The following is a 210,143-nucleotide window of genomic DNA, read 5'->3' as shown; positions in this document are numbered from 1 at the left end:
GAAGTGTGGGTTAAGCTCCTGTAATACAGACAAAAGAAAAAATATGCGGCTGGAAGTAAGTGTAAGGTTTCTTTAAATGACCTGCCTGGTTAAACAAAGGTTAAATACCAAAGGGAAGCTTTTTGGATTTATAATGACAGGCCACTAAACATCCCAGCTTAACTGAGGACTTAGAGTTTTACTCCTTTTCTATAAACGCATTCATAAGACGCATTCATGTGTATGACTGATGGTTCTTCGTGTTATCTTGTTTGATTTAGATTGAATGTGGTGACTGTTTCTGACTTGGTGTCGATATTCCGCGTCTGTCCAGGTTTAAGACTCCTCCTATTGGTGGAGCTTCACTGGTGGAATATTCCACTCTCGTCATAGAAGGGAAGCTAACAATTTATGGAACATAACTTGAAAATATCCAGTGTTTTCATGAACTTGCCATGAGAATGAGAATAGGCCTTTCAGTTTTATCTGCAGAGAGAGCGCCTTGGAGTTCTTTCATGTTTTAGCCAAAGGATAAATTGATGTTATTGGAATTTTAGAAGATAATTTTAGAAATACAGAAAGTGCATGGTGTTTGTTTTCACTGGACGTCCTCGACCAAAGAATACACATTCAAAAATTTCTCGAGGTTAGTTTTTTTTTTTTTTAAATGAATTGTTAGTTTGTTTCCTTTTAAAACTTGTGTCTCACAGTAAAATCCTGATTTTTTAAAAGCGAGTGATTTTACTATGATTGCCACGATTTTACTAAACTCTTCTGAATACTATAATGAAACTTAAGAATGTGATAAAGCGATCAACAAAATTAATAGCAGACTGAGTAATATGTTGACAGCGTGCGGCCTGCGCACATTCATAATTAATTAAATCCCAAGCAGCAGTAATTAAGAAACATAATGTGAAACTTGTGCTGATGATGGTATCAATTATGTGACAGCCACCATGCTGGTGCAGTGGTTATCACTGTTGTCTGTTGTCTGTCTCTGGGATAGACCGGCGACCTTCACAGGGTGTACCAATGTACATCTCAGTGTGGATAAGATCCAGACGCCCTAAACTGCATGAGTGGTAAAGAGAAAGGACTGACGGAGTTAAAACATCATCATAGATGTGTAAAAGACATTTGTGGATTTGCAGTTTTAATTAAGTTACAAAAGGAAGCCCCTCACCTTATCTTAATCAGAATTAACTTAAGACATGAAACCTCGAAAGAGGAAAACTGGCCCAAAGTAATTGTCCCTCTTGTTAAATCATGGATTAATTGTTATTAACCACATTTTTTGAAAAGCTGAGTTCACACCAAGCCTGGGTTTGGTTAATGAAACTGAACTCACTAGCCACACCCAGGCCTGTTTACTGCCAGACATGTTGAATCAAGAAATCCCTTAGATAGAAACTGTCTGACAAAGTGAAGTAAGCTAACAGATCTCAAAAAGCAACACATCCTGCTTTGATCTAGTGTCATTGATATCCATCTGTCATTGATATCTATCTGTCTTGAGAGGGTTACAAAGTAATTTCTAAAGGGAGTCTAGCAAACAATAATCCACAAATGGAGAAAACTTGGGATAGTGGTGAACCTTCCCAGGAGTCACTCCAAGAGCGCACTGATGACTCACCCAGGAAGTCACAAAGAACCCAGAACAACATCTAAAGACCTCCAGGCCTCACTTGCCTTAGTTAAAGTGAGAGTTCATGTTTCAACAATAAGAAAGAAACTAGACAAAAACTGTTTGACATTTGCCAAAAAAACTTCTCAATAATCTCCAAGACTTTTGGGAAAATATTCTCTTGACTGATGAGACAAAACTCGCACACTGTGAAGTGTTTTCATTGACTATTTGATACAATAGCATGAAATAAAAACTGGTGTAATTTCAAAGAAGAAGTCCAAACAGGCTAAACATCTAAATTGAATTTATGGAGTCATTCCCTATATTCCCAGCATCTGTCACACATAATAAGGACCCTGCCCCTAACAAAAGTGGGAACTCTGGAGACTGCCAATAGTTCGGCATTGAAATTTACCATCAGTGCTGTTTATCCTCTACTCTCCAGGAGACTGCTTTGACTTGCCAAGCTTTCTATGGTCGGCCAGGTTGTTCTGATATAATTTTTTTTTTTTGAATGAGATATAACAAAGCACAGGACTTCTGTATTTAATGCCACAAAGTGTCAATTTGGCTCATAAATGAGGTCACCGCTTTTAAAAATGGCTTTTAAACACTATGATTATTCAGCGGATTAGTAGATGAGTGGTGCAGTCATTTTTTTTAGGAATCCTTCACAGCTCAACTGTAATAATTTAGATTTTTATCCTCTTTCTATTCCAGACAGCACATTTGACTGAATTTGTTGTCCATGGAGGCCAAATTGCTGACTGTCTCGCCGCTCAAGCTGCTTTAAAGCTGTTCGCTTTGTATTTTTCAGGTCTGCTGAGCTTGTAGTGTGTCACACTAGGTTATAGTAAAGGAAAAGGTTTGCTTAGTTCAGACAGTGCTGGCTATCTGTCAGCATGGGTCAAGTACTTTTCTTTCATTGCCTGTGTGCATTGGTGTATTTACAGGCACGCATCCTTTGTCACTCTGATAAGTGGCCTGTCGTGTGGAGTAGCAAGCAGCCCCCACCTGATTTAAGAATCCAGCTAGCATACGAATGCGAGCATAATATACTGTCAGCATCTTGTGTTAGCTGTGCCTTTGGATTCACTGATGCATGTGAGCTGGCACGTGTGTGTATGTGCATGAAGGAAGTACAGTAAACAGCCTCGGGAGTGATGGGAATGATGACAGCGTTATAGCAGAGCTGTAGTTGAGCCATGTGCTCCACCGGGGGAAGCGGTCCTTTAATACCTATCGGCCTATCAGGCAGGGGATGCTGGGAGCGGGCCGTCCTTGGGAACGACCTTGCAGGGGGGCCAAGGGATGGAGAGGGTAAAGAGGGAAAAGCACATAGAGGAGCCGGATAAAGGAGGGAGGAAAGAGGGGCTGAGTCACGGATGAGGCAGGAAGCGAGCGAAAGAGAGCAAGAAAGAAATTGAAATTTATTCATCTCAACCTCAGAGGTAATTTAGCGCTAAAGAAATAGGCAGATGGATATAATAAGTAGAAGAGTGGTTAGTTGCAGACAGACAGAAGACAGATGAATGAGAGATAGATAGTTGAGGACACTAAGAGGATTTAAAGTTCAGCTGCGTAGTTCTGCCTAACTCCACCTCTCTGTCTTTCTCTCCCTCTGAGGCAGACATGCAGACGTCACCCCATCCAGATTAAATTGACAGCACGCCACACTCTTATTGCACAAGAGTTTCTCTGAAAGGGATGGAAGAGAAGAATAAGAATAAGGCTCGCATTTAGAGGTAGTAATAATACAGGCACAAAAATGTGGTTAAGGTTGGATAAAGAGTCTCTCAGAACTGTTTGCCAAGAAAATGGAAATCTGTGCTGTATGCTTACTGACAGTATTAGAGAAAAATAGATGATTAGATCGATACCACTCGCAGTCTTATAGTAATTATGATGTCGAAGCCAGGAGAGTGCTGGCTTGGCTAAACATGAAGACTGGAAACAGAGCAGTTGACACTGACAGGTTAAAAAACAAATAAGTTTAATGCATGCATGAAAAAAAAATATAACTATAAAGAGGACCAGATGGGAAATTTTGCCTCGTACTATTTCTTGGCCAGGTGCAGTTCCTAGAAGTAGTTCAGAATATAATCCTGAGTAAAACCTCTGTAGGCAGGCAGATTTTGTTAACTAGGTATAAAGCTGAGTGAGCTGTTCACACCTGCTTACTGTGTACACTAAGCTGACTTCTCGTTGCTTTAGCTTCATATTTACCATACAAACAAGGAGCGTTTTTAATGGTGTCGTGTAACTTTTGGCATGAAAGCCGATAAGTGTATTTTGAAACATTCAAGTGTTCCTTAAAAATACAGTTTATGTAAACAAAAATAGCCTGAAGCTGGATAAAGAGGTGAATATGGTTTTAACAACAGTTGACGGAGATCTAATGGCTGTTTGCTTGCAGAGCGCCGAGCAAGGCATCCAGACCTTGTGTGTGTGGTACGTCTGCAGCAGGAACTGCAGTGCTGTGGTCTAACCAGATGTGTTGCTTTGTGTGTGGCTGTGTGTGTCCTCATTCTGTTCCGGGTGAGAAAGGGAGTGTGTGCACGTGTGCATGTGTGTTTCCGTGTGTGCGTGTAAAAGACAGATGGCATAAAAGGCACCAAGAGCATAGAGTATGAAGTGACGTGTGGGACTGTATATGTCAGCATTTGTGTGTGTGTGTGTGTGTGTGTGTGTGTGTGTGTGTGTGTGTGTGTGTGTGTGTGTGTGTGTGTGTGTGTGTGTGTGTGTGCTGCTGTTCCCAATGAGTCAGTGTGATGGAGTGCTATGCCACTTTTTTCATTATTGCTGCACCCGGTCGCGTCAGACAGTGGCCTACTGGACCAATCGAGTGATGAACACACTCGTACACGCATACAGATGAAGACACAAATGTAATAAAAAGCTAAAGATACTGTAGAAAAAGAAACACATCTCCACTCTGCTAATTTTGGAAGTTCATTTGTCTTCTGAGTGTGTGTCAGATGTGTGCGTATCTCTGTGTGCGCGCTTCTGTGTCTTCTGTCCCTTAGGCTTGTCCACTGGATGTGTATCTGTGCCCTTATCCCGAGCATGGTTTTGACAGAAAGAGGCTGCTGTGTGCTCATTACGGACTCTCTCAGATATTGTTCTCTCAGTAGGGTTGTGTGTGTGTGTCTGCATCCACACAAGATGTGTAGGCTAAAGGGGCATTCATAATATATACAAGAAAGAGCTTGTGTGATATAGAAATGTAACAGGCATGCTAGACTTTAAGTTAGACTAACCATGATCCCACCAACTGGAAAAGAAGGAAAAAAAGAGCAACAATATGTTCAAACCTTCTCCTCAAGAACGTTGCCAAACTACATCCTGTTATACTCTTGAGTGACGCAGAGAAGCCTCAAGCCTGGACTACTGCATTGTACTGTATCTTTGGACTCCAGCCAGCAGTGTGCAGCCTGCTCCTTTCATATTAACAAGTGAGAAGTAACACCTCCAATTTCCCTTGCAAACGACACTGTGTACTATTTATGTCACGACAGGAGTTTTCACTTCTTAGTGTAGTGTGTTCGTAGAAGTGCAATGGCCTACTAGTATCCAGGACACTATCTATAGATACTGCTCATTTATAATGCCAAATACCTCATTTTTATCAGATATGAATAACTGTCCAGCTTCAGAGCTGGTGACCTTTTGACACTTTTGCACTGCCTTTATTAGATTCTGTATTTGTGGAAATGAGACCTCAAAGGAACAGCTGACTCCCAAATCAGTGTGTTTTTCTTAAGCTTGTAATGCTGTCATGCCTCAGCACTGCCAAGCTTCTACTGCTGGGCCTTTGAGCAAAGCTCTTAACCCTAAATGGTCCAGGAGTGCAGTATTGTGGCTGACTGTGTGCTCTGACCCCAGCTTCCTGATGTTTTATTTATGGCACTGCGGTTTTGTCTGTTTGTGCATGCATTTGCCCACAGAGAGAGGCTTTTAAGCAGCACAAACGTGCTCCCATGTAGTCCTCAAAATCTCAACATGGATGACACCGTGTGCCGGGTGAATGCTGATTTGTTGACTGTGGCTGGAACAGGGAAGGGAGTGACAGCGGAGTTCATCGGCAATGGGAGACGCGTGAAAAAAATGTCAAAGATAAAAAATACAGTGTGAATCCCACCACCCCCACCCACACACTTCCACCCACAAAAACACACATGACGTGTGCAGTTCCATGAAGGAACTATTTCCCCCTGCGAAACTACACGGCTCACAGAGGTCACCCTCATATCAGGAAAATAGGATGTAAACTTTAATGACATCCCCCTGAGCTGAACTGTAACGTTTCCTTTGTGGTTGTGGTTCGATTGTTAAAAAAATTGTTCTAACTTCTCAGTATTTTTGAATTTATTTGATAAGGTTATGATCTCGGGATAGGGACGCTGCTGCTGGGTTTTTTGGCCCTTTTGGCGCTATGAGACAACTTTAATTCCATTATATTCACGACACACCAAAACGATCAGGACAGATAAAGAGCACTGCAGCCCAGAAGAAAAACGTCTATATTTAACTTTGGGGTGAGCTGTGCCTTTAAGCTTAGCTGTCTCCCAACCACTGAGACTTTTCTATGCCTATAAATAGCACTAGTTTCGAAACAGGTTTTGGGACAATTTGTTTAGGTTATGTTAATTTACCCTGAATTATTAAGTCACACACTTACAGGCAGGAGGAGTGTTAGCTGGGCAGAAACACAGATGCTAATGCTGCAAAAGAGCTTAAGTTTGCACTTTCCCCCTTAAATCTCACCTGTCTTGTGTCCTCTACAGACTTCTTCTTTTTTTCTTTATCCTCACCTCTGTTACACGTTGCTCTTTCTTTCTTCCTCCCTTGCTGCTGTGCTCTTGGTGAGTCTAATTTGAGCTGTAACACGTCAGTTACATTCGACTTTAATTGCCCTAGTTATACTGTATGTGTCTTCGGCACGCATTTACACATCAAACACTCTGCGTAGATGTGCGTATGAACCGATGACTAATGCGATGGGGAGAGAGGAGATGAAAAGGGTGGTGTAGGGGGTGGGAGGCAGCGAGTCTCCAGAGTCATTTGACTGGGGTGACCCTAACGGCTGATTGGATAATTCCCCGTCCTCTGAGCCATCCCATGATGCTTAGAGGAAGGATAGTTCCCAAGGTTATGCATGACAGTACGCAGGAGAACATGCAGCTTGCAACTTAACTGCACACATGCGCAAACACACACAAGCATAAACAAGTGAAGTGGAACGTTATCCCGCAGGCAAAGCCGAAGGGATTGTCACATTTCCATTTAAACTTCCACAGATATTTTACAGTAGCAAATCCGAGGTCATCGCCATCCACTGAGGACCAAGGTGAGACACAGAGGGCAGTGTGGCCCTTGGAGGCAAACTTCTGGAAGAAAGTATTTTTTGGTTTTATACAGTATTGTGCAAAAGTCCAGACTTTCTTGAAATTTTTTTAAAGTTATATTGAGTAATAGATGTCCAGGATTTTTTGAACCTTGGCTGCTTTTTCACCTGTTTTCATAAACATAACACAGTCTGATAGACATAAAATAATATTTTTACTAAACAAGGTGACTCCCAATGTCATGGTACTGGGTCTGTGACCCAGTGTTGTGTGTATTTTAGTTCTATTTCGTTGTTTATTGTATTTTTTTCCTCCATGTTTCCTGTTTTATTTTGAAAGAGTCTTGAGTTTAGTTAAATACACACAGGAGGTGATCAGAGCAAGTGGGAGCGCATGGGGAAACAGCTGACTGACATGAACATAATGACAGGACAGGGGAAGTTAAAGTCCTCTGTTTTCTGTATGTTATTGTCAGGTCGTCTGTTATCCCCACCACCGTCGTAGTTTGTCATAGAATTTCATAGTGTTTGTTTCACAGTGTTTCATGTTTAACTCCTGATATCAGCCAAAATAAAGGCTCGCCTTTTGTTCACTTGCAACTCCACTCTTCAGCATCTATTTCTGGGTCCTGTTTCAAAAACACACCGGCGCACCCCGCCATGACACCCAAAGAGCTTAAAACTTGGCATATCTCAGCATGGTGTGCAGTGTGCCCTTAAGTAATCTGAAGTAACTGGACAAGTAGAAAACAAAAAAAAAGGTGGCAAGCCTAAAAAAATATCTACAGTAGATAAACAGTAGATGAACAGTAAGGTCTTTAAGAAATAAGGAAAATAAAATTAAAAAACACAGCAAAGATGTGACACAGGACTTGAGAAATGCAGTTTACTGAAGCCTCATCAGAAATGGTCTCAATGGAAGGGTGGCCAAATTACAACATACAATACTATCTGGAAAGTATCTGATTGGCAACAGCTACATTTTTCAACATCAATACAACAACATAATGATCCCAAACACACTGCCAATGCACTAAAAGCATAACTGAATAGGAAAACAATTAGTCATAAATTGGCCTCCACAGAGCCCGTACGCCAACATTACTGAAGCAGTGTGGGATCATCTTGACAGAGAATGGAACAAAAGGCAGCTGAGATCCAAAGAAGAGCTTTGAATGTCCTCTAAGAAGGCTCAAGAATTATTCCTGAAGATCATAAGAAACCCAAATGTTTAAATGAAACACTTATTTTCTATTTTCCTAGCAAGATACAGAGAAATGACGGGGGTGGGGCTCAAGACTTTTGCACAATACCGTCCAAGGAACCAGCAATTTTAAAATTCTAGTACTCACGTACTCAAGCTCATCTTCTTAACATTATGTGTTAAAGGGGAAAAAATACCAAATGCATCATAAAGTTGGATTTTCTTTGTGTCAAACAGATGCTTTCAACAGCAGATAATAGCATACAGCCCCCACTGAAATTCCAGTAAGAATCTCTGCAGCAACATAAGATCGAGATCAATATATGAATATAATGGGATAGATGTCTTTGTGTTCTTTAGAGCTAACTGTGCTTGAGGATTATATTGATAAATTCAAGCTCTGGTAATCTGTTTCCATGAGGATTATGGAGTACTGCGGGCATGGCTGCGGGCTTGATCAAATTGACACGAACATCTGGACACACCCTGGCAGGCTAATAGGGGCGCACACACACACACACACACACACACACACACACACACACACACACCTCATTAACGTAAGTAGCTCTAACCCTCAAATAAATCATGATTCATTAGATTATGTCATGTCAGCTCGCACATGCTAACATGTTGTGCTGCTAAATCAAGGCTTGTTTCCTCTGACTGAATGAGCGGTTGAGCCATTCATGTGTCGTTATTCAAGTATTTCCCTGGCAGCCGTTTGAATGTATTAGCGCGTCTGTGTGTATGTGTATGGGAAGACAAGGTTGCGCGACTGCCCAGAAATGTGATTTTGGATTGAATGAAATTAGGGATGATAAAGGGGAGGGAGTCTGGATGAGAACCCAAGAGGCACTCAGTTGTCCAAATGTTGTGCCATCACGGGGGAATAAAACATCTGGCACTGCGCTGTGTTGACTTCACTGGCTGGTTTTACTCGTTCACTCTGTCAAACATAGAGTGAAGCAAAGTGTAACCCAGGCTGATTCGGGAGCCAGTGTGTCTCAGTGCAGGGGTAGCTCTATTGTAAATAATCCGCATAACTGAAAGGCCAAACTATTGTGGCTTCATTTTATTTGAACAGCCAACTCAACTGATTTTGTGTGCTTCAAGAGCTTTTGTCTTGATGATTTAAACAGATAATAAATTGAAGGATGTCTTAATAAACTACAGACACATTAAAAATTTAGATGGAGACAATGAGAGCTCATGAATGGTTTCATGAGTATGTTTAATCAAGCCTCAGATAATCTAGGCCAGTGGTTCCCAAAGTGTGGGGCCCGCCCCCTAGGGGGGGCGCAGAGCTATTGCAGGGGGGGCGCGGCATGAAAAAGGGAAAAAAAACAAAAACAACGCTTGGACAATGCTAGCACGGGGCTCCCACACAAACGCAAAGCAGGAGATGAAGCATTGCTGAATATGTTTCCAAACCCACTTCATTCTAAGCCAAAGACTAGAAAATATGGTGAGGCATATCTTCCCTTTGGTTTCACCTGCACAAGTGCTGAGGTAGGTCTCCCTGCAGAATTAGTTTTCCTTGCATCAGGAGCAGCGCTGGGCTGTTCAAATCACGGACAAACAGTATCCCACAGTTGTTTATGTTTTTGAACCCATTTTGTAGAGGGTTTTTTTGAAAAATGTATTGACAGCAATGTTGAACATTATTACACAGGAAAAAAAAACAACTACATGTAAAATAATTACACCGTGATGCCTCTGCCTTTCTAAATGCAGGGACAGTAATGGCCTGTATATGTAAGCGTGTAAAACCTGCAGAGTCAGATTAACAGTATTTTGTCTCTATCTGCCATTCTGCAATTCATCTCATGTAAACAATAACGTGGCGCACAGTGTGACGTGAAAAAGGCACATACCTTTGACATTGCGTGACGAACTCTGTATTCCTCGTCCACACGTAAACGCAAAAAAAAAAGGAGTTTTAAAAATCTCCGTTCTCGGTGATTCGATACGCCGTTTACATGTGCCGAAACAGCTGCGCGTTCAAAAATACCCGTGTAGGTGCGGACGGAGCGTAAAAGAGTTGGTAGTTTATTTTCTTACTACCTGTAATTTATTGCAGATTATTTGTATTTGCTTAATTGTTTAATAAATGTTTGAGGTCTGAAATAAACCGCAATGGAGCAAAATATGGGTGTGCGTGGTTGAAGGATGTGTTTGTGCGTGTGCGTGCGCGCGTGCACGCGCGGAGGTGGGGGGGCGCGAACATTTTTCTTGTTAAACAAGGGGGGCCCAGCAAAAATAGTTTGGGAACCACTGATCTAGGCTATGCAAAGAAGCACTCAAGTGTCGTGATAGCCCAATTCACTGCAACTTACCATAACAACAAGCTGTTGTTTGTGTGCAACAGGCACAAGGACCTTAAACTCTGAACATCTGCCAATCATCTGCCCATCATTGCTTACCTGTCTGAGGTATGGGCTGATTCTTGTTTAGTTTAGTTTAGTGTAGTTTATTAACTCAGCTGAACATGACCAGATCGAGAGGGATACTTTGGCATGCAGACTAAAACACCCAGGGATCGTACAACCAGCCTTTCAATTGGTAGATGGCATCCTGTAGCTCCTGAGCTACAGCCACCCGACCGGGCAGTTTCGTTGAACCTCATGCTAAATCGAAACATTTTCAGCAAACAAATTCAGCAAACAGAGTTAACCAAAACCTAACCGTACCTTTAAGCCAAGATGAGGTCACCAGTGACCTGGCGGGTGTCAAGCAGATAACTTGAAAGGAAAAAATTGGGGGCTAAAGATGTCAGTAAAAATCTGTAATACCATTATGAATGTTAGGTAGAGCACAGGAAAGGATCAAATTCAACTTCACACTTAAAGTTGTCGCTGCAAACAATTTCTGAGTGTTATTTTTCTGATAAGAACCCTTCATAAAGTATTTCATGACAGTACATTCATGTTTACTGATGATTCACACTTTTCTCTGATACGATAAATAAGCAACTGTAACAACAACGTTTGAGTTGCGCGCTTCAAAACCTTTAAGTGCTTTATGACACAAGCGCTAGTTTTTCAAATAAGCTCGAGCTTTGCTGCAGAGCCTTTTTTAGAATTTCTAACTGAAGATTTATTTCTAGCATTTGTTGCTGAAGACTTGCTGACATTTTAGAAAAATATTACACAGCAGCGGGAGTTATATAACACAGAATAAAGGGCACTTTCCAGAGTCTGCATACATTTATGTGGTAAATGGAGACCCCATAATTAATGCCATTAATAAACATTGTATTAGCAAATAAAACTTTGGAAAATCTAAAGGATGACAAACCTCCACCCCTCAGTTACACAAAGGCTGCGACAAACAGTTCACAGTTCCTGCAGAAGATGCTTTGTTGTAGATATTAATTCCTGATGTAAGGAAAGAACCTCAGTCCTTAAAGAGGAGCACATTATCTAGTAAGTGTTATTAAAGTTATTAGTTACAACTTACGAAGCCTTTACAGAGAGCATCTGGATACAAGTGATCCATTGTTTAATTTATGCAGCAACTTATAACATTTTTTCACATCTAACTTGTCATTCATGGAGAATCATCTGATTAATCTTAAATCATTAAATGTCAGCAGTGTTCGTGGCATCATCACTTGTGCGTGGCACTTTAGTTGTAGTTTTAACCTAAAGGCTGAAGGCCTTTCTCATCTCATCCTGCTGAGTGAAGCTTATTTTTGCTCTCGTAACATATTCAGATATCAAACGACTTCCTTCTATATCAAATAAAGCGCATAAAACGTGACTTTTCTCTCTCTCTGCTCTGTCTCTCGCCCTCATCTTATCCAGGTGGACCACCTGCTTTAGATAAAGAGAACATGCACGTCCGTGCACACCCACCGTCCCGCCTGCAGCTGCAGTGCAGGCCGAACGGCTGCGATTGGAGAGAGGAAACCCGCCCCTGTTTGATTGGACCAGAGCTGAGACTCAATATCAATATCACCTGCATAAGAGGAGGACTCTTGTGTTGCTGGGCTTGTTGAAAATGAGTATTTCTTCAGTTAACACAAGCAAAAAATAAATAGATACATAGATAAAAGATCAATAAAAAGACAAAACATGAAAGGAGGGGATAGAGATGTGTTATGAGGACAGGGCTACAGATCAGGAGTGAGGCTCAGATGAATGTGTAATGTAACAGCCACTTCTCTCTGTATCACTCTCACATACTAAACATTTTAGCAGAGGCTGGATGACATCCTGTCAACAGCTCATTGCTGATAATAACTCAGTCAGTACTTATGACATGATAACATCATTCATGGAAAAGCATAACAGAAGCAGAGAGATTTGAGCTCACTCGGTGAGATATTTAAAGGGCATGTTGGACATCCCATCTATTTAAATGAAAAAATGTGGTGACAGTTAAAGGGAGACATTCGATAAGTACAGAGTACAGGGGACCACTGTTTAACCGATTGAGATCAGGACTTCCCTGGGAAACACAGTAGCAAATATCGCACACAGAGAGGTATGCACATATAAAAGCACAATAACTATTCACCCAATGCACATTAGGCAATACTGAGGTTACTGCTACTATTTTTCTCTGTACGAGATACACTCATCCACTCACACATATTCATTCGGTGTTTTATTGTTTCTTTCAAGTGTTCCTGACATGTTACTGCCACAGCGAGCACAGTAAGCTTTTCTAAATACAGATACTTTCATTTGGAAGAAAATTGTTTGGTTTCTCTGGGTCTCTAAGCCTGAAGCGTGAAATAATTTCCATAAATTTCTATTTTTTTTATTATTTGTATTTGTTTTGAAAATTGAGTGTTTATTGAACCTCCTGGCAGATAAAAGAAATAAAAAAGATTAAATATGAATTTGCATATATGGGTTTTAATTTATATCATATTTACTACATCCAGCATTTTTTTCAATTTATGGCTTAAAAATGTATTGTGCAATTTATTTAGGGTTCTGCCAGCTTTCCTGTTTTCTCCTATCACAATAAAAGCTGAAAAATCCACAAATGAGTTGTTTATCGTGACACTACGTAGAATGGTCTAGGACCAGTGTTACTATATGATATTTATAAATGATGGTAATACACATGTACATATTATCTTAATGCACATATCATATATTATTGTAAATATCTGACTAGTTGTTCTTTTTAATGCTTTTTGTACAGCTATGCATGCAGACACCTCATTTGCCTCTAAAGACAATACAGATGTTGTGATAACATTGTTGCCATTAATTAATTTGTCCACAATAATTGGTTAAAATCTGTGAAAATCTTTGTGTAGCCTTACAGGAAGATTAAAGCAAAAATAACAGCCTCCAGTTGTTACATTCAGAAGGCTTTTGTTTTTCCTGATACAAAGCATGTGTGGAACAGCAACAATCAGCCAATCAGATAATCTGGTCACTCGACACTGCAGCACCTACAATCTTTGGGGAATTATTTATAGTCTCACTTGACCCTGAACTATATATCTTTTAAGGTTAATACATTTTCTTCAAGAACAATCTGTCACTCGTCATTTTTTTCTTGAATGCTCACATATTCACATATATGTTTTTTTTAGTAAAGCATGTAACTAAACCATTTCAATAACCCTGTCTGTGAGTTCAAAGGAAGCCCATCTGCGAAACAAAGTTCAAATTTTAACCAATCTGATGTGATCCAGGCCTCCCCCAGCTGCTGTCTGCTGGCCTCATCTGCCCTCCAAATTCAGCTCCCCCGTTAATCCTCCAAAGCTCCTCTCTTTCTCTTTCACGGCCTGCGCCCCTTATCTACGTCACCCTCTCTATCAGTTTCTCCCTCTTTCCACTCCCCTCTTGACTCACATGCCTTCCCTTTTGCGCAGGCGTCTCGACAGTGTCACTCACCACGGGGCCGGTGTTGAATCCTCCCTCGCCCTCTTGCTCTCTCCTCAGACATCGTGTTCTTCTGGCCTGGTGTTTACAGAATTGAAGGCGTTTAGAATGGGGAAAAAATATAGGAGTGAAAGCTGGAGAGAGAAATGGGAACAGATGAGGAGTTTTGGGGGGGTTGTAGACCTCTAAAGATAATTCTTGGAAGTTTTTTGAAAAGGCAGGACTTTTCAGGTATAATGTACTTGAAAAACTTGCTTACATGGCCTTTAGTTTTTACTGTTGATAACATATGAGCACAGATCCTGTGCACATGGAGATGGGGTGTTCATTTCATTTCATCCTCCTGTAGATGCTTTAAGGTTCAGTTCTAAGTAGCAGGACTAAACCAAATCTCTTTCCTCTTTTATGATCTTTTCCTTTCAGTCTGCTGCTTAAATGCTACTGCTAGCTTTAATCTGTACTCTTAAAATAGATACTCAAGGTCCTTCAAGATGTTCTGTGAGTAATCCCTGTCAGGCCTGTATTTATAAATGTGTCTTTACTCACCAACCAAGCCATCAGCATGCAACCAAACATGCTCATCATTGTCATGCACATGATGAGCCCAGGCAGTGTTTGTCCATCGGATGAGGCAGCTGGTGGCTTGCAAAGAGCACTCAGGATCACTGTAGCTGCATGAAGTGTGTTTCTTTCTGAGCCTTTAACATCTTGCCACACATTTGCTTTACTTCGCAGCCAAGGTCACCCGGTAATTCCCTGCTTACCTACTTTACTGGGAGTCAAATTAGTAGTCTCCTCCTTCTCCCCCCCATCTTTTCTGTCCACCCCGATTCTCTCAATCCCTCTCTTCTGCCTCTATTTTTAACCAGCTTAGCAGCACTGAAGGCATGAGAGGTTTATTCTCTGCCTTCTCCTTCACTCATTACCTAAATGCCAGCTCACAAAGTCTAGTTATCAGATCACTGCTAGTTTACAGAAAACTGTTTAACTTTGCTCACTGTGGTAAATTTGACTATTTGAGCTTCAAATTAAATCCTGGTATCACACATGTAATTCCATATCATGTACACATTTGATAGTATGATGGGAATGTAGAATTTAACTCGCTTAATCGATACATGCAAAGCCATTACAAAGGACTCCAACTGTTCAATTCCCATCATATCTATTGATTTAGATGTTTATATAGAAGGTACCGTAATGCACGCTGCAAATTCACCATAAGGTACTGCAGCTCAGTTAAAATAAGAAGGGACTCATGTTCTCATAAGTCATTTTTATTGTTGTTCAGCACACAATAAAATCCCAGGTACCACTTGAGCTTTCAGTGCTTCTGCAGAGTAAGCTGACCTTGACGTTAAGTTTTGAATGGCCCTCCCAAACAGAATATATTATGTCGGCAGTAATCCCATTACACACCGAGTACTTCCTAGAATCCCCATGTACCTGTGTGATCAGAATTTCAGGCAGGGAACAGATTGCAGAGTCATGGTGAGCTGCTAGTCAGGCCTCACCTTCATCTGCAACACCACAGGCTAATCTGCAGCAGACCCGCTCAGTCAGGACACTGCTGCACACCGTGCCAATTAATAGAGATAAGCTGCAAGACACAAGTAGTTTATACATATGAGTCAGTGGTGCACGAAAGTGATGCATGTAATCCTTATAGTCGGTTGGAGCACGTATTTGGGCCCTTTTGGTGTAGTCACAGTGCTGCAAGTGAACCATGCAGATCCAAAAACGATGCTCTTAGGTAACGGTGCACGTAGTTTAAATACAGGATTGGAGGGAATACAGCTGAAGATAGAAAGAGATGAGTCAGACAAGAGGGGGGAAAGCACAGAGCGTGCCTACCACCGTATCAGGTGAGCTAGAGCTTGCTGCAGTCCTTAAATGGAAATCTGCTGGTATTGCAGCTTCAGTTTGCCCCACACTCCACCCATCATTCACTCAAATGCTACAAAATGACAGTATTCAATCAAAGTTGAAGCACTCCCCAATACAATATTTGTATTATTTGCATTACACATTAGCAGGTGGTAATCAAGACTCCCTCTGCTGTGCTAAACACTCAGGGATTTTCAGTCCACACTGCTCCCATCTGGCGAAATGGAGGAATAACAACTGAGGGCAATAGAATGAATTGTTTGCAATGAAGACCAACAGCACAAAGTCAAATTTATGGTTTTTAATAAGATCACAGTTTACATCTTTATTCAGTGGAAAAACAGTCACAGTGACCGCGATAATACAATACAAAAAGGAGTAAAACAGATTTAAGCCAACGTTATTTCAGAAAGTACTTTCACAAAAGTCGGTTAAATAAAATAAACCCCTGGTTGGCACCAACACAAAGAGACATCTTCTGACTAAGCACAACTGACCTTTTTAACCCTTGAGCCTGATAATGGACGGCGATACGAGAATACAAACAGGCTCTGTGCAAACCTCTTTTTGAACTCCATAATTTAATCCTCCACTAGAGAGAACTACTTCATATTTCATAGACATAATCCAGATTTGACCTCAACCAAATTCAGCATGCTAGTTTAAATTATGATGCTATAACTAATAAAAATAGCTACAAAACGCCTTTTGGGTCTTTATCTTTTAGTAAGAAATACCCCTCATATTGCACCTGTGCACTGCAGTGCTTAGAAAAACTATGGCTTTAAATATGGATGGATGGATCCACTTAAAAAAAAAAAAGAAAGAAAAGGAAGGATCACTCTGTTTGCTTCCAATGGAGATGAACGACATTACATCTGCAAAAGAAAGGCAAAATCCAGATGCACAAAAAAAAGGAAAGAAAAGTAATAAGTCTGTAAAAAGAAAATATTTAAATCAAAATATAGAGTGTTGCAGCAGCAGTAAACCCCGCTGACTGCTGTTTAAAGCCTAATGTCGTCACGGTCTGCTGGTCTCTTCTAAGCACCACCTGATTAACTGCTGCTAATTGCTTCTCCGCGGGGCGCCTGTTTTATTGAGACTGAAACCAACAACATGAGACATAAGACTAAACAGAGGTATCGCGTAAAAACCCACATACTGTGCTTCTTCTAACCAAGCCGCCTCAGTAAAATATGTATGACAGCAATGCAAACAGATTCAGTGTCAACATCTGCTCCATGCTTCTTTCATCTAACAGTGTTCATAAGCTGAATATGAAAAAAAAAAAACATCAACAATAACAGTGTTTGTTTTATCAACAGTTTAAGAATAAAAATCTCATTACATTCCTGCAGCTGTGCTCTACAGCTGTGCACACAGTTTGTGTCTTGCTAGCTCAAGTTGATGGACGTTTTTCAACCAGTAACATGAGGCTGGACGTGATTGCTTCCCAATAAAGACTACCTGTAACCTGAAAATTCAGAATTAAAGCATCAAATGTTCACATTCCCACGTACCTACAGAAATATGAATTCATTCATTCAATCATTCGCATACGCTCATATTTACACACATCAGCATCTTTCTGTGGCTTTCGACAGCCCTCACACAATCATGGCAGACGACACGAAGCTTTCACCACGGCCGATATTGGGGACGGGGTGGTAGTCCTGGTAGTCAACGTCTACGTGCAGGTAAGGAGGAGGGACCTCATTATTCCCTGGATCATCCCAGCCAGAGGGGGCACCGGACACGTAATGCATTCTGTTGTCTGAACCACCAATGTCATGATCGCCATCCTCATCTTGGTAGTTATCCAGGTCCTGCCAACAACAAGGAAAGGTAAGCATATCATACAATTAGGAATTACAAAATTTTTACCAATTATTCATTTGTTTTAGCGAAATAGGAGGTTTCTATCACCACCTTCTAAAAAAGATGAAACATGAAGTTAGATTCAGATAGTATCAGCAATAAGACCATCACCAGCAACGACAATAAGAACAGGTTTTTATGGCACTCAAAACCAGCATAGCAAACGGTTCACCTTTAGTCTTCTAGTTAATAATAACTGGGGACCAAAAGCTTATCACAAGTATCAGGGGCATTTCCAGGAATTTTAGGGTGGCACACAAGGAAGCAAGAACAAAGCAAGGGTAGGAAGGGTGGGGTGGGGAGCCCAGGAAGTCAGAATATTTAAACAGAAATAAAATCAGCTAATTAAACTGGCTGTTCATGCACAGCTCTGTCAACTATTACAGATTAATTATCGGAGCTGCACAAGAATTTAAATTGAATCTTGTGCCAGATAACGGTTTTACAAAAGGGCAAAATAACCAAAATATATTTGAAATACCAAAAATAAATGTACTAATTTTGTGAAATGACAATAAATGATATTTTTAAAATAAAATAATTATTGATTTATTAATATTTATATAATTTTTGTATCCGTTGATGATTTTACCGCTTGTTTAATCGACTGTGTGGAAGGCTGAGCTATAATAATGCAGTTAATCTGCAGAATAAAATCATGTTTGTACTATTTCAAAGTGGAATAATTGCAATCCTATTGTTGTTTAACTGTTGTAAAGTTTAATGCGCATGCAGTGACTGAGTACGCCAAATACATTGCACATATTTTTCTTGGGACATCTCAGGCTGTTTATCATCTGCTTTTCAAATGCAGTGGTTTTACTGCAACCGTGTTAAAGAATGTACGTGTTTGTTTTACTGCTCCGGAGATCAAACTGGGATTTATGTAGCCAATTATCTAAAATGGCCCTGAACATTTGGTAAAAAAAACCCCAAAACAAAACAAAAACAGATGCTGGAAAAAAGAGGAGTTTGATGAGATTCGGTTTTGATAGGATCTCGAAAAATATGCATTTAAGTGCCATGTCCACATCTCTACTCAGCATGCATCCTTACCGTGACTGGCTCTGGAGTCTGGGTGGAGTACCGGTAACTGTCGTTTTGGACCACTGGGGCATTGCTTGAGTTCAGCAGCTGTCGACACACAATTAAACAATCATTATACGGCACGAGAACAAAACTGTTAGTTGTGATATGTGCTGAGTGACCTGACAGATGTGAGGATAGTGATACTTTTGTCCTTCCAAGGACTTCTCAATTAGCGACTCACCATGCTAGCAGAGTTGGTGGAATTAAATGTCTTCTTGGGGGGAGGGGGCTTGTGCTTTGGTGGACGGCTGCACAAAAATACACAGTTCGCACATTTAATGACTCACAAAAGCATGAGACACGCTGCATGGCATTTCATCTAATGGAATCATTTGCAAATAACAAAAAAAGAGCAAACACTCATTTAAATCAGCAACAGTGAACTGAAGTGAAACTCAGTCACTCACGCAGATACTTACTCTCCAAGTACTTTGGCTTTGCGTTTGCGGTACAGGGCAATGACAGTTCCAATGATGGCTATGAGTATAATGACCCCTACGATGGCTCCAATGATGATCCCTGTAGTAGGCCCCCTCTCTGGAAGACGGGTCTCTGGAAAAATATTATTAATATGTCAAATACGATTAGACCAGACTACAGATGGCATGAACGCCCTCTTTCTTTCAATAATGCCGCCTTCTAACAGTTGCACCAGAGATTGAGAGTTCACCCCCAAATCAAATTTACACATTTTTCCCAGTAGACTATATTCCTATTTATCCATCTAGCATCTTTTTTGGTTTTACTAATTGCCCACTTGTGTGTAAAAAAAAAAAAAAAAAAACCCCAAAAAACCAAAAACCTTTCTACTCTTAAAAAAATACATAAAAATAAAATAAAACCACTTTGTTATGGGGTCCACAAATTGCTCCTAGTGAAATTCAGCAGCAGTGTCTCTTTCCAGAAATCAGCAGCATTTACTTAAAGAATCTTTTTGTGGTCTTTTTTATGCACGAACTATTTTCTACCTCTAGTCTACACCCCCCGATCAAAAGTGTGCAGCAAACTAGCATTACAGCCCAGTTGTAGAGGGGCAGACAGCATCAATGTTTACATCTTGTCACGCTGTGATGAACACGAACCTCTCCTAATGACTAGATGAGTGTTTTATTCTGCAGTGATGAGGTTAAAGGGGTTTGAGCCAATAAAAATAGTTCCTGCATGAAACTGCAGGTCATGATTTGTGAAGAGACACGGCAGCTGAGTTTTTCAAATTTGAGTACTGCAAGGTAAGTGCCATTTATTTCCATTATATTCAAGAGAAGGCAGACATTTTTATCGCTGATATTTTCCAGACTGTCCAAAATAATATAGATAGGTGTGATATGCAGGCTCACTGCCCCTTTAAATAACTTGTAAACAGAACAAAACAGGTAAAAATGGAGAGAATTTTACAAGAGAAAAACGAGGAGTAAATCTTTAGCTTTGTGTTAGATTACCACTCCATTATTTTTGAATAAATATTAAGTCACTGAAAGCAACTGGATAGCTTAACATAGCACAAACGCAAAAAAAAAAAAAAAAAAAAAAAAAAAGCACCCCACCACCTCACAAAAAAAGTACTGGAACAGTAAAGCCAGTCAAGTTGGACATTCTGGAGCTGAGAAAACTGGTAATTCAAGGAAAAACAACAACTAATGGCAGAAAAACACTCCACTCAGTCCATAACATTGTGAATGACCTCCACCGAGCAGGGATGGAAATATCACAGTCTACTGTGTGAAGGAGACTCTGAGAACAGCAATGCAAACCACTCATCAAGATTAAAGAAAGCTGAAAGCAAGACTGGAATTTATAAAGAAGGTACAGAGATGAGTCACAATAATTCTGCAACAAAGCTTCTACGGACCGATGAGACAAAGATTAACCTCTACCAAAGCGATGGAAAGGTCAAAGTATGGAGAACGAAGGGATCTGCTCATACATACAGGCTCGTCTGAGAAGCATGGTGGAAGTTGTACCATGGGCTCGCTTCTATTATGGCCGTTTACCCAACATGTTGAGTTTTGTCATTTCTTTATTTGTTTTCAGTTTAGAAGTGGTTGGTGCTCCCAGTTTATTTTAATTGTGCTTTTGTTACAGTTGATACTGAGTTTATGTTCCTCCCTGCTTCCTTACTGTTACCCATATTTTGCCTGCTGTTCACCTATTTAGCTATTTCCTCATTTTATTTTGGTAGCCTTTGCCATCTGTGTTTAGCGCCCTCGTGTGTGTTTATAACCCATTCCTCTCTGTAGCCTTTTGTCATGTCACCTGTTTCTTTTACCTTTTTTTTCTCTGGTCCTTGTTTTCCAACAGTTCCCCGTAGCCTAGCATTGTGATTTCTGTAGTTCCCTAGTTTCCAGTGTTTTCCTTATGTTCCCGAGTTTCCGTTTGGATTCAGATTGCCTTCAATAAAGAGTTGGATTCATAAAATCCCTGCATATTCACGAGTCTCCATCTGGGGTCTTTTTCCACCATCATTAAATGCGACAGCCTCCGGAAGAGGCTCAGTCATTTGTATTGATGATGGTAGCAGCAGAATAAATGTAGAAGTTTACATTTGTCATTTTGTCTGGTAGTTTACAGAGAAATGCATCCAAATGAATCGGGAGAAACTATATTTTGCAGCACGACAGTGATCCAAAACACGCTGCCACCTCAGCTCAAGACTTCATTAGGGCTAACAAATTAAAGGTTTAAGACTGGACCAGGCAATCACCAGATCTTAAAACCAACTGAATACATATCTCACACCCTGAAGACAAGAATAAAAGATGAAACACTCCAAGACAGACAACTACTGCACTACTGAAAGATCCCCTTGAAAGGCATAACCAATATCTGTGGGTTGTAGGCTTGATGCAGTTGTTGTGAGCAGAAGAACTACAACCAAATGTCGAGTATTTTTGAGATTAGTTTAGATAACAACATTCTGTTCCAATACTTAGGATCATTTGAAAAACTGGGTGATTTGATGCAAAATGTGCTATTTAGCATTTCTAGATGTAAATATCAGAGAATAAAAGCTGAAAGTCTGATCCCTCTCCTCAAATGCTTCTTTTGATCTCTCACTCAAATTTCAGTGCACAGCAAAAACAGATTAATTGGTCTTGCCCTTCTCATACTTTGAGGGCGCACAATCTCACAGAAAAAAAATTAAAAATCAACCACTCAGCACCTGTAGCGCTCATATTTTATTTTGAGACTGCTGTTACTACAACTACAACAAGAAAGATTTTTTTAATGACCCAGAGTTGACTTTTATTTTTCAAAATGTTCTGAAATATTAAAACAAGTGTCTCAGCACAACATGTGTTTATGCTAAAGTAACAAAGCACATGAGCAGCCATAGAAATCATGATGGGAGCAAAGAAAAAAAGATCTAAACCTTCCCAAACCTGAACTATCATAAAACTCTTATTTAAGCTTCTAGACTAACTTAAGAGGTTATCGCCTACCGCAGGAGGATGCGTCCAAATATGGAAACATGGAGGTTAAGGGGTGTTTTAGACTGAATGACTTGTTCTCTTTCATTTCAAACAGAAAAAAGAAAAACCAGCAATTATCATTAAACTGGTGTTGTTCTGTTTCTGGGATTGGTAACCTCCTGGTGTTCTTACTTGCTATCTTGCAGCTGCTCAGAGCCAATAAATAGATGTGATAAGAAGGCATCAGCTATGGGAAGCAGCTAAGAGCTGCGGGAATAGTAAAGTCAGTGACCCTGTAATTTATTCAACACTGAGAACAAACGTCAATGAGTCAACATTGATTAGATGAAGCGTTTTTAAAACCTCTATAGCAGCCTGATTGTTATAATATGCATGTACACTGATGGGTTAGTCTGGGTGTTGGATATATGTGTGAGTGTTTTATGATGTGTGTTTGTGGGATTGGAGTAGGGCCAGGGGGTTGTTGAGCTGCGTGCGGATGCTCTATCATATCACGCTATTTGTATCTAGTACCTTGGATATGATTTGTATTTCAGATTTAGCATCGTGTCTACCTGCCTGGAGACTTAGAGACTTGCAGATGGAAATTAGCTGGTAGCTAAATCTGGTACAATACATCCCTTCTCCTCTGAGATTAATGTTTTTGTTCATGGTCCCTGACAAATAAATAAACTTTAAAAAAAAAAAAAGCCAGGAGAAATATTTTTGTGCAATGATCTGTGCGCTCCCCCCACTCCAATATTTCTCCTCCTATTTGTTTTCAACGAGTCCCACCTCTCAGTTTGGGAACAACTGACTTAACAACATTAACATTAATTAGAACTCGTGTACTACAAGGCTGTAAGTAAGATAAATGAAGTTATTTCACATTGTCAACACGATCACTAAGAGTTGCTTTATAATTAAAAAAAAAGACGGAGAGACTAATCAGTGAAGAAGAGTTTAGAGACGCGTGTGTGTCTGTGTCTAGGTGTAACACTGTAAAGTACAGACGGGGTCTTGATTAGAGTGTCGAGTCACATGGTTGATTAAGTCGAACCAGCAGAGTCGTGCAGCGGTTCCTCTAATGAACCATGACCACGCTGAGCATGAAGCACGAAGTGCGCACACGCAGTGCGTGTTTACTGAAGGTGCAGCCCAGCTCATTATCCCTCGCATTCCCAGGGGATTATGCTAATGAGGAGGTGGTAAAGGGCAAAGAGGATCTGAAGCTCATTTGATGAGAACAAACTCTGGTCTTAATAATTGGAAGGGTCATGATTGAACGTTGTTAGCCCTCTAATTACGATTCACTTCTAACAATAGTCTACTTTGAATACCTCCTCAAATAATTCCCCATTCTTTCACGCGTACAAATGTGACCTGATAATCATGTCTCGTCCTGTTATTCATTACACAGCTGAGCTCATCATCTTAAAAATCACTGACCCCACACGTTCTTTGGGTTTCCTCCCTCTTAATACTCTTTAATTGTGGTGAACATTTAATAAAGGCTGTCATTTATTAAAAGAAATAAATCAGCGTGCCATCGACACAGTTTGCAGTCCTGCTTTTGCCGTGTTTTTCTTTTTTAAACAGATAGCATACGTTACAGTGTCAAATTAAATATGAGCGCTGGACCTGCAGTATCGAAAGCACAGCAATCAGTAAGTGCAGGAAGCCCTTTAAAGATGAAACGAACGGGTTCTAAAGAAATAATAAATAAAATCAGTTAATTATGTTGTTTGGATTTATTCTGCTGGGTACAAAGTTTTCTATTGTTTGTAATTACTTCTGGAGCAAAGACTCCTACTCCTCACATCTTGGGAGCAAAACCAACATGTGGTGCCCTCAATGCATCTAAAGTAGTTGTTCTCCTTCTGGAGGGGACACAAACTGCCACGGTGCTCACACATGGTTTCATTCCCTACAAGCATTAAGAAGTCTATTCATCCCTGTACCTTAAAATGCACTGAAAAGAAATATACATTTCAATTTTTGTATTTATTACTCAAATTCACACAAAACAAGGGTTCTTCTGTAATAAGGAGAAAAGAACAATGAGCTACTATTGCTGGAGAGACAATTTAGGGCAGGCTGCGGGAAATTAAACCTAATTATTCATGCAATACTCTGAATCTTAAAAGTGTCCCAAGCTTGTAAAACATACTTTTGCTTTAGCTCAGCCATATAACAGATTTTATACCAGTAAAATTAACAATGCTAAATAATTACTTCAATTTTTTTTATTTTATGAGGGCTGAACAAAGGAGAAGGGGAACATTTTACTGTGACACTTTCAAAGTCAGTGGGAATATTTCTCATTTAATGGGAAAGGAAAAATGATTTGCGCAGAACAATAAAAAGACGAGGGAGCCTTGATGAAATCTCAGACAACACAGATGGGGACTGGATGTGGCATACTGGCAGGCATTCAGGTCTTACCAGGGTTCAGCTGCTGCAGCTGACATCTTTGCAGGAAACATCTCAGCTAATCGCATAAAATCACCTCGATGCAGTGCATACAAACTGCCACATGGTGGTGCTGTGTCTCTGTAACACCAAAGCACAGACTCTTTCATTTAAAACCTGAAACCTGCCTCATCTCCCCAGTATTTTGTGTTAGTCTTTCCTCATTCCACCGCCGTATCTGTTTTTTGTCACACCTCCCTCTACATTTTTGGCTCCTGGGATATTTTTTTCCCCCTTCCTTCAAACCGCTATAGAGCCGCCTCTTTCTGCTTTGCCTTATCTCACAGGCGTCATTATCCCACCAATGCCATTTTTACTCAGCAGGTTTCAGGTAGGAGCCTGTTCCTTCCTTTCAGATAACCTTAGATGGAGGCGAAAAAGCTGCAGGAAAAGGCCAATTGTAAGGATTGAGGTGCAGTGTTTGTGTGTGAATGAGTTGACTTGAGAGCGTGCCCTCTGTGTCGGCCCTGGACACCAGCCATGTCTTGCGCTAATGAAATATTGCAGACAGAGACAGCGAGAGAGTGTGTGTGTGCACGTATACACTGTACTTCTGCTGGCCCTGTTTAAATCTGTGCAGTTCTTCGCCAAGGACATCCAACCAGACGAGCTATTACCCACACAAATAAGGCGCACGCCCATGCACACAAAAAATGTACCGACACAAGGCATTGTTTTAAGAAACAGTTGACATCCTGTGTTGCATTCTTGTCACTCAGGATGATGTATTTACAGTGAGATGCTGGTCTGCCATGTGCCCTTTGGGACCCCCCTCGCTTTTCTTTCCAAACAAACATCACACACGTACACAAAAACACATCAACATACATATTTTAAAATAAAATTAGACACAAAAACCCAGCGCGCACAAAATATGATCAAATTAATTTGAGTGGAGAGCAGCCCCGAGGCAGAGAAGAGCTCATCCAACACACCATGTGGTGTGTTTTTTTGTTTGTTTTGTTGAAGGAGATGATGGTCCACAGTGCAAACTCAGTTAAAGGTCAGCTCCATTCCTGTGAGCGGATCAATTCAGGGACCATCCAGTCGTATAGACATCTATCCCTTTCCTATATGTGAGCCCTCCATTGCTCACACATGCCTGCCTGGCCAGCCACTCAACCATAGACCACCACTCTCCCACTGGGCACACGGGAGGAGGGGGAGGAGTAGGAGTGACGGAAGAGGAGATGTGGCTGGATGGTTCGCTGGAGCTGCCTGAAATTACTGCAGACCTACTTCAGCAAGTTGAAAATACCACCAGAATCTCTTGAGCTTTAGGATGCATGGATGAATCCCAGCTGCAGCTCTGCAGCTAGTGGCTAGATTTGATTTTTTTCAGTTCCACCTTTGTTCTTTTCTTATTTCCATTTCAAAATGCTTTGGAGTGTGTGCGACAAAAAAAATTCGGGAGGCAGATCAGCTCTCCTTAAAAACTTAGTCCAAGTGAGTCACTGTCTGGAAAGCCGAAATGTGGAGCGAGTAGTCAGCAAAAGAGGATTCGGTGAGAGATGAGTCAAGGAGAGATGGCGCAGTCCAAAAAGTGGAGTATTGGGAGAATGACAGTGAGAAGGTGAGGAGAGGGGAATAAAAAGGAAAAGAGAAAGAGGGAGCAGGAAGAGCCAAGTGAGATGAGGGCTGTGATTAAGAGGCTGGCTTCAGATAAGTACAGAGGGATTTCCCGGCTGCTGCCTGCAACTGGCTGATCACACACAGAGGGGATAAAGGGGAGAGCAGGAAGACAAAGATCTCACATCCCTCTCTTTTCCACTCAATCCCTTGTTCTCTCTTCCTGTGTGTTTACGCCTCTCCCTGAAGGGATTAAGGTTAACATGCTGGCCTATCCTCCACTTCCCCACACAGGCTGGGCTTTTGTTGCATTTATCTATGCCTCCTCTCCTTCCATCCATCCTTCACTCCCATCATCCCCCCTTTCCTGTCATCCTGCTCCATTGGCGGCGCAATTTGGGATTCGCTCGTCTGGCCCTGTATTACGACAGCACAAATCTGCAGCGTCTCCCTCTGCATCTCTTATCTCCTGTGCCTAACGAGTAGAGATAAGCCTGTTTTTATTACCCTCCCTGACCTGTTCAGCGAATCGGTGCAACACAGGCACACCAAACACACACCTACACAAGTTTTACTTCACTGAATGCCTGCTAACCAACCTTGAAATCCTTCATATCCACTGAAGAAAAGATTCAGATAAAAATACGGTTGGTCTTGGCTTAACAGATTTGTCACTACAAAAAAACAATCCTAGTGTAGCTAATGATCAGATTCATTCCTAATGGGCTGGCTTGCCTTTAAAAACAAGAAACAAAAAAGGGACAGTTGACCAAAATATCCAAAGCCCGAGGCTGCCTGTTGGCTCAGCTTGACGTAGCCTTGGCCATGTGGCAGTAATGCTGCGGGATTGTCCCGCTTGTGAATTTTCACTGTGCATCATCTTCCCCCTGCTTTTACCCTCTCCAATATTTCAAGTCAAACAGCAGCATGCTTTTTTAGCAAAGTGAAAAATGTCTATTTAACTATATAAATTCTCAGCGTTTGATCACCGCGCCACCATTAATGCCTTTGAAGGAGAAAACATTTGATTTAGAATTCTCTTTTCTGTGAGTTCGCCTTTGTTGTTTTTAAGATGTCAGTGGAAACTTAAGTTTCAGGAAAAAGCTTGCCCTTAATGCAAAGTTTCAGCGTAATGAGACAAACGGGTATCGGCTGAAATTCGACCCTTTTGAACTCAGATGAGAGACAGGGCTATAGTCCCAGCAGGCATAGAAAAACACAAGGCTACCACGGTCAGAGCAGAGAGCCTGGAGATGAGATTAGGACGGAATGAATGGATGGCCTCTGAAAGAGATTAAGATAAAGAACAGTGCATGTAATCTCATTGCTCACTAAGAGAAAAGTGAAATCCTACCCTTTAGATTCTGGGGTAACTTGGTAAAACACACACCCTATCCATCTATCGGGCATTCATTCAGCCTGATCTGTGTATACACTTGGTAATACAGTAACCTAACGATCAGGTGCACAGATAACTGCAGAATGGAGGGAGATGAAGACAAGAAGAGGAGGAGGAGGGGCAGGAGCAGAATGAGGCAAAGAGGTGAAACAACAAAGGTGGAGAATAAAGTACAGCTAGTGGCTATGCTAAAAGGGCACATACATGAGCTGCAGGCCTGAACACACACACACACACAAACGCGCACACCCACTTAGACCTGCACACACGCACTTAAATTATTCACAATCAACGCAAGTGCTACAGTGTTGAGTGTTGCAGCTACCTCTGACATGAATTTCCCAGCAGTTGAAGACCTACTACACCCACCACCACAATCACCATCACTGTCATTTGCTATTCACTGCACTCATGATGCCATTACAACTCATTTCAACACAAAACAAATCACATCAAATTGATTGTGCTTGTTCGGACAACACAACCAGCCGAATGGCTCAGGGAGGACAGACTTTACTGATTTGACTGAAGGAAACGCTGACTGAATTTTATGTGTGTGCGTGTCTGTGCGTGCGTGCGTGTCTGCGATGCTGTTGCCAGGGGTTTTTGGATTGGGCAAATCAGTAATGCTGGTCATTTCTAATCTACTGTGATTCCCAGAGCTCAACCTTGCGCATTTAGACTGTCTGAGGATTAAATTCACGTCACTGATGTACATTAAGTGTCCATGTTGCGTTTGTGTGTATGTGTAAGCGTCTTCCAAGTGTGCCTGTGCATTTTGACATTTTAAAAAGCTGTGTCGTGGTTAATGTGATAACTCTGCATGGTGTGTGTGTGTGTGTGTGTGTTTTGTGTGTGAGAGAGATGCTGCTCTCCCTCTCTGGGGACACAGTGTGTTCCCTGCCACAGTGCATCAAAGCACACTCGGTTGCCTTGGGAGAAGGCATCTCCATCTCTTCTTTCTGTCGCTCCCTCTCTCTCCACCCCCCTCGCTTTCTTCCCGTGCCTCAATCATTCCCTCTGCCTCTCCTTCCTTGCTTCTCTTCCTGACAAGGTCGCCGCTCTCCTCTTGCCATCTCCCCGTCAATATTTACAGTCCACTTTGCGCTGGCACCGAGGTGGTCGACTCCAGCCAGCAGAGAAAGCGGGGCTGCATTAGCCAAATGTTGCTGTCCACTCAGAACATGAATGATATGTTGTACTACAAACACACCGTTTCTCCTGCACACACACGCTCGCGCTCTCTCTCTCTCTCGCTCATACACATATACACACAGAAAAGGTGGGAGGTAAAAGGTAGAGCTGGAAACAGCAAGCAGATACTTAACAGAAGAGTAACAAGTGCTCTAAAAGCACAGGTCAGTTTGCCATTACGTCGATGGGAGCACATAATTTTGTAGATTTTAGCACTCTCAAAAATCCAACACATTAAAGCAATTATGATACATTACACTACTGTCTCAAAAACAAAGTGGCCCTATTAAAATTCTACATGTTGGATATTTAACATACCATTAGTTTTAGCGCTTGCACTTTCATTAGAAGTTTTGCAGCGCAATTATAATGATATCATGATATCTGCTGTAACTCAGATTGCATCTCAGAATTTACATTCTGCATCACATCAGAAGAGGAAAAAGATACATTTATACAACAAAAAGGAACACAAGTGACCATAATCACTAAACTGGCCTTCTGATATTCACTTTAAAGGAACGGTTTAATCAGTTTTTGCTTTCTGGCTGATGTTAAGATGAGTAGATCAATACCACTGTCATGTCTGCGTGTTACTTGTAGAGCTGGGTAGCGATTAGCATAAAGACCGGAGGAGGCATGAAATCATCTCCGTCTGAAGGTTAAAAAAAGAATCTGATTACACCTCTGAAGACTTACTAATTACTATGAACAGCGCTAGGTGGCACAAAAGAAAAATGCTACAAAAGTACTTTTAGAAACAGTCAGAGGCTTTTTTTTTTTTTTTTGGTAGTAAACCATAGTGATACCTGCCACTTTAATGAGCGATCAGGGGCACCAGATGAAGAGGGTAAAGCAACTACTCGTATACATCCACATACATATCTGCCTATGAGACCACAACAGTGGTGAGTTTATGTAACTGAGGCCAATCTTTACCCTCGTCCAGTGGCAACACTGTGACAACATATTTGAGCAATAAAGGGGTGGTGTACACACACCTGTATGGCCACTTTAAAAAGATAACTAAGAAAACAAATACCATTAAAACAAGAAATCCAATTTTAATTTAAAAACCAGGGACAACAGATGCAAATTAGTCTGGAAGGCTGTGGCTCATTTACATTTATTCTTCGTTAACTAATAAACACAGTCGCCTACACATACTGACCGACACTTCTGTTCAACACCTGATGATGAGACTTTGAGAAATGCTTCAGCGTGGCATGAAAAATCAAAACAAACTAACATTTGTAGTGACTGGCACAGCTTGAGCATGTTATATGTCCTACCGGTTTTTCTAGTAGGAGGACTGTTCAAGTTAATTCTCCCCTTTCTACGCTAAGCTAAGCACATCACATCCTGTCCCTGCAGCTCCATGCTTGGCACGGATTCTTGAAATCTGTTTGATCCTGATGTTTAATTTGCAGCAAGGAAGCAAATAAACATATTTGACAAAAAAAAAAAAAAAAAAGTCCAAATATTCCTGAAAGTGAGACAATCGAGAGCTCTAAATAAACAGCTGCAGGTTTCCTGCATTTTTATTAAATGTGACACACAAAAATGTGCGTTTCCTGAATGCGACCGCAACCAGGATATTAACTACCTCTTACATTACATAATATTATATATTACAAAGAGAAAGGGACATAAGCAACAGCTGTGATGGAAACAGACGCCTGGAAGGGAACCCATCAAGCCTGAGAATATACTGTAACTTACAGTAAATGTTGCAATCTGAGAATATCCAGCCACCTAGTTTGCCTCACGATGCCTTTAGGCTTCCCATCCATCTTCCTGGCCTGCTTTTTCTGCTCTCCACCCTCCCAACCCCACTCTCGCTTCCTCCACCAGTGTCACCGTGGCCTTGAGGCCAGGCAGTCAGAAGCAGCTGGTATGTTTACCTGCCCTCGTAACCACTGCTAACCTCTGGCTAGAAGGGACTCTCACCTCATTACCCACCCCACTCAGCCACACATAAAACCTCAAACTATCCTCTTAGATTTCTCCCCTACAGCCAGGATGCTTCACTGTAATAGCCTCTGTGTACTGCAATCCATTCAGCAGCCCGCTGTGCAAAAGTGGAACATATAACAAGGGGGAATGTAACGTCGAGGACTTGGCTACTGCTCCCTTCCCTCCATCTCTCTCTAAAGTATTGGGAGAGTCAGTTCGTTCAATTCTCTCAACTCTCGCTGACTCACAAGCGAGTGCGCTTCATGTCGCCCTCCTACCAAGTTCCTCACACAGACTACCAGAAAGGAAACAACGCTCAGAGAAGAAGAGACAGAGATGGAGAAGGAGGGAATAGAGTGTAGAACATATAGGAAAAAACACAGAGCTCTGAGAGAATAGAAGATTCAATCTGGAGGGTGGAGAAGCAGATGCTGAGGACGTGTAGGAGGGAAAGGAAAACGAGGAGGGAAAAAAAATATGCGTGGAACAAGTAAAGTTCCAAACGTTCTCCTCTTTTCAGCTTGATAACATAGAAAAGTAATGATCCCTTTGCAGAATTTGTTGTATTTTTTTTTTCTGTTGGGCTGGAATAATGATTTCCTTTCGAGTGTTGTTTACCGTGTTTGTACCTGGTGTATTGTTGACCGCAAAATAGGCAGCCTAAAAGAGCCTCGCGCACAGTCCTGAGAGTGCCATAGCAGTAATAGGCTCCATCTCTCCCTCAAACGGCCTCTCATCAGCTACTGATTAATGACACACAGAGCCATAATGGTTCTGCGTGCTCTCCACATTCATTCACTTTCCTCTTCATCCAGTGCCCCTGGAGAGAAACCACAACAATGCGAGGTGTCGAGACACACAAAAACTGCGCTCTCGACGAACCTGAATTCAAATGCTCATTAAGAAAGACGTTTCCCACTTTGCCATTCAGTTATGCATTGCCACTGGGAGCCAGTGGACACAGAAACAATAGAACACAGAAGAGATGGAAGGTGGAGAAGAAAACATTCACAGTTCAATTTGGCAATAAAGAATGGTTTCATTAGTGTTTAAATGTGGTTGATTGGCTGTTTGGCATAGAGTGCTATTGATTTATGCATGGTAAAAAGGACGCAACAAATATTCTGGCACGAAGCCTACGCGCACGCACACACACTCGCTCAGTGCATCCATGCACTTCCAAGAAAGTCTGAGCTTCTGTGTAAATCTGTGAAAATAAACTGTGACTGGAAACCAGAAATGTGTACCTCCTTTGATTTCTGCCACTGCTGGGAGAATCCTCAAAGGTCATCATCACTGTGTCTAGTGTTTAGAGCTCAGTCAATAGTAAGTCGCACAGCAGCACAGCTGTAATTCACTGCCCTGCATCTTTTAACATGCAAATACAAATAAACGTAGGCAAGCATGCTGGGAGGCACACGTGTCAAAGCTCTGTATGAGGAAAAAAAAAAAAAAAAAGACAAGTGCCAACAGCCAATATCCAAATTGATGCACTCTCTAATGCATGAGCAGAGATCAAAATATTCACATTACAGACACGCTTTAACCCTCACATGTCATGGATGAAAGATACAAACGGCTCTACATACATCAAACAACATTACACCAAGTAGCCACTATTTAAAAAAAACCCTCGCAGCATCAGTAATGAATAAATCTACATTCTCATCTGCCACACAGTGAACGCACAGAAGACTATGATGCTGAGCTCATCGTTCCAAATCCAGAATGGTTGCAGGCACAGGTTAGTTACTGGAAATGCTCTTTTGTCTGAATATTCATACGCGTATAAAACTCCCCCATCGCAGAATGTCGCCTGTTAAGACGCTCCTGCTCCCCCCCTCCCCTTCTCTGTGGGGGTGTCTGTTGATCCGCGTGTTTGTGTGTTTCACATCAGCAGAATTTATGTTCACTGTTTGAGCACGCGTGGGGGTAATCAATAGTGTTTCAGTGAAGGACACTTAGGAGCAGATTGGAGCCCAAATTCAAGCTAGCATGAAAGACAACATGACAGAAACACTTGCTGCTCGACCTGAAGAGGCTCAGTGTGACATCAGCTCTGGCTGTCAAGACACACACACACACACCCAGACTCGCATTTTACACACACACACTTAGACATGCCTGTAAACTCTTAAGGGTGTCTTCAAATACAGTTAAAACATTTACACAGGGCTACATCAAAGAAGCCAAACTAATGAGTTATTGACCGCTGAGCCTGCGCACACACATTCTACTGCATGCACTCTGCAAATGCACCTACTCCATGCAGAACAGACGTGACCAGCGTCCTTTTCAATACTAGGAAGGGTGTGCTATAATGGGAGCGCGTGCGAGCCTGCCGGTGTGTGCGTGGTTGCGTGTGCAGGGCTGACTGTGTGTACACAAGTCATTATTAGAGGTTTAGTGTGTGCTCACCAGTCAGTCAGGCTCCAGTCAGAGGAGTCAGCTTAAGGGCTCATAGCAGCTCCCTAAGGAGACACTAAATACCATCAGCCGTTTAAATCCATCCATGACCATTTTAAATATGCAGCACACACTCGCTCCATTTTTAATAAGGGCTCGGAGCAAGAAAGGAGGAGGGAAAAAAAAAAGAAAGAAAGACGAGAGCAAAGACAGAGACGGACAGAGACAGAGAGAAAGAGGGGGGCAGACTCGGGAAGCAGCAAGAGGGAGGAAGATGAGGGAAGAGGAGGAGAGTGGAGTCTGTTGCATTGATTTCTTGGCAGTTTGGCACCGGCCCTTATTCGCCTGGAAAAGCCACAGATGTGTCAGAGCCAGTTAGGCACGCAAGAAGAGAGGAGGGACGCGTACACACCCAACACAGTCACATGCGTGTACGCACACAGCACATGTGCAAACGACGTATACACAAACACTCACAAATGAAATGCTCGTAAATAGAGAGAGGAGACAGTGTGTTCTCCGAGCGTCTGTGAGTGTGCGTGGATTACAAAAGCACCTGTGTGAAATGAGGGAGTGAGAGCCAGGGATGATGCAAGAGGTTTTGATGCTTTTCTGAGGAAAACCAGGCATTTCTCTCTGAAGGCAGAGTCAAAAATAGATACCATTACACACACCTAGATGGGCAGTAAATTTCTCCTTAATCCCTGGCTTAACTTAGCTCAAAAATGTGTCTGCCCTGCTTAGCTTTCAAAGCACACCTGACTGTGTGCGGGTGTATGCACAGCGCAGCGGAACAGCAGGGGAAAGTCGGATGTACATTTTGATCTGAAGGCGGATGAGACATTAGGATCAAAGTCGGGGACTGGGGAGAATCAACTGATCTTAGCTGTGAATCCACGAGCAATCTCCAGACAGACTACCTGATTAGCTAGGCATTTGTGGCCCATATCCAGCAAGAAAAGCGGAGGGAATACCAATAACAAACCCCCAAGCCTGATCTGTGTGTACAGTCGCAAGGAAAAGTTTGGGAGCTTTTTGAATTACCAGAGTTTCTGCATTGACTAGTGGGAAAATGTGGTCATCTATGTAACTATTTTAGACAAACACAGCTTGACTAAACCATGAGATGTACTTTTCATGTCTATATATAACACAGTGAGAAATGATTTACTGTGCAGGCTGAACAACTGAGCCTCTTTTGCGGAACGTCGGCAAAAAGTGACTTTGAGTTAGGAATTATAATTAAGGAGATTGAAAGTGTGGGTTACAGAGGTGCTATAAATAATGGCACACAAAGAAAGTCTGCCCTTCTGAACAAAGATTCGTTGGTTGTTACCTTTGTTCCAATCATAACTTTTAGAGGGCCTCAGAAGAAAGCCTTATGTAGATGTTAAATCCCCCCCGTTTGTCCTTTTGTAGATTAAGGACTGTTGCTATTGAACAAGAAAGGTAAGAAGAAGCCACCACTTACAGCAGTATCTACAGAAATCCTTACATTTTCCTCAAATCTGTGTTCATGTTTCCATTATGAAACTTCCGTGTGGTCCTCAACACTTCAGGAAGGATGTACTGTCAACAAAACTTCAGCTTTTTTGGGAAAAAATGCACTCTAAGCCATGTGTGAAGGCATTGTAGACCTAAATTTAAGTGAACCTAAATCTAAGTGAAGCATGGTGGAGGGAGCATTGTGGTTCAGTGCTGCCTCAGGGCAGCCTTAAAGCTGCAGAAAGTGACCCAAAGCATACAAGTAAGACCAAAAACAAAAGCAAAAAAAAAAGTTTTGGATGCTCAAGTCAACAAAACTGCCCTTAACACATCTGTGAAGCAGTGCATGACCTGCAGAGGGCAGGTCACACAAGACAGCCTAGAAATATTGATGTACATTTCTTGTAGCTGCTTACGAGATGGAGGCTGTTGCTGTGTAAAAAAAGAAGAAAAAAAAAAAAAAAAAAAAAGGTCTGTAAAAGATGGGTCTCCAAGTTACAAAATTATTCAAGAGATCGTTGCTTTTTCTAGCACAAACTTTGATTCATTACACCCCAAGTTCTGTCGTTTATGTGTGACTTGGCTCTCATTCAGACTGAATTTCATCGCTAACGAGTGCAAAAATCCAGATTATTTCAAAAGGCTCAAAAATGTCTTCTGGCAACTTAAAATCACATTAATCAATGTCAAGTTTAGAGAATTGATTATTATTGCAATCATCTTTTACAACTGAACTCAGAAGACACTGAAACACAGACGTTAACTCTATTAACCCTTTTTAGCCCAAAGCCTTTTAATTTTCTTTCCATCTCCATTTTCTTTGTACTAGAGTAATTAAAGAGGCATAAAACAATGTGTCCACTGCCCTGATATTACTAAAGCTGCTATTCCTGAATGTTATACCTAAATGGCAAGTTTGGTTATCAGTCAGAGAGACTTTATTTATCCCCAAGGGGCAATATAAGGTATACTCTCACTGGCCACTTCACAAAGTATACCTTGCTAGCATTAAAGTTTTATCAACTTTGGTCATCAGAACTGTTTTAATTCTTCGTGGCACAGATTCAACAAGGTGTTGCAAACATTCCTAAAGGATTTTGATCAATATTGACGTGGCAGCATCATTCGGTTGCTGCAGATTTCTCAGCGGCACGTCCATGATCAGATCATTCCACCACATTCCAGACGTGCTCTACTGGACTGAGATCTGGAAACTGTGGAGGCCATTTGAGTACTCGTTATAACTTCACTGGTATGTTCAAGAAACCAATTAAGATAATTTGAACTTCGTGCTGGAGGCAGCCATGAGAAGACAATTACACTGGTCAGACAGGGATGGACATAATCAGGGACAATACTCAGGTAAGCTGTGGTGTTTAAACGATGCTCAGTTGGTGCATCGGAGCCCAGAGAGTGCCAAGAAAATATCCCCTGCACCATTACACCACCAGCAGCAGCCTGAACTGCTGATACAAGTTAGAATGAATCTATGCTTTCATGTTTACCATCTGAATGTGTAGCAGAAAGTCCAGTTCTGATGAATCTATGTGAGCTGTAGCCACAGTTTCCTCTTCTTAGCTGACAGCACTGTAAGCCGGTGTAGTCTTCCACTGCAGTAGCCCATCTGCTTCGAGGTTCGACATGTTGTGCATTGAGAGACTTGCAACAAGTGGTTATTTGAGCTACTGTTTTCCTTCCCATCAGCTTGAAAGCACTCTGGCTATTCTCCTCTGACCTTTGGCATCAATAAGGCATTTTTGCCCAGAGAACAGCTACACACAGAATATTTTCTATTTTTTGGACAATTCCCTGTAAAGTCAAGAGATGGTTGTGTGGGAAAAGTTTAGGAAATGCTCAGACCCGGTCGTTTGGCACCAACCATGCTAGATTGAGAATCACCTTTGTTCCCCATTCTGACGCTCAATTTGAAGTTCAGCAGGATGACTTGAATGCATCTTCATGCCTGAATGCTTTGAGTTGTTGAAATGTGATCGGCTGTAATGAACAATAGTTGAGTGTACCAGTGATAAACAGGTGTATGAATCCTAACTATGAACAGGTAACTAGTTTGTTAAAGTTTAAAATAGTAATTAAAATATGTGGTCCTAATAGACTAACAAGGAACCCTCTGAGCTTAGACTAGACTTTAATGTTTTTAACCCTTAAACACTATGTCATATTTGATACACAAGTTTTTGAGACCTCTACATAATCAATGTGTTTTTCTTTCCAACAAACCTAAATCGTTAAATACATTTTTAAGCAATAAACAAAAAAATAATATTAATAACTCAGATGTACCAAACATGATGCAAATTGGAAAAAAACCTTCAAATATGCAAATTCATAATGCAAATTAATATTTAATGAATTTTAAAAAACTGTCAGAATGTTCAATAACCACTCCATTTCCCAAAAAATCTGGCAATGATGTCATGTTTCAGGCTTTAAAGGGTTAACCCGTTTCAAAACCAAAACAAAACTAAAAACTATTAATTCACTGTAGTTGTTTATGTGTTTATGTGAGGTTCATTTTATATTCTTTGCCAACTCCCCCTTTTTTTTTAATGTACTTCTGCTATTAGAATCATTATTGTCCTGATTAATGCCTGGCACCGTAAAATGTAATTAAATACTGATGATGCAAATTAAGTTGACCAAACATTTATATTTTCTGATGATAAATATATGACTTGACTGAGTAATTGCTGTTGTGCTATTTTAAAGCGATATCACGGATAACAGCGCAAGCGAAGCAGGGGTCACGGATATGTTTGGACTGAGTATTTAAGAGGTTGATGGAGTCACTTATGAACACTATTGTAGGTTTTTCTCTGCCTCCCGAACGAATAATGAAAAACAACACTTGCAAGGCGAACCTTTCTGCAAGGCACTTCACAACACTTCAGTGATGCCTACATGTCAACAGCTTTCACTCAGCGGGAATAATGTCAGTTCTTATGGAACAGTGGCTTGCCGAACCCCGTTTCCGGTTTTGGTTAAACACACCTATAGGTCGGGTTCCTCTCGCTCCAGGTGACAGGTGTGTCACAGCGGCGTGCCGGGAACCCGGTGATCTCAACTGACAGAATGAACGACCGGTTAGTCAGCTCGCCGTCTGACTCACCGGGCGAAAGAATGAGAGCTCACTCACCGTCACGCTGACTGCATCTTATAAATGTGGCTCTGTTCTCAAAAGATGAAAAGGGTGGATGTGTCACTCTCAGTTTACACAGAGGTACACGCGGAGATGCTCAGACTTACAGAGACACCCCGGCACCCGAGATGTAGATTAGACATGGTATGTTTATTACCCTGTGAGCCACAGAAGAAACCAGCGCCGAGACCTCCCTTCATTTGTCTGTCAGTAAAGACACAATAGGACAGTCACACTTTCTTTGATGCACCACTCTGGAATGTTAATCACCACAGAAACCCATTATCTTCACATCCTCTCGGTCCCTCCCTCCATTTGTCTTCCTCTTCTTTTTAAAACCTGACAAACTCTATGCTCGTTACTAGAAAGTACCATTGTTTCATTGAGCGCACATGTAGAGGGAGACAGAGACATGAGGCAGAGGAGATAAGAGGAGAGGCAGCAGAGAGGGAAGGCCTGCCTGCCTGACTGCTGACATAAATTGGGGATCATAAAAAGTGTCGTCCCGGAATTAATCTGCGAAGAATGAATAAAGTGAAGTACCTCAGGGAGAGGTGTGCGTGTACGTGTGTGTGTGCATAGGAGCAGGGAGTTATTCTTGAATCCATAATGGAGACAACAATGGAGAGAACACGAAAAACACGACTCCTAAAATCATTCATAAAGCTTGATGATCTAGATTCACGAGGATGTTATTCGTCCATTCGCACATATGCAAACGCACAACAGAGATCTATTCTCAATACGTGGGGATGTTGTGCCTCAGCTGTGACATACTCCTCGCCCGTCTTTCTGCTGCAATGCCTACAGGAAGTGCCACATACATCATGAATTTTATGCATAAGGCTGAATGTCAACACTGATGCATAATTTTTGCAGTAAAATGCTAAATGTCACCAAACACCAGGCTCTGTTTCGACTGATGGCGAGGCTCGTTTTACCAGCGGACGTGCTCGCAGCCAGCAGTCGCCACGCCAGCCGTCACACCAGGACTGAAAGGCTACAACTGTACTTTGCGCAGTTGTGGCAGCAGCGGCAGAGCAGGCGACAAGGGAGATTCGGGGACAAGGAGGGTAATGAAAGCAGATTCGAAGGAAAAGGAAGCAAGACGAGAGGATTTTTTTTCCTCCACATTTTTACTACTTTTTTTTTTTTTTTTTAAACAAGCATTTGCAAATGAAGTGGAAAATGAGGAACAATATCAAACTCTTACACATGATTTAATTTCTTAAAGCATAATTTTACCCTTAAGCAACTTGAAGGCTTTAAAACTTCCTGCCTGACATTTCGTTTATCTTTTCCCTCCTCTGAATTCCAGGCATGTGAGGAATATCGAGCCTGGCATGTCTGGAGACTTTTGAATCTCCACTCACATTTGAAATAAACTTCGAAGAGTCAGAACAATGTTTGGCTGCACAACATGAGTTTCGAATGACTGATCCACTGGTGGGGCAACAAAGTTCAGCGCTATAAGTATTAAAGGCTCCAGGAGTTGTAGCGATTTCTAACCAGCGAGATAGTTTTGGGTTTATCTGGCCACATTCTGCAATAACCCTCTTGGGTTTCTTTGGCCATCAACAGCTGCAAATCTGTAGATGAGGCACAACATTAGAATTTCTATATAATTACATGCAGTTCATTACATTTGTTTAGATGTTTTGTATTTATAAGCAGTTTTGCTTTGTCCATGCAGCCCACATGCACACAATCAATCTCAGTATGCAAATTATGAAACTGTCTGCTGTACTTGCTGACAAACCTGGCAAGTCCCAGGTCGAGGGAAGCATAATTATTTCCTCAATAAACTCTTGTCAGCAAAGATGTTATAGCTACAGCTGAAATGTGTTTAAAGCAGGGCTAGACGACATGAGTTTGGCATCACTGGACAAAAAACTGAAAAAAAAAAAAAATCCATAATAACGTTTGAGCATATTGTAATTAGTCTGAGGGATGACTTTACTCCTGCATGTCTAAAAATCTAGGGCTTGATTGGAGACTTTGGCCAGTTAGTTCTTTTGAGATCTAAACAGGTGGATCTTGTTATGAAAAGGGGAGGGAAGGAAAAACTTTTGTTGGCTCTATTTGGTAAGCAGAGGATCTCCATCTGGGGGGAACAGTTTGTGTTGACTGAGTTTTAGTCATACGCACCAAAGTGGGTTCCTTTGATAGGAAAAAACCAGAGGAGAGAGCTGCAGAACGAGGTCTGTGCAATTCAAATGAAATCTGTAAACTCTTTGCCTGCAGGACTAAATTACTGGGAGGAGGTGGACTTTGGACACAGCTTGCCTTTCACACCCAGCTGATTCTGATCATCATCTCCAGATGGGGTCTGATATTTTTTTTCTTTTTTTGGAAAATCACATGGCGGTCTCCATGCATTTCCTTCTTGCGCTGACAGATGCTGAGATATCCAGTTTGTTAATTCTAGGTGTGAATTGTACATGAAAATTGCATTGAGAGACTCAGCTATCTTTGAAGATTCATCGCCCTGGTGCTCTGGGAAATACACAGCTATAAACTGTTTTTATAGGTACTGCATAGTTAACAGGCTACACTTAAAAACATGCTTGGATAAAAAGCTATGTGCATGGCTGGATATCAGAAAGGGTAAGCAAAAAAAAAAAAGACACTTGAAAATGATCAGTTGAACCCTCAACAATTTCTAATACATCATTCTTACCTACTTTATACTCATTACAGCCAAAGGCAAAGGAAAATAAACACACACACACACACACACACACACACACACACACACACACACACACACAGAATGTGAGGACAGAAGGAAGGAGAGGACACTGTGAGAATAAGTAGCCAGTGAAGCAGTTATACAGCTTAAAGTCTTCCTTCAAGGCAGGAGACCACCAGCTGAGCTCCTCAAATGAAAAACCACACTATTAATATGTATGCAGTGAGCTGGCATTGAGTATTTTTTTTTAAAAAAACAACTACATTTACCGGGAAAGACAGGAAAAAGGAGGAATGTCACATATGCATAGTCACGTGCACAGCACCAGGTAGTTACAAAGAAATGTGATATTCTTTACTTTTAAAGCGCAAAGTCTTTGCTTTTGACCTTTAAGGTTGAAGGGCTGAGTAATAAGAAGAGGGGCAACTCAGCCAGGCCTGCCAGAGAGGCTGCTGAATGAAAGATAAAGACACAGAGACGGAGAAAGTAAGAAAGCAGGAATGTGAAGGCACCGTCATCTCATGTCGCCCTCCCCGCCCGGCTACCCCCAGCTGCTGTTCTCCCTCCTTTTCTTGACCGTTGTCACTCATGCTTCCAATCACCCCTAACCACTTGTGCTGCCATCCAATCCCTTCGCTTGCTCTCTCCTTCCTTTTCTTTCCCTCCTTTTCTTCATCCACACAAATGAGTCAGTGAAACAGGTCAAGTGTTACAGAATTTCCCCTCCAGCTCAACCTGCCTAATACAAGGCCTGGCTCATTGCACCAAAACAAGTAATACGCTGCCTACTCACTGAGAGGGGGGGGGCTCACACATACACAGAGGGATACCACCAACACACAGCGAATATAGGCTCATGCATATGCAACTATTATCCACATGTACGCCAACTCGCACCACTAAACATCAAATTCATCTTCTATAGCAATATTTACCATTTTCACACTACCGTTTGAGTCAAATTTCTGCTGCTTATGATCAACAAAGACTTTCGGAGTCTGCACGGAAAGCAACACATGAGACACCAAAAGATGTTTCTTCGAAATAAGAAATCATTACGTGTCATACGGAGCGCTCAGATGACTGCATTTGCAGAAGTATTTTCTTGGCCCAGCTTTGAAGTTTAGTTTTTGTTTTATTTTAAGTTCTTTCTGCTTGCACTGCTTGTTGCTAAAAGAAGCAAAATGACAATAATGTCTTGGTGTTTTGCAAAACGCAAATTTCTTACACCTCACAGACCAGAAACAATATACAGATAAAACAGAAAAGATAAAAAAAGTGGTTGTGGTTATATGAATAAGACAGCAAATACTGCAGTAAATACGCCACAAAACCTTCTAGAAACCACATTTATGCTGCTGCAGCCTTACTACCTTTCTACCTTTGCCACCCATCAACCCTAATGAATAGCAATTGGGAGAAGAAAACCCTGAAGCACTTGAGTAAAAGTAGTATTAACAGAGAGACAGCAAAGTAAAGGGTCTTAAAATAGGACAAATCACTAGAAAAAAAACAACTTAAGTTAACACACAGACACACACACACACTTACACTTGCCCTTTAACTGTGCCAGACACACACCATGACAAACCAGGTGCTTGACAGAGTACGCAACTGTGTTTGCTCTGCAGGCAGGAGTGTGTCATGATACTGAAATGCAACAGCTCCATATATCAGGATGGCGGGGACCTATGGAGGATAAACGACCTGCGAGCAGTACCTGGAGAGTGTGTGTGTAATATACAGATAAATAACTGGGAAATGGAAACTATAGGATGATACACAGTCTCCAGAAAAGAGTGTAAACCCAAGTGCTAACAACACAAGACGATAAGCAGACCAGAAGCACGGATATTGGACCACAGCAAGCAGTTGTTTATAAGAGTTTCGTTTGCCTGAATCCACCGGGAATGGTTGTCGTTTGGGAGGGTAATGACTTAGGAAAACTGAAATGTACTGGAACATAAATTAATCAAAAATGTGAGCCTTGCATTCTTGCACCCTCTGAGTGCTCTGTGCCGTCTATTTTTTGCCATTTATACCCTGTTGTTACCTCACAACAAAAGGAGTTCCAGCTCTTAGACACAGTGAACAGACCATAATTCTCAGCGGCTGTTTCCATTTGCCGCTCCGGTTAAATCAGAGGTGTGAGGCTGCGATGAACCTGTTATTACTGTCAAGGTGGCAAAGATCACATCCATGTTTATGTGAGCGATAATCGACTTGTGTTTATAAACATTTCACGTACAGCCCCCCGAGATGCCAAAAGCCAAATTTGAATAACATTTAATTTCCTTCGGAGATAAGACCCTTTGTCCATTCAGGACCATTTTATTCCATCACTGCCCTAAGCTGACAGTTAAACGGACAACGGAGGGCGCAGCGGTGCTGTGCTTCGCATGGCAATGCTGAGCTATTTTCCAAACTCCGATGCTTTCTCCCTCTCGCTTGCTTGCATTAGACACTAAAGTGTACTTTAGCAGTGAGTCAGAGCTGTTACCCATGATGCCTTGGCTGTGGGGTTGAGTGACAAGCCATGTAGTTGAAATCACTGAGGACTCTAGAGTAGAGGACAAGTTAACAAGGGGCCAAAGACATACAGGAGACCCCCTAGCAGGTGCTGTAGTGTGGTCAGAGATCATCATACTGGCTCACACACACCCACATCCCCACACTCACACACTCACAAGTGAAAAGGCCTTTTCTTTTTATAATGCCACCTCTCGGCTCAACCGCAAGTGATGGGAGATGTGTTGGAAATGAGAAAAGAGGAAGTGGAGTTTTACACCCCAGTACGAGTTGGACGGCGTTGCAAGAGCGCACACACACCTTTATCGTCTGGTGTGGACTAAAAGCGAGGTACGTTTAGTCCACAGCAGACGATAAGGAGATAGGAGTGCCGGAGAAGAGGATGAGGCAGAAGAAGTGATTACAGGAAAAGGAGATGTCTCGATAAGATGACAGACACATGAATGAGGTGTCAGTCTGTAGTTATAAAAGAGGAGCCGACACATGCACATGAGCACACACGCGCACACGCTTAGTTTTGTTAAGGTCTGACAGAGCTGTCTTCGGTATGTATTTTACAAAGAAAGCAGAAAAGACTTGAACCCTACAGGGGAACTAGCCAGCACAGATAACATCACTCTGGACTGCTGATGAAGGCTCACAGTCTAGTCCACTCCATCACTTCACCATACTGTATGTATGAGCAGACCTGTATATACACAGCATACAACCCACAAAGCCAACGCGAAAAAGTATAGTAGGGATTTTCATAACGTCAACCATTTCTCCCAAAAAACACTCAATGGTGATTATTCTGACTATGAAACTTCAAGGGGATAAACATACACGGCAGCATGAACATGCATTGTGTTCCAGCCCTGAAAAAACATTTATAGTAAACTCCCACGCTGAAAAACAAAAAAAAAAACCTACATACATTTGCATGCATGCTCTTCACCACCAGGCAGACCCACATCTGCACAGCAGTTACACATATAAGTGAACAAGAAAGCAAACACACACCATTTACTGTGGACTTCGTTGTCCCCAGAAGAATATCTCATGTCCCCAAGACCAAATATTTACAGACTTACTTCATTTTTATCTCCATACTCATCTTGCATTCTGTATGTTTGTATCAGAGTGTGCAAAGACGTGCATGTGCCAGTGCGTGCATGTACTTTGTAGGAGCTGCCTGTTGAGACGGTGAATTAAACAGAAAGTGCATTTGATCTGCAAAACACTCCAGGGCAAATACACACACACAAAAAATAAAGACAACCACACACACACACAGGGGCTTGCATACAGCATCAAAATCATTTCCGTCACAGAATCTATTCTTAGGAGCAGCAACAAACCATTCTTTCCCTGATATAAATCTCTCTTATTCATCCCCGCATAGTCATGCACGCACGCACACACACCCCCCAGACACGTGCGCACTCACTTCGCTCAAAGCTACGCTCCCTGGTGGTCATACCGCATTCACATAATGTTCTTTGTTTTTATTTTCTAGAACAGGATTTGTTCCAGGTAAGTCACAGCATGAAGACCTTTTGGGGCTTATTTAACTCACGAACATGCATGCACAACACACGCTGGAGCTTTTATCTGTGGTGGTGGCTGTTTGTGCAGGTGTTTTGAGGTCAGCGGCGCTCTCTGAACGTCAAAGCTTCGTATTCCATGTCTCTCTCTCTCTCTCCATTGCGTCCTCAGATAGATGCATCCACACCCCAGCACACACAATCTGAACAGTGAGAAGTTAAATCAACACAGCTGCAACAACTCAGCCCTGATCAGCCTCCACCCTTCACTAGGCCATCTCCACTACATCTTTAATCAAGCTACTCCTCCCTCTCTGTTCTGCCTTTTGCCCTCTCGCTCTCTCGATCCTCTGACTCCATCCTCCTTTCTTCTCTTCTCCCGCTTTACTCAATCTTGCATTAGTCACTGTTAAATTTATATACCTGCTAGCTCTTTGGAGCTTCTGCCAGTGCACAGGGCTTCAGAGCTCACTCCTCCACCTCCTATTTGCTCTCCTCACATCATGCTCGTTTTGCCCTCCATCCATATTGCCACATCTCACTCCCCCTCTCCTTGCCCTTCTCTGCCCTCCCAGCGTTTGCACGTGCATGCTCCACCCTTAGGGAGAATCGTGTGCCCAGCAATGCAATGCAACTTTCCAGTTACCTCCAGCTGCGTCAGCACGGGACAGAAGGAGTAAACGCCAGGGGCCTCCTGGGGAAACAGGAGCATTCACCTCCCCCTATCTGTCTGCCTGGATTTTTATGAGAGTGTGTGTGTGTGTACGTATGCATACAGTAGACACACATGTGAACACAACTGCATGACCAGAAGCCAGAAGATCGGATGTTATCATTTACCGCTTGTGGAAGAGGAACGATATGATTTCCAATTTCCTGTTATTTACAAATGTGGTTTCCTCTGCACTCTGCTTTCACCTTGCGTGACATGATAATATTCTTTTAGAGGAAATACTACATTTGCCATTCAGGTGCTTTTAAAGCACCCCCTCTGGTTTGAAAAATTCATTACTACAGCAGGAAGGTTATACCTTGAGACATTTTTCTTTAAGTTGATGGAAAACGCATTTTCACTTCAAACTGCAATTTCCTTGACATTTTAAGTATCAAATAAACGGCTGTTTCTGGTGTGAGTAGTGAATAAGTGCTCGCTGCCAGATCCAAAACAAACTCAACTAAAGTAAGATGCCAACGAGATTAGATCCCAATCCTTCCCACATAACAAACATCGCTACCAAAGACACCAGAACCTGTACCACCGAAAAGTACCTCAAGCCAGTTTAGCATTCAAACTACAGTGGTCGGGCAAACAAATTAGTCTCTCCACATAGCGACTCCTAAATTATGAACAAGCCCTGAATTTGTCACAAATGGACTCAGACAGTGTGAAATTAAGAACTCCACTTGAGAGATTGTTTTAAAAAATATTGATTCAAATTTCATTGTGATAAAACAAGGGAGCCTGAGAGCAGCCAGTATCAGTAATCTGTGGGTGTGTGTGAAATACTGGAATTCAACAAGTATTACCACGATAGACTGTATATGACTCAGACTTTGTACACTCACTCTAAGAGTTTAAGCACTGAATCAATAATTTCACATCGTATCTGGAGATTGTGATGTCAGGACTGAAATATCTCAAAGATTAGTTTGACTGCCTTGACATTTTGCACAGATATTCATGGTCCCCAAAGGAGAAAAAAAAGAGATCTCGCTGACTTTGGTGAACCTCCTGACTTTTCTCTGTGCCAGCATGAGGTTCACATTTGGTTTTGAATTACATGTCCTACAAGCGACTGAAAAGGTTCTCATTAAATTTGGAAATAGAAATGGACTGGCATTTAGATGGAGCTTTTCTAGTCTTACTGACCGCTCAAAACATTTGAGACTACAAGCCACATCTGACCACACTTTATTCTCATGCTTTAAGCACTTTATCTACCTCACGTCCAGGGATGATTTAGGCTCACCAGTTAACCTAACGTGCACCTTTTTGTTCTGTGGGAGGAAGCCAGATCGGCCACAGGAAACCCACACAGGCAGAGGGAAAACATGCAAACTCAACACAGAATGGCCTCAGCCAGGGGCTCGAACCAGGACCCTTCTTTCTGTGAGGTAACAGTCGTAACCACTATGGTGGCTGTTGGGTGATAGACAGGAAATGCAAATTTCCAATCAAACTTGACTGCACTTTGCAATTTGCACTAATTCAAAAAAGTAATATTCTATAGTCACTAGCTAAACCAAGCTAGTGCAAATGATTAAATAAATACTAAATAATGCTAAATAATGGTAATATCATCATCAGCGTCTTATCAAGGCTCCTGCCAGTGATTATTTCCATCCATCTTCTTAACCGCTTCTCCCGTTCAGGGTTGTGGGCTTAGCTGGAATCTATCCCAGATGCTATGGAGGATTTGCCAGGTTATCACAGAGCTAAAACTTGCTGATTTTACCATTTTCAATCACTACTTAACTTACTGTAGTATGCAGATCTATGCACTGCAGGAGGAAGCTGGAGTACCTGGAGAAGGCCCCTGCCGGCTGGAGGGATCGAACCTAGAACCTTCTTGCTGTGAGGTAACTGTGCTAACCACTATGTTGGCTGTTAGGAGAGATAATGGATGAATGACTTTTATCAAATCTATAAAATAGTGAGAGCTGAGAAGCAGAGAATCAGCCACCATTGGGTTCCACATCTCCAGTGAAGCTAGATTTTACACACGCGTTGGTGTTGCTTTGCTTTTCTCACATCTATTAAAGATTTTTACTCAGCAGGTGGGCACTGAAGATTATTGTTACGAATTCAGTACCTGGTCAAATGTGACCACAGCCTCCGCTTCTCTTCCTGAGTTTTGCCGCTGAATAACGGCGTGAAAAACATGGAAGCTGACCTTTGGAGACAAAATATAATCACTTCATCCTGTTAAATTCTTTGAAAACTTGTCACAATTAGCATGCAAATATCTTCATTTGGAAAATTTGTTTTGTAAGGCCACACTGACCTTTGACCACCAAATTTTCATCAGTTCATTTTTGTGTCCGAGTAAATGTTTGTGGCAAATTTGTAAAAGAAAAAAAATTCCCCTAAGCTGTTTGAGAGATATCATGTTTACAACAATAGATGGATGTACAGACAGAGAGACGACCTGAAAGCATAATCCATCCTGTCACAGCTATTACTGGTGCGGAAGCATAGGCAGCCAATCACAATATAGCCTAAGGTGAAGTCTTTGACTTCGGCGTTTTGTCAAAAACCCAAAACATATTAAACGTGCTTTTACATCAGACAAAGATAAGCAGCAAATCCCCACAAAGCTGCAGTGTTTGCTTGATAAATAACTGATAATTTTCTGTCAATCAAAAAATCATTAGAGCTCTACTGTACTCATTAACTTTAAGCTCAGAGCGCTGCTTTGCAGAGAACACATAGCTGTAGACTCTTGGCTGTGCTCTTATTGTACAGTAGGAACACACAGGGAAAGAAAGCGGACAAATTAACAAACTTTAGAAAAAGTAATCCAAACCCAGAGACATTGCCACACACTTGTCATCTATGCCAGAGCTGTACTGCTGCCATCTTCATGTCTTGCTTTCCTCAGGGGGTTTCCCTCCAACAATCTGGTCTTCAGCAAAGAAACGCATGCTTGGACTGGGTTCAGATGACTGACTTGGCCACTGAAATACATTCCACGATTTCAACATACAAACTCATTAGATTCACATTTTGGATAATTGTCCTAAAACTGGAGGGCTGTGAGGAGTAACAGATATGACTCAAAACCAGAATGCAGAACCCAAATATTTAGAAACATCACTCTCAGCTATGAAATGAGGCAGTTAAAGATCTGGTGTTTGCTAGAAACCCTCGACTAACTATAAACACACACACACACACACACACACACACACACACACACACACACACACACACACACACACACACACACACACACACACACACACACACACACACACACACACACACACACAGCTGGAGGTCTGCTGATTCACCACAGGCAACAGAGATAAAAAACAGTCACTTTAAAGCTAATAGAAACACAGACCTACTTTCATAATTGAGGTTAGAGGCAGACTTGCTTTAATCCCTGTGAAGGCCCAGGTCACCACATCCATCACTCATACATCGATGCAGCAGGCTTGGCCATTCATCACTCACTCTGGGATTTATTAGTCAAGTCTGGAGCTTGAGGGTGAGAGGCTAAGTGATGAGCATTGTATTAGCAGTTATCAGCACAGAGAGAGAGACCAAAGTTGGTCTGTTTGCTAATCCACACACACACACCCAGATGATCGGAGTGTTTAATCAGAGCTGTGGCTGCCAGAGCTGGAAGTTAAATATACAGCCATGCACAAACATTGATGTGTCAAACAGTACACACCACAAAAGGAAGAAGAAAAAAAAATAAAAAATCTGATAACACTTAAACACTTTCACACACACAAACATCCTGTGGAAACCCAATCTGTCTGAAACCAGCATAGCACTCAGTGGGTGCCTAACCACACGAACAGACTTGTTTAGCACGCTGGATGACCAAAGAACACACTTTACAGGCGCACACCCACAAACAACTTGTTGGGAACAGTGCCACTACCAGCCAGCCGAGTTGCCCGGGGGGCACCGCACCATGTCTCATCGTTGAAAGCTAATGTTGAACGCAGTGGTAGTGCCTGGCATAGAGCTGTCACTTTGACTCCTGATCCAGGTTATTTGCTCTGAGCGCTAATAGGCCAGGTTCTGCGTTACGGGGTCACTTCATTCACATGATGGGCATACTTTTTTTTTTTTCCTCCATGTGTCACAGAGAGACAAAAATGCATGCACCACACAGGCTTTTATTACTAGCTGTGGCTTAAAAGCCTTGCTGCTGCGTACAGTGTTTTACATTCAGCTAGAAAACCAAAGGAGTCAAAGTGTGTAAGTGTGTGTAAGTGTGTATGTGTTTGTGTGAGAGAGATAGTGAGCGAGTCTGTCTGTGTAAGTGCTCTCTATCTTGCCAGCCTCAAATCCAAAGCAATTAGAGAGGCCAGATGGTGGGCTGGACTCACAGTAAATAGCTGTGCATTGACAGAAGAAGCCTGCAACAAAAATGAACTGTGACAAGGAGCCAGGATGACACACAGATACATGACGGCATCAAAGCACCAGGCAAACACCGAGGACTCGCTGCCATAACTGCCATATACCAACTGTCACCATCACGGGCACGTTAAAGAGCAGAATTTGCTTGTGTCAATTTTTGTTTCGTGGGGAAACAGCAGCGCTTTTTAATGTCCAAACTAAATGAGGCAGGTGCATATGCATGCATCAACACACGCACACAGCATATTTAAGCATAAACCTACACACAGCTAAACCTCTGCATGCCCTCTTGTTGAAATTTGACCAAACCTGTTTGGTTTAGGCAGAGCTCAAACAATGCAGCCTTTGAGAGGCGCTCCATTCACCAAGTTTCAGCTTGGCCTGCACATTCCCCAACTGAAAACACAAGCTGCCTCCCTCCAGGAAAACCACTGAAGCTACATGCTCACATTCCTGCTCTCTACCCTTTTCTCTACGCTTGTACAGCTTTTACATGAGAACTGTTGAAACTCTGCTGAATATAATAGTATTCCTGCACTCTGAAATAGGAATGCATCAGTGCTTTCATTATCTCCAGGCACAGGTGAAACACCTAATAGAAAAATGTGCCCTTTAAACAACTACAGCATCTGCTACCTAGCCGTTACTAAGGCAGCAAGTTTACTTCTGCCAGCCAAGTCACATATACAAAACAGAACGGGAGGAGGTGGAGCTCAGGACAATTATAAACCATGAAATGGCATCTCCTGTTCCTGCGCTCAGTTTCCCATAAGCCTGTTATCACACTTCTGTTGACACACACTCACAGATTTATCAAAAGTGAAACGAGACAAGCAGCCAGACCAGGAAATGAGAGTGTGGGGAGGGGGGGGGGGGGAAGCAGGGGTGTGTCTGAGATCTGAAGGATGGGTGACAAGAGACTGAGAAGCTACTTCATATCCTGATCAATTAATCTATAAATCTAATCAGTGTGAATCAATGACTGGCGTTTCTATTCAATCTGGGTGCTCAGTCATCCAGCTAACCTCAAGTGTTAAAGAGACATGAAGGTAAGAAAAAGGAGACACATACCACACACAGCAACACCGGAACATTTCAAAAATCAAGAAATCTTTAATAGTAACTGAATACGGGAAAAAAAAAATAATCTAGAAAGACATGACAAAAATGGTAATACCAACTCTAATCTGTACTTTTTTCTTCTTTTTAAGACCAAAATAAAACTCAAATTAAAAAAATACAAAAAAGAGAAAAGAAAAAAGAACAACTTTACACAAAGCAGTCAATAATAAAAAGCACATTTTGGGATAAGACTGTTTTGTTGTGTGTTTGTATACAGTTTCACTTGTATAGAAGAAGCACATTTGCCAGTTTTGGCAGCAATCACAGCGCAGCAGTCAAGAATAAAGCACTCATAAAACATAAATTATAAAGCACTGCAAAAATAACAGAAGAGAGGAGAAGCGGTAAACAGGAGAAAATAAATCCTTCATGCGTGCTGTCACTGAGTAATACACAAACGTGACACCATAAATTAGTAATTCTTTTTTCTGCTACATATTTATATATTTATACTATGTACACCGGAAGGTTCTCTTTTTTTCTTTTTTCTTCATTTTTTACTTAATGCATGTGAGATGGGACATGTTAAGGCTTTGATTACTCATCAGATGTTTGGAGCCAAAGAAATAATAAGAGAATGTTGCTTTCTGGAAAAAGAAAAAAAAAGGAAAAAGAAAATATCGGATATTCTGACTATCTAACCTTGTGCTAGACCCGGACCAGGTTTGCAGATTTCTCTTAAAAGCATTTTGTCTGACAAGCCTTACTTGGGCACTGAGGTGGGTGGCAATGGGATGTGCTTGTGTGTCTGTGGAGGCGGTCGCAGTAGCAGAGGTGGCTGAAGTAAAAGAAAACATTTTGGAGTCTAGTTTAAAAAAAAAATAAAAAAAATGCGACTCTTCTAAAAGCATTAAAAGGGCTCTGGGAGGGGGAGGAGGTCAGCGCGGTGGCATTTTTATGAAAGCGATATTTCCCTCTGCAGAACAAGACCAGAACGGACAATTGCTTTCCTAAAAAGCCCGTCTCTGTGACACTGGGTGAAAGGTGTGCGTCTCCCCCGAATGTGTAGTTGTTTATGTTCTACACAGTCACTGATTCGGGAACAGGCTGGACACTTTGGGGGACAGAAAGCACTGGAGCAGGGGGACACATCACGGTACAGCTCTTTCCACACTAACAGAACTCTGTATGTGTCCTGACAGAGCCACTGTGGAAGAGGCAGAGAAAGACGAAGTGTGTTCTTGTGTGTGTGCAGCTACGCGAACACAATTGTGTGGGCTTGTGTCAGGAGATGGCAGAGTTGTCAGGTATAAGGTGTCTTCTGCACAGTTTGGCTGTGGGAGTGAGCATAATGAGACTGACTGAGGGGTGTTTGTGTGTGGGCGAATGCATCTCAGCACTCTGCGAATGTATACGTACAGTATGTGTGCGCGCGCCGAGTGAGTGTGTCTTCTCGAAATGCACAATAATATCTTCGGTTTGCCAGTTTTCCATGGTGACAAAGGGTGGCTACTCAAGTTACAGTCCAATGGCAGCGAGAGATGTCCTAAAGCCTGCGAACACACTGGCACACAGCTATGCACACACACACCGAGCGCTGACTCAACAGACCGTTCCTTGTGTCGTTACGGTCTACCTGATGAATTGAGTATTGTGTGTAATTTTTTGCATTGTGCAGAGTGTCTGTCAAGGAGAAGGTGAAGCCAATTGTCTGCAAAGAAATGTGTGCTTATAAATGCAGATAAAGTTACCTTGGATAAAAGAAATAAACAAAAATTCAAGCATATGCATCCCCTGGAATCAAATTGGCCCTTGGATAAACTAAACTCAGTCAGTTCAGTATGTTATAAAACACCCAAACTACTGAGGTATGCGTTAGGTTAAAAATTACATTCTGAATGCCTTCTGAGGTTTAGCCGACCCACAAATGCCTTCCTCTTTACTTCCATAACATCGGAAACACTGGCTCCATCGATCTGATATTTACATTTTCATAAATATCCACATTTTCACAAGAAAAATAAAGATGCTTACGTATATAGTACACAGATAGCTCACACCAAAATGTACATACAACATTTTTGTCCCTTTGTCAGTATTCTTTTTTTTGACCCCCCCCATTCCAAAAGAAAAAAAAAAAAACAAGTGTTGCACTCATATTTCTTTGTATTGGTGACACATACAAGTGTAAAAATAATACATTTTCATATTGAGTGGCTGTGACAAATCAGCTGCGTTCGGCAAATTTACTGTACCCCAGGTTGGCAGGAGTTGCATTTATGTATAAGCTAAGGCCATTAGACGATAATCCTATTGAACACACTGGCTTACAATATGCTAGACGGTGCTCAAACACGAAGCGCTGTCTCTATTTTTGTCATCTGTCTCTCTCTCTCGCCACCTCTCTGAAGGTTAACAGCCATCACAATGGCAAACAAGGTCTGCCTCGCCCTGTACAGATACTGGGTGAGTGTTTCTCTCACATCTGCAGTTCAAGGTTAAAAAACAGCCACGATAAGAAAGGCAAGCACAGTCATCTTTGCCCTTAGGAATGGGTCACCCTGCATTTGCCCTCATGACCTGCAGCAGAAGCCAACCCATTTCTTAGAAGGTCCTTTACAGGAGGTCAGGTACAGTCATCAAGACCCCATTCATTGGATTCCCAGTGGGTCCAAGGAGAGCTGATTAGAAGGGCAGGGAACGCAACGATTAGAGGAGCTTCGGTTCTCTCTACGATTGTCCATCACAGTCGCCCAGTGGCTATGCAGATATGGTGACGCATGCAAATGTACACACTGAGCCTCAAAGACAGCGGTGTACAATAGCCACGGAGTAATATTTGCCCGAGCGGGCCTCCGGTGGCTCGTTAAAAGGATAAATTAACAGTCAGGAGACAATCAGCCCTGAACCTGCATCATAAAAAGGGCCATTTCGCCGCATGTTGCCTGTTAGTCAATATGACTCCCATAGCTTTGCTGCGGATGCAACCTTTTATGTCTCCCGATCAATTCACTACATTTAACAACACTGGCTAATGGAAAGAAATATATGATCTCATTGAAAATCTGTCTAACCTAATGCCATTGCACTCTGGAGGTGGGGCTCTCGTTACATCTCACCATTTACTAAAGCGGGAGAGGCAGCTGGGGTGTCTGTGCAGTGGAGTGAACATGGCCACTCCAGGTGGATTAGTCACTCCTGGCATGTCAGGGCACACCGGGCTGGAGTAGAGTAAGTGGGGTGTCTGACACATCAGGAGCGGTAAAATACTACTTTGCTCTCGGTAGCCCTGACCTCAACACCGCCCTGGATAAATCATAAACTCCCCATAAACACTGGAGAGAAAGGGAGAGAGGGATGAGGAGAGAGAGGAGGAGAGACGGAGGCATGATGGAGAGATGGAGGCGGGAGGGGGAGAGGAATCGCCACGTCATAAACGATAAGTGGTGGCAATCTGTTGGTCCCGGCTAAGCGAGCGACTTCACGGCTCATTACCAATCAAGCTCCTCCTGTCAGGAGCGCTCTGAATAGATGAGGATGAGGAGGAAGAGAAAAGAAGAGACGTGCTCCTTTCTAGTCCTCCTGCCTCCTGAATCCCTCTCCCCATCCTTTGACCCTGTCAGATCAGCTACACCTCATTCCCTCATCTCTTGTTTACCGTCTCTTACCTCCAGGCACAGTGCAAAAGTTTGCTTGTGAACACCTTGTTAGGAACTTGGTTCAAACTCTCAGCAAACTTACTTTGTTAAAACCTAACTGCTTTTCCATTTGCTCGGCACACAAAGACCTCATGTTCTATAAATTTTTGGCTAAGTTCAAATTGAGAGTGTCTACTGCCTGTGATAGTTGGCAGAGTTGTTTTGAGAAGAAGGCAGAGAGAGCAGAGCGAACTCACCAGCAGACATAAGCAAATACATTTTTACTGTCTCGAAATTACCTGATGGTTACCGTCTATACTTTCAAACTGACTCATACTGATGTCCTCCACTTCCCACCAGGTGTCACAGCTCAACATGTTGGCAAAACAAAAAGTTTCCCACAGAAGTAAAGAGATTTGCAGGCAGCAGGTAACTGCTTGACAACTTATTCCACTGCTACTGTTTTAGTGAAGATAACAGCGAATATGCAAGTGAGATGCCTCCTCTATAGCCAAGCTTGTAATCACATTTCCATGAACCTACTCCCACATTATATTGTTTCTCTTTAGCCTGTCTGTCTGTCAATAGGCAAGGTCCCAGTGATAGCAAGAGCACGAGCAGAAGCGGTGGGAGGCATGTTGTTCTTTTCTCCGTTTGATTTTTAGTTCTTAGGGACCACATAACAACAACAACAATCCTTTTACAACATCCCACCACACCCTCTTTTCATTCTGTCCACTGTGATTAATGATAGACTATATTTAAAATGGATTTTTTTGTTTTTCAAAAATAAAAGTGGTATGATTTTCTTTTCACCATCAAACAGGGACAAGACCCCAGAGCCATAAAATCCTCAGGAGGAATTCTCCAGCTCGCCTTTTTGCCTCCTCCTCCTCCCCCTTCCTCCAATTCCTCCTCCTCTATACGTAAACTGCAGTCCGTGAGATGACCGAGCCATCACGCTGGGACTCCATGTCATCATCGTATTCTCCAATCATCTCCTGATCGCGCCTTGAGCGAAGTGAATGGATGGGGCCACCAGGATTGTAGTGATCGTAGTTCTCTGCTTCGTCAAGCTCATCAAACTTCCTCTTCTCCGCGTCGTCCAACTCGTTGCTTAGCAGGATGTCTTGGGCAGTGGGTGTGGTGCTAACAACTTCAGGGTGGCCTCCCATGGTAATCAGCTGGTGGTTGTTTTTCTCTCCAAGGGCCTGAATGGGGGAGTTCTCGTTGTAAACGTAGATGGGGCCGTTGTTGTTGCCGCCACCGTTTCCCGCACCTCCATTTGTGCCGTTCTTGCTCGCCTTCTTGCCGCCCCCGAATATGCGCGTCTTCATGTCACTACCGCCATTGGCGCGGTAACCCTGCTGCTGCCTGCGCCTACGGGTGACGAGCACGGCGATGAGAGCGGCAACCAAAAGGAGGGCCAGCAGGGAGCCAATCACAGCTCCCGCCACCACGCCAGCATTGGATGGGTTCTTTGGGGGCTCTGTAGGAGGGAGGCAGGGAGGGAGAAAAACAGGGAAGAAAAAGGATATGGTTGAGAAAGGGGAGGAAAAAAAAAAAAAAAAATCAACCAGTGGAGAGGAAGAGAAAAAAAAAACAAAACAAAAAAAAAAAACCAGCCACAAAAAAAAAAAAAAAAAAAAAAAAAAAAAAAAAAAAAAAAAAAAGAGCAAGACGGCAAGAAAAAGGTTGGATGATGTCAGTGGTGCTGGTCTGAAATGTATGCAGTCAAGTGTGTAAGAGTGCTGAGGTGTCAGTACAGTCAAGTGTGTGTGTGTGTGTGTGTGTGTGTGTGTGTGTGTGTGTGTGTGTGTGTGTGTGTGTGTGTGTGTGTGTGTGTGTGTGTGTGTGTGTGTGTTGAGCATCCTTCTACTTTGACATTTCCTCCTCTCCCTCAGAGCTGCTCCTGTCCCCATTCCCACAGCCACGTCACAACAACGTCTCAACCACAACCACCCCCTGTGTTGCCCTTCAATACCCAGGGTCTGTCCAGGGACCACCGCAAATCAAAAGGCAAGGCAGGGGGTTTAAAAAAAAAAAATGTGCAAAACACACACACACACACACACACACACACACACACACACACTTTTATTAAACAGCATGGATCAGTGTGTGCAGAGCAGAACAGGTGGAGGCCGTGCAGGGGAGGAGGATAATGATGAATGGAGGAAGGAAGGGTGGAAATTAGAAGAGGAGGAGAAGGTGGTGGTGGTGGAGGAGGAGAAGGTGGTGCTGGAGGAGGAGGCGGCGGCGGCGGCGGACTGAGTGAGTGACAAAGCGACACAGCGGAATGACAAGTCTTCCTGGAAGCAGTGTATGAGGAGCGCGGGCACAGACTGCTGCCCCTCTCCACTTCTGTACGCCACAGGCACTGGTTGAGTGCGCATCAGTCTTATATGTGGGTCCATTTTTCCTCTGGCATTACACATACACAAGAAAAATAAGCCACTTAAGTTCATTTTAATATTGACAAAGGCTTTGTTAGAGTGCAAACTAGCTCAGGAGGCTATGACTGAAACTAGGGCTCTGCAATCAAACACACAGCATCCCTGTTTGTGCGTCTTTGTACAAAAAACTCCAGGGATAAGCAGTGCTGTCTAAATCAGGGTTGTAAAGAGGTCCCATGTGACTTGTCAGTACTCTTTTTCTGAACTTGTACTTTCTCCTCCCTTGATATTCTCCTTCAGTAATACTAGTGCTGTATTTTAAAGCAGGTATTTCAACTGCAACAAATTCAATTGCTTCTGCATGAAAGTCAGCTAACAGTTAAGACTGAGGCTGTGTATTAAATGAAACGCTTCCATTTGTCGTGTCAATAAAAATGCACGAGTCAGTGCCGATATCCAAGATATTCTAATGTTCCAGTTCAGACAGCTATAAAGAAACGTGACTAAATGAAAACTTAAATTCAGGAAATTCTAAAATCTTTTAGCCGTTTGTGTCATGAGCACAGACTAGCCTAGACAAGTAACACTATTAACACAAGCAGGATGTTGCTGCTTTGTACGGGCTTCGGGGGTCATGAGTTCAGGGCTCTAAGAGCTTTCAGGGACTCTGACAACTCCCCACAAACACAACCTGTGACCGTTTTCCCATGTGCTGCAGTGTCATCTCTGACTCAGTGGGCAGCGAGAATAAAACCAGAATAATGTTTGCATTCGCTGTACGGCAAAGCACTTTGAATAGAAGTGTTCTACAAACGTTAAAGGGAATATGCAGACGACATAACGAGTGGGATAACTCAGACAGGAATAACAAATTAGAAAGACAGCTTAGACTTTATTCCGTAAGCTGTTCCTGCAGCATGCCTTCTTGGAAGATATAAAAGTAAGCCTGCTTGAAGTAAGAAGGGAAAATGATGTCTTAATATACATTATTCCTACTTTTACAGGGTTCAAAGCATTCACGTTCATGTCTCCGATTTTTTATTTATTGAACTCGTTACTTCGTGATGTCTCAGAATGAAATTAAAGGCTTTCATGTTGCTCTTTGTACAACAATGCACTTTGTTGAAACATGATGTAATGGAATAAAGGCCGTTTGTTATCTGTCACTCCAAAGTGCTACCTCTCCACTCAGGTTTGAGCGCATTAACTACAGAATAAAACCAAATAAACTGCGGTGAGAAAATGTATTTTTAATTTCAGACTCTGGCAGAAAGTGATCAAGAATCCTCGGTTAAGCCGAACATCCTCTCTTGCCGCTCTTGCATTCCTTTCCACACTCTGCACTTTCACCAGCTGCGGCAGAGGATTAACCGGTAGACGCTGCCGTTGAAATCCCTGCCTAAATTCGAAAGTAGCAAATCAGCTCGATTCTTATTGTCGTTTCCATTTGAAATCCAACAGAAGCCGGCCTCTCTTGTTAACTGTACAGAGAGCTGACAGTATTACTCGTGTAACACTGATTCGTGTCAAAAGAGAGAATGGTAGTCTACTGCTGTCTACACCTGTGCTTCACTCTTTTCTTCCTCTCCTCAGTTCTGCTACCATTTTCTCCATCTCTGCCTCCACTTCACTAGCTGTCTCCTGCACACACTCCTTCAGCCCTCCAAATCCATTTTCCCTGTCCAATTTGCGTTTGTATTTCTGTCATGTGTTACTTCTCTGTGCTCTCCTCCTCTGTGCTTCACTTTCAACATATGCCTAGGGAAAGAATTAATAATGCGGGTACATTTTTCTTTCCTTTCGTTCATCTTCTCGCACTACTTTCCCCTTGCACACTGATCCCCATCCCCCCCAACTCGTATTCTCCGCCAAGCTGTGCTAAACATTCCCCTTCACACACACATGAGAGTGAGAGCTAGCCCTCGGTGTCCACTTGTAACAGGAACACAAGAAATGCATTATCACCTCCGACTCCGTGGAGCTCCACCACATGCTACGTGGTGAAAATCTCAGTGCCAAGTTTGGGCCCGATGCTGCCACACACTGCTGTCACATCAAAGGGAATTACGCTGAAAATTAAATGCAAATTCTCTCTGAATTCTACTCATCTAATTATATTTAATGTGCAACTCAAGTCAGTTCTTAAGAGTCTTTTTTTTTTTCAAAGTCTGCGCTGGTAAATCCTTTTGTGGATGATACATCATGTTTTATTCTACCCTTCTGGAGACAACATTTAAAAGATTCAAAAAAAAGAGATGTAAAGGAGCCATCACAGACTCGCAGTGCAGACTCAGTCACAACCTTACAAAGCACCAGTGGAATTTATTTGAGTGAGTGACGAGAGGACATCTCAAACACATGCTGACGAATGAACCAGATGAAAAACTGCAATATGCATGCTGTGTAGATAACGTGGGGAGAAAACCAAACATGCAGTAAGACCCCCCCACCCCCATTAAAATAAATAAATAAATAAATAAACAAATAAATAAATAAATAAATAAATAAATAAATAAATAAATAATCACACACAGAGAGACACACACCATACTGTGGAAGCCAAAAAACAGCATGGTCCTTATGAAGTCATGTCCAACACAACTGTAAGCTCCAAGTGACCGCAAGTAATGAGAGAGATGGAGCAGAAGTAACGCTTGCTGCAGCCTTCCAAAGAACATGCATGGTCTCATTCACATACATACATACACACACACGCGCCCCAGTATGGTCATCAGCGCTCGGATGTTGGGTTGGGCTGCACCTAGAGCATCCCTTAGTAGTATTCTCTGTCAGTATACTAAGTTATTGAACACAGCTGAGTGTGTCTGTGCGAGTGTGTGTCTCCAGAAATGTGTGTGCTAATTAGGGGTGGGAAGGGGGCCAGTTGCAGGCTGGAGGGAGACTTGGCTCCATCAGACCTGTTCTCTGGCTGTTTTCGCATGGCCGGAGACACACAACGACAGACGCAGACAGATACAGGCGCGCACACACAGACACACTCACACACTCTACCCCATGGAGGAAAATAGCCAAGCCCCTTTGCCCTTGAACTGTCTCCTTGGATGAGTCTGAAAATGGGAAAAACGCACCGAATTGGGAGGAAATCTCTTTTCCGTTTAACTGAAGAGCCCTTCAGACCATGTGGGGGATTCAATCTAGAGCATTTAACTTTTTTGAGGTTCAGCTGAGCCACCCCTTTAAGGAATGATGAGGGAAAAAACCAAGAAAAAAAATGGATGGAATCTGGGTTAGCCACACAAGAACCCCCCCTGAGAGGAGCCCAGAACGGAGGGATGGAGGGAGGGATGGAGACTACTAAGCTGTGATTAAGGAAGAGCTACTGGTATTTAAGAGTTAAGCTTAGAGAGAGAAAGATAGCACAAGCATGAGATGGAGAGAGGGAAAATGCTGGGGGCAGGAGTCTCTTTTCTGAGCAGGAAGATCAGCGGCAGACTTGCGGAGGCTGAAAGACAACCTGAGAGAGATAAGGAGGATGAGGAGAGAGCATATGCTAACTGAGTGGATGAGAGATGCAATGAAAGAGCAAACTGCAGTGAAATAGATGGCATGGGAGAGATAAATCGAAAGAAATGCAAGAAGAGAGAAGGCTAGGATGTGTTTGCGTGCCTGTGTGACTAAGCAGCAGGATCGAAGATGAGAGGAGGAGAGGCAAGGAGAAGAGAGGACATCCATCCCTCTTGCTGCCTCCATGTGCACAGGACAAGACCGAGGGCAGAAGGCACGAGTAAGCACACAGACACACTAGTGTGTAAATTTGTGTGTGTCATGCAGCTGTGGGGTAAAGGGGAGTGGGGGGACCTGCTATGTAGCAGGTGCTGGCCATTTCACGCCTGTCGGCCCCTCTTAGCCCCGTTTGTCTACACACGTTCACATTAGCATCCACAGGTCTGAACTGCAATCCCATCTGAAGGCATTGCACATCTTTCTTAGACTCCTTAATTTCTCTTTAATAGTACCGACCATCTTTCTTCATGTGCACTTCTCTCCCTTTTTGCTATCCAGAAACTTCTTTTCCTTTGACACTCGCTTGTTGGTTTAGTCACCTATTAAGTGTTGGCAATTTTAGCTCGCGTCTTATCCTCCTTCTCTGCCAATGAGTAAGAGAGGAGTAGGATGGAAGGAGGTGGTGGTCGGTAGCAAGGGAATAAGACCAACTGTGGGAAGTTCAACGCGGGTAAGGAACAAGCAGACCCAAAAGAAAATGAAAGAAGAGAAAGAGGGAAGTGGGATGAAGAATGGGGGAGGAGGGAAAATGTAGGATAAAAGACAGAGCAGGAGAGGAACGGATGGTGGAATTGAGAAGAGAAGCAGCCAGGAGCTGAAGCAGCAAAGGGTGACTGATCCGCTCTGAGAGGCTTGGAGACGGACAGAAACACACGCTACGCTGAGAGATAGCGGAGGCCAATAGGGGTGGAGATAGGATGCAGTAGCACATGATTCCCATGAGAGTTTTAAATGCTGTCAGCATCGCTTTCTCTCTCCATTCCTCGTGCCCTTACTCTCTCCTTCTCTGACTGAGGATTGCATGCTGGCTCTGATTTATCTTGGTGTGGCATGTTCCCCATCTTTGTAGTCTAAAAGCAGCAGCCTCTTTCTCCCTCTGCTCACTGGATCTTTGTATCTCACTTGCTTGTGTCTTGTAATACTCAGCAGGAGATGGTGACATCCTTTTGTGCTACAGAAGCCACTTACACTACCTACTGTATGCAGCAGTACAGAATGGCCCCAGAGGAGTGGTGACGCATGCTGTGGCACCATAAGGAGCCAAGGGACTTGACGAAAGATGTAGGGGAGAGTGAGAGAGAAAGGAAAAAATGAAATCAGGAGAGACGGAGCAAGAGGAGTAGAAGAAAAAGAAGAAGAAGAAGAAGAAATGAGGCCATGGAGGAGCTGGGTGGCTCTTAAGATGTAGTCACTCTCTGCCCATCATGGAAAAGGTTTACCCCGATGTCAGCAGAAAATCACTTCCGGCTAAGTGCAGGCTGAAGAGTGAAGGGGGATGTATTTTGTATGAGGTGAAATGCAGAAGTGAACACTGTTGAAAAGGGTGGGTAAAACTCTCAAACAGCAGCGACTGGACTGTATGACCTGCTCTGGAAGGTTCTCTCCAAGTGCTTACACCTGAATACATGCATGCATTTCACAACCTGCAAACATATACCCACACACACCCAAAGTATTTTAGTTCATGCATCACTGCAGCCATACTGCAGACTATTCTAAAATCCACCACACTGCAAAGTGAGCAGTATCATTTCGAGTCAAATGTGTCACTTTAAGTGTTTTCAATCATATTCACAAAACTTATTATTTTAAAAAGTGCTTATTTCCTTTGCTTTAGTGTTTCCTGTTGTTACTGATGGCACAGTGTAGGGCTGAGAAGCAGTGGTTTTTAATGGTCACAACAAAGAAAACTAGAATAAGAAAAAGTAGAAGTGAAAATATCTATGGGGACCGTCTAGCTCGTGTGCAGCTCTCACAATATTGAACTACCATGAAAAACCTTCAGAAAAAAAAAAAGGTTTGCAAATGCCAAAAGATGTACTAAGCAGCTGACAGACCTTGGGTATTGATAAAGCATGGAAACTTTGATAATAGAGTTTATTAAGCGCATGCAAAGATACACAAAAAACTAACACGCACTCTTAAAAGCAGAGAGAGGAAGGGTTTTTATGAAGGTAAAGAAGAAAAAAAATAAACATGAAAAGCATGCACATGCAAGCTCTGATCGCTCAGATTCCCTCCCACACACACTCACTCACTCACACAGACAAACACCATGGACGGAGCAGCTGGACCCCTTAGCCCTACACTAAACACCCAAGTTAGTCCTCAGCACAGAGAATGTGTGTTTGTGTGTGTGAATATGTGACATGTGAGGTAGAACAAGGTGCATCCCTGGGGAAGACATGAAAGCAGAGGACACCAGGAAATGTGTAGCCTGTGTGATGAAAGTGCACTTTGTTCCAGTTCATCGGTTCAGATATAAATGTTTTTATGTACAAGCTAAGGGAAACATTTACATGATGAATGAGACCCAAGTGAGTCCCAAGAGTGGGTTTTTTTCACTTTACTTATGAAATGTTCACTGCTTTATTGATGCCTTTACTGTGTACAATTTATCAGCGTGCTGGGGCATTTGCAAGTTGCGCAAATTACCCTTCGTATTGGCTTTAATCTATTTAGAGCCACTGAAGGGTTGATTTGCAGCGACAGGAACAATCATAATGTTAATTCATTATGTCACAGGGAAGTGCACAAATGAGATTGTTTCCGCCGAGAAACGTCACACGATGCTGAAATATGACATTTAAAATGTAAAGGCCACTTAAGCACGTGCCTAATTTTGGCATGCTGCGCTGATCGGTGATACTTAACTCACCTCTGACCAGGATTCCAAACTGTTCTTTGGTTGTCCCGATTTTGTTGTTGACCTCACAGACAAAAGTGGTGTTGACAGACTCGTCCACCTTCTGTACCTTGAGCACATTTTCAACGAGCTCCACTGTAGGTGGAATCTCTCCTGTCATCCTAGAGGGAAACAAGCATATATTGGTATGAGAAAGAAGAGAGTAGGGATGGAAAAATAGGACATTTGACACTGGGGACAGAGAGTCGGATATTTACAGCAACGTGCTGCGTTATACTGTTTCGTCATATTCAGCTAATCTTGATCAGCAGCGCAAAACCAATCAGTTTGCCACCCTTCCCCAAAAGGCAATCCATTATAACACACTGCTGGAGATACAATGGGGACAGCAGGAAAATCAGTATTGCTGGATCCAATCCCAAAATCTCATCTCTTCCATTTTGAACTTCCAGACTTTTTTTTCTTTTTACCAGATTTTGTCACAGTTATGTTAATAGCTGATAATACAGAAAATGGAGACAGACACACACTGTGTTTCTCATTATGCAAGGGTTAAATCTCAAGTCACAGAGTCCATTATGTGAAATTATTCAACTAGCTCCATAATCAGAGCACAGTTCTGTAGTTGCAATAATAAAAGCGCTGATTATAGCTCTGTGAGGACTGTGAAGCTGGGGATGAAGGGTAAGAAAGGTAAGAAAGGGAAAATGTGACTAAAGAAAAACGGGAGAGACGGACAAAGAGATAAGACAATATAGATTTAAGGATGTGCCAATACTCACGACTTCCACTGGACAGTGACTGGAGGGGGGTTTGCATTAGCCTTGCAGGTGAGCTCCACATTTGTGCGGCCAATGTACCAATTGTTGTCATAACCTTCTATGGTTACCTGGGGAGCAACTGGGGGGAAAAAAAAGAATGAATGGGAGGAGGAAATTTAATTAATTTAAAAATGAAGAAAAACCCAATACAATGAGCTCAATTAATCAGGTTAGAATAATTGCTGATGGATGTATGTGCTTGTGAGAGGTCTTACACTGAACTGCTAAATTCATCCTGAAGCTCTCTGGTTTGACCAGGGTCCTGTGCGATACGACACAGGTAATTTCTTTCCCATTGTCGTTTGGCGTTGGGACCATGATGTACTCGCTGATCACCGTCAACGTGTTGTCAGTCCCCGGCTGCTGCTTCGTTGTGTAATTGCCATTGGCTGTAGTCACCCAGGAGATCTCGGCAGCGGGTTGGCCATTTGCTGACTTACAGCTTGCCACAGTGACTGGCTTAGTGCCAGCAACCACTGTTACAGGGGAGGCCGAGTTCTCGGGTTTAGCTGATGGATGGATGAACAACATGACGCAAGGGTGGAGAGTGGAGACAGGGGGAGACACAGAGTGGCAGAGAGAAGATTAAAGGATGTAGAGATAGATAAAATGGAAATAAGACAGCTGAGGGAAAATATATTGTGCACATTATTTATAAACAATTTGAGACACCAGCCGGGCAAAAGCAAATCTAAAACCCGATCTGCATGCATCCTCTGTTGCCCTGCTCAGCCTCTCTCTGCACAGTAAAGATTGAAGTAGGATCAAATATCTGTTATGTTTATTTTATGACAGGATATGTATTGTTACCAGGGAGAAGTCAGTGCACTTCACTTTTTTCAAGCTTCTTGGAAATTAGTTTCTAAATGTATAAATTGTTTGAGAAATTTTACCAGCTCTGAGTAACTCAATACATGAAATTAGAGCTACAAGAAAGTCATTTTCTTCTCTTCACACATTTAAAATGGACATGACTACATGGAATTGCCTGTTGTTGTCAATTCTCTACCACAGAATCATGTATACCTGCAGACAAACACAATAATTAACTATGTTGCTTATTTATCATTTGTTTTGTCCATAATACAGGTATGGGCAGAACTCCTTTGCTTTGTGAACATGTGTACAGTGGCCCTGAGGGGTCAAACGGATGACAGAAATCAAACATGCAAAGGATTTTTCTGAGACACCCTGAAAAGAAGCGAAATATTCATCAGTGATGTGATGGAGAAAAAGATGGAAGGTAACGTGTTTTAATTACATGAGTCATTTAATACTGAATATATGTTTGCTATTAGCAGTTTACTGTTAGCATGTTACTTCTGAAGCTGCTCCATCATGGTCTTGCCCCCACTTAGTTTTATTTCATGATTTATTTTTTCCTTATAAGCTTCTGTTATGTTTTATTCAAATTCCATTCAGTTTTGTAGCTTGTGCATTTTCCCATTTGCGTTTTCTGAAGTTGCAGTGAGTTTGACCACCCAATATGTCCATCATGCATGTGGGCATATCAGGAAGTTAGGTTTGTAGGAGCGCTTACGGATATTTTCTGAAATGCAAATGTTCTGGCGACCAGCCCAGTCCATACCTTGCACTACTACAACTGGCTCCAGACCCCCCATTACCCTGAAGTGCACTGAAAAAGGATGGATGGATGTTCTACCATACTTTCTTGTTTTATGGTTTTTCCATTTTGCTCACAGGTAAGTTTCCCTTTTGCTTTCTTAATCTCCAAGCTCCATAGCAAAGCTGTGACACCATGAGTGCAACGGGTTTCTGCATTGATTACAAGTCATGTTAACATAAATAGCCACATTAACAGCAATTCTCTGGTCATTGTTAAAAACAAAAAGCTATCTCATGATATACATCAAGATTGATTCACTGCTCAGAACCGTACTAAGATCAATTCCTTTCATCAGGGAAGCCAATCTCATTTCTAATAGTACTACTACTACATTAATCTAAGTCAGGTTTACTTCTTTTAAACAATTTATCCCACTTTCTCTATAAATGTCTTGCTGTACAGCCTTTTTGTTGAGTCTCACAGAGGAGAAATAGAAAGCATCACCAGCACCGATCCTCCAAGCATCAGTGATAACAGTGAGGTGAGGTATCTGTGTCAAGCCCAAAGGATACTAAATGAGAACACGTACCCCAGCCACAGCCTGTTCACCCTGCTTTCCATCTGGCAAGCGATACAGACATTTGTTTCCCGTTTCTTTCCTTAGGCTGCAAGACTAAAATTTGAATTCATCCTCTGCACTTCAAGTCAAATAATAGACTTTATTTTTATGACTTATTGTCATAAGAACCTTGAATTTTGCTGTAGTAGTCGTGCAATAAGAATGAATTCTAAATTTAAGCACAAATTCCTCCCTACTGAGAAGACATTAAGATCTTTTATTTGTATTAAGATAAATGTGTTTACTTTTAGTCTGCCCACACTAGTTTTGAGATATGAGTTTTTTTTAAGACTAGAAATGTGGCTTTTCTAAAAGCTTGTTTTAGAAATTGTGGAATTCAAACGCTTCTGCTGACAGATCATTTCATTTACTTTAAGTAATCTTTTACCCATTTTATTCCTTTTTTGGGTTATTGATAGCATGAGTTTTTTGGAGTGTGTACACTCAATCTTTTGCTCCCTAGAGCCAACATTGATAAACAATTACAAGCACCAGTGCAAACACATCCAAACCCTAAATCTTCTGTCACTCTCCCTCCAAACCTTAAATCCATCTATCCCCTCGCTATTCCTATCACACACCACTGATGCACAATTTCCCTGACTGGCCAAATGCATTTCCATATACAATTTCTACATCACTACATGATCTGAGTTATCCTCACCTCCATCTTCTCTACCCTTTTCTTAATTGCCCTCTCTGATACTAGTGTGGGATCAGAGGAAAGCAGGCAGGACAGGAGCTGACAGCAGGCATGACAAGTAGCTAGATCAATATACTGCCTAGGGGGAAGCATGGGGGCATGATGCTTTGGAGAGAGGGGAGCAGGGCAGAGGCACTGGTGCTGGGCCAAGGTTAGACCAATGGTTCCATTGCATTAACAAGAACACAATTGATCTGACAATACCACTTATAATAGCAATTAAGCCTAGCTGCACATGCTTTTAACCTGCATACTACCTTTGGGGGAAGGTTTGAGGTAGAGGAAAGCAGAGTTAGAGGGAAGATCCTTTGCATTCATACAGTTTGCAAGTTACATACGCATGGGTTCACTACAAACAGATGAGTGACAAATTTAAGGAAAAGACCAACACACACTAGCTTTAATTTGCCTTGCAAAGACACAATGAGTCTCTAGAAACTCAGACAAAACATGAAAAGAGGTTTTTGGTTGGAAAAGCCAATTTAACTGACAGTTAAACACAGTTGGCCAATTCCTCTTTTTATAAATCGCTTGACTACTCAATTAATTCATGGTGTGAAAGTCTGTAAAAAACCTCAAGCTTCAAATCTTTCATAGGAAATGGTGCTGGGTTCCTGTGCACCTGACGAAAAGCCGCTGGGGGAAGGTTTGAAAAACGCTTGTTGTTGAGTGGTATCCTCGTGTAACACATTTAACAGGAAACATTCAAAAAGTCCTTGGGAGACAAAAAGCTGCAATGGCTTTGAACCCAGGAGTGCATGTTGGCAAACAGCAACAAATGCAACAAGCTGGGAAGTTACCCCTTGACAAATAGAGCTGTAAAGCCACGACTCAGCATGATGCACAATACACAGGGTTCAGGATCTCTTAAAAATGAGTTTGTAGGGTTTCAGGAAGTCAATCCCAGAGTAGAGTAGCGGTGGTGTTGCAGATGTTTAACACTCGTATTCACGCTAGAAGCTTTTTAGGTTCAGTAGTGCAAGAAATTTAACTAAAGATTAAAAAAAATGCAAAAACAAAATCTTGGAAAAAGAAATCATTTTTGTAGTTTTGCCTCCGTGCACCACAGAGAGGTTTTTTAAACTCAAACAATCAAGATGTGATTGAAGTGCAGACTTTCAGCTTTAATTCAAGGGGTTTAACAAAAGTATTGCAAAAACTGTTTATGAACTAAAGACATTGTTATGCCCAGCCCCCATTTTCAGATGCTCAAGAAATAAATAATAGGACATCATTTTAAACATTGGGATTGCTTCATAATATGATGAAAATCTTTCGTAGTCAATGACTGTCCCAGGTCTAGCTCTCATTAGAGTTTTATACTCAACTGAAAAGCTGCTCTGTTGGGCGAGCTCAGGTGACTGACTTAGCTATTGAAGAAAATCCCATTTCTTGCCTTGAGAAACTCTTGGGTTGCTTTTACACTATGCTTTGGGGCATTATCCATTTGGATTGTGAAGCGCTGTCTGATCAGTTTTGCAGCATTTGGATGAATATGAGCAGACAGTATAGCCTCGTACTCTTCACAGTTTCTGCCATAATATTGTCTCCACTATGTTGAACAGATAATATGGTATCAGATCACAAGTTGTTTCTCTCCTCCTCTGCACTTTTCTCTTCCTATCGTTTTAGCACAACTTCATCTTGGTTTTATCCTCACAAATAATCTTTTCAGGTCTGTTCTGGCTCTTTTTCTGACCAAGTCTAATCTGGTCTTCTTGTTCTTAAGTGTAACCAGTGGTTTGTCCATTTCTGTAAACTCAGTATTTCCATTTATAAAGACATTTTTGCGCTTCATAGCACAAAAAAAAAAAAAAGAAAAGACTTTGGCAATGATATACCAACCTGCTTCAGAATGTTCTTGGTGAAATGTCATGTTGTGTTTAAGGTCTTTGGGCCCTTTTCATTTTCGGAGCTGGCCAGTGAACCCAGTCTTGTTAAGAATGTACCAAAGATGTGAGTTGACCACTTCTGAAGTTTTAAAAATGTCCGTTACTCTTACTAGTTTTATTAGAGGTGGTTGGAGGTGAAAGTCTGCACTTTAATAACATGTTGGTTATTTGATTAAAATGTACTGTGGTGGTGTACACAGGCAAAACTACAGCACAAGAAAATTAGAGACCAAACTGTAACTGGACACTTGGATAGGTAAAATTATAATTGCAATAACAATAATCATCTTCTGGCACATCAAACACCATCCATTTTTATAATTTTAAATAAAATTGGCATTCTTCAAGAAATTACCTGAAATTCCAACTGGATGTTATTCATGAAGTCTTAAGAGTAAAGATGAAAGCTTGAGATGGGAAAAATCTCTCTTTCTTATTAAATTCTAGCAGATTTGGTTGCTTCACAAACCACAAGTCCAAATTTTTAAGGGGTTCAGAGGTTCAGCTTCTTGGAGATAAAGCATTCATGCCTCTGTGCCATTAAGCACCGAGGCTTTTTCCTTGATTTATAACACCTTTTCTTAAGCTTAGTGCGTAGAGTACATTAGTGACCTACCTAGCATGACCAGCTGGGTGGTGCCACGGACATTTCCACCAGGGTAGGTAGCAAATTCGCAGGCGTACTTCCCCTCATCAGTCATCCTAACATCAGTGATCTGGATAGAAGGGCTGTCCACCTTTGGAGGACTGGGCACGAAGCTGACTCTGCCTTTCACAGGTGAGCTAGGATAGCTGGGCTCATTCCCGGGGAGAAAAACAGCTATGTTGACTGGTTCTTGGGTTGGCTCTGGCACGTACATCCATGTGACCTATGATGGCGCACACAGAGAGGGTCAGTGGACGGGAAGCATAGAGAGACAATGAAAAACAGCAGACCTCGTTCATCATGGCATTGATAAGCGACACCGCGACAGCATTTTAAGATATCCACGTTTAATGTAAACTCCACAGGGTTGCGTACACGGCATCACAATTAAGTGGGGAGCAGGTATGAATATGGATGCGAGTTTTTCAGGAGAAGTACTCTCTCGACTGTTCTTAGCAGAACCAAGCAGAGCTGTGCACTTCCAGCTTCATTGAAATGCAGCTAAGAAGTGCAGCCATTACCATATTCAATCCCCTAAAGCAAAATGAAGCTTAGCATTGTTTGTTTGGAGTAATAAAACATTAAGCCTAAATGTGACAAAAACCTATTGCTGGCCTCTGGATTATTTCTGTGAGCCATGATTTGTTAGATTAGGTGCAATGTGGCAAATAAACAAGGCACATGGAGCCATATTCTGATTTTTCTTGGTTAATTTTATTGAAGTGAATTGCTTTTTCCACCTTAGACACAGTTTTATGGACCCGCAGAATCAAATCAGTGAGTAAATGACTACTTTATTTACAGGAAAATTGTCATAATTTGAGTCAAATATTAAATCCACTTAAAGTTGGATACCTGCTGGCTTCAAGTGTTAAAGCAAATTGTAACTGCAGTCCCAATTTCACTGAATTGTATTGTGTCAAGTCAGCACAATGAGCTCCAGTTTTGGGATGAAACAGACATTTTTATTTGAATTTCACACAACAAATCTAGTTTGCAGTAGAGAGTATAGTGGTGCAAAGAGGTAATCAAATACTAACCAAAGGGAAACACAACTGCATCATGGGATTGTATATCTTACCATTGAAAGCTGTACCCCAGTGGGATCAGCAAAGGCACAGCGCAGGTTGACTGTCTGGCCAGGATACGATGTCACCTCTTGGTCTACCTTCACACGCTGACCTGAAGCTCCTGAACAAAACAAAAGAGAAAAAAAAAAAAAAAAAAAGCGCATTACTCTCAATGTTTTCCTTTAAACACAAACTACAGGAGAAAGCAAAGAAAAGGAACTGTGTTGGTACAAAGCAAAGATAAATGAGGACACTATAGAAGTGTGTGTGATACACAGGACAGCATTACTGAACTCAGGCAAGTAGGCCAAGAGTCTGGTACCTCTCCATGACAGTGCGTGCGCGGACAGATTGGTGATGGGGGGGAATGAAGTTGTGTGTTGGGGGAGAAGAAAAAAAAAAAAAAAAAAAAAAAGAAGAGGAGGATAGCCTGTTCTTTTTTACCCATAGGTCATAAATCATGTGGATGGGTTATGCTTTTCATAGCCTGCCATTTTCTGTGCCGACACATTCCTGTGTAACAGCAAAGAGTCAAAATAAATATGCTTTTCTTAGTGCGTTTTGTCAGTGGGTGTGTGAGAAACAGAACGAGCGAAGGAGCTTTAGAACGACAATCTGTGCAAGTGTGTGTGTGTCCGTCTGTGTGTGTGTAATCCAGGTCTCTGTGAAAAATGTAATTACTTGTATGAGTAAGCGCGCATTAGTGTATGTCAGCAAGATGGCACCTGTTTTAAGTAAGAGTGGATTACCGGCGGATACACAACTTCAAATGTCTGCAGCCAGGCCTACATTTCCATAAGAGTGTGTGCGCTCGCAGTGTGTTTACCGGGAAGCTACAGACACACGCACACACACATAGAATGAGCAAAACACAATTTCCCCTAAAGACAAACAATTACTTGAAAAACTAGTTCCACTAGTTTGTGCTGAGCTCAAGCTGTTGTGTTGAAACTAATATGATCTGCTGCACTGGCAGAACACACACAAAAAAAGCACCCACACACAAACGAAACCCATACGTAAGGAGATAAGAGGAAAGGGCACTGCTGTCTTTCTCGTTTGACGAGCAATAAACACCGCACCCTCTCTTCTCAAGGGAGACCTGAGATATCAATACATAGAAAGAGAAGAGGCAGGAATGAGTGAAGAACTGAGTGGGAAAGTGGAAGAAAGCAAGCCTTTCCTAGAATAACACCAGCTCTCCCAGGACCAGCCCAATTTACAACCACAAAACAACCCCCTTGTAGCCACAGAGGAACCTCTGGACAACCACTAAACAGCCCGTGGGATCAGCAGCGAGCCTTATTGGGCTGAAAAGATGAACAAGTTGTTGTTTTTTAAATTTTATTTTGCTTGAAGACTCATGCACGAACATAGCTATGCAAGTCGACACACGGCGAGCATGCGCACACACACAGAGGCATCAAATTACTGCTTTATTGTCAAGCACCTGGCCTGTAATGTTTCAAATGTCTAGAGCATTATGTAAAGATCACGCTACACTCCTTTGTCAGCCTACTTAAACAAGTCAGACTAATACAGATTAGGTTTGGGAGTGGGAGCCTGACTCTGGTTATAAAAATGATGTAGCAGAGGAGGAGAAAAGAGGATAAAAGGTTATTGAATACCTTGATTACTAGTCTTGATTGTAGTATAAGGACTCAGCGGCATGTCAGAGATCATTACAGTGTGGGATTGACGGTAACTTACTCCTCATTTCGTTTATGTGCAAATTCATACACACACATCTATTATGTCCACACAAAAATGTGGGGGCAAACTGAGCCAGGCCTGTTGTCTGTCATTTGGAGGCAATAAGATGAGAGCCACCACGGGTCAACTCCTGCCAGAGCTCAGATGAGAGACAGGGCCAGCCTTATGAGACTCCCTACAGCCACGGGGAAATGAATATTGCACACAAGACATACAGAGACTTGCGCAACCTCATTCTCTGTGATAGTCCCCAAACCCCGGCCCCGAAGGCTCAGACTCTGTGTCATTAGAACAGCAGACAGGGAGAAAGAAAAGTCAGTGTGTGCATGTTCATCTACACAAACAGACTTTTGGAAATGATGAGACAAGGCAGCATTAAAAAAAAAAAAAAAAAAAAAAAGTAATCGAGACACATTTTGAGTGCATCAGTCACATTAAAACACAAGACAGAGAGACTGGAGGCGGAGGGGGACAAGAACTAAGGGAATTAGTGAATAGAAGACAGTTCAAGGGTAAGAGTGAGAAGAATAGGGGAGAGACCGAGGGAGAGAAAGAGAGGGTTGGAGGGGAGGAGAGTAAGAACAGAAGCCTTATGTCACCGCTGCTCTACTTTACAGTAGCTCTGCTGCCTGCAGGTGACATACAAGCATCACCAAATGCACATGAACAAACGAAACACATGCACACACAAACTGCCCTCCTCAACATCCTTAAGTAGTCAGATGTCGGCATCCGAAGTACTGTCACCTATCATTATGTCTTTTAACACCCACATGATGTGCATGCACAGACACACACATTATTGCTGATGGCACTGTGACAGCCCTGCCATATTAACACAGTCCTCTCTGATCCTCTGCCTGGTCACGCTGACATTTCCCACCATCCATCAGTGAAGAGGGAAATGAATCAGAGAGGAAGAAGGAGAGGAAGTATGCTGGGAGGACGGAAGGATGAAAAGAGGAGACGAGAGACAGGCTGGGAATGCCAAAGTGATGGAGGATGAGAGCGGAGGAGGGGAGGGGGGCGAAGTGCAAGAAAAGTGGGGATGAAAGGGTGCGAAGAGAATGCGATGCCAGGAATAGAGAATGAAAGAGGGAGCGAAGAGAGAACGTGGCGATAGAAGAGGAGAGGAGGAGGAGGAGGATCTTAAAGGGGAGACAGTGTGAGCTATGAACAAGGTTAATAGGAGACAGCTGAGGGACCAAAAAAAAAAAAAAAAAAAAAGACATTTAGCAGACGAAATAAGAGGGAGGGGGTTAGCAGAGGGAAAGAGAGACCATGGGAGATGCAGTGGGACCAACTAAAAATGGAGAGGTGGGGGCGCAGGTAGCGAGAAACAGAGCGAGAACAGGCAGACGAGGGGAGAAGAACGGGAGGTGTGGACCTGTGAGACGCTGGGTAGACTCCAAACCTGACCTTGTGAGAAGCACTGTGGATGTGAACAGAGAGCGAAAGCAAAAACTACAGTGAAACAGTATGAATAAACCAGCGGAAGGGGGGGGGGAAGAGCGAGCACGAGCGAAAAAAAGCCAAATCCTAATTTTCTCTGCAGCCCATTTGAGCCAGTCGTGGCTTATAAAACGAACATACGCTTATCAGCCTGTGTCCGCCTGCCTCGCTGCCTGGCTGGCTGACGCCTAATGGCATTCATGTCCTCCATGTCTGATCCTCACTATAGTGGAGAAAAGCAGAGCGTCAGAGGGGACGGGAGTGCAGGCCATCAACTAAAATATCCAATAGTCTTCAGAGCTCAGTGACGCTGTCATTTCATCGAACTAGGGGCTATGCCCTGTCAGGTGGGCTACAATGAAGCTTCGCCATTCTCCATGTTCCTGAAGATTGCTTCCCACTGGTCCACTGTGCATGTTTGTGCGTCTGTGTGGGAGACAGAGAATGTGGGTGGCTTTTCCTTTGGCCTTTCTAGCACATTCCTGTCTCAGTAACCACTCTGGGCTTTCATATTTCTTCAAGGCCTTTATGAATTTCTCCATTTCCATTATTCTCCCATGGTTGTTATTGTTTTGCCCAGGCTTTCCACTCCTTCAGCATAATAACTGATATGGGAAGCAGGGAGCGTCATCACTTTTCTGTCCTGACAGAATCTGTCGCCGCTTGCGCCTTCTCTGATTTGATTTTCCTTTTAAATACTTTCTCCCACTCCCCGTCACAGGTAAACTGAAGATAGATCCACAGCCGTTTTCACAAATGAATCAGTTTGGGACATTTGCCACCGTTACCCTTTCTTACACTTCACTTCAAATATGTTTGCACCACTGAAAAGGGAGGGAGAGGTGACGGAGATGCCTGAAAAGAGTGTTCTGGAGCTAACGCATATCGCACCACATGATAAAAGGTTCTATTCTAATTCTATATTAGGCAAGAACAACCAGTGTTAAAAGTCTAAAATTAACAGACTGTAATCCTCACTCTGGGGAAGAGACGGGGAAACACTCATACATGTAACGTGAATGTTACTTTCCTTACTTAAAAAACAAGAAAGTATATGATAAATATACGATTTATTAAAAGGAGACAAATCTCTTGCAAAAATATACAGAGCTACCCACTGTGGCGAACCCTTGTGACAAGCCGAAAGTAGCTTTAGTGAAATAATAAATGTCAATGTTATTCTTTCAATTTATTTGCATTAGTCTCACTGCAGCTCAATTTGAGCCTTAAGACTACTGCACACTGCTGTCCTTTTCTTTCTCTTAGTCTGAGTGCACCTCCTGAGTGCATTCAAGCAAGTGTTACACCAAACATAAGAGGGAGAAAGCAAGAGAGACGCTTTGACGAGTTCTTCTCTTTGGTCATCTCAAGCGATCGAAGTTTTCAGGTGTGTCAAAGACGTTCCGAGAAAAGCTGCCGTTATAACTGGATGAAAAGCCTCCAGACTCACCCCGTTAAGTTCCTACATGCCATATTTGCTCACCTGGTGGCAAATTATCACCCTATTTGATCTAGCTTCTTAAGTCAGGATCAGACCAGCATCATATCCAGTTAACCAACCAGTGAATGTCTACAATAGACTGTAGACAGGTGTAAAAATGACTCACACTACCACATTGTTTGACCACATTACTAAACAATATCCAGAAGAGGTTTGGGGCATTCAAACTTCCTGAAAAACAAGAAACTTAGCGGTTTACAAAATAGCAAAGCAAGCAAAGCACCATCCATCAGATCGTTTTGCCTCTTCATTGTTCAGAGATCTGGGTTATATTCTCAGTGCAACAGCGTCTTTTAGTTTTTGCGCTGGCCTTGGCTTCTGAATGAGCACGCTGCCAAATACCAGCTTTCTGAAGTTGCTGATGTGTAATTTTGTTTTTTTGAGACACTGGCACAGAAACATGGATTCAATTCCACATTTATTACTGAGGCTTTGTACAGTGAAGTTTATAACATCAGGGCAGTGAGATTTGAGAGTGAGAAACTGTTACAATGAAGCTAATGACCAGATTCAAAGTGGCTTTCATGCATGTGAGGTCATGTACTGTTTACCTTTATTTTATACGGTAACACTGTTTTGAAATGGGTCGATGTACATATGTACACTATGAGCTTGAGCCTGGGGATGCAACGTGATAACAAACCATTTCATTTCTATTCCTCACCAGGGGCTGTAGCTCTTGGCTAGTATCCCTCCTCACAAAATCTTCCCTTTATTGTTTGAGATGAAAGACTGTAATATTTCAGTTTTTGTCACTGGGAACCAACTGTTCATCTTCTTCAAACTCTGTTTGAGCAGCAAAAACTCATAAGCAGAGACAGTCAAACGTGTATTAAAGCGGACAGGTGCCATCTGACGTTTTAGCTAAAATGACCTGCCAGTGTAGCTGCCCTTATAACTCATTTCTGTGTGGTGCTCCCATTGTTGTGTCCATAACAAAATGGCAACACTGCAGTGGATGTGTGTCATGTCCTAACTGCTTCTGGTCTGTTTTAATAGCTGTTATCAGCTGGAGCCTGGAACAGCACCAACCCAAACCTGCTGTCTGCCGCTGCTGTCAGACATCACTGCCTTCTTTGCCTTATGATCGCATAGTCAAATGAACGTGGCCACACATACAGCCACGCAAATCTACAATGAATGTCCGCACGCTGCGCGCGCGCACACACACACACGTAGATCTGGGTACTTTGGTATGCAGGGAGCATTGTCTGGACGGCTTAGCTTGGACAGGCGGGGCAGTTTGACAAGCCAAGAATAAAACTAGGAAATGAAGACTTGAGATGTGTCTCGTCTTCTCATTGACCTTTCCACTGGGCTTACTATAAGGAGCCAATCGATAGCACATGAGAAAGCTACATTTAGAAGTAGCCACTGTGCATTATGGATATCTCCAATGACATCCTAATATTCTATTCATGCTGCTTTTCCAGTGGGAAGTACCGAGTCAAAAACACCAGGGTTAAAAGAAAAGAAAAAGGAGGCACACTTCAGAGACTTTAAGGTTATCACAAGAGATCGACATTTAAAAAAACTCCAGATATTCCACTAACTTGTAAATTTAACACAGAAAAACATTTGGTGTTACAGCAAGGTTGCATGCCGGAGACAGGAGGTAAAACCAACCTCTGTGATGCAACAGCAGTAGGAAAAAAAAAATAGGTGCAAGAAGAAGAGAGTACTAGATTTCACTTTGTTCACAGTGACATGATGAAATATTTGATAACTGACTCCGAACATTGACTGTGGAAAGAAAAAGGGGAATCAGACACACAGGCAGAAAGAGGAAGGAAAGCAGAAACACATGAAATGTAACAGAAGGGGAGAGAAGGAAAAAAAAAAATGGGGGTTTGGAGGGAGGGACAGAGAGACACGAACAGGCTTCAAAGTGCCAAGGAGAAATGAACAGCTGGAGGAGAAATCTGCACCGGGAGGTGTGTATATGTGTGTGTGTTTAGTAAGCGAGTGCATACACACATGCATTTGTATACTGATGCATATTCCTATTTAGTTGCCTGTTTATAACAAACATGCCCTAGGACTTGAGCGAATATCATTTGCAAAAATAAGCATTTGCCAATTCAATTAAGTGTATCGTCTTAATGAAAGAGACCCAGCAGGGAAGTAAAAACCGAAAAATATATATATATATATATTTGTACAATTTATACACTTAAAACTGCGTGCACTTTAGTTCAGAAACCCCAAACCTCCACGTACACAGCTGGACCGTGACCTTAGTCTTGCCGTGAGACTAGTTTATGCACTATGCATGAGTTCAGGAGTAAGAGGAACTAGCAGTGTAGAAGTATTCACGGTGGGATCTCCAAACCATTAAACTGCACAGCCTTTGACATGAAATTACATACACAATAGCTCATGCATACATGTCTCTATGGACCCTTCTCTCCCTCTCTCTCTGCCTTTCTCACACTCCCTCATCCTCCATCCCTCCTTTCTCAGTTATGTACATAAAGAATGTTTCGGGTCAAGCGAGCTACGCCGGGAGAACCGGTTTGAAATACGAATCATGTGTTTCGGGATGAAATTGGAGTTAGTCATTAGAAATGACAGTGGAGGTTTTTTTTCGCTTTACTGCACCGTATCACACCTTGCAACAGGAGGATGAACCTTACACAACACATTGACTCACTTAGCATCTGCCAAAGTGTCACATACAGGAAGTAGAAAAAAACGAAAAAGAGCTGTGTGGTTGTGGTAAGGAAAACTCCCCCAAAAAAACCATTTCCATACACACAACTATGTAAAGCAAACCCATATTTAGACATGAATGTGTGTACGCACACACGCAGGGTGGACAGGCACTCTTCCACAGGGTGAATAATTCATCCACGGTTAAGAACGAAAGCAGTGTGCTCTCCTCCGCCTCTCTTCATTATTGATAAATAAGAACATCTACACTGTACCTGACCCGGAGGGGGTGGGGGGGGGTGATCCAGAGCGAGAGAAAGAGAGTGAGTGAGAGAGAGGTGGTCAAAGAGAGAATGACTCCAGGACACAAAGAAATAAAGCAGCTGTATAAAGCAGAGGTGTATAAGGCATAAAACACAAAAAGGAAAATGGCAAAGGCCATAAAGCACAAGCTCGGTTTTACGGTACCACATGTTTTCATTTGGCGCTGGGCCCGTTTAGGGTCAGTAAAGTCTGGCTTGTAACAGGCAGTTTACTGTGGACAGAAAGGACAGTCCTCCTGAGCCAAACAAGCTGCTTCTATACTCCCTTGCTAGCGCTATTGCTTCAACTGAATAAGTGACTGAATAACTTACTGGCTGGATGGCTGACAGACACCCAGCTCCCCCGCGGCTCCTGGCTCGGCTTTGTCTGTTCAGGCCGTGCACATCATTCTACCTCCACCACTCTTGCCTTCACTCTGCATTGCATCGCTCACTTTGTTTTTTTCCTCCCCATCCTTTTCTCAGTGCTATAGCACCGTCCTGTCTTTTCACTTTGGAATAAATCCTTTTCATCCCTCTGGCTCATTCTGCTCTTCCTCGGCTATTTTTTTTTCCCTATTCCGCCAGTTCTTTTTCTGTCTGACTTCTTCATCCCAACCCTGTGTGCCATCACTTCTCATGGTAATTGTAGTGGGCATGTTTTTTTTATCCTGGCATGCAATACTGGGTCTTTGTGTTGGGTGACCACAGTGACAGATCTGCAGTCAGAGCCTGAGCATAAAATGTAAATCAGAGGATTTGGTGGGGGGGATCACTTTTTAGACAGGTCTAGTATCAGTATCTAGGAAATATCTTGATCTATTCCCCATTATGTATGCTGCCCTCTCCCAAAAAGAAAAAAAAAAAAAAAAAATCTATCAGACATCACTGTGTGAATGACACTGGAAGCATAAATCCAGACAGAGTATGGCAGCATCGCTTCAGAAACAGCCTGATCCTTTAATTCATGGGTAAGACAGAAGTGCACAGCTGAAGCAAAGTGCTAGGTACTTTTTCAAATGTCCAAGGCAGGCTGTGCGTGTGTCACCTCATCCATCACTGTGTGGATGCCTGTATACATCGGTCCATGGGCATGTCAGCTGCTAACATAATGTGATTATACCTCCTATTTTCACCTCCCTAACAACACTTGGAGGTGAGAGTCTACCAAGGAGTCAGGAGAGGATATTTCAAGCTGGGTGTGATCCAGTCCCTGAATTAAAAAGAAAGCTACACATTAAAGCGCGAGGAAAACCATGACAACCCCGCCCACGCACCGAAACACAGCTGCGTTTCCAGGTTTTTAGTTGCCAGCGTTCACCTTTACCTCCCCTTGGGTAGGGTGGGGTGGGGGGTTCATTTCCCAGCTTCGCTTCCCACTTCCACTTAGCCTGCTGCTGATGAGCCCATTGGTCAACAAAGCTGTCAGCCCACAGCTTATTCATAGTTGAGGGGGTGAGAGACCAACCTAATTTATGCCACACATTAAAGGATTAAAATGCAGTACTGTGATATGAGTGACTGCCATTAGCACAGTCAGTCTGTCAGGAGGATCACTCAGCGTGTTACCAAATCAATGCCAGCCATATGGAAGACAGAAGGTCAAGCACCAGATGCAAACAAACAAGGGGGAGTGTACCAATATTATGATAATCTGATGACTGTGTCCATCATAACACACAGCAAAAACCAGCTGGATTGAATTACTGATGGGAATTTTGTGTAGGAGCACAGAAAAAAAAAAAAAAAGTCTGCAGGGAAAGATTTGTTAGGACGGGCAAGTCAGGCTCCCAAATTTCTACACCCCCATATGCTTTTAAGTGTGTCTCCTCTTGCAAAAGTTTAGCTAAAAATCAGAGCAAAAGTTATATTTAATATGCTTTGGACTCGTTTTACTACAAGACTGCAATATGCTGCTCAAAGGTATGGATAACTGATTAGACCACCAGCACTTTCAAAGTGAAACGAGGACCCATTAAAAGCAGATTTTTTCCCCCCCTATAAAGATTCATCAGAGCTACAGTGAGTTGGGAAGACAGCGACAATTAGTAAACATCGAGCACGAAGGATGTCGCAAAGCAGAAGAAAAAGATACGAGGAGAAGACAAAGATAACCAAAGCAATTAAAAGTAGAATGAAGCCATTCTTTGTATGTTACTACTGCTGCATTGTATGTATCAGAGTTGCCGTCTCTCAGGGCTGCGGTGAGCCATCGGGGCAGAGGTGAACAGCCTATTGTCTTCAAGGCTCAATAGGAGGCAGGTAAGATGAAACGCTGCACACAAATACATTCCTGCTATCAGTTTTCCCGTAAAGGAGGGTGAGGGTGGTGTTACTGATGAGGAAAGGAATGAGACTGTAGCAGAAAGGAAAAGAGAAAGAAGTTTTGCTCTGTAAGATCTATAAAAAGGCACTCTGGAGCAAGAGAGTAATAAACAGGTGGGGATTTTTGATGAGGTTATATTCAGGGTTGTTTTCTGGCACTCCCTCCATCTCTTTCCTTTGTACTGAATGTTGAGATCAACTTTGATTATTCTCCAGTCACTATGACAACTTGCCTTGGGTACACGGTGTATTGTTTTGACGCTGATAGATGAATGAATGAAGAGCTAATAGACAGAAAGACATAGAGCTCAAGGAGACGGATCAAACGGGAGGGGGGGACATAACCTGATATTTCTCCTCGAGTCAGTCTGTTAAATAAAATTAAACAAAATCCACTGAGAAGCTGTGGCTGGCTGGAAGCGAGCAAACACACGAGGTTAAAAAATATATATATATAAAAAGTGGGTGCTTCTGAGTAAAGTCGGGAACTATAAAATTCAACAAAAATAAATGAATAAAACTATGACCTTCCACTAAAAAGACAAACATGCGTGCGATTCAAATAGCACACGCATGACGCAGTTAAAGCTTTGAAATAAAGTAACAACATCCTGATGAGAGCAGCAGCTCTCACATGATTCCTCTTAACCCTTTTTTTTTTTTAGTCACAAAGTAATCTAATAAAGCAATAAACAAATAAAGGTCCAAAGGCTACATGAAAAGTAGCATAAAGTGACCAACCACCAGCACTTAGTTACAAGTATGCTATAACACCCATCCTTAATTGCTTTTTCAGCAATTACTTGACTAATAAATTTAATGGTCTTAAACCTATTACATTTATTACATGTAAAATGATTTGCTTTGGAAAGCTTAGTTTCATTCTTACTAGGCCCCAACAATTACAGTATTTGCTGCACGTCCCAGTTTTATGAGAATATCTCTTGGGTATTTTGGTATTTTAGAGTCACCAAAAATACATTGCCCTTAGGAAATTTTGCTGAGTTTTCCCCCGATATGCAAATACACATTTTTAAAAAAGATCAGATTGTGACCAAAAACGAAAATAGCCAACGTTTCCACCCTTAAAACACATTATTACCATTACGACATAATTCTTCAATGAGCCGTGAATAAGTTCATATCTATTCCCCAGTGTAAGCTAAGGCAACAGCACAGTAACTCAGAAACTCACAAGATTACAGCTCCAGCAGCTGTCAGGTCACTGCCACTCAAAACAAAACCTATGCTGCCTGTCAGTCAAACAATTTCAAAGAACGCAACGAGGAAGCGATGAGGTAATTGATGACTATCTATTTAAAAAAAAAAAAAAAAAAGCTCTATATTGAGAGCAGAACTCAGCCAAGCTAGATTTTAGTAGTGAGGATAAACACTTTTTACCCATCTGAGAGGTGAACACCAGAGGATCAAGTTTCCCCTCAATAACAGTGTGAACCCTGGTTTTAGCCTGTAATGGCTCAGCAGTCACAATGATGCTACAATTGATCTGACTCTCAGAAGATTGAAGCCACTTCTCAGAGATCGTAAAGAGGAGCACAATAACAAACTCACACACAGACACACTGGTGCAGGCACAGCAGCCGACACACGAGCTGCCGGAGCAGTCTCCTGTCAGGTCGTCATTACATTGGATGTGAGCTGCCTTTGTTTACCATCTACCCCCTTAAGGCAGAGTGACAGATAGAGGATTGGGATGTGAGGAGTAGATAGATGGGGGTATGAACAGTCAGAGATGGCCCTGCCATGCTCCAGTAGCCGGCTTCAAGGACAAGACGGGCCCTTCAATATCACAGCCACTGTGTAATTAGACAATGCTCTGTCATGCACCGAAGAGTTTCTCCTATTTGTGTCATATTAAGCGCAGCATGGGTATCCCTTACTGTGCTTTGCCATTGAGACCTAATGTAAAAAAGGGGAGCAAAGGGGGATTTGTACAAATTTAATTACATTCATAATTCGCCCATCTTTAGCTGTAATCACTCGGGGTTAAGTTAAGTAAATCCCCTTCTCAGCTAGCCACCCACACCCTCTGTTGCCTTAATAAGCAGCGTACTGCCTGGCTTTTCAGGGGAATTTTATTGGCAGCCTGAAACTCGCTAAGAGAAAGTAAACAAAGTTCTTGGTATGCAGTAGTGAAATATTAACAGATATACTCTTTCGACTGAAGTGTTGTGAGCTTTGGTTTGGAGTACTGCGGCTCACATGTTTGTGTGTATGTGGCTGTCTGCCGGTGTATGATACTGTGTCTCCGAGGCCACCTGCAGTGTCTCCGAAAGGCAGGGAAAGGAGAGGGGGGGGGAAAGCGGCGCTGTGTACATCTTTGTGTGTCTGCTTTTGAGTGTTTGCTTGGCGCACCTCACAGCCAAATCGCGGCACAGGCAGGCAGCCCTTCGACAGGGAGGGAGAGGAGTGAAGCAGATCAAACACAAGCCAACTAATCACAGACGCTGGCTAATTAGCGCAGTCCTCAAAGGGGAACCAGGAATGAGTGATGATTCCCCCTTATGAATTTCCCAATGACGCTGTGCCGTATGCCACCATGAATACTCACGGTCACAGAGAAGGCAGAGCAGAGAGGCTAAAGTGCAAACAGAAACACCTCTGGCCTTGTTGTAATCTTATCATCTGCGAGCAACGGGGGCAAAGTGGCGCTCAATATCTTTTATCAGAGTTTCAGTCGAGCACACAACACACACACACACACACCTCCCTCCTCGCTGTCACAAGCTTTCTCTCTCTCTCACACACACAGAGCAACATTTTATCTCAACATCCTCAAATTAGGCTTCATGTAACGTTTCCCATTAAGGGATTTCTGGAGCGATTAAATCCCAAGCGTGGTGATATTCCAGCCTCTGGAGTAAAGCACAGGTTGACGTTCCTGTGCGCAAGCTCTGAGCGTTGATTAGTCGGTGGATCTGCCACACTGATCCCAGATTTCCACAAGATCAGAGGCACCCAATTACAGATGTGACACGCACGTATTTGCACACACTCCCGAATGCGCCCTGCCACACCGATGCAACCACACGCCCATCCAGAAACAGATTTCTCCAGGCTTAAGTCATGACAGTGGCAAGAACCCCCCTCTTGCTTCTCCTCTAATATCGGATGAGAGGGTCCCTGTCAGAGGATGCTCAGTTCACCAGCCAACCCCTTACTGAGGCAGAGGCAAAGAGACAGAGATAACAGATGAACACAGAGAGAGCTAATAAAGATTCTAATAAGTCTATCCAAAGAAGCACAGGCCACTGAGGGGACTCAGCCTAAATAAAACCCACTCCATCACTCTTCAAGTGTCCAAGTCCCATTTTTATCTCTATACATCTTAAGCTAAACATAGAATTCTAATTCCAGCGCTGAGCCTGACTTTGAACAACACAATGTCGCTGGCGAAATGAAAAACAGAAACAAACCCTCGCCATTCACATTTCTCTCATTTCCACAGATTTATAGAGGAAACAATACTCTCCCCTCTACCCTCAGCAGAGCTGCCATCAACGGCCAACATTTGTTTCACATGATTACAGTGCGACAGTTGGCATTCATGTGGCAGACAAATACGCAGATTCCAGACTTATTGTTATGACATTAAATCCTTACATGCTTTGAACATTAACAGCCGCATCAGGGAAGGCTGGAAAGTGAAGCAAATTGGAAAGGCTGGTCAGAGAAGACGAGGGGAGGAAAAAACAAAAAAAGACATCTGAAAGCAAAATTAAACTCGCCAATTTACGCTTGAGCAACGTCGGAGCGGGGAACAAAAAGACACGTAGATAAATAGGAACATAAGAGACACTGGAGGGGGAGACAGAGAGATGTGAGTGTGGGGAGATAAGAGGGAGGAGGGGGAGAGGAGGTGTGGGGGGGGGGGGGGGGTACTGCAGAGCAAAGAAACAGCTGCTGAGCATCACATCTGCTCCAAGTGGAGTCATCAGCAAACAGACAGACTGGAACCAACCCACTGAGGTAAGCCCCAGGGGGGAGCAAGGGATGGACACAGGAAGAGTGCGGGGGGAGCGGGTGGGTGTTGATACGGCCGAGCAACAAGAGGATGAGAAGGATGCGAAGGATACAATTAAAGAGAGGGAGGGTGGAAGAAGATGAAACTAAGATGACTGTGCAGAGAAGCTGAGCGTGCTTTACTTTTTCCCCAGACAGAAGAAGGTGGGGCAGGTTGGTAGATGGCTTCGCGTGGAACAGGAAACTCGAATCACTTGCTGTCTTTTTCCTTCTTCTTCACCCACCCTTCTCACCCCTTCCCTGACATCCTTCCTCTGTCTCCCTCCCTCTCTCCCCCTCGCCTTCTTTCTCTTCAGCAAGACTGACAGAACAAGAGATGCCTGTGAGAGTAAAGATGAAAGGCCTGTGAGGGAGGTGTATGTGCGTGTGTGCGAGGTGAATGAATGACCCCTCTATCCCTCATCCCCACTTTAGAGCCATCCTGCCCTTACACAAAAGAAAAAAAAAAAAAGGAAATACATATAACGCCACAGGGGCCATGTGGAGGTCACACCAGACCGTGTTTGCTGTGTGTGTGTGTGCGTGCTTCACTTCTCTATTTGTACTCACACCATGTTCCCACGTTAGAAAATGAGACACATCAAACATCGCTCTAACAAGGCTGCCACAGCAGGAATACCATCTCATGCCTAGCTTCGTGTCCTGTAGTGTACACCTACGGCCTGTGGAGAAGCACCCTGAGGAGAGGTAGGGACCCTGAGAAGTGCACATTGTTCATTCATGATAGCAGCCACTGGCAGCGAGGGCAACCCCGTAGCAGAGTAAGCGATGTCATTTGGCAGCAAATGAAGGGGAAAGAGCAAAGTCGTTTCTGCATCTCTCTGAGGTCTCACAGCTAGCTCTAACATTAAGTTAGCCTGGGCGCGGGACAAAGCCCAGTTTGTGTTCACGTCTCCACATGGCGAAATAAACATAGCTGCTGCTTCACAGTTTCCTTTAGCTCGCCTTCTCCTTTCCTCTTATCTTGCCCTCTTTTGTTGTCACCCCCGCTGCCTAAAAGAACAATCTACCCACACAGCATGCCCTTCCAAAATATTTACTCACTCAGTACTGGCTGAATACAAAGGCCATTCTCTTACCCCCTCTTAGGTCTACCATTCAAACAAACTATGCATCCACATGAAATTGCACACTGCACCTGCTCTTAATCTCACTTTCCCCACTCTCTAGATCGCGCACGCCCGCACACATTTGTTTACTGCAGGACGTCCTCCTTTGCTTTCCTTTCCACGTCTAATTGGTTTGTGCCTTAGACTGATCTTTAAGTTGCAAAAGAAAAACAAGCACGGAAGCAACAGTAGCCACCCCACCTCGCCTGCAGCAGGGAGTGCATTTCTGCCGCTCGCATCCTCACAAGCACCCCTCTGATTCAATACCCCTGACACTTTCTTAACACCTTTTCCTTTGCAGCTCGTGCCCTTCTTTCCTCTTCCACCACTCTGTTCCTCTCCTCTCCTATCTCAATCTGTCACCTTACATTCTCCCCTCGGCCCTCCTTAATCTATTTCTCATTGCATCCTCTCTGCAAACCAATTTTCAAAGCAGCTTTTCCAGCTAATCCAACGTTTTCTGTTTTTAGCATGCAAACCCAAATATAAGTTCATTAACAATCAAGTGCTGAAATCAGTTGCAGTGTTGCAAAGCTCTGGCTTTTCCTGGCTTCCCATTCATTAGCATATGTTTGAAAATCCAAGTCTAAATGAAATGATCAGAGTTGATGAACTACAAACAAAGACCCAGAATTAATTCTATGATGTGGCTGCATGTCATGCTTGTTTTTTAATTTCTTGCACTTATAATTTTTTAACTCGGCGCTTAAAAATAGATGCAAATGAATGGAGAGTCAGAAGAAGCCTGGGCGCCCTGAGTAACGACACGTCCCCGGGGTGTCTACTGTTTTCGGGTGATTGTCTGCAAACTCCTGTGGGGGATGCGCATGCTAATAAGTAATAATGTTCCATCAAAGTGAAATGCTGCATTGAGTCTTCCGTCTTGCAGCTCTACAGTATCCTTGACTTACACGCAGCCTTCCCATCCTCCTCGCTGTTAGGGGATATGGTTCCATGCGCTGCACCTGTGTCTCATTACCGCCACTGATGGTTCAGTAACAGGCTCCTCTCTTTCGCTCACCATTGTGCTCTCACTCTTTCCCTCCCTTTAGCTACTGCCAACATACATTTACCTCCAACAGCATGGCCTGCACTCATCTCTTCCCCTTGCTCATCCGAGTGCGTGCTTTCGCATGATCTCTGCAGCCCCATTTGTCCTGTCGCTTCTACCATTACAGTCTTGGCACGAATGGGGTTTTTGCCAACTGTTAAGCCATCTACTGATTTTTTTTTTTTTTTGCTACACTGATCAATTCCTTCAATTTTTCCTCTAAGCACCATTTTAACTAGAAGAGGACATTTACAGTTTTCAGCATGCAAGCTCCTGTCAGCATTATTGTGATTTAACTTTGCAGTGCTCATATTTTCACTCTAAGAACAAATCCAATGCTGCAACTGATAATTACCATTTCATCTACCAATTAAGCTCACTTAACTATTAGGACTCACTAATCAAAGAAAGAAGTATCAGCAAATCTCCACCATTCTTATGTTGAAAGTAGAAAATGTTTTGCATTTGTCCTCTAAATCATTTTATCAGGACATTCCAGACAAACACGTACTCTGTCTTTATTTGTTGAAAATAAACAGAAAAATCTAAACACCACTAATCCTGCTGTATGAAAAGGTTTTGTGATTGTCCCCCTAAGGCTTGGTTTTAACTTTACCTGTCAACAGCAATTGTTCCCAAACTGAATCTGGCTTTTCCAGATGTTGCTTTGCAAGGTTTGGATGTTGACTTTTGGGATGAAGTTGCAGGTAAGGTTTCCTTATAATTACTCTTCACATAGAACCTGTTTGTGCTGCTCAGTGTAACTGTGCACTCGCCACTGCTGTGTCAGCCAAGTCGTCCTACAGCTCCTTTGAAGTCATTCAGAGGATTTTACTCTGCCTTTTAGCCCAGCCGGGGTGCAATTTTATCTGAAATTGTTCTTAGCCATTCACCGTTCCCTTTTACTGCCATTTAATAATGACATTTCAGAAGGTGGAAAGCTAGAAGTGTTTTGATATCTTTTTATAGCCTTCCCCTGCTTTGAAAGCATCAATTAGCTTCATTCTCAGATCAGTCAGCTCAGAGGAGGCCATGGTCGTTGAGTGTTAACAAACGGTTTGAAGAGTCAAGAAAATTTATCATGCTCTGGAATTATCATTAGCTCCTCCCCAATGAGTCACTAATGCTTTGGCTACATGAACCCACAGGATGTGTGGACTGTTTGTGTGAGGGTGTGCCACAGAAGGTTTCATTTTATTCTTATTTTTTGTACTCGCTGCACCTGCAGTGCTTGTTCAGCGTAGGGCTGTGTGACTCATAGGTTAAAAAAAATAAAATAAAAAGCTTTCCGTTTCAGATCGTGTTGCATTTTCAGGATTTTGGATCCAAAAACTTTGCAGGAAAAGTTTTCACCAGACTACAGGAGATGATATAGGGGAGAAAGTGCCAGCTGGTACTGGCAAAATAAACACAGACGCTAAAGTCGCTTAATGTATGGCGACAATTTCATTTAGCAAAGAAATAAAGAAATCAGTGCTTTATGACCCATTTCTGTGTAAAAGGACTGGACACACACACACACAAAAAGGAAGATTGGTTTACTTTTATGTTCTCGGAGCACCCAGAGTAGCCCGTTTTATTGATTATAGCGGGAGCACAGTGTTGCAGCATCTGCTCTGCAAACGATCCGCATATGTTACGTGTTGTGTAGCCACAGGCTAATGAGCTAATTAAGCTCACAGACTTTAAGTAGAACTTTAAGTAGAACGGTGCCTGAAGATGTGCACTTGCACTAATACAGTTAAAAAAAATGTTTTTTTAAGCTCATCAAATTAGAAGAAAGAAAAATTTTACAGCCTGCCATCTGTTCATGGTGTGTCTTTTACTAGAAAACCAAAAAAACCCAAAAAACAAAACCTTAAGTTAGAGTTCACGTTGACCGTTTATCACCTTTATATCACGGATGTAATATTTCAAGCTGTAGGATCTGTAGTATTTCAGGCTACAAGTCTTACTGTGCTAACCTGTTATAAACTGTGAAACAACAGGCAGCCACACAGCTGGATTTCAACTCCAGTCTCTCCATTGTAACTGCAACCTCATGTACAGTAACGGTCCAGAAAACGATGAAATTAAAGCTTTGTGTTCGTAGCAGTTAATGAAGAGCGTCTTCATTTTTCCCCAATAAAAATCCTCAGAAATGATGAAAAAAACTCTATAATTAAAGAGATAATATATAAAAAAGTGAGCAATACTAACAAAAACCAAACGCTTATATGTAATCCAACCAAAATATGACGTTAAAATCAATCCCTGTCCCACAGAAATCAAGTCTAACATTCAATATAATCAGTCTGGCACGACTATCATATCACAGTCAATAAGGTATTCTTTTAAGACCAATTAACCCCAGAGTCAGAATTAAAAACTCCAGTCCATTTATTATTCGTGACATATTAATGTAATACTGTGTTATGAGTCTACTATGAGTCTTAAAACCAGATACTGGGCCAAAAAGACAGTAATGTTAGCTTTGATGGCTCCTGAGATAACTGCCTCTACACTCTGATGGTTTCAAGATGAGTAGAAGGGACTGAGTGGCTGTGAGCATTAGAAGACCGTGGACAGACTCCCTCCTACGCTGCACATATTAATTCTTCTAATGCAGCAGAGCTCAGCTTGTCACACGTTGACACTGCATAATTATGTCATCTACAAGGGACGAGCTTTTTAAAAGGGCAGACGCACAGTGCAGTTGAGAGCCTTTGTCAATGGAGATGTTCAAAAATGCTAATATGAGTCTTAAAAAAGGTTTACTTTAGCTGGTGAGGCCCTTAAGTTCACAATATTGTAATCATGTTAGACCTACTGATAATGAACGGATACCAGAATGAGCAGCCCAGGTTTTCTTAATATAGATGCCAAGTCTTCCATGGAAGGACTTTTACAATAACGAACCAGCCAATTCTGTAAGTATTATCCTGAGTGACAAGAGCGTCCATCAAACCCAGAGGATCCTCTCACCCATGGCCTCTCGTCATCCATCAATCCATCCTGACAGCCCTACCTCCATCTATGTAAATAAACAACAGAGAGGAAGGAGGAGGAGGAGCTGGGGGAAGAGCTGAGGAAATCAAAGTAGGACAGTCAAAGTAGAGGCAAGCAGGACAAGTCAGGTTCAGAGAATGTAAAGGAAAGGAGACATGCGGGAGGGGGGGGGTGGATAGCGAACAGCTGTAAAATGAAGAGGAGTGAGGAAACGGTAAGGAGGCAGGAAGCAAACACAATTGACTGAGGTGATGAGGAAGGGAGAGAGGACAAAGTCATCAGGAAGGAATGAGGAGGAGAGATAAACTGGAAGGGGGGGGGGGGGCACTGACTGACACAGGGACGACAGCCAAATCAGCGGACACACAAGATGGAGTCACGGAAAAGAATGCGAAGACGGGCGAGAGCGGAGGGAGGCACAGAGGAAAAACATCAATGGAGGACATTAATAATCCATCCCAGATAAAGCAATTCTGTGTAAAAAGAAAGGAATTCACTGGAGAAGGAGACTGTGGAGGAAAAGGAGACAAACAAAAGAACAAGAGAAAGTTAGGAGGAGCCTGAGGGTCTCCTATTAAAAAACAAGAACAACTGCGAACACTTGTGTTAGTTTACACAAGCAGAGGAACCTTATCCTTTCCTCACCTCGCCCCCCCATCTTCCCGAGGCTGTGTCTATTTAAATGTGTGCTTAAATGGCGAGTGCTACTGCTCTAATCGCGGCTGGCATCACAGCACAATCCTTCTCTACCTTTCCCCCCCAGCATTCAGTCTTCTTCTGTCGCTCAGACCCAGCACACCCTCCATGCACACACACATGCATGTACCCCGCATGACTCTGCTGTGCCAGAGAAAAAAAAAAAAAAATTCATGAATCACTGGTGCACAAATCCGCCGCAAGCTTGTTGCAAGAAGAGCAAACTGGGAAGAAGCGAGAAGGGGAAAAAAAAAAAGGACAGAAATAAACGGAGAAAGTGTTTCCTTTAAAAGCTTCTGAAAAGGAAGAAGATTCAGGAGATGGCTTCCAGCAACCTGAGGGAGCAAGCACACACCCAGAGGACCACGGTGACAAGTAGTAGTCAGAAGAGAAGACACTGCCTCGCCTCCCCACCCCTCTCCCTTTCTGGCTCTTCCTAAAGAGGCCAAGACAGAAAGCCAAAACAGCAAGCGGCCAAGTAACAAGCAAGTGCATGATACATGGACGGCACAAACATGTGTTTGCACATAGCAAACATCCGACTTTCTGTACAAAAAAAAAAAAAAGAAAAAGAAAAGAAACTCTTTAAGGAGCGCACCAACACCTTGCGTACAAAGAAAACTTGTTAAAAGGCACCACAGTGCTCCATCCACACAACAAAAAAGCCCCTCCATCAGCTTCCATTTCAAGAGAAACTATGCAATCATCTCTTGTTACAGAGCCACTTTCCCTCTAGGGCCACTACTGAAAAGCAGGTCTGTCCATTGATACAGGTGTGGTGTAGAGGGAGAAAGCGAAGAGAAGGGGAAGGGGGACAATGGATGGCCTTTTCAATGATCTCCCTCAGTTCACCTGGATTAGAAGGAATGGAGGCTGAAAGGAAGGAGGAGGAGGGTCTCTAAGCTTGGCTGAGAACAATGCCGTCTCTGTTTGCAGTAACACCGAGTGCATCACTTTGTCTAGCATCAGCCAGCCGACTGCCCGGACTAAAAAACTCAACCCAGGGTTCAATGTTGAACTGTTTGTGCAAACGCATGCTTAAGAAGCACTTAAAATGTTGTCAAACAAGACTCCGGACCCAAGATGTTTCCAATATTTGAAAGCAGGGAACATTCATGTGAATATACTGCTCCGATAACACGGAGTTCTTCGCTATATTTATCTATTGTTAATTACCAAAACTGATTTTTGTCCAGTGAGATTTTTAAAATGTCCAAACATAATGGGGAAACAAGATATGGTGACATCTTCTTAACCTGTTTTGCCTCATCAACAGTCCAAACCCAACAATATTTAATTTAGGAAAATGACAACAAAATTACTAACAAGAGACCAATGCCTGAAAACATCTGTCTTGAAAAGCACCTCATTTACAATTTAAAGTAGCTGCGTGAAAAGTGAGTGAAAAAATAAAACTTATTTTTTATCACAGGCATGAAACTGACGAGATCCTATGAAAAAAAAAAAAACAACCTGTGGTGCATTTTGACTTTTTTTACCTGAAAAATCTTTAAACATAACGATTTTCACCACCCTGGCATGACTTAACCAGCATTAACCCCCACAGCTGCACACAGCTAAGTATCATGTCATTACTTGCACACATTATGAAGCCTTTTCTTTCTATTTTTGCGCAAATGCTTCACATAACACCACCAAAACTGTTCTTACTTTAAAAAAAACAAACATTAATATATAAAAAAAAAAAATAGATACACAAGTATCAAAATTGTGTTTTGCCACTATCTTGACTTGCATATCTAGTAGGTAGTAGCTTAGCTAAAGTGGTGAAGAAATCCCATTGCTCTGCCATGGCTGGCAGTTAATCCTCCTACTATGTCTGTGTTTACATTTATGCACAGATCTGCTGCTCTTTTATGGCACCTGCTCTCTTTAACGCCCTATCACGCCTCTAGAAGTAATTAATAAGAGCTTAACAGCGGTAATGGTAGTAGGAGTGGCAACAGTGGAAGCCGGGGTAGTTAGGCTGTCATGACAAAGAAAAGTTCAAGTCCAAGTCCAACGACGTCACACGCCACGGTCACTGTGTGGATCCTTTCATGCTACATTTACATTTAGATGCTGCGAAGATTGAGCACATCTTAGTCTTTTTTAGTAAAAAGTTTTAAATGTGTGAATAAAATGAAAGCGTTCACGGTAAATAAGCAGCAAGATGTACTGGGGAAAAACAAATGAACCGGATTGTTTACAGAGTATTTTTATTTTCAATATATTCCGAGTGTTTCGTTTCTCCCACACAAAAATCGCACAAAGTTTCGGAAGAAGAAAAAAAAAAGGGGGGGAGAGAAAAAAAGAAAGCTGATTTTCTGCTGAAGTTTCGGACAGTATTACTTTTTTTTGTCCTCTGGGAATTAACTCTTGAGACGTAATCCCATTTCAGCCTCAGTGTGAGATTCTTGTTAGATGAGTCAAGCTATATTACCAGCCTAGTCACCGCCTGCGGGGGAGACGAGTGTGTGACAGCATCTAGCAGCAGGGGAGTGGACACCGTCATCCTGATCCTAGCATTGCACGACAGGTTAGTTCTGCTGAAATGAAATAAAATCCTGCATCTGTTTCCATTTTGCCGTCTCACCAACTCGCTTCATTCTTAGCTCTCTCGCTCCGTTGACTTTGTTGTGTCAGTTCTCCTTTTCTGTCCTCTGTACAGTAATCAAGTGATTCAACCATCATATCAGCCCAACATCCCTCAGCACTCATGTGTGTACGAAGCACGCACTGTTTTCATGCTCTGCGTGTGTGTTTGTGGTCGCATGAGGACGTGGAGCTGATTGTCGTTCTGCAGGCTGGGCAAGGGAGAGGAGGGTGAGATAATAAGAGGAAGGGTGAGGTGGAGCGACGCACTGTAAAAAGTGTCACAGCAACTTAACCTTCAAAAAATGCCCACTAGGGTGGAGGAGGTGGTGTTGTCACCATTAGAGGAGAAAGGAGGAGAGGAGGGCATGAGAGAGAAAGGATGATTGATGTGTGCAAGAAGGAAAAAAAGAAAGAAAGAGAGAGAGAGGAGAAGCACTCGTTAGGAGTGGAAGGAAGGTACAGATGCCTGCAATATAAATGTCTGTAGGGAGGGTTGGGGTTGTTAAGGAAGTATGAGAAGAAAGTAGAGCGAGAGACACGAGGAGCAAATGAGAGTAAGAAGGAGGAAAGTAGCAAAGGCAGTTTGGAAAGGCTTAAGCAGAAACTCTAGGGCTGACATAGGTGGAAGAGACAACTGGGGAATTGGACGGTGGGACAGAGACGGCATGAGAGCTACAGAAGAGAAAGAGAAAGATAGAGAGCCTAAGAGGATAGAGGAAAGTAACAGACATTCCAATTACAGAAGGAAAAGGGGGGGATTAATGACTAAGAAACAAAGTGGAGGAGAAGAAAAAACAGGATGAGAGAAGAGGAAAAAAAAGAGATACAGTAAGGCACAGCAGTTTGCTGAGCAGATGGATCAATTATGCGGGCCAAATTACAGAAAGGAGGAAGTTGGTGCATTAGGAGAGGACGTGAACAAAGAAGGCAGAAAGAGCAGGGGAAGAATGAGTCAAGATGGAGGAGTGGAAGTAAAGGCACAAATGTGACAGGAGGGGGGGGCGAGTGGCCGATTAGAGAGCAGGCAATCAGTTTAGCAGATGAATGAGACAAATCACTTCAATGAAGGAGGACCTGCTCTCCCTAAGGAGCGACAAACAAACAAACCCTGGCACACCCTGTTGACAAAACACTGGGTTGATAACTGAATAAACCTGCTGCCTCCATTTGACCTTAATGTGATGTTTGCTTCAGGGGAGGATTTAAAAGCTGCCGTTTCAAGGCTCTAGGGACTAATGATGAGACTGCTGCTCGTTTATCAGCGTAGCGTGGCTGTACATTTTTAAACCAATAAGCGAAACAGTAGATATCAGCGACGAGATAGGACCGCAGGACTGTGGAAACGACCGCTCGCCTTGCGAAACACAAGAGCACGCTTCACACACTTTCTTTAAAATAAATAAGTAAAATAAAACCTGTTTGTGCATCGTCTCTGCAACAGCGAAATCAGTTTTCTTATCTCATACTTCCGAGATCCAATCTGTGCGAGAATACTACATTTTCACATTACACTGTGTAATTTTTACTGCGTTGCTCTGATAAGACTAGCGGGATCACGAGGGAAGGCTGACTGAATTGGAAGCAGTTGGTGTGCACACACGGTTTTTGAGGAGCACGACTCTGTGCCCGGCTACCAGAGTCTTGACAAGACCCTGTCACAACAAATTCAATTTCCTTCTGTGAATTGGACATGACCTTGTCAAAGTCAGATGCGATGAGGACGCAACACGTCTGCGTTTGTGTGTATTAAAAGCGGTGTGCAGATAGGTAACAAAAGGAACAAAATGCTGCACGCATGTAGCACGTGCTGCTGGAGCTGGGAAAATGTGTGAAGGGGGACACGCGGGCAGTACTGCCAACAAAACCGGCTCGACATTTCGCAAACTGGGGGCAGAGAGGACACGCAGAGGGATTAGCGGAAGGAACGGAGGGAGAGAGGTTTCATGGCGCGGCCGTGTCGACAGTGCAAGCCCTAAATGTTTTCAATATCACATAAGGGCACTGCATCATCCACCATTCAATGCCAGATCGATAACGCAAACCACCTTCCACCTCGCAAACTACATTTAGACACATTAAGGTGACTGCTAATGAGCAGGAGAGTGTGTGTGCGCACAAGTATATAGGGGCACGGTGAGGAGGACGCAGTCAAGGGCCTCGGTGCTTAGCTGCACAGAGATCTGCTGAGTGCACTATGGGGATGGTTTCAGAAATAAAAAGGATGTGACAAAGACAGAAGAAAGAGGAGAAGGATGACAGAGGGAGGTTACAGGCCAGGAAACAATAATAAAAAGAGAAAGGTTAGTGGAGGTAGTCCTTTACTGTCTGCAATGAAGGCTCTTTAGTTATTAAATATGTGCTTAATGCTTTGAGAGCGTGAGAGAGAAGAAGAGGGGAGGGAGGTGCGACTAAATTACAAATGAGCTGATAATTCCTGGCCTCCCTGGTTCACTCCCTCACACAGTTTTCTGCAATCCTCCTCCAGCACCTCTGCCAAGACGCTGCGGTGTGGAATTTGAAAATGTCGACAACCTCAACCCCCCACTCGCCGTTCTGCCTCCGCTGCTCATCCTCTGTGATTTTTCTACAGCAGGGTCACAGAGACACCCATCTCCCAAGCCTAGTTAATTAAGAGGATTTCATTTTAAAGAGTTTGGCTGCCTTTCAATGGATCTTCAATTGGAATTACCGCTCATTCTCTACGTCGGCTGAGCTGGAATGGGTTTGACCTGCATCCCCCTAAATTCCATCTGGGGTTTGTCAGGAAAACGAGATAGAAAAATGCAGATTTGGCAGAAGGTATCTTGACTAATGGTGTGGAAATGTGTGTGTGACTGGAAAAAAAAAAAAAAAAATACACTGTATACAAGATAAGCTCCTGGCATGCAACTTCAGCAAATGCTACAGTCTTAAAAGTCTCCATTATGTAGAAGCATGTGGGTGGGTAGGGTACATTATGGAACGGTATCTTGCGTCGAACCTTAATCAGTGCGTGTGCACATGCACGCAGATTTGATGTAGATAGGAGTTAAACCCAACACCTCCGCCAAGAATATCATCGACCCCAGCACGGTTGTGTTTTTAGAAACCCCTTAGCTGCACCATGTATATTAATAACGTTTGGCATTCCTTCCAAAAGGAGGATTTCTGCACATTTTCCTTTGGATCAGATGGGACTGACTTCAGCCGTCTGGCAACCCTCAGAGCCAAACACAAACATGCCGGCTGGGGGCTCCCAGTGTGACCTCCATCCACGCAGCATGTACAAGTCAACGGAGGAGAGCAGGGAGGGATTTCAGACGCAGAGCTGCTGGCTTTGGCTCTCTTGTAATGATAGTGGGTTTCCTGTGACAAGTTGCAGGATAAGCCTCGTTTAAGGCAGTCAATTAAATGAGCATGGAGTTGGAGAAAAAAAAGGAACTCCTCACATCTGATGTCTGTAGAAGATAACAGGGTTGCTGATGAGGATAACACTCTTGCCTTCCTGAAACAAACAGTAATGCACACATGCAGTGTCATCCCGTGATGTGTCGCCTCCGCCCTATTATTGGAATGTCATCTGACTTACAGTGCAGCCTCAGGTTACTTCGCCCATGCATCACCAGCTAAATGTGCACACGTATCTGTGCCTGCCTCTGCGGTATACTATGTGGCCTAAAACGCAACAAGATGCAGTGGCTCGCGCGCATCGACCCCCTCTGCTCCGCTCCATCCATCCAGTCTAATAATATTTGCCAAGTCAACAATAAACCTGATGGATCTTTTGTGTCTGTGGTCACTGGTAATGAAAACTCTACAGAGCAAAGTAATCTCACTAAAACCTGATTTATCAAAATAGCTGTATACCTAAAATCCGGTAAAATGTCAAGGATCAACAATTTAATCAATTTAGCTACCATATTGGTTTTAAAATGAAAAGTGCCTTGTGCTAAAATGTTTTCAATACGTCTGTTAAAAAGCTTCACATTCGTCACAGTTTTATAGTGGGATAAGTGGTGCTTCATTTCTGAGCGACCATTAAATATTGCCACTAAACTGAAATCGCCCCCCCCCCCCCCAAAGTCCTGCACCTGGAAAAAAAAAAAAATAACAAGCAATATTAAAAAGCTGTCTAAATCATTAGGCTCATCTGGTGAAATGCCAAACCTTCAATCATTTCACAATTTTGTTATTCAAAATTAATTGGGCCACATTTGCCAAACACTGCCCACGTATAAAGGGAAATACAATGACTTGGCATCACTCTCATGTCTCCATTAAGCCATAAATTCAAGAACACTTTTATGTCTGAATCAACAAACCTTTAATGGCGATCATAAGCGAGAGGAAGACGTTATTGATGTGTCATTTAAACAGGAACGCTCACCGAGTATGCGTGTGTGCGTGCGTGTGTGTGTTTTTACCAGCACATATCACAGTGGGGACGAGATTTTCTTTCACACGTACAGAAGCACACGTACAGAAGCACACACCTGACCTTTTCAAAATCCTTCTGACATTTACGGTGCTGGTGCAAAGGGGTGAGGACAGCTCATTTACATAATGATAGGACCAAACCTCAACAGCCATTAACACAAAAAATCTAAACCCAGACTGAAAACTCCTCGCTCCACTGAGACTAATGAGATACTAAGGACTTACTTTTTTCTTCCCCTTTATTAGCATTGAGAAAAAAAAAACTCCTCTCATGATCCATCAATTACATTCCTCTTAATAGACAGACTCTAGTGCTCTTCCTCTGTTGTGATGATGAATTGTTCCAGACTTGGCAGGAATACACTGTTTCACACCATGTGGAGGGGAACTGTTAGACCTAACAGTCTGAACTATTGCACACCGAGGACTGCCAAAAGAAAGATCACTACATTCGAGTCAATCAGTATCCACGCTAAGTACGTCTGTGTGTGTGTCTGTGTGTGTGTCTGTGTGTGACTGGGCAGTTAATGATTGTGAACATGCTGCGGTTTTTTCAGTACTTTGATATTCTACTGTATAATCATATTAGCTGGTGTGATTGTAGCTGTAAAAGAGTACAGCTCTGAAATCCTACAGTCATGACAGACTATGGTAAGGTCATGTGGTTTATTGTCCTGTCTGGCTGCATGTTGTTCCTGTCATAAACAGCACAGCCTTGAGTGCGAAGAGAGGTGGGGGGAGGGAGGGAGGCCATCTGAATAACCCAATCACTACCATCACCCACACAAAAGCTCTGGACAGGAAAGAATAAAAGACAGCAGAAAAAAAACAGACGGAGACAAGAACAAGGCCTCTGTATGTAGTGGACAGCAGAGGTGGGGGAGGGAGCGCGTGCTTGGCGGGAGGGAGGGAGGGAGGGGGAGAGATTTCAAATGACGGGTGGGAAAGAGGGGAGCCAGGGCGTCGCCTGTCTTAATCAGTTGCTGCCTGTTGCGTTTTCCAGCCGATCCAGAAACTCAACCACATCAATCCAACGCACAAAAGCAGCAGGCTGCTGAAAAGCCACCTGTTTTTGCTTGAATCTGAGGAGAGTCGTCAAGAACGGCTTTGCATACTTTTCTGAATGCTTCCAGGTATACAAAAGATTAAAAAAACATAACAACAATGGCTTATTTGTGAGCAGAGAAGGACAGAGTCTCTTCCCCCAGCCCTGACCCTGCATGCCCACCGGTTTCTCAGGCGCCCAGCCAGCCACCCCCTGCAAACACGCAGCTTACTCAGCCATAAAGACAATACTCCCACAGCCTCATACTCCCCCCACTTAAAAAAAACCCCCCCAAAAAACGAACTCCCCCTCACATAAGCCCACCGTTCTTCCAATAAAAACATCTCCTTGGTAATGGGCCAAGCCTTTCTGACCCACATCCATGGTTCGTGGTGATCTTGGGGGTTGGTATTATAGTTCAATTTCAGAGCTTAAACTGAAATATTACAGAAGCCAACATAATTAAAAACCTATCCAATTCAATATTGAATTTTTACATTAAAGCTGGACCATGTTAAATTGAAAACTTTGCAGAAAATTAATGAACTTCTTTCACTCTCAGATTGAAGCTGGAGAAGTGGAGGTAAGTGGTTGCTGTCAAACCTCTAGAGGGAAAAGTGAAGGTAAAAATTGCAAAAGGAGACCAGTAAAAAGTTTCAGTTCCCCATAGCATATTAACCAAAAGGAAGTCAGACAGAAGCCCCTTTTATTTAAAAAAAAAAGAAAAAAAGGGGGGGATACTAAAAATGAAAAGAAAAAGCCACATTTGTGCCTGCACAGGGAATGCCTTACTTTCGTCCTCACTCATAAATATGTAAAGCCTTTTGTTTTGTCTTCTCCACTTTTCTCCCTCCACTAAGAGCACTTCATGTTCTGTAAAATGAAATCGGACAAAAAAGGTCCACTGCATGAATAACTCAAAAACTGCAATTAAAAACACCACAACCCGCTCACTATTGAAAATGTATACTGTAGCTGTGCCAGGACTTTAGATCTAGTCCTACATTCTTGCCCCAATTACAGGGGAAAAAAACAACAAAATACCCGGTCTAGTGAGGAAAGGCAGCGAGAATGTTGAACTGGTTTCCTGCATCATATTCATATGCTAATAGGTTAAGTGCATACCAGGAATATTTTCCCTCATTTTTGGGAAGCCATGCGGTCGCGGTACCTGTACGATACCTGAGCTCAAGCAGACAGGAAAACAGCTGAATTATTAACGCGAGCAGGCGTGGCCAGTCACTTTGCTTAAAGTAATAGACGCCAGATTACATTTAAAAAAAATCCAAGTGGTGCGCTGAAAGAAAATCATGCGCAAGTTCCATCTAGATATTAGCCAGAACGGGCTATGCGTTAAGTTGTCCAGTTCTTGCCCCCTCTGTCAGTTTCAGTGTACATTAAGAGCCGTTTCCAGACCAGTTTTCTTCAATGTGTGGATACAGGAATGAAAAGGAGCAGGGAGGGGGCCACTGGGGATGAAATGGGCTTTAAGATGGGAAAAGGAGTACGAAGGACACTGAAACAGCGCCTAGGTTTAAAGAGGGGAAGTCACCAATGAAGCGCAGCAGGCACCTCGCCTCAACACCTTGCTCCACAGAGCCACACCTTATGGAAACTAAACATGGCGTTGAGTCACCGACCGAAACTCGGGTCAAAGACCGATGGGCCTGGTTTACGATCAAAACCTCAGAGAGAAATAGTTAAAATAAAGAGTTCTCTCTCTGACCACCTGACTTCACGTTAGTATAGTCAAAACTCTGAGAAAATCCGACGAGTTAAAGCGAAGAGTTAAAGCGTCGCCTGTACAGAAAGCAAGGAAATCACCTGCTGGATTTTCTTCGCCCGTCACCGCCCTGACAGGTGGTAGTCAGGTTTAAATGGGTCTTCTCCTAAATTATTCAAGCTCGGAGAAGAAAATGGAAAGCAAGACGGTGTCGGCAATGAGCTGGACACCACTGACTTGTTATAAGTGATCTTTTCTTACCGTGCTGTAGAAGTATCGACGAAACCAAGCAGAGCAGTCCTATCATTTTTGTGCATTCAGGCCAGATTCGGGAGTCATGTCTCGCCATGGTTGATTACGGTCCGCTAAAACCCCAGGCACGAAGGCTCGCCGAAATAAATAGGGCTTTGAGAAAAAAAAAAAAAAACTTCAAATAAAGGTCAACTTCGGAGTAAAATCTCACTCAATCAAAGAATAAAAACTTGTTTGGTTACAGGACAGGACAGGAGCCCGGCAGAGATTCTTGTTTGAAGTGCCCCTCGGTCGTCTTTAAAAAAAAAATGTGCTAAAAATGAATGGAAATCCTCGTGAATTCGCTCTGGCAGCGCACAGGTGAATAGTTCCCCTCCGCCGGTGTTCAGGATGTGAAGAAGTGCTGCTTTCTTTCTCTTTCTCTCTTTCTCTCTCTCTCTCTCTGCTCCAACAACTATTTCCTGCGTGTGAGCGCGCGGCTGTCGAACTGTGTGTGTGACTGAGGTGATGTCATCAGGCGTCACAGTCCTTATCCCCCCCACCCCTTCCCGAAAAAAAACAATTAAGATTAGCGATGGCAGGCGGGGGGGCTCAGAGAACAACTTGTTGAAATTGCTGAAAGAATTTTTCCCTGGAATACAACCTGCACCTAGATACCATCCAAACTACGCAGCGGGTTTTAAGTCAAGGCGAATTTATTTGTACAGCCCAATATCACAGATTTGCCTCATGGAGCTTTCCAATCTGTTCACCACACAGCACCCGCTGTTCACAGACCCCCGATGATGAACTGTACCAAAGAAGAAAATGGGAGGAAAGACACCAGAGGAGTGATCTCTCTTCTTTGACGGGCAGATGCGCAGTAGAGCTGGTGCGTAAAGAACAGAGTCACACAATTTATGTGCTTCACTTTGAGGGGGAGATTTATTCCTTCAAAAGCATCAGAATGATACCGTTTTCACGACCCACTTCCAATTTTAGGGCACTGCCAATAAAATAATCTCACCAGCAATTTCTGTAGGTAGGCTACTAATTGTTGCCAACAGAAAAGTGACTTACAACCTAAAAAACCCCCAGAAAACAAAAAAACAACAACATAAAGTTGGCTTACACAATTCCTCCGAGTCATGATGAAATAAAGCAGATGATGCTTACGCCCTCTGCTGTCTGCTTCTGCGCACAGGCGTGACATTAGCTCATATAAACCCCAGAACAGCAGATGCCAAAATCAATAAGCATTCATTAATGAACGACAAAATACAAAACCAGTGGCAGCCACAAAAATCAAATCACAAGGAAACAGCTTCTCATGTATCTATTTGCAGACTCCAGCACACTCATTGTTGATGAGATTTTTTTTTCTTCTACAGAATAACTTCCAATTCATTTTGCCCTATTTTCCTCTGAAGCAGGGTGCACACTAGCATAGCAATGGCATTATCTGGTTTAGGTCTAATCCCTATACCCAAGTGTTTTACAGCCAATGTAATTACATCTCCATAAGTCCCACAGTTTAAACCGTGTCGCCTTCTCCCTGCCATTCTCTTCCTTTTCTCAGTTCCCCTCAAGCTTTTTATTTCCAGACTATTTCTGAGATGCAAATTCTGAAGACGCTGATAATGATCAGAGGTCAAGCAATGGTGTGCACACCCGAAAAAGAAAACAAAAAAACAGCTGTAAAACATATTTTTCTTTTAGACTTCTTTTCCTAGAAAGGAATTCATTCCGCCTCCTGGCTGTGTAGCACAGTGTTAGAAGACCAACACAGTCATGGGAAGTGAGCGAGGACCACCCATACCTGCACTGCTGCTGCTAAATCTTATGCATTCATGGGAGAATAGGAGCTTTAAAGAAAGTCGCCACCAAATGGAGGGTTTCATTCCTTTTCCTTCCCATACTCATCCATTTTTCATACCCGTACCAAATCGACCTTCACACCTTCCACTTACCAGCCACTACCCACTTTCTTTACACAGTACCTCAACTCCTTTTTTCTCACCATCTCATACCCTTACACCTTCCCTTCATTTACACTTCACTTTTCCCCCCTTCCTCATTTCTCCTTCCTCCTTCCCTTCCTCTCTCCCTCTTCCCATGTCATTCAGTTTTCTTTGTCCACTCGTCCTTCGCTCCTTGCTGCTATTCATCCCGTCCTCCATCCTCATGCTCTCCAGGGGTCTGTGGCAGTGATAATGAAGCGCATAGTTAACAGATATTAGCTCATTGGCAGTGGCTTCATTAGACAGAGCCAAGGCTTATGGTGATTATTTACCCATAGAGGAGGGGCCACAGGATCAGCACCACGTTCTTTGTCAGCAGCCACAGGCTTCTTTGAAGTCACACTGTCTCTGTTCCCCTGCAACACTCTCTCACACTTCTTCTCTCCCCGGGTTTTTTTATTCTGTCTGAGCACCTCTCCTTCCACATTTCTCCCCCTCGTGCTGCTCTTAATTTTTTTTCTCTCTTTCCCTGTCATTAGACACCCACAATACATATCTACTTTCTCTCCCTCTCTCTCTCTTTCTCTATCTCTCTTCACCGCCCCCATTCACCCAATGGTAATTATGGAAAAATCTGTAATAGTGCTCAGAGGAGCTGATAATACCTTTAGCTTAATTAAAGACATTTATGGGATGTAAAGACATGTAGCCTAGGGGTTGCAGTGCACCCACACCAACCCAAGCTCTTTATTTCTCGCTTTTTCATCTCCCTCAATCCCTCACTTTCTGTTATTCTTATCGTTTTCTCGGTTTCACACACACATTGTGATACGCACATGAGTACATGCTCGTTCCTTTTGTCAAACTCGGCGTTGGGGTCAGAAGTTCTGTTACTAATTGCCCTGAAGTTCAGCTCGGAAGTGTTGTAAAACATCGTACACCAACATTATGGTAATGCCCGTGTATGTAGTTTATCAGCTCCATGCACACATACATGACTGGAATAATAACAGTCTTTTCCTGCTGATTATGTCCATGCTGGTTGCTCCATATCCTGTTCGGCTCAAAGATGTGCAGCAAAGTTGTTAAGATGCCACTCAGGCAAACCAATAATATTGGAGGATGCAGAAAAATACTTCTTGCTGTTCTGAAGAAGAGTAAGAAAGGTCACAGTGTCAGAGACAGAGACAACTGGTGCAGTGAGAGTGGTTTTTCTTTTCTTTAAATCTGTGATGGAGGCTGGTTTTCTCACCTTTATTCTTGCTTCCTTCTCTGTGGTATATTCTTGTCGCGTCAGCATCACAGGTACGAACCGATTTCTGTGATTTTTGGAAGCACATTTTTTAACTGTACTTGAAACTATTCATGCTGAAAACACTGCCTTCATTTCCCAGCAATTACAGCTTTTGTAGTGCAAACTTTAATGAATTCACATCTCTGAATGTAAATTATGATGATGAGTCACACCTAGCGAGGCTTGTTTTGTTGTCCCAGAGGGTCATTTAAAAAAAAAACAACTTTACCTACTGTATCTTTTACCAAGTTAAGAAGAAGGAAAAAAGCTTTCTTCTCTCCTTTTGCTGTTTTTTGTCGTTTTTGCCACCTGGTCCTGTTTACCTCGCTGTTTAATCCTATATGCCCACAGTTATCATAAGATGGAAAAATCCACAGTATTTTTTTTTCTGAAATGCATTTTAAATTCATTTGAAGCCAATGTGATGCTTTAGTAGTCTGTTTTACATAAATCGAGTTGTTATCTCCCGTAGTCTTTTTAGTGCAAAGTTCTTTTTGTTACTATCCATCCACAGCAGCTCTACAAGGAAATACTGTACCGTCTGGGGAAACAAAGAGAGGAATTCTGTGCTAAAAAGACTTTGAAAGATAACCATTATGTATGACTGACTCTAACAGCAGAAGCCTCATAATAGCCTCAGCTAAACTCATCTAAATCATTTTTACTCATAAATAGGGATGAGGATTTACTGTAATAGTTGCTTTTACTCTACATATGGCCATGTGTAGAGTCATTTCTTGAGTTGAAAAACATAATCCTGTCCTTTGCGCACAAGATTAAAAAAACTCGAGCAGTAAAGCAAGACTATATTTTCAATGCATTTCAGCTTCAGGAATGAATCTTTTATAATGGCAAACATGTCTATTCCCCTTCAGATTGGAACGATGTTGTGGTGGTCAGAGAAGGAATGCTTACCACATTGATCTGCAATGACACAAGTGTGAAAGGGGCTGTGACCATTAACTGGAAGGTGAAGCTATTTTGTACAAATGAGTGGAAACTGATCATGTTAGCCAGTGCAAATGAGAGGATCTCTGGAAGTGCCTTGAAGCCATCCATGCAACTGACTGACTCTAACTTTAAAGACAGTGGGGTTTTCTCACTGTCTTTAAAGCCCGAAGCAGCAGACATTGGTTTCTACTCATGCTTGATACGACAACAAGAGAAGATACTCAAAGAGGAGATTATCCTTTTAGCCATCCTTACAGGTATGAATAACAAGACATTATAGTGCATTTGAAAGATACTCCTACTAACATGTCATCAAAGACTTTCAGATTTATAAAGTATGCATATGTGTTTATACAGATCTATAAATGATTAAAGTTCCCCTCCAGGTAATTTGTGAGATCTAAACACACTCATCGTTAAATAATAATTTTTGTAATGCGGTTTTCAAGAATTCTCAGCGTGGCTGCATGGCAGTGCAATGGTTGGCACAGCAAGAAAGCTGTAGGTTCAAACCTCCTGCTTGATTACATGAAGTTTGGATGGGGTTTCCTCAGGTACTCCATCTTTTTGGTGCTTCTAAATCAGCTGTAGGTGTGGATGTGAGGGTTCTTCTCATGTTTACCTTCCCTCCCTCTAAATTCAGTTCAGTTCTGTTTATATAGCACCATTTCTCCAAGTCACCGCAAAGAAATTTGCATTGTAAGTAAAGACCCTACAATAACACAATCAGACGACCCTCATGAGCAAGCAGTTGGTGACAGTGGGAAGGAAAAATGTGGTCTGTCTTTATAGTCCCTGTCAGACCATGACGAGGGCTCAAGCCCACCACACCTAGCAGATAAGCAGTTAAGAAAACAGATAGATGAATTTCCAAGTGTTACTACAGGACACAAGCTGCCACTGAAAAAGTCTGTTCTCAGTGTTTGTGGAGTCCAGGCTTCAATTTTCCATATCACCGTTGTGTGTTTTACCTATTGGACCAATGACTTCCAAAGTAGTTGTGATGTCTGTCCCAGATCAGTCCTCTGGGTACTCATCTTTAAGATCACATTTTAGGTACACTCAGAGAAACTTTCCACTTGAAGAGTTTTCATGTGTCTCTGAACATCCATCATTCTGTAGAGTCCCACATCCAGGAGAAGAAACACCAACTAAATCTTTTAGTGGAGGGAGACTTTAACTTAGTTGTTTTTGATTTTTCTGCGCTTCGGCTCCTCCATGCTGTTCTTTCCTTTTCTTTTAAATATCTCTATGTCTTTTTTTTTATACACAGTTCGTCTTCATAACGCTGCATAACTAAAAGAATTTGATTTGCTTGATTTATAAATTACAGCAAACATGTAGGAAATGATCTTTTCTGCAACCGCACTTTTATTTCTTAACATCTGGCACATCTTCTTAAGTCAAGTAGTGCACCTATATATGCAACTCGGTTTTCACTGTTTTATTTGAACCTTTAATCCACTGCATTCCAGAGGGAAACACTGGACTTTAAAACCCACTAAATTTATGTTGATAGTTACTCAGCAGATAAATAATTTACTTACAATCGAAATGAGCCTCACATCATCCAGATACAGCAATAAAAGGCTGTTTTTGCCCGCCACAATGAATGTTTGTTTAAATGCCTGGAGAATTAATGGCATTTGCACAAATTAACTCTTTCCTTTCTGATCTCTAGTCAGCGTCTTCCCCGATGTACCCATTCCTCAGTACAGCACCCTGCGGCTGATTGCCAACATCACTCCTGACTTTGCCTTCACAAAGGTCACCTGGGCAGGACCTGGTGATATTACACTGAAGAGCGAAAAAAAGTTAAAGACCAACACTGTGGCCAAACTACCGCAAGTTTTGAACAACGACGATGGTGCTTATGTCTGTATGGTTTACCCCCGGGGTAACAGCAGCAGCCGTCTCTTTCCTTTCAATGTGGATGTAACAGTTGCTGGTAAGGCTGACTGGAAGAAGAGAAGCCGTGCAGAAGCACTACGAGCTAGAATGCATTTGTTGTTGCTTTTATTGATGGTGCAAGTGGGCATCAATGCCAGAAACTCCAGCAACAGCATTATTTATTTAGAAGTCTTGTAGCTACAGTTCTTCAAAGTATTTACTTTTATAGACCAGTTTCAAGACTCAAAAGCAGAGTGTAGATCTGCACTAAAATCCAGCTAGTCCTCCTGTGAATATTATAGTTGCTACGTTTATGTATTATTCATTATTTGCTTTTTGCCCCCCACCCAACCCCGTCCCCACAGCTGACAAAGTGGCCTCATTCACCAATATAACACATGGTAAGTAACTCTGTAACACCAGCAGTCTGAAAGTCCTGTGTCAGCAGCTTGGTAATCAGGCAGAGCAGAATGCAAGAGCAGAGCTGAAGAAGTGACTCTCAGCATATAAGAATGTAATCCCTATTGTTGAAGGAATTTTTTTCCCTACTCTATCTCCATTTTCCCACTTTCTTGCTATTCTGTTTATAGTTTCTCTACCCCACTCTTCATGCATCCACTTTTTAAGTCTGAATTCCCCATCCATGTGTCTTCTTGGACAGTAATGTCTCCATATCTGTCCTCCTCCACCCTTTCCTGCAGGTCCTCTGATCTCCACTGCCATTCAGGCTCACACATCCTTCCTCTTAACCTGTCCTGGTGTCGTGGGGGACTACGTGCAGGTGCACTGGGTTCCTCCAGACACCAGAAATCAATCTAATATGAAGAAGGTGTTCAATTATGACCGTTGGAGGGGTACTCTAATGACTAATCAAAACGAGAAACTACAGATGGCTGGTCTACCCTACAACCCAGAGGCTGGGAGCTTTTCCTTTCTGCTTACCCCTGACTTGAAAGATGGTGGCCTCTATGTCTGTGAAGTCTTGCTCAATGACAACATTTTCAGCCAGAGGACGTCGCTCAGCGTGCTGAAAGGTACAGATCGGGGTCAGAGGGAGGAGGCAGTAGAAAGAGGTGGACTGGAAGGAATGAAACAATAGGAGCAGCTCCAGTGGGTCACTGCAGATTAGGACTGTTGGTTTTAGTGTAACGTGTGTTAGAATGACATAAAGGATGCTGTTATGCAAGCATCTGTGATAAAAGAGATACATGAAAAGACAAATTGTCTTTATTCTCCTTGACACAGATTCTAGAGAGATTTTAGTCTTTTAAATTTGCTGGAAGAATTTAAGCGCTGCCTTCAAAATATATTACTACCACAAGCTTGATAAACAGTTGATGTATGTATGTATGTATGTATGTATGTATGTATGTATGTATATATACGTATGTATGCATGGGTGGATGGATGGATTTTATTTGGTCTTTTAATCATAAAGTATGCCATATGTTTTTGTGTTGAGCTGAAATCCTGCAAAGGCCATAACATATGACTCACTCATCATTTTCATACTCATCAATTCATTCAGTGACCTTTCATGTAATCGCTGGTGGCATCTCCATTTGTTATATTTCTCCACCTACTTATTCTGTTTATATTATTATATTTTATCATTTTTCTGTAGTCTTTTAAAGCAGTACTTTGACATTAAATGAAACATGCTTATTCACTTTTGTGCTCGGGGTGACATTATAGATCAAAATAACTTGATTTGTTTAGCTTAGTATCTAACTGATGATTAACACAAATCTTTTTTCGGCTTGAAAATTTCACATTTACCAGGATATTGTTACAGAAAAATTCAAAATATAGCAATACACAAAAAGTAGCTACAGTGATTTTCCAGACAATCAACCTCCTTCTTTTTCACGCCACAATTTTAGCTGCCATTTTTTTAGTTAATGCCATTGTTTTTATCTTTGTCGTAGTTCTAAGTTACCCTGGATGTGGGAGGAAAACCTTTTAGGGTCAAAAGAAGTTGGTCCTCTGTTTTTGAGAACTGTCTAGTTTGCATTAGACTGTGAGGTTAAGCCCATTGTAACAACGTAGATCAGTCTAAAATATATTAATAAAATCAGCCTCATTGCAGCATCTTTGCTTGCTGCACAATAAGTCCGAGTATGTTTAAGGCTGTTTGGCAAACCTTAGATATTATTTCACTGGAAAAAACAAACAAACTTTGTTTAAAGTCTTTATACTAAACTAATATAAATGCCTCTTTTGTTCCTCTGCTAATACATTTCACAATGACACTGGACAATGGTGTTGAACTTACCATGTAACAAAAACCATATAAATTGTGAAACTAAACTATGTGCAGCTCAGTTGCAAAGTCAGTGCAGGCTCAAAGAGTGCTGTAGTGAAAAGAGACTTCCTTCCAGGAGGCCCGTGTCAAGGTGTCATTCCTCCTGCTGAATTGTCCTTGAGCAAGACACCAACTTTTTCTGTAACCCAGTTCAGTGTTCCTACAGACAATGCACTCTGACTGCAGAATAAAGGAAGAGAAAATCTCCTGCAGCCACTGATAAATGACATTATTAAAGGAATACATTGACTTTACACACATGAAAAAGAACATTTGCTCAATTCATAAATTTAAAGGAGGAAAAAAAAATCAAGCAGAGTGCTTGTTGATTTTTATGAGTGTGCCTTGGGGAGTTTTCACCCTTTGCAGAAGCACACATTCTGCACCCACATTCAGAAAAGCTAATATGCACGCATACACATACCATGCCCTGTCATGGTGGCCTTGGAGGGTTTTACTAATCACAGTCCCCTTGGCATCCATCACAGTTGTCCAGACATGACCGGCCGATCAGTCACTGTCACTGTCACCCTGCTTTACACATCTGCATCCCATACACACGCACATCCAACCATGCACCACCCATGCACTAATCATGTGATGCATATATTTTTACCCCACCTCATTATAAGTATCATTATGCATGATTATACCTGCTGCCCTCCCACCAAGGCTGTAGGTGGCCCACACTGATCACGCTAATCAAGAGTGAAATGTGTGTGTTTTTTATGTGTGTGTGGATGGGGTCTGTGGAGCTTGATTACACCCAGATGGATTCTCATTCCACTTTGATGAGACACTAAACATCAGTCACAGTCAAGCGATGCATTAGCAGCAAATCAAGTTAATGAATATATATTATTTTGACCCTTCTCTGAATTGTTCTTTGTTTTTCATATCACTTTCCCTTTACCTCATTACTCTCTATCTGTCCTTGCCCTTTTCTATATTCACACACTACCCTTTAACACACCTTGTCTCCCCCCCGCGACTGCCTTTTCTCTAACTCATCATTCCTATTGACTTCCCTTTATTTCTCTGGTCTCGTTCTCTTCCCGTGCTGCCCTCCACTCATGCGCTTATCACTCTGCATCACCTCCACAGTTAAAATCAAGAAATATCCCTCAAAGATGGAGTTGATCTGCCTCTACTCGGGGCGGTCCCAGGTCCGAAGAGTCGAGTGGAAGCATCACAACGAGAGTCGAAAGCTAAAGATGTCAAGCAGCAGCCTTGGCAGCATCACCACCAGCCTGCCCTTGCCCATCACCTCTGACATAGCAGGAAACTACACCTGTGTCCTCCACCTGAAAAATGGGCAGGCCATTCAGGCAACACAAGCTATCACAGTGTCTCCAAAGGTTGTGAAGAATTTGTCCAAAGGTTGGTGTGTTTTCTGATTTTCTTTAGGATCGCTATTATATAACATACACAACAGTCCTGGCAGACTTCCTGTCTGCTTGGGGATAATTAACCATGAATGTGGATGCTTCCCGGATATCTGCTCCACGAAGCGTTCTATGGCGTATTTAAGCCAACCCCAGGTCAGCTCGTCTGCCAGAGAGCCTCGGGTTTACAGAGACGAAAGCTCATGACAGATACCATATGTTATGCTTTCTTAATGTAGCTAAAGAGGTCACAGGTCAAAGCTTCTGTACAACAAGTCTTTGTGATAATATCCAGCTGAATAACTTAATGCATTGGATAATATTCTACTCTGCATTTTGTTCTATAAAATATAAAGCCATATAGGCTATTTTTTTCTCATCAAACTCACCCAGCTAAAATCTGAGTATAAGAAGACAAGACCTTAGGACATCTCCTCCCACAAAAACTAAATAATTCAAGCTTATTGTATTGGTGGCTGTGGAGGAGCACAGGAGGATGTGACAGTTGAATGAATCCCTTAGCAGAGATGAGTTCACTCCCCATAACCCAATACATCACTTGGGTTGAAGGCCCCCAGAGCTCATCGTGATGCATGCTGATGGTAAAGCTATAAGAATAATGCACAGGAAAGAACGAGAGTTGGAGGGTGAACGGCGAGTAGGAGAAGAGATGAAGCAGCAAGATTTTGTCTGATTGGAGTGGTCAGGTTGTGATACATATACAGCTGCAAGACAAAGTTTTTGGACTTTTTGGATATTCTGATGATAAGCTAAGTAATACTTATAGACAAACACAATCTGACTCAATATGTAGCTAGAAGTTGCACTTTTTATGCACAGATTGAGCACACTGAGTAAATATTTAAAGTCTAGGCTGAGAAAAGTTAGGGAGCTTCTGTGCTCAGGTTAGACTGGAAGTGTGGGCTGGAGATGTGCCTCTTCTTACTAAATAAATGCACACAAAGTCAGGTTACTGGCAAAGTCTGCTCTTCTCAAGAGAGACTGGTTTGAAGCAACTCTCACATGATGATATCATCAAGGAAGTGCATAATGCTAGAAAGGGCTCCAAAAGCATTTCTCTCAAGACATGGGTGTTCATCAGTTTACAAGAAAAACTGTCTGCAAGCGAAGGAAAATCAGGACTGTAGCTGCTCTCCCTCAGAGTGGGCGTCCTGCAAACATCACACCAATTCTGAGTTCTGACCTCGACCCAGCTGAGATGTTGTGGTTTGACCTGAAGGGGGCTGTTCAATCAAGATGTCCCTAAAATACTGATGAAGTAAAACAAGAGCATCTCAAAGATGTGCAAGTCTCAGAAGCAGCCACAGGAAAAAATCCGCTGGAGATTGTTGTTGTTAAAGGGGGTTCAGCAAGTTAATAAATTCAAGAGTGTAACAACTTTCAGCCTGCACTCTGGCTGGTAACTCTGTGTTTGTTATTATTTTTAATCAGATTTGTCTATAATTGTGACTTAGATAAAGATAAGACCACATTTTATGAGTAATCGCCTCATAAATTCTGGTAATTCAAACTATTTCTTGCAGCTGTATATAGAATAAATATGACAAGCGCTGCATTTTTCCAGCATGTCACAGGGAATTTAGACTGAGCAGAGTGAAAATTCAAATAATGTGAGTGTTGGATGACCTACATTTTTTTTTTCTGTTGAAAAGTGGCAGACTGCACAAACACAGCAATAGTGCAAGATAGCACAAAAAATCAAATCATGGTTAATAATGGATAATGTGACAATAAGTAGTGACAGTTTAAGGTTTCTGAACTGTTTTTTTTTCTGGAAGACATCTCGGGTAGCATCATTTTTGTGCTTTGAGCGGGAAGTAAGTGAAGCAAGTTTTTAGTGCACCAAACAACCCATATTTATATTTATAATTTTAGGATATTAACTGAAATGTAAGCCAAGCAGAGTGCAAGGTGTAGGAGGTAAAATAACAATGCACTGTCAAAATTCTTTCACCGGTGACACAGTTCAAAGAATGCAGAATTGAACCAATTATTGTGCTGAGGAGCACACAACATACTTCAAATGTCAGGGATTTTCTGCAGTCATTTTCTATCTTCAGTTTGTCCATCGTTTGCAAAGCATTCAAGCAGTTCTTCAGTCAGCCTCCTATCAGGCACTCCTCCCTACAATTGCAATAATATAAATCACTCCCTACCTTATTTGAGATTAAATAGATGAGGTAAAGAAGAAGTGGCAATGGGGGAAAGAAATAGTATAGATATAGAGGAAGGTGAAAAAAAGAAAGAAAGAAAGAAAGAAAGAAAGAAAGAAAGAAAGAAAGAAAGAAAGAAAGAAAAGAGGACAAGTGGTCATGAGAAACTGGGGGCATTTACGCCTCACTTCACTGTGCTCAATTACCATAATTCATGCGTTAAAGCTGGCATGGAGAACAGAGCAGGTCAGTCTTGGGGTCAGCTCTCACTACAATATTCCATTAGCAACCTCTACACTCACTCACCAATCAATTACACCTCACACAGCACATAATGATTGATTATTTTGAAGCTGGCTAAAAGCTGAGACACGGGGGCTAAGGTGAAGCCCAAGGGCCAATCCCCTTTCAAACTAAATTTGCGAAAAGTTGGTGAAAGTGAACTTTACTTTTCACCTGTTTTCTGTCCTTTGGAGAACCTTAAATGAAGGAGTTAATCATAAATTCTGCTAATTATGTAATTACATAATCAGTCTTTGCAGCGATTGAGAGTGAATGAGGCTTCTCTTGTGTAACCCAAAGACGTTTGTTAGATCTTACTGTTTTGTGCTCTGTCTACAGTTGAGTAGACAGACAACGGTGCGCTTGTTCAGGTGCACTAATTTACGCAATCTCTGTGGAAACAGGCGCCACCCTGCTGCTTCCCATGTTTCTCGGTGGCTGTGTTTTGCAAGACTGATGTCACCGTCATTATGCAAACAATCCTGACAAGTTTGATCGCACGCATGTGCTCTTCCCACAAAATTTGACTTGTACAACAGTGAGCTAATGTTGTGCTTATGTAATGTTTGTGATAATCATGCCTACGCTTTTAAACCACCTGTTTTTCAATACTGCATCGGCCGGGATTGGCTGAAAGACTGCAATCCCCCATTGTTTGTCAGTTTGCCTAGAAGCATTTTGTCGCAGGGATCAGATGTCAAGGGAGTGCAAAGAAAAGCATCTCCAGACTTTACCTACATCATATTTAGAAAATGAGAAATGGAATAATTAGGATTTTGTTTTTGCATACGCAGCTTTGTGTGGAAGTGGCATTTTGCTGAGTTTTTGTTGTTTGTTGTAATGATCAGAGAGTATCTGGTCTCCTTGATACTGCTGCTTTCCGTCTTCTCATCCACGCTTCAAATTGACAGCCTTTACTGTCCAGACGGAGGGTCTGTCAGATCGATGTCTTCGAAGCTGCTCTACAGACTATTCATTCTGTCTGTCGGAGTCTTGATTTCCTCGCCTTATTTCACTGCACCCTTTGTCTATGACTGACAGCAGTATGATGCAAATGCATGTAACATGTTCAGGAAATTGGAAGTGCAAAATGTCCTAAAATATAGCTCCAAGTGTTAAGAAAAAAAGGTTTCCCCCCCTGCTCGACTAGAACAAACTGGAGAGCAAACAGCAATAAGTTCCTGGACAGCCTTAATGTCATTCAACCGCACACCATCACCGCTCTCTGAGTTTTATATTAGCACCGTTCTTGGAAAAAATCATGCTTCTCTCTCTCTTTTCTCTTTCTCTCACTTTTTCCTTTTGTAGAGAGTGTCGATGACACCACCTCCTCCCTGCACCCTTCTCTCGCTGCTTTATTACTCCTGGTGCCCCTGGTTGCCGCAGCTGTCGGTGTGTTGCTATGGAGACAGAGACACATTTCTGATCGCGGTGAGTCTTCCGGCGTTTTCTTTTTTGACAGCTTTCCGTGTTCCGTCCATCTTCGGCCCCTGTTGGCTTCCACTGAGTGATCTGGGCCGTGACATCCTCTGGGGTTGTTGTAATGAATCTGCCCCCCACCCCACTCCTCCATCCCTGTGCAGCCGAGTGTGTTTTTTTTGTGTGTGTGTACACTAGTAACTGTCTTTTTGTACTCAGGTATCGAGCAATCTCTGTCTGTCCGCTCGGGTGAAGCAGAGAACATCTATGAGAATCCTGAAGATATTAGACAGGTGATGAATTCAACTAAATACCTCCTGATGATTTTTGCCCTCATCTTCCTCTCTTCTCCATCGCCCCTCTGGTATTTGCTTCCCTCCCCCTCCCCTCCCCCTTTACCGTCTTCTCTCTATAGTGCACTTTTATGTTTTTCTTCCCTCGTCTGCTTCTGTTTTCCTCCGACTTCAAGTGTCCCTCCCTCTCTGTCACTTGATGTTCATTAAACCAGTTTTTTCCCCTCCCAACAGGCCCCTCCCCAGGGTCCAGTCTACATGGTGAGTTATTATGCGCTCACACACATGCAGGCACTGTGCTTGCATGTGTCTGTGCAAGTAACTGTGACACACACATTCACTAGTGCATACAAAGTCTCATTCTCTCTATTGCACCCTCCCTAAGCTGTCAGCAGATACGTCTTCCTTCTCACTTCCAGTCTTCTCCTCTAATCTATCAGCCTTCTCTCAGATAAACCCATTGCCTATCAACTGTCACCCTTACATTAGTGGTATTAACAAATCAATCTCATTACACACCAGAGGGACATAAATCTGGCCTGAGTACATCTCTTTATCCTTCTCCTCTCTGTCCCACTCCTTCTCACACTCTCTCTCTCTCTCTCTCTCTCTCTCTCTCTCTCTCTTTTTCCCGTTTCCCCTTTCTTCTTTATGTCAGGATTTGAAGCCAAGAGGAGAGGATGATGTCTATAAGGAACTGGAGCGGTAAGCAAACACAGTTGCATCACCTGTGTGTGCTTTTGTATGTTGTGTGTTTGCACTGTCACTCATGTGCCCCTCACATTCTTCTCACACTCACCAATCACCCCAGCCTGAAAATCACTCTGACACTGTGGCATAATATCACGCCACGCGCTGACAGGCAGCACTCCTTCACCCATGTGCTGTTGTTGCGTGGGCTGTCTGTGTTTGTGTTTAAGGAAGAATAAAAGAGACTGGGGCACTGGAGATTTTTGTGTGTGTGTGTGTGTTTGTGAGTGTGTCTTTGCATTCTGTTTTCAGATACGAACAGTGTCAAAGCTGATCACCTACCCACATCTCCCCCGTATCCAGCTGTCACATCCGCTCAGCTCCCAGCTGCTGCAGAAGGCCTTTTTAAACACAAGTAACGGCTAAATGTCAGAGTTTGGATTTAAAGAAAAACTTCAGAGCTTTAGGGACATGCTACACAATTGTTTAAATGTTTTACTGTATTCTAAGCTATTGTCGAGTAGTAAAGTTAAAACATTCTTTACTTGAAATGCTTCAAAACCTGTCACGCATGTATAGCAGTTGATACAGTATCCTACTACTGTATGTCAAATTATCTTTTCATGAATTTCCTTGCTGTCAGTCATATTTGCTGTTATCCAATTTTATAATCTTCTGCAAATAATATGTGTACCAATAATTTTATTTTAAGTAATATGTATACTAAACTTTTAAATAAAGACTTTGGCTGTAATTCTTGCCTTTATTTCTAAACAAGAAATTCTTGAGAGCGCTTCGCGTTTGAGATTTTGGTGGGTACGGGCTTCCGTAGTTCTCGTAGTGGAAGAATGGCCGTCTGGATGTGGCTTCGCTGTGTTTTAGGGCCTCATCTTCAACGAATTCATCGTTCCCCGGACCAATCTCGACCTGACGGGAGATCGGGAAGAAGGGTACGGATGTGTACAGTATTTTGCATGATTTTTGAAGTTGCTGAGTCCGAAAGATTGAGCAATAATTAATCCTTTCGCTTCCATTTAGCTGCAGCTGCGGCCCGGAAGTGTCAGGTGTTTGTTATTGAAACCCTGCATCGCAATGACATTTTAGAAATGAATGAAAAGACAAGGACGCAACGACACGCTTTCCTTGGTCTCGCTGTGTTTTGTTTCGTCGTCTAAGAAGCGGTCATTTAAATTCAATCTATCTTTAATGATGTCAAACTGCTAACGCTAGCCAGGAGCCGAGAAGAACCCAGGAGGAACGAAACAGAAAACAAATAAATTGAATGAAAATATTAAACTCAAACAGGGACAATTTAAAGGCATAAAAACTGTAAAAATGAATTTGGGAAGACAGAATTGTAAAATACATTCTGTCTTCAAATTATAATGCTAACAGCTAAGCTAACGTTTGCTAACTTGTATGAATAACGATAGATCGAATAAGATAAGAGTGACCCGAAGGAAATTACACCACAACCACAAAAGAATGAATTAAAAGTTACCCTAGAAATTAAATGAGAGCGGGAGATCTAAAGAATTCGACGCTCAGCATCAAATACATACACTTCTACATAGACTAACACACTTTATTAGGTACACCTTGCTAGTATCGGGTTGGGCCCTGTTTTGCTTCAGTTCTTCGTGGTACAGATTCCACAAGGTGCTGGAAACATTCCTCAAGGATTTTGGTTCATACTTTTATGACAGGATCACGCAGTTGCTGCAGGTTTGTCAGCCTTACATACATGATGTGAATCTCCCATTTCACCATATCTCAAAGGTTTTGTTGAGCTCTGGTAACAGTGGTAGGTCGTTTGAGTTCGGTGAGCTCATTGCCATATTTAAGAAACCGATCTGAGTTCTGTGATATGGTGACTGCTGGAAGCAGCTATCGGAAGAAGGGTACACAGTGGCCATAAAGGGATTGACATGGACGGCATTAATATTGGGGTAGGCTGTGGTTTTTAAATAAGGCTTAGTTAGTCGCCCAAAGTATACCAAGAAAATATCCCGCACACTCGAGCCTGTGCAATTTGTAACCTCCTTTTCTATTCTTAGCTGATAAGAGTGGCACCTGGTGTGGTCTAAAGCAGCTGTAGGCCATGTGTGTCAAGATGTGAAAAAGATTCAAATTCAGCAGATGGTCTTCACTTTGTTTACATTCCTAAATAGTTTTATCTGCAGTTGCACCTAATAAAGTGGCCATTTTACTATATGCGGTGATGATTAAAAGGAAGAGGGAAAAGATCAATAAGAACAGATGTGCAAAAACAAAGCAGTGAATAATATATCCAGTATATGTATGAATATATAAAGATGTTGACGTTCATGGGTGCAACTGTGTGTTCACCTGTCATACAAGTGTGCAGTTTTATAGAGCTAATTCTTCCTGTCAGCAGAGGTGAATGAGTGTGTTGGAAATGTGAACGCAGATAGATACTAATGCCATTATCAATTTTGCCTTTAAGTCAGACTAAAGCAGTTGATTAGCTTTTTCATTCCAGATCAATTTTATCTTTGAGTCTGAATATGATCTGTAAATGGAGTAAAACGAGAGGTTTGCAGATTGAGCTGTGCAGAAGGTCCACAGTGACATATATTTGATGTCACTGTTTTCCAACTGTCAGAAAAACATGTTGCCATTGATACGATTCCTGTGGGCTAGACAATTTGGAACCAGCACTCGGTTTCCATACTTTGTTGTATAATGTGCTTCATTGTCTGTGTGTAATGAATCATAGACAGAATAGGATGTTTTGTCTTTTATGGTGGGATCTGTCCATTGACCACCTTCATCTCACTGTCTGAAATGTGTCCAGCTTTTTCCCAATGATTGTTTCAGTCTTGTGAATGACTTTATTGATCCTGCTGGCATTTCTTGGATCAGCGCTGCTTCACCAGTAGACCACAGACTGCTTGAAGATCTCTAGTTGCATACATTGACTGGGCTGAGCTTCCACAGATGATGCTGGTGCCAAATCTGGCGCCGCTTCCATATATTTCTGCCTACATAAGTAATTCCAGCATTTAGCCTCTGCACTCAAACTTTAAAAAGCAATCAGCAGCTTTGCAAAGGGCTATAATAAGAAAGGTAGATAAATAACAAAGATGCTGCCTGCAGATTCTGTTTGTTGTGAAGAAGATTATTAAAGTAAGTGCTCAGCAGGTATTTGTGTGTAATGTTAACATTCAAATTTGACCATTATCTTCTCAGTCTTGTTTACATTTAGTAGCACTTGATTCCTGCTACACCATGCCATAAAGTTATCCACCAGTTCCCCAACCACCACCACCACCACAAAGTCATCAGAAAGCTTCTGCAGGCGGCATGATTCAGAGCTGTAATAGAAATTTTAGGAGTGCAGAGTGAACACGCATAACTCAGAACTTTTCTCTTTCTATTAATAACTTGATTTTACGTAACATGAGGGAAACTATTGATGCATGATATGATCAGTATTTCCTTCTCTTTTGCCAGGGATGGAACTACCAACCTAGGGGTTTGGAAAGACACACTGACAGCATTCTTGGCTGGGTCAGTATTACATTGTAATGAACTGTATAGAAAGAAGTAGGTGGATTTAAACAGAAGTAGATTAAATGAATGATTAGTGATCTGTTTATGATTCTTCCTCCAGGCTTCAGCACTATGGTCTCTGTCCTACTACAGCTCTCCTCTTCTTCTTTGCTATCTTTACAGGAAAGGTAGGCTGATTCATGAATTGTGTGACTATAACTGAAATTATTAGAAATGTTAGTCAGTGTGCTGATTATCTGGTTTACTGGAATTTAGTCAGCAACCATTTTTATAAGTGATTAATGGAGGAAGTGTCCACTGGGAAGGTTATTTTTGTAAATTTGAAATTATTTCAGGCATTTGAAGCCACTGCCTCGAGCTGTGGGAACGTTTCATAGACATTTTCACTATTTTTGATGTTTAAAAGACCTGAGTTAATCTATACATTTGAGTAAATAATTGCTAAATTAACTGATAATAAAAGTAATTGTTATTTGTGCCAGATATGTTGATGCGCCAACAAGTTGCAGTTAAAAATGAGTCTCACAACGCCAGATGATAATTTAGTGACTATATTATAATACATTGATTGTTGTAGTAATAATAATAATAATAACAATAATGTTGTTATGCTGGCTCTGAAAAAAAAAAAGTGAAGTAGTTTTTGTTTGATGCACAGTAAAAATAGCTTTGAGCATCAGTTTGATTATTTAATGTGGGAGTTTTTCTTTGTTCTGGTTTTTTCTACATTACGTGTGTGGTTTTTTTTTTAATAGATTCATATAATTATACCAGTCTCTTTGTCCAATTCTGCTCCTTTGTACTCTCAGTGAAAGATGGCAAATTAAAAAAAGAAGCACTGAAGCCTTTTTCTCACTCTTTGTACTTCTAAGATGTGAGCTTCATGGATTTAGTGGATGTCGTTCTCAAAAGCTTTAGGACAACAATGTATTGGGACCATTTTAGTGTTATTTATCATTTGAAACGGTGACTAAAGGTAGAATACATGGTAATGAATCTAGTGTAAAGACATTATAGATATTATGAGAAGTGGTTATGAGTACAAATGTGAACATTCTAATTATTCTCTTAAAGAAATACGAGGCTTCAAAACAGGTGCATAACCTGAGAGAGAGTGAGCTGCCTATTTTGATTTTCTGTATAAGAACTATAACTGAAGGCATATACAAAGGAAAAAAAAGACTTTATTTGATGCAAAATAATTATTTTCATAATTTAATGAATAATATAAAACTTTATAGTTTCCCCCAAACTGCATTAGTTACAAAATCTTCTCCCATTGAAACAACTGACAATAAAGTGCTCTGCTACTAGAAAGAGGTAAAAATAATAAACAGAAAATTATTGTTTATGTGAAATATTTTAACTCGCCAAACAAAAGTCAGTTCAGTCAATTTACAAAATCTCTGGAAAGCAGATGAGAAGACTGATCACTTAAATTTGTTGGACGCTTATTACTAAGAATACATGTTCAGTCAGTAAAATTGATTACACTTTGATCTGGTGACAAACTAAAGTGGTTTCCACCTCTCCTGTTATTAGGCTATGGGACAAAGCAAGATCTGGAGATACTGACAAACATTTAATATATCTAAGGTTTCAGAGATCGAATGTGTAGCTGTCGTATTAAAAAATAAACTGCAGCACAGAGAGTGCACTGAGAAATAAAATAAATATTAACTAAAGTTAATATATTGATTTTACCCTTCTGTCCTCAAATCATAAGATTAGTGATTTTTCTGAAGCGTTGCATGCTCAGTTGCAATAACAGTGTTTACCATCTATGGTATCCAACCTTGCAAAATGAAGAAATGTGGTCACAAAAAAATTAACAAAAAGGCGTTAATTTCAGAATATTAAGGGTTTTTTTCAGATGCATTTATGGGTTTATGTGTATCTCAAAGAATATTCAAGTTTTTAATTGTAATTAGGGCCCGAGCACCGAGAGTGCGAAGGCCCTATTGTATCTGCTCCGTTTATTATTATTATTATTATTATTATTATTATTATTATTATTATTATTATTATTTTTTCATTGAAATGAATTGCCTTTTTGAGGGCTTTAACATGCTCAAAAAGTCATGAAATTTTGCACACATGCCAGGTCTGGTGAAAAATTTTGTACTTTGATGGTTTTACATATGAGCATTGGGAAATGGCTCTGTAGCGCCACCTATGCCTTGTTAAATGCAGCCCTACAAACACATCATTTGAGCTACATGTATGAAATTTGGCACACATGTGTATCATGCCAAGACGAACAAAAAAGTCTGTGGGCCCATTGATGCAAACCCAACAGGAAGTCCGCCATTTGGAAGTGAAGGTCACATTTTGGCTCTAATTTTGCCATTTCCATGCCTCGAACTTTTTCGAACTCCTCCTTGGGATTTCATTGTTTAAGCTTCATATTTGGTCAGTGCCAACTACACACCTGGGCCATGTGAAATTGCGGAGCTTTTGAGTTTTCGGGATACGGTGAGGCCGTGGCGCCACGGCGAATTTCGATGACTCGCCATGAAAATTGTATTGCCTCTCATTCTGTCATACATTGTCCGACCTTGACCAAAGTGGACACATATGATAAGGCTCCACCCCTGAACATATTTCAACTGCCATATTTGACATCAGGTACAGCGCCACCTAGTGGGAACAGGAAATGTCATGTTTTACACTTTGGGGTACAGTATTGTAATGGGTGACATCTGCAGCCTCAAATTTCTCCAGGAAAGCCTTAAGGAGTTGGTCTTGGGTTACAGAGACAACTGTGAGTTTTCGCTGAAGGGTGTGACCCCAGCAGCATGGCGAACATTGAGGTCTCGCCATGAAGAAACAAATTAGTGTAACTCAATGAAATCCAATCTGATCAGTACCAGATTTTACAGGGATGATGTCAGACCCGCCCTGAACAGATTGATGTGCCCATTGTCAGGAATACGCAGAGCGCCACCTAGTGGCAACAGGAAATGTCATGTCTTTTTCTTTGTTGTACTGATTTTCACAGATTCATCGTGGCCACTTCAAAAGCAGTGAATATCACCATCAGTCCCTCATGATGCTTCAGTGCGAAAATTGTGACTTTAAACTGAACGGCGCACCCTGGTGGCAACGCAGTTCACCATGAAAATGACGTAGCTTTTGAGGGGCTTGGAAAGTTTAAAAAGTCTTGAAATTTGGCGCACACCTCCAATGTGATGAAGACTTCTTTGTTATGTGATCCTTTTCCTTGAATAGCGCAAAATGGCTCCACAGCGCCCCCTACAAAATTTCAAAACATCAGCCCCTGCTCTGTTTTTTATCTATGATTCTGAAACCTGGTAAGCTTATGGAAGATATAAAGATATACAAAAAAGTCTCTTGGAGCAATATCCCAAATCCAACAGGAAGTCAGCCATTTTAAAATTAATGTGTAATTTCTGCGACATTTTCCCCTCTTTTCAGGCACTGTTCTTTGACGAACTCCTCCAAGGGATTTCATCAGATTGATGCGATCTCCTGTGTGTGGAATCTAAAGACCTTTGTGATGTTAAATTGCGAAGCTTTTTACGTTCAGGGAAACGGGGTGGTCGTGGCGGCATGTGGAGTTTCAATCACTCGCCAAAAAGCAGTAATCTGCTGTCACTCAAAAACACAATATCCAATCTCTCCCAGAGGTCGCAGGCGTGATGAGACTCGAGCTCGGAAATGTTTGTTATGCCATTTGTCAGTAATGGTTAGAGCGCCACCTAGTGGGACGACAATAATCATGACTGAATGAGATGAAATGTTACCTGGTGGTTAAATGCATAAATTCCATCAATGTGACATCAGATCGGAAGCGCTGGTTTTAGGTGTTGGCCGTGGCTCGACACGCCGGGGGTGCGAGGGCCCTCATAACGCTGCTTGCAGCTTTAATTTAAGATTTGTTTTTTATTCACTTGATATTTTCTTTTAGGTTTTACGACAGAATATTACTTTCTTCTCACTGCTATTTTTTCATTAATTTGCTTAGAATGGCTCCAAATCATCATCATCATAATTTCCACTTAGACACATGTGGCCATATTTCTCTTTCTACTGAGAAAGGGGGGAAAAACTACCATTAGGAGATTAGGAGATGTACTTAGGAACTGCTGTTCGCATACATGTGGGAATAATATAAACCCAATCAACTGAAACACCCAGTAAGACTGTGCATCAAGAAATTAATTGCTTGAGGTTGTGTGTTACTCCTTAGTGTAAAGTGCTTATGATATTGATTTATGCACGTGGTTGTAGGGTAGCTGTCAGCTTGTGAATCTTTTTATCAGTGCTTGTTAATGAGCCTCGAGTCTGGCAGGCGGATGAAGGGGTACACTATGATGGTGTTTGCATCACTGTTACTTTGTCTGTCTTTAGGCTTCATCTGCAGCAGTAAACTGGTTCCTGTGAGTCAGTATGTGGGAACTGTTCTTGTGTGTCTTCTTGGAGTGGCCTGTCTTAGAGGTGAGGCTGCTGATTTGAACTCGCTGGGAGACGATGAGTAATTCAGTTCATTCATCTTTCGAGATCAAAACCAATGCTGTGTATGCCGCATGCCAATAAGATTTTATTACCATTGAGACAGTTGAACAAGGTCTACACCCACGAGGCATACTAAACGTACCCTTGAGGGTTTGCAGTAAAATGTGTTTTGTGTCTCACATGGACTTTGCTATAACTCCATCTGTCTTTGCTTTCCCCCCTGCCTCCATTCGCAATTTCCATTTATCGGCAAAGGGTGGGGGAGATTTAGGAACACTGATTATGTTCAGTTTATCACAATTCTTGAGGAAACCAAGAAGAATCACACCCCAGCAAACAAGGTGAGATCATAGCAGCTGAACTCAGAAGCTCAACATTAATACTGTTTTGAGAATTAAGAGAGATAAATGACTAAGACATATTTTCTGCTTTCCTTCCAGAAAAAACTGAGATGCTATGACTTTGACTTCTCACATTGGCCTTTGGATTTCAGCTGGACAGAAGTCAGCAGTCCGTAAGTTTGTCTAATCTGTAGTGAACCTGAGGTCGCTGCTTTTCTCTTCTCTGCTTATTTTAAATATATGAATTCAAAGCACTGGGAAGAACACTGGATGAATACAGCTACTGAATGTCAAATGCTTTGTGGCTCACTTAATTCATTGTAAGCCTTTGACTACTTGTCTGACAGAAAGCTGTCCAAGGCTGGCGTTTCTCTGCTGAGGCCAGAACCCAGATTAAGAGGAGCAGCAGACAGTGTCCTCCACTCTGTCCGCACTTTACCATGCCACATCATCAGGTAAATGCAGAGTTTGTGTTGCATCTCTTTTCCACCTACTGTGCTGGTACTGATGCAGGCTTGCGTGTTGAGATCCATTTCTGCATGTTTAAGAATGGATTATTAAACATCATAGCAAGTGGAAATTTGGGTAATTTCCATGGGCACATCGGGTGCAGCCTCTGGCAATAATTGATGAATTTTGTGTGGAAGACTCTTCCATAAAAAATAAAATCTTTTGGGGTGGAAATGCCTGGACCCAGCACCACATCTGTGGAAAAGAGGTAACACTGATCAATGATTTGTTAATTGCAACGCACCAATGGAGCACAAACTCTTAACCTTAGTACTAGGCATCCTATTCCATCCCCTTCAACCCTTTTTTCTCTGAAAATATTTTTTAGCCTGTTAGCAGTTATGCCACAGTGTCATTATCTGTCTTTGTCTGCAGTTTTGTCATTGCCCACACGTTTGGGAGGAGGATGCTGTACCCTGGCTCTGTGGGTTTACTGCAGAAAGCCATGAGACCAATGCTGCAGCAGGGTCAGGCTAAATTAATAGAAGAGGTGGGAAAGAAGCATATTTGGTTTCTCATATAGAGTATAATAAATGCACATACTCAATCATTTTTGTCCCACTTTGTCACAGTTTGACGGCCAAAGAAACAAGCTGGTGGCCTGCGACGGTAATGAGATTGACACAATGTTTGTGGATCGAAGGAGAGATGGGGGACAGAATGGCCAGACTCTGGTAAATGTCTGCAGTGATTTGTTATTTTATGCCTTGGGCTTGTTCCAGGGTCCGACAAAATTGCTGTCGCGTTGGTCACGTTACAGCTGGTTCTCTAATTCTGCCACAGGTCATCTGCTGTGAGGGGAACGCGGGCTTTTATGAGGTGGGCTGCATGAATACGCCGCTGGAGGGTAAGGAATGCTTTACTTTCCAAGAGCTGAGATATTTTATAGTGACATTTAAATTTTGTGCAGTGGGAAATTGTCGCTGTTATAGTTCAGTATTGTGCTGATGTACACTGTAGGTGGCTACTCTGTACTGGGCTGGAATCACCCTGGCTTTGGAGGCAGCACGGTAAGCAGTGTTGGTAGATTTTTTATCATAAAATAGGTCTACAATGTATGTGCTGCATACTGTACTGCTGTGTGCTTCAGTTAGAACAAATACACAGCTCAGTGGAAAATAACAGTATGTGGAAATTCTGGTTTGAGCCAGGGAGTATTGTTCAAGAGGAACTTGTACACTCCAATTAAAGATAAAATCATCTGGGAGGTTACTTAAAGTGTCATTGTGTATGTGTAGGTTGAGCCTGTTAATTTACTCATGCATGATGGGTGGTTTTTTTTTAACCTGTATTTTCCTTTCAGGGAGTTCCGTTTCCCCAGAATGAGGCCAACGCCATGGATGTGGTGATCCAGTTTGCAGTACACAAACTGGGATTCAGCCTCAGCGACATTGTTATATATGCCTGGTCCATTGGAGGATTCACAGGTTCTCAAAGACAAGAACAACACATGCTAATTTTAATTTTTTTTTTCCAGTTTGTTGTGGTAAAATAAAATAATTTAATTCTAACCTTGAATACCCAAAGGTAAAAATGTAGCACCCACACAGAGCTTCAGGATACTGTAGAGTAATCTTAATTTCACCTGTTTATTCTGACCATGTCAACAAACATGCTAATGTTTCAGCCTCGTGGCCTTCGTCAGAGCATGGCTGGAATAAATCGGTAAAATTAAGATTAGTCAACCTTATCCCGAGGCTTTGTGTGTGCGCGGCACCGTTTTTAGCTTCTGGGTATTCAGCTTAAGTACAGTACATGATCAGCACTTTAATGTTAAGTGTGAATTATGGTATGTAGTCCTTCCTCGGGCTTATGCTTATCCTTTGTCTGTGTTTCCTGCTTCTTCTTCTTTTTTTGTTCCTCTGTCTCTTTATTTCCCTTTTTAGCCAGCTGGGCAGTGATGTCATACCCAGAGATCCAATCATTAGTGTTGGATGCCTCCTTTGATGACCTCCTGCCTCTGGCCCTCAAGGTCATGCCTGACAGCTGGAGTGAGTCCTACATGTTAAAGATCTCAAACTCTATGTAGCAACTTTTTGTAGAAGTCAGTAACTTGACTATATTTGGTCTCTTTCAGGGCCGTTAGTACAACACACAGTTAGGCAATACATGAACCTCAACAACGCTGCGCAGGTTCTCAAGTGAGTGGGACAGTCTGATTGCAGTGACACTAATCGTGAAAAGTCAAACTCTGAATCACTGAATGTTATGTAATACAGCCGCTAACAATAGCAAAACTAGATTTTTTTTGTGGATTGCTCACAGTTGTGTGGTTGATGATTAACACAAGCGCATGCAACTCTTTGTGCAGATACCAGGGACCAGTCCTGCTGATCAGGAGAACCAGAGATGAGATCATCACCACAACGTAAGTCCACACATGTCATGAAATGTATAAAGTCCTTCAAATGTCTCAGCATGGCAGGTTTGCTTTTTACTGCCCAGCCCACTGCAAAAATGTCCACACATGATGCAGTCAACCACAGAAAGTTCAGTGACTGCTGGTGACATGAAGTGGGCAGGTTTTCTCACCACTGGGGTGAGCAATTAAAGCAAATACCAATGAGAATGAAGGGTATTGTTGGTTGACATTAGATAGGGTTACCTAGGTAACCAGAGCCTGGAATATCTGGTCATTGCATCAACCACCAATGCGTGACAAACAAAACATTTCCTGTGCGGACTTTCCTAAGCAGGGACTTTTTTAGGGGAAGCTGGATTTAGAGAAAGAGAAAGAAACCGCTAAATGACATCTCAAATTAAAAATGCTCCAAGATGAAGGAGATGGGGCGTGTCTGGTTACCCAGTGTCAGTGTCCCATAACCTGGGAGGCAGTTGTTGACCTGGACACAATGACACACATAAGTATCTATAATGTATAATTATTAAGTATACTGAATTACCACCCTTAGTATACCCTTACTTCTTCCATAGAATTTGCTACAGAGGTGTGCATTAACATAGTCCCATAATCTTCCCAGGAGTGAACATAAACATTCATCCTAGAGTCATCCTGGGCATGCTCTATTCTCAGGGACACTACAAGAAACCTACAGAGATACTACAGCTCAGACTGGTAACATTTAACTTGCTGAGGCCTGTAAAGTTGAGTACAAGTAGAAGAAGACTGAACAAGTGTGGCTTGTTTGGAAAGGTTTGCCAGGAGAAAACCTCCCTGCAGCACAGTTGCAAAGTTGCATCTGAACAAACAACAAGACTTCTGGAACAATGTCCTTTAGACAGACGAGACCAAAGTGGAGATTGGTGAAAACCAAACACGGCATATTAGCACAAACACCTCATACCAACTGTCAAGCACAGTGGTGAAGGGGCTGCTTTGGTCTTGTTTTGCAGCCACAGAACCTTTTTACCTTGCAGTCATTGAGTTGCAACTCCTCTGTTTTCCAAAGTATTCAAGAGTCAAATGTGAGGCCATCTGTTCTTCAGCTAAACATGGCTGAAATTGGGACTGATCTCAAGCACAGCAGCAAATCTACAGGATGGCTGAAAAAGAAAATAATCAAGGTGCCGCAATTGTCCAAAGTCCAGATCTCAACCTGATTGAGACGCTTTGGCAAAAACATTAAAAGAGCTGTGCATAAACAAACACCCACAAACTTCAATGAACTGAAGCAAAGCTGTAAAGAAGAGTGGGCCAAAATTCCTCCACAACGATTTGAGAGGCTGATAAAGTCATGCAGAAAATAATTAAACGAAACAGATAAAAAGCTCAGGCTCCAGACGGCTTTAAACACTGCGTCAGTTTTTTTTTCTACTCTTAGGTCTGTTTAATAGCAGTGACAGTGGATTCTGGTAATGTGGCTGTCTCAGGCACACAGCTCTGGATCTGAGTACAAGATCCCTACATAACCCTCCTATTTAAGCTTCACGGTTGTGAGGGACAGTCATTCAGAAGAAAGTTGATTTATGTGGATTAGATTGTAAGTAATATGAAAACATTTTAACCCTTGCGTACCAAGCAACCAGTTGTTTATTTATTTCCACAGCACTTCCATAATGTAGTTGACAAAAGCAAACTCTCACAATGCAGAGAGAAGTAGAAAGTTCACCCTCAGTCACAAATTGACATATTTCTTGGATAAGCAGTAACCAGAACTTCTTACTTCCTTTGGTTCGGTTCATTAAAGTTATGAGATAGCTGTATTGTAGATTTCTCTTGAAACTCCAGGGAACATGAATGCCAAGGTGAGCTTTTGACTCAAACTGCAGAAAATATTCAGTGCAGCGATGTTTGATTTGAAGCCCTTGCACCGGGTGTTTCAGTTCAGTTTGCCTTGTAACCACTACACTGACTTTTGAAAGGAAAGTCAGTGTTTGTTACTTACAGCATTAAAAATCTGATTAAAAATCAGTATTTATCTGATGATGATAACCGTCTGGATTTTCACAAGTTCCTGTGCTTTTAGTCCAAACTATTTCCAGTAATAACATCCTGTAGTCATGATTTCAGTTAAGGTTATGAAAGTTTCGTGCCTGTGAATGGATTTGCTTGTTTCTATTTTTTTTTTATTGATAAGAAATATTATTTAAATGTGAAAATTTGAAACGTGTTTGATTAAATATATGAATAATACAGCAGTCTGAGTGAAGACAGATTCAGATGGATTAAAACACAAATTCTTACACAAAGTTGCTGCAGGATGGAGGTTTAACTACAAAATCATAAAGAGCACTCAGCAGTCTTGCTTTATATAGGAGTACAAACAGAACACCACCGGTTGGCAACTAGTTGAGTGGAGTCTCCTGTTGCAAAGAGACCCATCGAAGGGTCGCGTTTATCGGCGCGACCCTTTTCATATTGATTGCAATCTGTTGGCGCTCTGTCTGCAGATAAGTTAGACAGCAGTTATTTGCAAACCTTTATAATCTGTCTGAGCGTGACTGCGGTCAGTCTGAGTCGGATCATAGTTGTTTGGAGATAGGTTGCCTCCTGCAGGGTGACCTGTGCAGTTTCCTTGTGATTGTCCTGCAGTCAGTTGCACCAGGCACACCTATGTTTCCTCGCTGTGAGGAGAGGCTGCCGTCACATTTTTACTCTATTCACATTTTGTTGTTTCACATGTAGTTTTAAGTGTTTAGTTGATTAAAATAACCTTGTCAGACAGTTTTTGTTGGATTTTTTTTTTTTTTTAAGTAATTAAACTTTGAGTTCTGTTTTGCATTTCAGGGGTCCAGAGGACATCATGTCCAACAGAGGCAATGACCTCCTGCTCAAGCTGCTACAGTTCAGGTTGGTTTCTTAGCCTTCAATGTTCTCATTGTTCTCGCTGTTCAGTCAATTTGCACTTGAGTAACACACTTTTTAACTGGCGATATAATTTTTCTGGACAGGTATCCCAAAATAATGACAGATGAAGGGATCAGAGTAGTCAGACAATGGCTCGGAGCCTCCAGTCCATTAGAAGAAGGTACGTGGCACAGTAAAAGGTGTTATTGTAAAGTCTGACTCTTCCTTTTAAACATCTAAAAACTATAATTCACATTTCCTCTTCGTGATGGTTTCCTTGGACAGATCTTGTGTTCTTTTTCTGATTACTCAACAAATGATTCAGATTGTGTTGCTCTGGCTGAAAATCTTCACGGCACAGATCGTTTGCACATAATGCCTCAGGATAGTACAGTAGACCTTGTTGAAAGTTTTACCCCAAGGTACAGAGTTACAGTGCACAACCTCATGTTTGTAAAAACGATGTTTGCATTTCACCTTCAGAATTTGTACAATGCAGAAAACTTTTTGTCTCTGAGGTCATTTAAATTAAATAGGTTTTTATTGTATTTATTCATTTTTATAGGTAAAACTTTTGATAACTTTATGACTTTGTCACATTATGGCCAACCCTGCATGAAATTTTTACTGGAGGTGCAATCAGCCCAAAAACTAAAGTGATTAAGTTTTGAAAATTGATAACCTGATCTGGGTCCAGGAGAGATGCAGTACTGTTGTGAAATAGGACAAAATTGGCCAGATTCTGCAATATAATCATAAATACATTAAGAACGAGTGAATTTATTGTAGAGGGAATTTCCAGCCTTGTGTAGGTTGGACTCGGACATCTCCGGTTATGCCCATAGGTGTTTAAACAGTTTGTACACCTGACAGGAGGTTTTGAATCAAACAAGCAAAAAAGTACTGCATCACCTGTTTTCAGATGATCAGAGGTAATTGGCTTACAAACAGTTTCATGGCCTGGTGAGGCCTGTGCCCTCCTTATTCAGTGACAAACTAAACCAATAAGAGCTGAAGTTATATTTGGTAGCTTTTTACTCTCAATGAGAAGACCAGAGAGATGTTTATGTAAGTGAAGGAAGACCATCATTAGGCAAAAACACAGACTTATCAGAGGGAACGTAAACTCTAGAACTGGTCAGATAAGCAATCTGATTCTTTCTTGAAAAGAAGGAATGCACTCACCAGAGGTAGGCAGATCATGTGAAGATCTACAACCAAGAGGGGCCTTTGTGAATGTAAATACAGAGGGTTTACAACAAGGTGCAAACCACTGGCTACACACAAGAACTAGTAAGGACATGTGCACAGTCCTGAAATAAAAAGTATGAATGATGGGAAGAGAAACAGAGAAACGGCTCATGATTTGAAGCATACCACGTTATCTATAAAACATGGTGGAGGGAACGTTATGACAATGTAACCAGGTCACTAATGTTTGATGTTTTTGTGACTGCTGATAGAAATGGCAACATGAACTGGGACGTATACAGAGCTGCAGATTCAGCCAGATGCTGTTAAACCGATCAGGTAGCACTTCGCAGTGCAAAGGGATAATGACCAGAGTGTCTAAAGCTAAAGAAATTGGATTGCAGTCATTTGATCTCAACACAAATAGAGCATCATTTTCAATTTTTACATCCAACTCACTGCAGCAAAGAGCCACAAATAAGCAGTAACTAAAGGTGGCTGCAATTATAGGCTTGGCAGAGCAAGGTAAGAAATACAGCATTTAGTGATGCCTATGGTATCTAGACAGGCACTAATTGAATGTAAAGGATTTCATTCAAGTATTATACTTAAAAATATTATAATTTGTCACTTTACTTTGGCGTGTCTGGAAATGGGGACAGTGTTTTAAAATGGCTGTTATTCCTTAGCAGTTAGTGCAATGTAGTTTTAAAACAGCTTGAATTCAAGCTGAAAGTCTGCCCTTCACTCCCACAATGACTGATTTATTATCTGCTGTGGAGGTGTGCAGAATCCAAGCTACAAAATGTGTGTAATTGTCCAAAAACGTGTGGTCCTAACTGTATCCAAAGTGTAAATTTTGGCTATATTTAGGACACCAACCTGCTCGTAAATTTGTATTATTAACTGTATAATAACACCAGCTCTTTGTCTGCAGCGTCTGTGTACAGTGGCTATGAAGTGGACGACGACTGGTGCGTGTCTGTGCTGCAGTCCTATCAGGCAGACAGAGATGTTTCGTTTCCATGGAGTGTTGGTAAGCTCTGGGCTGCTTTCACATTTACTAGGCAAATAAACTCCCCACAAACATAAAGAGTGTTTTTAATACGGTCTGATGCACTGTTAATGTTACCAGGTGAAGATATGACTCTGGAGGGAAGGCGGCAGCTGGCTCTATTCTTGGTAAGGAAGTCATCCGCTGTTATCAGTGTGCTACATCTCCGCGAGCACAGTTATTCCCGTGTGGTTTAAAGGGCAGCCACTTGTTGTCTTTATCTGATCTCTCCAAGTTTGATTTTAATACATTCAAGTTCCTCCTCCTTACGCTCAGCGTCTCATTTCCTTTTCTCAGTAAGCCCCATCTTCTCGTTTTAGGTCGGTTTACCTTCCCCCCTTCTATTGCATCCCCATTTAAAAAAAACAGATCACAGCTATTCACAGACATCATTACCACTAAGGAACACTTTCCTGGTCGCCATAGTAACCAGCTCACCTGTGCTCTCAGGTTGACTGGTGTAATATATTTCACCGCGCTCAGCTTATTGAAGTCATTTAACATCAAACAAGAGGAGTGCCATCAATTACAGCTAATGCTATGCTTTTCCTCCCCTGGTAATGCCTTCTAAATTAGGCTTTATTCACCTCCTGTGTAAACCCTTAAGAGATGGGAGAGATTTGTAAGGCACTGAGCCAGATAGACCAAACCTAATATAATCAAGTTCTGCACTTTTTGTTCATTGCCCTCCCACACCTCTCATTCCACATTCCTCCTCCATCCCTGCTGTCTTTTTCTCTCTCTCTCAAGGCACGGAAGTACATGCGAAACTTCGAAGCAACACACTGCACTCCTCTCCCCGCCATCGAGTTCCACCCGCCCTGGAGACTGTAAAAAAGGAGGAAAAAAAACCCACTGATGGATGGATGGATGAGGGCAAAGAAACAACAGGACTCGTCTGGCCGGTGGTCAGTTTGTTCCTGGCACAGCGTGAATGTACTGCTGTGATTTTGTTCTAGGATTTTTCTAAGACGAGTTGTTGCGTATAGTTTTGCCGTGATGGCATCTAGAAATATCTGGTCTACTATTTATGCCCCCTCAGACAAATCCCTGTAAATTATAACATGTTTTATTTTAGTTTTTGTAATGAGTTCTACTTTTCAGTGTTTCTCCTTTAAAAAGAAAAGAAAGATGCATTTTAAATGAATGCACAAGCCATTACTCCTTCCAGTCTCCCCCTCTTTGGCTGTATTTCTAAAGCAGCTGTAAGTAGAAATATGTTATAAGTGGATTAAAAAAATTCCTAATATTGTCAGGCTTTAAAAATGCAGCCGAAGCCTTTCAGGTTCATTTCCTTTCTGTGGGCACCGTCTTTCTGAACAAAGCTCTATCCTAAAATGATGCTCTTAAATGTTCTATTAAATATGCCGAATGAAAATTTGACAAGGGATTTGATTCTTTTGTTCATTATTTGATACGACTGCTCAACACTTTACAGATTTACAAGCGAGTTAGATTAATAGATTGCTTCACATCCCTGAAGACCGCTGTCTGGTACAAGAGTTTTATTAAGTATTGTCCATTCTTCACTTGTCTTGGAAAAAAAAAAGAAAATTAACATGACATGAAAAAAGCTGATTTTATATAAAGCTAAATAGGAATTAAATCATTTTCCTGAAGTTGTCCATGGCTTCTTTCACCTTCTCAAGCTCGGCCTGGCTCTGTCGTAGCTGTAAAGAGAAAGAAGTTTCCTATTTACAAGGAATTCTTACATCCTGAGAATCCTGGCGAGTCAATTTCCTTTTCCCACCTTCTCAGCGTCCTGCTCCTGCACCTTCACCGGCACCTTCTCCTTGTAGTCATTCTTCCCCATCTTCTCTCTCAGTTTCTCCATCAGTTTCTCCAAATCACCTTTCTTTGTCATCAGCTTAGCCACTTCCTTCTCCACGTCAATGAGACCCTGTGGGAGGAAAAAAGTGAAAATGGGAATAGCAGCTAAAACTTGTGATCCTGTTATTTTTGCTCTGTAATAGAGAAACTAAAAAAAAAAAAAAACACTGAACTGCCATTCAGGTGGAGCAAATTTAAAAATGGCATTACTGATAGCATAAATGCACATCTACTCATATCTATCAGGCTATTCACAGGGGAATTCACCTAATTTAAAACTTGAAAAAAAGAAAACCTACATGTAAAACACTAGTGCATTCATAGTACAAGGGATCTAAAATACACACTTAGATATACACACACCTGATGTAACAGACAGATGGAAGGATACAAACAGAACAGGGCAGATTACTGGCCCTCACCTTGAGCATAAGGTTGACAGTACATCTGTCAGAAGCGATAGCCACAGCACAGCCTTCTGGGACAGGCTGGTTGGCTGTCAGAGGGATGACGGCCTGAGAATAAGACAAGGTCTGGATCTGCAGACTGTATTTCTGCACCAGGGACACGGTTGCAGAGTCTATGCACTGGAGGTAGCCTAGGAGAGAAAAATACAGATGGTAAAGGTTTCGAGCATCAGAACAGTGCATTCCTGATGAGCTATAACTCTGATTTAGTGCATATACATTCTCTACATACTGGTGTGCAGTTGAATTCATTTTAATGAAGCATATTTTATAATAACAACATATGGTATGTAAATGCTTTAACATACTTTCCTGTATGCCAAAGCTGAACTATAAAGTAGGAGAGGTTGGAAAATATTATGTAAAGTAGCTGAAAACTGCCTTGTTAGACTCTAATCCTTCCTTTTAATAGCAAGTTTACTTCTTCAGAGAATCAGAAACTTTTCTTGGAGACTTCTAAAGTTTTTGTGTCTTTCATGCCAAACTCTTTGTTGCTTCAGTCCACTCGATCTGTCACTACAGTTGCTCCCCTCTTTAGATCTTTAACTCATTGCTTGTCATAAAACGCAGCATTACTGCCATCAGATTTGAAACTACAGTGGAATAAAAATAGACTGCTCAAAAAAATAAAATAAGGGAGCACGCGATCATCCCAGTATAACATAATATCCCTAAAATTTAAGCGGCATCAATCAGTCCAGTCAGAAATCATAAACCATTCAGAATCATGTTCACCTGCTTTGGTGCAAATGAAAGTTGCTGGAGAAACAGCAACAAGACAACCAAATGGTTTTCACAGGTGACGACCACAGACCATTGCTCTCGCTCTATCCCTCCTGATTTAACTTGCTGCTGGTTGCATGACTCACTGTCTACATCCCACTCAGGTTACTCAGTGAGTCCAGCTCCAGGATGGCCACATCCGTACAAGAAGGTTTGCGGTGTCTCTCAGACAGACACCAGGGGACATGAGGAGAGCTGGACAGCTTGGCGGCAGGACCAGTATCTGGTCCATTGTGCAGCGGAGACAGAATGACCTCCAGCAGGTTATTCAAGCGCATGTTTCTAACCAAACAGTCAGAATCAGACTCTACGAGGGTGACAAGTGGGATCTGTGCTCACAGCCAAGCACCATGCAGCTCAACTGGCATTCTCCTAGGAAAACCAGAACTGGCAGGCATGCCACTGGCATCCCATTCTGTTCACAGATGATGTTGCAGGCAGCATAACATTTGCCACAGCATCTCCAGACTATTTCATGCTTGTCACGTGCTCAGTATGAACCTGCTTTCATCTGTGAAGAGAACAGGGCGCCAGTAGTGGACCTGCCAGTTCTGGTGCTCTCTGGCAAACTCCAATCAAGCTGCACGGAGCTGATCTGTGAGCACAAATCAGGCCGCCAGATCAGGTGAATGTCGCCAGGTCCTCAAATATTTTGTTTCTAACAGTTTGATCTGAAACAAGGATACAAGTAGCCCGCTAGAGGTCATTCTGTAAGGGCTCTGGCAGTGCTCCTTGTCCCACAGAGAAGAGCAGATAGCATAAGAGCCAGCTCTGCTAGCACCCCCAGGTATCACCTCCACACTGTTGAGACTGTGCTGGGTGAAGACAGCAAATCTTCTGATAACACGTATGAATGTACCGCCCTGGAGGAACAGGACTCAACGGGCTTCAGATACCGACTCGAGCTACCAGCAGTGACAAGAACACTAACAAAAAGCTGAACTACAGGAAACTCAACCAGGAGGGCAAAATTTTCTGTGGTCACCACCCCTCCCCCCAACTTTCTCTGTCTTTGTTGCCTCTCCAGTCCACCTGTTGTCACTTTCATCTGCACCAAACCATTGTGAAATGAATTCAAAATGGTTTGTGCTTCCTAACTGGACATATTAATATCCCAGAAGTTTAACTGGGACTGTAAGGTCAAGTGTTCCCTTAATTTTTCTGAGCAGTGTGCAAAAAGATTTCCATTTGAAGCTGGCAGGCTTGTGTGAACATGTTGAATTGAGCTCATTTCCAACTGTAAGTACAGCACTGAATAGACATGCTGGTTAATTTCCACTGTCTCAGGGGATCTAAGGACCTATTTCAATATCCAAACAATTTTAACAAATACGATGAGAGACATGAAAACAGATGAAATATGAACTAAAAATTATTTTAGCATCACTTTAGGAATTTATTTTGTGTGTCTTACAGTCAGCTCTGGTCTTGGTTAGATTGTAGTCAGCCCTGAGCGATCGGATCGTCTTGACAATGGTCATTATGAACTCCATGTCGCGGTCCACCTCCTCACTGTTCCAGCAGAACTACAACAAATCACAGGGGAAAAAATGTAATTCCAAAAAACACAAAACAGCACTCTCCACAAAAAGAAACTTTTTAAGGCTATTTGAGCATCAGTAAGATTCAGCACAAGCTCCCCCCCCACCCCCTTTTCTCACCTCCTCGGTGGTGGGATATGATGTGACGCAGATGCTGGGAGGATCGCTCTGAGGTTTTCTTCGTGGTAACCTCTGATAGAGCTCCTCAGTGACGAAGGGCATCAAGGGAGACAGCAGGCGTAGACCAACCTCTAGACAGGTGTAAAGGGTCTGCCTGCACACCAGGGCTTGTCTCTGGCTCGTGCTGTCTTCCTCTGCTTTACTGAATACTGGCTTCACACTTTCCTGGAAAACAAGAAGACAGAAAGGAAAAGATAAGGAGGAAGTGGAACTTTCATGTGACTCTGGGCTGCTCAGTGGCCTACAAGATCCTTACCAGGTAGATGTCACAGAGCTCGTACAGCCAGAAGTTGTAGATGGCGGTGGTGATGGTCGGGAAGTCGTAGGCCTTGAAGCCGGCGTCACAGAGTGTAACAGCGGCGCTCAGCCTGGACAGAATCCACCTGTCAGATACGCTCTCCTCTCCAGATAACTGAGAGGATCGACAGAAGTGTAAAAAAAAAAAAAGAAGAAGAAAAAGAGAGATCTTTAGATTCAGGCAACACAACCCCGTACCAGGTATGTCCCAAATATTAATGTGTGCTAATCTACGAATACAAATCAGGGCAAACTAAGCCCCCAAACAGAAAGTGTTTTTTTTTAAACAGAGATTTGGTCAAAATGTGTTACGTATGTAACTCGAGGAATATCAATAAGCATGGAACGGTCTTTGTTTATGTTCTGTATCCTTCATCTGTTCCCTTGGTCTCACCTGGACTTTCTCTGATGGTACAAAGTTGTCTCCTAGAGTCTTCATGGCAAACTTCACAGCATTCCACAGTTTGTTGCAGAAGTGACGGTAGCCCAGGATGCGGTTGACATCCAGGTTGATATCCCTACCTGCGAGATTCATAAATGAAGATTACAGTAAATACCAAAGAACAAATCCAGTGGAAATCAAGCTGTATACTTGTTATACTTGTTAAAATGTAGTTTTCTATCTGCTAGATGACATATCATGAGTGAAAAAGGCATTAGTGGCCATAGCTGTGGGTACTATAGCATTGGTCTGACGAAAGAAAAGGTGCAGATCTTCACCCAAGTCTGAAAAACTCATGAATGTCTACTTCTGATTGACAGAGATAGGCTTTTATGGTTTGTAATTAATGTATATTAGTGAATTTCAAACACTGGTCATTAAAAGGAATCTAAGAAGAAAAAAAACAGGACAAACAAGGAAGACGTAAAAAGTTCACCTTGGCTGGTGTAAGCACACAGAGCAAACCGAAGAGCATCTGTGCCACACTCTGGGATGCCATTTGGGTAGTCTGACTTCTGGCCCTGCTTCGCTCTCTCCACCTCCACAGGATCCAAGTTGCTGTCGATCAGCTGGGCATGAAGACCCTAGAGGATAGAGAGTAAGAGGACGAGGGATGTTTTCAACAATTTTCTCTTTTCATCTTCAGAATATGAGACCCTCCTTCGACTGCTTGATGTTTAAACTGGCCAGGGAGGAAAGGACCTTCAGAGGGAAAACATTCAGGGTTAAGCTTAGTTTACAAGTCCTTCAGTGCCCTCTAGAGGACAGGTCCGTTTCATCTGACTGAACAATTTCCCCGCAGCTGGTGAAGAGATTGATGGACTCAATAAAAGCTTGTTGGAAGCAGAAAGAGGTGCTTAATAAAGCTTATATAAGAGTAAGGGCCTGAAGGGACCCATGAGAGCATGGTGACTATGTAAAAGACAACCCAAACAGAAGGGAGAAAAGAGTACATATATTTACGTTTGCCTAAGTGTTTGTGTGTATCTGAGCGTGGATTAAAGGCTGATTAGGCTTTACCTCCAGGGAGATCCCTGTAATGACGTCTAGAGGGTCGATAACGTTGCCCAGAGACTTGCTCATCTTCCTTCCGTGAGCATCACGTACCACTGCATGCAGATAAACCTGAAAAATGAAACGAAAACATCAGTGAGTCATGTAGTACAAATATCACATCCTGCTGTGTCAGTGTCGTGGGTGATTGGTCTCACCTCCTTGAAGGGCAGCTTGCCTGTCAGTTTGAGACCCATCATCACCATGCGGGCAACCCAGAAGAACAGGATGTCATGGCCCGTCTCCAACAAGGTGCCGGGGTAAAATACCTGCAGGTCCTCATTCTAGAACCAACGACAACAAACACATTGGGAAAAATAACACTGAATGATTAATATTTTAGGAGGGTTTTTCTTTTATACTATGAAACCAGAAATCAGGTATTAACATTTCCATGTTTCTCTTTTCTAGTCTGCTTAAGGTTTTCTTTCAGTCTACTGAAACAATGTGCCCTCTGTGTCAGCAGAAAGAAAGTCATTTAACCTCAGTGTTTTACCTCATTAGGCCAGCCGAAGATAGAAAAGGGGAAAATGCCAGACGAGAACCAAGTGTCCAGAACGTCCTCGTCTGAAACGCAGGAGCAAAAGTTATCTAATCTGCATGAATATGGAGTAGAATTAATTAAATTAGGCGAATGCGTGTGTTGGCGCATTATGAAGTTATTAGATAACTTTACAATAATTGTGGTACGGAAAAGTGCCAAATTAAAAACAGCTAAATCTCACCCTGTCTGAGGGTAATTTTGTCGGCAGACACATTAAAGCGTTTCGCCGCTTTCTCCCTGGCCTCTTCCTCTGATCTCCCACTCACCCAGTAATGACCGTCCATGTCCTGCAGGCAAAAGAACAGAAGAAGAAATAAATCTGGGAAACAGACAATGACATGCACGATACGGATGCAGCTTTTATCTGTCATCTGAAATCCTCCAGACCTTGACAACAGAAAGAGAAGTCATCTTACCTCTCCTGGTTTCACAGACGGATCGTTGACAGTGATGAAGTAAGCAGGAATACGGTGACCCCACCACAGCTGCCGAGAGATACACCAATCCCTGAAAAAGAAGACAGAGAGACGGATGTGAAAATGAACTCGGTGCACACTTTCTGATAATCATCTCCTTTCTAGACCTGAACCAATTTGTTCACTAATAGGTGAGGCGATGGCAGAAAATTAACTGGCATCAATTTTAATAATTGATAATGTAATATATTCTTTTTTTAATTAAACTTTCTCCGGTTCTGGCTCATCACTTTCTATTAACTGATTTCCTTTTTCCTGTGTGATGAGAAATCAAATATCTTCAGGCTTAAACAAGCTTGTTTCTGAGAAAATTTCATGTGTTTTAAATAACATATTAATCAAATAGCCAAGGAAATATTCTGCCAATTAACTGATAACAAAAAGACTTCCAACTGTAGCCCAACTACAGTAAAGTTAATATTTCCTACACTGAAATTGACACCTTTTCTCAAAATTTGTGTTTAAATGCCTAAAACTGCAGAAACCGAATGTGTCAAATTGCTTAAACTAAAAGCTTAAAACTAAAAAATAAACAATTAGGAAGTAGTGTTTACTTAATGTTGTCCAGCCAGTTGAACCATGTTTTGAGGTGGTGGTCAGGGATGATTTTGAGTCTGCCTTCTCTGACAGCATCAGCAGCCTCCTTGCCCATATCTCTGCAGTCCACATACCACTGGGGCTTCAGCAGCGGCTCCACAATGTCCTTGGAACGGCTGATAGGGAACACGCACAATGGGGCTTAAATGAATACGGATAAAGGAATCTCAAACAAAAACAACCCATGTTCAGCTTGTGCACAAATTTTACCTGCAAACTGGGACAACCATAGGGTTGTCTTTGATCTCTTTAAACTGGCCTCTGTCTTTGAGAGCCTGAAGCACCGCTTTCCTGGCCTCAAAACGCTTCATGCCCTGGGGAGGGAAGGACGAGTTAAAAATAAAAAATTCTGAAAAATAAAATGGCCTCATGAAGCAAACTATGAGAAAGCATGACTTTAGTGTCACACACTGCAGGGGGGAAGGACGATAATGAGACACTATACCAGGAAGGGAGGAGGCACGTTAATGAGCAGGCCATTTTCATCCAAGATGTTGATGAAGGCCAGATTGTGTCTCTCTCCAACCTCGTAGTCATTATGGTCATGAGCCGGGGTGATTTTGACAGCGCCTGAACAGAAAATGGTGCAGAGAGACAGGCCAAGCAGAGAACAAGGGAAAAAAGAAAAAAAAAAGAACAATTGTAATGAGGCAAGTGGCTGGGCTTAACGACTTGTTATGATTACTTATTCTCGGCACACTGTAGACCTGCAGCCATGACATCTTTTTTCTGTACCCCGGGCCTACCTGTTCCAAAGCTCATGTCCACAAAGTCATCAAAGACTATGGGCATCTTGCGGTCACAGAAAGGATGAAGAACCATTTTTCCTTTTAGATGCTGATATCTGGCGTCGGCAGGGTGAACAGCTACTGCGGTGTCTCCAAGCATAGTCTCGATTCGAGTCGTGGCAACGATCACCTCCTCATCTGAGGGACAGAGACAGAACAAGAAGACCTGTATCGTAACAACATCATAATGTGTCTTTGTTAACATCTTTTGCTTTCCATAAATTTACATACCAGATCCATCCACCTTGTAGGCAAAAGACACCAAGACCCCAAACTCAATTTTCTCCTTGTAACCAGGCACAGGCAAAAGAGTCCTGCCAGCGAGCTCCTTTTTATCCACCTGAAAGCCAAGAAATACATTTAATCAAGAGGGGACACAATGCCCGGCACTTCCAAAATGGCTCCGTTACCATTACAGCCTAATAACAGGGTTATCAGTGGAGCCTTTTTCAGGGTATTTATTCTGTTCATGCAGTCACACATTTATACAAAAAAGACTAACAAAGTAAGCAAGAGCCCTTAAATGCAAAAGTGTTTCATTTTGTATTCACACGAGCAGGAACTTGCATGAATTACCACATTACACAAAGTAAAGATACAATATGTCATCACAGTAAGTAGTACAAAGAATCCAAGAGTCTTTTTTTCAATACTTCATGCTTCAGACATAATTCCGTAGGTAATCTAAAGGTTTGTGCTGATATCCAGTCCTAGTAATCAGTGGGTGACATTACCTAACGTAACATTGCTTCATCAGTCTGTTAAAAGAACGCAACTCTATCATCGAGATGTGATTCGGTTTTATGCTAATGTTCCTCACGGCTTCATTAAGACATTCTCACATCATTAAGAGAACGAGCTGCAGTGCTCACGCCACATTTACCATATTTGGAAAGCACATCTAATGCCATAAAATGCACGAGCTCAGGGATATCATACCATAACACTTGTACTGTATTATGATGGTTAATTTGATCATTAAGAGACGCCACATCCAATATCTGGCTATGGAATAAACATCCATACACTCAGACTAATATTAAACTGTAGCTTAGAAATGGAGCAACAGTAACAAACTTCATCTCCCGTTAATACTGTTCAGTCTGACCTCTTAAAAAATCTTTATTAATCAGGACTTTAGTAAGGAGAACTTTTATCTCTTTCCCCCATGAAGACAACATTTGACAACCTTCCTAGTACCCTTAACAATTAGTCTGACACCTCATATATCAATAAAGATGTAGTTTGGCGACCAAGTAGCTGCATAGGTGGAGACCATCCTCATTATCTTCTGATGCAGAGCCAGTCATTTTGTTCTATAAGCAGGCGTGAAATATCACAGAACCTGCTCAGCTCAGGAAAGAGCTTTGAGGGTTACAAGGTAGTAGACTTTCAAGGGCTAAAGAGCCAATAAATGTGAAATTATAGAGTGAAATGAGTGAGGGCAGGTCTGTGTACACCTCCTGCATGTAAAGGCATGCTGATGGTGTCTTTGGGCTCTGTGTGATGTATCTGGACCAGTGCTGCTGGTCCTTAACATATATCATATAATCTCATAAAGGAGCAGCTTTGAAGTTTCCTCTCTGTCACAGCCGCAGATCGCCGGACTCACTCTTATGTGTGGTTACTAATTTGTTCTGACAAGTCAGTGCAGACCCCTGTTACTGTTCACCAGCCTGTTTTCTTCGGCTTCATCCACAACAGAGTAATTCACGACAGCCATTTCAAAAATGGCTGTGCCTCCTTTGTGCCTCCTCCTTGTTCGTTAGCTTTTAGGGTTGCGTGTTGCCTGGTGTGAAAGATTAACTGCACCTAGAAGGGCTTTCATGTTCCTGACTGTTATTTTTTTTGTTCTGTAACCTTTTTTTTGTCTGTGTCCAAGTTGAAAAACCTCCAGGAGAGCGGGCCAGGTAGTAATAGTTCACTTACTAAAACGCCACACAGGGTTTAAGGAGGTCAGAGACCCCAAGATTTTTTTTTTCCTTTCTTTATTGTCCAGAACAGTCAGGCTGAGTTCTTATACTTCACTTACAAGTTAGATTGAGTTTGGAGCGGGTTTGACTCTTTTAGCGTCCACCTTCCTTGCACTACTATTTTATTTTGTGGATTTTATTTTTTTGCAAAACAGTAAAACCTTTAACCCATACTCGATAACTTTGTTAACTCTCATCTGGTTGGTTAATATTGATCCCCCTCGTTAAGTTGGGGTGGTATCACTTGTTTGGCCTAAGTTTGATTTGAGCAGAGTGTACCAGACTTGGTACATTTTTTTCCTCGGGGTAACTGTTCATGGGGGAGTTCACAATATAATCATGTTTCAGTGAGCTTAGCATATCCACAAGATGCATGTGAGACAGCTCCATTTATATTCTTTATATACTTGTCTGTGAATGTCCATCCTAGTATGAGTACCGTTGCGGCTAGAGGCGGGACTCACCACACACCCCACAATACAACATCACAATACTTAACTCACAATATGATATTAGAGTGACTTCCAACATTTATCGATATGTTGAATGTTAAAGTAATATATATTGCAATTTATAACCCTTTTTTCAACTGTAAATTGCAGTCAGTCCAAGTCCAACTGCAGCTGTTTACAAAAAGGTTACCTCCTATCAGACCACCTGTGCAATTAGCTTGCGATCAAATATGGCCGTGAGTGTGCAACATCCTCAACCTCTTGGCAACAATTTAGTCATCACAAGTTGAAATCTGCCAGAATGTGAAATAATTCAATATTACCTCCAGGGAGCCACCAATTTATTTGTAGATGTGTCACATTTTTATTTGTGTGACTGAGCTTTTAGCTCGTCTTGAATTAGGAGGTAGGTTTGTCAAGTTACAGATTTTTTTTTTTTTTTTTGGTCGAGACGATTTAATCTAAGTTTTCTTGGCTAACATTACCTCAGGATGTGGTGCATGAGATGAGCACCGTTGTTCATATCATTCCAGAAGTATTTTAAATATTTCATTAAACATCAATATTTGGTGTCGCTGTATCGATACAATGTTGCCATGGAAAATATCTCAGTGTATCAATATTCCCCCCACTTCCAGTTGTCTTGTGGTGAAAATGGCCCCAAAAACGCAGAGTGACTTGCCTCTATGTCAGAGATGGCAGAGTTTAGTGTACAGGACCAGTTGACCAGCCTCTTGCTCCTGTAGATCACTCCCTCATCGTGCATGCGGATAAAGGCCTCTTGGACTGCATAGGAAAGTTTCTAGAGGAGCCCAGGTAAACAGAAAAAAAGTTTTATTTTTAACTATTATTGAACACAAAATTTCCCACACTTCAAAGATTTTAGAAACCTTACAGGGTCCATAGTGAAGCAAGCTCTGTCCCAGTCCAGGGAAGAGCCCAGTTTCTTCAGCTGATGGTAGATCCGGTCTCCCTTCCTACAAGGGATAAAAAGAAATATTGTGGTGTTTTTCCTATTTAAGATTCTTTAAATCTTCGTTTTCCTGCTACTTCTTTTACTCACTCATTCTTCCATTTCCAGACTTCCTGGATAAAGTTTTCCCTGCCCAGGTCATGACGGCTCATGCCCTTCTCTCTCATCAGCTTTTTCTCCACCACCACCTGGGTCGCAATGCCAGCGTGGTCACAGCCTGGGTTCCAGAGGGTGGTCTCACCTCGCATCCTGTGCCTGCACAGACCGGATGGGAGATTAGCTCAAACATATTAACAGAGAGAAATTTCATCAGTTAACAAAGAAATTATAGTTTATTAAATTACCATCTGGTCAGACAGTCTTGGATGGCGTTGGTGAGGGCGTGACCCAGGTGAAGTGATCCTGTCACATTAGGTGGAGGGATGCACATCATGAAGATGCCCTTAGCATTTTTCTCACTGATACTCTTCCTCTACAGAATATAGTGACAGACAGGTTATTTGAAGCTAAAATTATCAATTAAAAATCTAATTCAGCACCATTTTTATAATATCTGAGGACTTACCCCATACTCAGGCTTGAAGAAGCCCTGCTTCTCCCACCACGGATACCAGGCAGCCTCCACATACTGAGGACTGTAGGAGTCAGGAAGTGGACTAACAACATCTGGCAGCAAAGGTGAGGAAAGGGTTGAGTAAAGCATCTGAAGCTCACTCAAGTGAAATGCTGAAAAAACTACTAATAGAGTCTGAAAAGAAGGTGCACTTTTTCAAATATGTCATCACTCAGTGGAATAATAAACCTCTAATGAATAAAAAAAGCTGCAAAACCCAGAAGGACTAAATGTAAAGGTCATCAAAGTACAATAATACACACATAATATACAATGAGAAGTGTGATGACACTTGGATGTTAAGCTTTCTAGCATACATACGAACATCAATCCTGAAGCCTGAGGTAGAATCTGTTCCCCTAAATCTAAAGAATACTGTGGTTGTCTATCCTATGTGTCTTCTATTTTACACAGCACCTACTTGGTGAAATGTCCACATTTATCTAAAAACTAACTCAAGAAAGCCTTTATTTGTCACATGCAACCTTACATACACAACACAGACAGAACAACTTTTGTTTTGTTTGTGAATGAACAGCAGAGTCTGAATGGAGTGACCACAGGCCTGAGCTACAAAGCAGGATTTGGTGCTTACTGAGGCAACTTTAGGGTTAAACCTGGATTTTCTGGGTAATGACAGTGGTTAACTTGTGATGGGATGGCACATCACCATGGTAACTTCTGCTGCAGATCCATCTTGTTATAAAGGAAGTTAGGTTCAAGAGAGGGGGTCAATTGGTACAAAACTACCACCCACTGATCAATCAATTCTCCGGAAAATAGTGGTACCATTAACGTGGACCTCGTGCCCAGACAGCAGGAAGGTCTATTTTATCCAGCTTTACTTCCTGGCTTTAAAAAGCCTTTATTGACATAGTGCTTTTCCAATACAGTGCGTGCACACACGCACACACGCACACACACACACACACACCTCTAGAAACTGTACAGCTTAACTTGATTTACAGTGGGTTTTTTAAATACTAGGCCACAGCTTAAATCATTTAACCTGCTTTTGGTATCAAGACACGTCACACTTGTAATGCTTTTAGCCCAGCCTGTTTGAACTTTGCATATTTTTCAGATATTACAGGTCTTTGTTGTTCTGCTGCCAACAGACCTGTCAGTGTTGTCTCCCCTTTCCTGCCCTACTCTCTCCTACTTTGCTCCTCAATTCCCTCTTTATCAGCTGAGCTAGGTCCAGTCATTGATGACTGCTCTGCCTCTAACTAAAGCAGCTCTCCAGCATCTTCAGATCTCCACTTCCTTATTTCTTTTTCTTGTAAGATGGAAGTACTGGTAGGCTGTCTTTTTGCAGTTTTATTTGTTGGTTTACTTTTTTACCTCATTAGTTTAGGGAGAGAAGCTCTTGGTCCTACAACCCACTGACCCTAACGTGTTCCACTTTTTTGCTTCTTTTTTTGCCAGGCCATTTCCTCTGTTTTATTTTCCGTTTAAATTAAACAGCTTGAAACTTAGGTGTGGCATCCGCTTTACAGGTTGTGGTCACTGAGATAAGGTAACTTCACAGTGCAAGCTGCAGGGAAGCTTCCCTGGAACACAACGTTACGTGCAATGTGCTTACAGTACACAAATCAACTCGAGCATAGTGAACACTCACCTTTTTTTTCTCCAGCAGTGGTGGCGATGTTATATGTAATCACTCCCAATTCCTTCTTCTCAGGTTTGGCCTTTTTCTGAGAAAAAAAGCAGAAGAAAAAAAGAGATGAGAGACTTTGAAATAGTAACGTCTTCAGTGACTGTGTTACTATCAACTACAAATCAGATGGCTAGTTCAGGGTCACCCTTTCAAATTTTCATTTTCATTTTCAAATTTTTGTGTTCCGTACGTTTGTTTTTCTTACAGGTGAGGCAGTTAGCGATAAATAGTGCATTTCTATTTGTACTCTATCCTTTTATTATGTCTTCCCCTATCACCCTCCTCCCCCTTTTCCCCCATATCCTGCCTTAGACATTGTCATACTGTATACCACATATAATGTAATAACTGAAATGACATGAACAGAAATGAAGAAATAAACAGATAAGCTCTGAACAAGAGCAGTCTATGGAGAATTTATACAGCTGATCACAGTGCATTGAGATCATAATTTTCACAGAACACAGCAGGACTAAAAATAAAAAAACAAGAAAGTGCTTGTATGAATGTAATATGTTATATAAACCACTTTCACTTTCAAGTAGGGTAGAAAAGCACTACACAAGAACAGATGATTTACCGTGGATATTTGCGATTTACAAAACTTCACAAATGAATTTCTCTTTGTACATGTTGGGTATTTATACCTCAGATGGCGGCTGTGTCTTTTTCTTTGCTTCCATTTCTTTCTTCTGTTGGAATTTTTCAAGCTTTTCTCTCTTCTTTGCTTCTTTCTTCAGCTGGGCCTCCGTCTTCGGTGGGCCTGAGAGAGAAAACATCACAATGGCATGAGATACGGTACATTGCATTCTGCTAATACTTATCAAGTGATTCGTTGAAGTTCCTAACCGTTTGCTGGAGCGCCGGGAGAGTCAGCAGCAGGACTGCCATTAACAGCATTTGTAGCAGCATTTGTTTTTGGTGTGACTGGGACCATCTTTTCACAAAGAACGATCGCCCCCAGTACCTTCAGGAACTGTGGCTGATTAATGCAGGTCGTGAACCATCTGGTAACATTCGTTACAGCCTTCCTGTCTGACGGATCCAATGCCTGAGTGTTTATAAAAGCATATTAAAGCTTTTCTGTTCAGAAGCTATGCAGAAAAACCTGTTAGACAGAAAGTTTAGCGCAGCACACATACATATTTGAAGGGGAGCAAAACAGCTGTAGCTACAGCCATATCAGCCAGGGTAATGCTCTCTCCCACCAAGTAGGTTCTTGGTGCCAAAGCCTGATCGAGAACCTTAAGAACACGCATCAGCTCCGCACGGGAACTCTGCTGGAGCTGAGAATGCACAAAGAGTAGGAGAATACATTTTTACATGAACAAATCAGACACACGTTCAGGTCCAAGGAAGCTTTTAAATACCTTCTTATCCACTCCTGTCACCCCCATCAGAGGGAAGACCACAGCACACGACACTGGGGTTAGCTCATTGTCTGCAAAACTGAGCCACTGCCAAACCTGGCTCTGCTGCTTAGCATCTAGACCAGCCCTCTTTCCCTGAAAGGCTAAGTACCACGACACAGCAGTGGCCCCGCTCACTAGAGAGTCACCATCCCCAGCGGTGCCCAGCACCAGGGCTGGTCTGGAGCGGGCGTTCAGAGATGCAGGAGGGTCCTCTGTGATGATCCGCGGCCGGGAGGACGGTCCATATTCTGCAGCTAAGAGAGCCAGAAGGCTCCTGAAGTCATCAGGGTGAGGGGACACGTAGAGAGTGGTCATCTCTGGTGAAGACACATTAAGGTTGCATGAAGTAAGAGAGAAACACTCATTTTGTTGCTGTAATTGAGCATTTCCTTATCAGACTGGATGGGTGTGTTTGCTGGCAGAAACACTGTTATGTCAAACTTCATGCCACCCAAGGGGATGTCCAGAAGGTTTGTCAAAGCAAACTGTTTAAACATATTTAATAAAATCAGCTTTAAGCATGTCACAGTGGGTATCAAAGGAGCTTAAAAAAAGGATAGATATGTTAGCCCGTTAGCTCTTTATTTCACTTTCTGCAGCTCTGAGCCGTGCCACCTGTCAGACTGATGAAAACTCATGCAAGCAGGCTAGTTAGCTTAAGCTAACGAGTCAAACTGAAAGAAGTTTTTCTTCAGCAGCTCCGCCGTGAACTTTAATAAACCTTTATTCAAGCTGCCACAACTTTAAATTCACCAGAACGTAAGCGTCTAAGAAACCTGCGGCTTGCTATTAAAATGTTCCAAAGCGAGTCATGCGTACCTTTGAATGAAACAGACAGAGACGTCAGCTCAGTTAGCGCACACACACAGCCACATGAATGCCCGTCTGATGCAATGAAACGGCATCGACGAGTTCCGGGTTTCAGTCGCCGCTTCCGGCACAAAACGGAAGTCATGTTATCTACAACAACAGTTCAGCAACAACTACCACTGAAGGTATTTTAATCAGCGATCGGCGATTAGATTAGATTACATTAGATTAGCAACGCCACTCTGTAAAGCTATTAAATTAAAAATTAAAGGACTTGTATTTTAGAAAAAAAAAAGTCTTATTAAAGCTGTTAAAACTGCTAATAAAAGCTATTTAAAAGCAGTTTGCCTCAAAAATAAAAAGTCAAAGTATGATGGTGATGATAGTGATTATTATTAGTAGTAGTAGTAATACATAGCTATTACATCAAATCAGCTAATTGTAAGAAAATGATAATAAACAAGTAGTTATTTAAAAAATAGAAATTACAATCAGTTGACTGAATTTAATTACACAGACATATCTTTAAATATAAATACATTGACACACATAGTGACTCTTACACTTTCGGCCACTTTACCTTCCACCTTAAGCCCCTGGTACTCTATTGTTTCGCGCTCCTTCCTCCAGATGTTGCTATTTGGACTGTTATGCTCCTTATCACCACTACAATGTCTGTTGATATATATATATTACACCAAAACAATATATTTGCATGCAAATAGGCATAACAAATGTTTTATATCTCATGTGCCCTCGATAATAAAAATGTATCTGTGGTAGAGAGTCATCTTGCAGGTTATGGTTATATATTAGTATTGTTTCATCATCATTTAGTACAAATAACGCAGTTTAATAAATATAGTATAATAGTATAATAAAGCAGCAGTTTACCGATCTGGTAAAAACGTAATACCAACATCATCATGGTTTATTCTGCAAAATTCTGTCATTTTTTACTGTCTAAAAATACAGTTTGCAGTAGAAGCATAATATGACTGGGTAACTGGGTAAATATACATATATATGTCAAACTGTACTACTGGAAGAAGGAAACAAGAATATTAAATTAAGGAAATTAAATGAAATGGTGCATGTCATGTTGGTAACCCAGCATACTCTTTTATTCAGATTGACAGATGTGACAGTTATCACACATGTTGTCATGAGTAATTACATCCAATAGCAGAGTGTGCACAGTGTTATTCAAATCACAGTTGGTTAAGCTCTCAAGTACAGCAGACTATTTGGGCAGCCAGTTTTCCACAGTGAATTGTAAGACCTACAGTGTAAGAAATGCAGTGAAATTTACTCCATCACTATTTTACTTCAAAAATAAATCCAGCAAACCATCTGTAACAACTAAGGCATATCAAATGACATCTTTAATTAGTTTTTCACACTTTCATATCTGGAAGAAATTTACAAACCAAAACTGAAACTTCAGGAAAAAAAAAGTTTATTAAAGGTGTTATCTTGAGTCTTTTTTTTCTTTCATTCTTCATTCGACTCCTGCCCAAAGGCCTCTCTTACACCCCCAAAGACAACATCAACCATTCCAAATATAACCCCTCCACCCAGCCTGAACACATTGATCACTCCCTTCCCACTTCTCCATACAAGTCTCCCAAAACCACCTCCTACAGCTTGTGCTTGACCTCCCATCTCTGACATCACTGTTCCCATATAACCCTCACTCTGCTCCCACAGCCGCCCTCCAAAGAACTTGGTCACCAACCAAGCATTATCCAAAGCATCACCAAATACCCCCACCGTGTCTCCAGCCAGGGTGCCCAGACCAGTGACCCCAATGTGGCAGCTGCTCAGCAGTTCCCCCATCATAGAGGAGGTGCAGTAATAAACACTACAGAAGCAGGTCTCCCCAATACCTAGCAGCATTTCTCCTGCTGTGCCCATCCAGGAGAGGAGGTCAGAGGTCAGTAGATGGAGCAGGGTGAAGGTCTCTCCAGGCAGGGTAGAGAGAACTCCGAGGTCTTCCTGGAGAACATAGGTGACCTGAACGCAGATAAGAAAAGTGAGTCGATTTCACAGTGTGACTGCAGGAAGTATAAACAACAAAAAGACAGAAAGCCTTGAGGCAATGCACTACACCCAGAATTAACTCCACCTGTACACCACACCTCATTCCAGTCTATGGGAGGAGCAGACTGGAATGAGATGATTTATTATTTAACTCTGAACCTGAATATGTTAATATATAACAGGTTAATACATAACACAAACTCTTGAGACAGTTTTATTAACCCGAGGCTCAAATGTAGAAACAAAATTGTCTATTTCTAATGATTTGTAATGGTTTTGTTTTCCTTTTGAAAACATTAAGCAGAACCATAGGTTATTATACTGTTTAATTAATATATAGAGTCATAATATCTTTTAATTCTCAAGGATTGCTTGTAACTAGTGAAATGAGAGAGTCTCGGGGAGCATTAGTCAATCTGTGAAAACAATTGTCACACATGTGTTACACACGTGTCTGGAATGTGGATCTGAGAAGTCTGACAAATCATGGAGATGTTAACAATGATGTTTTTACAAACTAGGGTGTGGCGAGGTAATCCATGAAGTCTCAGTAATGCTTTATGGGAAAGTAGACCCAGTATTGCAACTTGCCCTTAATATAGACTCGACTCTATGGAAGTGTATGATATACTCCCAGAAAACATCTTTGAGTCTGAACCTCTTAATATCTGCACATCCTTTACATAGAAAATAACTCTTAGTATGGTGAGAGGGGCAAGTCAGTTTAAATTATGTTTATATTTAAATTTTGTGTAGTATATTTTGGGATGTTTACATATTAGAGCTATTTCTAATATTTTGTAATATATTTTGTTATTTTAGTATTTGTACTTTAACTTGTTTGTTACTGTTCTTTCTGTCTTGGAATACCTGTGACCTTATAATAACCCATGGGATTAATAAAGTAATCTAATTCTCATAAAGTAAAACTATCTTTAAACAGTTAATGCTTCTGCATCACCTGTTCAGGTAGTTGTGTGATTGTAGAGAATACAGGACGCAAAGGAAATTTGAAGATGGAGAAGGTGATGGAGAGGATGGAGACCAGAGTGCTGGTGGAGTTTGTGTCCGTCTCTTCAGCAGTTTCATGTTCAGCTGAGGAGTCTGAGTCTGACCTGACAGCTCCTGAGCGTGTCACATCACCCTGTTCATCACCGCCGCTCTCAGAAGTTGCTGCATCTGCTGAAGTCTCCTGCGTGGCGTCAGCACCGTCAGCTTTCCCTGACTGAGAATTAGCTGCCTGTTCTTTAGTTATCGACGCCTCTCGGCTTTCTGTGTCTGTTGTCTCCTCAACAGCAGCGACTGCTTCTGTATTTCCAGGAAGTCCCTCACTGTGGAGACCAACTCTGACTTCAACACTTTTCCCATCTCCTCCTCCGCAGCCTTCAGAGAACATTTCTGCCAATCCTAGCATGTCTTCCAGCTCCTTCACGCTCACTTGCCTCACCCCTTCCTCCGTCTCTCTGATTAACCCAACGCTGAAGCCACCCTTCCCCTGCGGGACAGCACAGCACGCCGCAGACCACAGCAGCTTCGTCTGACACTCCTCGTCTCCATCTTCAGCAGCCCCGAGTCCTCCCACTCCAGTCAGGATGTAGAGATCACCCCCTACAGTGCTGCACTGGGGAGACACGCTTGACTGGACCAGTGTTGTGACTGTTGAATCCCAGTGGTGAAAAGGGGAGTCTGTGGGCGAAACAGAATGAGATGGATCCGCACCTCCTCTGAGAAGAGCTGGTGCTGCCACTTTAATGTCTTCTTCCTGCTCCGTCTGGCAGAAAAAGAACCAAAACCAGCAGTTTAACAACGAGTCCATCAAACTCTTCAATCAATGCACTCTGATTTTTAAATGTTCCCATATAAGGACACAACAACAACAGAAACATCTCTATTTCCTGTTTCTGCGTGCCCAGCTGTTGAGTGTTTATAATTATCAGAGTGATAAAGATCCAATCCAGCTTTTAAATTTATATTGTTTACATTTTCTTTAAGCTCCATTTTCAAATGATTTTTTAATGTGGAAAAAAATAATTAGACCCTTTTCCTAATTAAAAAACTTTTTGTTTGGCCTGAGAGCTGAATGTTTGAAAAACAAAAGTTTCATAGGTGTTTTATTTTATATTGAATATACTATTATTCAAAGGCTCTGCATTACAAATCTTTAGTTATCCCCAGACACCTGTAATTCTTATACTTCTTCTTATTTATTATTATTCCAGATTATTTCCATTGTCTGTGATAAAGTAATCCAAGTAGAGCACTTAACAAAGTTATTAGATCACTAACCACTATAAGGTTTATACCACAGTTGCCCTAAATTAACAGCATTGTATTTACGAAAAAAATAATGTCTTGTGTTTCCTAATGGTTAATCCAATGCTAAAATTATTGTAGTTATTCACAAATTTTCTAATTTACTGTTTTGCAAAAAGCAGAAAAAAGATAGAAACGTGTTATTATTTTTGATGCCAAGTTGCAGTTATTTACTTGCCTTTCTGAAGAGAAAAATGTATTTTAGTGGTCGAATGTTATGTTTGATTAATTCCAGTGTGTCAGCTCAAATTTAGATATAAAAACATTCATTTAGTTTATTTGGCTATTAAATAACAATATGTAAGATGTATGTAATATGTAAGAATGCATTCTGTACATAAATGTTCCTATGAATCATGTTTTCTAAAACGATGATGATTTGACCTTTTCTGTATGAGTAGAGAAGTAGCACCCTGTTTTACAAATGTATTTATTTTTTGTGTAAAATATGAATTAACGGTACCTATTTCAGCACTGAGCTTGTATTCAGATGTAAACACCTGAAAGTTTTTTAGAGATGAAATTTGTCTAAACTTCAACTGCAAAGAGTTAATAGTCATTACAGGCCCCTCTTAAAGGGTGGCCATCAAATCCAGGTAATCCAGCCTTGCGTTTTCTTCTACTTATCCAGTTCAGGGGCAATGGTTGGGCTAGAGCGTATCCCAGCTGTCACAGGGCAGGTGGCAGGGCACACCTTGGACACGCCGCCAATCTATTGCAGGGCTCCATTTTCTGTGTTTTTTACTTCATTTTCTCTATTAGAAAATTGAGTGGTTCCCACAACTGCCAAATAACTGAATTTAGAAAAATAACCAGTTTAGTGAATGTACTTAGTTACTTTACACCACATTTCTTTACTTATAATTTCATCATTCAAAACTAAGCACTTCTACTTTAAGAAATGTGATAGATGTACTCTTACCACAGGTTCTCTCCCCTCCTCTCCCTCCCTCTCAGTCCATCCCTGGCCGAGATGGAAGGCAGAGTAGACAGCTGTGTCACAGGTCGGTCTGGACAGAGTGGCAAACGCCTGCCCTCCCGGCAGCCTGTGGCAGCGTGGGCGCAGCAGCGGCCCTGCAGAGGATCCCTGAGGAGGCGTCTGTCTGTAGAAGCAGTTGCTGCAGAGGGTGAAGTCTGCCTCCGAGTTGTCCTCAGCTGGGAGAGACAGGCCTAGGCCCAACACTGCCAGCAGGCAGACAGCCGCAGCAGCTGCACTGACAGCAGCAGGACACAGCATGATGGTGGTGAGCTTAGCAGATCCCCCCTCCTCTCTCATACACACACACACACACTTACAGAGTGAGAGGGAGAGGCTTATAAATTACCCAGTGATTTCCGTATATAGATGAGAAAGATAATGTGGCCAAGGTTGGCTGCTGATGGCTTGTTGTTTTCCTCACTCGCTCCTTGTTTCCTCCTCCAGTTTCTCTGCAACCATGTCTGTCCGCTGATAATGTTAGCTGCACTCTGTGAGAGTGAGTCTGTGTTTGCAGGCACAATCTTGCTTACTCCTTCATTTCCCTTTTCCTGACAGCCTCGCCCCCCTCTGTCAGTTCCACCCTCTATGACTCTCCCTCTGGCTGTACCTCCACTTCACCCCTCCCTCTCATACTCTCTATGGTTACACCTTTAACTCCCATTTCTGTTAAGTACACAAGGAAAGCCCACACCTATTCAGAGCTGTCAATTACCAGTATGTCTGCATACCCAAACAATGGTCTCTGTGCAAGGTTATTCGATTGACAAACTCTTGTTAGGTAAAGCGCCTTTCTTAAAGTGCTGACTCTCTATCAGATCAAATATTTGCTTTGAATTGCTTCCAGATCAAGAAGAATTTCACACCTAAAAGTCCAGATAAACGAGAGAAAGTGAACTGTAAATATAGCAGGGTTTGTTCATGAACTCCTTATTAGAGCTAAATCCGGATAGCGACAGTTTCACGGGTCATTGTCTCACCCAGAGTGCAGCGATTCTTGAAATCTGAACACACTCCCTTACATGGCTTGCACATTTGCCCTCCTAAATATCAGAACCATGCCTGTCGAGGCATGACGCTGGCACTGAGTGCTTTTTGCAAAATCATTATGTTGCAAAAACAAAAATTTGCATGTAATACCACGGCTCTAGAGTCAGCGGAAAAAAATATCGTGCACTCTCTTTTAGTCATCAAGAGCTGGAGTCGCGCCATGCTCCCTTCACATTGCTTAAAAGTTATGGCCAACATGAGCCAAATGTACCCTCGGGCTTCAGTCAACAACGGTATCAGGATTCCTTTGCAGAGAGGTCAAGCAAGCAAACACAGTCATACGCAGTAAGTGACATGGACATGAAGTTTACGCAGTATTTTAGTGTTGTAAATATTTAAAAAAGCAAATGCAACAGTACAAAGATGACTGCCTACTTCAGTGTCTGTGTGTAGCTGTGGAATGAGAGTTTCAGGGTGTGAGTTCAGGGTGGGGCAATAAGCCACAACATAAGAGCAATTTAACACTTTCACTTTAAAAGATATATTACAAATGCATTTTGGTAAACACATAAACACTTTCTGTTTAAGTAAAGCTGCCTCGGTGGAATCTGTGAATAATACACACACACACACACACAAGTGAAGTTTAAATAAAAACTTTTAGTCTGCTGAAATTATTTTAATCTGACACAGTTGGATGGGTACAAAAACGATACACACCCATTCATGAGAAAAACTTTAATTTTTGACCGATTTGATGAAATAAACTGTGAGTACAAATGAGAAATGTCAAAACTGTAACAAGTAAACAAAACTTAAAGCTGCACACATTTATGTCACAGTTGAACAGTTTTAAAAGGACTGCAGCACTTCTACAATACAAAGTCTGAGACAGCTGTAAAGCAATAAAAAACAAAGGACACACCTAGTTGTATTCACAGTTTGTTTGGATGTTTAGACAAAAATAATCAGCAGGTAGTTTGAAACCGCTGTACAAAGTAAAGTATCCATCCAGCTCAGTGATGCTAGATCTCTCTTAATCCACTTTTGTCACAGACCAATAACCCGACATAATTTTACAAACACACTTCAGATGATATTGTTTGGACAGCGCTGCTGCAGTTAAGCTTAAGTCCACATGGGGGAGCTTGACCCTCCTTTCAAAAGTGTGGACTTGTTTGTTCAATGCAATATACATTCAGCCCTGTTCTATTTTCAACCTTACATCCACATACATTTCCCTTACTTATAAATAAATCTAATCACACACTCAGGCTCACTCGTTAGGGATGTCAATGACGAGTTCAGCCTCGTCTCCCTCGCCTCTGTCTTCGTCTCCTCTGTCGCTGTCTCCATCACTCTCGCCCTCCTCCTCAGCTGCATCTCCGCTAAACATCTGTCTAGGAACCCAGCTGAAGTGGCCACTGGCTGTTGGAGGAGCTGCAGGGCCTGATGGGTAATTAGCTGCCATTGAAGTAACGACCTAAGAAGATCAGAAAGAAGCAGAAGTTGTTTGGAACGACAGAGCGAGGGATGGACGGAGTGTAAAAGAATGATGAGTGGGGATTGATGGTAATGTCACAGATGAACGGAGTAAATCAGGACAAAGCATGTACAGTCATGATAAAAAGACAGTACACCCTATTTAAAATCTAAGCCTTTATGTATCCGGATGGAATTTAAAAGAAAAAATTCACCTGGTCCTTAGTGGGTCTTAAAATGAGGTAAATACAACCACAACAATTACATATTACAGTGTGTCATTAGGAGTGTAGGTAGCAGCCAGATGCTGCTAATCAAATGCACTTGGTTAACTGATAATCAGCAAATGTGAGCACCTCTATGAAAGCAGACAATTTGGCAGTTTTCTGATCTGGAGCATTCAGATGTGTGTTAACACAAGCCATCAGCAATGATCAGCAATCTTAAGAGAAGCAATCGTTGCTGCCCAAGGGCATTTCCAAACAATCTGCCCCATCATTCTCCAGTGAGAAAGATTATTTGCAAGTGGAAAACATTCAAGACAGCTGCCAATCCTCACAGGAATGGGGTCTGAACACACAATGCTCAGAGAAACTGCAAAAAATACAAAACAACCAAACACAGCCTGTCAGCACAAACACCTCATATCAAGTGTCAGGTGCAGTGGTGCAGGGATGATGACTTGGCTTGTTTTGCAGCCACTGGATTCAGGCACCTTGCAGTCAATGAGTTGAGCATGAGCTCCTCTGTATACCAAAGCATTCTACAGTCAAATATGACATCATCTGTTGGCTAACTCTGCAACAGGACAAAGATCCTAAGCACAGCAGCAACTCTACAACAGAATGACTGAAAAAGCGAAGAATCAAGGTGTGATGGCTCAAAGTCCAGACCTCAACCTGACTGAAATGCTGTGGTGGGACCTTAAGAGAGCTGTGCATAAATGAATGCCAACAAACCTCAATGAACTGAAGAAGACTGATGAAGTCACACAGAAAAAAATTACTTCCTATTATTGGTGCTAAAGTCGGGTCTACAAGCTACTGAGTCATTGGGTGCACTTTGTTTTTCCACAAACTGCTTCTGCATTTTATGTTTTTGGTAAATAATAAAGACACAGTGTATAATGCCATATGTGGTTTATCTCAGGTTGTATTTAGCTCCATTTAAAACCTCCTAACACCAGATCATTTTTTAAATATTATATCCTGATATGTAAAACCTTACAATTGACAGAGGGTGCACTTTCTTTTTATCACAACTGTACATGCACTCATATATTTTTTCAGGTATACTATAAAACTTGTAATGGATTTGGGGCTCAACAAAAGGGTCTTGAAATGCCATTGTTAGAGCAATAAAAATGAAAAACTGTACACTATGAAATAGATATATTTTAGATGCTTTTTACTTTGTTATAAATACGCATCTAAACTGAAAATACTGGAAACAGCCTGCCGGGCCATCAAATATAAATAGCTGGTTTGTGTACAGTTTGTGAGAGTAAAGCGTGAAGTGTATCTGTTTGATCATAATTATTTTTATCTCTGAACATCTTGTTTCCCCTCTTCCTCTCTCACCTTCCCCGTAGTCTCTTTCTTGTTTTTTGCCGTCTTTGTTTTTCTCTCTTTCTTCATTCGTTCAGCTGGGGGAGCCAAATACTCTGGTGGGAAGGGCATCTGCCCAACACACACGCAGGCCCCAAATCATTGTCAAATGACCACACAAACACGCATGCACACAGTCAAAGGGCAGTTTATAAGACAGACACACAGAAAAACAAACAAAACATACACAGAAGAATGAACAATAAAAAGACAGTGGAGCAATTATAAATCTAAAAACAAAAAGCAAGGAACAGACTTGTGAATAAAATGATAAAACGATCAAGTAATGCAAAATTAAAAAAACAGATTATGCTCTTTGATGAGAAGATGAATATGACGGCAATGTTATTGTTGTTGGTCGCAATAAGATAAGAGAAGAGGAAAGAGAAACTCACAGCGTTGAGGTAGGCCCCAGAGCCGGATGACTGCAGGGAGTTCACACCAGGACGGGAAAGCAGGGAGAGATGAGGAGATGATGATGATGAAGGGAGGCACGCGCCGGGACTACTTTTTCGCCTGAAAAGAAGGTCATGGATTAAATAAAAAGAAATATCAATGTGTTTAGTTTAACAGTTAGAAAGCACAAATGTTTCACTCAAATGTCCTAACAGGCTTACTTGGCTTGGACATCTAAAGTAAGTCCAAATAAAGCTTGCTTTAAAATGCCCCCTACCCCCCCCGCCTTCTGCCTTCATTGCATATCCATCCATCCATTTTCTGCTGATTATTCGGGGCCGGAACGTTGGGGCAGCAGAGAAGCCAGACCTCCTTCTCCCCAGCCACCTCCTCCAGCTCATTCGGTGGAACAGCGTGTCCTGGGATTATCCCGGGGCCTACTCCCAGTAGAACATGCATGGAACATTTTGCTGCTACTAGTCCTAGTACCTCCCAAATGACTGAACGTCTCACCCTGTCACTAAGTGGGAGGGCAAGCCACCTTCTCCCTTAGAGACAGGGTGACAGAGAGATTATGCTGAAATTTTTTTTTTTTTCATCCAGAATTGTGAAAACACTATATTGTGCTAGCTAGTCACAGTTAAGAAAAGGGAGAAAAACAATATTCAGCCACTGTAAAACAGTAAAAATATTCACTTCATGATTTATTAGTGTTGGCTAGAGACTCACACTAAAAGGGAAATCACTACTCTAACCTGTACCTTAACATCATTTAATGCCTGAATATAAACTGACTGGCAAAATCCAGTCACCACCTGGATTTAACACCTCGAATAGGAAAGAGCCTTCCACCAATAATTACTGTGATAATTCACATGTTTCATATATGGAGCTCCACTTCAAAAGGGACAAATTAATGGTCTGCATCCATTCTGCATGATTTCTGAAACTACTAAAATTGGGTTAAGAACTGTTCAATACATCATTAAACTTGGAAGTGGTGATGATCAAATGACTGTAGATCACTTTAATACTTGGTGAAATCAATTTATACAACATGGCTATGTTTAATACTTAAAGATAGGGTATTTCCACAGATAGCGTTAAGAAAACTACTTATTGTTTAATTGGGAAAAAAGGTTTCAGTTTACTGGGGAGCATAATGATTAGAATCTTGGGCAGTGGAAAAAGATCATGTGGTCATATAATCCGAGATTTATCTAACTTCAGATTGATGGGAACCTGTGTGGTCAGTGTTATGATCTGTAGTTGCTTCATGGTAAATGGACTGATTCTTATATAGCACTTTTCTACTCTCCCGAAGTACTCAAAGCGCTGTACACAACATGCCACATTCACCCAATCACACCCATTCTCACAAGCACTGACTCTAAACTGATTGCTTTTCTAACGACATTCACACACATTCATACTCCGATGGATGCACCGGAGAGCAGCTTGGGGTTAGTATCTTGCCCAAGGATACTTGGCATGCAGACTGGAGGAGCCAGGGATTGAACCACCAACCTTCCGATCAGTACCTGCTCTACCTCCTGAGCTACAGGCCACCCCAATTGGCTTCAGATTGTCTAGGGTTGGTTTGGTAGTGTTATATGTCCGAAAATGAGATCCGCGAACTACCAGAATACACTGAATGCCCGGGATTTTTCCATCACTGAATTTTTTTCTTCCCTGAATACACTGGTTTATTCCAAGATGACAACACCAGAATTCATTGGGCTCAAACTGTAAAATGAGTGATTCAGGGAGCATGCAACTACTATGAATACTTATAAAACACAGTGTTGTGCAATGCAAAGTGAACAGGTAACTTTGCATTGCACAAGACGTCTGTGGAGGGTGGAAATAACAGGTTAAATATGAACCTACTCAAAAGTGAATGATTCTGGTTGATCTACCTGGTAATTTATTTACTTAAATAGCCGACTTACTTCTTCGCTCCCTCTCGTTCTCTTTCCCTCTCTCTGGGTCCTTCCCCTTCACTGTTTTCTGAGGAAACAGTTGCTTCTGAATCTGATGATGAAAACAAAGACAAAATTGATCCACAGGAATTCAGAAGCAGCAGCTTTTCTTCTTTTTTTTTTTATTCATAAAGGTTTGATGTTTCTAATCTACCTGATGAGTCTTCATCTACTCGCTCATACTGCAGCAATCTGTCCAGAAGAAAGCTGGAAAACATGTATAGAAAATTATTTTTTGCATTTCCATTAGGATGCACAAAGCATACCTACATGAAGACAGAATCCTCACAAACCTCTTGTCCCTGGAAACTTTCAGAAGTTTCCTCTGTGCTCTCCTCAGCTCCTCCTGAAAACACTCCTGCTCCTGGAAAAGGAAACCAACGAAACGAAATCAGCGCAAAGACAGACACGGCAGAGGCAATGGGACGGTTTAAAATGAAAACACTCACATAGACAAGAAACTTTAATTTCCGTTTGAGATTTTTGTATTTGCGCTTGTAGTCGACTTCGACGTCCGCTTGGCCGTTCATGTCTAAAATGCAAATAATTAAACCATGAAATCTGAAGTTTGCCAGCAGCTGTGGATACTAACTGTAATCGTTTTATAACAGGTAGTGTCCGTAAAAGCGCATACTTTGTTTCCAGCGGAACCAGCCTCCGTACCTTCAGCTAGCTCCGATATCTAGCCTGCTATCTGTAGCTAGAGCGCCACGAACAGTTCAAAATGTTTACGCAGGCTTATTACAAAATATGCTAGCACGACTCAGGTGAATTTAAAGCTAATTTAGCTCATGACACCTCTCTCTTGAGTCTGCCGTGGGACGTGCTATTGTTTACCTATCTGACGTCGTATTCGTGCGTCCCTCTTCTTCTGCTATTACAGTTGTTTGACATCCACAATTTCGGTGCTTTCCCGCCACCTCCTGGGCTGGAGTGGAAGTACCAACTTTAAAAATCCTGACAAAGGTGGGAAAACCGGCATTTTCATGTTTTATATTTAAAACCCCTTCTTCTTTTTTCATCGTCATCCAGCTGTTCTCTTTATGGGTCACTACAACGGATCATTTGTCTCCATCTGACCCTGTTCCTTGCGTCCTCTGTCACACCAGCCCTCTGCATGTCCTCCTTTACTACACACATGCATCTTCTCTAAAGTCTTCCTTTTATCTCGTTTTAGCTCATTTTCAGTCCAGTCCATGTAGCTGACTATTTTCAAAGGAATGTGTTTTTGTTTGTTAAAATGGACTGGTATATACATGGTGCTTCTCTATGAATTTGAGCACTCAAAGCACTTTTTTAGTATAATCCTCATTCGTGGGTTGTCTACTGTGTTGTGGACAACCCATCTGGACCTTCAGCTGATCCATTCACTATTCACTGAAGCCTTATCAGTGGAAGGGCAGCTGTCAAGAAGACATTTTTAATGAAGGTAAACAGGGCAACAGGTCTTATAGAGTGATGAATCCAAACTGAAACTTTTGGTTCTAATTGAGAGAGGTATGACTGTAGACACTCTGTTCTAAACAGAGTGTCTACAGCCATCTGTAAAACAGTGGAGGCTGTGTCATGTTTCAGGACTGCATTTCAACTACTGGTGTTTGGGATCTGGGAAATTAGGAATCCAGAAAAGTATAGCCATTCAATATCATCTATAACACATCTCAATTGACACTACTTTAAGTTTTAGTATGACAGTGATTCCAAACATACTGCCAGTCCAGTGAAAGCATAAGCAAAAAAATAAACAAACAAAAAAACACTCACAATGGAAAACTATCAGTCATAGATTGGCCTCCCCAGAGCCCAGGCCTCAACATAGCAGTGTGGGATCATCTTGACAAAGAGTAGAATAAAAGGCAGGCAACATCCAAAGAAGAACTCTGAATGAACTTAAAGAAGAGGAAAACTAATCCAAACAGGCTTCTCAATTACAGGTCAGCTGGCCTCAGAGAGTTCTGGCTGTGCTGAAGAATAAATGCAGTCATACCTTTTTACATGCATATTAATTATCAAGCTTATTAGAATTCTTGTTTCCGAATTTCCATTTATGTCTGCATGTTTTTACACAAAAGAGAGAAATTAGGGATGGCTCAAAACTTTTGCACAGTGCTCTAAAACTATTCTGTTCTTGATCATTAAAATCAAGTTGCATAGGTCCATCAAACATTTGTGCCCAGGACAAAATATTTTCCATCTGCAGGAGTGGAAACATCGGCGCCATTGGGGAAGTAAGTTGAGCCTCTTAAGCGCATATTTTTGAAGACCTGTTATGCAGACTTGGATCAACTTTCTGGTTGTAACTTAAAAAAGTATGTACTCACTGAAAGGAACAGTGTAGGGCAGAAAACCAAAATATGGGCTTACCTTGGCCCAGTCTCCCGTAGCCTGAACTTTTCTCTCTGGCCTATGAGGAGTAATCAAAATGTGAATTCCTGCAAATCAAATTTCCTCATATTATTCCTCCTCATCTCTCTCTCTCTCTTTGCTCTGCGGTTCTGCTGAACTCCCTTAGATATGTCTCCCTGCCATTTTCTGTGCCCGATGTCCCAAACTTGGGTTTGGCATAGTATCCTCTCTTGTGTGTTTAGTCCCTTGTCTTCTGCATGGTGGGAACTTCTCGGATTTTTCTAAATATATAAATAAAGATGAAGAGGAGACGCAAATCCCTGGGAGGATTGTGTTAGGGAGGGCATCCAGAGTAAAACCCATACCAAATCAAATATGTGCAGATTTCAAGCTTTTATAAATTTATAGAGAAATCTTTAGAGAAAGAAAAGTTCCACATGAACAAATGCAAGCATCAGATGTCTTTTATTTCTTTTAGTATAAAGTATTAGACATATATTATTAGTAGTAGTTTTTTCTATGTATTAAGCATTATCTGTATTAGTATTGTAACACAATAGTTTGTGAAACTAGACCTGATTTATTAGGAATCGATCACAACAGTGATTAAAAAGCTCATGAAACATCCTTTTATATTCTAAATCTCTAAATTTGATAGCCAGCAATGCTTTACAGCTACTTTTATCCTCAGTCAAGAGTTACGTAGCATGCATGCGCGTCAAGAGTCTGCATTTTATTAAATCTCCCTGTCCCCTCCACCTGCCGCATGCTGCGGTGCACTGAATTTTCTGCTCAACCTTAGTTCAGCACAGTCACTGGCCAGCACCCAGCACCATGAATTATAGATGAAGAACATTTTGCAGAGATGCTGCTTCAGTGCACGTAGCCCACAGCCAGACCCCTGAGTGTGTGTGGGGGAGTTGATGGGGTGTGGGTGAGGCAGAGAGATATAAAAAAAAAAAGTTTGATAAGTGGACAGGCTGGAGGGAGGTTTATTTATTTATTTGTTTTTTTAAGACAGAAAGTGAGAAGAAGCAGTGGGGCGCAGATAGTGTTTCTCCAAGGGCAGGGAAACGCTGACTGCACATTTCAAGATGCCACCCCTTGCAGTCGATATAGAACCCGGCAGGGCACCGATAGCGAAACAGCATCTTTTAATGCACCTTCCAGATCAGGCAGATATCAGAGAGCCACCTTGCAAAAATAAACACACACTGTCTCCCTTCCAGGCAAAACAACTGCCGATATGAAACACAATATCTCACTGACTTGCCGCCCCTCTCGTTGTTTCCAAAGACACTGGCAGACAGAAATAGACTCCTCTGTGTCTGTGCTGCCATAAATCGCTGCTGCCAACCACCCAGCCAGCCAGCAAACCCTCCTGGCAGCTCCAGTCATCTGCCTCTCTCCCACCCCTCCATTTCCTCCCTTACTTTTAATGGAGCCATATTTTCTCGAGTCAGGCTGTGGCTGCTGATCTGTGCTTGTCAATACGTTTCCTCTTGTTAATTTTCTGCTTGGATGTACGTCCGTGTTGCTCTAATAGTCTGACTGTATCTCACAGTTGTTCTCGTTGTGCTGGCATGCGTGTTTTCCCTCTCTCGCTCCTTTGCTCTCCCTCCCCATGTTGATGTGTTTGTGCTGTATGTCATTAATTTTGTTTCTCTCCTTCTAACTCCATGTTTCGCTCTTATTTCAATTTCACAGAGGTCTTTTTGTTCCTAGCTCTGTCCTATACACAGAAAACTGGAATGTACCAAAACCAAAACCACACTAAAGACACCAACAACAACTGCCAAAAAAGCCTTCTCTGTGGTCAAAAGGTAAGCTACGTGTTTTATGGTTTCCACCTGCTGCTGTGTTTGGAACAGCAGACACATTACCTCTCGAACGTTCTTTATTTTTAGCTTCTTTTTTTTAAAACTGTTTGCAGTAGGATTCCTGTTCTCTTTGTATTTTATCTGCAAGGTTATGTCTCCTTTGTGTGTGTTACAGGAAAAGCTCATCCAGGCTATTAAAAGAATCAAGCATGAGGTAGATGAGTGCAGAGAAGCAGAAAGAGAGACATACATAGAATCAGTGGAAGTAGAGGTACCATTCTCGCCTTATTCATTATCTTTTATCTCTTTTTACACACAATTATTTCAGTTTATTGCAGACTAAATGAGTGTGCTGAAGCCAGCATTGGTTAAACACAGAAACCCTTCAGTTTGACCTACACACTAAATTGCTTTCTTTCCATTTTCCCTGATTTATCTTTCAGAACAGGTTTGATGACCTAGAAAGGGAAATCAGAGCAGAGTTTCAGAACCTCCACCGCTTCCTGGATGAGGAGGAGTGTAGGGACCTGGAGCGACTGAGGAGGGAGAGACAGAAGCAACTGAAACAGCTGAAGGAGAGGGAGAAGAAGATAGCGGGGCAAGGGCGAGATCTGGAAAAAGCCATCTCAGTGCTCAACAACAAGCTGACTGAAGAGGACAGTCCTAAGCTGCTGAAAGTGAGGAAGAGTGTCACCGAATAAGAAGACACGACGTGTGATTGTTAATGAATCTTGGGCTTTTATTAGCTTGACTCTAATTATACTCTGCAAAGCTGTGGTGTGCTGATAGGCAGGGTTTATGTGTGTGGTGAGGAGCAGCAGCAATACAGTGCTTTATCTAGAGCCACTGTTTTCCACCCTGCTCCTTTGACACACTCGCCTTAGAGTAAAAATAACTGTCTATAATTGTTCATCCTCTTTAAACACTTTCACAGTTAGAGCATGCATGTTTACAAAGGGCCACCCTTACACAACACCACTTTACTGGCACTTATTTGATCAATAAGTATTACATTAGATTTGATTGATTTGATTAAAAAGCAGTTTCTCATTTAGAAAACGAAAGGCCAAACAGGAGACACGTGTCCAAATACAAAGCTTTCTACGAGAAAAGTGCTCTGTTATGTTGTTTTAACTAATCAAGGCTGAATTCTTTTCTTACAGGAAATTCAAGATCTCATTAAAAGGTACGTTTTGTCAATAGCGTGATTTTAGTAAATAATCTGAATCTTGGCTTTGCCTCTTAACTCATTTATCCTGTGTGTATGGAAGTTTGGCATCAGTTTGCCTCTGTGAGATGGACCTCCTACCATTCAGTCCTTCCCTCTGTGTCCTAACAGATCTCAGGTCAGCTTTGTTCTCCCAGCGGAGGTGGACACAGAGGTTCGCTCTGGCCAGTTTGTCGGTCCCATCCAGTACAGAATATGGAAACACATGAAGAGCTGCCTCTACCCAAGTATTTCCATACAGTATCATTCATGCAATGCAATACCCATGTGAATAAGCAGCAGCTGTCACTGTCCTCAAACTGTTTCTGTTTCTAGATATTACATCAGTGACCTTTGACCCTGAAACAGCACACCCGAATCTGACTCTCTCCCAGTCCTGCACTTCAGTTTGGTTCGATGAGGATAAAGACACAAAAGACTTCCAGGCCAACCCGCGGCAGTTTCACTATTACTACTGCGTGCTGGGCCGTGAGGGCTTCACCACGGGGCGACACTACTGGGAGGTGGAGGTTGGGGGCAAGACGGCGTGGAGGTTGGGTGTGGCAAGAGAAGACGTCCCAAGAGGGGAGATGTCTGCCACAGGCACCTCCAACGGCCTGTGGACCTTGGCACTGAAGAGCGGCTCTATCCTAGCCTGCACTGACCCAGACCCGATAAAGATCAAGGTGTCGCTCTGCCTCGTCCGCATTGGCGTCTTCTTGGACTGTGAAAAGGAGGAGGTGACTTTTTATAATGCCCTTACCATGGCACCGATCTACACCTTCTCCATGGGCGCTGTGGAGGTACCTCTGTTTCCCTTTTACAACCCATGTGACACAGATTATGGAAAGAATACGGCACCACTGAACATCTTTATCCCTTCCCTATAAGAAGCTGGAACCGAACATTAAGACATTAGCAGAATTAATTGGCAATGATTTCATCATGATTTTTCATTTTTAAAGCACCTCTCCAACTGGATTACTTAACATCTTACTCAAGAGTATATTGGCTAGATCAGTCAAAAATAAAATTAATAGTTGCTACACTGATTCTATTATGTCTCCCATTATAAGATAAAGAAAGTGCCTCTCATTGATTATGCACTTATTTCCTGGTAAAAGAGGGTTTAAATGGAAAAACTCAGTTATGAAATAAACACAGGTCACTGCTTCTGTAACTTTCCTTCACTCTTTAAGGTTGTCATTTGCAGCCATCCTGGAGCTTCAGGATCCACAGCAGGTGTAAACAGAGCTGTGATGTTCTTACCTTTGGCCTACATATAAATAGCTCTGTGTCCTGTGTCCTGGGGCGGCTATGGAAGCTCAAAACGCACCAGAGGGGATTAATGTGGTCAGAAAGCGACACGTGTTCCCCACAACAAATTATAGCTGACATTGTGTGAGATAGCTCTCCGCTTGGTGGGATAGCCCTGAGACGGCACTGTCCATCTGAAAGGTTGTTAATCGCAGAGAAAGAAAAACTAAGACAGCAAGACAGCAGATGTCATAATCTTTTGTTTATTCTTAGTATTCCTTTAGACATGAAATAAAGATATTGTCTTTACAAAACATCTGTGTGAAGTGTTGTGCAAAAAGGGAGTACAGAGAGAGAGAGGGAGACCATGTGGGACATCACACCACAACCAGGCCAGGAGCAGGAATTAGAGAGGATCAGAGCAGAGACAACTCACATAGTGCAAGGAGTACCAGTGGTCTTAAAAGTGGTGGGGTTTTTTCTCTAATCAGAGGTGGGTATGAAACCACAATCCCTCTGGCACCAATTAGCTGTAATAACTCTTCCTTCCACTCACCGTCTGCCTCTCTCACACTCATACTCGCTCTAAGTGGCTTTCTATTGCAATCACTGACAGCACACAGTAGTGGCGTTGTGTGGAAATGCAGTTTTAGCCACCTCTCATTAACCGCTTACAACAACATAACCCAAAGCATTACCCACACAAAGCTTTGTCATTCATCTGCTGCTATCATGAACTCACTCACAAACTCCAAACTAACCCACAGACACTGTTAATGGAAACACGCTTTACTTGTATGCTGCCTACAATTAAATCAGACTCTTTTCATCTCTTTTAGAGCCCAACCAACAAAAGAGTTTAAAGACCGGAAGCAATACTTGGTGATTTAAAAATGCTTTTTTCTTTCAGACACATCAATCATAAACAGATTTCTGCAACATTTGTCATGTGTGGTTATTTCTAATTTGACAATGCAGTTTAAAAATATATATATATATATATTTTTGTCTTGAGTTGGATCAGCTTTTTTAGCGTTCCAAACTTTGATCCTTGAATCTGCAATCTACCACAAGGCTACCAGATGCTGTGGTTGCAAAAAGGCATCAGGTCCTATAGAAGTCTATAGGAAAACAGCTTTCTGGGTTGACCTCTGTAAACACTTTCCTGCTGATTTTATGACTCAGTCACAGATTTTGAGTAATACTGAAGAAAAATCTTTCTGGTGATATATCGGTCAGGCTCTAATCACTTTGATCACACACATTTCTTTCACATTAACACGTCATAGGCCAGCCGGCAATTTTTGCTTTGTTCATTCAGGTGTGCAAACTGCATATTCTGGATCAGTGAACATCCTCCTCACTAAAAAGGTGCCATTAGGATGTGGCTAACAACAGAGCACAGGCCAACTATCCAATATACATTTTAGGCACTAAAACAAAGACAAAGAGTCACTTGAATATCTCAAAGTTACAATACGTTTTTACAATATTCTTGTGGCTTCCATCACATTCACGCTCATGATTTAAACACTGCACTTTTTGTTTTTTTCTCTTCACACTGCAAGACGACTGAAGCAGGCACATGGATACTTTACTCACAACAAATGGAGAAGCACACATAAGAGTTTCCTTTCTGTACAAACTCCTTGTGCATAGATTCAGCACACACTCGCTCGTAAATCACACGCGCACTTATAGATACGTGCATCATAGGCATACGGACTTTAAAACGCACACAACGATGGCGACATTAAAAACACCACTCCTGTATTCGCGCACACTGACACAACGTCTGGACGATAGAAGCGGAACGTGTCGTGGGCATGCTGCAGTCAATGCTGTAAATGACACTGGTTAAACATCATTAATACGTAAATAGTGTGAGAGATACGGTGTGCTGACAGCAGCGGATAATAATTGATCTAAAATGGGCTAATACAGTCTCAATGGGAATTTACAATATTTGGTAGTTGATTTAGTTCAATACATTAGTGAATATTAGTATATATAGTATGTGTGTGTATATTTATATATATATTTTATATATTAGATTTAAGTTTGTAGAGAAATTTAAATGATTTTCTTTTTTTAATATTAAGTATGACACATTAAAAACATTCAGCCTCATGGTGGGGAGGGGTTACACTTGCATACACATGCAGTATTTACAAGGCTGGAGTCCATGTTTGTGTTTTACATGTGTGTGTCTGTATCTGTGTGTATTTATATGAAGAGCTTTGTTAGTACTGCCAAATAGCATTGTGGTTCCACCACACAGATCCAGGCTGAAGAGCAGGCGTATAGGTCTTTGTACACGTTACATTAAAAGACCTTTGTTCATGTGTAATACATCTGACTTATTGACGCTGTTAACCCATCTAATGCTGAGGCACCTTGAGTTTATTTTTGTATTTTTGCATTTTGTATTTTTTGTAATTTTAGTTTATTTATTCTGTTGCTCTTGGTATCAAATCTGACATCTAAATGTAGCTCATTTTATGGCTTTTTCAGATGCTGACAAAACACCTCATATTCATTTACTCATAAGAAAACTCTTTTAGTAAGGAAAGCTATAAAGAAAGGCCAGCTGACTGTATATGGACCTGCTTTTAGTTTCCCTACATTCCTCTGACCATTTGATTGAACTTTGATGACTGAATTTGATCCAACATGCTTTTTGATGGTTTCAGTACATCAAACAGTGACAGTCACTGCTTTGCCACCGGTCAGTTAAAACATGAAGTAGAGACGTGCACATTAAAATGAACCTTCACACCTCCTCTTTACCATAAGTACCAAAAGAGTTTCATCTGAAATTGCATTGACTGGACATCCTGAAAACCAGGTCAGCTCTACACAGACAGTGTAATTGATGAAGGCTTCATACTGCTGGTTTTTGAAGCCAGTGAGGCATAAATATTTTGTTTCTGCCAAGATTTACAGCATTTATGTAAGCAGTCAAAAATGAAAGCAAGCAAATGAAAGCAGAATGAGGGAGAGGAAGAAAGAGGTGTGAGGATAAAGAAAGGAAGGAGAAGTGAAAGACCTCCACTGAGGCTAAAATCCCCTCTACATATTACATGATTATCTCCGAATTAGTCTCGCAGTTTTTATTTGTGACGATATGGGGTGAAATATAAAAAATGCTAAGGAATTTTTTTTCAAAAGTCCCTGGATCCAGATTTGGATGACATTCAATAACTGATCATTTCTAAGACGGACCAAGCCCAGCTCTTTTAAAATTGTCACATGAGTCCACTAATACCCTTTGTAAATTAATCAATCAGCCAAATCAGTCATACAGTCTCCTTGGTGGTCGTAGTAACAAAAAAAGACGAGAGAACAAAGGCAAAGAAAAAACCAAGGTGGTGATAACAGCAGAGGAAAGAATGAAGAAACAAAGAGCAAACGAACCATGTGAACTTACCACGCACTTTGATTTTATATTTCATACTGCAGGCACAGGGTGGTCCCTTTAAGCTGCTGGAAGTTTTAGCTGGCGTGAGTTTCCCATTAAATTGTAAGAGTGCTGGGATTTTTATGGAGCTACGGGGAAATCCAGATCAAAGACAATAAAGTGGATGATCCGGACTTGAGGGATCAGCCCGCAAAACACAATTTAATCGTCTGAAATTTCCACTGGGAGTGTGAATCTCAATCTCAAAGACTAGAAATAATGTGGTTAGTATTTTTAGTATAAGTGTGCGTGCGTGTGCGGTTAATGTGATAATGCACTGCAGATTTTTCTAGAGGACTGGCACAAGTGAATGAAATCCACAATTGAGCTATGTATAAAACTTCACCAGCAGTGTGATCTGAGGGGGTTTTTAGTTCATTTTGATGATATCAGTGCCATCACATATTTTAGGAGGCTTAAGATGACACCAGCTGAAAGATTTTATCATCCATGTGCTGTTCACGTGCTGTTAGAGGAACAAGCGTCAAAATGAGAAATGATGGTTAGTTAGGGTCAAATAAGCTGTTGTAGTGAGCTGTTTCAATGAAATGTCACAAACCTTTTAGGATACTTTAGAAAAAGACCTCATGTGGAGTAAACATTTTAGTTGTAAACTCTGCAAAGGATTGAACTTGCAGTTTGGCAGTTTAACTTTAAAAATGAACAGAAAAACAAGGCTGCGAGGCGTGTACAACTAAAATGTTTAACAATCAAAAGCCACGTTTGTTATGTGAAGTGTTTCTGAGCCACAAAGTCTCAAAGGTTTAAGTGTTAGTTATAGATAAGTGAGATTATCAAGGTAATACTGTGTTCAGGCATTAGACATGTTAAATCGAGGTCCTCGCCCCAGCTGCAGTGGTTTCCTCATCATTTGGTAAGGGGTGTTCGATTGTCTACAGTAGTGGTGAGCGGTGGAGAAGATCTGTGGGGCTTCCTTTGTGTTTTTGAAGGGGTACTTCTCAGGTGGTAGTAGTTGAATCCTCAGCTACGGTGCCATCTTTGCCCGCCTCCAATATGGCACCACTAGCTTTCAGCTCCACTTCAGGGGTTTTAGGAGTGACTGCTTTTGGAGCTGAGCCTTTGATAATATCAGCGTGATCCGGGCTCAGTTTGGAATCCGGTCCAGGCTCGGGCGTGCCGTTGGTAATAGGTTCTGGTGTGGTTGGCTTGGGGTGCTCAGGGGTGGGAGTTAGGGCACTCTTACTCTCAGGGGTTGGAGTGGTGGCTTTTTTATCAGCCTGGGGTTCTGGGCTCAGGGCTGGACTAGGTTTAACATCTGCTCCTTTGGGCACATCCAACTTTTCCTCCACAGGTTTATCAGGAGTTTTCTTGGTCTCAGGAGCTGGGGTCACTTTAGTTTCAGGTACAGCACTTGGCTTGGATTCGGCAGCAGGCGGAGGACTTGGTTTGGTTTCAGGAGCAATAGAGATGCTTACAGCCTCAGAGTCAGGGATTTGATCAGGGGCCTCAGTGTCAGTGTCCAGGGGGAGAGCAGTGTTAAAGCCAACGCCGGAGTCACTGGTCTCTAGATTACCAACTCCGACTTCTTTAGAGGAAACCTCGAGACCCTGAGGGTAGGAAGATAAGGTCAAGCAAGTTTGTTTGTGTCTATTAACAACAAATTGATTCAAAGTTGCATTAGATATAAAAAGGGGATATAAAAAGGCACATATACAAAAGATTTAAAACCACAAAATAAACTGGAAGATAATAATAAGCTAAAATCGAATAAAATAGGAGAGTACATGTCACAGCGAAGCTACAGTGCAATGCAAGGTTTTAACAAATGTAACTTAAGGTAAGGTGTAAAATGCAGTGGCAAAGAAATGTTTTCAGCCTTGATTTAAAAGAACTGAGAGTTTGGGCAGACCTCAGGTTTTCTGGGAGATGGTTCGAGAGACATGAAAACGGCAAAGCTCAAAGATGCTTTGACACGTTTGGCTGTTTGTTTGCTTGACCTATCCCAAAAGACCTGAGGAGTCAGAACGGCTCATAACACAGCAGCAGATCAGAAAAGTATTTTGGCCCTGAATCATTCAAGCCTTTGTAAATCATAGTGATAGTATAAAATCCATTCTTCGTCAGATAGGAAGCCACTGCAAAAATCTGAGACCTGGACTGACGTGATCCGCTTTCTCGATCTTAGTGGGGACTCTAGCAGTAGCGTTCTGAATAAGCTGCGACTCTCTGTAAACGCTTAGAACAGCATAAGAGTTGAGACATCATTAGAAACCTCAGTGACTCAGTTTTAAGTGGGAAATAACACATTTCCTTACTTTAATATCCACCTCAGTGCTCTGTGACTTCTCCGTGTTGTCAGCCTGGGAATGCTTGGATTCCTCGCTCATTTTGGTGATATTCTTGACCACCTTTGAAGACGTACACAGAGCAGAACTTGTCATTATATCCGAGCACACTCTATCCTTATGCTCTTCATCACATTGTCAGTGGTGTATTTTTTTCTCCAACCTGTCTGAAGGCCTCTCCTTCCTCCTCTTTTCCAGCGTTCTGGGCAATCTTCTCCAGGGCAGCAGCCCTCTTGGCCCTTTTCTTCACTTTGATCAGACAGGACAGCAGGCAGACCAGCAGAAGGAAAGCCAGCAGGCCCAACAGGGCTATGATGGCCACATACAGTGTCTCCAGCTTATAGGCTACAAGGACACACAGCAGAAAAGAGGAGATATTAATATTTCAACTGACTTCTCGTTGAGGTGTTGCAATTCTATTACTTGCATACAGAAGACAAATTCCAGACGTTTTCAGCCCTCATTACTTCATAGGTACAGGAGACAGCCACATGACATTTTAAGGGCTGAATTGCACATTTAATTTTAAAAAGCTTAAATGGCTTAAATTCACACCTAAATTCACAATCTACGCAAAAATGAGCAAAAATGTATTGCCTATGGTGTAGAGCAGACTTATCGTTCTCCGATAATTCACTGGAGAAAAGTTTTAAAAGATTATATTTTGGGTAAACTTTAAAGGGTCATAACATCACATGGAAGAGGTGGCTGGTCAAAACAGCTAATTTCTACATATTTTTACTTTTATTAAACACTTGTAAAATTAAGATCACATCCACGGTTAACCATTTATGCTCCCTTTCACACCTATGGTCAACCTAGAATTACCAACTTACATAACAGTCATCCAAAGACAGTCTTCACAGTCTTCTAATTTAAAGTCATGTTAGAAATGTTATCACTGAGGGCTTAAAAATGCAGGAAAATAAGGTGAATCAAAAAACACCAAATTTGAATTTACAAATTTTGAACTTGAATTTTGAAGCTAACATTTTGCATGACTTTAAACAAATCAGCTTCCTTTGTAGGGTTCAGCTAGGGGGATTTTTTCAGATCCAGTGCATTTTAGATGGAATGACCCTTTACCAGCATACACAGCAATACAACCCAGTCTATTAGCGTTTGCCCCACTCCTTGCTTACGTTTCATTTCCAAGTGGACAGTAGACACAGTGAAATTCTGTAGGTCCTTAATCGTGAACAGGCCTTCATCTTTATCATTGACGTCATCCAGAATGACCAGTGAGCCCTCCAGAGACAGACGGTTCTCGAAACCCAGCTCTGTTTGGGCCTAGAGTGAAAAAACAAACATTTTCACATTTGGCACCAAATACAGAAATCCTGATTAGAGCAATAAACATTAAACATGAATGACTGATGAGAAATGGAATACAAACCTATCCATACTGACTGATACAAGGATTTAGCTCTTAAGTAACATAAACAACACACACAGTCTGTTAGAAGCATTTATCAGCTATAAAACAGCCTGACCTTCAGCACAGGCACTTAGAAAAGCTGCAATTATTCAGCAGGTTACAAATAATGAGAAGAAGAATATGGGTAAATGTCCTAAACAACAAGAGGCACACATAATTACAATAGCAGTTATAACATTTGCTTTTACAATATATTTGAAAAATCAATGCTTTTTTATGCTTCTGTACATAATAATATGTATATATTTTTTATATTATACACCACAATATAGGGTATAATTTGTAAATGTCAGGTAGTGTGTAGATACAATACCTGTGGATAAAAAATAATCAGCCGCACCTTTTAATCTTTGAATTCAGGTGTATAAAATCAAGGACTGACTCATGCAGTCTGCCTTTACATATAGAGTGAATATAAATCCCATTAATCATGTTGTATTAATACCTATGTATTAGCTCCATTTTAATTATTAAAGTTAAAGCCAACCTGTTAACATTATTAAATATAAAGTGGATGTTTCCTGCTCCATATTTTTTTTCTGGGATTAGTTGTTTTGTATGAATCTTAGATCAAAATAATCCTTATTTATCTGATACTAATAGGGCAGCCACTTAGACCCCCCCCCCCGCCTTGTGTGGTTGGGTTTGCTGTGTTTCTGAGATGATAAAAAGAAATTCCCTTTCACTGAAATTATACAAAGCCAAGATTTTTTTAAAAGCCTTAAATTGAAAGATTATACATGCTGACCTTATTATTTAAAACTCAAGCCATGTTTAAAATCAGCATCCACATTTGTAACAGTATATGGCAGAAAACAAGGAACAGAAATGACAAAAATGAAAGAGTCATAGCTGGACTATAGTGGGAAAAAAAGGCTCTAATTACAGGTGTAAATTCTCCTTTGTCCAGCAGCAGGCGCAGTGTGGAGTCACTCTTGGGGCTGTAGTAGAGGTACACCAAGGAGCTGTTGAGTATCAGGTTGATCTTCAGTGTGTTACCGCGTTGCAGTTTCACAAACTCTTTGTGCTCTGAGACACAAAGAGGCAGAAAAGAAGGAGGGACATTTGATAAATAAATCACAAGTCTGTTTACAGCTCCATGGATCATCTGAAATGCATCAGCCTGCAGGAGCCCATTAATGTTTCCGTCTTTAAAAAGCCATTATGGCAGCATAAAAACTAGAAGGAGGGGGGGGGTTGGGCATCCTGGTAGAAGCTCATTTAAAACAAGCCAAGTGTATGAGAAGAACATAGACGTGAGGTGTCTTTATATGTGCTCTCACCTTTGACATTGAGACAGACTTTCCGTTCAATACCACCTTTGTTATCTCTGACAGTGTAGCTACCCTCATCTGCATCTGTAACACCGCTGAGGGTGACATAAGATTCACTGAGGCTGACACGACCCTGATAGCTCTCCAGTGATGTCCCTGCAGCAGTCAGCACCACCAAACCTGGTCTGCAGGAGGGAAAGTCAAAGAGGAGGAGCTTTTTCTCAACCTTTCCTGTTACCTCTGTCTCACTGAATGTACATCAATGTTGCAAAATGTCATTACATATTCTCTTGGGTTAAAATATCACCTACTTAGATGTCTCCCGGGCCTCTATAGCTCTGGGTCTGTATTCAAGGGTGATGGGACGATTCACCCCCGACAAATGAATACTGAATTTGTCTCCATATTTGACCATCTGCTCAACGGTGCAATCTAGAAGATAAAAGCGGAGATAAACATTTGATTAAGAGGAAGCAAGTGGACAGAAAACTGCCTGAAATTTTCACAGAGATGAGCACAGACAGAGTGACAGTTTATTTGAGAAGGGAGCAAGAAAAGGATAGGAAGGATGATGTGACAGATGCTGCAAAAACAAGACAAAGGATCCAAAAATATCAGAGTTAAAGGAATGAAGGGGTAGCAATACAAACCAAACAGAGGCAAAGACAGTAAAGACGAGATAACGACAGGACACCATCAGGCGGGGAAGAACAGCGGAGTGGGTCGGTGGTAAAAGAGCTGCATAATTACTGCATGGCAGCTCCAGCTTGCTCTCACACTCTACACACAAACACACACACACACCTCTTCATCACTTGACTTCACATTTACTCTCTCCATATGGTACACAGCGCTGTGCTACGGTCGCTTTTATCAATATTGGGTTTGAGCCCACCACTCCTCCTCCCAGCCCAAAATGGCTCCTTCACGTTTGTGTGCGAGTCTAATCTCTACAGAGTCAACATTGCTGCAACTTGTAATTTTCACAGGACAAACAGGATGTGCTAACAGTAGGTTTATTAAGCTGCTGAAATTATTATTGAAAGCACAAGTAGTAGCAACAGCAAGATACACCTAGTATCAAAAATATCTGTATTAAAGATATTTAGTGGGGATAAGAAGGCGTGTCTGTCTGTGTTTTGGAAATATTACCAAATCGTCTAATCGTCTTTGACGATGTTCAGATGCTGTTTTAGAGCACTAGTAAAAACATGTAGCAATTGTTTCTGCATGACTTTATCGGTCTCTCACATCATCATGGAGGAATTTGGCCCACTATTCTTTACAGTGTTGCTTCAGATCATTGAGGTTTGTTGGCATTCATTTATGCACAGCTCTCTTAAGGTCCCACCGCAGTATTTTAATAACATTGAGGTCAGGACATTGACCGGACCATTGCAACAGCTTGATTCTTTCCTTTTTCAGCCATTCTGTTGTAGATTTGCAGCTGTGCTTGGGATCATCGACCTGTTGCTTGACCCAAGCTTCACCTCAGCTTTAGCTATCAAACAGATTGACTTTAGAGAACTTTGGTATACAGAGGAGTTCATGGTCAGCTCAATAACTGCAAGGTGCTCAGGTCCTCTACCAGCAAAATAAACCCAAATCATCATCCCTCCACCACCGTGCTTGAAAGTTGGCATGAGGTGTGTTTTGATTAGATGCCACTGCGAACCTAAGCCATGCTGCCGTGTTCTTTGTAGAGATAAAAGGCTTTCCCCTGGCAACCCTTCCAAACAAGCCATACTTGTACTTCATGAAGTTTAACATTTAACATGTTAACTAACTGAGGCCTGTACACTCTAAGATGTAGCTCTTGGGTTTTTTGGAGTGTCATGACCTTGGAGTGAACTTGTTGGAGCTTGCTCTCTTGAGAAAATTGGCAAGTGTCTTGACTTTTTGCCACTTGTAAATAATCTTTCTCACTAATAAACTTCATAATGCTTGTCTGATGTCTTTCCTTCATGGCAGTGTGTTAAACACCTGGATGCTGCAGACGTAGAAGCGTTCACACTTACTGATGATCAGTTAATCAAGTGCATTTGATTAGTAGCACCTGGGTGTTACTCACCGTCTTAATTCCTAATCAAGTATCAATTATGTTATTATATCAATTATGACAATCAATTGTGTGGTTATTACTGTATTTGTAAAAATACAGTAAAAAACAGTATTTAATTTAGGTGTTATTTTGTGGGTTTCTAGGAATTTGAGTCATTCAGAAGATTTTAAATAAAAATTCCACTTGTACATGTGCAAGTGTAGGAAGCCATTTAAGATTGTGCTTCTTTACTTATGTATGTTACCATGTTTAATGTGTGTCTTGTTATTCTGTACCTCGGACTGTAAGCGACATGCGTTTGACATCGTCTGGCTTCTCTAGATTCTTCACGGTGTACAAGCCCTCATCTCCCTCACCCACAGCCTCTATAAGGAGGTGGGTGTTGCTGCGGTCGAGTTTAGGGCGACTGTGGACCACTTTGCCTTCCCTCATCAGGTGCACATCCTTTGACCGAGGAGCAGACTTGTTATGAAACGTGACCTCCACATTTTTGGAGGGTAGTAGGATGTGGAAATCCTCTCCGTGGAATAAGGTGTAAGATTCCTCATCAGCTGGTTTTTATGGTGGATAAAGCAAAGAAACAAACAAACATTAGACTAAAGCTCACAACATATATATGACAAATCAAAAAGTATCTCTCAGACACACACGTTTTACCTTTTGAGGGGGTGGAAAGAGCTGCAAACAAAGACAAAAGAGCATTAGAGTTAAACTGATATGAGCAATATTTTACAACCTTTTCATCAGTTAAACTTAAACACAATTTTATAATTCCTCTTATAGCATAAAATTTATTAATATAACATCTAATTGCATGGCTGTCAAAAACAAAACATGCTGACAATGGCCTTACCCGTGGTGACCAGAAGGCTAAGCACGATCACTCTGAATGTCCCCATGATAGTCGATTCTTTAGCGTCTGGAAAGAAAAGGGAAGATTAATTATACTCAGATTAAATCACAATAAAAGCCAAAGGTATTTATTTTCCTTCATACTTTAACATAGTTTATATTTAAGTAGGAAAATTACTTGGATATTATGAAAACCCATTAAGTTCAGTGCCTCAAACAGGAAACATCTAAAACCAGAAAATCAACAGGACAATGAAAATTTACAGCAATGCTCAGTAGATATTGATGGTCTGGCTTTCATGCCGACACATCAGAAGCAACGCATCAGGGGGCTGCAGCAAAAATAACCATCCTGTGGTGTTTGAAAGCCCAGGAGGACCAGGAGGAAACACCTGCAGTGACCACAGCTTGACAGTGCAGCGTTTAGTAGCACACTAGCTATATACTTTTAAAAGATCATGATAAATTGAAATGTGTACATCTTTGACCTCATAATATATGTATGAATTTGTTTAATTATTTATGTAAAAGAACATCTTTTGAACCTCTAGGCAATATCTCTAAGGCTGAAAGTGCCTCTCCTCTCTTTTAACTTATTCTGTACAGGTAAAGACTTAAATTAGAAAAGCTCTAACCGTCCAAAAAAACACTGTCTGCGAAGAGACTGTATGCAGGGAATTTTGGAGTCCCTGTATATTCAATTTATCCTTCATTTTCTTGGTTTAATTACAGGTTTTACACAAAATTAGTGCTTGCAATGCAACTTTTGTTGACAAAATAGGATATAATAGCGCACAGTTCTGTGCAAAAGTCTTGAGGCATCCTTTTTTTCAGATCTCAATCTTCCAAAGTTTTTTCAATGGTTTTAGTTAGGCTACTTAACACTATCCTATGACTCAATCCAAGGATAAAAAGGCACCTAACTCAAGGGATTAACCTGTGTTGTGTCTCGACATTACAATGTAATAAAGGTAATAATAAATGACAACTATAATAAATAATTTGTTCCCATTTCTTTAATTTTAATGTATAAAACAGCTTATTGTAGCATGACAATAATCCCAAACTCACTGCCAGTGCACTAAAAGTATACCTGGGTAGATATCAGTCATGGATTGGCCTCCCCAGAGCCTGGACCTCAACCTTACTGAAGCAATGTGGGGTCGCTGTGACAGAAAACAGAACAAAAGCATCCAAAGAAGAGCTTTTAATGTCCTTCAATAAGTCTGGAGAACCCTTCCTGAAGACTACTTAAAGAAATTATAAGAAAGCTTGCCTAAGAGAGTTCAGGCTGTATTGGACACTAAATTTCACTTTCAAGCCTTTTACAATTCTACTGAAGTACTAAATGACAATTTATGTTTCAATAAATTATTGCCCTTTTTTCGTATTTTTGAAGCAAACCATAGAGCACTGAGGGGTTGTTCGAGATTTCTGCACAGTACTGTACATAAGCTTTAAATCAGGGTTTTAGGTTTATGTTTTAAAGCTTTTCTTAAAGGTCTAACCTGAAGACATTTATTTCTCAGAGAGGCTCTTTCTTGTTAGGAATATGTAAATATTTATGAGGCCCAGATGTCTTTGGGTCAGTTTCAAGAGCTGCTCATTAACAACATGCCCGAACGTTTGAATTTGACCACAGTATAAAGGTGATCTGGGTAACAGTTCGGCTGGTTTTCCCAAAGGAATTTTAAAAAAAACCCAAGTTCTCTGTTGTGGAAGAATTCAGCTGAAACACTGAAGGGATTATTGTGATGTGAACTGCCTTCTGCTACACAGAGGCAGCACATCAAGAGAGTTTGTGCGAAAGAGATTTTTGCTGCAGTTTCATTTACAAAGCCCAGGAGGGGCCTGGGAGGGAACACCTGCAGTGCTCACAGTCACACTTAGCAGCAGATAATAAACATGCAGTAAAGATTAAAGTGTCGCTTTGTAACACGGCAGACGTCACAAGACATCCAGTTCCTGCTGGAAGTGATGAAGCATGCAGCCATCTTCACACAGTCTATAAGGCTGATCGTGTATTTCCGGTATGCCGGCCATCTAACTGGCTTTGGAAAATATATTTCTTCAAAGCCTAATACTAAAAACACTCTCGTTGTTCCTTATTATTTAATTACAGTAATTAGCTTTTCACAGTGTATTAATGTGACAACCAGAACTGCTGTTACCCAGAAGGCCTCATGCAACCCTCTGCAGTGTGTCTGCCACATTCTCACACAGCACTCTGGGCAGAAAGCCTAAAAGCCCACTGATTTTATTGTATCTGTAATAAAATATGGAACAGAGCTGCGTCACACAGAACACTGTCTCATGGCAAATGAATAAGTGGCATCCATTCATCACTAAAACTAAAATTACACTGTAATTGTATAACAACAGTCCCCATCTTTGTTTCTTCACGTTTTTCTTCTTCTCGGGGCTTGAACCCTTTGTTTGAAGCTGCTGCATCATGCACTGACTGTGACATCTAACTCAAAGAAACCAGACTGACCCTTGAAGAAGTCGGCATTTAATTAATCCAGCAATCTGAGACGTAGGATTGGTTGGCTGTGAAGAGAACGAAAGGGGAACCGTTTGTCCATCTGTTTGCCTCAGCAGTTGGTCTCAGGGAGTCGCAACAGACAATCTGGTGTTTCTGTGCAGGATATGTGAACCAAAAAAAATCAAAAATCTTGTTGGTTTTTTTTAGCGTTTGAAGCGAAACATGAGAAGACGAGGCCTGCTTCACTGAGCATGAACATGCATGCACATGACAACACGGGCATTAAGCTATAATATAATCTTATTTATACACTGCCCTGTGGGATGCCAACATAGGCACAGACTAACATGCCATCTGCCACCCTTGCCTGACTTTCTCTCTCCTTTCCCCAAGCTTCATTCAGTCTTCGTTCCACCTCACTGGCCTCTCCGCTCCGTCTCTTTCTGTTTTTTCTTCTGTTTTCTCACTTCTGTCACCATTTTCGCATCTACAGATATTACCTTCTACCACCGTGACCTTGTTCAACTCACCCTGTCCTCTTCAGCTGCCTTCTTTAACTTTCTGTGCTTGTGTTTGACAGCTTGGTATCATTTCTCAGTGTCCCTCCGCTACATTTTGTGTTCTCAGTATGACTTTTCTCAACCCGAATCCCATGCCTCCTGTCTCAGGGCAGCTGTTTCATTTGCCACTTTCTCTGAATTTTCTCTGGCTCTCTCTCTCACTCTCTCTCTTATCGCGTCTCTTTTATCCTCTCCTCCTCCTTATCTTATATAATCCAAGCCAATGCATCCCACTCTGAAATCAAAGCCCGTGCCTGTTCCTTCAAACGCCAAACTCCCTGCTTACGGGAGACACAGTCAGATCTTTGTCCATGGCCTTTAAAGAGGCGGAAATGCCTTCAGTGACTGCAAATGTGGGGCAACTACAAAGCAAACTCTGTCTTTAACCCCCATCGTTTCTCCTTCATTTTCACTTAACTCGTTTTCTTTGCACGGGGAACACGGGGTCACGTCCCCCTTGTGCTGAGTAGGCAAGCTAGAAGTGAGCTCAAGCACGTTTACACAGAAGTACGTACTGCACCCTGCCTTCACAGAGCTTGGCATTTATAAATCATGAGGCATCAAAAACGAAAGAAAGAAAGAAAGAAAGAAAGAAAGAAAGAAAGAACGAAAGAAAGAATGAAAGAAAGAAAAAAGTATTGTTGCATCAAGAGACACATGTGGGAGTGGATGAAAATGGTGCATTTGATTGCATCATACGTCAAATGGGCTTGGGGGTTTCCCCTTCACCGAAAGAAAGAATATGAAACATCACTGCAGCTCTCCTCTTGTTGAAAAAGAAACAAAACAAATTCAAAGATCTCGTCCAAGCAAAACCAGGGAGTATCATTTTTGAAGTTTATCTAGTAGAGGACGCCTGTAGCAGCTGACAACCTATTTTCTTACAAAGCTCGCTGCAGTGAACTAAAGGATGAGACAGGTTTCCACCATATTGCTTGCACCTGTCAGATTCATTAAAATCAATGAACATGAGGGAGGAGCAGGGAGGTGGAGGAGGAGGGAGCTGGTGGACCTATGTGCAGCATTGACAAACATGGTGGGAGAGGTGATGAAAGAAAAGATGTGAGATGTATTCATGGTTATGATGAAATAATTGTGCAGTGATAGAAAAAAAATGACTGTTTGGATGTGTTGGGTCTTGATGCTGTGCAGCAATGGCCACAGTTTACGAGCAGGACTGCAGGCAGAGGCAAGGCAGAGACAGCCTGTAGGCCAAGGCTTCCTCTCAGAAATGAAGCTATAAACCAAGCTTTGAAGTCTTAACAGAACATTTACCCAACAGATCACACAACTAGTAACATAAGACACTAAAATAAATATAATATCTATATAATTTCCCTATAATGATTAAATCAATCAAGTATGTATTTGTGTTAAACCAGCTTAGATGAGCCTGCATGTTGTTAAAAATGAACATTTCCCATCCACAATTTACATTTTTGATATTTTTGAGAATTTTAATTGAAACAAGATGAGTAAAAAATAAATAAATATATTGAAAACAATAAATATCCACAAAGCCCGAGCTCCAGGCCGGGACCGTTTAACAGGTAACATATTTTCACACCTCTCCTCGTTCCCAGTAAAGCGTGCAGTTGGTGATAAACCCCGCAGCTCGGAGTCTTATCAGCCACCTCAGAGCCGGGACAGCGCATCAGGCAAAAAACTGCAGAATTTAACCCGTCACGCACCGGCCACGTTTAAGGCACACATCCGTACATGTATGTGAAGAAAAACGGCGCTCTGCAGCGCACCTACCTTTGAGTGGCCGGCTGGAGCTGCGGTGCATTCACGGAGCTGACTGTCGGGATGCTTTCAGAGGTGAAAATCTGTGCGGACGTCGCCTGATTTCTCCCTCGTCGTCTCCCTCCCTTGCAACCTCGCCCCCCTCAAGAGCAGCACTTCACGACTCGGGCTCAACATTTGGAAGATGTTCAGAATATGTCGGGCTCTGCTCCCTCTCGGAGCCACTCGACTCGTGTCGGGAAACACCGGACACCCTTCGTCCGCGAGATACCTATGGTCATCTGACAGCTAGGGGGGGTATTTAACGAGGTACCAGCCAGGTGATACACGAGGATACTGATGGAGCACAAAGCTGTTTATTGCACAGCATTGTCCACTACACATGCCTGTACATATACTGATCCACTTTAATGTCATTATTAATGTTTTCTCTGCATTTAGTAAGCTTTTTTTTTTTTTTTTTTTTTTTAAATATGGTTTTACTTTCTTATATATAGTTGATATGTTTCTTAATTTTTTAATAAGCTATATCCTAATTTGACACGTTTTTACCTTATTGAGGTATTTGTTGGTTCACTGAAATTTATTGTATTGAGGTGCACAGATAAATAGATAAGCTTTGGTATTTTATGATTTTTTTAAGAATGTTTACCTACTTTATCTACCTACTGTTTTTATCACGTATTTTTTATACAAACACATAAAATTGTCCATCATTTCCTCAAACTATTGCTTTGTTTGCTTTTTTGCCAAGAAAATGCCAGAAAAAGGAGAGCAACTTCTGCCATTTGGGGTCACCACAATAGATCATCCATCTCCATCTCACCGTATCCCAGGTATCCTCTTCTTCCACACCAAACCTCGCCATGTTCTCCTTACATCTACCCATCTTCTCGGTGGTCTTCCTCTTATATTCCTGCCTGTTGGCAGCTCCATCTTTAAAATCCTTTACCCACTTCACCTTTCCACCTCTTTCTGTTTCATGTTCACGTTTTGCTTCTACTGATTTCTGTACCTCTTCTTTCTGCAGCATACCTCTGCTTTGCCGGGCTTTCCTCCACATCATCTCTCTGTAGTTAAAACCCTTCCATTCATCACCCTTGTTCTTTAAAGTCAGTATCAGTACACATCTCCATTCCTCAGACAGCCTCTCACTCTCCAAGGACATGTCAAAAATATGGTCAAAAAGTTGACTGCCCTCTCTCCTTAACATCTCCACACCTCCACAGGTGGACCAACCCCCTTTCCACTCTTCATAGCTGCCCTCACGTCCTCCTCACTAATCCTCTGCTCCTCCCAATTAATCTACCCCCTTCTTCATTTATGAGGTCCTCAGTAGTCTAAAATGACAATCAAATCTACTAAAAAACAAAAAGGTTTAACTTGAAAGTCAATTTCTGGATTTAGAAACTTCAGTCTGTGAAATGTTAAACTCAGCTCAGTGTGGTTACAGCTGGAAAATATTTAATGTTTTTCATTCATAATGGAGACATCTCATTATTTGATACAAAGACAGACTTCAAGTTAAGGCATTAATAGGCTAACAGTTCTAAAAATGACAAGCTACCATCTTTAAAACACCAGTGACACAGCAGTGACAGTGGGTCAGTAATCAAGCTTTGCGCATTACACGAAAAAACAAAGTACACAAAAAAAACATGCACATATAAAGCAAACGGACATCGATGGCGAGAACAAACACCATAAAGGCGTTGATGCAGAAGGTGCATCTGCAGTCTGTCTTGTTCTCTCTGGAGGAACAGGATGGGATAAGGCCTTAATGGAGTAGATGGTGGTGGTTAATGGAGACAGAAAAAAAAAAAAAACCAGAAAGACACGTGGGTAGCTTCGTGACTATCTCCATTTAAAAAGGCACTATGAACTTCTTATGTAGGCCAGAAACGAGCTTTTTTCCTCTACTGACTACGAGGCTGTTGGATTCCATAACAGACACCATCTATTCTCCCATCCACCATGATTTACACAAACTCCCTCTTCAAGGTTGGTTACCTGCCAAACAGGCTGATTGAGCTGAAGCAGTTAGCACACATGGAGGGTACCAGCAGTTTAGCAGTGTTAATTTCCTGCTCTGCTTATTTCTACATAAAAAAAGAAGGGTTTGAAGCAGAGGGGAGGTAGCTTTAACAGTTTCAATGTGTTTGTGTGTACAAGGCAAAAGAAAAAGACTGCACAAACAAGGTTAGAAAGAAAGTTTTCACCATTCTTCCAAAATGTCTTAAGTTAGCTCCCTTTTCTGTTTGTTTCTCAGTTCATTCTCTTGGAAAGTTGTAAAATTAGCTTTAAATATTTGATGATGGACAGTCAAATAATGCACATTCTTCCAGCACTGACGGCGTCTGTAAATGACACATTTACATCAGTGGACAATCGACAATACATTCAATACAGTCTTTCACAGTCCAATAGCTAACAGGTGTTTTACCGGTCTACAGTTTTAAAGTGTATCCAGAAATGACGGACAAACCTCACAGCTAAAGATTTCATACACAGACAGTCACTGTATTTTTGCTCCGGGAGTACTAAGTCTTCCTCCTGCCCCTTCCTCTGCCACCTGCAGGTTGTAGATTTGCTGTGGAAGGCGAAAGTGTGTGGGACTGAAAATCGAGTTTCTGCTGCAGGATCCCTGTGAGGATGAACTCAGCGGTGACGACAGGGAGAGATGCAGACAGAGCCAGGCGACACAGAGGCCAGTCCTCCTCGCAGGATATCACTACAGTGTTAGGCTAAGAGCCAGAGAGGGAGACGGGGGTGACGGAAAATAGAAGAGGAATTAAAATGTAGGTAATAAACATAAGTAAAGACTTATTTCATGTAATGTTTGGCCAGAGAAGGGCTCTCAGCTTAACTGGTACCTTATTAGAAGAGGGCATCTTTGGTAGAAAGGTAGCTCCACTGGAGGAAATGATGTCCTTCATGTGAACTGGCTCTGGCTTAACCGATCTAGTAACATGGACCTCGTATCCCTGAGCAAAAGAAAGAAGGCACAGCATTTTGCTCTATTTTTATTTGGAATACATCCAATGGTCTATTTGCTTTTTGTCCCAGGACAGCTGGGATAGGCTCCAGCGCAACCCTGAATCCGATAAGCCCAAGAAAATAGATGGATGAGTGGATCTATTTTTATTTAATCTCTTCAAGAAATTTAGTAAAAGCCTCCTGGGATTGAAATTTGATATTATGTGTCTAATTTTAGCTGGTATTATGTTGTAACAAGGTATGCCTTTACAAGCTTTTATGAAATAGTGCAAGCTGAGAAATATAATACATGCAACACAATCAGTATATTTACAGCAAATATCAAATTACTTTCCCCTAAGCCACAGAATGATGATAAACAATCCACAGTCAGCTGTTTTGAAGATTTGAACACTGCTAACAATAAAAAGGCTCGGCTCAAAACAATGCTCGAAGGGAAGTATTAAACCAGATTTAGACTGAGGATGACTCAAACGTTTATGGGTTCCCATCACGAAAACATCATGCACCACCCCCGTGCCGTCTGCTAGTGGAAATACTGTTAATGGCACACTGTCAACCTCTCACTCTAAAGAAAAATGAGTGAGTACCTTTAAGAGAGGCTGGCTGCTGGCAATCCTTAGAGACTTGTGCAAGGAGAAATTAAACTTCTTCTCCTGCTCAGGATCCTCAACAATAAAAGAGGAGGGAGGCAGGAAGCTCCCAGCTTTGCCACTCTAAAACAGAAAAGAAGGGTGGCTATTATCATAATATACATCTGCAATAAATTAAGCAAGAACTTTCTGACTGCAGTTTTGCAAACGTACCTTTTCCAGCCAGTCTGTAGTGACGATTGGAATGCCTTTGGCCAGAGCACAAAGGAATTTGACAGTCCTGCGCACTTTGTCAGTCACAAGGCAGTTCATGTCTCCCACACCTTTAGCCATGCTGCCGCCTAAGCGCGCCAACACTTTCTCCCCTGCTTCATCCATCACCCCCGTGAACAGAACCTGTGAAAGCAAAAGCCTCAAGTCAACTTAATCTGCCATGCAGGCAAAATGGAGGTGTGAAATGAGGTATTTCTCTCAAAGAAAAGCACTGTCATGCATTTTACAGTCATGTCTCAGAGTCGATTGAAATTTCAGAACAAGCTGCAGGAGGTTAGCGGAACAATGATTTCGTGAGCTCAAAACACCTGCTCTCATCTGCACGAACAAACCAAAAATAACTTTAACCCTGCACAAATTGATTACGCAGCTCTAAGTGTGAATGCAACGCTTAGTGAAATACTTTTACTTTCAATGATTTGGATGAGTAGATACTGCTGTTATAATAGACCACTGTGCGCAGAGGTTAGATGGAGGAGGTTATGTTTTTAGTTTATTATAATTCATCCAAATATCCAAACGTTTTGAGCAGGAGCGGTGACTTCTGAAAGCTTCATCGATAATATGATGCTAACAAAACCACAACATGAATTTTACAATTCTATTAGGACACTGAGTAAGATGTTTATAAGACTAAAGACTGATGAATTGCCAAAAGATTTAAACACTATATTAAACTGTAATTGTAAACATACATATGCACTCATTTTAAATGTAGTGCCAGCAGCATGTTTCAGGAAAAATTGGCAAAAGACTGGAAGAGCATGTAATGCTAGCACCACGTGGTGGACTTTCCATAAATAATAAGGTTCACTGGCTACAGGTCACTAATATGACTGAGAGCATTGTGGAGAGGCCAAGACAGTTTACAATAGCATTTCTTAATATGATATCAAGTATATAAGTATACAAATATAGGATTTGCCACTGATTCAAATGTCTTAGGCTAGGTTTGATCAGCCTAGCTACCACCGTATGAGCTTCTCTTTCCTAAACACAAAATGCGTGTTTTGCTAACCAAACCACAGAGACCTTGTATGCCTGGCCTGCAATTCGTAGTTGACCACTTGCTGCTGGGGATGCAGAGGAGGAGCGGGGACTCTTTGCCACAGGAGAGAAATTTTCAGGAGCTTGCCGCTTCCGGGATGCGTTGCTGGTTGGAGTCTGGGGCTGTTATAGGGGAGAGGGTAGACAGGGAAAACAAAACAGGTTGAAGACAGCGAAGGGCAAAGTATGGAACATGCAAAGAAGATGGTACAACACAAAGAGTAAAGAAAGCAAACACCATAAAATGTAAGTGGAGGAAGTGACTGGATGACCACTAAACCACTTAATTCATTAGCAGTGATGCGGAGCAGGTTAGACTGCTCTAGAGAAAGTGGAGGAAACAGAGAGAGTAACTCATGTTGATGGTAGTACATCAATATTGAAAAGGCTGACTCAGAGAGGAAAATGCACCATGGCCTTGAGCCAAGGTAAAAGCCTTCCTTCACAACAGAACTTCTCGACACTAATTATTTACTACTCAGCTTTCCATTTCATCTGATTTACCCTTCAATGTTAATGCATTTTTGTTTCAATCAAAACCGCATCTTAATGGTTTCCATTTAGCCGCGTATGTTTAAAAGTGAAGCAATAGTTACCTCTGATGCCTCCAAATTTGCATCTTGATTTGTAGCGGTTAAAGATGTGCCACTTTCTTCCAGCTCCGCTTTCTTCTTTCTCGAGACCGCTGATTGTCGACCTCTGACTTTTTTCTCCACAGTCTCACCCTCCATCTTTTCTCTCTCCTCCTCCACCTCTGAGAGAGACTCTTTTGTTCTCTTCTTTGCCTGAGCGGTAGATGCTCTACCTCTTTTCTTCCCTTGTAAACTAACAGGAATCTCATCGTTTGTTTCGCCTTTTACTTCTTCCTTGTCTTTTTCTGCCATTTTTGAAGATCTTTCCTTTCCTTTGCTGCAGCTGAGATCTGCTCCAGTATTTGCCTCCAAGTCTCTCGTTGCTTTTCTTTTATCTTTAGCCTCATCATCATCATCACTGACCGCAGGAGCAACTGGTTTCGCCACAGTTTCACTCTTTACTGCTCTCTGACCTCTGCCCCTGACATTCCTTTTAGGTAGTGATTCCTCGCTGGTGCATGCTTCCTCTTGCTTCGACTGGTCTTCCTCATCTGTAGCTGCACTGGCTTGTTGTCGCCCTCTAGTGGTCGTAGCCGGCTGAGAGTCCTCTTTACCATTTTTATGGAGAGCCTCATTGGAGGAGGACTCTGCTTTCTTGCCCTTTCTGCCCCTGGCAGGGCTTGAATGCTGATCACTTTGACTCTGACCAACAGAAGGGAGAGAGTCTGGGTCATGTTCTGTTTTCCTCGCTCTTCCTCGCTGCCTGCCTCCTCTTCCTCTGTTATGAGAGCTCACGCTGCAGCTTGAAACCTCAGGGGTTAGTGAGTTAGATAAGTCAGGCTCGTGCTCTACGGCTCCTGCAGCCACAGTGGTCCTTCGATTGCTGCTTCTGGCGACGGGTGTCTGGGGTGTCTCACTGGTCTTCCTCGTCCCTCGCCCTCTCCCTCTGCCCTTGCTTTCCTGGGCGTGGACACTTGAAGCAGACCTCTCTGAGCTGACCGAGTTGGAGGAGTTTGAGCGTGATCTGGTTCTCCTTGCTGGGAAATCGTCATTGGTTGATACAGTTGAGTCTTGGTCTGGCTCTGCTGTGCTCTGTGAAGCAATAGTTCTTCTGGTCGTTCTTCGGCCTCTTGAAGGCGTTTTGGATTTGTCTTGTTCCTCTTTCTTTTCTTCCAGTTCTTTCAACTGTTTTTCTTGGGCTTCTTTTTCTTTCTTCACTTTCTCTCTCTCCTCCATTTCCTTTTCTTCTCTCTCGAGTCTTGCTTGCAGTTCTTGTTCCCTCTCAAGCCTCTCTTCTTCTTCCCTCTTTGCCATTTCTTTTTCTTGTTCCTTTCGTTCCCTTTCTAATCTCTCTTTTTCTTCTCTCTCCAACCTCTCCCTCTCTTCTCTTTCAATCCTTTCAGACTCTATTTTCTCTTGTTCTTCCTTCTCCTTGATTTCTCTCTCTGCTCTCGCTGCATTTTCAGCCTGCAATCTTTCTTGTTCTTCATTTACTCTTCTTTCTGTTTCTAACTTCTCTTCCTTGAGTTGCCTTTCTATCTCGTCCTTCTCTCTTTCATCAGTCGTCCTTTCTTTATCATTTTCTTCTCTTTCTTGTCCGAGATCTGCACCATCTTCCTCCTCTCTAGATTTCCCATCTTCTTGTTGATTTATCAGGCTCTTATTCACAGCCCGCTTGTTTCTTTCTCTTACAGGTACTTCATCCTCTTCCTCACCATCATGTTTCTGCTGCTTCGTTATCTTTTTCCCTCTAGCCTGTTTTACCATTTCCTTATTGTTGTCACCATCAGACAAAGATTTTCCACTTCTTCCTCTAGTCTGCCTCCTGGATGGTCCAGGACACTCCGCCTGATCTTCCTCTTCTCTCGGTTTTGCTCTTGTCACTCTTAAATTTCGAACACAAGCTCCATTGGTTCCAGCTTCAGATTCTTCTGAAGACGATAATCTGGTTTTTGTTGTCAAGGGTCGAGTTTCAACAGGCGTAATTATAGAATTATCGACTGGCTGTGTCTCCTCTTCAAGCTTCATCTGCTTTGCTTTTCTTTTCCGTGGACCTGGAATTGAGTCCTTAACATCATATTTACCTGTCACTACTGCCGGGGTTTCAACATCAGCACTAGCGAGGGGCTGCGTCTGCTCCTCTTCAAGCTGAAGTGGCTTTGCTTTTCTTTTCCGAGGACATGCAATCACATCCTCTTCATCACTTTGCTGGCCTTCATTTGTACTCAAGGGCTGAGTTTCCAGAGCAGAGCCTTCAGAACTAGCAAGGGGTTGCGTCTCTTCTTCAGGCTGCAGCTGCTTTGCTTTCCTTTTTCGTGGGCCTGGCATTGAGTCTTCATCATCATCGTCACATGCAGCGATGGGCTGGGTTTCAGCAGTGGAAAGCTCAGAGTCTGTGACAGGTTGCGTCTCCTCTTCTTCGAGATGAAGCTGCTTTGCTTTCCTTTTTCTCGGGCCTGGCATTGAGTCTTCATCATCATCGTCACATGTAGCCATGGGCTGGGTTTCAGAAAGCGACAACTCTGAACAAGTGAGATCTTGTGTCTGCGCTTCTTCAGGTGGCAGTGGCTTTGCTGTTCTGTTTCGCTGAGCTGGAAATGAGCCTTCATCATCACTTGCTTCATTGTCACTTGTACACATGGGCTGAGTTTCAGTTACAGACTGAGCGTCGCTGAAGCCCTTCTCCTGAGGCTGAGCTGCCTTTGCACCATCCTCCTTGAGGGATCTCGGCTGAATTTGTTGAACAGAGCAAACTGGATTTTCAGCTGCCAGATCCTCCTCTCCTGCAATAGGCAACATTGGTTGGGTTTCTGCTATGGCAAGAGTAGAAGAAGCAGTAAAGTCTGAAGGCTGAGTCTCACAAGTATCATCATCTGTATCATCCTCAGCGTGACTGTACGGCTCTGCAACATATGCCTGCGTTGCTTCTAAGGCCACATCTACTTGATATCGCTCAGGCTCTTCATCTTCTACATAGTCCTGTGTGGCCTCCAGGTTCGCGTCATTTTCTGCAGAGGATCTGTCTGCAGCTGACATGGCTGCATATGCTTGGGTATCTTCCAGGTTCACACCCCTTTCCACAGAAACAAAAGATTGGGTGTTCTCCATAGCTAAAGCTTGGTCTGGACACTGCAGGTGGCTGCTGTCAGACAGTCCCAGCTGGAAAGACTCTCCTTTGGTAGATTGGTCATTTTTATTATCACAAGAAGACTCAAGTACAAAAGCTTGGGTTGGTTCCTCACTGCTCTCACGGTCACGGCTCTGAATTGTAAAGGACTGCGTCTCAGCCACAGCAAAATCCTCCTCCTCCTGGATGTCTGAGCAGGGAGACAATACTACAGGTCTTACAGCAGGCACTGCCGCTCCTGTTGGCCAAGAGAAAAAAATTAATAGATAAATATTTTCCCAAGATATCGCTGATGTTTTTGAAACAGACTCATTTGACATTAATAAAAGTCATTTACTCACGCCTTAATGAACCTGAAGAGGGACTGACGAAGGCTTGAGTTTCCATGTCTTCCACTTCTTCATCTGAAATCCAAAGTAAAAGTCAATTTAAACTTGATGGTTTCTCATCGCAACACAACAAACACTTTACACAATTGGATCGAAGAAGTTAACACAGAATCTCAAGTCCACTCACTTAAAAACAGATTGATTTCTTCATTTCAAACGTCTCTCCTGCAGGCGCTGTGTCTTTATTTTTGAGCACCAGCAATACACTTCACATGTTTTGTATTATTTTATCTGATTATATTTCTTTTAGATTGTATTTTTTGTAATTACTGCATTAGAAGTCATTGTGATATCCTGTAAAGAGACCACTGTAACATCACAGGCTAGTTCTATCCTTAAAGTGCACAAATAGGCTTTATGTCTCACCTACAACTGTACCACTGATATATGTCATATATAATTAGTTGCTGAATCAACAAAGTATTTAGAAAGGTAATGCAATAAAACAGACTAGTAGATATTTGCAGTCTAAATGAATTCTGAAGATTGATTGATTACCTGACATCTGCACAGGAGTGGAGCAGTTCTGCAGAAGGGGAGCCAGCAACCCAGGTGTATTTTCCCCGTGCAGCCCGGGCACCTGGTCCTCACCTTCTCCAATATCTGACTTCTTATCTTCTGTATCGCCGTCGACTTTAACATCAGCTGGTTTAGCCTCATCCCCAGCAGGGGGCACGCTAGACTCATCCACATCTGTATCTGCATCAGAATCTGCCCGAGAAGCTTTCAAAGTTGGCCTCGGAGAAGCTGACATGGTTGTGACACCAACAGGTATAGCCAGAAGAGATGCATCTTCCACATCTGTGTCGCTGTCAGAGAGAATCTCCAAATCAGCGTCTGCACCTGCAGTGGGGCGTGAATCTGCAACAGCAGCAACCACTGAGGGTTTACTGGTGGCAGGGACAGGGAGAGCCTCGTCATCCGTGTCACTCTCTATCTGCAGGCTGTCAGGAGCCACAGGAGCAGATTTAAGAGCTGTAAGCTTTATATCTGATTTATTAGGTGTTTCATCTGTTTTATTTTTTGCTTCTTCCTCTTCGTCCTCATCTACATCAGTGTCACTGTGGAGGTGAAAATCTTCTGGCTGCACTGAAAAAGCAGAGTCTGCTGTGTGCGCACTCTGACATACTGTTGGTCCTGCTTTTGTGGCAGCGTCTGACACGACCGCATCATCGTCCACATCAGTGTCACTGTCCATGGTGACGCCTTCAGGCGGAAGAACTGAAACAGCATGAGGAGTTTTGGCGTTCTCATCAGAGGAAGGCAGAGCTTTGGGAGCTTTACCTGAAGCATCCTCATCCTCATCGATATCTGTGTCACTGTCCATGTGAAACTGGGCCGTCTTTGGAGGTTGATCAACTTGTTGGTTTGTAGTCAAGGTCACAGGCCCCGCTGATGCCACTTCTTCGTCCTCTCCCTCCACATCAGTGTCACTGTCCATGTTAAATGCAGGGATTGCATCTGTAGAGACTGCTGGTGTTGACAATTCATCGTCTTCTGTAAGACTGGCATTGCTTTCCTTTTCCACTGGCATGTGACAACCCCCTTTCAGAGACTTTGTCCCCACTTGCACTGCTCTTTCTTCCTCCTCTTCACTGTCCTCCACAAATGCAACTACTTTTTTTTTCTCCAACTGCTGTCGCCCCACATCTACATCTGTCTCCTGTGTGGTGTAGCTGTCATGTCTGTTTGGTTTATTTTTAGAGGAGGAAGAGACTGTGATGGGGCTTTCATTGTCACTGTAGAACAGGGAAAAAACAAATTAACAGGTCTTACAATGAACAAGTCAAAGATATATATTAATGGGGTATGGCTAAGCCAGTAGTATAATCACAGTTACAAAAAGAATACCAATAAATAGCTTATTTTTATAGGTATACCTTTCAGGGACAACTTTGTTTGGGGGACTCAAGAATGACGAGCTGATGGGGCTGGATTTATGGGAGTCAGAATCAGACACTACAAAGAGAATAAAAGTGATCTTGTAAACACCAGGTCCAAAAAGCATAGCTTCAATAGTTATAAATACCTTTAAATTTAAACCTTTCCTTTCAAGGCGTGACTTGGAGACTGTCATCCACGCTTTTATAACCTCACGCTTGGATCATTGTAACTCCCTTTTAATTGGGGTTGGACTGGGCACTCTGACACGCCTGCAATTAGTACAGAATGCTGCGGCACGGTTTTTATCTGGTAAAAGGAAATTTGAGCACATTACTCCAGTTCTGGCCTCCCTGCACTGGCTTCCAATTGAATTTAGGATTCATTTTAAAGTTCTTTTATTGGTTTTTAAATCTTTAAATGGTCTGGCACCTGCATATATGTCTGATTTGCTGAAGCCCTATGTCCCCACTCGTTCGCTCCGGTCAGCTGAGCAGCTGTTGCTCTCAGTCCCCAAATCACGGCTGAAACTGAGAGGCGACCGAGCGTTCTCTATTGTGGCTCCTAAGCTTTGGAATAACCTTCCTCTTCACATTAGGCAATCGACATCAGTGCTGGTTTTTAAATCCAGATTGAAAACGCATTTTTATTCACTGGCTTTTGACTCAGTGGTTGACTGACTTGTATTTACTTATATTTTATTGTTTTTGCTATGTTTATTATGTTTATTATTTTTATCGTATTTATTATTCTTATGGTATCTATTATGTTTCTATTGTTCAGCACTTTGGTCAGCCTTGTGTGTTTTTAAAGTGCTATATAAATAAACGATGATGATGATGATGATGATGATGATAAATATTTACATAATGTACAAACCTAGAGTCTTTCGTCTTCTTTCTCCTCTTACTCCTGTTTCGCTGTCTGAGTCTGAGTCAGATTCTGGGACCAAGGTCCCCTGTGGCTGATGGGGAGTTTGCTCAAAGGTCAGGCAGCTGGCTCTGACAGGAGTCTCTGCCCCTCCATTGACACATTTCTTGCTGTCTATGCTTGTGTCATCTCCCTTTTCTCCCGAGGCATCTGGCAACTTGGTCTTTACCCCTGAATTTTGTCTCAGAGGAGAGCTTGCGTCCCCCTGAGAAGAGTCTACGCCACAGCTGACAAACTGACACGGGATGTCCGCCACCACCAAACTGTCACCTTCACTGAGGGCATAGCGTACATTAGGAGTCAGCTTTAAGCGGCCCTTGCGGGTCCCATTCATGCTCCCTAAGTCCCAAACCAAAGCTTCCATGTCCACTTCACTGCGACAGGCATGTCTCCGGTACACACAAAGGCAGATAGTAGCATGCTGTTTGGACACTGAGGACGCCAGCAAGGGGACAGTGCAGGAGTTGGGGTCACGGCCAAGCACATTATCACCCAAAAAGAGGGGAAACTCTGTGTGAAAGAGAGCATCATCATTAACGATATACTTAGATATATAGTCAGAAAGGTGAAGCCATTTCTCTGGTTCAGATCTATTTATTTATGCTTTCATTTCATTTCAGCGTCTTTATTCGAGTGTCAGTATGTCACTGCAGCTGGTTTAAAATGCTGCGGCTCAGCTTTTTACTGGCAAATACTATTGAAACTGCATACTCCAAAACTGGCTTCCCTATTTGTTGCCTATTTGTGTAGTTTATTTTACTTTATTTGTTTATAAAACATCAATTTAATTGAGAGAGACAGAACATTAACCAAAATCCTGGGAAAAAAAACATTACAAGTTTTGATTTGGATGTCATTGAGTGAAGTAAGTATTTGATTCTCCTAAATCCAACCAGAATTCTTGCACCTGCAGATTGGCTGTGTACAACATTACAATAAATCAGAAGAATCAATTTTTTACACTCCAATCGCTCCACCAACATGGGCAGGACAAAAGAGCTGTCAAAGGATGTCCTGGACAAGATTTTAGACCTGCAAGACGCTGGAATGGGCTGCAAGACCATCAGCAAAAAGCTTGGTGAGAAAGTGACAACTGCTGGGCCAAAACTACATGGGAGGAGGTTGTTAATGATCTGAAAGCAGGCAAGAACACCACTGATAACATACTACACTGTAATGGATTGAAATCTTGCCTTCCCTGTTCAAGATTGCACATGTACAGGCTCGTCTTAAGTTTGCCAGTGAACGGCTACATGATTCAGAGAAGGTGTGGGATAAAGTGCTGTGGTCAGATAAAACCAAAATTCAGCTCTTTGGCAGTGAAATTCGGAAGTGAAATGCAGAGTACGACCCAAAGAACACCATCTCCACAGTCAAGCATGGAGGTGGAAAAATTATGCTTTGGGGCTGTTTCAATGCTGAGGGTACCGGACAACTTCACCGAATTAATGGGTCAATGCACTGGACCATGTTGATCCTTAGCCAACAAGAGTTTCATCACTAACTATTAAGGGGGATCAAATATTATGTAATGTATTTATATTCTGTCCCTCTTTATTAAAATGAAACTAGCATACTAATTAGAGACTGTTCATTTCTTTGTAACTGAGCAAACTTGCAAATTCACCAAAGGATCAAATGTTTCCCCCTCTGTATGCAAGATTTACAAATTTCCCACGTGTGGGACTTATAAAGGCTATCTTATCTTAAGTAGTACCAGACTGTGCAGATCACGTGTAAAAACAACATCAGTTAGCCACTCACCTGCCTCAGGTATGTGTTTATTTTTCAAGATGCACAGTTTAGCCAACGGTCGTCCCCTTTTATTTTCAATCTCGTCTTCATTATCTTCCTCATCTGACTCCAAGATTGAGTCACTGATCAGCTGAGTAGCATCCATTCCTGGCAAAGCGCAAGACAGGAAGAGTGCTGCACATAAACACGGGTAACATAATACATAAACTGTAATGTTAACGTATAATTAAGGTAACATTAGTTTTAACAGGGCTTTAAAACAAAGATCGAATAGCCTAATTAGAAACCTGTGCAGCTAACGTTAGCCTGAATGGCTAATTGACTCCCACCCACCATAGCGTTAAGTTAAAGTTCATCGTTACTTATTGACTAGCTAACAGTACCTGTGCCGTTGTATTCCTGCAAACACCCAATGTGTAGTGATCTAAACAGCGTTAAACAACGCGGAGGCAACTTTTATCAAATGTGTATGGACAAGTCTCCTCTAAAATCGCATCCCTGTAATACCACTTCCGGTCAATATGAAGACAAAATCTGCTAACCGCTAGTTTGTGTGATTCAACCATCGATATCACAGATTTTATGTGTCTGCAACCCAGCTGTCAAATCGATTATTAGTAGCAACGAGGCATATGTAATTGACCATTTTCTGCTCCTACTTTCAGGAGAATTATATTCCCAACTTTCGCGTTTAATTACTTTGAAATCTATGAAGGAAGTAAAGTGATTTGTATGGGTGACTTGACTGTAAACTGTTTAACTGACGTCCGGTGTTAGCCTGCAGTGACGGTGCATTAAGTTTAAACCTAAGAAAAAGATCGTACTCGGACACCCACCTTCGCACGCCGTTCCTTGTCCCGTATAGATAAACAAAAATGTTCATGAGCGTCCTGGAAGTGATTAACCACGCCCACAATAGGCGTTTAACCGAAAACGATTGGCCATTATAAGTATCACTCAAGCTATAGTATGTTGTCATTGGACACTAACTTCTCACTCATTCTTAATATGTCTGTGATTGGCCCACATGTCCTCTGGACTTCAGCGATCATACATTAATTTTGGCGCCTTGCACCATTTTAACCACGCAGACTGGGTGATACCATTATGGGCTGATATGGGTTTAGCCCATACCAATATGGGCTAAACCAAGGGTGTCAAACATAACGCCGTGGTGCCGCACAGGGACCAGTTTGCTTTACTGGATGTTTTTACAAAGATTTAAAATGATATGAACTCGTTAATTACTCAGTGTTTAAAATAAAATAATATCCAGATTGTGTTAGTGATGCAATGCCAGTATTACTATTTAAAAGTAAATGTTTTTACATTAAAAAAACGGAGTGATAAATATTGTTTATTTAGCAAAACTCTACGGGTAAAGGTTTTCTGCCTTTATGAACTGGAATATGTGTATGTAATGACAGCCGATCCACTGAATGCAAAAAACTAAGGGCGTTTATGCTGGATGATGTGCACTGTAGTGGTGGGGTATAATATTGATAGCAATAAACTGCATTCCTTCCCGTGTTGTGGATTTATTATATATTACTTACAGAAAAACAAATTATAAATGGACTCAGTGGAAGGATGGCTGATGCCATTCTTATGGAAGGGAAACAGGGAAAAAAAGGTGATGTAATCAGTGACCAGTCTTACTGAGTGGTGTATCCAAATTTGAATTTTTTTTAAGAAGGAAGTCAAGAGAGAGAGCTACAACAGTGAGTGTCTAAAGCCATCTTTAAAAGACTGGAGGCTCTGCCCTGGTTTGAGGCTGCATTTTAGCCAGTGGTGCCAATGCAGTAAAAACATACCTGGACAGAAAAACACACAATGTCGGTGTGGGATCATCTTCACAGAGAATGGAATAAAAGGTAGCCAAAATCCAAAGGCGAGCTTTCCTAAGACAGTTCAGGTTAGAACTGTAAAAACATTTGTTTTTCCATAATTACCCTATTTCCTTGTGTGTTGTCATGTTCCAATAAATCACTGTACCCATTTCACATTTCCCTAGCATGATATAAAGAAATGGGTGTGGCTCAAGACATTTACACATTATTGTACACCTCAATGCAATGAAGAAATCCTTAATTCCTGCTTTCTGTGTTTTAAATGCTATGTTTTTCCTTCAGTTACATCAATATCTTGATGTATTGTAGCGAACTGTCCTCTATTGTAAGATATTGTAATTTCCACCCCTGATGTGGAGTTTACCTGTCAAACTGTTTTTAATTGTATTTCCAGGGAAAAAAATAAGTCCTCTTGTCAAAACTTTTACTGTAAATCCCCAAAATGAAATAGCTCTTATGAGTTCCCTACAAAATGTAAACATCTCAAATAACATTGTTCACATGTATATAATTAGTAGCTTACTCAACCAGCAAATGCCCTCCTACTTTCTCTGGTGTTATGTTAATGTCATCTAAAAACTGCCAGGGTGCAATCTCTTCAACGCCGGGATAGTTGTGGGAATGTGGGTTGGCGCAGAATGTTGCAAATGGATGTGGGCCCTTAGCCATCATAATGCTTATGGAGCAGAAATAAACCCTTTCATTACATCACATTAGATATTCCAGTAACTCGCAGCTCTATCTAGCCTACTATATACTGCACCGAGAGGGCCTGGATCTTACTTTCCAACTGGCTAAACTGATGAGAATCCTGTATGTGCGAAGATGAATGAGAGGCAAATGAGTTCTCAGTCAACAACTTTATTTGCACTTTATGACAAGGGTAAACTAACAGACACTAAAGTTTTATTCTAGCAGTGATCTTGACACTATGTTGGTTTCTTGGTTACTTGTGGTTGTTCCGTTTTGATTATTTTCTGTTTTGGCGATGATTTCTTGACCTTCACATCTTGACCTTTAAGCATCCTCTTCAGCTTCCTCCTCAAATTCACCCTCTTCCTCTGCAGTGGCATCCTGGTACTGCTGGTACTCGGACACCAGGTCATTCATGTTGCTCTCCGCTTCAGTGAACTCCATCTCATCCATACCTTCACCTGTGTACCAGTGCAAGAAGGCCTTACGGCGGAACATGGCTGTGAACTGCTCGGAGATGCGCTTGAACAGCTCCTGGATAGCAGTGCTGTTGCCGATGAAAGTGACGGCCATCTTGAGGCCGCGGGGTGGAATATCGCAGACTGCGGTCTTGACATTGTTGGGGATCCATTCAACGAAGTAGCTGCTGTTCTTGTTCTGCACATTGAGCATCTGCTCATCAACCTCCTTCATGGACATGCGGCCACGGAACACAGCGGCAACTGTCAGGTAGCGGCCGTGGCGTGGGTCGCACGCGGCCATCATATTCTTGGCATCAAAGACCTGCTGGGTGAGCTCGGGAACTGTGAGGGCGCGGTACTGCTGGCTGCCCCTGCTGGTCAGAGGAGCGAAGCCAGGCATGAAGAAGTGCAAACGAGGGAAAGGCACCATGTTGACGGCCAGTTTGCGGAGATCGGCATTGAGCTGGCCAGGGAAGCGCAGGCAGGTGGTGACCCCGCTCATAGTGGCAGACACCAGGTGGTTAAGGTCTCCGTAGGTGGGTGTGGTTAGTTTCAGGGTGCGGAAGCAAATGTCATACAGAGCCTCGTTATCAATGCAGTAGGTTTCATCTGTGTTCTCTACAAGCTGGTGGACCGACAGGGTGGCGTTGTAAGGCTCGACCACAGTGTCTGACACCTGAGAACACAGAACTTCTATTCAGTTTCAAGATCTTAGGAGAAACCTCGGGCCAAAGAAACTATAATTAAAACCAAAAATTTATCATGTGCTATCACAAGGAGATGTTACCTTGGGGGAAGGCACCACACTGAAGGTGTTCATGATACGGTCTGGGTACTCTTCACGGATCTTGCTGATGAGCAGGGTTCCCATACCAGATCCAGTTCCACCACCAAGAGAGTGGGTGAGCTGGAAGCCCTGCAGGCAGTCACAGCTCTCTGATTCTTTGCGGACCACATCCAGGACTGAGTCCACTAGCTCAGCTCCCTCTGTGTAGTGACCCTTGGCCCAGTTGTTTCCAGCACCACTCTGACCTGAAGGAAAAGGAGTGGCATTCAAGTGAGTAACATTTTTCCTTAAATCAAAAAGGAGCATGAGATATGTCTTTAAGGCACCCACCGAACACGAAATTGTCAGGTCTGAAGATCTGACCAAAGGGTCCAGACCTCACAGAGTCCATGGTGCCAGGCTCCAAGTCCACCAGAATGGCTCGAGGCACGTATTTACCTCCTCCACGAGAAAGAGGACAAGAGGAGAGCAAGACAGAGAGAGAAGTAGAAAGAAAAGGGGGCAAAAAAAATACCAGCTCAATAATGCAATAAGGAATGACCTTTGGATATAGGTGAAAAGGTGTAGTAATAGTACAGTAGAGATGAGAATGCAAGAAGAGATGTAGTGTCATACTTTGGAATTAAATTGTCAAGTTAAAAATGAACCCATATATAATATACCCTCACTTATTAAAATGAGCTGTTAGGAAGACAGCTAACCTGTGGCCTCGTTATAGTAAACACTGATCCTGTCCAGCTGGAGGTCACTGTCTCCATGGTAAGTCCCCGTGGGATCGATGCCATGCTCATCGCTGATCACTTCCCAGAACTACAGACACAAAATGGAAGGTATCACATGACACTTACTTGCAATGAAAGTACACATCTACCCATTAGATTTGCGGTTTATGGGATTGGGGGGTGGGGGGTGAAAATGAGGAAAACAGCAGTGGGTTTGCATTTTTGTTTTCTGATGGAAATGACAGGATTTTTCCATTTTTCAGCAAGCCATATCTGAACCCATTCCCAACAACGCTGCTTTTGACATTTCCGTCAGTGTCGAGTGATGACTTAGCAGAATGCGGTTCTTTCATATGTAAAATGCAAAGGAGGGAGGAACAAAGGCGCTACAGATCCGTCTGCGGGCCAACCTGCAAATAAAATCCATTTGCAACCAGTCAGACGACACTGAAGATACTGACTGCCTTCAGATCTGAATTCATGTCTTGTTCACTCTTTAAAGACTACATTCAGATCTTTTAGAGTGTTTATGTATTAAATCTTGGCAGTGCGTATTACTCTACTATATTTTCTGATATCGTCCAACTCAGACATTTCTTTGTAACACAGCCAGTGATTTCCTGCTAACAGCGCAATACGAGGATTTGGAATAATCTGGATAAGCTGGCTGTATAGCAGAGCACTGCTTAAGAGATTGGGAGTCAGCTGTGGACCAAGTATCATGACATCTAAATAAGGCCATGTAAAGCAAAAATGATTAAGTGACCCTAATATGGGGAAGATAAGATCAACACAGCAGAACAAAGAAGCACAAAATCAAAAACAAGAATAAAGAAAAATAATGCTAGGACAGCTACAGTGACACGAGAGTAGATAAAGACTGAAAATAACCACAGTGAAAGAATGAGGACAATAAGCAGAAAAGCAATGCCACACCCTGACCTAATTCACCACAGTGTAGCCCTTCAGCAGTTCTGTCAATCATACCCATTGGACATCTGAGTCAATGAGTCCTTGGGGGGTGGAATCCAGAATATCCTCACTTCCAGGCTACCAGCAGCTATCTTTACATCATATATCATTAACACAAAGGAAATAATGGAGCAGCGGGCTTAAATAAGGAGGCGCGTATAAATTGAATGTAGTAACTTAATTAAATTTTTTTTTACTGCAATTGATTTTGGTGCAACTGCAATAAATACTAAATAGAATTACATATAATGGGCACAATTTGTATTTATTTCCTAAAATTAGTCTACCAAGACATTGCCAGCAACTGCACATTAAGTCAATTGAGAACCCAGTGACTTCACCCACTGTGCATCAGCTGTTTCCTCCATTCCTCCCCCACCCTTCTCCTAATTTGGTTAGGGGAGGAAAGACATTGATTGCAGGCCCTGTTTTACAGAACATCTGTCAGCAGCGCATCATGGCAGTAATGATGCATCCTGCAAAATATGGACCATTGTTAGTGTAGACTTTAAACTACAGTACATCCAAATAGCAGGGCGAGATTACTGTTCTACTTAAACATATGCTGTCTGTGGCAAATGATCAGCTGTAGAACAAAAGGAGATAGTAAAACAGGGATAATAATGGGCCACTCATTATCTGACCTATTGTAGCTGACTGCAATTGTTACCATAAAAATGGGTGGGTGATGAACTGAGCCTATGCAGACTTTGACTCCCTCCCCCTTTTTTGTTGGAATATAGAATTAAAATGCAGCAAAAACGTATAAAATTTGATAAAAAAAAAGCAGTTACGTGAATCTTGATTATAAGTATTTAGATCGCGTCTTTGTTAATATGCAGCTTTTAAATAAATAAATAAATAAATAAATAAAGGGAGAATTTTTTTCTTCACCAATTATCCATGCCACACCCTTCCACAGCTCTTCTGCTTTCCAAGCACCCCAAACTGCAGTCTTCCTTTAAAGCTTGCCAAATCAATAATCTAATCAATATGAACTATTGATCCATCAGTCTTTAGCGGGGGGATAACTAGGCCTCTCAAGCCCAGCTCCCCACTCATTGTCTGGAATACCAGTCATATCTGGCTGTGCAAGACAAAGAAACCCGAGTGCGGGGAGATCTGACAAGTAAAGAATAGACTGATTTTTTTTCCCTCTCTCCCTTTTTCTGTCTCTTTTCCCGAGACAGTGTCTTGAGGTCAGCTGAATCTGAAGTGCCGGGGACGCAGACACGCCCGGCGTTGTGTGAACAAAAACCAGTCGAGACACAAGAGCGCCCCGTTATACCGTTACTTCAATACGAGCGGCTGCGCTCTGCTGCTCCACACCCACCCACCAGTTACCGCAGTGCACAAGATTTAGTCAAAAAAAAGCACACACAAAAGTGATCACTTGACATTTACAGTTATATTTATATGCTAAAAGATATATGGTGCATAAAAAGAAAAGGGTATCCTTTGTCTTCACTGAGAATTCTTTTCCAGACTAGCCGAATGATTAAACTATGTCCTGATTATTAAACGTGAATTGTGACAGAAAAACACAGAATTTATTTTATTTCTTTTAAGAACATAAATTCTTTGTATTTTATTTTCTTACCTTGGCACCAATCTGGTTACCGCACTGGCCGGCCTGGATGTGCACGATTTCCCTCATTATGGATGCGAAAGTTTTACAATGGGTAGCAAAAAAAAGGCAGTTGTTTCTTGAGCACGAGGAGCCTACCGCAGACTGGTGTGAATGTGCAGGACAATGGATTTATATCGCTGGAGCGTTTCCAGAGCTAGGCTAGGGTTGGGCGTGGCCAGACACCGCTACCGCAGACGGGGATTGGCTGAGAGGAGTAGCACGGAGGAGGAGGAGGAGGAGCCTCGCAGCTGCAGATCTGGGAGTGGAAATTAGATATATGGATTGACCAGAATGTTACCAGCTGGTGTCTGGAAAAAAATGGCAGAAAGATACATTACAGTTGTTTTAGCTACCAGAGGATGACGACAACCTATTACTGTATCTGCTTCTGCAGAGGAAACAGATGAAATGGGGACAAGATGGGGTCAGACGGTTCATCAGGACTAGCTGCTGAAACAACAGCATGTTGATGCCTTTCTCTAGCTTCATGTTCAAACGAGCTGCAATACCTTACATATAGTTTACATATGTGTGCATTGCTGTACTTATTAGCCACCACAAGACAACGTGAAAAGGGTAGGAATTATTGTGTAGGAAGGGTGTGCCAGGCCTCTGATCCAAGCTCTCAGCAGATGATGTCAGGAAAACAGGAGCAAATCTATGTATATTTTGCATTGGACTGCAGAAAATAAACTGCTTCTAAAGAATGCTAATGTGTATAGGCTATGAAATAGTCTTGACAGATCTTTAGAAAATGGCACACTTTATTGATATTTTTCCTCCACTGCATTGGTTCTATTCTCTATTTTCTTCCTTGTTCAAGACAGAAAGAACACTTTCAGCACATTTGGGTAAATGACTAAGCATAATTGTTACTAGCTGTGAATGCATCTGCAATCAAATTTAGCTTCACTTTAGATTAATAGTTACTTAGCCCTACAATGAATCTGTAAAAATGCTATGTACCATTTTAAAATGAAAATATATGTTTTTACAGTGTAGGGTGTATCCTGCCTTCACCCTGCAGCTGAGATATTCTACGGCCCCCTGCATCCCTGACTTGCACAAGCAATTAAGAAAATAGACGTGTGATGGTCGTACCAGCAACCACACACTTGAAATAATTTGATAATATTTGTTCAGACTCCATGTGGAGATACTCCTGAGGTGGGAGTGTAAAACCTTAAATCTTACAATCTAACATTTAAGTTAATTAAGCAGTCGTTAAAGTTGTAATACCAAAAGTGAGTTCGATTCATTTGTTTAATCTATTTTTATTACACATTATGACACTACTGACACCACTGATTGCACTGAACACTGTACCAGCAACCACATATACATAAAATTGTATTATTATTTTTTCTCTATTTTTTGAGTTACCTGCAGGCTGCCTTCATCCTTCTTTGTTTGAGTAAAAGAGGAGGCTGAGGGTGGAGCTGGATTAAATACAGAGACTAATCAAAGGGAGTGAACTGCCTGGTGTGACCGTGTTGTTTCTTTATATTAAATGTAGTTATTGTGGCGTCTGCCTTTGAATTTAAAATGGCTCACTCCACTAGTATATAAGTCAAACTTTCTCAGTTGTTAAGCAGTAGCTTTGAGTAGAGGTCTGTTTCATGGACGTACCTCTTTCTCAGAGTAACTTATTTTCTTTATTTTGTGTTTTTGAGATTATTTTTGTCTTTTCGGGGTATATTAAAACACATATTTTGAAAATTATACCTGTGCCTGTACATCCCTTGACTGCTTGGACACTTACAGGAAAGATATTTCTTGACGATATTATGGGAAAAGTGGCACGCACAAGAGCCTGAAAAATGTGCTGTTGTTTTTTTAAATTATTTAATATCTGTATCACAAAGTGATCAAACAAGTATTTAGGTCTCTTACTTGGCTAAAAGTAATAATTCTGCTTACATAATAATATAAAACAATGACTAAAAGTACTCATGCACAATGCCCCCTTTCAGAATCATATACACTTTCTAATCGGATCATTCATCATTACTGATTTATTAATATGTATATCACCATTATATTGTCACCAGGCCGGGTAGCTGGTCCATAAAAATATGCCCCGATGATGAAAATATATATTTTAAAAGCTGCAAACTAATAAGTAACTAAAACTTTAACACAAATGTATGCAGTATAGTAGCGTTTTATAATACAGCCTGTGACTAAGAGCAAAATTCTGCTGTAATTACATACAATTTTAATATGTTTAATATGTATTTTATTTGAATTTACAATGTAAATATTTTTACCTACCAATACTTAAGGGTCAGCACACTAGAATAAGGGGGTAACAAATCAGGTTTTTACAGGAAACAAAAACAAAACAATAAATGTACATTCTGCATATGTAATTTTAAGTAGCGAGCAATTTGACTGTAATGTTTCACAAAAATATTGATATTTCCTGATCTCACATTGTAAATAAGTTTTTGGGGTGTGAGCTGCAATATGGAGTAGTTTAACTTTGCCATTTTACATCTTAACATCTTATTGTTTTACCTCTTTATTTAATATCCATTATGTACCCATCGGCGTAACTTTGTGCTGAACATTGGGGGGGGGGGGTGTCAAGATCTCTGTCTAAATAAATAAATAAATCTGAGTAAATTCCCAGATGATTAAACATGCAACTATTTTGCTGGTAATAACTGAAATGAGTAAAGCAAATCAAAAGCCTACTTATGCAAGATAATTCATAATTTTATTGGGGGTTATATTGGTTGGGTCATAACCCCCCTAACCCCTCTGGAAATTACGCCCATGTATGTACCTGACACATGTTCTATTATTCAATTGCCCTTTTACTTTAGCAATAATAATCTGATAAGGACTAAAAAAAATAAATACCATCAAAATTTGCAGGCTTATGTGAGATTATAATGATGGAGCCACCCCATAATATGGCCTGCGCCCTGAAAAAGTACAGTGTACATAGAATATAAGATGGGGAAATATTTTTTGTGCTTCCACAAAATTACCAAGAAAGTAGTACTTAAAATTGTGTATGTGGTAGTCATTATTAATTACAGTATAATCTGTGTTTCATTTTCTGTGAAATACCCAGAATTTAGGCACTACTTAAAATTACTTACAGACTACTTACATTTACCAACACATTACTTTAATTTACTTAGAGACTACTTATATTTACTTACAGTGTAATTATTTTTTTGTTTGCTCTAAAAACCTGACTTGTTAAGCCCTTCTTCTAGTGTACCTACCTTTAAGGATTTGCAGGTAAATATAATTACATAAAATACATTGAATTTCCATTTAATTAGAGGGCAATTAAGCCCTTAGTCAAAGGCCATACTATAAAGTGTTACCCTGTCTACAAAGTACAACATTTTTATCCAAACTATAACAGAGCAGAAGTAAAAAGCACCGATGCTTATATGCAGTAAAAGTACTTTAAAAGTGTACTTCAGTAAAATCCATGAATAAAGTTAATAAGTTGGTCTAGTCACATTTATACTGTCATTCAATGGCTCTGGACACTTTGACACTAACAGTACTCTTGTCCAATCATATTTCAGGTGTGACAGTTCCTGTATCTGGAAACACCTCCAAAGCCCACATTTTATTAAATTCATCAATAGAGTCTGCTTAACTGATGCCTTTGTTGGTATTTGAAAATTTAGGATTGGGTATTTTGTCACGTCTTAATTCAAGCAATGGTAAACACTGCCTACTAGTGGAAGTAATGAGCTTAACCGACACACAATTTATCAACAAGTGCAAATGTGCTTAGATAAACATTTACAGGGGCAACAGCTTGCACATACCAGCTGCTCTTGTAGGAATAGTCTGAATTCAGAATACACAGCATTGCCTGTTACACAGATTACATGGCCAAGAATTCTTCATCTTCTTTTTAAACCATAGACTGTATGTTTATAATTAGTGGCAAAAGTATTTGCCACTTTGACAGCCATGGAATATTCATGGTAGTTAATATTTACATTTAAGAGACAAACTAAGGATTATGAACAAGTTATGGGTTTTGCAGGTTATTCCTCACATGTTGCTCTCCGTATATTATATTGTATACAAAAATGCACTTGCAGTATTGCAAAAATTAAGGTGTATTTGATAACTTTATCAAGGCAAATGAGAAACACTAAATGTAGCTGGACTATTAACTTGTTTTAATTTTTATAATCTTTAAAATAGTTTAGATTTTGTTCCCCACCTTTGGATATAAGAATCTCTATCAGTGTGGCTTGATTGTGCAAATTATTACTCTCATATCTGAATACTGTACATAACACATACCAGTGTACAGTACTTCCATTACAGTTATCAGTTATTTGGAAAAGTAGTATAGATGATATGATGATGGAAAAATATTAGTAATTTGATTCTGATGTTATTTTTTAATTAGCTACAAATGAGTGAATGTCCCTTTGTTCCAAGTAAATGTTTAGACCTGTCCAGGTATGTTGTTAATCAATTTAAGATAAAATATACTTATTATACTTAAATTACAAATGTACTAGCAGCCCGTTACAAAAACATATAATTTGTTCACTTTTCTTCAGTCAAATCTATGAAATGTCCCAAAGACAACACAGTTTTATGGGCATAAAATAATATTTTACACCAACAATTTGAATCTCAAAAAGCTAATACCTGAAATCTTAGCATATCTCGGCATGGTGTGCAGTGTGTTCTTTGAAAAAGTGACAGAACTGGTCAATTAGATGGCAAAAAAAGAAGTAGTAGGCCTAAAAACAATACACAGCACATGAACAATATTTTAAAATCATGTTCTTAAGAAATAGGAGAATTATATTGGCAGCCTAACATGGGACCTGAGAGATCCAGACCTTCAGCTAATCGCTTACTCTTGGCTGAAGTCTGGACAGAAATGGTCTCAGTGGAAGGATGGCTGTCAAGAAGGGGAAATGGAGAAAAAAGGATCAGGTAAAAATGCCAAATTACACAAGAACTGGACTGGAAAGCAGGGGCAACAGATCTTTTAGAATTTGAATCCACATTTGAAACTTTGGTTCAAATTTTTGTTAGTATGTGCAGAGTAGGTCATAAAAGAGGTACAACAAAGAGTGTCTACAGCCATCTGTGAAACATGGTGGAGGCTCTGTCATGGTTTGGAGCTGCACTGCAGTCAGTGGTTTTGGAGATCCTGACAAAATCGATTGAATTATGAACAAAGAAAAGTACCATCGGATTTTGACCCACCATGCAATATGACCTCACAGCTTCATTTTTTAGCATAAAAATGATCCCAAACTAGCTGCCAATGCAGTAAACGCATAGCTAGACAGAAAAACAGTTACCATTTAATAATATTAGTCATGGATTTGTCTCCCCAGAGCTCCGACCTCAACAATACTGAAGCAGTGTGAGATCATCCACAGCCAACATCCAAAAAAGAGCTTTGAAGCCTGAAAAACTATTCCTGAAGACTACTTAAAGAAATTACAAGACCTTTGCATAAGAGAGTTCAGGCTGTGAAGAAAAAAGGTAATCATACCAAATATTGATTTAAAACAGGTTAAATTTTACAAATATAATGTATACTTTATTGCCATATATTTTTACATGTTTCAGTAAATCCTTGCACCTATTTTACATTTCCCAAGCAAAACGTAAAGAAACGTACCGTAGAATCAAATAACATCAAAGGAAAAAAAGAATAAAAGATCTATTCATCCCTTTCATAACTACTATTTCGGGGTGTTGTGGCCTATCCCTGTCAAAAATTAGGGATCACCTCGGAGTGGTTACCAGTCTATAACAGAGGGAGACAGAAAAATAGAATAGAAAATAGAAATAAATAAATAAATAAATAACAATAAATAATACTATAAAAATAATAAAAAATAAAAAATAATACAACAAAACACAATGCAAAAAGCTTAATTTAATACCTTGACATAGTTATTAAAATTTTGTGTTTTCTCATTTGTATGTTTTTTTTTATTTCATTTTGATGTTTTTTTTCTCTGTTTCTGTTTAGTCAGTTTCCACATCGGATTTTCCTGTTGTTGTTTTTTTTTTAAATAAATGTTTAAAAATGTTTAATTTTAGTTTAGTTTGTATTAGTTTCAGTGTTTTAGATATGTTTTAGATTTTAAATTCCTCAAAGTAGCCATCCTTTGCTTTGTTGGCAGCGCTGAACACCCTTGGCCTTCTCTCAGTGAGTTTCATGATGTAGTCACATGACATGGTTTCACTTCACGGGTGTGTCTTGTCAGGGTTCATTTGTGGAATTTCTTGCCTTCTTAATGGGGTTGGGACCATCAGTTATGTTGTGCAAAATCAAGTTGGTACACAGCTGACAGAATTCATATTATGGCAGGAACCAATCAGCTAAGTAAAGAGAAATGACATCATTAAATCATTAGTTTTAGAAATGAAGGTCAGTCAGTCCAGAGAATTGCAAAAACTTTGAATGTGTCCCCAAGTGCAGTCACAAAAACCGTCAAGCACTACGACAAAACTGGCTCACAGGAGGACTGCCCCAGGAAAGGAAGACCGGGAATCACCTCTGCTGCTGA

The 210,143-nt window shown here is 41.8% G+C and overlaps 10 protein-coding genes across 19 annotated transcripts; 3 read left to right on the top strand and 7 right to left on the bottom strand.

The window, feature by feature from the left end:
- Window positions 1-16,188: 16,188 nt before the first annotated feature.
- Window positions 16,189-100,924, bottom strand: LOC116323773 (nectin-2-like). Of its 3 annotated transcripts, XM_031744214.2 has the most exons (11): window positions 100,453-100,911; window positions 70,588-70,697; window positions 69,477-69,729; window positions 64,295-64,588; window positions 64,041-64,158; window positions 63,271-63,419; window positions 19,289-19,421; window positions 19,051-19,117; window positions 18,837-18,914; window positions 17,479-17,728; window positions 16,189-17,376 (listed from the first exon to the last, which is right to left on the bottom strand). In XM_031744214.2, the coding sequence occupies exons 1-10, from the start codon at window positions 100,538-100,540 to the stop codon at window positions 17,510-17,512; spliced, it is 1,509 nt and encodes a 502-aa protein (XP_031600074.1). In that variant the 5' UTR covers window positions 100,541-100,911; the 3' UTR covers window positions 16,189-17,376; window positions 17,479-17,509. The 3 variants fall into 3 exon arrangements, with proteins under 3 accessions (XP_031600074.1, XP_031600072.1, XP_031600071.1); XM_031744212.2 differs by having other exon boundaries at window positions 16,189-17,728; window positions 100,453-100,910; XM_031744211.2 differs by lacking the exons at window positions 16,189-17,376; window positions 17,479-17,728; window positions 18,837-18,914; window positions 19,051-19,117; window positions 19,289-19,421 and adding an exon at window positions 50,861-55,960 and having other exon boundaries at window positions 100,453-100,596; window positions 100,686-100,924.
- Window positions 100,925-101,114: 190 nt separating this feature from the next.
- Window positions 101,115-115,809, top strand: g6fl (g6f-like). 2 transcript variants are annotated; one of them, XM_039619020.1, is made up of 11 exons: window positions 101,115-101,314; window positions 104,553-104,885; window positions 106,310-106,576; window positions 106,884-106,919; window positions 107,220-107,552; window positions 109,928-110,203; window positions 113,973-114,095; window positions 114,303-114,376; window positions 114,611-114,637; window positions 115,035-115,081; window positions 115,379-115,809. In XM_039619020.1, the coding sequence occupies exons 1-11, from the start codon at window positions 101,299-101,301 to the stop codon at window positions 115,398-115,400; spliced, it is 1,554 nt and encodes a 517-aa protein (XP_039474954.1). In that variant the 5' UTR covers window positions 101,115-101,298; the 3' UTR covers window positions 115,401-115,809. The 2 variants fall into 2 exon arrangements, with proteins under 2 accessions (XP_039474954.1, XP_031600208.1); XM_031744348.2 differs by lacking the exon at window positions 101,115-101,314 and adding an exon at window positions 103,484-103,688.
- A 69-nt stretch (window positions 115,810-115,878) lies between these two features.
- On the top strand, window positions 115,879-132,809 carry abhd16a (abhydrolase domain containing 16A, phospholipase). The gene is made up of 20 exons (XM_031744204.2): window positions 115,879-116,016; window positions 118,544-118,600; window positions 118,704-118,770; window positions 122,978-123,064; window positions 123,338-123,423; window positions 123,523-123,596; window positions 123,771-123,878; window positions 124,309-124,423; window positions 124,506-124,607; window positions 124,717-124,780; window positions 124,894-124,943; window positions 125,237-125,360; window positions 125,820-125,924; window positions 126,011-126,074; window positions 126,245-126,301; window positions 129,122-129,184; window positions 129,286-129,362; window positions 131,310-131,408; window positions 131,508-131,554; window positions 132,177-132,809. The coding sequence occupies exons 1-20, from the start codon at window positions 115,915-115,917 to the stop codon at window positions 132,258-132,260; spliced, it is 1,632 nt and encodes a 543-aa protein (XP_031600064.1). The 5' UTR covers window positions 115,879-115,914; the 3' UTR covers window positions 132,261-132,809.
- Window positions 132,810-132,916: 107 nt separating this feature from the next.
- Window positions 132,917-148,461, bottom strand: vars1 (valyl-tRNA synthetase 1). The gene is made up of 29 exons (XM_031744166.2): window positions 148,327-148,461; window positions 147,466-147,824; window positions 147,238-147,381; window positions 146,945-147,146; window positions 146,743-146,858; window positions 146,057-146,132; window positions 144,388-144,488; window positions 144,167-144,294; window positions 143,913-144,077; window positions 143,745-143,826; window positions 143,532-143,651; window positions 140,656-140,764; window positions 140,383-140,562; window positions 140,082-140,206; window positions 139,847-139,950; window positions 139,594-139,752; window positions 138,980-139,070; window positions 138,745-138,850; window positions 138,516-138,586; window positions 138,178-138,303; window positions 137,987-138,091; window positions 137,403-137,550; window positions 136,919-137,046; window positions 136,484-136,639; window positions 136,168-136,392; window positions 135,921-136,032; window positions 133,679-133,854; window positions 133,177-133,326; window positions 132,917-133,096 (listed from the first exon to the last, which is right to left on the bottom strand). Exons 2-29 carry the CDS (start codon window positions 147,820-147,822, stop codon window positions 133,028-133,030), a joined length of 3,831 nt encoding a protein of 1,276 aa, XP_031600026.1. The 5' UTR covers window positions 147,823-147,824; window positions 148,327-148,461; the 3' UTR covers window positions 132,917-133,027.
- A 942-nt stretch (window positions 148,462-149,403) lies between these two features.
- On the bottom strand, window positions 149,404-154,695 carry LOC116323767. The gene is made up of 3 exons (XM_031744198.2): window positions 153,596-154,695; window positions 151,322-152,131; window positions 149,404-150,333 (listed from the first exon to the last, which is right to left on the bottom strand). The coding sequence occupies exons 1-3, from the start codon at window positions 153,947-153,949 to the stop codon at window positions 149,812-149,814; spliced, it is 1,686 nt and encodes a 561-aa protein (XP_031600058.1). The 5' UTR covers window positions 153,950-154,695; the 3' UTR covers window positions 149,404-149,811.
- Window positions 154,696-155,303: 608 nt separating this feature from the next.
- Window positions 155,304-161,042, bottom strand: ino80e (INO80 complex subunit E). 2 transcript variants are annotated; one of them, XM_031744272.2, is made up of 8 exons: window positions 160,944-161,042; window positions 160,556-160,638; window positions 160,400-160,470; window positions 160,261-160,313; window positions 160,077-160,158; window positions 158,124-158,244; window positions 157,702-157,800; window positions 155,304-156,122 (listed from the first exon to the last, which is right to left on the bottom strand). In XM_031744272.2, exons 2-8 carry the CDS (start codon window positions 160,634-160,636, stop codon window positions 155,916-155,918), a joined length of 714 nt encoding a protein of 237 aa, XP_031600132.1. In that variant the 5' UTR covers window positions 160,637-160,638; window positions 160,944-161,042; the 3' UTR covers window positions 155,304-155,915. The 2 variants fall into 2 exon arrangements, with proteins under 2 accessions (XP_031600132.1, XP_031600130.1); XM_031744270.2 differs by having other exon boundaries at window positions 160,741-160,988.
- Window positions 161,043-162,270: 1,228 nt separating this feature from the next.
- si:ch73-54f23.4 (zinc-binding protein A33) lies at window positions 162,271-166,664 on the top strand. The gene is made up of 7 exons (XM_031744241.2): window positions 162,271-162,334; window positions 164,160-164,275; window positions 164,448-164,543; window positions 164,716-164,949; window positions 165,436-165,458; window positions 165,612-165,727; window positions 165,816-166,664. Exons 2-7 carry the CDS (start codon window positions 164,204-164,206, stop codon window positions 166,367-166,369), a joined length of 1,095 nt encoding a protein of 364 aa, XP_031600101.2. The 5' UTR covers window positions 162,271-162,334; window positions 164,160-164,203; the 3' UTR covers window positions 166,370-166,664.
- Window positions 166,665-166,983: 319 nt separating this feature from the next.
- si:dkeyp-77h1.4 lies at window positions 166,984-183,174 on the bottom strand. 2 transcript variants are annotated; one of them, XM_031744192.2, is made up of 11 exons: window positions 182,932-183,174; window positions 178,130-178,195; window positions 177,934-177,954; window positions 177,552-177,827; window positions 175,526-175,646; window positions 175,224-175,399; window positions 174,827-174,969; window positions 173,645-173,792; window positions 172,666-172,847; window positions 172,473-172,565; window positions 166,984-171,764 (listed from the first exon to the last, which is right to left on the bottom strand). In XM_031744192.2, the coding sequence occupies exons 1-11, from the start codon at window positions 182,960-182,962 to the stop codon at window positions 171,156-171,158; spliced, it is 1,866 nt and encodes a 621-aa protein (XP_031600052.1). In that variant the 5' UTR covers window positions 182,963-183,174; the 3' UTR covers window positions 166,984-171,155. The 2 variants fall into 2 exon arrangements, with proteins under 2 accessions (XP_031600052.1, XP_039476018.1); XM_039620084.1 differs by lacking the exon at window positions 182,932-183,174 and adding an exon at window positions 179,222-179,281.
- Window positions 183,175-184,344: 1,170 nt separating this feature from the next.
- mdc1 (mediator of DNA damage checkpoint 1) lies at window positions 184,345-197,394 on the bottom strand. 4 transcript variants are annotated; one of them, XM_031744157.2, is made up of 12 exons: window positions 197,320-197,394; window positions 196,493-196,630; window positions 194,678-195,238; window positions 193,798-193,876; window positions 192,416-193,656; window positions 191,870-191,932; window positions 188,426-191,766; window positions 187,815-187,952; window positions 186,723-186,905; window positions 186,507-186,632; window positions 185,793-185,903; window positions 184,345-185,663 (listed from the first exon to the last, which is right to left on the bottom strand). In XM_031744157.2, exons 2-12 carry the CDS (start codon window positions 196,626-196,628, stop codon window positions 185,460-185,462), a joined length of 6,183 nt encoding a protein of 2,060 aa, XP_031600017.1. In that variant the 5' UTR covers window positions 196,629-196,630; window positions 197,320-197,394; the 3' UTR covers window positions 184,345-185,459. The 4 variants fall into 4 exon arrangements, with proteins under 4 accessions (XP_031600017.1, XP_031600016.1, XP_039475141.1 ...); XM_031744156.2 differs by lacking the exon at window positions 197,320-197,394 and adding an exon at window positions 196,867-196,979; XM_039619207.1 differs by lacking the exon at window positions 197,320-197,394 and adding an exon at window positions 196,867-196,969 and having other exon boundaries at window positions 196,493-196,657.
- Window positions 197,395-199,178: 1,784 nt separating this feature from the next.
- Window positions 199,179-203,725, bottom strand: tubb5 (tubulin, beta 5). 2 transcript variants are annotated; one of them, XM_031744229.2, is made up of 5 exons: window positions 203,569-203,725; window positions 200,976-201,084; window positions 200,605-200,715; window positions 200,275-200,519; window positions 199,179-200,163 (listed from the first exon to the last, which is right to left on the bottom strand). In XM_031744229.2, exons 1-5 carry the CDS (start codon window positions 203,623-203,625, stop codon window positions 199,351-199,353), a joined length of 1,335 nt encoding a protein of 444 aa, XP_031600089.2. In that variant the 5' UTR covers window positions 203,626-203,725; the 3' UTR covers window positions 199,179-199,350. The 2 variants fall into 2 exon arrangements, with proteins under 2 accessions (XP_031600089.2, XP_031600090.2); XM_031744230.2 differs by having other exon boundaries at window positions 200,605-200,712.
- Between the last annotated feature and the right edge of the window lie 6,418 nt (window positions 203,726-210,143).

This window comes from Oreochromis aureus, linkage group 11 (assembly GCF_013358895.1).
Source record: "Oreochromis aureus strain Israel breed Guangdong linkage group 11, ZZ_aureus, whole genome shotgun sequence".
NCBI lineage: Eukaryota > Metazoa > Chordata > Actinopteri > Cichliformes > Cichlidae > Oreochromis > Oreochromis aureus.
Note: the sequence above shows the minus strand (reverse complement) of the source record. Positions and strands in the feature narration are given on the sequence as shown.

Coding starts and splice junctions, on each gene's coding strand:
- LOC116323773 (XM_031744211.2), bottom strand. CDS start 100,540: ATGGCGAGACATGACTCCCGAATCTGGCCTGAATGCACAAAAATGATA. Junction 69,730..70,587: donor CTGGGGTACAGCTTTCAATG/GTAAGATATACA, acceptor GCGCCATCATAG/GTCACATGGATGTACGTGCC. Junction 64,159..64,294: donor GATGAATTTAGCAGTTCAGT/GTAAGACCTCTC, acceptor TTTTCCCCCCAG/TTGCTCCCCAGGTAACCATA.
- g6fl (XM_031744348.2), top strand. CDS start 103,616: ATGGAGGCTGGTTTTCTCACCTTTATTCTTGCTTCCTTCTCTGTGGTA. Junction 106,577..106,883: donor TGTGGATGTAACAGTTGCTG/GTAAGGCTGACT, acceptor CCGTCCCCACAG/CTGACAAAGTGGCCTCATTC. Junction 110,204..113,972: donor TGTGAAGAATTTGTCCAAAG/GTTGGTGTGTTT, acceptor TTCCTTTTGTAG/AGAGTGTCGATGACACCACC.
- abhd16a (XM_031744204.2), top strand. CDS start 115,915: ATGGCCGTCTGGATGTGGCTTCGCTGTGTTTTAGGGCCTCATCTTCAA. Junction 123,065..123,337: donor TGGAGTGGCCTGTCTTAGAG/GTGAGGCTGCTG, acceptor TTATCGGCAAAG/GGTGGGGGAGATTTAGGAAC. Junction 124,424..124,505: donor AGGCTAAATTAATAGAAGAG/GTGGGAAAGAAG, acceptor ACTTTGTCACAG/TTTGACGGCCAAAGAAACAA.
- vars1 (XM_031744166.2), bottom strand. CDS start 147,822: ATGACCACTCTCTACGTGTCCCCTCACCCTGATGACTTCAGGAGCCTT. Junction 138,851..138,979: donor CGTCTGTGAAACCAGGAGAG/GTAAGATGACTT, acceptor TTTTGCCTGCAG/GACATGGACGGTCATTACTG. Junction 133,855..135,920: donor AACCAAGACCAGAGCTGACT/GTAAGACACACA, acceptor TTTCTCTCCTAG/GCTACCTCCAGTGCATAGAC.
- LOC116323767 (XM_031744198.2), bottom strand. CDS start 153,949: ATGAGAGAGGAGGGGGGATCTGCTAAGCTCACCACCATCATGCTGTGT. Junction 152,132..153,595: donor AGGAGGGGAGAGAACCTGTG/GTAAGAGTACAT, acceptor TTTTTCTGCCAG/ACGGAGCAGGAAGAAGACAT. Junction 150,334..151,321: donor TCACACAACTACCTGAACAG/GTGATGCAGAAG, acceptor ATCTGCGTTCAG/GTCACCTATGTTCTCCAGGA.
- ino80e (XM_031744272.2), bottom strand. CDS start 160,636: ATGAACGGCCAAGCGGACGTCGAAGTCGACTACAAGCGCAAATACAAA. Junction 160,471..160,555: donor AATTAAAGTTTCTTGTCTAT/GTGAGTGTTTTC, acceptor TTCCTTTTCCAG/GAGCAGGAGTGTTTTCAGGA. Junction 160,159..160,260: donor AGTAGATGAAGACTCATCAG/GTAGATTAGAAA, acceptor TTTCATCATCAG/ATTCAGAAGCAACTGTTTCC.
- si:ch73-54f23.4 (XM_031744241.2), top strand. CDS start 164,204: ATGTACCAAAACCAAAACCACACTAAAGACACCAACAACAACTGCCAA. Junction 164,276..164,447: donor GCCTTCTCTGTGGTCAAAAG/GTAAGCTACGTG, acceptor TGTGTGTTACAG/GAAAAGCTCATCCAGGCTAT. Junction 164,544..164,715: donor TAGAATCAGTGGAAGTAGAG/GTACCATTCTCG, acceptor TTTATCTTTCAG/AACAGGTTTGATGACCTAGA.
- si:dkeyp-77h1.4 (XM_031744192.2), bottom strand. CDS start 182,962: ATGCACCGCAGCTCCAGCCGGCCACTCAAAG. Junction 175,400..175,525: donor GAGGCCCGGGAGACATCTAA/GTAGGTGATATT, acceptor TCCCTCCTGCAG/ACCAGGTTTGGTGGTGCTGA. Junction 172,566..172,665: donor AAGGAGAGGCCTTCAGACAG/GTTGGAGAAAAA, acceptor ACGTCTTCAAAG/GTGGTCAAGAATATCACCAA.
- mdc1 (XM_031744157.2), bottom strand. CDS start 196,628: ATGGATGCTACTCAGCTGATCAGTGACTCAATCTTGGAGTCAGATGAG. Junction 191,933..192,415: donor CACTCCTGTGCAGATGTCAG/GTAATCAATCAA, acceptor TTTGGATTTCAG/ATGAAGAAGTGGAAGACATG. Junction 187,953..188,425: donor CAAATTTGGAGGCATCAGAG/GTAACTATTGCT, acceptor CCCCTATAACAG/CCCCAGACTCCAACCAGCAA.
- tubb5 (XM_031744229.2), bottom strand. CDS start 203,625: ATGAGGGAAATCGTGCACATCCAGGCCGGCCAGTGCGGTAACCAGATT. Junction 200,716..200,975: donor TTACTATAACGAGGCCACAG/GTTAGCTGTCTT, acceptor TTTCTCGTGGAG/GAGGTAAATACGTGCCTCGA. Junction 200,164..200,274: donor GTGTGGTGCCTTCCCCCAAG/GTAACATCTCCT, acceptor CTGTGTTCTCAG/GTGTCAGACACTGTGGTCGA.